At 36.1% G+C, this 288,358-nt stretch overlaps 1 protein-coding gene and 1 non-coding gene across 8 annotated transcripts; both read left to right on the top strand.

Annotated features, from left to right (window-relative positions):
• The first annotated feature begins 12,726 nt into the window (after positions 1–12,726).
• On the top strand, positions 12,727–12,799 carry TRNAR-ACG (transfer RNA arginine (anticodon ACG)). Its single transcript has one exon. It is a non-coding gene; the product is annotated as a tRNA-Arg (tRNA).
• A 37,073-nt stretch (positions 12,800–49,872) lies between these two features.
• LOC131076613 (3-phosphoinositide-dependent protein kinase 2) lies at positions 49,873–157,439 on the top strand. Of its 7 annotated transcripts, none has more exons than XM_058013885.2 (12): positions 49,873–50,531; positions 83,689–83,869; positions 84,147–84,199; positions 84,390–84,491; positions 84,583–84,688; positions 84,860–84,938; positions 85,047–85,212; positions 120,314–120,448; positions 120,618–120,778; positions 154,020–154,242; positions 154,359–154,460; positions 154,765–155,411. In XM_058013885.2, exons 1-11 carry the CDS (start codon positions 50,256–50,258, stop codon positions 154,440–154,442), a joined length of 1,566 nt encoding a protein of 521 aa, XP_057869868.2. In that variant the 5' UTR covers positions 49,873–50,255; the 3' UTR covers positions 154,443–154,460; positions 154,765–155,411. The 7 variants fall into 7 exon arrangements, with proteins under 7 accessions (XP_057869868.2, XP_057869867.2, XP_057869869.2 ...); XM_058013884.2 differs by having other exon boundaries at positions 154,359–154,456; XM_058013886.2 differs by lacking the exons at positions 154,020–154,242; positions 154,359–154,460; positions 154,765–155,411 and adding an exon at positions 157,141–157,439.
• The last annotated feature ends 130,919 nt before the right edge of the window (positions 157,440–288,358 follow it).

The following is a 288,358-nucleotide window of genomic DNA, read 5'->3' on the forward strand; positions in this document are numbered from 1 at the left end:
GAACTATTTTTATCACCCTCTTGAAGCCACTCAATCCGAGCCTTTTGTTTCCAATAAATTTATTTACATTATTCACAATCCTCTAGGGATTTTCAGGGCATTATCCTCTTCCTAGAGCAAGGCCTCATATAAGCCACCTTCCCTTATCTCCCTAGTTATGTTATCCAACTCATATTGTTGAGTAGCTTTGGCATGAAAGATATTTCCAAAGCATTTCTTATTCCATTACTTAAGCTGGTATTTAACAAACTGCAACAATTTGGCAAAGGTATACATAGCAGTGCCAAAATCTAGTCTCCCAATCTTCCCCCAATCCACTACATAATCCTGTAAATATGGATCTCGTAACCACATAAGGTGAAATTTGAAAGAAAGAGCTTGAGCCACCTGCGCTGACGAAACTATCAACTTAACAGGCCAATGGTCTGACCCACGCCAATCTAAAATCTTAGAGCTAGTAGACCACCCACCACCAACCCAAAAAAATGAAACTAAGAAGTAGTCAACTCTCTCAGCGATACAGTTCTCCCCTATCCTTCGGTTGTTCATAGTAAACCAACCATTAGTGGGATTGATGTTCACAAGGTTCAAACTTGAGATGTTGTCAAGAAATAGGAAAGCAGAAGGCTCCAATCTTACAATACCACCTCGTTTCTTAGCCAACTTAGTAATAGCATTGAAGTCCCCAACCATAATCTATGGACGATAAGGAACCTGGCTCCGGATAGAATTTATATGGGACCACAAAAGCTGCTTACCCAGAAAATTAGTAGGCTCATATATATTAGATAGGAGAATAAATTCTCCTATCACAAGGCATGCCACAATCACTGAAATAGAATACCGATGATGCAGGAGCATCCCTGGTTCTTGGCAATCTTACATCGACTGAAAACATTTTTTTTTTCAGTTTGTTCTTGTTTTGTAGTTTCGGCATTGATTTTTGTATTTTATTGCATTTTCTCACCAGATCTTGCAGAGCTATATTTTTTCTTATGGACATTATCATTTTCCTTCTCCCAAAAGCATGGGATGTTTGGATAATTTTTCGGCAAGTTATCGTTTCCAGATTCCAAGACAGTTTTCTGGCTTAGAACCCTATAACCATTTGGACCTATTCACTATTGTGAATCTTGTGGATCCTTTTTGTATCTTGTAGAGCTTTAGTTTGTTGATTCCAATGTTCCTTGGCATGTGGTTGACCTTCCCTCTGATCGCACTTCATTCTTTGGATTTTTTTGGAGAATTCTCTTTGGCGTAGATCGACCTGGTGATTTTTCATGTTTTTTCATGTTCATCATTGTTTGATTCTTCTTGGGTCGATTGAATTCCTGTAGACCATATAAATCAATGTAATTAAGCATAATAAATTATCAAAGAGAATATAGAAGATGTCTCTTAAAATTTAGAGGTCCGAAGTTGACCAATTCTATAATTGGGCATGTATGTAGTAGGCCAGTGAGTTGAATCTTGTAGTCCGGATGTTACCGGTTATCTGTAATAATTTTTCATGATCTAATTAATTTAGTTTTGCATTGCCTCCATCATCTTGTCTTTATTTCTTTGTATTTACTCTTGCTGCATGGTCTGGATAGATCTCATTGTCCCTCGTAATCGTGATTGCAACAAGTGGTATCAGAGCGATATTTCATTCCAGAGATTGTGTTGTCCTGAAGATCTTTTTGTGGGGTGGTGGATTGTGGATCCGACCCGCAGCTACAGAGGACTGGCGTGAAGATGGCATGAAGAGTAAATAGGAATGGTGGAGCGCGTGGGAATGCAGACCCTACTGTGATGGAAATGTTAAGAGGAATTGCAAATTGATAGTTTTGTTTGTGGTCTGGATTTATTCGTTCTTTGGATATGATATTGATTGCTTGGATTCATGATTATCTTAGTTTCATTCTCATTTTGCTAAGTTGAGAAGCACTCAAAATTGGAGATTGTGTAACGATATTTCTGTAGCATATGATTTTTTTTGTGATTGATATGTAATGTGTTGATCTGACTGATGAAGCATGTTGTGGTGTAATCCACTTCTCATTCCTTTCTACCACGGGAATGCTTAGTGTAGACCTATTTCAATTTATTTTTTCCATCTTGGAAGGTTATGTAGTCAGGAGGATAGTATAAGTAAAGTATGATTAACATAAATAATGAATGGGAAGATATGCGAGATGGAAAAGCTAAAACTGAGTGATGATTAATGTGACAACTTGTGCGAAGTTGTGTAGTGTGTTGGTGGGGTCTAGAAGCTGGTCTAGCATTGTTGTTTGTGAGAGTTGTATCTCAATGGTGGTTTTTCTTTTTTCTTTCTCTTTCGGCAGTGAGTCTTCCCGTAGTGAGCCACCTTTTTAAAAATCACCTTATCCAGTGTCACCCTAACAAGTTTAATATATTGAGAACTAACATTCTCTATGGTTTCTACCTTCTAGGGTTTTTTATGTCATATTTGGTGTTCATTGTGTATAATTTATTTTTGTATGTGTGTGCTTTCATGTTTATATCTGCTTATGGTAAATAGTTCATATGGTGGTTATTCCGGATCTATGAAAGAATTAAAAATACTAATTCACAATTGATTCACCCCCCTTTCAATTGTCTGGGCATTCAACAATTGGTATCAGAGTCTCAATTCTTTGGAAAAGAGCTTAACCGCTTGAGGTAAATTTAGTGGCACATAAACTAACTAGTCCTATCTTTGAGGGATCTGACTATGGCTTCTGGAAAGTGAAGACGAGAGGTTACCTAATCTCCTCGGGTTACAACACTTGGAAATCAGTAGAGACTAAGTATGTATTGTCAGCCAATGGTCTCAGTACTCCAGTTTATATTCAATCTTATGAAGAGAATGAAAAAGCAAGTATGCAATCTTTAGTGCTTTATCAAAAACTGAATTAACAAGGGTTATTTCATTAAATACTGCTTATGAAGTTTGGGAAAAGTTAAGGGAAATCCATGAAGGAAATTATAGAGTTAAATCATAAAAGAATTTGATAGCTAAGCGCATATATGAGAACTTGATAATGGAAGGAGGAGAGGATATAGAAAGTTATTTTTAGAGAGTTGATAGCACAGTAAATGAAATTAGAGAACTTGTTGGCACCTTAAATGATGAAGACATAATGGAGAGGATCTTGATGAATCTATCAGAAAGAGATACAGTGATAAGATATCTGCTATCAAAGGCATATATGATTCAAAGAAGTTCACTAGGGAACAACTATATGTCACTTTGACTGCTTTTGAGATCAGGAAGTTCGGAAAAGACAAAGCTAAATATGAGAGCCTTTAAAGATGCTACGGAAGATCCAAATGATGAAAGTTTAGATGAGGTGGAAAAAAATTTTGTGAGGAAGCTGAAGAAAGGCATTGACAAATATAAAGGTATGTTACCTCTTAAATATTTTAGATGCGGAAAGATTGGTCACATACCTACTAGATGTCTGGAAAAAGGAACAAGACACAAGTTTAGACAAGGTAAAAGAAAGTTTACTAAGAGAGCTTATTATGTTGGAATCCAAGAACACTAAGAGGGGGGGTGAATCAGTGTTCTACTGGTATGATTAATTTTAACCTTATTAAAACATGCATACACCAACCGGTATATCGGTACATAAAGAATTGAAAGAAGTAAAGAAACCAATAAGCCAATCACATAAATGAACACTATAACACATAGAATTATATGTGGAAAATCTCAAAGAGGAAAAACCACGGTGGGATTTGTGACACACAATATCAATTCACTGGCCATATGAAGAGATATTACAAAATATATGGGCCTACATTTGCAGGAAGGCTTACTACCTAGAGCACACTGCTCAATCACAAAAGGAGTCTCACTGACTACATATAAATCTAGACTTCAATCCGGAGAAACAAGTGAACGGCTAAGATAGAATCTTCTATGCTAGAATACAGTTCTGGTTAAGCTATGTTTGTTCCAGTCTAAAACCCTAAACCCTTCACCGGAATAACCCTTTACAAAAATACCTTCACATACATGGTCTCTCTGATATATTTTGCATCTCCTTCCTAATGCATATTCACATGATATCGCATTTTCATATCCATTACCATATCCACTCATATATCAAAATGATCTAATCCAACTGACCTATATACCCTATACAATTTATCATGCCTTATGTTGGCTTACAAATATATTTACAATATGAATATACATGTCAACTAGATAACATAAATACATGAATATCAAAAAAAATTGCCAATGTCGGATCCAAGAGATGTCAGTCTCCAATACCTAAACCATGTCGACCTACATTGTCGGTAACCTGAGAAATCCTTATGTCCTGCCAGTGATGGTAGAGTGTATGTTGTTACACAATTGACCCAAAATATGAAGTCGGGACAAGATACCATGTTTCCATCAATGAAAACATAGTGAAACCAACCAATTGAGTGTCAATTTCCAACAATCTCCCCCTTTGGCATTGATGGCAACACTCATCTGAAAAATGGTCATGGTTTCATCTGTCGGTTTCATCTTGCCTGCTCCCCTTGAGCTGAATATTCTTCAATACAAAATAATTCATACTCCATGTCTCCCCATAATGTATACAACTCTTTTCTTTTTCACATATATATCACTCCCCCTTTGACATCAATGCCATCAAAATTTCAAAAAGAATGCCAAAGATCCAGTACTGTGCAATGAGTATCCAAAAATATCTTAATGAAGCTTAACAAATTTGAAAATTTCTAGATATGCCTTCACTAATAGCTCAAGATAAGTATCCCAAACAATTTTGAAAGTTGAAAATAGATACAAGTCCATTTAATGTATGAGAAAATGATTATTTCTCACTTAACTTTGTCGGTGTGGGCTTTCCAACCATATCCATACACTCCTTATGTACACTGAGTGAATCCAACTAGGGGCTCACCAAACCTCTAAGACTCCTGGCTCTTCTTATGATTTTGGATTTTTGTTTCTTAAGAACATAAATTTAGGCCTCCAAAACCAAAATTTGACCATCAATGGATGTAGTCAATGAATTTAGTCTGTCAAAAGAATTAGCTATACCTACAATTTTCTCCTGAAATTCCTTAATCTTCTTATCCACATTAACTATAAGTACATCTATATTACAACATACCCTGTAAATATTTGTACATTGCTTTAAAGAACTATCTATTAGTTTCAACTTTTCATCAATCTTCTTTTTCTTTGACTCAATTACTTGTTCAAATGTAGCTCATTTAGCCCGTGTGAACCTCTCCAGTGCTTGTCGGTTTGAAATCTACTGCAAGGATTGAAAATCCTTTGAAATATGCTTTGTAATTGTCTTAAGCTTGACGGATGGACTCACTTGTTTGTCAATCTTGCACTCTGAGACTAGTCTATGTAAAATAGTGATAGACTAATCAATAATCCCTTTATCCTTAGATCCCTCCTTTATCAATTTCTATGTAGCCATCATCATGAGTTCAGTAGGACTCGTCTCGGTTATGTTTTTCTTTACAACCTACGAGGTGTCAATTGACAACAATGATGGACCTACTACCGGTTCCTTGTCGAATTCCCCTTTCTTCTCTTCTGATGATTTATCCTTTATAGTTTCCTCACTTGCACCAATGGCTTTGCCACTTGGTGCAGTCTCTATAACTACCAGCTCCTTTGTAGGAACTGTAACCTCATCCTGTACAGCTTTATCTGGAGGACTGTTATCCTCAACATCTGCAATAAAAGACACAAAATTTTGAGATTCAAATGTTGGCCTTGTGATATGGTAAAACACAACCTTGTTATTAGCTTGACCTCAAATGGTTATTTTGGAAAGGTGTTAGTTGCATATGTGTGACTTGCTTCTCCTCTACAAATCCTAGAAGAAGATTATCATGATCCATTTTATCAAATTATCAAGAGTCCCATTGTCAAGCACACTACAATATGCAAATCTCATTACAATGAAGCTATACTCAAGTATTGTTGATGTTTCTTATAAATTGTTATTATCATGTTATGTACTAACACTTGCAAGGCTTGAGGTCATTACCTTGTTTGGTATCCAAGAAAGGGATTCACATCTAAGGTAACTTTGTCAATTCAACATTTACGTTTTTTTTTTCTCCAATTCCTCTAAGAGAACACATCATCATCGTCATAATCATCATCATTGTTGTTGTTGTGGAGGTGGGAACACCAACTTGGGGTTTGACTAAAGAAAGTTACGCCTATACAACACAACCTTTTCCCCTATGTCATGTACAAGCCTAGATCTCGATGTTTTTTATTGTGATAGTGGTACAAATAGACAAAGTGGACTACAACATAGATTGTTGGACTTTGAATCATTAAAACCCAAGGATGCTAGAGACCGACACTTTTTTCCTACCACTTCTGCTTTAGATTTTAGTGGTAGGTGTCCAAACTTTTGTTGCTTCCATTCTCAGTCATGATTTTAGTTTGCAAAAGATTTGGACATTAGAAACCAACATTATTGTCCTGTCAGTTAGCTCCAGATTCCGACACCAAATTCCTCATTGTATCTCTTTCCTAGATGTAATACCCTAAAAATGGTCACCTAAACCATGGGCCCCTAATCTTGACAACATCACCAAGGTCCTAACCAAATGCAATTAAATCAACTTTGAGCACACAATTAATTAATTCTTCAATTATCAAATATCACCATGGTAAGTCAATTACTCAATATTAATTAAATATTTATTTAATTAATTGAATCATTCCAAGAATATCATTTAGATCAATTATTCTATTTAATTTATTAAATATCCTTGCATATTTAATTAATTAATAAATTTGTCATTTAATCATGCAAAAAAAAAGGAATTGATTTATTACAAAAGAGGAATTAATTATAAAGCAAGAGTTAAATTGAAAATAAAAGAATTTAATTGAGAGAGAAATCAAACTTGAGATATTATTTCTTTTTCTAAACTGAGAACTTGAAATCAGAAAAGCAAATTAAATGAATTTAATCATTCTCTAAAATTGGAACTCAAAGCTTTTCAAAAATAAGTTCAGTTGCATTGAAAAGACTCTTTTCTTGAATAAATCAAAGAATTATCTATTTTTATCACAAGTGCATGGAATTAATTAAATCTTATTTCTAATGCAACTTGAACTTCTTATAATTTGAATGCATTTCAATTAAACTATAATTGGAATCTATCTCAAGGTTAACTAAACATGATTTCTCAATTATTTTCAATTAATCCTAGATTGAGCTTTTTTATCATCTCTCTTGTAATTCTCTATAAATTCAGTCTTCAAACTCTCATTCAAAACACCCCAAAGATTTTTGAGAACATGCTTGGAGATTATTATTACGTTGATTTTGCTCTAGAGTCATTGAAGATATTGTGCTTTTTTAGATTATCTGCATCCATATTTAGTTTTATCCATTATTGCTTGAATTCGTTATTGCTTGAATTATTCACCCATCTTGCATCCATTTTAGCTTAATATCATGCTCATATAGATTAAATCCTTCGTCTTGGTGTAGTCTAGTCACTGGTATTGCTTATAAAAAATCTAAGAGCAATCTTATACTCCCTTCTTTTAGAAGGCAATTAGTTGTTTTGCTATGGTTTTATTATTCATGCTTATATCTGTCTAACCATACATGTAATGACTTAATTGAAGTGTTGTGTCTTGCAGATACAGATCCTTATTCCACTTTTCACACACACACCAGATCTATCTTCTATTTTTGTGTTTTTGGTATATATCATTTGTATAGTTCATTGCACAAATTCAATAATCCTTATCACATCCAATCAACTATCACGGAAAAATCTGCATTACATGTAGCCTATTATAGTTCAATTTTGTTAAATTATGTGTGTGTTGGACTTTCTTTGTCCAATCTAAGTATTCATTTTGTTTGATTTTTGTTGCTTAAAGCATTCACTTGGAACAAATTTATGCACATAGACCTATTCCTACATGATATCATACCATATTCGTCAAACCCATTCTCTTTGTGAGCTTCCCCTTGTTGGTGTTATGCTTTTCATGTATGTTGTGTGGAAGACACTTGATGATACATCTCACTTTATATCCATTGGAGTGTCAAAATCTAACATTCAATTGAAGCTTTCTAGAGTAAAACTAAGCCAACCATCATGTTCATAGCAGATCTAAAATGCACATTTGAAAGCCAATTTACTAAGTGTGTTCTTGTATCCAAAAGGTGAAAACCCTGTTGAAAACAATGATCAATTTGTCAACTTTCAAACAGTTACAATTGAGTTTTTTTGTTGAGGCACCCCTCCTTGAGATTGTATAACTCTTTCAGCATGTCTTCTTCAATCTGTTTTAATACATCCACATATTCTTATGCAAATAAACTTCTTAATAATAGACATATGTATATATTATATAAGTGCATATAATCTCATTCTTCTAAAAGATTTAATGTAATTCCTACAATACATCTAACAATTATTTCAATAATATATTACATCATATAACCTTAATATTGACATACATTTCAAACTTCAAACATAAATTATCAAATTTTAACATACCCAAAAAAGACCACCTCCTCATATAAAGTATAATCCATTCAAAAAGCCAACAACCCCCTTTTATATTTTTAGTGATGCACCATTCTTAGAAAGTGAGGAATCTAATCTATGCACATTGTCTTTTTATTAAATTTCCATAGAAAATCCAAGGGAAAGCTTTTTTATAATGTTTTTTTAATTGAACTATTAAAGTTTCCTTTTGTAGGCCTTTAAAGTGGGCCCCTCCTTTAAGAATCTTACCCGATGTGGTGTAAATGATGCCAAGGCATACTTCATGGTCATATGGGAATCCGGTTTTTTCCCGGTGTAGTATATTGTTAGCCCTTATTTTATTTTGTTTGCCCAAAATTTTATGGAGAAAAGAAGTTTATTCAAAATTTTATGTGTTGAAAAGGTTTTTCTTACCTTTAATGTGGTGTAGACTTTCACTTTGGTATATTTTTGTTTTTTAGGTTTGATGCTAATTTTCTCTAGAGTAATATGTATGTAGTTACTTCAAGATAATTGTATTTTCTTTTGTTCTTGGTGGAGAATTTGTGCTCTTGAAAGAGGTCACAAGTTCAAATCCCACAAGGGGTAAGGTATGTACGCCTTGTTTGTAGTGCAGTTAGGTACCTCCCACAAGAAGTATGAGGTAGTCCCATATTGCTCTAACCCATCTGTAGACCCATATACAAATTGCTGGCATCATGGACTATAAAAGATCCTTTCCTTTCCTTTCTTCTTTTTTTTTCAAAAAATTAGAATTATAAATTAGAGTGAAATTATAAATAAGTTTATAATCACATTCAAATATAAAATATTGTCTATCTCTTTATTATCGGTGATATAGAAATTATAATGATAATATTGTAATAAAATTGTCATAAATTTTCGAATTCTAGGGATTCTTACATTAAGTACTCTTAGGAGGTAATGCAAATTTTAGACGAACTCATTATAATCATACTTATCATAAAGTATCACATTCAATACTGAGGTGTTTTATTACTATTTGACCATTTTGATGATCTTCCTTTGTGGGTATAATATTAAGAAAACGTATTTTAGTGTACATTACTAAATGGTGATTAAAATAACACTCTTTTTTAAAATTTAATTGGATGGATCTAACTATGTCTCATCGTGACTACAATGGAGGCCTTTTCTTAAAAAGTGAGGTATTCTTCCTTATTTTTGGGGGCAATTTCCACAACTAATAAACTCTTAGTGCCTTCAATGACTTAATAATCATGACATAATTGTTGGTAATCTATGACTATCAAATTCCACAAGTTTTGAACATCATATTAAGGGTCCTAAGTGTCCTATTGCTTGGTGAATCATTTTGTAGTTCTTTGGTGACACTTTGCTTGATATTTTCCTAAATGTTACATATCTATTTGATGATTTTGGTGATGACTACACAATGCTAACACATGTTAATCCACCTTGTCTTGTTAATCCTTTGTTAGATACTTTGAGGGTGTCCCTTGATGACCTTTTTATTGTGATAGTCATTGCCCTTGTCATCTATTTCCATTAGCTCACTTTTAACTACTTATTCTTTGATGGTGAATCTCCACAACTCATTTTTAGGATCTCTTTGTTATCAACTTCAATGAACATTGAACCAATATTAGATCCCATTTAATTGTCTCCTCTATATCCTAATTTGGAGGTGGAAATTTTCAATACGCACCTATTTGCATATCTATTTATAAGAAAAGACATGCAATTTTGTAAGATTTTGTGCTAGTTAATTCATGACTTTTTGGTATAGTCATTCATCTTTTTAGTGAAGTAACAACACTTATTTCTAACATCATTTGGAGGATTTTCTTAGTCATATTCTTTCTCCATCTCTCCTTAAGGGAGCTTTATTTCTTTCTCTTTCTTTATTAGGAGCCCTTTATCCAAACTCTTTTTTTATAACCCTTATTGTAATAAAGGCCTTAGATGCATATGCTTTGTAATTCATCTCTTGAGTTGTTAAGAAAATCCAACATGCTTAGGAAATTGTAGTTAGCTTAAGTAGAATTAGTATAAATATGATGCATAAAATAATGTAAATGTATTGCAAATATCTTTCTATTGAACTTTTTCAAAGGAGGTTTCTCCCTCAAAGAGGCTTATGACATGCAATGCAATTATAATATCTTAATATAATACAATTACTTTATTTTGTTTTTTGCATGCATAATTACTTTGTATTATGTATTAGATTAATTAATTATAGGAAGAGAAATATCAATATTTTGGAGGGGATTCTATTATTGTACATGGTTAGTTGATCAACCCTTGTTATCAAGACTCATATTTGAGGATATGTCTCATTTATTTTTTATTTTATCTCCCTACGCTTAGGTAGGGTTTCAGAGTGTTAACATTACTCTAGGTGTTCATGTTATTTCACTAGGATAGCATTATTATCATTTATAATTATTTATATTCACTTTATTTTATTAAGTACACTTAGCTAGCTCGTGTCAATTAGTCATGTGTCCATATCATATGAACTTGATTAACACTTGGCTAATTTAGGTTTCTTTATCTCTCACCTATTATCAATGCTAGATCAACTTAGTTAATTTCTACCAACTATGTAATGATAAGGTTCACTTTTTCTCTATATAAGAAAGAAATCATTTATACTATGCAATTAATTAAGTTAATATCTAATATTACTTTGTTGATATTTTCCTACATTCTTATTTGCTTTTGTATAGGTTTGAGTGAAAGATTATGTTGATTCAAAAATTTCTAGGCCATTAAAATAATAACTTATTCCTAGTTGAGATTTTAGAATTGGACTTGGATGACAATTTGCTATAAAAATATGACATATGTTAATAGTGAGACAAGATTTCATAGAATGAAACAAAAGGGGATTTTTTTTTGATTCAATGGAAAGTAGAAGGCTTCTTGATTAGTTTCAACTTCCTTTGTGGATTAAGGGCATGCTCATTGTGGTAGATCAACTAATTGAAACTCTAGTGCGGATGTTGCAAATGTAATGGAGATTTTATGGACATATGTGGAGTAGATGTGAGTAAAGATTTAGGAGGGACAAGGTCTTCATGTGTTGTTAAGGAGAGGTTGTACCCTCTAATATTACTCATGACGGTTGGGACCATGACAATCGTAGCTTTTTGTTTGATTTCAACTAATCGGAGATGTAGTAGGTTCTTCAAAACAATGTTGAATTTCTATGTTTAATTTTGGTCACCTCATTTTGCCTCGTTAACTGGTAAACACTTTTTTATCCATCGTTTCATTTTTTCATGCAATGATGTGTAATTTTTATTTTAACATCGCAACTCTCAATATTGTATTTGTGTAGAGTGTGTGTAATAGGGATATTGTAGTTGAGGAGCCAAATAAAATTATAAAATGTACCTATCAAAAATCACATTGTAATTGTTTATGTTGTTGCATCTACACCATGTCTCTTTCAAATATTATGTAAAACCTAAAGAAGGTAGGGAACAAATGACACAATTACTTCACTCCTCTATTGTAATAAGTTTCCCTATATTAACCTTTGTTAGCTTCAAACCTAACTAAAACTGAAAGATCCTTTTAATGTTAAATACATAATGTTTATTGATTGTTAGCTAATAGTTCTACATTTCTAAATTATAGATTACCTTGCACATCCAACTATACTGATACCTCGTTCTTTTTTCCATATGAATTTCTTAGTTTTTCATTATTAATTTTACATGAGAAATAACATAAAATATTTTCTTCTAAATATAACTTAATAGTAATCTTTCAAATTGAATATAATTTAATGGTTGAATTTCAATGCTCTTTTTAATTATTATTTCATTAGATTTTAAAAACAGTATACTTTATTAAATATGTTAATAAATAGTATATTAAATAAATCAATTCTCAAATATAAATGTTAAATAACATTACAATTATATTGATATATTTCATTATTTATTATATTGAAAAACTTGCTCTCAGTTCATAGTTCGGTTATTATCATTTAAATGTTGTACTACTGAATAAATTAAATTATTTTCAAATTTATTATTAAATATATACATTAGAGATTTAAGTTAATTTAATTTCCCGTTGACAAATGGAAAAATGTCGCTTGAGAAAATATATTTTTAGAAGAAAGAAGACGGACGGACAAAGAAACATGTTTTTAAGGTAGAAACAAGAAATCAATTTACTATATTTTATTCCGCATTAGAAATCAAGTACGACTCTGTGGCCCAATGGATAAGGCGCTGGTCTACGAAACCAGAGATTCTGGGTTCGATCCCCAGGAGAGTCGTTTTTTAACATTATTTGGTTTTTGACAAAGTTGTTCCTGTCATGCTAATACGGCTGCTGTGCATTTCCTTACAAGAGAGAATTTTAAAACACGCTTGTGGCATTTTTATACTTGTTTAAAAGAGTGAAATTTTATATTATAGGGTGAGACTTAAAATCTGATGCTAAGTTTGTTTAAAAAAAAATTCTTTTAAGTACTCTCAAATATTTTTTTTATTGATGATCAAATTTTTACATTATTAATAGTAATTTTTGTGTTTGTTAAATAAATTTATTTAAGTTTTTATGATAAAAAAAGACAATTTATCGTTACATTTTTACATGATAGAAAATAATTAGGTATCAAAGGTTGATAGTCTCAAAGATATTGAAAACTAATTAAAGTTTAGTAAAATGTACAAAAGACTGATTTTGATTCTCCTTGCTGATGCACCATCTTATAGCTTCAATTTTAAAGGTATCTTGTTATGTTAGATTCATCCATTGTATAAAAATCAGCTAGATTTTATACTAATGGTTGATTACCTCAAAACAATTAGCAACTAACCAATATCTAGGAAAATGTATAAGAGGATGAACTTGATTCTCTAAATATTTAGAAATTTTGATGATATGTCATCTGCTAGTTTGAAATTTAAGGGATATTGTCATGTTAGAGACATTCATCATCCACTAATGAATTCATTGAAAAGAGGAAACAGTAAGTATACTTTTATCAAATTCAAATTAAAGTAATTCTTTTGTACAAATGTTTGGAGTTTGGTTGATGATAGAGTTTCAATCATAAAGAACCCACAATCTAATTTTTCTTGGGGGTGGTTGGCATTGACTCTGATCACCATGTAACTTTAATAAAATGATTTCCTTTCATCATGACTTAAGTAAATAAGTGTTAGAGACATTCATCATCCACTAAAGAATTAATTGAAGAGAGGAAATAGTAAGTATATTTTTATCAAATTCATATTAAAGTAATGCTTTTGTGCAAATGTCTGGAGTTTGGTTGATGATAGAGTTACAATCATAAAGAACCCATAGTCTAATTTTTGTTGGGGGTGGTTGGCATTGACTTCAATCACCATGTAACTTTAATAAAATGGTTTCCTTTCATTATGGCCTAAGGAAAGTAAATATAATTTTCCCCAAAAATATTGGCATTCCAATGATAAAATAGCACACACAAGATTCACAAGGTCGAGTGACATTAGAAAGCATAACCTAACTTCCAATGAATTAGATAAACATCATTTTTCTCTTTTAATTTTTTTTAAATCATATGTTTGTGATTAGGTTAGGCTAGAGAGTAAAGATTTTAAGCTCCATAGAGAGTCACATTCATTCTATGAAATCCATGACTAAGAGGATTTGATATATCGATATGCAAACATGAATCACAAAGTCATGCTTATAGATTTGCAAATATTTTGATGCATGTAATGCTTGATTGGCCCAATTGGCTCATAAATTTTATCATGTAGGACATTCTATTTGTAATTACCTAGACAAAACATCATAACAATACTTCAAATTAGAAAGTTTTCTTGTGCATGGAGCTCATTCATTGTGAATGTGGGCACTTCTATCTGCAATTCCACACACAACACATTGTTTATAAGTAGCTAAGGCTTTTTCTGATGTAATATTATATATAATTCTTATTTTGATGGAGATTTTGATTACTAATTATTTTAATAATCAAGTGATCAATATCACAATTATTTTCCACCACTAGCCATTTATTTAGTGATCCTTCATTTATGTATGTTGATAGTAATTAAAAGGTACTAGATCCTACAAAACATGTAAGTTCTTTTCATGTTACACATCAAACCAAGGAATTGTACCACAAAAGTGATGCTTCTATATTAGCAAATATTTTGGTGCATGTGTTACCTTATAGGCCAATTTAATTGCTTTAAAATATAGTTTCATCCTACTAATTCATAAATTGAATATCACAATTAAATTGACTAATCAGTCCCTCTAAACCATTTAATTTCGTAGATATTAAGAGTGGTGGATATTCATGAGTGATCTAGAATTGATCCTCTGTCAATGTTCATATTATTTGGCTATTTACCAATCTTCACTAGCTCTCTCAATTGGCAATATTAGAAATGATCCTCTTTAGTAACAACCTCAAACTATTTTTAGGACCCTTTTATCCCACTTACATTAATTATAAAAAAACTTCAAAACTATTCAATATAAATGTAGTGTTTATGCTATATGACTACTGAGTTGTCAATGTTGAATTTACAAACTTGTTGAGATGAATGTCCACGTTGCACACCTTAATCCTCCTATGAATTGATTTCCAAACCAATTTGCATTCCAAACTATATAGACAGTGAGTATATTAGTGCTAAGAGAAATAATTGTATAGGTGTGACATCTTAAATTCAAGTCCTATTTGGTCCATGGAAAATTCGATGTTTTCTTAAATCCAAATCCTCATTCAATCCTTAATTCATTAATGTGTTCATTAATAACATATTCATGAGCCAAAAAATCACATCTAGAAAGGTCTAGAACTTGTACATAAAGCTTGTGGAATGAAAATAACATCACTCCAAAATAAGACCCAAATTTCCTTGTAAGCTTATTTAATAAAAACACATATAACTAGAAGGATCCAAAAATAATAATTCAAAGCCTAATCAACCCCTAATGAAACATTTTATACAAAAATATCTAATTTCAAAAGTTCCACAAATTCTTTATAATAAACATAGCATCAAGTAAGAAAGGATCCAAAACTTCTATTTGGGGTCCAATTCAACCCAATCAATGCTTGTCTAAGAAGATATCTAATGAGTTACTTTATGTCGAGGTGCAAACCATCATCTACAATTTTTGTAAACTTTTACATAAAATTTATATTATGAAATTTTAATTTTAAGTTCTATTTGTAGATTTAAACATATTTATTAAATATAAGAATGTGTTTTAAATCACCTATTTTTTTCAATTATGAACTACTAGCATACTTATATTTTAAAAAAAACTATGTAAAATATGCCAATAGATATCAAATTTTAAAAATAAAATGAAAGCAATGACAATAACCTTTATCTAGTGTAGTCATCTGTTCTTTCATAGATAAGAACAATAGTGCCATTGTAGAGATATGCCTATCAACGTAATTATATTTTTAACTTAATAAAAGCTAATTAAGACTTGTTAATAAAAAATGTGTTTTAAAGTCTCAATGTTTTTGATATATTAAGCAACAAAACAAGGGTGCTCACCTTACACAAAGACAAGCCAAAAATGCCACTTATGGCTGGCCAGGAACAATCCTCTGTAAGCAAAGGTCAAAACAAACCACTTACATCACACTGGCAGAACAACTAGTAACCCACATCAAATGTGGCTAGAAAAATCACCCACAACTTGAGGAAGAATATGGGGAGAGGGGGAAGAACAATCTTTCCTCCTCAATGAACAACACTCAATACAATACTCTATCATTTAAAGTCTCAATATTATTTTCAGAAAACCTTACCGTTTACAATATTTGATTGGCAGTCAAGTTGTACATCATCCATTGTAGGTCATTCTGCAAGCTGGATGTTTGATGGACGACCTTCTTTTACCCGCCTGGGATTTTCATTGGAGATCTAAGGAACTATCAACTAATGATTTCATTTCAAGCTACTCCAACATGACTCTTCTTATAGGATCTAGTTATACCTTTTTAGATGTTGTTTCTTGTTCAATTGTAAAGCATGTGCTGGTTGATTATGTCTAAAAGTAAACACCCAACACATAATTTATGTGAAATTTTAAATGTTGAAAAAAACAATCTATCAATTGTTCAAGCTTTGCATGATATCAAATTTTCACAATTCATATTGTTGTTATCCTTTGGTTTTGAGTTTGATTGTGTTAAATCATCAACATTTCCGATCACATTCCATGATCCATCATCAGAAAAATAGAAAAGAAAAAGAAAAAAAATACTATTAAATAACGTGTCCAAAATCATTTCCTTTGATGCTGACTCTTATAGGAACCAGCAACAAATAACTTCATTGTGAGTTGCTCCAACATGACTCCTCTTATAAGATCTAGTCGCATCTTCTTGGAAGCTGTTTCTTGCTCAATTGTAAAGCATGTGGTTGATAAAGTAAACAATCTGCACATACATAATGTGAAAATTTTAAATGTTAGAAAAAAACAAGTTTATAATGATATCAAATTTTCATAATTTTTGTTTCTAAATTTGATTGCATTAAAGATTATTCATTAGAAAAGTTAAAAAATTAAAAAAACATTATTAGATAAGATATCTAAAATCAAAGGAGACTCTTTATCCTACTTAGCAATTTCAGCCCAAGATCCTCACGCCATCCTACTTACCTGTGGACATACTTGGCCTACACTTCACTTAACATTTCTATCTCATCTTTCTGCAAACAATCAATCTCTGCTCAATTCCTCTTTTGTACGCAATACCTGTCAGTCTTCAACTAATCCTTAGCCCATTCTTGTGTTAGCTCAAGCCACCAACATATTTTTGTTGGGAGGGTACGTATGACCAGTAAGACTTGAATAATCATGTGGTGGGGTAGCATAAATCCCTTCTTTAAGGTATCCATAGCTTTGAGTTTTCCAGCTTCTTTACCTTTTGCCAGCAAACTACTCACAGAGTGCTTTTGGCAGGTCAGAGAATTGAGGGCCATTCTTTCACCAATGAACATCGTTTCATAGACCTTTTCATTTTTTTTCAGCCTGGCATGATCATACAAGAGAATTTTATGTTTTCTTTTCATCTTGAAAATGTGATTTAACTATCTTTTACACATTGGAATGATTGTTTAAAGAGTTCTTTCCACATCAATATTTGTGAGAATACCTTTTGACACCTCCTTTAATAGCATTTGGAAAGCTTGGGAAAGGGTCTTTAAATTGTATAGGTGTCTGCGACACCACCCTTAGAACATGGTTTCAGATTTCCATTTGGTGGGACTGCCTTAATTTAAGTGAATAATCTGCCCCTTCATTATACAAATGGTTTAAAACACAAACTATTTGATAAGGGAATTTAAAACTTTTTGGATTATTGAAGAATTTGAGTTAGTTGTATGTTGAGTTTAAGTTAGTTTGATTTGATTATATTTTATCAAAAATATTTTTTTTTGTTCACCATCAAAATGTCTATTAGTTAGTCGTACAACTTACTTAAAGATTAAAAATGGATTAATGATAAAAGTTGATTTTTCATCCTACTAAATCAATTATATTTTTCTCCCTATCTTACAACTTGAAATCTATTATAAAGCACTAAGTGGAATTGTAGATACTCTAACTCTAAACGATCTAAACTAAGTATAAGTTTGCAGTTGTTTAAAGTTGATGCTCAATCACGAATCACTTCCTAGAAACTCTAACATTCTGGACTTCTTGCGAAAGAACAAATTCAATTTATCAGCATCAATCTTATCTTATATCTTGAAAAATTACTAGGAATACATGGAAAGTTATTTAGAATGATCTCCTTGTTTTTTCTCACATGTTTTCATAGAAAGTTATATTTCTTGGTCTTCACATTTTGAGCAATCTAGTTTCTAAATCAGTTAAACAATTGAATATTAATCATTTATGGAATTTAATATGTATTGTTGTTTGCGCTCAAAATTAATTTCCTTAAGGACTTGCCATGAAATAATTTTACTCTTAACATCCTTTTGTAGATGGTAATTTTTTCTCAAATTATGTAGGACTCATTGAGATGTGACAGGGAGCTCAAGAAACAAGTCAAGAACATATCTTAAATTGCTATGTTGATGCAAAATCAAGAGAATCTTATGAATAAGTTAAATATCATGAATGAATTGATGATAACCAACTTTCATCCATGGGACCAACACGTAAGGAATAAGGATAATTGAATTAGGGAAATTTCCAATACATCACAAACTACACAATCTCATGTAGGACGTGGCATTCAAGTTTGGTGTAAATTCTAGCACATTGATTATTGAGGAATAGTAGTTGTTTTTGTCTTTTTCCTTTGTATATTGTTAATCTTTGTATTGTTCTTTTGATGTGTAAGATACTATAATAAGTTGCTTTTAGCTTTAGTCATTAAAAAAATCTAGATCCATATAATGAACTAATCTAAATATATGCAAGATATTAATTTTTTAATATGGGTATTGTGTATAAGATTTGGTGTGAATCTAATTACATAAGCCTTATTTAAGTGAATGCTCTACCACTTGTATTATACAAAATATTTACACAATACAAACGATTTGACAAAAGGAACTTAAAGCTTTCTTGTTCAGTGTAGCATAAGTTCTTCCAATGGAAGAATTAGAGTTAGTTGCATGTTGGGTTTAATCATATATATCTTAAATTTGATTAAATTATCATCAAAATAACCTTCGTTTCACTTCTTTTCTTATCATTAGAATATCTATCACTTAGTCATATAGTTTCCTTACATATTAGAAAAGGCTCAAAGGTAATAAGTTGACATTTTTGCTTTGCTACACAACTATATTCTTCTCTCCATCTTGCAAATTGAAACCTATCTTAATACTAAATGGAATGGTAGATACTCTAACTCTAAATGGTCTAAACTAAGTGCAATTTTGAAGTTGTTTAAAGTTTGTAGGATTTTGCCAAGATCAAGGGCACAATGAAAAGCATAAAAGAGAGACAATAGAATGACAAGAACAAACTGTATTCTCATCAATATGCAAATGATCAACTGGATTAACCAATACAATGAATATAGGCCTGCTTATATAGGCAAGGCCATATGGATGTACGAGCACACAATTATGACATATGGTTCAATGAGAAACAAGGGTAGGTAAGAAATACTAGGGGTAGGTAGGAGAAATAATATAATATTCCACAAGAGGTGGATGACCCACCGAATGTGGAGTGTAACAACAAAATAAGACCACAAAAGGTGGAATTTCTCCTACAAGCTCTATCCCTATGTGCACACTTCCCTAAGTGTCTCAAATCCAAACTATGAAGAGATGCATTATCCTAAGTTAACTTAAGTAAAGTGTAATAATATCCAAAATGAATATTTATTTACACCAACACCCCCCCTTAAGTGCAACTTAGGGGAATGAAGACTTAAGTCAACAATGCAAGATGGGTCCTGGCTATTAGGTCATGATAGGTACCCATGTACAATATGCAAATGCAAGCAAAACCATGCAATGCAATCTCTCACAAATGGAGAAAGGAGAAAACCTAGTGAGAAAAAACTCCCCCCCAAAAGAGAGATGAAAGTACAAAAGACTCTCAAAGAAGAAGGACAAAACCTCAAAGAGGAAAAAGTCCCCCCATAAGAGAGGAAGGAGAAGTCAGCTGACCCCCCCTAATGACACATCCCGCACCCCCAAGAGAGCTCGCAACTGCTGGAACTTACTCTCGGTAAAAAGTTTGGTGAATATGTCAGCAACCTGCTCCGCTGTAGGACAATACTGCAAATCAATGACCTGCTCCTGAATGAGCTCTCGGATATAGTGCATATGAATCTCGATGTGTTTGGTCCACTGGTGCTGGAACGGGTTCTTTGAGATTGCAATAGCACTCTGACTGTCGTAATGTAGAATTGTCAGCCATGGAGTGGTGAATCCAAACTCTGTGAGAATCTGCTGGAGCCAAATGGTCTCAGTCGCTGCGTTAACAACGCCTTGATACTCAGTCTCAGTCGAAGAGAGAGCAATAGCATGTTGCTTCTTGCTCTACCAACAAATGGGGCCCGAACCAAGGTGAAAACTATAACCAGAAGTAGACTTACGATCATCAAGATCGCCAGCCCAATCGGAGTCTGTGTAACCAACCAAGCGAAGTCCTGTGCCTGCTGCATAGTGAATCCCATAGTGATGTGTACCCTAGATGTAATGAAGAATGCATTTGGCAGCTTTCCAATGAAGCTCATGTGGTGCCTGCATGAAGCGGGAAACCATGCCAACTGCAAATGAAATATCAGGGCGTGTATGGGTCAAGTAGATGAGACTACCCACAAGCTGACGATACAAAGTGGCATCAACAGGTGGAGAAGAACACTGAGCCTCAAGCTTGACTCCTGAAAGAAAGGGAGTCGGGGCAAGCTTACAATCAGCCATATGAAAGCGTGCAAGTAGATCAAGAGCATACTTGGGCTGCGATAGTGTAATCTCGGAAGGTGACTGTGAAATCTCTATCCCGAGAAAGTAGTGTGAAAGACCCAAGTCAGCCATAGCAAATCTGTCATGCAAAGCAGATTTGACCCTGCTAATGATGGATGAAGTACTCCCTGTAATGATCAAGTCATCAACATAGAGCACAAGTATCAAGTGAGAGTCATCCTGTCGCAAAATGTAGACATTTGGATCAGAATGACACCTGGTGAACCGTGCGGAGAGTAGAAAGGAATCCATCTTGGCATACCAAGTCCTGGGGGCCTGCTTAAGGCCATAGAGAGATTTCCTTAGTCTGCAAACCAAGGAAGTATCCTGAATGAAACCCTGTGGCTGCTCCATATAAATCTCCTCATCAAGATCACCATGAAGAAAAGCACTCTTCACATCCATCTGATGTACAGCCCAACCATGAGCTGCAAAAATAGCAAGTGTCAAACGAATGGAATTCATCCTGGCTACAGGTGCAAAGGTCTCAGTATAGTCAACACCTGCAACCTGAGAGAAACCTTTCGCAACAAGTCGAGCCTTATACTTATCCACACTACCATCCGCTGCAAACTTGGTCCGATAGATCCACTTACATCGAACCATCTTTCTCCCCTTAGGGAGATGGACTAAATCCCATGTGTTGTTCCTCATCAAGGAACTATACTCTTCCTCCATAGCTAGGTCCCACTCAGGAACCCCTGATGCTTCCCTAAATGTCTATGGATCGGAAGCGGTAGCAATGAATGCATGTGGTAGATCTTGATGCTGTGATCGAGTTCTCCGGGTATCTAAAGGATCCCCAACAAGAGAACCTGCAGACTCAAGTGTTTGTCGAGCCCAACGAGGTCTAGATGGAGGTGGAGAACGAGGCTCCTCAACTGCAAGTGGACCCGGCGGAGGTGTAACCCTACGAGTCGGAGTTGAGGGAGTCTCATCATCTGAATCACTAACATCACTATCCACAATGGAGGAAGGTGGAAGAGGTAGAGAGGCTAAGCTAGGAGATCTTTCCTCAAAGTGAACACTCCTCTCAACACCTCATGTGTCTCAGGATCCATCAATCTGTATGCCTTAACACCCTCAAGATATCCAACAAATATGCAAGGCCGACTCTGAGGTTCCAATGCCTTGCGTTTCTGTGGAGGTATGCGAGCCCATGCTAGACACCCAAAGACTCTGAAATGTCTCACAATCGGTTTCCTACTAGCCCAAGCTTCAAAAGGAGTAATACCTTGCAAAGCTTTGTGAGGAACCCGATTCTGGATGTGTGTGGCACAACTGATAGCCTCTGCCCAAAAAGCGGGATCAAGAGAACGTGCATGTATCATATAGCTAACCATTTCTTTAAGAGTTCTATTCTTGCGTTCTGCAACCCCGTTCTACTATGGAGTGTATGCGACAGAATCTTGAAGATCAATCCCCTCAAATGTACAAAAATCCTCAAGTCTTTTGTTCACATATTCCCTTCCATTATCTGTGCGAAGAATCTTGACCACTTTCCCTGATTGCTTCTCCACACGAGTCTTGAAGTCCTGAAATTTGTCAAATACTTCACTCTTATGAATGAGAAAGTAGACCCAAGTGACGTGGGAGTAGTCATCAATGAAGGTGAGGACATAGTGGGCCTTACTAAATGAAGGTGCTGGAAATGGACCTGCTACATCGCTGTGAACAAGTTGAAGAACTTCCAAAGCTCTCCAAGCTTTCCCCTTATCAAACTTCTCTTCGGGATGCTTTCCCATGGAACAACCTGAACATACACCCTCTGAAAAAATGATTCGAGGTAGACCTGTGACCATGTCTTTAGTGCTGAGCTGCTGAAGATAGCGGTAGTTGAGGTGACCAAACCGCTCATGCCATAGCTTACTTTCTGAATTTGAATGAGTAAGCAAGGCCCTAGAAGGTGAACTTGGCACAAAGTGGGAGAATGAATAAAGCCTTGAGTTGTCATTGACTTGTCCCACTGCTACCAAGGCATCATCATCAAGTTCCTTTACCACAACTAAATCTGGTGTAAACTCAACCTTTTTCCCATTTCCATAGTGAGTGATTTGGTAGATAGAGAGAAGGTTGGTAGACAAGTTAGGAACATAGAGAACATTCTCAAATGTTCCATCATCCATGTCAACTGAACCTTTCCCTTCAACCTCTACTTGAGTATCATCGACTTGCTTTGCGTGGCATCGATGCTCATCATGACCATACTTCTTGCAATATGCACAAGTTGGTTTATCCTTCTCAGGTGGTGTCCCCTTCTTGGAAGAGGATGAAAAATCGCCTTGTGATGGAGAGGATGATTGTCCTTTTTCCTGGTGTGGCTTAGACCTGGATTGCTTCTTCTTCTTGTTGGAATCTTTGCCTTGACTTCCTTGATTCCCTTGATTTGCCACCAAAGCCTTGGACTTTGAAGGCTTGAGAAGTCCCATGTTCAACAACTTAGATTGTTCCAATATCAACATTTCAGTGAAAGCATCAAATGAAGGCATAACATAGGAACTCCCCACTGTTAAACGATGAGTTTGGAAGCTAGACACAAATGCTGCATATTCTGGTGCAAGCTTGTCCAACAAGTTGAATATCAACTGAGCATCCTTTTTGTCAATTCCACAATCCTTAAGCTTTGCTCTTAGCTCATTTGCTTTGGTGACATAATCTTGGATTGTATCAAAACTCTTGGGATCCAAGTTGGTGAGCTCATTGTCAATCTTATAGCCTCTGATTTCATCAACTTGACCATACAATTTCTGAAACATATCTCAAGCCTCTTTGATTGTTGTACAGTTTTCAATATGAAAGATGAGGTCATCTGATACATACTTGCGCAAAGTTCCAAGAGCCATGCAATTCTTTGTGAGCCATTCTAATTGAGAATTAGGATCAGCCTTAGGATCAAGTGGTGTTGTTATTGTTCCATCTATGTAATGCATGAGACCCTTTTCCATTAATTTACTCCATACTTTAATTTTCCATGATGCATAATTATGTGGAGTTAAAGGTGGAAATTTATGAGGACTCATTGCAACAAAAATGAAAGAGCACAAAGAGAGGCACAGTCACACAAGACACCCCCCCCCAAATTCACTCAATCAAAGAACCCCCCCAAAAGTGATGATTTGGCACTTTATAATTAGTGTGTATACAATGGGCCACTTGCAAAAAATGGCAAAGTGGACTTCTGATTACAATTTTACAACTGCCTCAATAAGGCCAAAAGAGACTCAAACTAATAATGCAAGAGATCTAAACTAAGATCCAAGCACTTTACAAGTACCTAATAGGCCAAATAAGACCAATATCTGAAAGTACAATTTCCACTCAAAATCTCTGAAATCTGATCATAGATTATGAAAGTAGACAAAAAAATATGCACTTTCAAAAAAAACGGCACCTGAAAAGGAGGTCGTATGAGCTCAAACGAGGCCTTTGAAGTTGCAGAATTGAGGATTGGACAGGTACAACTGAGAGAATCCGAAAATTCTGAAAAACATGTGCACCAAAATCAGAAAATAACCACACCACTATGAAGATCACGAAATTTTAGCTCATTTCAAAAAAAATTGCACCAAAAAAGGAGCAAAAATGAGCAAGATATGGCCTTTCAAAGTTGGACTACAAAACTGAAAAGCTCAATGGAGAGGGGGTCAAAAAAATTCAAAAGTTTGTTGATGTGGTGCCGATGTCAGCAATTTACTAGCTTAAATTTGACGATCGTATGACCGTCGCAAAAACTTCACCTCCTTGCTGACTGGGCGTCTATACCGTACGAACTGCTGACTAGGCGCGGTGACTGGGCAGCTGACTGGGCGTACGGATTGCTGACGTGGTGCTGTGATAGGGCGTACGGTTGTTAACCGTAGGCCAGTGGCCGCCTGCCACGTGGCGGGCGCGGGTCCACCGGTTTAGAGGACCGTCGACGGGAGGGAAGTCTAGCAGGTCGTCGGAAGGTGTGGGCGGCGGCTGGCGGGGTCCCAGCGGCGCGGGTCCTGGCGGCACAGGAGCTCGGTGGCGCAGAGGCTGGGCGGCCCGGGAGGTACATGGCGATGGCAGCGGGGCGTGGTGGAGGCCGGGAGAACTGGGCGCCAGTGCCGGTGAGCGGGGTCCAAGGACAAGTACGGGCGGCGGCAGTAGGTACGCGGCTGCGGCGGCAGTGGAAGGTACACGGGGGCAGCGGTTGCAATCTGCAGTGCCTGCAACACGCAGGTATGGGGTGGGGGTCTGCAGACCCCCTAAAAAATAACAAAAATATATATATATATATATATATATATATATATATATTTTTTTTTTTCTTTGATCACCCTTTTTTTTTTTTTTTGAAAATAAAAAAATTCCGAAATCCGTACAATAATAGCCAAAATGGGGAAAAAAAAATTCTCACCAAATTAGGTCGACTTTATAGTCGAAATTCATGGAAACGGTCTCCCGGATTCAACGATGATGTCCAAATCGTTGTACGACGCCCCCAAAAAATGAAGGTCCCCAAATCCAAAAATTGAAGCCTCCAAAATGTCTCCAAAAAACTAATCAATGAAGCCCCAATAGCTCTGATACCATGTAGGATTTTGCCAAGATCAAGGGCACAATGAAAAGCATAAAAGAGAGACAATATAATGACAAGAACAAACTGTATTCTCATCAATATGCAAATGATCAACTGGATTAACCAATACAATGAATATAGGCCTGCTTATATAGGCAAGGCCATATGGATGTATGAGCACACAATTATGACATGTGGCTCAATGAGAAACAAGGGTAGGTAAGAAATACTAGGGGTAGGTAGGAGAAATAATATAATATTCCATAAGAGGTGGATGACCCACCGAATGTGGAGTGTAACAGCAAAATAAGACCACAAAAGGTGGAATTTCTCCTACAAGCTCTATCCCTATGTGCACACTTCCCTAAGTGTCTCAAATCCAAACTACGAAGAGATGCATTATCCTAAGTTAACTTAAGTAAAGTGTAATAATATCCAAAATGAATATTTATTTACACCAACAAAGTTGATACTCAATCATAAATTATTTCTTGAAAACTCAAACATCCTATACTTCTTGTGGGTTAACAAATTCAATTTATCACCATCAATCTTATCTTATGTCTCAAAAATCAGCTAGGAATACATGGAAAATTTTTCAAAATGATCTATTTGTTATTTTTGCTCATATGCTTTCATAAGAAGTTATCTTTCTTGGTCTATGCATTTTGAGCAATCCAATTTCTAAATCATTTAGACGATGAATTATTAACTTCACTTGCGAAATTTAATATGTATTATTATTTGCACTCATAGTTGATTTCCTCAAGGAGTTACCATTTACAAATTCACTATTGTCATCTTTCTATAAATGGTTTTTTCTTCTCAAATTATGTAGGATGAGCATTAAGATTGAACAAAGAACATAAGAAATGAGTCAAGAACATAGATGCTCAAATGGCCAAGTTGTGGCAAAATCAAGAGAATCTTTTGAAGAGGTTAAATATCATTAATGAATTAATAATTAAGAAAGAAGGAAGATTGAACCAAGAAAATTTCTAATACATCAATAAGATGCAAAATTCCATACATGGCATGACATTTTGGTGTAAATTCTAGCACATTGATTATTGAACCAAGAAAATTTCTAATACATCAATAAGATGCAAAATCCCATTCATGGCATGAATTTTTTTCTCTATAGTAGCCTCTCTTCTTTTTTCAACTCAAAAGTGTTTGGTCGTGGCCATAGTGAATATATTCTTACAAAATGTAACATATACATTTAGCCTAATATTGTCAAGAGACATATTTTGTATTCTTCATGCCATTGGGATAAACCAATTTTCCAACATATTAAGATGGGTGGGTGAATGCTAGGGAAGGCCCCATTTTGTTCCCACGTGCCGCAATCCATCTCAACTACATAGTTTTAATAAAATTTCTTAAGAGATCTAAGAGTAAAAAAATTCAAATATTTGGTAGAGAAGATATCAAACTTTGTGGGGACTATAAATGTTCTATCTAGACTTGCAATTGGATGTTGGGTCCCTCCACAATAACTTATCTAAAAAAAATTCAAGTCTAAATATTTGACCTTGTGAATAATATATGCAAAGTAATTGTAATTTACTTGAAATGAAATATATCCTTTTGAAATTGTTGTAAGATAGTTGTTTTAGAAACTAGCAGCCTAGGTAGGCTCATAGTGCACATATAGTGTTGACCCATTTCACGTTCACATACCTAGGTTAACAAGAACTAAATGTACCTTATGATCCATTAAAAATTTCTTAATATAGGATGGTTCATTCTTGAGTCATTGAAGCCTATTTAGTTAGCTTGAATTATCAAGTGGATATAAGGAACACTACAAGGGTGAGCCCCACGGGCCCTGTAGGAGGGGCTCAAGCCCTTGCACTTACCCATTAATTGATTTGTGGGGAAAAAATGGTTGACAAAGTCACCAAAATTTAAACCCAATAGCATGATTCGTTGCCACATACCAACAAGTATGTTGTTGATGTTGAGAGTTGGAGGATGAGGCATAGTGTAGCCCAAAGCCCAAACCTCGATGGTAAGGTCTAAGGTAGAAGTAAATAACTAAAAGTTAAAAATAACTTGGGATGAATGAAGCGAGCTCAAGGGGAAACCCTCAATATTTAACAAGCAACATAAAGGATGGGCTACAAAAATTTTAATGTCTTTCTCATGGCATGATAAGTTGTAGTGGCCTATTTTTGGCACGTTAGCTACATGAGCCTGTTTTTTACCATCAAAAGACACAAGAAGCCTCTTTTTGGTGTAATTTTTTAGTGACTCCCTTACAATACTGGATAAATTATGAGATAGGCCTCCCAACTACCAAATATTGGTTTAAGGTTGCCCTAATTCAAAATTTCAAGGTTTTTATGGGTTTTAGAGGAGAAATTGGTGTATATGTTGTTTTTATCGCACCAGACTCTTTTTCTATTGTATGGCCTTTCCCAGACACATTTTTGTTGGTTTCTTGAATGATTTTTTGATGATCATCTACTTTCCATTTATTCAACCTTGTCAAATATATTTTAGTGCTAATTCTTTGTTACATATGGGATTTTTTGTCTATAAACTTGCCAAGATTTGTAGATTAGTGACTAAGGGTTTATTTCTCTCTCTCTCTCTCTCTCTCTCTCTCTCTCTCTCTCTCTCTCTCTCTCTCTCTCTCTCTCTCTCTCTCTCTCTCTCTCTCTCTCTCTTTCTCTCTGGCTAATGAATGGAAGGTGGTTAAGCCTCAATATAAGGGGTTCTCAATTTTTTTGAAGCAAACCATTGTACTTTTACATTTATGTAGCTATAAACTAGCCCAGTGTCTTTGTATCAATAAGAAATTGTTGTTTCACCTCTTCTCCCTTCCTCTCTCCTACATGTTGTGTAATGTTTAATTACCTCTATGTTTGAATGTATTTTATTAGTTTATTTTTATGTATTGTGTGTTTTCTTGGTTCTCAAAACTAATTATAGATATATTTTCCCTCTTAGTGCACTATTAGACTTTTAACTTTTATGCATGCCCTTAGAAAGTGATATTAAAGAGAACTATGTGAATTTACAAGGCATTTTCTTGTTGATTCTTTGTGTGTTTTGGGAAAAAAGAAGCACTGCAATCTTGGTGTGCCACCTCTTTACATTTTTGTAATTTTCTCTACCCTTTTCTCTGGCAAGTTGTTAAAATAGGATTAGTTGTAGAAATGCTCAATGTTGGGTTCGACTCGAACATTGTACACTTTAATTTGGAGAGGGAACCATTCCTTAATATGGAGGCTTGACTTCATTCAACAAGGTCCCACACCTTGAAGCCATTCCCATGCAAGTGTGTAATTCAGATTAACGTTATTTTTTATATTTTGATTAAGCCATGCTTGTTGTTTTTCTCCTTAATCATGTCTACTATTGTCTTATAAGATTGTTTGACTTAGATTTTGCTAGTTTGTGCTTTCATCCACATTGCACCTTCTATATGATGCCCTGTGTATGTCTTGTCTTTCACATGTTATTATCTATAGTTCTTACTACATTCCTCATTTTGGAGTATCCTATCTATGATGTGTGTCTTCTTTTATGATGTTTACTTGGACTATTACACCTATAAACTACCATCATTACACATACATGTTGTTATCATATGTTATCATTCTTACATGTCACATCTTCCATGGTATTTACTTACACATTCACATCTTACTAAACATTTATCAATATTTATTTATTCATATTTAATACTTTAATTATTTTTTCTTAGTTTTTGAATTCAACCGTGTAGACTTTTGTTTGCATCAACATTTCATATCATACTCAATGATCCATCATCGAGATGATAGAGTTGTAGGATGAAAAATCTAGCAGCAATCCTAACAAACTTTGGAAATCTAATCTAAGTGTATTACTTCTTATTATGTATTCTTTTGTGATCACACTTTATTATCTTATTAACACTATTTGTAACATTATTAGATTATTATTCTTACATGATAATATATTTTTACATATTACTTGATCTTCTCTCAAACAAACAACCAATATATTTATTGAATTCAAGTATATGGCATTTGATCCTCCAAATTGTATTTTTCTCTTGTACATCTTTTTCTTTTAATAGATTTATGTATTTTTTAATTTAAAAAAAGTATATAACAGTTATCTTATAGACTAGCATTTCTTTATAACCCTATACTACTCTCGAATACATTCATATTTTTTCTTTTATTTATATAAATGAAATTTAAAAAAAAAAATCAATATATTAAAATGGCAATAATTATGGGATTGAAACTCATGTAAATTTGGTTTTTAGTTTAAAGTAATTATTACATAAAATTCAAAAAAGTTTTCTATTCGCTCTGTGGTCCATGTTCTAATTATTGAACAAAGATATAAAGAATCTCAAAGTTGATATTTTGTGATAAACTTGGTACAATATGAAAAGATGGAGATTGAACGTATGCGATCTGCGAATCTAGCATATTCAATCATTATAAAACATCTGCATAGATTACATTATAATACAATTGATTGCCTTGCACGTCTTCCAAATAAGATAGGCTTCAAAGTGTGCGAATCCTTGGTGGGCCCGGCTATGTCAGAACGCAGCTTTGGGTAATAGTTAAAAGGTAACCCTTTTTTCAGTGGTCAACATCAAATATGGGTTACTTTGAACTATGGTATGTATGCATGTTTACCATGTACATTGAATGACCACACCATGCTATATGATAAAAAATATATATGTTTTAAAATTGTGATTTTGGATAATTAGTTTTTGATTTGTTAGTCAATTTGAATGGTTTTGAATAGTTTATTAGGGATCAAGTATCATACATAAAGATATTCTTTCCATATTAAAAGAGATGAGGTCAGGATTGTGTTGTGGAATGGATACTCTTCAATGTTTATACAGTCAAAAGAAATCAATTATTCATGTACTTGTAATTTGATGAGGTTGGAGTTGTACCCTAAGCGATTTTGGTAGATACTCTTCAATCCTTGACACTAAGTCAAAAGAGATTGATTATTTATGCACCTATATACCAACAAGGATGAGGTCATGGTTATGTCCTAAACAATTTTGATGAAATAGTTACCTTCCAATCCTTAACACTAAAGCAAAAGAAATCAATTATTCTTACACATATTTCAAACTTCTAATACTAATAAATTGCTCAATGATTCAAAATATTTGTCCTCTAAAAAATATTGGCACTTTCTTTAGATGTATTAATGATGAAAGATTCATAAAATTTATTATTAATTAACATTAATTTAAAATTATTGCTTTTAGATGTTTATCTACGTAATAATTACAAAGATGACAGTTTCTATTATAATATCCACGACATTGATATTATATTTCTTTTATATATATTGTATGGTATTATAATTTTGGCCATTCATAAGTAAAATTCACAAATCTAGCATAAACACTTTCAAATACTTTGTTTAAAATGATAATGTATAATCATTTATTGGATAAAATAATGTCTATATTTGAAGGGGAAATATAATTATATGTAATTATATAGACATCATGAGACTAATTTTCTATGAGAAGTTAAAAGTTTATTTTAATCAATTGTGAATTATTTTAATCAAATCATCATAACATTTGTTAGAAGGCATCTAGCAAGATGAATAATATACATGAGAAGCTAGAAAAATTCTCTTCACAACTTGGAGCTTGCCAGCTAAAGAGAAATTTTTGTTGCAGTGCGAAGTTTATTTTTCAATTTAGTGAGGTACCAACTCCACAATGCTTTAAGGGAAAATGAGTAGATTAAAGTTCATATGTTTAAGAGCAAATCTTGAGGACAAAACAATGAACATGTAATAAGACAAAGGCTATGACTAAAGAAAAGATTAGTTGTAGCTGCAAGGTATAGTGATAAGGGAAACTTGAATGAAGAAAAAAAGAAACAAAACCCTCAGTCACTAGCCATGACAGTCATAGAAAGAAGCCTACAGTGAAGTCAAGAAATAAGTGGATGAAGATTTCAAGAGAAAAGCAATCAGTTTCAACTCAAATGAAGGAGGCACAATCAATTCCTCTTTTATTTTCTTTTTCCAGTTCTTTCTTTCTTTTAGCTTGTATTGTATCTCTTAAATCTCTTTCACGTCTTAAGGATAGATTGTAGCTCACATTTTTTGAGATTTGTAATAGCAAATAGCTCCTTTATTTCAATAAAATAGCAATTTGGACCTATTCTAATATATTATTTTGTGTGTTGTATATGTGGTTGATGTGATTTTTGTGAGTTATTAAGCAAACTCCTTCTTTCATGTCTCCTTTAAGCACCTTTAAATGGAATGCAATTGATGTATGTGGGTTGTAAATTGTGTTTATCCCTTGCAATAGTTTGAAGTTGTAAGAATATTCATTTCTTCTTCAACAAACCTGAAAAACTTAAACCTCCTTATAAATCGTTGATGTATGAAGATTGCTAACACTAAATTGTGTCTGTTATCACCTAGATTTCAACCCTGCTGAGTAAACTCAACAATCTAGTGATACATGGGAACACTCTCAGGTTGTGGGTAACTTGCAGTGAGAATGAACCTCCGAAAAAGGTCGGCTTCCTCTTGATACTTCACCTAAAAACTACTTAAAACTAATCTTTTGCAAAGAAAATGGTAAGGAGAACATGAAACTGAAAGCCTAAACCTAAGGTGATACACCAAACTGATAATCTGACATTTGGACAATTGAATAAAACATAGAATAACTAGTAACACAATGGTTTTCTTTCATAACTCAGTGATTCATAATCTTTGCATCAACAATTTATAAGAAGGCTAAATAATCACAATCCTAAGAGGAAAAAGACTCTTTCTCACAACTTAAGACTGATTTATAACTGACACAACTTATAACCTGCAAATATGTATGTATTCATGTATACAGCTACCAATATGAGATACAATTACAAGGACAAGAAACATCACATGAAATTGTATCAACACTAAGCATACAATAATGAGAAGGCATAAACTGCTTATTACTGGTAAAAGGTGTTACAATGTTGGATTAATCTCTAAAAATTAGTTACAAACTCTTCACTTCTACAAAAAGAACTTTGAAAATTACAAGTTGCAAGAAGAATGACTAGTAAGAACTAACTCCAATAATTAAAACTTGGAGATATCTCTGCTTTCCCAAAGCAGTTGTATGAAAATAGGACTCTACCTCCTTTGGTCGTGCATACTCAAAAAGCCTATTTTTTAGTTCCCTAAACAACTCTAAAAAGGCATGTACTTGAAAAAAAACTCAAACCTCATCATCCTTTATCATAAAGGCTCTTAAAAATGCATTAAACGGTCCCCAATTTGACTCAAACAAGGCATGTATTCCCTCCACATATTTGCCCACCTGTACAACCACCCTTATATACTTGACTCTCCTTCATAAATGTAGTAATATCTCTTGACTTATCAATAAGAAAATATTTGATAAAGTGATTTATTAATTACCACTTTAATAAATATTTATCTTATTTGATTTATACTTAAACCCATGTTATTATTTGCTCCATAAATAATATTACCACTTTATCAAATATTTATCTTATTTCATTTATACTTAAACCCATGTTATTATTTGCTTCATAAATAATACTTATTAAGTGGTTTATAATTCATCGCTTAATAAATATTAACTAAATGTAAAGGAGATGCAAAGTAAAAACGTATCTTGCACCCCAATGCGCATAGGGATATTAGTAGGGAAAGAGAAATGTTAAAAGAAAGGCAAAAAAATGCCTAATTTATTTCGACCATATTAGGGTAACCATGAATCCTAAATCATTCATTTCATCTTTTTGCATTCGATGCTTTCCCTTTGCTCTGTCACTACTCCTTGGTGTCGCCATACTTGTAAGTCTTGTAGGTTTTCTAAAAGAGGTAGAAGGCTATACTGAGGCCACCACTGGAAAAATCTGTACATTATTACTTGTTTCAATCTTGATGCAGCATTCTAAGGCCGTAAGGTAGGTCGTGACTTGAAACTCTTGAACTTTTTCCTGATGTTTCCATTTTTAGGAGCTTTACAAGCTCGATGGTAACTTCTTATTATCCTCTCTATCTGTATTGAAGGCGATGTGATAATGTAGGGGTTGAAACCACATATTTCTTTTCTCACTGAGCATACATTGTACAAGCCAAGGCTTGATCTAAGTTTCATTTTTGGCTACACTTTGCATTATTCCTTTTGTACATGGTGAATATCCCTTGTAACTGTTCATTGATACCATGTAACCTCTATCTCTCATTTGTTGTCATTGTCATGGATTGGTTCAATCAGACTATGTCCGATGCTGCCAAGACAGTCTAAACTTCATCTTCCAATACAAGCTCTGTATTTTCATAATGCACTGCAAACTCAATGAGTTTCGATTCCATCTCTGTTGTAGCACTATTCTTTGATATGAAAATAACTATCATTGTAACTTGCAAGATAAGATTATTATACCCTTATTTATTCATTTTGCATCTCATGAATGCTTTCAGAGATTGTTCAAACATAGCTCCTTGTAAAAGTTGCAACACCTATACTCTTCTTGTTATGGCCGTGTATTATGTTTTTTGCAACATATTTTCACCACTGTCATTTGAGCTTGAAAGTATTGTCCTTTGATTGTAGCAATTCCCTAGATACTACTGCTCTTTGATCCCTTTGACTGAGGGAAAACCCTATTTTGTCATTGTCATTTGAGAATCTGCTACTTGTCTTTCTTATGTCAGTGTGGTTCTATTGAGTAGCGATTTGTTATTTATATTAGTGAATTCATCAATTCACTGTTGTGAATAATGAACCCCTTCTTGATTGAATTACCATGAAACAAGAAATACCCTTGCCTCTATTAAACATTAGATTGCAACATGTTGGACTCAACCTTTGTGGGAGCCCATTTTACTCCACATGTTATGATATTTGATTTCAATATAAAATAATCCAACAATGAATATGATACCTGTACTTTCAGAATGAACAAAAATGTTAGATGAAACAACGAAGCTCAAATTCTAATGGATATTGATGATGATTTATTTGTTTTTCCTTGTTGGATGAGATGACTGCATGACTTATTTGATGTTTTATTAGGAGAATTGTACATTTACTAATGTTACATATGAAATGATTAGGTATCTTGAGCTCTAACACCACTTTCTCATCTCTTACAAACACCTTTGGAGAAGCAGAGCATAAGGAGCATGAAGACAAGCGGCAACTCAGCCTCAGGGATTTGTCATTCAAGCAATGACATATCCCTACTCCTTTTATATGCTTTATTCTGTAAATGTATAGTTTTCTTTTATAATGTATTAAATGAGTCACTCCCACGGCTTGTGTGGGACACTATACTTTTTGAATTCATGAATAAAGAAAGCAATTTTTATACATAGGTTGTGTACTCTTGTTTCTTGGAAGAACATTTGCATTGAATCTATTGCTTCAATTGATAGCATCTCTCACTTGTATGAACACTTAAGCATAATCAGATTTGTACTTTCAATTTTTTCAATGTAGATGTTGTTCTAGCTCTACCTGATTGAGTAGGAAGCGAAATTAGGTAACAATGTCTTTACTTCATGTTGAATCAAATTGTGAGGAGTAGCTAATGCAAGTCTTAGCTAGATTATGGTGCAATCACCTTCTATTAGCTATAGAATTTTATTTTTATTATTATTTATATCCCTTTTCCCTAGCAATCATTAGGATTAGGAGGTATTCATCAAGAAAACCAGCTCATTCTGGAGATTGATCTTCACAATAGTCAACCTAGAGGCCTGAAGATCATTCCATGTTGCACAGGATTATCGAGCTCTTGAGTTTGGCATAGGGTACAAATCCTTGTGACAACGGTCTTAACTTTGAACAAAAAATAGAACAATAAAGATTGAGGACCTCCATCACATTCTTAATTTACTCATCAATATTTTAAATTAAGACATTGCTGCCATCAAAAAAATGTCAGTTAATAATATCTGCATTATTAGGAATAGATGCACCCTTAACCAGGTTCATTTGGTTGTATTTTTCCAACAAATAACCCAAATCATCAATAGCAAGAACGTAGAGGAAAGGTGACAAAGGAAAACCTTGCCTAATAGATCTTTATAAAGAAAGTAGACCAGTCAAAGACTTTTTAATAAATAGTTGAGCATTAGCATCATTAAATACCATTTGAACAAGGTTTGCATATTTTAGACCAAAAAGCTAGCCATTGTAAAATCTTAAGGATAAAGCTCCAATGCATCCTATCATAGGATTTATCAAAGTCAACTTTTACAAGAAGAGCATTTTGTCCTAATTGTTGAGCTCATTTAAGTTTCCTAGGCCAACATAAGATTATCAAGAATAAACCTTCCACCAAGAAACCCTATTTATCAGGTTTTACTATTGTTTTCATCACATGTTTGATTCTTGTAGCTATTACTTTTGCAATGATTTTATAAGAATTATTAAGTAAAGTAATTGGATGCCATCTAGAAACATAATTTTCATTCTTTCCTTTCCGAAGGAGTTTTATTTTGCCTTTATTAATATTATGCCCTAATGAACCTTGCTCCAAAACTTCCAAATAAAGCAATTTTTTTTTTATTATGTTACCACATTGTGTGATAAAACTTAGCAGAGAGGCTATCAACCCTAGGGCTCTTATTATGAAGCATTGAAAAGACTTCTTATTCTAATCCTTCAATAGAAAGATCATGATCTAAGAATCAACTAAATTTAATGTCTGCCTTCTTGGGAATATGATCTTTAACAATATATTTTAGAACAACTTGTATGTCTTGCCAATGCGACTCTTCTTTAAAGAGATTCTGATAAAAAAATTGAAATAAATTTTGAATCTCTCTGATATTAGTATGAATGACCCCTGAGTCATCTAGAATTGCCCCAATAAACTCTTTTTTATGTTTGTAATTGAGAAAATTAAATAAGTGCTTAGAACCTTTGGTACCCTCCTTAACCCAATGAAGGTTGGCCCTTATTTTAGTAACTTTTCCCTTATGTATATCGTGTTTACAAAGTTGATATTCCAAAGAAATAATAGAAGATTATAGATTAGTGACACTAGGATTTGTATTCAACAACTTTTTGGTGTGTTCTAATTTTCCTTGAAGAGATTTTTCTTTGCCCTAAAATTGCTACTGCTAAACATAATAATGATCCAACCACTCTTTGCTTAATTACAAACTCATATTTATAATATATTTAACTCTAATAAACATCTAACCGAAAATAATAGGTATCGCATCATTCCTCCAAACCAAGAAGAGGATTATTCTTCCATGTGACAAAATAATAACTGGAAAATAGAATCCTATTACAATTGTTCATCTAATCGATTGGAAAAGTGTTTTGTTTGAACTCTCATATGAAAAAAACTATTTTTTGTTGTTGTGCACAAACATATGGTGATTCATATCAAATTTTAACTTAAATTGTAATAAATAGTGGAGATAATAATAAGTGCGTGTCCTTCTAATTCACCACATTTCACATTAGTCAACTTCTATCACAAACAACTCATTCATTTTCCTAATTTTTTTCAAAAATCCTTCTAGGTTTTGTTCCCCTCCTTTTTAGCTTTCCTGGTCATTTTAAAAATCAAAATTTGATTAAGAAATGAGGTAGATATCCATGTTTTAAATTAATATTGTGTTTTTACTATTTTCTCTTCATTTCAAAAAATGGTTGCATGCTAACAATTGTTGAATGTTTCTACTCCTTTTTAGCTAAATGAACGAATCAATCCTTCCACAAATAAAAATTCAATTCTTTCTCAAATACTTAACATTTAATTATCACCATTGATCATAATATATTACCATAATTTAGCATCAACTAACGAAACTTACAAATGTTTATCAATCATTATTTATCATAGACAATGCTTCATGGTAAAGAGGTAAATTTAGAAATGTATTAGAATGACATTATAAACATGGAGCAAAGTGTCAGAATCATGAAATAAATAGGACAATTAATAGGCTCATTACTCCACCCTTCTGAATTTCGATGGACATTGGTTATACATGAAGGTGAAGGCCACCATCATGAAATTGTGTGACTTTACCTTACCTTATCCTTCTTCAATATAGAAATATTTTTGTCTTTCCATCTTCTAAATAGCATCTTCTCTCTTTAAGTCATTTCTTGAAATTACACAACTAAAACTATTTAGAACACCTCCTATATAGTTATTCTTGTAGACACATAAAAATTTTCATTCATTTATCCTCATTTAATTTCAAATTTCTTTGAACATCGAGCGAATCCTTATTATTACACTATTATTTCTCCATAATTCATTATTCATAATTTCCATCTTTCATTATATTATTATTAATATCTCATCATTTATCTATTAAATTTATTAAATAAAGCATTATATCATATTGATTTATGCACCATCATGCATTCACCTTATATACATTTCTCTATTTATTTAATAAAACCCTTTAATATCCCCTCAAACCACTTACCATTTCCCATTTACCACTCATCTTCCCTACACCACTCATCTTGCATTATCCCATATTCATCCCACAACATGAACTCGCCTAGAGAAAATCTATTTAAACAAGGCCCCCTCTCTTATTTGGGTATCTCATCTTTATGCACTGAACTTATGTCAGTTTGCATTCTTCATCATCTTTGCATTTTGAGCACCCATCCACTATCTTGCATTTGGATTTTGTTGATCAATCTCACATCTTTAATTTTAAATCTTCATTCTTCACAGCTTCTTGCACTTAGTGTTGAAATCTAAGAGCACAAATCTTGAATGGCAAGATCTTGAAGATAGAAGTACAATGGGGTAGATTTTGTAGCATGCATGTGTGTTTTAATTTTAAATATTTGGTTTGCATGTATATGTGATTTATAGGCACTTCATTGTGGGATGTTCAAATGCTTTTGAATCTGAGATTCAGTAGCCTGTTTCCTCCATCTACAATTCCAATACTAGGAACAATGTTATTCAATGATGATTAATATTGTCTTTAACATTCTTTGTTATATTAGTTTACATCATTACAATACCTTCATAAACTATACTCTATTTTTACTGCTTGTGACTGTTTTATTCTTCACCTTTTTTGGCTTTTTATTGTCCATTTATTACACTACATCTTATTGACTATGATGGAAAGATCTCTACCTTTACATAAAAATTCAACAAGACTGTATGCATCTCTTTTGTTGTATATAGTCAAATTGCATAAATTTTCATCACTACCACTACTATGTTTCATATGGAATTGTGATTGTCACTATCTTCTTGTCAGTTTCCTTCCTCTCACTATTATACATTCTTTTCTTTGTGATCTCTTCATAAGACAATACTTTTTCATTGTTCCTTTAAGACTATAATAGTTTGAAGACCATTGTTGGTTGCAAACTCTTAAACATTTTATAATTTCAATTCCTACTCAGGCAATTATATGATTTTATTTATGATAATTCTAAGAATGCTACCCATTCTTCCAATATTGGTCTAAATTCTACTTCTACTAATTACTCTATTGATTTTTAAAAAATTCACCTTTCCTTTTCCTTTTTTGTAAAACAATCTTTTCTCGTTCAACCAAATGTAACTAGTAAGTATCCTGAAGTTGGAAGAGCAAAACAAGAGTTTAGTGGCTAGATTTTCTAAAGCTGAGAACAAGAGTTTAGTGGCTAGATTTTCTAAAGCTGAGATCAAAGCAACATTAATGCAAATGAACCCAGACAAGGCTCTAGGACTAGATGGGTTCCCAGCCTCCTTCTTCCAGAAATGCTGGCATTTCATAGGTGATGAGATGGCAGAGGCCTTGGAAGGGGTGAGAAACTTAGGAAGCATGCTTAAGGAAATCAACAATACTTTCTTAGCCCTTATACCCAAGAAAGACAAGGCATAAAGTTTTGATGATTTTAGGCCAATAGCACTATGTAATACTATTTATAAATTACTCACTTAAAGCATGGCAAATAGAATACAAAAGTTTCTCCCTTTCTTAATTAGTGAAGAACAAACGAACTTTGTCCCAGGGAGGTCTATATATGATGGGGTTATCATAGCCCAAGAAGCTATTCATTATATTCAGCAGAATGGGGATCCAAGCATGCTAATTAAGTTAGACATCAAAAAGGCCTATGATAAGGTAGAATGATGACACAATGTTGTATGGCCAAGGAGGAAGACAAGAAGCGCAAGCATTTGAAAATATACTTGACTCCTATACTAAGGCCTTTGGACAAGAAATTAGCTAGGAAAAATCATAAATCTTTTTCTTTAATATTGTTTTGAACATAAAAAATGTAATATGCAATATTTTGGACTTTAAAAAAGGCAAACTGCCATGCAAATACCTTGGGTTGCCCCTAGATAAAGGTTGTAGGGCCACAAAATTATGAGATCGGTTGGTGTCTCGAATAAAGAATAGAACAGAATCTTGGAAAGGTAGATTGCTCTCCTCTTCAGGAAGATCAACTATGTTAAAACCAATACTTTTTGCAATGCCAATCTATCAAGTGTCCTGCATAAATCTCCCTACGGCAAAGAAGGGAGAATTGAACAAACACATGAGAACCTTCTTCTGGCAAGGAACGAGAGGAAGAAAGAAAAACTCATTATTAGCATGGGACAAGGTATGTAGGCCCAAGGAGGAAGGGGGAATTGGAATTAAAAGTATTAAGGAACAAAGTAAGGATTTAGGTGCTAAACTAATATGGAGAATGTACAAAAACCCTCATTTAAAATGGGTCAAAATCTTAAGTCACAAATACCTGAATAACGATGATTCAAATAATATTTTTAGGTCTGCATCCCCTCCAAGGGGCTTCCATATATGGAACTTTATGTTAGAGTGCATAATCGCTATTATTGAAAAATTAACTTACAGAACCTTGGCAATGGAGAACATTCCCTGTTATGGTCAGACTCTTGGGGTGGTTATACAACTATAGAAAGACTTTCCAACTTTGAAAACTTTAAAACCCTCTTGGAAAATCGATGGGGCAAATATGTTAAGGATTACATTGAATTAGTGGATGGGGAAATTGCTAAAGGTTGGAGATAAAAATATTTGACTGACATTAACATCCTAGTCAAGGAGAAAGAGGAGCTCACTAGGATCCTTAGACATAGGAATATTACCTTCCACTCAGGTGTTGATAGATTGGTTTGGGATGGCTCGAAATCTGGAGACTACAACACTAAGGATGGATATAATTACCTTGTTAGTAGACAACTAAGACCCAAGACAAATATCTCACTGGAATTATGTTGGGATAAGAATTGTTCACCTAAGGTTGGCATGTTTTCATGGCTGGCTTTACAAAATAGGATCTTGACAGTTGATAGGCTCAGAAAAATGGGATATGAGGGACCAAGGAAATGTATTCTATGTGAAGAGGAAGTGGAGGATGTAGACCACATACTACTGACCTGTAAGTTCTCTAACCAATGTTGGATATGGTTATGCAACAAGTTGGGATGGAGCTAAGTTGCCCAAATCCATCTTGAGTATGTTCCAAGCTTGGCCTATTATAAAGAAAAGTTGCTTGTATGGTAGCCTATGGGTAGTAGCACCCTCTATTGTTATCTAGGAATTATGGAAGGAGCAAAATAGATGTGTATTCAAGGATAAGAAGATGGGATGGGAACAACTAACAAATAAAATTGAGGCCACCATCACTGAAATTGTGAACAACATGATTATGAATCAACAAAAAATGGTGGCCAAGATGACTTACTGGGATGAGAAGACGAGGGGCAAATGGACTGGGTTAAATATTCCTCCTTATGTAAGGCTTGGAGCTAAGGAAAATAAACGAAAAAGAGAAGAATGTGTATGGTAGCCTCCTAAGAGGGGATGGTTCAAGTTCAACTTCGATGGTGCATCACGTGGTAATCCAGGCTAAGCAAGCGTAGGATGTTGTCTTCATAATTCAAATGGGATAGAGGTGGCAAGGTATGCAAAACCAATTGGTATTGAGACTAATAACATGGGTGAGTTGATGGCCCTTGTGGAAGGGCTTTTGATGTGTAAAGATATGAGGGTGGAGAAACTGGCCATTGAAGGAGATTCTGCAATTGTGATCAATGCGTTAAGAAAAGGATCTATGCCAAACTGGAGGCTTAATGCAATACTCACAAGAGCTCTATACTTATCTCAATAATTCAAGAAGATAATATTCAACCACAAATATAGAGAGGACAACTCCTGAGAAGATGAACTAGCGAATAAGGGAGCAGATGAGAACACCATGATGTAATGAGGGAGCATGGTGAGAATCTCAAATCCTTGGCAAGATCAGGAAATGGTAGAACATGGCAGACACATAAAAACTAGATAATTGGTTGAGGTCTTGAGATAAATATAGATAACATTCGTACAGGGGTATAGGGGCTAGCCGCTTGTATCAACAAGGGAAGACACAAACACATACCTCCTTATAATACTAGCTATTCTAACTAATATTAGTAATTTAGTTGATCCTGGTAGGATTACAGGTTGGTTTTTATTGTCTAGCTTTGTTCTTATGGTGGGTGTATACACACACACACATGTGTGTGTATATGTAGTGGTATTTTTGTTGTTGTTGGTATTTTAGCTATATATATATATATCATGAGGAATCGCATCATCGACCACGTTATACCCCTCTTAAAATGTGAGCCGAGGAGTGTGAGGCAAGCTATCAAATTGGTGGCTATCTACTAATGATAGAGCCATTAAGAGTTGGTGTTTGCATGCGAAACGTTGCGGCTTTATCGATCCTAATTATTAATAATTGCGGAGAAGGAATTTTCTAGATCATTGAGTTTTAAAATTAAGGGTTGGAGCGGTATGAACAAAATATTATGAGGATATGGAGTCGAATTTGAGATTGATCTCGGCAAGTGACAATAGATTGATGTCTTTTAGGGGAGAGATTAAGGTTGAATGATGGGGAATCATCTTGCAAGATTTGGATGATTTATCTCGCAGAGTCGTTCAAGAAATTCTGGGGGATGAATGGTTGAATAATAAATTCGGGTATAGGGTTAACTGTGATATACCAACCACATTTACTGCTATTCTCCTCATAATTGGGGTGGGCAAAGGGGATGTAATTCAATCATGTAAGACCATCTTTAGAGAGGAATTTCTGGGAAATTTAGAGATAGTAGTTGGTAGTGTGGATGACAAATTGAGGATTCCTTTCCCAGAAGATTATGGTATTAATGTTGGCATAGGCGGGATTTAGATTGAGGGTAGGATCATTATCAAACGATCATTGCTATTCATAAGGGATAGAGAAGCCTTTAGCCAACGTCGAGAAAGCATCAAAAGGAATGTGGATTTCCTCTTTAAATGACTACATTTGAAGGAGGCACCCAATGGTAACTGGTGGGTTGAGTACTTAAAAATGGAAGGCTTCAAGGCCCTGAAGGACATGCTAGAAATTCCGATGGAAAGGATTCAAATCCTTCCATCGGTTATCCTCAAGGCTGCAAGAATTAAAAGAAAATTCAAGGATGAGGGCAGGGAACCTGGAAACACCCGGTCTCTGAGGGTAGGGTGTAATGCCCCACCAAGAAACCCTAAAGGAAACAACTACAAACACTCGAAAAGAGTGAAATATATATATATATATATATATATATATATATATATATATTTTAATAATAAAAACACACTAAAGAACAATATATACATTGCAATAGAAGCTGCACATGCGGAAGACTTAACACAACTCCTAAAGGGTTGCCCAACTTGAATTACTTAATTAAACTAATCTTTCCTTAAGGTCAATTAATCCAATTAAGATATACATTTAACCATTAATTACTTAATTATACAAATCAATGATTGTTTATACATTGCACGTGATAAAAATAACATTACTATGCTTCATTCATATTCACACATTCAATTTCATTACAACAATGATTTAATCAGAGATAGAGATCTTAACATCTAAGTCACATCATAATACATTTATTTACATTGCAAGGATACTTAGTATTACAATAGAGCTTCTACATCAAGTCACATATAAATTACATAATTATTACATCAAATTACAATTGCTAAAAAGGCATACAAATAACATATGATACAACCGACCACATAAGGGTCCAAGATATACAAATACGCTCTGAACTGGTACAATGGAATGAAATGAATCCAAGAGAAACATCTGGAGCACCTGCGAATCTATTCCATTGCAAGAAGGCACAAACAAAATACCCAATGGAAAGTGGCACTACCACCCGACCATGTGGCCCAAAAGGAACCACCCCTTCGTGCTAGGAGATAAAACTAAGGCCCTCAAGCAAGCCACCACAAGACATCACATGGTCTCACATATACATCAGGTACTCACACAAGACACCAGCACACAAGCATGACTCTCACAAGAGTGCTCCAAGTAAATCCAACACATGACTATACACTAGTGAACATAAGGGAAGAGTGTCATCGCATAGCTGGTATGGTTACCCTGACATGCCTCCATAGGTACCGACCCCCATCCACTGGGTTACCTTGGTAGCCTCTCCCGAACCTCTGGCCCCATCCAAGTCTCATGTGGACCCAACACATCCTTTTGTGAAGACAAGGTTGTTGGTTTGCCATTCCAGACCTTCTCACTGCATCTTGAGTCTGTACTAGCACTCAACCATGAGTGAGGCACAATTATCTTATTTAGTGTTTGAAATACCAAATCCCCCATTATATTATTAAGTTATCACTTATTTAGACAAACTTTTGATGGGTTACTCTGCTTACCACTTTGGGCACGACCCCCACTCGAAAGCCACTCTCCCATATGACACTTAACCACAAATCAGATGAACTCCCCAAAACCAAGGTATACACAAGAAATAGTATACGGAGTTCAAAGCAATAGAAAACCACTTGGCCAAACAAGCCCTTGCACACAGATAACCAACTGACAATTCTCTGACTAGAGACATGACCAGTTATGAATCAACCACATGGATTCAACCAATACTCATAACCAAGGACTTGCCATTTGAAAATAAATGCAAATACAGTAAATGAAAAACATGCATCTTCACTACTCTATAATGATGTTATTTTTCCATTTCGTTTAAAATACAATTTGGCCAAAGTTTTCCAATCCAACTAAATTTTCAAAATACAACATTTGAAAAATCACCATTACACATTAAATTACACACCAAAATCACATTTATATAATTTTACCTATTTTCCAATACATATAAAAAATAAAAATAAATATAAATTAATATATGCAATTATACATCTAAAATCTATATTTCACTCAAAATGAAAATATTATTAAATTTCCAACTATATCCATTTTTTTTCCCATTTTCAAAAATTCCCAAAATACATAACATTTAATCCACTAATTATATATATAAAAAATATTTATTAAATAATATTTATTAATTAATATTCACTAAATTAATTAATAATTAAAAATAAATAAATAAATAAATAAATAAATAAATATATATATACATATATACATATATATATATGTATACATATATGTATACATATGTATACATATATGTATACATATGTATACATATATGTATACATATGTATACATATATGTATACATGTATACAGATATGTATACATGTATACAGATGTATATCTATCTATATCTATATATATATATATATATATATATATACTTTATTCTAAAAATTTGTTTAAGCACCAAAAGGTGTTGTCACCCACATAGGGGATGTAGGGCCGTCTAGTTCCAAGCTACAAGATATGAACCGTGACTTCGTCGACTGCAGTCTCTTGGAGGAGTAAGCCAGTTTGTTTGCTTACTATATACATGCATTCTATATTAGTTCTAGTATAAAATGATATCTTAGTTTAGTTTCAAACATATATACATTCTCTCATATTACAGGCATATATTGTTCCTTAAAAATATTATAGGGTATTAAAGTAGATGACTATTTTGATCCGTTAAACAATATATAATTACTTTCTATCAGTCTTTTTGAAAATAGGGCTATAGACTAAGCTTTAAGAAAGTTTTATGAGCATTATTGGAATTATAATTTCGTAGATATGTTAATCTATCATTCTAGTATATATCATGTTATGTGTTTGTGCCCTTTAAACTCATATGTGTGTGTGTGTGTGTGTGTGTGTGTGTGTGTGTGTGTGTGTGTGTGTGTACACATTCAAATATAAATATTTTTAGATTGAATATTTCTGGTCACATAAATTCTTCGTCTGTTCTGATTTTATATGCAAAGGCATTTTTTCATGGAAAATTTGGTACTCACTGGCAATATGCTTTGTTTGCTTACTATGCTCATTGGAGTAGATTTTCCTTTTGTTCCGATAATTTTATTACAGGGATAGAGATTGATACTTTTATTCAGGAAGTTTTATAAACATTTCATTTATCAATATTCGTCTGCATTGTTTATGATGTACCAATGAGATGATTATTCTTGTTCTTGATTGATGTTGGTGGGGAATTTAAGTGCTGCTTAAATGATTAATCAGTGCCCTTATGAAATACAACCTCAGGATGAGGATACGAAGGTCTTTTAAATTTAGCTTCCCTCTTCTTTAAGCATTTTAATATTCAAGATATCAATCTATGATTGAGACATAATCTCTCACTATCAACATGATTAGGATCTTCCTTCCTTCAATCTTTTAAATGCACTAACAGGAGGCAGATGATCAATTCTTTTTGAAGTTGAACTTTTGCAGATAGGATTCTTCTGAATAATGAGTTTACTTGTTGATATAAGGTTTGAGGGAAGAAATTCCTTAAGGTATGTAGTAGAAAAGAGGGCACTAGTTATTATTTATTGCATTCTAATCTGTCGAACAAGTTCTAGAGCAGTGTACTGGTTTCAACACTTCAGGGCAACATTGTAGATTGGAGAATGAGTCGCATGGGTGCTAACTCGGGGATGAATGTGGGGACAAGGATAGGAGAAGGTGGATGAAAGGAAATTAGAGGCCAACAAAGAAGTAACTGCTTGTGTAGTAGGAGATGTATTTAAGGCATAATACAATGCAATAAATGTATTTCTCATGTTGTATTTGGGGAGATATTCCTTGGTAAAGCCATGTATTATCTGTCCTGGTGTTAGGCAATAATGCCTAAAGCAATTCATGTATTATCTGTAAATAGCTCTACTAGGAAGAAATTCCTTGGGCAAGACCGGGGGTTTTCTTTACCCGGTTCTTTCCTACCAGTGCCCATACTGAACCGGGTTGTAAAATATTTTTAAATTAATAAAATTATTCGGCTACAACCTATTACCTATCAAAAAAAAAATGTCATAGAAACCAATTCTCCCACAAATCTTAACACTACCTAGATAGTCAAATACATATGCATTTTTTGGTGTAGCTTGAATGAGTCTCATGCATCGCTTCAAAATATTTAGGAAGAGTGATTCCCTCAGTAGCAACCATTGTGTTGTTGATATTGATAACATCCTCTTTGTATTTGAGAATGGGGAAACTTAGAAAATTCTACAATGATATAATGCCATTGACTCCTTTTACTAAGTGGACATCACTATTTGAGGTGCTTTCATGAAAATGGATAAATTAAGAATTAGTAGTGTAAATTTTTATGAATTGTATAAACAAATTAGATCAAATGACATAGATCAACTTGCCTCCTTAGTTGAAAACTAATGCCAACGCTAAGAAAGAGGTTTTGGATTCAAATAATTATGATAGGGTATTTCTTTATAGTGTGGGGTTAAACTTCAAGCAAAACAACAACATTAAGAATAAGCCAACATGGATACCTTTGTTATTTTCTGAGTGTATGTGCAATTGTTGATCACCTTATCAATGTGGTAAGTATGCATTTATTTAAATTCTCTCATTTGCGCTAAAGTCTCCTATTAAGATTGTATTGCAATGACTATTATTATTAAATAAATAGATGGACATAATTGTGTGCATGACAATTCAAGCTAAAATAGTGCAAGTTCTATCACACAAGCATAAGTTGTCTAGTCATAAAAATGACCCACTTCAATGGGTATGTATCTTGCCTCATATCATATCATTACGCTCTTCATATGCACATTTATAGCTTTATACTATAATGGTAGATATACCTATTCTTTGATGTTATATCAATAACCACCTCACCTAGACAAAAATATTATTGTAATAGTTGGAGTAAGAATTGTGTAGAAGTAAAAAATAAATATTATATCATGAATTAAATAGTTCAATCGATCAATGGTTATGGAGAATAAAGTCAATGTAGAACATCATAATAATGCAAATTTTGTAGGTGAGAAAAACATAAAGTAATATTATTGATCTTTGAAAAAATGAATCAAATTAAATACAAAATAGCACACAGTAAAACTTTAAATTATCATTTTGTTAGATATATAAAAAATCACATAAATGTATAATATAATTTGAAACTAAATAAAACTTTAAATAATCATTTTGTTGGATATAAATCAATAAGAAATCACATTAATAAATAATATGATTTGAAATTCAATTATTTATTTGTATTGATTACTATTCATCCATGTGAACTAATAAAGATAAGTTTCTCACTTAAACCTTTCCAAAATATAAATCAATAAGAAATCACATCAATAAATGTTATGATTTGAAATCTAATTACTTATTTGTATTATTACTATGCATCTATTAAGGCTATCATTTAAATCTTTTCAAATTAATTTAATTTTAAAATATATATAAAAAGAAAAGAATGTTTTAATAAGTAAAAGTACTTTTAAAAATTTATGCATGCAATTTTTTACATTTTCACATACAATATTATTAATCACTAGGGGAAGAGCACGTCCAATTATGGTTCACTCCTTGCTCGCCCAACCTCCCAATTACAAACTTTAGAGATATCAAAAAAATGATAACTAAAAGCTCATTAATATATTTCACATGCGCCCGTTTTACCTTCTGAAGTTAGAATTTTTGGATTTTAATTGGAGGAGTTGTGCAACTTTATTGGTACGCATAACACACGACTACTAGGGCATTTGTGCATAAATATTGACAATTTTTGAGGTGGTTGTAGTGCATGGTTATTGACTCATTTTTAAGTAGATATCAGACAACACTTTGAAATGACCACTTTTTGACCCTTGTGCACATAATGAATCTCACAACATACATCATTAATACCCATAAACCAAAACAATAACTAATGAACAATTAAATTAAATTAAAGATAACCAAATAAAATGGTTGAAAATATACCGATGATCTATAAGTACACAAAATTAACTATAACTACTAATAAGCTTCCCAAAACATAATGAATCTCACAACGTACATCATTAATACCCATAAACCAAAACAATAACTAATGAACAATTAAATTACATTAAAGATAACCAAATAAAATGGTTGAAAATATACCGATGATCTATAGGTACACAAAATTAACTATAACTAAAAGCTCATTAATATATTTCACATGTGCCCGTTTTACCTTCTGAAGTTAGAATTTTTGGATTTTAATTGGAGGAGTTGTGCAACTTTATTGGTACGCATAACACACGACTACTAGGGCATTTGTGCATAAATATTGACAATTTTTGAGGTGGTTGTAGTGCATGGTTATTGATTCATTTTTAAGTAGATATCAGACAACACTTTGAAATGACCACTTTTTGACCCTTGTGCACATAATGAATCTCACAACGTACATCATTAATACCCATAAACCAAAACAATAACTAATGAACAATTAAATTACATTAAAGATAACCAAATAAAATGGTTGAAAATATACCGATGATCTAAAGTACACAAAATTAACTATAACTACTAATAAGCTTCCCCTAGTATGCACAATAAGCTTCCCGTAATATGCAACTCTAAAAATATCTCTCGGAGTAAGTTTTTATCCAATCTACATGTAGAGGAGATGATTCATGGTGTCTAGATCTCATCTTTATAGAGTCAGCTTTGTCGTGTGGCCCACCACATGATTCATGAATGTGTATATCTTCTGTTTGTTCTTTAAAAAAAAGCAGCCCTCTTACACTAACAAACAAGGCAGTTAATTATGTCTGTTCTTTTTCAGCTTTCTCGGAAATCTCGGCATCGTGTATGCTTTCCATCCACACAAAGTACTATAAAGTATTGCACATATACAATGTATATACTTCGCAATAGAGACAATGGACCGCCTAATAAAGATAATTTCTTGTACGCCGATGCCACACGATGTAATTATAAGAATAATAGAGGGTGCATATACAACGTGTATATTCGTCATTTGCAATGATAACCATAATAACATTTCGACAAAATTTTACACTTCCCATAAGCCATGCATCGTAGCAATGAATGGTATATATATTATGTGTATGCTTCCATTTATGAGGTGATATTAAATGTCTGATACATATGTAATGTGTATACCTCTCGTTTGGCCTAGTTTGTGAAATCGTACTTCCACCATACCTCTAATATGGGTATATGCCGTGCGATGTAATAATAATACAAGGTAGTGGTACATACAAATTCAATGTGTAATTTCATTATGCGTATGATACATAAACGATGTGTATACTTCATATTAACGCCTTATTCAATCAAATGCCCATTTTCTTACGAGTCAGGCCAGACCGGCAGGTGGAATCTATGATGAAGCAGTTCCCGAAGGGTTAAGTCAATTGGTTTAAAAAAATGCCTGCTTTCTTCCATCAAATTTAATAAAGTTGCCACCCAAAGAAGTATAAAAATGGCAGGCGATTAGGCAGAGGGGCAGATTTAACAGTCGTGAGTAAAGATTTTTGCCGTAAATGGGGGACTTACACGGTGATCCGGCGCTGGCCACCGAGTTAGAGGTGAAATTGTCGTTACAGGATTTGGATACTGCCCCTGCCACTCCTCCAAACAGAAATAGTACTACTACTAATAACAACAATGTTAATGGAGTTGAAACCAGTGGAAATGACAGCGGGAAGAGCAATGGCGTTCAACGCTCGCCGAGCTTTGCCTTCAGGGCTCCACAGGAAGCGTATCGCATGGATGATTTCGAAACTGATAGAGTGCTCGGGGTTGGCTCTTATTCAAGGGTATCTTCTTATTTTGATACTCAAAACCTAATTTTTTATTTCAATCTAATCTTCAATATTTCGCTGGTTACATAATGTCGACATCAATTACAATTGCACTGATTTTGGGATTATGATACAATACACAGACGTTTCTAGATCAAGAGTAACCAGACAAAGCTGGAGAAATGTTTTCTTAGATTAAACTCGCATAAAAGCACTCTTCTAAAAGAATTAAAGACATGTTAACGGTCATGAATGCCTTAGAAGTGATGCTCGTCAGAATTGAGCACCGTTTACACGAGATCTCCTGATCTTTTCTTCCGTATGTGTTCTTTTGCAACAATGATTTGCAAAATTGCACAGATATTCGGAGGCCTGAAAAATACATAAATCTTAAATCACGGTTCTGCAAATAGCATGTAGAGCACGTTGTACTAAAAAATGTTAAAATTCGTCATCATCATCATAATTGAGGTCTGTTTACAAGGTATCTCTCCGTCCTTGAACTTTAAGCAGTTTATTTTCTTTCCCTGCAGACACATATGCTCTCGAAACAAGGGTTTGCCAAACTACAGCAGTATATCTAGCTAGCACATAAGTCCTAAATCAAGAAAATATTAAAAACCTTGCAAATCAAGTTGGCCAAGAGGTTAAAAGTTATCATCTTTGTAATTTTTACGGTGAGATTTCTTGATCCTTCAACTCTGAACAGTTTCAATTCCTCGTTGATAATTATTTTTGCAAACAAATGTTTGCAAATCGACATGATATTTTCAGCCATAAGGTAGTAAATAATAAATAATATTGGTTGAAACAATGAAGAAAAGGTGTACAGATCAAGTTGTCCTAAAAGACGTTAAAGGTTATAAACTCCACAATTTGAGCAACGGCATATGAGATCTACTGATCTTTGAACTATAAAGTTGTAATTATAAACAGTATCTTTTCCTTATTGTTATATTAGGGTTTGCAAACTCACACAGGCATTTGTGATCATATACTAGTAGATAAATCTTAAATGAAGACATTACTAAAAGGCTTACAGATCATCTCGGCGTAAAGAATATCAGAATCCATCATTATCATAATTGAGCACTGTTCATATGAACTCTCCTGATCCTTGAACTAAAACATTTTTTATTCCTTATTGTTACATATCCTATATATATGGTTTGAAAGCTGACATAGACATTTGCAGCAGTGAGCTTCTACATAAATCTTAATTGAACCAATCAAACAAAGCACGCGGAAACTGGAGTGTATTTCAACACTATACACTCGTGGAAGAAATCTTTTATGCAGATAAACCTACTATGATAAGTCCTACTTTTACTTTATTTTTCTGGTATTTAGCAAGGCGAAGAGTTCAAATCTTAGGGGGTCAGTGGTTGAAGCAAATTTCTATTCTTTTTTTTGAAGAATGTGGTGAGAATTTGGATCAGAATGTAATCCTTTTTATTTATGCTTTACTAATCAATTCTTTGTATAAGAATGAGAGCTTCCATAAGCTGGAGATACATATTTAACTTTGAAACTTATTAAAATAAGGGTGGCATTAGACATATTGTTATAATATGAGATTTAGACATGTAATTTTTCAAGCTGCTTTCCTTTGAGTTTTGTTGAGTCATCTTGAATTAACTTTAGGTCAGTGCTCTTTTCAATGGATTTATATATCCTTTAAAATTACCTTAAAAGCTTCAAGAGCTTCCAAATCATAAATCAATCATTTATTAAATGTACTCCATTAAGTAGCCTCAGAAAAGATTGGAAATGACACAGATTACTATTACAATTTCACATTAGCTGATTTGATTACAAGGCAGATTAATTCTTGTCTTTCTTTTTTCTTTTTTAAGCTTTGGTAAACCCCTTTTTGAAAACTGGGGAGTGTACAATATATATAGTCCAAGGCATACAAATAATATTGTACACCTGGATTCCAAGGACAATACCTCATAATTATGGGAAGCCTATCAGTGGGTTTGAACTTGGGTTATTGAGGCAGTAAATGCACCAAGTCACTGCTAGGTCACAGCTCCACAGGTAACTTCTGGTGACTTACATTATCGTCGACTGGCCAATATCTGTTTTGAGAACTGTGATGTGGCCAAGCATTACAGCTTCTGTTGTTGTGGGCTACCCAGAGGCTTAAAATCCTTTTCTATTATTTATGTGGAAGAGGGTGAGAACTTGTCTTCACTATACCGAACCCAGAGCCTGCGCTAGAGGCTCTATTACTGGCTCCACAACTGCTCATTAAGAGTATCATTTGAAGTTTACTTTAGACTGGTAGAATAATATGGAACTATCATCAGAGACATCAAAGTATTCCCCATAGAATCTGACAAGGAAGCATTCCAAACATTTAAGTCTGTTATGAATGCATATTATTATTCCTTTTCTCTTTTTTCCTGTGAAATTTGAAGAGAAAATACCAACAAACCTGCATGCTAGAGGCAATGGTAACATAAACTTTAATGCAGTAGGAAGAAAATAACGGCACTCACAAAATGCAACAAGAAAATATATCTTGGTAAACCCTTTCGGGCAAAAACCCATCAAAATCAGCACTCACATAGTGTATTAACTCAACTGTTCACAATGCAATAAGATTTTTCACACTTGTTTAACCCTAATCAATGTGCGAGTTTTTATTAGAACAATATAAGAAACGGATAGTATTGCAATACAAGGGGTATGCAACATGGGTCAAAAATCCACCTGTAAGGGTCACACAAAATTTTCTTGGGAGAGGAAGCTTCCACTCCAAAACCTCTTCACTACTGGTTCCCTCTACTCTCCAGCTAGTTGTTGCTCCTAGCTGCACTGCTGCGGCAGGGTGCACAGTCTATAATGAAAGTAAAAAATGCAAAATATACTATATATATCCACACAAATTTGCTGGAACCTCAGATGAAACTTGTAAAACCTTGCTAATAAAATTTGTGACTGAACCACTTGGAGAAGCTTGATATAGCCTTTGCTTAACCTTTCTTTGTCTAGGGATTATGCCTCTTGCACAATGTGTACAGTTCAATAGCACCCAGTGAAGATAGTGATGTGATTTTGGTATGCGAAGACAGATAACAAATTTGCCTTTTGAATAAAGTTTGCAATTATCACGTGTGGTAGATGAAGTATAATTAGAAATTGTGGTGATGGCTAAAGCGCCTGATTGTGTACATAATGGCTATGGTGCCTCAGCTTTAGATTTGTGTGGTTGACATGCTCAAGGTGTGAATGTTGTAATGAAAGTGATATTATTCTGTGTGAAGTAGTAGAGATGCTGTTGTTTTAATTGTAGGGATTGTTGTGGAACTGTCATTATTTCATAAAATGGAGCAAAGGACAGCACTCGAGATAGGATGCTCCACATAACCTATGTTCTACAAAGTTTTGGAATGGAGGGAGAGGGCCTGATTGTGTACATAATGGCTATGATGCCTCAGCTTTAGATTTGTGTGGTTGACATGCTCAAGGTGTGAATGTTGTAATGAAAGTGATATTATTCTCTGTGAAGTAGTAGAGATGCTGTTGTTTTAATTGTAGGGATTGTTGTGGAACTGTCATTAATTCATAAAATGGAACAAAGGAGCACTTGAGATAGGATGCTCCACATAACCTATGTTCTACAAAGTTTTGGAATGGAGGGAGAGGGCCTGATTGTGTACATAATGGCTATGGTGCCTCAGCTTTAGATTTGTGTGGTTGACATGCTCAAGGTGTGAATGTTGTAATGAAAGTGATATTATTCTGTGTGAAGTAGTAGAGATGCTGTTGTTTTAATTGTAGGGATTGTTGTGGAACTGTCATTATTTCATAAAATGGAGCAAAGGACAGCACTTGAGATAGGATGCTCCACATAACCTATGTTCTACAAAGTTTTGGAATGGAGGGAGAGGGTGACAATGGATCAAAATTTGGGGACAGTGGTTAGCAGCACAAATATAATATATATAGTTATACACACACACACACACACTGTGTGTAATTCTTTACATGTTAGGCTTCTTGTGTGAGCTTTCAAGCTTCAGAATTCACTCCTGGAAAACTGTAGGACACCGTAAACGTGTAAAGTTGTCTAAAGTAACTGGATATATCATGGTAAAGTTTGTCATGGCATTTATTTTTTCCAATTGCTGTATTTTTCTTTGATTGCTGGTAAATGCTGCCTTTTTCCTTCACCAACAGCAGATAATCCACTCTTGATTTCATTTTATATTTAATATTATTTTTTCCTCTACATCGAAGAGGGTTCTTTCATTTGCATTCTGATATTTATTTTCTTTTATCTGCAACCAATGGTTTGCTTGATCAGTATTATGGGTTTGAATCCTCACAGCTTCCCAATCATCATTCTCTTACTCATAGTTTGCTTATTTCACGAACTTACTGTGAATACTCCATGGACAGAAATTAAGGCAGAGGAGAATAAAAGTTAGAAAGGTCTTGTAGGGTTCAAATGCTAGATCTCTGCTGTGGACGCTGGTTTAATTAGCTAATCTTGATTTGTTCTCTGTTTGGATCAGTAGATTGTGAAGAGATTGAGAGAATACTGGTTATCATGAGGTTTTTAGCCATGGATTTCTATGGTATTCCTGTCAGTGTGCTTTGCTAAGATGTTTTGGTGCATGGCTGGACTCTTCACCATGTCTCTAGCATGTTGGCTCCTCTGGTCCTTGTTTTGATTTTTCTGTTTCTCTTTGTTCAATTGTGAATGAGCATATTTTGTGTGGAATATGAAGCATTACATTTTTTTCAGAAATTGAGAAACTTGAGTTGTGGATTTAGTTTCTGTGGACTTAAATTTAGCTGTAGAATGTTTTACCCTGTTAATGGTCGTTTAGGGCACAATAAATGATGGAAATGACCTATCACAGTCATTAGCTGTTCTTGTCCTGCTTTTAAATTTGTTTGTTTTTGGCTTTTTGGAGTTTGATTGTGGATGTGTATTTTGTGTGGAATTTGAGGAATTCATACTTTGTGTGGAAATTGAGAATCCTAGGTTGTGGTTTACAATGCTGCAGAGTTAAATTTAGTTGTGGTAAAACAATTGCACTTTTGGAAGACATGCCCTAGAAGAGATCATTTTTCTGGAACAATTCGGATTTGATGGTCAATCATGGACTATTTTATGCTTAATAATGACTGCACTGCCACATGACAGTCAGTAGTTGTTCTTGTCATGTCATTACCTTTGTTTCTTTGTTTGGTCAGTGAGGTGTGTTTGTTGTGGAACTTGATGAAATGCATGTTTTCTATGGAAATTGAGAGCCCTTGATTGTGGACTCCAAAACAGTTAGGTTAAATTTAGCTGCAGAAACAATTTTCATTGTTAGCTACAGTTGAGGGACCATTATATGACAGAAGCTGCACATCGTGTCCCGTTATCTACTTCTTTTGAAGTTTTGTGGATTGATTTTACTTGGAAACACCAAATAGAACTGAAGAGTTATTAGAGAAGCAATTTCATGTCTTATACATGAGGGAAGTTTAATTCTGTAGAGTAAGTTTGCATTTTGTGTTACAAGTTGATAGATTAGGTTGCAGATTTGAATATTGTAAAGTGAAAATATAGTTATAGGAAAGAAATTACACTGCTAGGATCATTTTAAGGCTCAATTCATGAGATGACTGTTGCAGGTGACAGGATTTGGCTGTGCATTCTCATTTTGGTCTCATCTGCTTTCCCTGATTCTGGATCCAGTTGAGTGATTGCACTTGGAAATGTAAAGTAGGGCTCAAAGCAAACTTAGCAAAATAATTTCCAGTGTTATAAGCAATTTAGAGTGAAGCACACAAGGGGAATCACATGTAACAGGAAGTGGGCATGCATACTACTTCATCCACAAAGCAAAGAAAACCCTGATCTTACTTACAACTGTTGTTGACGCTTTTAACATTTTTAAGCCCTGAAACATTATATAGTCACAGACAAATGTGCATAGCCATGTATTTTAATTGTCTTCTAGCTCGCTCTAGTTTTGATTCTGGTAGATTGGTTATTCTTGGAAAAGCAAGGTAGGGCTTAAATATCGTTCTTGTTTAACTTTATATGCAGTTTCCGTAACCTATTTTGTTTTTGAACCACGACATACTGAAACATTTATTTTGTTAGAATTAGTTAATGCCTTACTATGTGACTGGAGTCGCATGCAAAGTGAATTGTCATGTCTCACTGTAGTGTTGTTTGCTTGCCTGAATTTAAATACTGGAATATGATTTTAATAAGAAATTAAAAGCATTAATTAAATATTACTTTTGTGTGTACTTAACAAGCAATTTATAATTTTAGAAGAAATCTATGCCCCAGAACATGACAACCGTCACACATGACGGCAAATAGTTGTTCCTTATCACTTTTTTGTTGTCTTCTGGTCACGACTTCAAGTGTTTATGTCTTAGGATTGGAAAATAATAAAGGGGATAAGTATTACTGATTGTGTACTCCTAACAAAATGTATACTCCCAACAAAAGTGGACCTTAACAAGAACTGTTATTTTGACTGCTAGGGGCAATTATGCCCCTACACATAATTATAGATTTGGCTTCTTGTTCCTGTCATTTACCTGCCTTTTATTTTGCTGCTTCATTACTGTGCAGTAATTTTCCTCCAGTATAAAAATGGTGTGGATGTAATTAAGGACCTGTTGTGTCGTTTTCACACATCGCCCCATTGCAAATGGGGACCCCCACTTTTTGCTTGGTAGCCTAGTTGTCTTAGCTTAGTCATCTTGCTTGGCAGTAGTTTTGGTGTCTTTAACCTTTTTCTTGTGAGGAAATGCAGTGCCTTGTTGCTAGGATGTGATCAAGTCAGCATTTCCATGTCTTGGACTAGGATGAACAAGCAACCTTCAGCTTCCTTGTGTCAAAGTGCTTGAGTATTGGATAGGAGTCAAGGTCTTCATTGAGTAAGGCTTTGCAATGCAACCTTCAGGCAATAAATGGCTAAGTCAAGGCATGAATTCCATGATGGATGCTTGGGGTGATTGAATAATCCTCAAGCAAATCTGTATCTCAATGGAGGAAGAAAAGACCAAGTCAACCCTACGAGCAAATCATTTTACACTTGGTGAAAGAGTTGAAGTGATCAACTTAGGCATGTAGTGAAGTGGTCAACTCAAGGTGGAAGTAAGGAATTCTTCCTTCACTCCCCTAAATCCACGACCTAGGCAGAGTTCTTCCTTCACTCCCCTAAATCCACGACCTAGGTGGAACCTTTCCTTGGCACCTCCAAATCCATGGCCTAGGTGGAGTTTTTCCTTGACATGCTGATATCCATGGCCTAGGATGCATTTCTCCTTGGATTGAGGAAATCCATGCCTTGAACATGAAGGGAGCAAGGTTGATTAGTGAGGAAAAGAAGAAACATTGAGCTCATTCACATTGTTAACTTTGAGAATGAAGATCATCAGATTTGCTCAAGCAAATGGCTAGGTTTAAGGAGGAATAAAGATCAACAACTTGGAAAAGTCATAAGCATCCTTCCCTCACTCCCTCGAATCCCCGACCATCCTCACATCCTTCCCCCACCCCTCCAAATCCACGGCCATCCTAGTATTATTCCTTCTCCCATCCAAATCCCCGGCCATTATAGAATTTTTTCTTTACCTCCTCAAAACCCTAGCCATGATAAAACTCTTCCCTGATTGCTCCAAATCCACAGCTAAGGAAGAAAACTTCCTTCCCTCCTCAAATCCATGGCCAAGGTGTACAGCAATTTGTCTTGGTGAAGGGCAGCAATTTGTCTCACTTGGTAGAAACCCCAATCAGACCTAAAATCAGTAAAATCAAACATGAGATCAGAACTGAGAACATCATTTCCCAAGTGAAAATCAGTCATTTCCAGATCTAAGTGAAGGTTTGAAGGTATGGTATAGGACAGTATGGAACACTTTATTTACATAGTTCTTGATTTATATTCAGGCTCTTTTCAGGTTGAAGCCAGAAGTAAAGCATATCAAAGGGAGCAAGTGAGGATGCTACAGCAATGAAGGGGGTCGAGGAGATTCAATCACATGGAGAGATCACACTTGCAACATCAAAGAAGACAACAATGCAATGAGAAGGAATTCAAGTATGACAAGAAGATCCAAAGAAGAAGGAATGATGGTAAATCAAATAAATAGAGCATCTCAACCTAGCAAGTGGAATACATCGACAACAAGTTTTGATGCAAGGACGGGGGACTTAGGGCATTACAACACAAGGATTGCAATCATCATGAGAGAGACTCCAATAATGCAAAGAGTTGCTTTACAATGAGGGATTCCACAAAGACATTAAGACATACAAAGACAAGCATGGATGAAGGACTCTATAGTGCAATGAAGAATAGTTCAACCACATAGAAGATCAAGTTACACAAAGCAGCAAAATCAAGAACTTAGACGTGAAAAGATGCTAAAGCAATCCTGAATTTCCTCCGGGAATCCAAGAATTGTTGGTAGTACAACAAAAGAGTAAACCAAGATGAAGGCTTCATGTGAAGGGATTCAGGATCAAGGATAGGTGAAAGTCATTAGGTTAGATAAAATGATGCAATTTGGGAATATCTCCCACCATCGTCTCATTCATCGCGTGCTTGAAAATGTTGAGTATCAAGAGATATTGCTCAAATCTCAAACTCCACTTTGTGATGAGTTAAATGAGTAAGCTGAGGTGGCGCTTAGTCATCACCTATATCCAATCGCATAATTCCAAGTCAAGGTGTTCACATTCAATGCACTTGACTCATCCAACAAGGATAACTATCACATATGGAGGCACAAAGTTCGATGTACCTAACCTCATTTATTGGTCAATATTCAAAGGACATGTCTCCTAAGAAAATGTAATTTTATCATTGATCAAGCATTAAATGTTATGTTATGGGTGTAACAAACCCTAATTAGGGTTTCTATCTTTCAATCTTGGCCATTGATTTGGATTTGGTCTAGGCCATTCAACTATATTGAGAGCACTATATAAGGCCCCACTCTCTCATTTGTAAAGGTTAATAGTTTAATTGAGTTTAGATAGCAAGCAGTTAGAACTTAGAAGTAGAGTAGAGTAGGAGAAGGCAAAAATTGTTGCCAAGCTTGTAAATAAACATCCTTTTCATTGAATTCATGGTGGATAGTGGTGTTTCTTCTACATATTGCATCGTTTCTTGTTGTATACTCATTTTAGATGAAGTTCATTGATTGTGATGGAGTAATGTGTGGATGTTGATAATTCGTTGGTTCATAGTATTTGTGGTTGGATGATTTTCAATTACAGTGCATAGTTAGTGTGAACATTAAAAATGTGCTAAGTTCAATTGTGGATATGTTTATTCAAGTTGCGCCTGTGTACTGGGTATTTGGATGAATGATATATGATATGCAAACCTTTCATTTCTTTTGGAAGATTGTATCAATTTTGCGTAGTTGTTGGCAACATGGTGAAGCAAAGCTCGGTTTAAAGGAATGTGTCCATCCAAGCCTGATCCAGTGCTATCATTGATCTTAGGAGTAGCATAGTCTTTCTAAACCCTTGTCCTTTTTATCTATTTTTTTTCAACTCGAGAATTCCACGTTCTAGCAGCATTCAAGAAAGAGTTCAAGTACAAACACAATTTCCCCTTGTGATTCCAACAATATCACATCAAACCATTGAGCTTATCCACACATCAAGACCTGACATTTGGAACCTTGGAGTCACTTCAAGTGATCACTTAGTTCAGCATTTGAGGAGATTTTGTTCAAGAGAGGATAAGATACTTTGGTATTTTGTTTTGTGTATGAAGTGCGTAAAAACACATCAATAGGACCCTTGTTTGTAGTAGTGGAATGTAATGTCCCCATTTTGTGAGCATCAGAGTTTGTAAGAATTAGCCTATCATTTGACCCTCGTAGGCTAATAATTATTGATAGAGGGCCTCGTGTGGCAGTTACTTGGTGATTAGAGACATTACTCTTCAGCTGGATTCAGGTTTTGGCCTTTGCACAGGTTTTTTGACTCAGATTGGCACACTTACTATTTATAGTAAGTTACTATTTTGGGAGAGTCAGGGTTCCTATTAATAGAAAGACACCTGAGCAGAGCTTATTGGCAGTGTCGACCTTGATTGGGCCTTTGCAGCTATTTCTAGACTCAGTTCCACATACTTACTATTTATAGTAAGTCACTATTCAGGGTTTCTATTTTTAGACAGGCATCCAATCACATGGAGAACAGGGAGAGTCGACTCCTGGCTCAGACGGCTTAGCAATCAAACAAGTACATCAAAAGATATTAAAGTTTAAGTGACTTAAGTGATTTATTTAATATTTTAATATTATTATAAAGTTCTAAAGTAACATTATAATAATAAAGTCACTTTAATATAATAAAGTGCGTTAAGTGAATAATTTAATGTGGAAATAAATCTTTTATCCCACATTGGCCAGGAAGGTGTTTGAGCTCTCTTAAGGAAAGATTAAAAGGAAAGGCAAGAGTTCATTCTCGGCATCTAGTTGATGAATAGTATTTTGATTGATTTTTATTGTGGAGCCTAGGGCTTTCGCAATTTTCTTCTTTGATCATAGGAAACGAAAACTTCCTATTGATAGCAATTTTGAAGGTGTGAAATAACACCTGAATTATTGTAGTTGTGGGAAAGAATACTTCAGTTCTTTCATTTGTGCAAATTGGTGAAGTTTTCTACAAGGGTTTGAAGTTTATTGTTGAAGAACATTTATAGTTGGTTGTGAATCATCCTTCTTTGGCACATGGAGTTATATCATTCTTGTTGGGAGAGATTATCAACAAATTATTCAAGGTTTTAAGAGCAGATTGCAAGTTTGTTCTTGCTGCTACAGTGCGCATGAACAGTGCGCGTGAACAGTGCCGTGAACAGTGCGCGTGAACAGTGCCGTGAACAGTGCTGTGAATAGTGCGCTACAGTGCCGTGAACAGTGCACATGAACAGTGCGCTACAGTAGTTGGAGTTCTATAGAAGGGGATTTAGAGAGGTTGAACAGCTATATATATGTGACAAGGGATTTGCATATGAGGAGAATCAAACCAATATATCAAGGCAGCCATTGAAATACCAGGTTTTCTATCTATGGTCATCGTATTAGAAAATCATTACTTCATTGCATCATTTTCTATTATGATTATATCATGAAATATTTGGAGGTTGCATATGTTTAATGGAGATATAATTTGCATATTCCACATTCAACATTGATCAGCCATTTAGCTTTCATCCCAATTGTTTGCTTAAATGCCTAATGGCTGTAGGTGTACTTTGGGATGCATGACAAGTGTTTGTCTTAATGTCAACTAGCTGTACTAGTTAATTTCAGTCGTTACATATGTGTGGAAAGGTCTAAAACAGCGAGTATATCATTTCTATAACAACTTTGCATTGTTAGAAGCTTTCCATAACTTCATTTGCAGCCTACAAACCTGTTGACGTGTATTTTGTACACAATCATACACAGAATAAAATACCAATAGGCATCTTATCCTCTCTTGAGAAAATAGTCTCTAACTGCTGAAGATTCGCGTAAAGGATCAGTTAGGTAGACTCCAAGGTTCTTTTAGTAGGGTCTCTACGTGTGGACAAGCTTCCAGCGGTATGATGTGATTTGCTGTTTCCTCCAAGGGGTCTTACGCATTCCGAAAGTTCAAGATTTGCTAAACTAAGGAAACTATTCAAAAAAAATAACAAAAGGGGTAGGGTTTGAAAGAGGTCTAATCTAGTCTAACCCTAAGAATGACTTCATGTAGACAAGACTTGGCAAGATTCAACCAACTTCAATTTTGCCATAAGATAACAACTCAATTGAAATTGATGCGATCTTCTAAGGTAACAAAATGATATTCAATGCATCAAAGATCAAAGACACTACCACGAAGGTACATATCCAAGATACAATAATGATTGAAGGTTAAGGGACTCAAAGTATTCTCCAGTCGACCACACAAGGCGTTCCTACAATCAGCAAGAAGCTAGTGGTTTGGATTACGAATCCTACCAAAGATCAAGTCTCACACTATGTCCTTCAAATTAACAAGCTACTTTGATTGAGCACAACTCAAGTAAATCGAACAACCATGAAGATAACTCAAGAAATTTGCAACAAAACACCATAACTTCAATATTTCATTGATTTCCAAGTCATCATATACAACAATTGCTTGAATTCCTCTCTTCAAAACTCAATCTTGCTACAAAATAAAATTGCTTCTAGCTCTAATCTCTCTTCTCTATTACATCAACTATTGACTATTACACTATTACCAGATGAAATGAAAAATGGGGGTATAAATAGCATCCCCAATTACAATGAAAGGTCCAGATTGAAAGTAGATCAATGGACAAGATCATGACACCTAAACCCTAATTAGGGTTTGTTACAAATGGCCTCCTTTTTACTGAACAATATTAAATACATAGCCAAATATTAAATTTGGCACAAAAACCTAGGAGACATAAACCAATGACAAATAAGATGCCATGTCATCTATAACAACCTTTCATCTAGAATCTTATTCCCTTTCCAATGTTCTTTTTTAGCATATGCAATGAATCTTGTCACGATTCCTTCGATTTCTGCAATTGGAATCTCGGGAAGATTCTTCATACTCTCTTCTAAGTGGATGACCTGATCGAATGCATCTAGAAGAGCTGCGTCCCAAGTAGATTCAAGTTCCTTTGTTCTTTCAATCAGGAGCATGGTGGCAAACATCTGATCATATTGCTCATCTGTAACATTTGCGTCCTTGCAAAAGATGATCTTGATTCTATCCTCTAGTTCCTGCATATCCACATCTGTCTCGACCTCGATCCTTTTGCCAAGAATGGTACGAAGTACCTCAAATACTCTGTCCTGGATCGGATTGATCACCTCCTCAACTTGGCCACATCTAGTACTGATGTCTTCGAAGAAAACACTCTTCATATGGAGTAAGGTTGACCAATGGAACAAACTGTGAGATTCTCCCTCCAAGATCTTCTCCTGCGCTAAAATCTTCCTTGATGTGTGTCTAATAACTTTCAAGACAGGAATGATAACATCCTTGGTATGGGCGAATGCAGCTACTGTTATCATCAAATTGTGGATCATCTCAAGAACCTGGATAGCTTGATGAATAATCTTCATCATCCTTGTTACAAACTCTATAGCCACTGTATGAGATCTATCCATCCAATTACTTGTACGTTGGACCATGTTCCTGAATCTCTCTGCCTCATTGATTGAATGAAGCGGCAATGCTTGTACTGGTGATCTAACTGGATCCTGACGTCCCAAAGGTTCATTGATGTGACTGAAATATGTCCTCCATGCACCGACCTCTCTCTCAAGCTTTCTGTTCTTCTCCATTTCTTCTCTAAGCTTGTCTTTCAATGCCTCAAATGAATCGGTAGCATCATCTAAAGTCTGCTCTGTTGTGGATGGTCCTAACTCAAAAGTCTGTATATCATATTCTTCGGCTAGGATCTCACCTTCATATTTGTCTGCTGCCGGTGTAGCTATCTGTAATTTCCTGGATCCAGTCTCATCTCGAATCATCTTGGACATCTTGGTAGCCTTTCTCTTCTCTGTTACTTCGTGTGAACGTCCAACAAGGCTCTCTAAATCAATTGCATTGTCCTCGTCCTGTACTACGATCACCTTGGTTAATCTTTCCTTCAACCAATCTGGGATAATCGATCTTGTTTCTTGAACTTGAATTTCCTTATGCACTATTTCTTCTTGTCTGGGAGGAGATGTTATTTCATTGTCTTCTTTGTCTTCATCTAACTCATAGTCTTGGAGAGATCCATCTGGTGACCCTTGCTGTGCCTGTCCTTCTTCCTGCCTATCGTTCTGTACCATAGACTCCATGGATTCTTCCACTTGAATTGTTCTATTCTCTGGTCTAGAAGAAGTACCGGATGATCGATCTCTGTTAGCCTCTTGTTTCTTCTTGGAAGATTCTCTCTTTCCAGGCCTCTCTATCCTCTTCGAACCTCTTGAATGGAGATTGCCCTCACTGGCACATCGAAGGTTACCTTCACCTAAATTTCTAGGATTAGGATTGCCTTCACTCACACTAGCTCCACCTTCGGCAGGTTTCTCTTCCAAAGTGAAAGTCATAGCTATGCCTTGCTCTCTCAATTTCTGATGTTGAATGTCAACCCATCTGCGAGTACAAGACAAAACTGGTGCCATCAAAGCATCTAAATCCACGACCTCGGGCTCATTCCAATCTAACCTTATTGATTTGCTTTCTCTATCATAGGAAGACTGGATATGTCTGCCACTGTCCTGAGCTTGGTCGGCCACTCTGTAAATCCTGCATTTCCTGATGAAATCCAAAGGCAATCTGGAATGCATTTTTCGTTTTACTTCAAGATCATCTAGGAGGTTCATCATAAAATCTTCAATCTGGTGCTCGTGTCTAAATCTTCTACCGACCGTCTCCTCTAAATGTCCATGTGGATCAAAGCTTTCTCTCAAAGCAAAAGATGAAAAAGAATACAAGGCTAACTCCCTCTCTTCGTCATCCATGGCTAAAGCATTAGGACATACCTCAACTGAATTACCCAAAATGATAGGTACTGGAACTCCATTCTGATGTCTGTGTCTGAATGCCTTCACATATGCTGCCAACTGTCTTGTTACTTCAAGTAACACAATTCTGTCTGTCGGATATCTCGGCAACATGTATGGTGGTAAAGGACATCCATGCACTCTAATATAAGTGAACTTGGGAAACTGAATGAACCAAGCACCGTACCTCTTTATGAATTCCTGGGCATCCTGAGATAACCTGTTGTGAATTCCACCTTGCAACGTCCTTGTGATGTTCATCGTGAAAGTATCATTAACTAACTTATAGTTACTCCCTGGCGGATGATGCAAGTAGGCATAGGAATCACAAGCTCTGACTTCGCCGGGTCCTCTTCCAATCACTCCTCTGTGAGGTAGTCCTGCGTATTCAACACTCCTGATCAAGGCATAGATGACATATGAACTCATGTGGAAGGACTTAGTAGCCTTGAGTCTCCTCAACTGTATGTCCAAGCAATGGCTAATCATCCTAGCCCAATGTATCGTACCTTTCCCTTGAACAATCACCTGGATGAAGTAAAACATCCACTTCTCAAAATAGAAGGCATGAGGGGCTCCTGTAACTCGGTTGAGCATGGTAATTAAATCTCTGTACTCCTCCTGGAAATCAATCCTGTGCGGTGTGTTTGGGACCTTGCTCAGACGGGGACGGCTTTTGAGTAGCCAGTTCTTGTTGATAATGCTTAAACAAGCATCTGGATCATCTTCGTACATTGATCTGGCTCCTTCTATGCTCTTGTATATCATGTCCCTGTGCTCTGGAAGATGGAAAGCTTCACTTATAGCTTCCTCTGAAAGGTACGCCAAAGTGTTTCCCTCATTGGACACGATCGTCCTGGACTGTGGATCATAGTGACGAGCACACTCGATCATCAACTCATGGCACTGAACAGCTGGAGGAAAGCCGGCCGCCTTAATGATGCCACTCTCGATTATTCTCCGGGCGACAGGTGATGGCTTGCCAATGTAAGGGACCTCTCGAAACTTCTTCGTGCTAAAGTTACCCAAGTTTGTATCTCCAATGTTGCTCCACTTTGACACGATCTTGGTCTCCACTTCTTCGGTCTTCTGATCTTCTTTCATGAGAGCTGAGCGACTGGTGGATGCTCCCGCCTTCGGGGTCGCCATACCTACACAACATTTCGTTATTAGTAATATGATTTAGCAATACATAACATAGATTAGAGAGATAAATTTTAGGAAACGTCATGATAAGTCTTTAGAGTTATCATTTCCTAAAAAAAAATAACGATTGAGCTAGGAATTCAAAATTCAAAAATCAAAATTTAAAATATGACGATGAAAAGATAAAACAATAAAATCAAATCGCCATACCTCAAGAGAGAGCTAACTCTAGAATGCAAAAAGGACAAAATTTGCCTAGGCAAAATTGAGGTATATATGGTCTTCAACGTGATCTCCTCAAGATAGTAATTTCGCCACCTTTTGTGTCCTTGACGTGATCTTCAAATTCCCCTTTAACATGATCTTCAAGCCTTGGCAAATTCGCTCAATATAGATTCGCACCACCTTGGAAGTTACTAGCGCCACCTTGGATTGATAGTTCGCACCACCTTTGATTAATAAACTCCAAATCGCACTTTCAAACACAATTTCGCACCTTCTTCCTCAAAATCGCATGTAAGATAGGTAAAATGATGATGTGAAAATGAAGATTTCACTCTCCCTTTATAGCGCTCACCTCTCCCTTCACCCCCAAGGCCGACTTGGTAAAAATAAGGCAATTTTAAACGATTTTTTAATAAAATAATAAGGCCGACCTTTAAAATACCAAGCGCTCCAATCGATTTTTTTATTAATTAATTAATTATTAAATGCCTTTTATTTTTAATTAATAAATTCGATTTTTTTTTTAAGGCAAAATAATTAATAAATGCCAAACGCAATATTTAAATGCTAATTAATTGAGTTTTTAACTTTATCGAACTTTAGCATTTAAAATGAATTCAAAGATGTTTATTTAGCGCCAAAATTTTGAAAATGGTAGATACGTACCTCATCGCCCTGGTCCCTTGGAGAGGGACAGGAGCGATCCACTCTTTTGGTTATGATTCTTGCAATTTTTACGTTCAACTTCTTCATTTCCACGTTCAAATCAACCATTTTCACTAGGTTCTTCAAACTAGATCGACTTGCTTGGGTAAACAAATACCTTTATATCCATTATCGCCCTGGTCCCTTGGAGAGGGACAGGAGCGATCTTCATGTTTTCACGTTGATCTTGCATCTTCGCACTCCAATTTTCATCATAAGGCGAATAATAACATCGTTTGTTCATTCCATGCTTGTCCCACTTGCTTTTACAAGGTATTTTTGATGTTTAGAGGATCATCGCCCTTGTCCCTTGGAGAAGGACAGGAGCGATCCATGTCTTCTAGCTTGAAACTCATCGTTTTTGATTCTAACTTCTCCTTTATTACATTTCAAAAGACGTTTCAAACCTTGTGCAACTTTACTTTGACGTGGTCTTCAAAGAATATCATGCGTTTTGGCAAACATCGCCCTGGTCCCTTGGAGAGGGACAGGAGCGATCCATGTGTCCTGGCTCAAACTGGTAAACATTTGATCTTCGTTCTTCGTTCATTGTCCTCCAAATAACGTCCTTTACCTCGTCTATCTTTGCCTTGCCTTGATTTTGAAGGAGCATGAGTGTTTTTGTAATAATCGCTTTGGTCCCTGTCCAAAGGACAGGAGTGATATAGACTCCTTAGCTTGATTGATAACATTTGGACGTTCCAAACTTTGATATATCACTTTCAAAAGACGCCTTGAACCTTGTATGACCTTGTGAAGCCTTGTCTTAACGTGATTTTTGCATGAATCGGTCAATACCTTCAACATCGCTCTGGTCCCTTCCTGAGGGACAGGAGCGAAGTTCAACATTTTGAGCTTATCTTTACCTTGTTCAACTTGCAAATGTCTTCATCGTGTAGAATGAAGCCTTTTCGATTCCCTTGGATACCTGGGATGTGATCAACTTTCAAATTTCATGTCCTTATACAAATTTCGCTTTGGTCCCTTCCTGAGGGACAGGAGCGAACTGGGGATTTGAGTGCAAATTCCTTCAATGTGACGACCTTTGTAACTTCGTGCTTGATTGAAATGCCTTGAAACGCCTTTGCCACCTTGTTCCTCGTCTTGGAATGTCTTGAACTTGAATAAGAAGCAATATAACCATCATATCGCCCTGGTCCCTTGGAGAGGGACAGAAGCGATTCTAGCTCTGTAGGCCTTATTTCACTTCGTCATCTTCAAAATTTATATTCAACGGATTCGTCATGTTCCATTCCATTCATCTATGCCTTGAGGCCGATTGCAATTTAGCAAGAAAATCATCTATAACAAAAATCGCTCTGGTCCCTTCCTGAGGGACAGGAGCGAACTAGGCATTTTGGGACCCTTGTTGACGTTTCAAAATCTTCAATTTGTATTCAATGAATTCATTTCACCGTCTTCCTTGCCTTCAAACATAAACTTGACTTGATCTTTGCCTGAATCTCGCCTTATGAAAAATATCGCTCTGGTCCCTGGGAGAGGGACGGGAGCTATAATGTATTTCGCCCTGGTCCCTGACTGGGGAACAGGAGCGATTTTGGCATTCTGGACCATTCTCCTTCGCGACGGCACTTCAAGTTATATTCATTTGATAAAACATCTTCCCTTGGACCTCTTCAAATTGTCAAGTCGTTGAAATCTTGCAAGGACAAAGCAAAATTTGATTTGTAGCTCCGGTCCTTCACTGAGGGACAGGAGCGATTTTGCTCCTACAGGCCAAAATAACATGATTTTATACATTTTATCACTTCACAAGGCGAAAACAAATCATTTTCAATACCCAGGATCAAAAATCAAAAAGGTCAAAATTTGGTCAAAATTGCTCAATTGGACAAAAATTCACATTTCATCATCAACACTTAGACAAATTTAAGCTCTGTACTCAAAATTCCAATTGAAAATAGACCAATTTGGCGAAAACATTGCATTCAAAATTTGCATCCTTCGAAAGGAAGCTCAAAAGCTCTCAAAACTGACCGGATTTTGGCCTGAAAAGACGGCAATTAAAACCCTAAGGGTTAACCCTAAATCCAGACAACTGACCGACTAACAAAATCCTAAAAGCGAAGCGAAAAGCGAGCGAAAAACGAGCAAAAAGAGGGGGTCCCCATTTGCATGGGGCGATGTGTGAAATGGTCACAACAAAACCCAAAGAAGACAAATAAAGAAATCACTACAGCGGCTTCAAACATTGTATGCCAAGTGTTTGACAATATTCCTTGGGGTTCAAATAAGCAAAACAGGGTCAGATTAGCCAAGGGATATTACATGGAATTTATCCTTGGACATGTGGTTAGAGCTGCAATACAAAATCGCTGCAAAGAGCATACAACTGAGACTAGACAGCTAAAGATAGAATGTCTCTATGAGTGTGAAGACTGGACACATGGCTAGAGCTTAATATAAAACTGCTTCTATGAGTTACTGATGAAAATCAAGATTTCAAAAGAAGATTAAACTACTAAACAGGTCCACATGAGAATAAGAAACCCATATAGCAAGGGACCATTGTGAGACAGGGACTCAAGGGGCCCATTGATTGACATCCTACCTGATTGGATACCCCCTCTTAAGCCCTTGTTGAGCCATATATATGAACAATACTACCACTTGCTATTCACCATCTCTAGTGCTTCATGAATTGCCTTGTGTCTACTGCCAATCAGTCACAACAACTTGATTCCATGCCAGCTGTCACCAATTTCTAAGACTACCTACCTTTGCCCAGACAATGCCCTTGGCTGCTATGCTTCTTGTGACCACCAACTTTGGAAATTGGTGTGTCCATTTGGATTGTGAGGAGTTTCTTTCCTTTTAGCATGATGACCAATGTTGGGACATTAATCCTCAATGCGACTGATAACTATGATTTCAAGAACCTTAAGACTATGCACTTGAAATACATAGAGTGTTTGTTGGGACGATTCAATTAGCAACTAGTATGAAAAAACATGAAATTATACACAATCCAGATGCATATGAGACACAAGTATTTATGTAAGAAACACTTATGGTAAAAACTCTCTAGCAAAGAGAGATAACAATTGTATTAATCTGGAAATAGACTCCAAACACAATTAGTTTTTTACATTTTCTTCAATCTGTAGACTACGGTGTACAACCTCAGAAAATATGCTTCACAACATCATCAAAGAACTTTGCATCAATCTATTCCATCTGCACCACAGACTAGATGACACAAAATAATATTTAAAAAGGATTATTAACAAATATATAATAGTAACATATTGTAAATCTAATGCATCTATTTGTGGAGTATAGTCTATGTATTTCAAAGTTATAAATAAAGTAATAGATTTCCATCTTTATTTGCGATCCTTTTGTATATAAAAAACCAATCAAACTTCAATTTTTTTTGCAAGCACAATCTTGTAATTCCAATGCACCTACTTTTAGATATTATTTTATGTAAACAAAATAATATATATCTTCTAGTCTATTTTCTCAATTTATACTCTCTAATGTATTACTTAACATGTAATTTGCTAGTGGTGCAACCACTGCAGCTCTTTAAGGTGCAAGTGCTAGTATTAACATTGAAACTAGTTTTTCCTATGATTCCTATTGTTTTTCTGACACCAAATTGTTATTATTTCTGACCAGATTTTCATTCTTAAGAGAACTAATGGTGAAGCTGGGGATTTTGACTGGTCTAAATGATGAGGGCTCTATAGTTGAAGACAAGAATGTCATCATATTCAAATCTTTTTATTTATTTTCTTCTCTGTTTTTAGGAACTCCTTACAGAAGCTTATGAAAACTTGATAACATCCACCACCACCTGACCCTCACCACTTCCTTGACTATCTATAGTCTGAGGTGTTCATGGCATATAAGAAATATTTGATGACAAACTTTCTAAATTTAAGATAAGAGAGTGTGCATCTGAGTAAACAAAAATAATACTAGCTGTTTTCATAGTCTATTTTACCTCCAATACCATGTAATATTCCTTCTTTCTTCCAGGAGAAATCATTTGAACATGTTACCATGATATCTGTTTGTTCAAAGCTTTGACACAAATCAAAACTATTATCTTGACATAGAGAAACTTTGGCTAGCATGGGAACTCCCTGGGATCATCGGATGGTTGAGGGATGCCCAGGTGCCCCTTAGCTGCCTCAGGGATGTAGGGGAGTCCCCCTAATGCCCCCTGCTTCTGCCCATTTTAGGGGGAGACAGGTCTTGTTTTTGAATAAAAGGGGTAAAAACTTTATTGAAACTCAAGAACCAGGATTACAAAGAGAGCCCGAGCCCCGGGCCCTAGGATAGAACCATCAAGCCAGCCCCACTACAAACAACAACCTAACCCTCCATATCCTTAGTAAAAATCTTCTGCAAATCCTGAGATTGATCCTCAGAAAGGTGCTCCCAACCTTCAACCTTCCAATCACTATCATGTTCCGAGGCCCACTTTGCCAAACAATCAGCTGCTCTATTCCATTCTCTAGGGATGTGGATAAAAGACACCTGCTCCATTAAAGAGCTAATATGGAGAATCTGCTGAACAATCCCTGCCAACTGCCACTGTATCCCATTAACCTTCTGCTCATTCAACAAATTAACAATAATTTGTGAGTCTGATTCACAAATCACATGCCTTTGACCCTACTCCCAAGCCCGTTCAAGGGCATAGAGAATTGCAAATCCCTCCATGAAATTATTAGAGTGCCTCCCTTTATGAACCGAAAAGAGGAAAACTACCTCCCCCCTACTATTCCTGCCAACAACCCCAACACCAGCTGGGCCTGGGTTACCCCTAGATGAGCCATCAGTATTAATCTTGATAATCCCATCCTGAGGGGGTAGCCACCTTCCCACCCTTTGAACCTTCTTCGTAGGCCTTCTACCTCTCCTGACACAAGCTGAGGCCAGAGTCAGCTCTTGTAGGCCAAACCTACTCACAATGTCTGCCTCATCTCTACTCAACGGAAAATTCACCTCACATTTGGCTTCCACTGTCTCCCGGATCATGGCAATAATCCTATTCCAAACTTGTTGAACAAACAATTTGACCTCACGAAAGATCCTTCTATTCCTCTCGAGCCAGATCTGCCACAGAATGAAGATGGGCCCAATATACCAGATAGTCTGGAGGAAGGATGACAAGATAGGAGGTCTGCCCAAACTGCTCCAGAACTCCACCAGAGAGTCCGCGTGGACACACGGATGCTTCCACACCCCCCACCAATAATGCCAAATAAGCTTCGAGAAGGGACATCTGAAGAACAGGTGTGAGGAATCTTCCTCTCCATTACCACACAAAACACAGATAGAAGGCCCCAAGAATCCCCGTTTGCGGATATTGTCCCAGGTTAGACATTTATTCAAAGCTAAGGTCTAGGCAAAGCAGTTACACTTCGGCCAAGAAACATTATTCCACACCTGTTTCCACCAGGTCACCTCCCCTTCCTCTAGTCCTCAGGTCAACAATTCTCGGTATCCACTAGCCACCGTAAAAACTCCATTAGGATTTGGAGACCAGGCAAGCCCATCCCTTCCCTTGAGGAAGCTACAGTGTCTACTCTTCAGAATGCCCTGCAACTTTGCACACTCTTCCTCCATCCCAGCAACCGACCACTCATTAGGAGCCTTCCACCGCTCCAAATCTAGCCTACCACACCTATAAGCAGCCTTAAAGTCACTCACCCTTGACCAATCCGCCTCTAAAAACCTTTGGCTCAGATTCCCAAGATGAGGAAACTGATCAAGGATGGGAGGATAACCATCCCAAGAATCGTTCTAAAAAAGGACCTCTTCCCCCCTTCTACAAATCCAAAAGAGCCCAGACTTAATGAGAGCAGCCCCCCTCTTGAGAGTGACCCAAATCGAAGAGCCCTTTCCCTCAAGCGGATACCTAGGGATTTCCTCCTTCGGGATCCTCGTCATATATTTGTTGGCCAAAATCCTAGCCCAGCCATGATCCTGTTCCACACACCACCTCCAATACAATTTAGCAGCCAGTGCTTCCCCAAAAAGAATAGATTGCCTCAAACCAAGACCCCCCGACTGCTTTGGGCTACACACTAAGTTCCAATTGATCAGACTCCATTTGGACGAGGAAAGAATTGCCTGCCTATAAGAATTGCCTAGCCAGAGAATCCAATCCCTTCAAGAACCACTTAGGAGCCACATGAAGCATACAACGATAGATTAGAAGAGCCTGAACCACCGACTGAATCAGTTGGACCCTCCCGGCAAAGGATAGCCATTTGTGAGTCCAGTGATAAACTTTTGAGCGAAACTTATCCAAAATGCCTTGCCAAGACTCCCTAGGAGGTTTGCCAGGAGAAATAGGAATACCCAAGTAGCTCAAGGGCAAGGAACCAACTTGGAATCTCAGTATAAGAGCAATCCTCCTTTGAATAGTTGCAGGAGTATTGAAGAAGATGATAGAAGATTTATCCTCATTGATTAACTGGCCCGAGGCCTCAAGATAAACATCCAAGGCCTTCCGCAGATTAGTAGCTTCTCTGACCCGAGCCAACCCCATAAGGGCCGTGTCATCCACAAACTACAAATGTGACTGCGGCTGGAGGTCATTACCCCATCTCCAACCCTGAATAGTACCCAGACCCACATTCTGCTTAATCAGCCTCCCCAAACCCTCAACCACAAGAATGAATAAATAAGCTGAGAGAGGGTCCCCCTGGCGAAGACCCCTGGAAGTACCAAATAGCTCAGTATGGTTTCCATTAATAAGCACTGAGAAAGAAGTAGTCGTAACACAACTCATAACCCACTGGACCCACTCGTCAACAAAACCAAAGGCCTTGAGGATCTTCTAAAGGAAGGACCACCGGACTCTATCATACGCCTTAGCCATATCCAGCTTGATAAACATAGCTTTTTCCCTGGATGAAGCCATAGAATGAATGGTCTCCGTAGCAATGACCACACCATCCATAATTTGGCGACCTTCCACAAACCACTTTGCTCCTCAGAGATGACCCTCCCCAAGCACTTCTTCAATCTATCTGCTATCAGCTTAGAGATGATCTTATAAACCACATTGTAGAGGGAGATAGGGCGGAACTGTCCTAACCGGTCGACCCCTTCACACTTAGGGATAAGAGCAATGAAAGTAGCATTCAACGCCCTAAGCATCTGCTTGTTCCTCTGGAACTCCTGGACAACATCCAATAAATCCAATTTGATAATATCCCAGAATTCTTGAAAGAATTCCACCGGGAACCCATCCGGGCCAGGAGCTTTTCCTTTCCTCATGTGAAAGACAATCCTTTCCAGCTCATCTAATGAAATAGGACACAAAAGCTGCTCATTCATCTCCCCCGTGACCATAGATGGAATGCAATCAAGAACCCGATTCTCCGCCACCGAATCCCCCGGGGGGTCCTTCCTGAATTGGGCCTAAAAGAATTGTAACGACTCCCTAGAGATCTCTTGCAAGGATAAACATTGCTCACCTCTATCGTTGACCAGAACAGAAATAGAGTTACCATGTCTTCTTGCTTTCACAGAGTTGAAGAAGAAAGTAGTGTTCTTGTCCCCCTCCTTCAGCCAATCAATACGAGCTCTCTGTTTCCAGTATATTTCTTCTCGAAGCTCCCATTCCTCAACCACTTTGACAGCCCTTTCCTCGTCCCTAAGCAGCTCTTCAGACAGACCTTGCTCTCTGATTTCGCTGGTGATCCCATTCAACACCAGTTGAGCAGCATTCTTCGCATGAAAAATATTCCCGAAGCCCTGGCGGTTCCACTGCTTAAGCTGATACTTAACATATTGTAGCTGCTTGGCAAAAGAGTACATGGCAGTGCCAAAGGGTGGCTTCCCCCTCCTCCACCATTCCGCAACAAGGACCTGAAGGGAAGGATCCCGAAGCCACATAAGTTGGAACTTGAAAGAGGGAGAGCAAGCAACCCGAGCCGAAGAAGAAACCAGCTTGATGGGTCAGTGATCTGACCCTCTCCAGTCAAGAATCTCGGAACTTGTGGACCACCCTCCCCCAATCCAGAAACTAGAGACCAGGAAACGGTCCAGCCTCTCTGCAATCCGATACTCTCCCATCCTCCTATTGTTGCAAGTGAACATACCATTGCTAGGCTTAATGTCAACAAGCTGCAACAAGGATATACTATCCTGGAACAAGACTGAAGAAGGTTCCAATCGCATGACACCCCCTTTCTTCTCACTCAACTTGAGGATAGCATTGAAGTCACCTGCCATAATCCAAGGATGAAAAGGGGCCAGCCTTCGCATACAAGAAATATGGGACCATAGGTTTTGCTTACCCAGAAAATCTGTAGGGGCATAGATGTTAGAAAACAGAATGGGTTCCCCAGTCTCAAGACTAGAGATAACCCCAAATAAAGAAGATCTGGATGCAGCCCACCAGACCGGACGAAATCTTGAAGGGTTCCAAAGACATGCCACCCCTCCAGAGGATCCAACAGCCCCAACACACTGACATTCGCCTCTCCCCCACAACTTTGGCACTAGACCCATCATACTCTCCGCTGAGAGTTTAGTTTCTTGCAAAAATAGGACATTTGGTGAATGATTCCTAATCAAATCCCGAACAGCTTTTTGTCTAGGGCCACTGTTCAAGCCCCTCACATTCCATGAAAGCACAATCATTTAGGGGGATTGGAAAAATGCGAATCCAAAGTCTTTACTGACCCTGACTCAACCAAGTTCTCCCCCATCAATTTGATCTTATCCAGGTCCTTCTTTCTGCCAGCCTTTGAGCTCTTCTCTGAAGCACTTTTCTTAATATCTTTTTGATATAGACCCAGCAGGGCGGAGGACTTATTACTTTTCACCCCAGTCGAGTCCAATTTCAAAGCTGTTGGAGAACCCTTCCCCTCAACCAAATGCTCCTCCAAGCCAGGAGTGGGTCCCAGATGGACCCCTACTGGCTGATCCATCTCCATTTGTTGGCTTCCAACCACTAGCAGGGCGTGGGTAGAGTCCTCAATTACACTTTCCGGTGCCCCCCCTGATGCACCTTGATCCAGAGGGATAGACCCCGGATTAACTTCCTGCTAGCTAAGATCATCCAGGACCTCGAATCCGTTGAAGTAATCCTCCCCCTGTCTCTCCTGAAAGGGCCTCTTTTGACCTCGGTTCTTGTTCTTTGTCTTAACTGCAACAAAACCATCGGTACCCTCAACCTCGACTGACATGGCAGCTTTCCCTTTCTCAGCCCTATCTGGGCTTGGGTCTGACTGCTGAGATTGGCGCATTGCCGGTTTATATCTAGGACATTTACGCTGTAAATGACCGTACTCATGACACAAACGACACCGAAATGGAAGAGTCTCATAATCTAACTGCTGAACCCAAGAATAAGAACCTGCACACATATCTATAGCATTTGGCAATGGTTTACTAAGATCAATTTCAACACAAATGCGCGCGAAGGTCATTACCTTTCTCCCTAGGGTTTGCGTTGAAGATCCCACTGGCCTCCCTAACAAAGCAACAAGCATCCGTAGCACGTCCTCTCGACAGCATTCCATAGGAAAACGTGGTAGCCGAACCCACACTGGAACCCTATTTGGAAGCTCCTTCGACGGATTAAACCTTGCATGCCAAGGTTTGATGAACATACCCACTTGGTTGTAAAAATACGGCCCGCCTTCAAATACCCTATGGCAATCCTCCATGCAGTTGAAAGTAACCATGAAATAGTTATTCGCCAATAGCATAATCTCCATTTCCCCTTCCGGTACCCAAGTCCTCTGCGCCCAGTTTTCCAAAAACTGCAAGGACACCCTCATTCCCAAAAACTTACAATAAAGGGAGTGTTTTGAAAAATAATCAATGTCTTCAGCTATCATCTTAGGAGGAATGACCAACTTCGGCCTCTCGCTGCGTCTCTCCAGACATCCATTAGTCTTCATAATCCGAGAACTCCCTGCATTCCCATTCCCAGAATCAGATGAAAAGAGATTATTGTTAAAAGTCTTCATACTCTGAAGTGGGGGTTTTGAGCCCACCGCAGCCCGGAAATTCATAGCTGCCGCAGCCAGCGAAGCCTCACCACCAAGTGTCGACATTAGAACAGCAAAAAAACAAAACGAGGGCCAAGCACCCCTACCCCAAAGGAGCCACACAAAGAGGCACGACACCCAAGGCACCCCCTCCCACACCACTGAAAGGAGGGCCTGCTGACTCCCCCAAACCCACGAGAAGAGAGCCGCAGCAACTCGGAACCCCACTCCCGCGCAGCCAAAACCCAGCCCCGCTCAGCCAAAGCCCCGCCCCCCAAAACCCCCGCAACACCCTCCTCACCCAGCACCACCCCTGTAGCCGCTGAGCTCCCCCAACCCCCAACAAAGCCCTTCCCCGCCGCTCCTGCAACTACCCCGCACACGAGCTAGGGCCACGAAACCCTAGCTCGGCCGCTCAGACGCCCCCGCACGCACGCCATCGATCCTCTCATTTTAATTCCTCAATTCTCACAAATTTTCGGGGAGACAGGTCTTGTTAAAAACTGTAAATAACCAAATTTTTTTTCTAAAATTTCTGTTGTCTTAGGTTCAAGAGTTTTACAGATGTAAAACAATGTAAACCAAAAGTTTATATAATAGCGAAAACTGTTTCAGTTGGTTAAAGGCTAGAGCGTTAGATCTCTGTAGCGCATGGACTTCATCATCCGAAAAGGCATTCTGGGTAGAGTCAAAGACATGTAGGATGTGGGTGTTCATACCATTGGCTTAGAAGCATCTTTGTTGTACATTATAGTTTTACAGTTTTATGTCATGCCCTGACGTGAATACTTAGACAAACCAACCATAGCAGTATTAATAATCTGAAACTGGGCAATGATTTGCATATATTAGGGCCGACCTAGGGAAGTAATGTAAGATAGATCACAGCTTAGGCAATAAATAGAGTAGGTCCAACTTGAACAAGGGCTACATATTTAGAGCTGACGCCCTTGTTATGTTTTCCCCTCTTAGGGAATGATGAATTAGAAATAAAATTAAATAAACCAAACTTGCCTTGGGCCGACCTCATAAAAATGAGTGCCCACCTTGGTGAAGGGAAATAAAATGATATCCTGGCCGACCCTGTATGAGGGGTTGCATCCCTTGGATTAAGGGGTGCATTTACATGTATATAAGAGGAATCATTTGGAGTTATTTCAGGAAGGAGATCATTGATTATTATTCCAATTCAGAACAGAATTAGAAGGAGCAGAACTCATTAAATACAGTCTGCACTCAATCCAATAAGCAGCGAACAATACAGAAATAAATACTTAAAACAGCATCGAAGAAGAGAAGATAAAAAGGCATTCGATCAAGGAATATACTTGCAGCCTACAATAAATCAAACTGGGCAGCAGACTTCCATATATATTTGGTCAAAAACTAGGGCATTTACAAAAAGGGACATTACAAGTGGTATCGAAGCATGATTCTGCCATCCTGAGGGATAAAAAGAAATTGATGCAACTTAGTCAAAGGGCTTTGAAAGCTCTAGAGAGGCAAAAGAAGAAAATTGCCAGAAGTAATAACCACAACCAAGACCACACGAGGAGTGAACAAATGGAACATGAATTTAGGATCTTCATGGAGCAAACAGCCCAAGCCCTACAAAATATAAATGCCACCATAAGTACTCTTAGATCCAACCCAGAAAAGGGGAAAGATGTCACCCCTAGCCAATCCGAAAGTGACAGTTAACTACACTAGGGTCAACACCAACTTGACCTCCCTTCTTAACTAGGGAAGGGCCGTCAAGGGAAGAGGAGATTAATACACTGAATCCCGATTTAAATGAACTTGCCCAAGTGTATGCAAGGCTTGATCGTGAAGTCAAGAGGAGCATTCCATTCACGGTGTATTGTGAGGCCGAGGCAAGAAGGAATCATAGAAAGGAGAGGATTCAAACCAAACAAGATTTACAACACAGAGTAGGAAAATTGACCATCCCAAACTTTGACAGGTTGGGAAAAATCACAATCCATGCATGGATCCAAAAACTAGAAACCCACTTAACCCTTAGCCCCATGTTTGAGGAAGATGCAATTACATTTGCCATATTGCATCTAGAAGGGGTCGCTCATGATTGGTGGCACCATGGCTTAATCACCCAAAACCATCGAAGAATAACAACGTATGATTCCTTCAAGGAAAAGCTCATCGAGAGGTTTGACCAAAAACATCCCCAAAGGTACTTCAAAGAGATAACCAAAATAAGGCAAGAAGGAACCCTTGGAGATTATGTGACAGAGTTCCAAAGACTAGTAATTATAGTTCCTGGAATATTCGAGGAAAGGCTCACATATCTATTTATAGAAGGGTTATCAAGTACAATCTGTGGCCTTGTAAGCGCCTTCGGCCCAACCACACTTCAAGAGGCAATCCTAATAGCCACATGGCTTGATGCTGCCCAAACAAGGGAAAAGTGATACTCTAAACACACAATATCAAAAGACAAAACCTTCTATGATAAGGAAGGGCATAAGAGAACCTTTATCTCTAGAGATAACTGTGATGACTAAAGAAGCAAGAACTTATGCTTCCAATGCAAAAGAAAATGGAGGCTTGGGAATATTTGTGAGCAAGACAAGGGTAGAGAAAAAAGGGTGTGCTACAAATGCAAAAATGAATGGAGATGTGGAGACATTTGTAATCTAAAAGATCTTAAAAAGAAAAACTTGTGTTTCAAATGTAAAGAAAAATGGGAACTAGGGCATATATGTGGGAAAAGAAGCGAAGCCCATAATATAGAAGCAATATCAAATAGAGAAAGAGGAAAAGAGGGAGAAGAAACACAAACAAGAAAATAAGGCACGATGAAGGAGATCTTAAAATCATCCAATTGAAGGAAGAAGGGACGATAAACAAATGGAGCTATGTGGAGGAACAAATCTAGTGGTTATGACACCCTTGCACTAGAAACAAATTATCCATTCAATCTCCACAATAAAAATTGTAACATGTCAAATTGAAACTTCTACCCCAAGGGATAGAACTGGTTGTAGTTGGACGTTCCTGCCGCTTGTGGGATAAGAAGCAAGTTAGATTACCCCAAGGGTTGGAACTGGTCATAGTTGGATGTTCTTGTCGCTTGTGGGATAGGAAGCAAGTTAGATTACCCAAAGGGATGGAACTGGTCATAGTTGGACGTTCCCGCTGCTTGTGGGATAAGAAGCAAGTTAGATTACCCCAAGGGATGGAATTGGTCATAGTTGGACGTTTCTGCAGCTTGTGGGATAAGTAGCAAGTTAGATTACCCCAAGGGATGGAACTGGTCATAGTTGGATGTTCCTGTAGCTTGTGGGATGTGAGGCAAATGGCGATGACTTGGATGTTGCGTGCTCTCAGGCTCAGTTGGGTTGGGCAGTTTACTAACACCCTTTTGAGTTTCCTACCGAACTAAGCCATGATTGGTTATAGGATAATTTGCTTGTCATAATGTTTATCATAATCTGCTTATTCACTTGATGCTCATTATTTCTTAAGCCATTAATGATAAATTGAGCGTGTTATTGTTGGAATTGTTGTTTCCTTGCATAAACAGGTTGATTCCAAATCCTAATCTATTGGAGTACTAGGGTAAATCTATGGATGCATTCTAGTCAATGAGAAGGGATCTAACAATATGTGCCCTTGCGTGTATGCCCCGTGTTTACATATATCCATGTGTATACTTCGTGTTTTTATGTGTATGCTCTGTGTTTGGCTCATACCTAATGTGTTTCTGGCATGTCTACTCCATGAATATCTATGATTATGATAAGCATATTCCTATCATCACGAGATTCCTATTTTTGAGAATAACAAAAGTGAACCAAAAGAGATCTGAATTTATTTAGGAAAGAACATCGCATTTAAGGTCATAGATGAGTGTCATACTTATAATCCTCATCTTAATATCATATTGTTGAGAATTATTGGGACATCCCACCTAGGACTAAAGACAAAACATATCTCAATTCAAAATTGCAAGTTGAGTTAATATCAGAATTGTGCAGCAGAAGCTAATCACATCCCATGAAGGATCTAGTGACGACAAATCTCCAAGAGCTAGGATTTGGATAAAGTTGACATTGCTTGAGGACAAACAATTTTGGGAAGGGCGGACTGTCATGCACCTGCTGTGGAGACTTAGACAAACCAACCATGCAGTATTGATAATCTAAAATTGGACAATGCTTTGCATATATTAGGGCCGACTTGAACAAGGGCTACATATTTAGGGCTAATCCCCTTGTTATGTACGCCCCTCTTAGGGAATGATGAAATAGAAATAAAATTAAATAAACTAAACTTGTCTTGGGCCGACCTCATAAAGATGAGCGCCCTTCTTGGTGAAGGGAAATAAAATAATATCCTGGCCGACCTGTATGAGGGGTTGCATCCCTTGGATTAAGGGGCACATTTACATGTATATAAGAGGGATCATTTGGAGTTATTTAAGGAAGGAGATCATTGAATATTATTCCAATTCAGAACAGAATTAGAAGGAGCAGAACTCATTAAATACAGTCTGCACTCAATCCAATAATCAGCGAACAATACAGAAATAAATACTTAAAACAGCATCGATGCAGAGAAGATAAAAAGGCATTCGAGCAAGGAATATACTTGCAGCCTACAATAAATTAAACTGGGCAGCAGACTTCCATATATATATTTGGCAAAAACTAGGGCAGTAACAAAAAGCGACCATACATTTTACTAGACTTTTTGCAAGTGGTCCAACATGTTTTTCCTTGAATTTATTCCCACCCTGTTCAAAGTAAAGTGACATAATACTTGTTTCGTTGGGATATAATGCATACTTTCTAGGCAAGGCATGCCATGCATAAATGTGTATATTTGGCGAACCTTTGAGAGTCTCTTTGATATGCTGAAACACACGAGAACAGATTTTTTCTCTCTTCTTAAGTTTTCTTGAACATCAAATCAAAGAACATTGCAATTATAAGCAACTGTTCTTTCTTTGTTATGATAATTGTGGACATTTTAGGAACATTGTCTGAAGTCACCAAAGATGATGTAGAGCTGAAGTGTATGATTTTGAAGTAGTTATCACCATCAATAGTCTTTGATTAGCAAAAGGCTTTTGTAAAAATATACTCTGCTATCTGATCATCACTAGAAGGCTATTCAATGACCGACAGCAGTTTCAACTTCTCATACAAATCCATTGAAGCCCCTCTAGTGAAGAAACAGGTATGAGATATTTTTTATGCTGACCTGCTAGAGCACCTTCCAATATGTATTATGTAGATCATATACAGTACTGAGATTGGCATCTTGGGTGGCATAATAGTATCCATGTGTTCAGGCATGCTCTTATGTTATGCTCATAGGATTCCTGCTTTTTTCTCTTATGCCTCTTAGCAGCAATTATATTTCTTAAAGATTTTCTCTCTCAATGTACCCATATTATCCTTTTCATTGGAATGTGCCTTTGAATGCTCTCTTTTAATTTCACCATATTAAACCTCACAAAAAGTCCAAGGAGATCACAGGCTAATGGCCTAGCTGTAGTATTCAGAACAATCTGCATAAAGCTCTGCATTTAATTGGGTTCTTCATAAGTTGTTTAGTTTTCTGATATAAGGTCATAGCAAGGTTTTTAATACTTTTTCTGGTTAATGTGTTGAAAGAGGTGGTAAAGTCTCTAGTTCATATTGTTGACTTCTGCAATTACATATAAGCCTTGTACATTTTTGCAGTGGTTAGTGACTCTGAGTTGATTGTATCTCTCATTTATAAGGATGGATTCTTTCACAAACATATTGTCTCTCTCAAATATTTTGGATCTAATTAAAGCATGTAGCGTCTAATTTGAGGAGAGGTTTTCTCTTGAATTAATCTGGTTATAGGACAGGTCTTCTCTTGAATCATTCTGGTTATTACCAATCATTAATAAGAATTTTCCTTGGCCAACCGTGTTGCGTATTTTAATAATTGGACTTTCTCTGGCCATCAAACTGATTGCTTGCTAGGGAATGGTTATCTGTTCTGTTTTGATGCATTTATTTTATTTTGTATATTTGCGTTAGCATTAGAATTCAACTTTGTAATTGTTTTGAGGGTGTTGCGTGCAATATTTTTGGTTCCAAGGAAGTGAATCATCCTAAGGGAGAAAAGTGGCATTTTGTGGATGTCCTATACAAAAAGTAAGAGGGCAGTCAAAAGGCTCAAATATTGGATGTTTTAGAGTTGAAGTGTTTAATTTTAAAAAAAGTTCATCATTTAACAACACAACTTATGGATATTATTTAACAAGAAAGCTGTCTTATTAGATGTTATGATTTGTGGAAGCTTGAAGTCGTTAAAGTTTATATTATTCTCACAATGGATGCAAGTAGATCTGGGCATATCATAGTTTTAGAGTAGATTGCCGGGGTTTGACTGACTGAAATAATTTTTTGTAGCTTACCTGTATGAATGTTGTTGAACATAGTGTATTTTGATTTTCATATAATTTAGTAGAGAATGTGCGCTATTCATCAAAAAATCGCTGTTGATACTTTCTTTTGGTTGTATGATGTATCTATTTTCAGGTTATTAGGGCAAGGAAGAAAGACACTGGGAGAATTTATGCTTTAAAGATTATGGACAAACGATTTATAGCAAAAGAAAAGAAAGTAGCATATGTAAAGCTGGAACGCATCGTGCTCGATCAGTTAGATCACCCAGGGATAATAAGGCTCTATTTTACCTTCCAGGATGCTTACCATATCTGTATCCTAGGTCTATTTTGCTTTTGCTTTGGTTGTATGATATATTTACAAAGAATTAGATTGTAAATCTTTGAAGATGATGGATGTAAAGTTAACCAAGTTTTTAGGTAAATGTTCATAACACCCTCCAACTTACAGGAAGGTTTTATCAGCATATTGTCTAAGATATCTTGAAAATGATGTCACCTGTTTCTCTCAGATGTTTGCCTGTAAGTCAGTTGTCTTTTACTAGTGTTGTGCTTAGCTCTACTGCAAATTCTTCTTGACTCACCACACAGACATGGGCCTTGAATCTTGTGATGGAGGAGAGCTTTTTGATCAGATAAGTAGGGTGAGTGTTTGTGTTTACAATATCTGTTATGTATTTGCTATCTGGTTAGTGTCTGTTATTTTCAATGTTCTTATATATGTTTTGAATTATTTTATATCATTCACTAAAAAGAAAGCTGATTTCCATGTCAAAAGAATTTTGATTTCTCTGACAAAACTAGAACCGTGGATGTTATAACTTATGTTTAAAGAAAGGGCACTTATCAGAGGATGAAGCTCGTTTCTATAGTGCAGAAATAGTGGATGCCCTGGAGTATCTTCACAAAGTAGGGCTGATTCATCGAGATGTCAAGGTGGATATTTCAGTTTAAGTTGAAACAACATATCATTTGGACAAGCATTTTATTTGCTCCTTTGGATACTAATTTGTGTTCTTGGTACCAGCCAGAAAATGTACTCCTTACTGCAGATGGGCACGTAAAACTAGCAGATTTTGGAAGTGTGAAGCCAATGGAAAACAGTTCAATTGAGCTAATTCAAACTACGTCAAGTAAGGCCTCAGGGAAGGTAGCTTTATTGAATATTTTTTTTCCTCATTGAGTGAAATAGTTGTTATTGTTGCACTTGTTCTTGCCACCTAATGTGGTGTATCTGCTTTTGCATATTAGGATTTGATTTCCTTAGAAAATTTCATTTAATCTTAACTATGAAAATTGTGCAGATGAGAAGGCCTGTACATTTGTTGGTACAGCTGCATATGTTCCACCAGAAGTTCTTAAGCAAGCGCCTCCAAGTATTGGGTACCTGGAAAGAATAGGCTGTATCTGTCATATAATATGTGGATTCAATTGCTTGTCAACATTGTGTTTGTGAGTATCTAAGATGTTCTAGATGTTCATTGGTAACAGAAACGATCTGTGGGCACTGGGTTGCACTTTGTATCAGATGCTATCTGGTATATCACCCTTTAAGGATGCTAGTGAGTGGCTCACATTCCAAAGGGTGATGGATAGGAAATTTGAATTTCCTGATTACTTTTCTTCTGAAGCAAGAGACCTTATTGATTGTCTATTGGTAAGTTAGCAGACATTAACATATAAATGTGATTTATGTTAGCGAGTTTTCCTATTTAGATTACATCATGTTTTTGCTCTTTATCTTAGGTTTTTCATTATTCAGTTTTATTCTCTTCAATGTTGTGCTATTGATGGCAGAGAACAGTTTCCTTATGCTCAATTGTCTATATTCCAACTTTTTAAATTTTTTTATTGAAACCGTGTGCTAGTTAGAATTGTATTGTTTGCAAGAATCATCTGCCTTGATTTTTGCAATCCTTTGCATTTATATAGGTCATTGCTATGCTATTGTTTGCATGCTTCATGTATGATCAACTTATTGATAAATATAACGAGAGACATTTAACTGTCTTTTATCCATGCAGATAATAAAAAGGATACCTGCTAAATAGCAGAATTCCAGATGTGGGCATGTATGCTAGTTTGTGGCTAGGATGAGCTTGTCACCGTGGAATGGTGCATAAATGTTTGTGCATGGAAGAGAGAAAAATAATTATAGTTTATACTGATGTTGTGCATGACCAAAGTTGGACAATTTGACCGAAAATAATAACTTTTTATGATAACATCAGTGAGGGGGTGTCAAGAGCTATGGAATAACAACAGAACATGATCTAAGCTTTAAAATTCCGAACAATACAAAGGAACCACTAGTAAATAATTTCTGTAGCAGCAATAGAGTCTTTAGCTCAACAACTATGTACTCCTCAATTCACTATATGATAATGTTATCAAAAGACAGACCTGGAACAGGAGAGTCTAAGAAAGATCTCCTTAGAGGTTTTAAGTTGCCCTTTCTTCTCCCGCCATTCATTGTCAGATCTCTTGGAAGAGATCATGAATAGTGAGAGGAACTGTATATTGAAATAGAATATATACATAGTGGTCTATATGAGCAATCTGCTTGATAAATGTAAAGTGAGAAAGGTGTAAAATCAAAAGATATGAAAGGGTTGTTTGATTGAGATGGGAAACTTTTCATGAAGCCTTTCTTTCTTCTCTTTTTGCATACCATCTAAATTTTTTTTCCGACTTCTTAAGTTTGTTAAGACTCTCTTCCTCTGCCTAACTTATTAAAATTGTCTATGGGCAGTCGTGAAAGGAAAACAAGATCAAGAAATGAAATAATTATCCAAGAAGTTTGTTGATTGAAGTAATGTTACCAAGATGAAGAACAACTTGAGTTGAGCAATCACCAAAATATGAGTGGAGGCACAAGCTTTTGAAAGGGGAAAAAGCAAAGAAAAAACCCCTTATGAATTATGAATGGAAGGCAAAAGCCTAAGAATACAAGAAAGAGAGAGAGCTTAAGCAAGAAGCTAATTACAATAACTTGTGAAGAATGAGAGGAGAAGCATCTCTTAAATAGAGATGAGGAGAGGAGTTACTTTGTATCTCGCAACTCTATGATTGCGACCATTCATAATATGTGTGCAATGTGTCAAGATCCTCTTAAGGAGGAGACAATTAATATTCCTTAATAAAGGAACTAAAAGAAAATGAGTCATCCACACACGTGTGAGATGACACAAAATGACAAAGGACATGTAGGGATTCCAAAGGAATCTCCTAACATAAAACAAATAATACAAATAAATAATTAACCTTTACCAAGTGAAGATTAGTATTCTAACAAGCTGCTTCTTGTAATATATTCTCCAGTATTCCTTTGTTGACCTTTGACTTCTTCCAACTTATAAATCCTAGGTCATGTATACGTTAGCTCCACTTCTCTCCTGAAACCATTGCATCTTACTTTCTAATTTACTCTAGCTGTATTGATGTTGTTCTAGAAGGTATTATTAGAATCTAGTTACATGCTTCTTATGTCCCATGGTTGTCATGAGAATCCTAACATTTTAATTTACTCTAGTTGTATTGATGTTGCTCTAGAAGGTATTATTAGAATCTAGTTACATGCTTCTTATGCCCCATGGTTGTCATGAGAAGCTTCTCAATGTTGCTGTAGAGTTTGACCCCATTCTAGTCATGAGCTAGTTTTGTTGGATTAGAAGCCTTAATTTTGCTCACTTCTAGCTAGGGAATGCTTTAAATTAATCATAAGCTCTGTATTCCAAGCACATTCCATTAGAGTTCACAACTTGTGTGAACATTTTTTCAACACTTGGTATAGCAATGAAGCAATGAAAACTCTTTGCATGGAGCTACTTGGAACCCTTTTGTGGTGTACTCTTCTAATGTCATTCTAAGATTAAGAAGTATCGGACTAATCATTCTATAGTCTTGCAATGCAAAAACTACCATACAATAGAAGAAATAAACAAATGAGTAAGTCCTATCTGCTAGATTGTTGTCTAGTGTTAAGGTTAGAGACTTATGATTATTTCATTGTTCTTCATGTACAACCTGATAGGTTTGCTCATATGTCATTGAAGGTTGCCTTTGTCATATGCTTTTTTCATTCTTGCTTGCCTTGATTGTGATGTTTTTCCCCTTTAGAAGTTCTAAGCCTCAAACAAAGATATCAAAAAGACAATTGGTGAGCACCTAAAGTAGTTGTGGATGGCATTCCTTTAGAGCTCATATTCCATGTCCCCATCTATCTCTTGATGAGAAATGGTAGTAGCTAAGGAAGCTACAAATCTGTATATTTTGTTGGGATTGATACTTCATGTCTTTAGACTCTAAAATAATAGCTTTATTAGGAGATGTGTATGCAAAGACTCTTTCCAAGTGTTAGATTTTGCGATAAGCGAGAACTTTGCCAGGATCTGATGTCGATCATAGATCACATGCAACTCCACTCGACAAATGATTGAAGATCAAAATAGAAAAATGAAGAAATTTGAAATGAGAGAAAAATAAAGACAAAGCAAGAGAAACTGCAAAATACTCTCAATACTCTCACCAAGCTATCATTGAACTAGCCGAACTAGTGACGATGAGACGAGAGTGCTGTATATATAGCAAAAATAGGGCATATACATCCCACGAAAGGTGGGAGGTTCTACCTACTTAGAAAATTCCATAACATGTGGCATAAACTTCTTAAATGAAGATAGAAAATCAGTTATTAAAGGTGGCACATAAAGCCAAAAGAGGGCGAGAAACCCAAATACCCCATAACCTACTCAAGTAAGAACAAAATAGTGGTAACGAGAGGTGGCACAACAAGCTAAAAGAGTGTGTGTAACGCGACTGCCCATGTGTGGGAGAGAGAGACACATGTAGCTGAAATATTTTGCCATGTGTCCTCATATTAACCACTCCTAATAAACCTAAGCAAACTTAAATAATATGTGTAGGAAAAAATGTACCCCTTAACATAAGGAAAATAAAAAACTTACACTAACTCCAAAAACCAATAATGTTTGAATACCACTTGCAAAGATACTCTTTGTTTCCTTATGGTTGTAGGAGTTGAATATTAGCTCAACACCCAAGACCACTTGCAAAAACACAAGAAACCTTCCACAAGAGAGTATAGAAGAAATGAGCTTTCTTGGTATTAAGATCTATGAGATACATACAAAGTGCACATGAGCCTTGTTTATATAGGCAGGGCGAGTGGTAGGATCAAACAAGATGTGTTGAAAGATACACTTCATTTCCTTATGGTTGTAGGATTTGAATATTTGTTCAACACACAAGATCACCCGCAAAACCACAAGAAACCTTCCACAAGAGAGAGTGCAAGAAATGAGCTTGCTTGATATTAAGATCTATGAGATATATACAAAGTGTACATGAACCTTGTTTATATAGGCAAGGTGAGTGGTAGGATTAAACAAGATGTGTTGACATGTTTCTTAATATTCCTATGCTATGAGACAACTGACGTAGAACAAATACTAAATGACGTAGGGTACAAGAAATAAATGAGATACATGATCCCGTTATAATTACATTCTAAAAATAACACCTTGGACTTAAGTTAACTTGTGAATAGGTCAACACTAAGGAATTAATTAGGACATGATCTTATTCGATTTTACACCCCCCCTTAAGTACAATTTAAGGAGGAACAAAACCTATGTAAATGATGCAAGGATGCAAGATACAAGATGGGTCCCGATTATGAGGCCATCTTATGTACCCATGTACAAAATATCTCTCACAAACGGAATAAAGGAGAAAAACCACTTGGAATAGAACTCCTCTAATGCAAAAAGAAATCATGTACAAGTGATGAAATGAATGATGTATAGAGCATAGCAGCAAAAATTGTTTGGGGAAAGAAATGGATTTATAAAAAAGCATTAAAAAATTTAGAAAGAGTCAAAAACTAGTTTTCTTTTTAAATTTAAGGGCATTTCAATAGCATTGAGATATTGAGAGCAAATAAAATAGAGAGTTCAACCCTTGAATTGTAGAAAATAATTTTTTGTTGTTTATATGAACATATCGTTGATTACATTGCACAAAAGATACCACAACAACATAAATAATAACTAGATGGTTGCCAAAATGTCAATTACAATATAGTTTGACTTTGTACAAAGTCAACCTATAAGCTGAGTACAAAATTCCAAAAAATCAAATGTAGCCAATGACATGCTAGAGGGTAGGAAGTCATGATGATGAAGCTCAGTTAAGTGTAAGGATTGTTCTATATATCAACTCGCATGCTTAGCTGTAATTTTACAGCAAAAAGAAAACACACAATTTTAATCATTTAGATTTTTAATTTGTAGTTTTTATCTTGAACTTATGAATAATTTTAATGCTTTGAGTTGATGATATGATATCAATATCATGTATTAGATTGATCATTGGATCAATGGAATCTCAATGTGTATTTGCCTCAGCATTTTGTATTTGACATTTTGATCATTAATCATATGACACAACGTGACAAATGACAATGTCATTTAATGTTTTATTTACTAAATAGATCAAGTTACCAGCATTACATAAATTAAATTTCAATTCAAGTTATTGGAAATCACTATAATTTTTGCTAGTTATGATTCAAATCCTAAGAGAAACCTGGGGAACAACACTCTGAATTGATAAGAATCTAAATGTGTTATATGCACAAATGCGAAATTGATAATTCAAAGATAAGCTTTAATCAAAGAAAGACGGAAAGGAGAGAGATTAAAACTGAAATCTAAAAGTGTATTAATTTGTACATTCTGTACATGGCATAATCTCATGGCAAATGGATGGTTGTCTACGCTACATCTAAGCTACAACTATGCTTATACTATTGCCTATCATGTGAAATCTGATGCTGTACGTATCTACATAATGTTACAAAGTATGAAAAGAACCTGTCTGAAAAATATCTTGTGTTTTTGCCTCCAGTTCATCATGCAGTGCCATGTATCCATCATTTTGCATTCATGGTTGATATGCTGCGACCAAGTTTGCAGGAAATTCATTATTATTTTGTGTCTTTTTTTCGTAGTTTCAAGGGTTGTTTTTGTATTTTATGTCAATTTAGGGTTTCCTATTTATTTTGCAACATTTGCAGATTAAGAGCGATTTAGTTGCGAGTAATCTGGGAATAACGTGTTGAAAATTATTGACTAAAAAAATCACGATTCCAAATTTTTTCGGGGAAAAGATCGGGGAGCTGGCCGATTGAATATTAATCACGATTAATCAGTTTTTTTTTCCAAATTTTTGCTTCTTTGGACTATGGAGGATTCATCAATACCCCCGAAGGACTACATCCATCATGATGATACAGTACAATAGTCTCTCTATAGGAGAGAAGATAGAGACTACATAGCCTACCCATAATTAAGTATCTCCAAAGCCATTGAAGAATGTTTGAAGACAAAAGAAAATCCAATGCGTACAAACAAGTCTCCCCTTGGGAAGAAAGAAATCTATCGGCGAATCTAAAAGAAGCTCCATCTCCATGAAGAAGCAAGAGGGAAGAAGCCTCCAAAAGTGTATCTTTGAAAATTGATCCAGTGCCTTCGAGTATGTCTCAACAAAATTAGGTGTGATCCAATCAAGGAAGAAGACAAAAGATGTGGAAACTCAAGAGAAATCTCCAAAGAAGTTGAGTCATCGAAGAGGAGAGAGTTCCCCACAAACATGTCCTCCAAATCTGCAGAAGAAGAATGACAAAACAAATCTGATATACCTGTCATGAAGCCACTCCTCAAAGACAAATTTGGAGAGCCAATAGTATCTTGCTCAATTGGAGCCCTATAAACCAAGTCAACACTATAGTCTGAAGAAGCAGGAGATATTGGAACCTCATTAAAGAACTGATGAACAGCAAGATTCACCAAACCAATATGACCTTATAAATTACTACCCACACTAGTTCTAGGAGAATCTCTCTTAGAACATTCACTATCAAAAACAAAATGGGAAAATGTGTAGATTTGAGCGTTATGACCAGCCTTACCCATTGCAACAAGTTGTTTGCTATGCGAAACATGAATGAAAACTGAATCTGGAGTAAACTCAATGGACTTAACACTCTGTGCTATTTGATAAATGGAAAGAGGATTGTTGCAAATAATAAGACTACAAAGAACATTATGAAAACTGCCATTAGGCACATCAACAACTCCTTCACAAAAAAACATCCAAGTAGACACCATTAGCCATCAAGATCTTCATTATAGAAGCATGCTTCAAGGACGAGAACCTATTTGGCGATCTTGCCATATCATATGAAGCTCCAGAGTCTAGAATCCATCTTGCAGACTCATCAACATGTCTCACAACAAGAGCGTGACATATTATTATCCCCATTAGCAAAACCTGCTAAACAAATGCGTGTGGAAGATGAAGGCTGTGAAGAAGAAGGTGAACTAGAAGAATGAGAAGGCCAATTAATGTTATATTCCTTAATAAGTTGCTTCATATCTTCTAATTGTTTCTTGTAGCAATTATGCTCACTATGCTTAGGTTTATTACAAGATCCACCCTTGGGTTTCTCCTTAGGTTTGTCCTCTTTGGAAGGTGGGAGTTTCAACATATTGTCTTAGGTTTGTTCTTCTTCTTTCCTATAACCTTAGATGATTGTGCAATTAATGTGTGATTCTTAGGAAGTGCGTCAAGTTGATTAAGCTTAGCTTGTTTTCTAGTCAATCAATCACAAATTGTCTCAAAGGAAGGTATAACAAATGAATCACCTAATCCATCCATTGTCGAATAAAAGGAAGTAGAGAAGTATGCAAATAGAAAAATCAGAAATATGCATTCCATATTTGTTTTATCTTTCCCACAACTAGCCAATTGAGATCTTAAAGATTTTAATTTTACCAAATATTCTTCAATGGTAGGAAAAGTGTCAATGGAAAGAGATGCCAATTCTGCTTTGAATTGCATAGCATGTTTCTCACTAACTGAACCAAATAAATCCTTATGCATTTCTCCTACTTGTTTGGGAGTAGTACACTCCTCAATGTGGAAGAACAAGTTATCAGAAACATACATAACAATTAAGCCCATAGCCTCATTGCATTTTGTTCTTGTGAGCAAATCTCTCATATTCTTTGGAAAAATCAGGTTCATGGTCACTCAAGGGAGATCAGAAACCCTTAGACCAAAGTAAATGTTGCACTCTAACCTTCTATGTGCGATAATTATGAGAAGTAAGAACCTCAAACCCTGGTTCAGCCATTTGGGCAACAAGCACCAAGAAGGCAAAATAGACAAATATCTTATAAAATCTGATTAGAAACCTCCCAAATTTGAATCAAGGTTGAAAATGAAGCTCCCCCCACAAAACAAAACTTTCTCTAAGAGACAGTTTGTCCAAGTAATTAGCGATCATGCCAAATTTGCAAAAACTGATTAAATTGTACCTGTGGTTGAATCTGGAAAAAGTGCATGGAGAAAATGATAGATTTATGAATACTTTCAAACACCACTAGAATCATGAAAACAGATAATTTGACAAAAAGTTATGAGCTTGGAGGTCCAAAAGGGGAAAAATTGTAGGAGTAGATAGGTGACTCCTCAACTTCCCCCAGAATCCCTGCAAGACCAAAATAGTGTCCACAAGAGTGAATGGCAAGATAACTTACATAATAAGAATGCATTGATTGAATATGGCTGAATATACAAGAGGTCTTGCTTATATAGGCAAAGGTGAGATGGGGTATGAACAACTACCCTTGACTACCCTTGATACAAACATTAAATGCATGATGCAAATATTAAATGCTTAGATAACTAAAAGTAAATGAGGTGAACATGGTCCCATAATAACTAACTTCTTGAAATGATACCTAGGACCTAAGTGAACTTAACATTTGAATAAATTTCTACTAATGACTAGTTAATGATTAGTTAGGGAATAACTTTATTCACATTAACACCTCCCCTTAAATACCACTTAGGGAGAAAAAATTATTATTTAAATGATGCAAGAATGCAATATGATGATGGGTCCCAACAAATAGGCCATGTTAGGTACCCATGTACAATGTAAATGCAAATGCAATCTCTCACGAATGGAGAAAAGGAGAAAACCCATTGGGACAAAACTCTTCTCCAAAAGAGAGAAAAGACACAATCAAGGATGGCATGGAGGACTCAATGATAGCCCCCAAGAACTACATCCGTCATGAAATTGATCCATCACAAATCCAATCAATCTCCCTCCATACAAAGGATAACAAAGAGAGATATACACCCCCCATAATGAGATAACCTGCTGCAAAGAAGCACTAGAAGCACTTTGTGGAGTTAACTTTGGAACCCTCAATCTAAGCAAACAAAGGACAAGATACATCTGTGCAGAAACATTGAAATTCTTGATTATGGAGTTTCATGAGAATCATAATAAGCAAATAGAATAAGTCTTGTTGTGAAGGATCAATTTGAAAACTCTCAAATTGGCACAACCATGGTTTCTAATGAAGCAATAGTTGATTGACAAATGATTTGGAACTGAAATCAAGTGCAAAGATCAAAATAACACCTTCTCAAGTAATAGTATGTCCAAGTAAGGCTTTAGGATACTGTTGTGACCATTTCACACATCGCCCCATCGCAAATGGGGACCCCCTCTTTTTGCTTTTTTTTTTCGCTCGTTTTCGCTTTCGTTTTTAGGGTTTTGTTAGTTAGTTGGTCGTCTGGATTTAGGGCCAAGCCTTAGGGTTTTAAATTCTGCCTTTTCAAGCCAAAATCCAGTCGTTTTTGAGAGCTTTTGAGCTTCCTTTTCTAGAATGCAAATTTTGAATGCAATGATTTCGCCAAAATGGTCTAATTTTCAATTGGAATGTTCATGCAGAGCTTAAATTTGTCTAAGTGTTGACCGTCAATGTGAATTTTTGTCCGATTGAATATTTTGACCAAATTTTGACTTTTTTGAATTTTGATCCTGGGCATTGGAATTGACTTGTTTTCGCCTCGTGAAGTGTTAAAATGTGAAAAATCTTGTTATTTTGGCCTGTAGGAGCAAACTCGCTCCTGTCCCTCAGTGAAGGACGGGAGCTCATTTTCAAATATCTCATCGTCCTTGCAGAGTCCAGACAAATTTCAAGTTGGAAGTGATGGAGAACGGCGAGATCTTTCCATTGAATATAAATTGAAGATTTTCATGAGCATAGAAATGCCTCCAGGAGGAAAAGCGCTCCTGTCCCTCAGTGAAGGACCGGAGCTACAATTCAAATTTCGCCTTGTCCTTGCAAGATTTTGAAAACTTAATAATTTAAAAGGGTCCGAAGGAAGATGCTTTGCCAAATGAATATAATTTGAGATGCAAAAACGAAGGATAATGACCTATATTGACTAAATCGCTCCTGTCCCTCTCCAAGGGACCAGGGCGAGGTACCTTGTAGCTCTCGTCCCTCTCCCAGGGACCAGAGCGATTTCCTTCATTATGCAAAATCCAGACAAGGGTCAAGGCAAGTTTACGTTCAAAAACAAGGGAAAACATGAGATGAACGCATTGAATATAAATTGAAGATTTTTGGGACGTCCATACCAGTGTTAAATGCCTAGTTCGCTCCTGTCCCTCAGGAAGGGACCAGAGCGATTTTTGATATAATTGCTTTTCTTGCAAGGTTACAGACAATGTCAAGGCATGAACGAATAGAGTGAAGAAGGACGAGTCCGTTGAATATAAACTTGGAACCTGGCAAAGTGAGATAGTGGCCACAAAGGGAGGATCGCTCCTGTCCCTCTCCAAGGGACCAGGGCGATACAATGGTGATGATACTTCCTACGCAAGTTCAAGGTCGTTCCTCCAAAGTTCAAGGTCGACACAAGTCAAGACAAGGTGGCGAGGGGCGTTTCAGGGCATTTTCAATCGAACGCAAGCATCAAGGTCGTCACGTTGGAAGGATTTGCACTTTAAGACCCAGGATCGCTCCTGTCCCTCAGGAAGGGACCAGAGCGATATTTCCATTAAGGCATCGATTTCAAAAGCCAAGCAAGTGTTAAGCTACCAAGAGGATCGAATGGACGTCATTACACGCATTGAAGATAATTGCAAGTTGATAAAAACAAGAACAAGCTCACAATGTTGAACTTCGCTCCTGTCCCTCAGTCAGGGACCAGAGCGATATTGAGTGTATTGATCAATTCATGCAAAATTACGTTGAGTCAAAGTTTTTTTCAAGGTCACACGAGGTTCAAGACATCTTTTTAAAGTGACATGCAAGAGTTTTGAACGTCCAAACATTATCAATCAAGCTAAGGAGTCCATATCGCTCCTGTCCTTTGGACAAGGACCAAAGCGATTTCATCAAAAACACTCATACTCCTTCAAAGTCAAGGTAAGGCGAGGATGGACGAGGTAAAGGACGTTATTTCGAAGGCAATAAACAATGAACCAAGGTTAAATGTTACCAACTTGAGCTCAAAACGGAGAAAAGACATGGATCGCTCCTGTCCCTCTCCAAGGGACAAGGGCGATGTTAGGCAAAACACATGATATTCTTTGAAAATCACGTTAAGACAAGGACGCACAAGGTTTTAAATGGCATTTGGAAGATGATACAAGGAAAGGATCGTATCAAAATGGAGAATTTCAAGCAAAAACCTTAGGATCGCTCCTGTCCCTCTCCAAGGGACAAGGGCGATGATCCTTATAGCATCAAAGGTACCTTGCAAAAGCAAGTGGGACGTGCGCGGAATGGACTAGCAATGATGTTATTCGCCTAGCAATGGAAGTTCGAAGATCAAAGATGCAAGATGAACGTGGAAACATGGAGATCGCTCCTGTCCCTCTCCAAGGGACAAGGGCGATGATACATCTAAAGACACTCATGCGCACATGCAAGGCAATCTAATTCGAAGAACCCAACCAAATGATCGATTTAGAACGTGGAAATGAAGGAGTTGAACGTTGAAAACGCAAGAATCATGACAAAAATGGTGAATCGCTCCTGTCCCTCTCCAAGGGACCAGGGCGATGAGGTACGTCCACTTCATTTTCAAAATTTTGGCGCCAAATAAACCTTTTAAATTCATTTTAATGCCAAAATTCGATAAGATTTAAAGGCCTATTTAATTGGCATTTAATATGGCGTTTTGCATTGATTAATTATTTTGCCTTGATTTAAAAAAAAAAAATCGAAATTTATTAATTAAAATAAAAGGCATTTAATTAATTAATGAATTAAATAATTAAAAGTCGAATAAGAACGCTCATGCATGTAAGTCGGCCTTGTTATTTTATTTAAAAATCGTTTGAAATTACTTTATTTTATCAAGTCGGCCTTGAGGGTGAAGTGTGATGTGAGCGCTATATAAAGGGGGGTAAAAACTATCATTTCTACATCATTATTTTACCTTTCTACATGCGAATTGAGGAAGACGAAGGGAAGTGCTGAGTGCGAATTGCGTTGAAGACCAAAGGTGGTGCGAGTTTCATTCATCCAAAGGTGGCGCTTAGTTATCAAAAGGTGGTGCGAATTTGAAGACCACACCAAAGGCGAACTTGGGGATCCATCTAAGACCACGTCGAAGGTGCGAAACTTGGAGATTTGTTTGTGCGAACTTGAAGATCCATTTGAGACCACGTCAAAGGCGATAATTGAAGATCACGTTCTCTCCAGGGGTGGCGAAGTCAATTTTGAGGAGATCATATTGAAGATTACTTTATACCTCAATTTTGCCTAGGCAAATTTTGTTTTTGCATTCTAGAGTTAGCTCTCTATCGAGGTATGGCGATTTAATTGTTATTGCTTTATTCATTCATCGTCATATTTCAAATTTTGAATTTTGAATTTTTTTTGAATCTCTTGGCTCAATCGTTGTTTTTTTTTTAGGAAATGATAACTCTAGAGACTTATCATGAGGTTTCCTAAAATTTTATCTCTCTTATTTACGTTATTTATTGCAAAATCTATTTCTTATAATGAAATGTTGTGTAGGTATGGCGACCCCAAAGGCGGGAGCATCCACCAGCCGCTCGGCTCTCATGAAAGAAGATCAGAAGACCGAAGAAGTGGAGACCAAGATCGTGTCTAAATGGAGCAACATTGGAGATACAAACTTGGGGAACTTTAGCACGAAGAAGTTCCGAGAGGTCCCTTACATTGGCAAGCCATCACCTGTCGCCCGGAGAATAATAGAGAGTGGCATCATTAAGGCGGCCGGTTTTCCTCCAGCTATTCAGTGCCACGAGTTGATGATCGAGTGTGCCCGTCATTACAATCCACAGTCCAGGACAATTGTGTCCAACGAAGGAAACACTTTGGCGTACCTTTCAGAGGAAGCCATAAGTGAAGCCTTCCATCTTCCAGAGCACAGGGACATGATATACAAGAGCATTGAAGGAGCTAGATCAGTGTACGATGATGATCCAGATGCTTGCCTAAGCATAATCAACAAGAACTGGCTACTCAAGAGTCGTCCCCGTCTGAGCAAAGTACCGAACACACCACACAGGATTGATTTCCAAGAGGAGTACAGAGATTTGATTACCATGCTCAACAGAATTACAGGAGCACCTCATGCCTTCTATTTTGAGAAATGGATGTTTTACTTCATCCAGGTGATTGTTCAAGGAAAGGGTACGATACATTGGGCTAGGATAATTAGCCATTGCTTAGACGTACAGTTGAGAAGACTCAGGGCTACTAAGTCCTTCCACATGAGTTCATACGTCATCTATGCCTTAATCAGGAGCGTTGAGTACGCAGGACTACCTCACAGAGGAGTGATTGGAAGAGGACCCGGCGAGGTCAGAGCTTGTGAATCCTATACCTACTTGCATCATCCACCAGGGAAGAACTACAAATTAGTCAATGATACTTTCACGATGAACATCACAAGGACGTTGCAAGGAGGGATTCACAATAGATTATCTCAGGATGCCCAGGAGTTCATCAAGAGGTATGGTGCTTGGTTCATTCAGTTTCCCAAGTTCACTTACATTAGAGTGCATGGATGTCCTTTACCTCCATACATGTTGCCGAGGTACCCGACAGACAGAATTGTGTTACTTGAAGTAACAAGGCAGTTGGCAGCATATATGAAGGCATTCAGACACAGACATCAGAATGGAGTTCAGGTACCTATTATTTTGGGTAATTCAGTTGAGGTATGTCCTAATGTCTTAGCCATGGAGGACGCAGAGAAGGAGTTAGCCTTGTATCCTTTTTCATCTTTGCTTGGAGGAATAGTTTTGATCCACATGGACATTTAGAGGAGACGGTCGGTAGAAGATTTAGACATGAGTACCAAATTGAAGATTTTATGATGAATCTCCTAGATGATCTCGAAGTGAAACGAAAGATACATTCTAGATTGCCTTTGGATTTCATCAGGAAATGTAAGATTTACAGAGTGGCCGACCAAGCTCAGGACAACGGTAGGCACATCCAATCTTCATATGATAGAGAAAGTAAAACAATTAGTTTGAATTGGAATGAGCCCGAGGCCGTGGATTTAGATGATTTGATGGCACCAGTCTTGTCTTGTACTCGCAGATGGGTAGACGTTCAGCATCAGAAGTTGAGAGAACAAGGCATAGCTATGTCTTTTACTTTGGAAGAAAAACCAGTCGAAGGTGGAGCCAGTGTTAGTGAAGGCAATCCTAATCCTAGGAATTCAGGTGAAGGTAACCTTCGATGTGCCAGTGAGGGCAATCTCCATTCGAGAGGTTCGAAGAGAAAGGAAAGATCAGAAAAGAAAGAGTCTTCCAAGAAAAAGCAAGGTGCCAACAAAGATCAAACACCAGGTACTTCTTCCAGACCAGAAGATAGAACAGTTCGAGTGGAAGAGTCCATGGAATCGATGGTACAGAATGACAGACAGGAGGAAGGACAGGCACAACATGTTTCATCCGATGGATCTCTCCAAGACTATGATTTAGAAGAGGATAACGAAGTAACATCTCCTCCCAGACAAGAAGAAATAGTACATAAAGAAATTCAAGTTCAAGAGACAAGATCGAATATCCCAGATTGGTTGAAGGAAAGATTAACCAAGGTGATCGTAATTGAGGACGAGGACAGTGCAATTGATTTAGAGAGCCTTGTGGGACGTTCACATATGACAACAGAGAAGAAGAAGGCTACAAAGATGTCCAAGATGATTCGAGATGAGTCTGGGTCTAGAAAACTGCAGATAGCTACACCAGCAGCAGACAAATATGAGGGTGAAATCCTAGCAGAAGACTATCATATACAGACTATTGAGTTAGGACCATCCACAGCAGAGCAGACTTTAGATGATGCCACCGACACATTTGAGGCATTGAAGGACAAGTTGAGAGAAGAAGTGGAAAAGAATAGAAAGCTTGAGAAAGAGGTCGGTGCATGGAGGACATATTTCAATCACATCAATGAACCTTTGGGACGTCAGGATCCAGTTAGATCACCAGTGCAGGCATTGCCCCTTCAATCGATCAATGAAGCAGAAAGATTCAGGAACCTGGTCCAGCGTACATGTAGTTGGATGGATAGATCTCATACAATGGCCATAGAGTTTGTTACAAGGATGTCGAAGATCACCCATCAGGCTATCCAAGTTCTTGAGATAATCCACAGATTGATGGCAACAGTAGCTGCGTTTGCCCATACCAAGGACGTTGTCATCCCTGTCTTGAAAGTTATAAGACACACATCCAGAAGAATTTTAGCACAAGAGAGGATCTTAGAAGGTGATTCTCACAGTTTGTTTCAGTGGTCAACCTTACTCCATATAAAGAGTGTTCTCTTCGAGGACATCAGTGTTAGATGTGGTCAAGTTGAGGAGGTGATCAATCCGATCCAGGACAGAGTATTTGAGGTACTTCGTACCATTCTTGGCAGAAGGATCGAGGTCGAGACAGATGTGGATTTACAAGAATTTGAGGATAGAATCAAGATCATCTTTCGCAAGGACGCAGATGTTACAGATGAGCAGTATGATCAGATGTATGCCACCATGCTCTTGATTGATAGAACAAAGGAACTTGAACCTACTTGGGACACGGCTCTTCTAGATGCATTTGATCAGGTTATCCACTTAGAAGAGAGTATCAAGAATCTTCCCGAGATTCCAAACACAGAAATCGAAGGAATCGTGACAAAATTCATTGCATATGCTAAGAAAGAGAATTGGAAAGGGAATAAGATTCTAGATGAAAGGTTGTTACAGATGACATGACATCTTATTTCTCATTGGTTGATACCTCCTAGATTTTTGTGCCAAATTTAATATTTGGCTATGTATTTAATGTTGTTCAGTAAAAAGGTCATTTGTAACAAACCCTAATTAGGGTTTAGGTGTCATGATCTTGTCCATTGATTTATTTTCAATCTGGACCTTTCATTGTAACTGGGGATGCTATTTATACCCCCATTTTTCATTTCATTTGGTAATAGTGAATAGTGTAAGAGATAATAGTTGATGTAATAGAGAGATTAGAATTAGAAGCAATTTTACTTTGTAGCAAGATTGAGTCTTGAAGAGAGAAATTCAAGCAATTGTTGTATATGATGACTTGGAAATCAATAAAATATTGAAGTTATGGTGTTTTGTTGCAAATTTCTTAAGTTATCTTCATGGTTGTTGGATGTACTTGAATCACGCTCAATCAAAGTAGTTTGTTAATTTGAAAGGCTAAGTGTGAGATTTGATATTTGGTGGGATTCGCAATCCAAACCACTAGCTTCTTGCTGATTGTAGGAACGTCTTGCGTGGTCGACTGGAAAACACTTTGCGTCCTTAACCTTCAAGCATTTTTGTATCTAGGATATGTACCTTCATAGTAGTGTCCTTGGTCTTTGATGCATTGAACACCATTATTACCTTAGAAGATCGCACTAATTTCAATTGAGTTGTTATCTTATGGCAAAATTGAAGTTGGTTGAGTCTTGCCAAATCTCATTCATGCTAAGTCGTTCATAGGGTTAGGCTAGATTAGACTTCCTTAAACCCTATCCTTTTGCTATTTTTGAAAGTTCCTTTTTAGTTTAGTAAAATCTTCGAGCCTTTGGAATCCGTAAGACGCCTTGGAGGAAACAGCAAATCACATCATACCACTAAAAAAGCTTGTCCACACGTGGAGACCCCACTAAAAGAACCTTGGAGTCCATCTAACTGATCCTTTTTGCAGATCTTCAGCAGTTAGAGACTATTTTCTCAAGAGAGGATAAGATACCTATTGGTATTTTATTCTGTGTATGATTGTGTATAAAATACACGTCAACAGATACCCATTGGGCAAAATCTGTAATGAAATGTACTTGGGGCTGAAAATGGAAAAAGTGCATGGATGGCTATGAAAACTTCCTCAATACCTATCCAATGCCGCAAAAATCAATGATTGTGGCAAAAAGTTATGAGCTCAAAGCCAAAAATGAAGATTTGAATTCAACAAAGAAAAAATGGCACAAAACAACAAAATCTGCAAAAATAACTTGCTCCATTGGAAAGTACAGTGAGCTAGCTTTCGAGTGTTATCTTGTTTTAAAAAATGAACTCCACATGTAAAAGATATTGCAATTTTCCCAATTAGGGAATTACTTAAAAAAAAAAAAAAAAAATTTTAGGAGCCAAGGGCTAGCCCCTAGTCACCCATATGACCACGCGCTTGGGTAGGGCAAAAAAGGGCTTGCCACTAGCGATCGGTGGTCGTTAGGTGGTAGGTTGGTGATGCTAAGGCAGAAAAAGAAGAGCGGAGGTGCTGAGTGGTAAGAGGGAGGTGGGCCCTTGAGTTTGGAAAAAAAAACTCAGGCAGCAGAAGTGGCAATGCCAAGGCGCTATGCATGAAGCTTGACCGTGAGCCCCCAATAAATGCCAAGCACTCGATGTAAAGCCTGACCAATATCTTGCTGACCATACACTTTAAAATGTGCCAAGCAATAAAGTGAATTCTATTGCAAGAAAAAAATGGAAGCCAACCAGTAATATGCCGACAAACAAGGAGCTAGTATTGCAAATAACGTGAACTTGTTGATCTTGTAAGAAAACAATGCACCTTGTAGTACAAGTAATTGACCCTTGTAGAAAATTAAGGTGCCTCAAATAGTTTAGATCGTCAGGTATAATAGCAGACTAGAGTACAAAGAGTGCCTACTTATTGTCATAGGCCGACAACAAATGATAAACCTTGTCAAAAATTTTAAACACCCACCAACAATGCAAAACGCTGACACAAGCTCAGGATGCCACAAGACTAACAAGATAGTTAGAGGATAGATCGGTTTGCATAATCAACACTTTTGCAAAGATTTTGATATACAAAGCATTTTTTTTTCAATTATACAAATATTGCTTGACAATAATAAAATGTGCATAAAATGAAATATTTATTTTAATGACTGTACCTTGTGCTTGGGGGGTCATACGGCTTGTTAGGTAATTTTTTTCCCCCAGAAATAAATTTTCAAAAAATAGACAAATTTACAGTCAAAATTCGTCCAAACGGCCTCCTTAACGTGATGGTGATGTTGATTTGGGCCCGAAGTGCCTAGAAAAATTAGTGACCCCCTAGATCAACAAGTCTTCACACTTCTTCAAACCCTCATATATTTGATAAAATATGTCAAAATTTGACGAAACAAAAGCCAATTATGACTTTCTTTGACGCCTTGGATTCAATTGTGAGGTCAATGAAACCTCAAAATGCACTTGGCAAAATCTTCAAGCCTTATGATAACTCTCAAATCCAGGAAGATGCCTACAACATTGGAGCTCTAATACCATGTAGGAGTAGATAGGTGATTCCTCAACCCCCTAGAATCCTAGCAAGACCAAAATTGTTCCATTAGAGAGAATGGCAAGATAACTTGCATAATAAGTATGCATTGATTGAATATAGTTGAGTATACAAGAGGCCCTGCTTGGATAAGCTAGGTGAGATGGGGTATGAACAACTACCCTTGATACAAACATCAAATGCATGATGCAAATTTTAAATTCCTAGATAACTAAAAGTAAATGAGGTAAACATGGCTCCATTATTACTAGAAATGACACCTAGGACCTAAGTAAACATTGAATAGGTTCCCACTAATTACTAGTTATGACATAACCTTATTCGTGCTAACAAAAATCACTTCGATCGACAACAAAAATTCACTTGCACCATTGTGAAGTACACAAAACCAACTTTTCGTCGATATCTCATTTGCGTAATTTTGATATCTTGGCATAAAGTTATGCTTCGTAGAAAAAACTGCCCTTCTAGAGCTTCAAAGGGTGAAATTTAGGCCCCTTGGCTATTGGGTCTTGGTTTGCCATGTGAAATCATTGGCCATTGAAGAAAAAAAGGGTGGTCCGTTGGTGGTTGAGTGGACATAGGGTTGGTGGCGATGGCTCTGGGCAGGTGGCAGATGTCAGATGTCCTCACCGCTCGTGAAAACTTAAACCCTCAGTCACAAATAAAACTGCATACTCAAACAAAAAGTGCTGTCCAAAAGTTAAACCATTGAATTAAAATTATAATAAAATATTAAAAAATGCCAAAAAAATTGTACCCTACTAACAATAGACGATGTAGACCTTTGCGCAAACTACCAAAAGTACACATATTACATAGGCATGATGTAGGGTTGGCACAACAAAAAGAATATGTCCTATAATTTTTTGAAAATTTTGCTGATCAGGTGTACTAATGTGGGGGTGATGTTAGCATTGTACGGACTATATGGACAATCATACGACCGTACAAATTTGGCAATAGGGGCAAAAAAGAACCTTCGTATGCTTGGGACAAAGGTCTCCTATTTTGGCGATTTGATAGTCAATTTTAGTGTTTTTGGGCCTTTCAAACGCAATGGTAGTGCTTCAAAAATTCAGCTACCTCCCGGATCTAACAACCTCCTCCCAACTTCAAACCCTTGTAGCTTAACAAACCCGATTTGGACAAAACAAAAGGCAAAACTGACTTTCTTTGACTTCCTGAACTCAATGGTGAGCTCAGATTTGCTGCAACATGCTCCAATATGGAGTTGCAATGAAAACCCACAAAAGAGGAAACCCCAAATCTGGTGTTTTTTAAAAAGTGTTTTTATTCTCTAGGTCACCATGTGATGCAAGATAAGAGTATATTCAACATTATGAAAAACAACCAAGATCTCTCAATTGGCAATACCATGTACGAGTGGAAGATTAGGTCAGCACCCAAGACCACTTGCAAAAACACAAAAAACCTTCCACAAGAGAGTATGCAAAAAATGATTTTGCTTGATATTAAGATCTATGAGATATATACAAAGTGTACATGTGCCTTGTTTATATAGGCAAGGTGAGTGATGTTGATGGTGTTCTTATGCACTATACAACACTGAATAAAATATTGAGTATTCTATCCTCTTGAACAAAGACTCCCCAAATGCTAAGCTGTGTGATCAAATGGGACGACTCCAAGGTTCTTGATTGTCAGGTCTTGACGTGCTCTTGGATAGACTCAGTTATTTAATGTGATATTGCTGGAATCACAAGGTGGACTTATGTTGAATGCTTGAATGCTTGAATGCTTTGAATGTCACTGGAATGTGGAATATCACCTGATTTGAAAAAAAGGAAAAAGGATGAGGGTTTAGGAAGGTTACTCTAATCCTAGGAATGCAAGAGCAATGGACAATCTTTGATGAAACTCAACTAAGCTTTGCTTTGACATGCGGCGAACATCTCCACAAGGCTAGTGCGATCTTCTAGGGATAGCTTGATGATTTTTAAATCACCACAACTAGCATAGACACCATCAAGTTGATGCATATCAATGAAGAAATGATAATTGAAGTTAAGCTTGGCTAAGATGGATCCAGTTGACTATGCAAGGCACTTTACCATCGGCAAGGTGTTAGTAGTATGGATGTATAAATTTCACCATTGAGCATACCCAAAGTCTTCCATATATCTAAACAACATGAAAATCAAATGAGAAGTGGAGACCATGCAAATTGTTAAATCAATATATCAATTTCACCATATCTTCAATGAAGTTTACATGCTTCTTACAACAATGTCTTTGCAACAATCTTTGCCTTCTCTTCCTACTTTATTCTAACTATTTGCTTGCTCTTCTTGAACTGCTGACTATTATCTATTCTCTATTATTAACCTTTACAAATAAAAGAGTAGAGCCTTATATAGTGCTCTCATTACAATTGTAAATGTATTGTAATTTCCAATTTAATGGACAAGTTATATGCAGGATGGTGTATTTTAAATTTGATATTATGCCTATGACACTAATATTGCTATCTTTCTTTTACTGCAGGTAAGGAGGATGAACATGTATCGATTTCAATGTCATCTCCTTTGATTGGAATGATGTATAAATAGTAGGGTGGCCACGATCAAGTGGCACCTTGATCGGACATGTCTTTTAGACATGTCCGACCAAGATGTCACTTGGTCGTGACCCCTACTAACAACAACCAATCCATAACTAATCGGTGCTTCAAACATACCCGATAATGAATCAGTATCCTTAATGATAACAACGCTTATAACATGCCTGATAATGAATCGGTATCATTGCTGATGATAATAGTGGTGAATCATATCCGATCATGAATCGGTGTCATTTGTTAATTGTTACAGATATAAAACATACCCGATTATGAATCGGTATCAAAGCATATGGATTAATATAACATAAACAATAACAATAGTTGTTAGCATTATATGCTATCGGGTTAATACCCTGATAGCATATTAATGCCAATATGAATCAACATTAATATGCTATCGGGTTAATAGCCCGATAGCATTTTAGATTGACGCTTAACATAGTTAAGCAGGTCGTCAATCTAATCCAATATCAATATCATAATTGTGACCAATGTTATAGTCTGATAAACATAAAGCATGAATGAGTAAATAGAATATAGGAGATTACTGAGTTAGGAGAGTCTTATCTTGTAGAGGCTACTAATGCATTAACACTCCCTCTTAGCTTTTGGAAGATAAGGTAACCTACATCACATTTCTTTTTCAAAATGTCAGTCTCCAAGAATATATATCATCTATACATATAATATGAAGTATCATCAGAACATAGGATACAAACACAAAACATCACTCTAAGTATGTGACATAGGGTACCACCCAACTATGTGATATAATAGATTCATCATTTTATTATGACAAGATATCACCTAAACACATGATATTAGTATTGCCTAAACACACAATACTGAGGATAAACATATGAGGATGGTTAAATTCTCATCTTATCCATGTTGTGATATGTGCACAAACATTTCATTCAAATGTTTTATCACAACAACATCATGGCACATCCATGATATACCAGAGATCCAACATGATAACTGGTTTGAGAATCATAAGATCGTCACCTTATGATGTCTGCATACAAGTGTTCATAATCTGAGAGATCATCACCTCTTAGATATGAACACAGGGGGTAAAACCCAGAATGTCTCAACATGACAGAAGAAGTTTACATTTTCAACATCTTATTTACAAAGCAGATTATCTTTCTGTCATACCTAAACCCTTTCTGAAGTGATCAACCTTCACTCTGGAAAGTGGTTTGGTCAGAATATCTACAGTCTGATCTCTAGTACTAACATATTCTAATTTGATCACATTTTTGTCTACCATGTCTCGTACATAATGGTATGGGATCTCAATATGTTTGGATCTATCATGGAACACTGCATTCATTGAAAGTTTTATGCAACTTTGATTGTCACAATGAATGATAGTAGGTTCCATCGGATTGCCAAACAATCCCACAAGCAACTTTCTAAGCCACACTGCTTCTCGGGCAGCCATGGAGGCTGCAATGTATTCGGCCTCGGTGGAACTTTGCACTTTAGAAGACTGCTTTCTGCTGATCCAGGATATCATGGTTGATCCCAAACTGAAGTAGCACCCAGAGGTGCTTTTCCGATCAGTCACACTTTCGGCCCAATTTGAATCTGAGAATCCGTGTAGATTAAGATCAATTTTCTTATACTTGAGACCAAGGTTTAAGGTGCCTTGTAAATATCTCATAATGTGTTTTACTGCTACCAGGTGTATCTCCTTTGGCTCACACATAAACTGACTCAAGGCAGTCATTGCATAGCAGATATTTGGTCCTGTATTTACCAGATACATAAGAAACCCAATCATTTGCCTGTATAGAGTGGGGTCAGTAGAAGGTGATTCTGCTGCTGCTTCTTTAAGTTTATGAAGATTGGTTTCCATTGGAGCGGTCATAGGTCTGCAGTTGAGCATTCCAAATCTCTTCAGGATGTCTAATGTATACTTGCCTTGGTTTAGAACAATGTTGTCAGGATTCTGCCATACTTCCAACCCTAGGAAATAATGTAGGAATCCCAAGTCCTTCGTATCAAATTCTTTGGATAGCTCTTTCTTGCATTGATCTATAAGGTGATCTTCTCCAGGCCTTGGGAACCTGTGAGCCCATATAGAGCTTTCTTGAGTTTGCACACATGAGATTCTGCATGATGGATCTCAAACCCTTTAGGTTGCTCTAGGTATACTTCTTCAGATATCTCTCCATTAAGAAAAGCTGTCTTTACATCCATTTGATGTACCTTCCATCCCTTTGCTGCTGCAATGGCTAGTACAACCCTTACTGAGGTATATCTGGCTATAGGAGCAAATGTTTCTTCATAGTCTATCCCTTCCTTTTGAGAAAAACCTCTGGCTACAAATCTTGCCTTATATTTTTCAATGCTGCCATTTGTTGCATGTTTGATCTTGAAGAGCCATTTAGAAGAAACAACAGACTTCTTAGTTGGCCTAGGAACAATTTCCCATACATCATTTTTCATTATGGATTGATACTCTTCAGACATAGCATCCTTCCATACTTGATGTTTAAGGGCATCTGTTACATTGTTAGGTTCGTTTTTAGATAGGTCATTCATAAGAACAACATAGCTAGTAAATTTATTAGGTCTTTTGCTTTCTCTGAAGGTTCTAGAAGGAGCAGCAAACCTCTGAGCTTCTTCTACTGTTTTGGTGGCCCATAGTGGTCTTTTCTTGAGATTTCTAGGTGTGTTTTCATTTTCATTTTTTAGTTTCATCTAGATTCTCCCTCTGAAACTCAGGGGTAGGATTTTCATCTAAGTTAGAGGTAGGTACATAGATTTCAGGTTCTATGAAGTTCTGAGCTCTTTTGAAAGCCAGGTCTTCTTCAAATATTACATCCCTACTTAGTTCAATATTTCTTTGACCAGGTACATAGATTCTGTACGCTTTGGAGATTTCAATATATCCTACAAGCAATCCTCTCTTTCTAGAAGGTTCTAGTTTTAGTCTCTTTTCTTTAGGTATATGGATATAGATAGGACATCCAAATATCCTAAGGTGGCTAATATCAGGCTTAATCTTAGTGAATACTTCCTCAGGAGTTTTGTCCTCAAGATGGGAGTGAGGGCACCTGTTCTGTATATATACAACAGTACTGGTAGCTTCAACCCAGAGATTAGTGTTAAGGTTTTGATCTAGGATCATGGCTTTGGCAGCTTCAACTATAGTCCTATTTTTCCTTTCCGCTACCCCATTTTGTTGGGGGTTATAAGGTATAGTAAGCTCCCTCTTAATCCCATTATCTCTACAAAATTCTTTAAATGAATCTGATGTGTATTCTCCCCCATTGTCGGTTCTTAGGGTTTTAACTTTGTTTCCTGAGTGGTTTTCAGTTAGTGATTTAAATTCTTTAAACCTAGAGAGGATCTCTTCTGATTCTTTACTTTTAAGAAAGTAGATCCAAGTCTTCCTAGAGTAGTCATCAACAAATATTACATAATACAAGAATCCCCCTAGAGAGGATACGGACATAGGTCCGCATACATCAAAATGAACTAATTCTAGAATTTTGCTAGTTTTCTTAGTACTATTTTGGAATGCACCTTTGGTATTCTTACCTAGGGCACATCCTTTGCATGCCCCTGAATGATCTTGCTTTAATTTGGGTAGACCTGTGACAAGGTTTCCCATTGAAGATAAAGCCCTAAAATTCAGATGGCCTAATCTTCTATGCCAAACTTCATTTGCATTAGTGGCTTCATGGATTAGGGCTAGATTGGTTTCCGTGCACAACTCATACAAATAGCCCTGTCTTTGTCCAATGGTCTTTGCCTTCTTGATGGAAGAGTTCCTTGGCCAGGCCAATACTTTGTTGTCCATGAATGTCACTCTGTATCCTTTATCTTCCAGTGCCGATATAGAAACTAGATTTCTTTTGATGCCGGGGACATATAGTACTCCTTCAAGCCGTAAGGTTATGCCTGTCTTCAATTTGATGGTGTAGGTTCCTACTCCTCTGACTGGATATGTGGAGTCATCCTCGATGGTTATGTCCTCATCACTCTCCTCTGTCATGGAATCAAGTACTTCTCTAAACCCAGTGATGTGTCTGGATGAACCACTGTCAATCACCCATGAGTTGATTTTGTTAGAAGCTTGACTTGTGAGTGCCGAGTAGAATACGTATTTCCCGGAGTCATCTTCCCCTTTAGTCTTCCCTGCTTTGACAAATGTAACATGTTTCTTGGGTCTTTCTGAGCATTTTGCAACGAAGTGTCCAAACTAATCACATCTGTAACATTGAATGTGAGATAAGTCCTCCTTTGAAGTGTTCTTGCCTTGACAACCTTTTCTCTTTCTAAACTGCCTTTTCTTGTTTTGCTTGGTGGAATTGGTGTTTAGAACTTGCAGGTCTTCATCTATATTCTTGTGTTTCATTCCCATTTTGTTCAATCTTGATTCCTCTTGGAGACAGTCATCCCTTAATCTTTCAAATTTGGGATATTTGGACCTTGCACTGATGCCTTGGACGAATGTGCTCCATCCACTAGGCAACCCATCTAAAGCAGTGAGTGTTAGCTCTTTGCTTTGGATCTCGTAGTCCGGAGTTGCAAGTTCATCTTTTAGAACTGATATCCGCATAAAGTAGGCGTTGATTGTCTCCCCTTTGTTCATGGTGATATGATTTATTTCTCGTTTTAATGCTAGAGTTCGACTTGCATTTGATATCTCAAATGTGCTTTCAAGAGCTTTGAACATTTTATAGGCTGTCTGATGTTTTCTTATGATGGGCATTATGTTGTTTCTCACCCCATCAACTATTATTTTTATTGCCTTTTCATTTCCCTCAATCCATGCTGTTTTGTCAGGTTCATTTTCGGGTTGATCATTTTTAGTTTGAGCAAACGAATCCACTTTGTTCTCCTTTAAGATCATTTGAATTCTGAATTTCTAGGCTGAAAAATCATTGCCACATCCGAGTCTGTCTTCGAATCTGATAGCGCTGGCCATTTGGAGAAATGTGATGTAGTATATAACCTTGTTCTTAAATTTGTTTCACGAAATTAAATAGCCTCAAGTTCGATCAACTTGGCTCTGATACCATGTAAATGTATTGTAATTTCCAATTTAATGGACAAGTTATATGCAGGATGGTGTATTTTAAATTTGATATTATGCCTATGACACTAATATTGCTATCTTTCTTTTACTACAGGTAAGGAGGATGAACATGTATCGATTTCAATGTCATCTCCTTTGATTGGAATGATGTATAAATAGTAGGGTGGCCACGATCAAGTGGCACCTTGATCGGACATGTCTTTTAGACATGTCCGACCAAGATGTCACTTGGTCGTGACCCCTACTAACAACCACCAATCCATAACTAATCGGTGCTTCAAACATACCCGATAATGAATCGGTATCCTTAATGATAACAACACTTATAACATGCCCGATAATGAATCGGTATCCTTAATGATAACAACGCTTGTAACATGCCCGATAATGAATCGGTATCATTGCTGATGATAATAGTGCTTAATCATATCCGATCATGAATTAGTGTCATTTGTTAATTGTTACAGATATAAAACATACCCGATTATGAATCGGTATCAAAGCATATGGATTAATATAACATAAACAATAACAATAGTTGTTAGCATTATATGCTATCGGGTTAATACCCTGATAGCATATTAATGCCGATATGAATCGACATTAATATGCTATCGGGTTAATAGTCCGATAGCATTTTAGATTGACGCTTAACATAGTTAAGCAGGTCGTCAATCTAATCCAATATCAATATCATAATTGTGACCAATGTTATAGTCTGATAAACATAAAGCATGAATGAGTAAACAGAATATAGGAGATTATTGAGTTAGGAGAGTCTTATCTTGCAGAGGCTACTAATGCATTAACAACAATTGAGTGGCTCAGATTGATTCACGATCAATGGCCAAGATTGAAAGATAGAAATGCTAATTATGGTTTGTTGAACCCATTACAAAGCATTTAATGCTTGATCAATGATGAAATTATGTTCGATGGGACATGTCCTTTGAAAATTCAACCAATAGATGGTGGGGGTAGGTGCATCAAACTCTGTGCCCACATGTGGTAATTATCTCTTTGATGGATGTGTCAAGTAAATTGAATTTGGACACCTTATCTTAGAATGATATGATTGAATAAGCGATGACTGGATGCAACCTCAGTTAGCTTGATCTTTGTAACTTGTCACAAGTTGTAGTTGTAAATGAATGAGGCATATCTCTTGATACTCAACATTTCTCAGCACCTGAAATGATGATGACTTTGCTCAAATTGATCTTCTAACTTTGATTAATTCTTCTGAAATTGTCTCTTATCTTGATCACTTACATTCTCCTTGTCTTGTGTGGAAACTCCTTCGCCTTAGATATGTTTCACTTTCCATCCTTGGAATGCTTCATCTTGATTGTCTTGTCTTCTCTTGATGTTGATGATCTTTTCCCCTTAGATTACTCCTTCGCCTTAGATATGTTTCACTTTCCATCCTTGGAATGCTTCGTCCTGATTGTCTTGATCTTCTCTTGATATTGATGATCTTTTCCCTTTAGATTACTCCTTCGTCTTAGATATGTTTCACTTTCCATCCTTGGAATGCTTCGTCCTGATTGTCTTGATCTTCTCTTGATGTTGATGATCTTTTCCCCTTCTCCCATCAGCTGCCTTGTATGAGCTTGAAACTTTACGTGATAAATCTTGATGTCGTATGTGAGCTGATGTTCTTTCCACGCCTTGAAGTCTTGACCACGTTCACCTTCCTTTGCATGTGCATCCCCCTTTGCATCAAACCTGGAAACAAACATAATTAGAATCAAGATATTGTAAAAAGTACTTAATCAAGCTTCCTTTAAATCTAGAAATGAATTTTCTGATCATGGAAACATCTGATTTTAAGTCAGATTGTGTCTCAGGCCTAATTTATGCCTGATTTCTCACTTTTATGTGCCTGATTTGATAAGTTTCATGTCTGAGACAGGTCCGATCTGCATTGGTAATTGTGACAATATCTGATCAAGATCAGAATCACTGGCCTTAAAGATGAATTCACTTGTGAGGAGGCTGAATTTTCTGTTGATAGTGATCAATCTTGGGAACTCCAATAGTCGCTTTTGCCTTAAAGCTTGAAATGGTTGATGGAAGGAATGCCCTCTTGTCTTGAATCTGATCTGATTTGAACTGCTAAAGGCTGATGAATGTGATCTCAATTTTGTGTTTGATCAAATGAAATGATCAAACACAATATATAGATGCTTGAGGAATAATTGCATCTCTTCATATTGGCCAACCTTATCACCATCTTTAAATGTTTTGCAATTGGTTTCACAAAGCCAACTTGAATTCTAATTCAAATTTTAAACAATTGTTTTGGTTGTTAAATGTGATGGGGCCTTTGGAAATCGCTGTGATTCAAATCGCAGCTCTTGATACCTAAAACGTTGTCTTTTCATTTGCTAAGGAGAATTGAATCCTTATGTTGCACATGTTCCTTATCCAAGGATGGGGCTATCTTCTTAAGTTGCTCTTTTCAATGTCCAAGGGACGGGTACTATCTTCTTAAGTCACTGATTTGATTGAGGCAGGGATGGACTGATTAATCTAACATTGCATCTTTCCTGACCAAGAACATCTTGAAACCTGAAGTCACACATTTGGCAAGAGTAGGGACGAGCTGAATTCCTTCATTTGCTGATCTGTCTTAGGTAGGGACGAATCAAAAACCTTAAGTAGCTGATTTAACCAAGGCAGTGACATCTTAAAATGCTTAAGTAGCTGATGTTGGTGATCTGGCCTCTATGGTGGCATTGTAAATGCCTTAAAAACATTTTTTCTATTCATTGTTTAATTGGTGGGGCCCAAGCATGCTACGGTAGTGGAAGGAGCAAAGGTACACGAGTGGAGGGATGCCGTGGTAAGAAAGGATGAGGGGATGTGGTAAAAAGATGCCACAGAGGTAAGGTAGGTGGTAGAGGGTAGGGATGTGCGGTAGGAGAAGTGACGCAGTGGGGTCCTAAGGGTTCAGGAAAGGGAAGTTCTAAGGGAAGGTGATAAGGGAGGTGTTAGGAGATGGGGAGTTATAAGGAATAAGGATGCCGTGGCGAGGAGGGGTGTAGGTTAGGATAAGATCGGGTTATGAGGGGATAGCAAGGGGTTGATGGTGGGTTAGGATAGGATAGGGGTAGGAGGTAGGGTGGCAAAGGAGTGTGGGTAGTGGATGGGTAGGCTAAGGGGAGTGAGGGGGTACAGGGTGTGAGATGTAGGTTAGAGGATGTAGAAAATGGAAGGTTTGAGAGGTAGGAAGTGGGGGTGATGGAAGGAAGGAAGGTGAATGGAATAGTTAAGAGGTGATAAAGGAAGATGAAGGATGATGGAGGGATAAGGGATGGAAGATAGAGGTTGGAGGAAGAAGAATAGGTGGAAGGTAAGGGATATGGGGTGAAATGGAAGGAAGTGAAGGGGAAGTAGAAATGTAGGATGGATGGAGAATGGGAGAAGGTAGAGTGAGAAGATAGAAAGGTGAAAGGAAAGAAGGGATAGAAGATGTAGGTGAGGTGGTAATGAAGGTGAAGGTGGAGAAGGGTAGTGTTGTGCTTCGTACACCCCATCCTCGTCTTTGTGATAGGAACCCCCCATTTGACCTGCAGCGAGAGAGAGAAAGATAGGGAGGTTTTGTGTCAAGACCATTCATATCTTTGTCTTGTTGAGCCCGATGAGAGCCCCGAAATCGCATCCAAGTCATGCGCACTCATGTACCAATAAAATACTGAAGTGTGGTATCGACATACTTCATAAAATCCAAATGCAAAATGAGGTTCAATCCATTCGCAAGCTAGGTCACTCATCTCTTTTTGCCTTTCGTCTTGCTATCGGGCCTTCAAAAGCCTATAAAATACCGAAAGACAGAGTGCTAAAACACAAAGAGGGAAAGTTCGTTTTTTTTGTTTGCTCTATAAATGCTAAAGAATACCTCGCAAAATCAAAGTGAAAGCAATAAAGTTCGGGTATTTCTTTTGAACCTCTTCTATCGAGCTTTTCGCTAAACCCTTGCAAATGTCGATAAAATCCCGTTGGGTTCAAACTGTAAAGGCCCAGTTTGAGCAAACAAAGGTAAGCCTTGGGATTTAAAATGAAAGCAAAGTAGGTTCGACCTTTGTTTAAGGATTGAACGTTTAAGAGCCTTGATATCGCCGAAAAAAGGCCTGAGGAAAGCCTCGACTTTTGCTTCGAATTAGAAGTAAAGCCACCCCCCACAATCACCAAAAATGATGTTGGTAAGATAAAAACGAAAAATTTCAGCTTCAAGGGGAAACATAAGATGCTTTGAATATGAAAACAACTCGTAGAAATCTCGAGAATAGTCCCGAAAAGGCATGGGAAGAGCAAATCAAAATGAATGGAGTTGATTTTGCCATTCCTTTCATGTGCTCGATAAACTACCGAATGAAGTGTTTCGGCATTTGATGGATCAAAATAAGAAAGTTTGGCATTTTTTTTATTATTTAGGGTTATGTGTTTTGTTGAAGTTGATGCAGGCCCGATTCAAAAAACCAAGATCATTCCAACACTTGAAAACGCTTCAAGCTCATGCGTATAAAGGTTAGTCGAACTCTATTTTGCTGGTAAAAATACTGAAAAGAGCCCAACACTTGAAATGTAAACATACCATTAAAGAGTTCGAACTTTTGGGGTGTAAAAAAAAGGGGTGAAATACGTTTCTCACGACTTTGTAAAGGCGGACGAAGAGGTTGAACTTAGTCTTGATCAAAGTTCAACATAGCCTTTTTATAGGTTTCAATATGTTGCTATAGAGCGATCATTTTCGTATGTCTTCCAACCACCGAACTTTATTCCGATAGGGATATAGAGGCTTCAATATAGTAAGGTGAGTGTGGCCTCACAAACCGGGTTTATACAAATGAAAATGATATTAGGCTTGGAATTTTTAAAACAGAGTGCCTTGACCCCAAACCGATGAGGGGGTGTGAAGTTTCAAATGACAAAAGAGAAAAGGAGAGAGTTCGGTGTTTTTGTTCAATTCCTTCATAGAACAAATGAAATGTGAGGTGATGATTAAACCTTGACTTGTTCGTTTACGCAAGGTGAGCGACATTACATGGAAACCAGGTTGCGTTGAGAGTTGACAGCGTGGCGTTGGATTCAAGGAGGAGTTCAGTACGACAAGTTGTAAGCCAAGGCTAAAGATGAAAGTTACAACCACCAGGCAGTGCGGAAGGCCAATATGATGCTGTTTCAAGTCTCAATGCTACCCAAGAACATGCAGAATCAGAAGTGCTCATTAGGAGATTCTAGAAAAGCAGTTTGATTGTAAAAAATAGAATTGCCTTATTGTAAAATGACTACCTGTGGGCCCCATTAATGCAATTTAAAGCAAAGGGGACATAGGTTAGTTACTTCTTAGCTACTTGATCTGCAACATTGATTGAGAACAATTGTTGGTTGCTAAGAAGTGGTTGGAAAAGACAGTTGGGAAGTTACTAGGTATGGGCTAAAGCTGTCAGAGCTTCTAGAAGGCAGGCCGATCTCAACCATTGGATGGATTAAATCCTGGCCGCTAATTCATAATGTAAAAATCTTTAAAAGGTCAGTGCCTTTCTCTTTGTAAAGGGTTAGATAGTTAGAAATTTTAGGCAATTTGCAGATTAGGAGAAGTAGAGTAGGACTACTGAGTAGAAATTGTTGTAATGGCAGTTGGAACAAATAAATGGAACATTGAAGCTTGGTGTTTTGTTGTTTGTCCTAATTTGTTTGCATGGTTTCTTTTCATTTAGCTAGTTAAAGTTAGAGTTCAGTGATTTTAATGGTGAAATGTGAGGGTATTTGATGTGATTTCAGGTTCATACCATTGAGGGCTTGCTGATTGTAGGTCTTCGTGTATGGTTAGTCTGAACCCAAAACTGTGCTTAGTTCAACTGTGGGTGTTTGTCTTAGGCTGTGCCAAAATTGGGTGCCTGAATGGATATCTATAGTTTGAAAATCCTTTTATCCTTTGGAGCTTGCATTATCCATGTGGAGTTGTGAGTATATCTCTAGCTAAGCAGGGATTAGTTTGTTGGAAATTTGTCTACCCGCAACGTCAATCATTAAAATCATTGACTTTAGGATTCCTAAACCCTGTCTCTTTTGTTATTGATTTTCCTAGCTTGAGATTCAAAGCATCAACAGATGGAGACCAACTTGCCACATTCGTAAGTCCCGCCGTGTTTACTAGCAAAACACATTACTGTTGAGTTATCCTAAGTAGTCAAGATTTCACAGTTGGAACCTTGAGGTTGTTCCCTTTGATCATCTAGAACAACATTAGGGATTCCCTTATTCAAGAGAGGATAGGATGCTTAGCATTCTATTCTGTGTTGACAAAGGATTAGCGTGTACTTTTCTCGCATCAACAGGTAGGAAGTGGAAGGATGGAAAGAAAGAAGGTGAAGGAGAATGGAAGTAGAAATGGAAGGGGTGAAATGAGGTGAGATGGAAGCATGGGTGAAGATGAAATGGAAGGGATGAATGTCAAAGGAAAAAGGATGAGAGGAAAGAAGGTGAAGAGAAGATGGAAGGAGGTGAGGGAAATGGAAGGTGGTGAAGGGGAAGAAGAGATGGAAGGGCTGTGGGATGAAGAGGGAGTGAGATGGAAAGAATGGAAGAGTGAAAGGGTGATGGCAATGGGAGTGATCGGGCTTGGGAACCCACTGGCAATGCTAGGAGAGGCAGGTTGGAGGCTTAGGAGGGCAAAGGAAGTGCTGTACCTCACTTCATCCTAAAGAGAGAGCCTTGACTTAATTACTTCCTGTTCAACTACACCTCTTACGAATGAAAGGCTAATAATAGCTAAACACTCTACAACTATCCTAGAAAACGAAAAAAAAGTGGGGGTCCCCATTTGCAATGGGGCGATGTGTGAAAACGTCACAACAAGTGGTAGGATTAAACAAGGTGTTGACATGTGTCTTAATCCTATCTTATGAGACAACTAACTTAGAACAAATATTAAATGACCTAGGACACAAGAAGTAAATGAGATATATGACCCATTATAACTAACTTCTAGAAATAACACCTAGGAACTAAGTTAACTTGTGAATAGGTCCACACTAAGGAATTAATTAGGACATGACCTTATTCACTCTAACAATGCTTTCTCATACAAAGTACACTGATTCTACATGTGAGGGGATCAAATCCATCACTGATTATATTGAGTATGAATTCTATGAATATCATTCATCAGAAAGCATGATACATAAGAGATGGGATAATCTTAATAACCTGCTTCATTCAACTTCTTATGACATTGTTCTGCAGCAAATCTTGGTACAGATTGACCTTCATTGTTACTATATGGAACAATTTGTCCTGTTTATTCATAGGATAGGCATAAACATTGGATAGGCAAACTTAAGACGATGCAGGCCTTATTCGATTGGACTGGGAACACAAATCCCACCCAAGTTCCAGAGATTGATCACATAATTGTTTTCATTGGTTACTGGTTCTTCCTTTTGTGAAAGGATTATCTCATCTGTTCTCTGAAGATATGTTAGTTGAGTGCAAAGAAAAACAAAGTGCTTGGTGTGTGTCCACTACAAACCTTGTTTTTAGTCTTGTATAGAGTACCATCAAAGAAACTGGACCAAAATGTTGATGATACAAACATGAGAGTGATGAACTATTAGAGTTGCTTCCCCTTAGGAACCCCTAAGACCAATCGAGACAATGGGTGATCACAATTTTAAGTGTATTATGTGTGAAGTTCATGATGGTGATGATACATTGATAAGATTTGTAAGCATGGGTGGAACTGAACAGAGTGGTCTTGCAAATGTATATCCAATTTCATGGCTTATGCAAAATGAACTAGATTATATATGCATTTTATTTCATTCAAATCCAATTTCAATGATGAATATAGCACTACAATAACATTTTGATAATTCGCTATAATTTTTTAATGGTGAAGCCTTATAATCTTGATGATCGATTGATTTTTAAACTTAATTGTAGAGTTTTTTTTTTGTTATAAAAATATTTAATTTAGGATCCTTGTGTTTTGAAATTCGATTCCCCATGCAACTAAAATGTTAATTTTTGTGGATTTGATCCATGTGTATTTAAATTGATATTAACTACAAGAAACATACTGAAATTAAAACAAATCTTCAAAAAGTGCGAAAACTCTAATAAACTGTTTTTGCAAACAAAAATCTGATTGATTAGTGAACTTTTCATTTTAAAAATAATATACTTTTTTTCTCACACCAACAATATACGTGACAATCAAAGCTCAGATAAGGTTTTGCTTTCACAGAACAAAAGTTGTTGCTTCCTTAAAGTAGAGATGTAGTGTTAATATTTTTTGTGGTCCAGGTGCACGAGCAATCTATTTTGAAGTCTGCACCTCTAAATACATGCGATGCAATATAATAGCTTGTTATGACAATTGCTATTGAAGTAATTGAGATAATGAAACCATAGTTACAAGGAGACATCAGAGAAAGGAAGGAGCATGGCATTTTCAAACAGAGTATGGGGTTATAGTATATAAATAGTTTATAGGGGTATAGCATATGAACATGGGTAGAGTCATGTGCAACACTCACCCACATGCTCTCTCTCTCTCTCTCACACACACACACACACACACACACACACACACATTCTCATGCTTAGAGTTGTGGATAACCATCAGGGCCTTGGCAGATGTTTCTTTGCTAGATGTTGCGAGGACTTATCCTATATAATTAGGATGATTGTATGTTTAATTTATTAAACATATTATTATATAATATTATTTGGCTGTTGGGTGGTTTTAACTACAACACTCAACATAGAGTAGGAATAGTTGGAGGGATAATAGGGATATGATTAGGATTGGAACCTATGAAATTGGATCATATATATATATTGCAAGTTTAATATGCTGACCAAATTATCACATATTTTAATGCACATAGAATTCATTCGCTTGCTGAAAACTGCAATTCTGTCCCATATGTGTTGTATTTTTAATTTTGCATTGACAAATGCAACTTCAGCCCATTCTGCTTGGGACAAATTGACTAAGATATTCCAAATTGCATACACACAATAATCCGAAATCACTCATGAGGAAGTAAGATATCAACTACCATAGGCCTGCATATTGGTTCTTGATATATCTAGCACTTTACTATCAAACAAATGATGAACTAGAACCTATGCAAGGGCCTCAAATGTGAGATTATAGATCTCTGTCAAAGACGACTTAACAAATAAGATATAGCATATGGTACCAATGAAATGGTATCATAGGATCCTGTTTCAAAGTCTTAGTTCATGTGCTTTACAGTTAACACAACAATTTTGTTATGGTGTAGAGATGTATCCACAATTTTCAGTAATTTATTCGTCGATTCTGAACCTTATGATTTGGATTGTCTTAATTGGTTCTTATTTTCTCAATTGTTTGTTTATAGGATATGGACCCTTGCAAGAGGCTTGGTACTGGCCCTAATGGATATGCTTCTCTCAAGAGCCATCCTTTTTTCAAGGGGATTGATTGGGATAATGTGAGGGGCATGACGGCTCCAATAATAGCACCTCCATCAACAGTATTGGACTTTATCTCAAACAATGCACTTAATAACTTCTTAGTCTTGCAAGATTCGCATCTAAATTGCACTGATACTCTCTTTAATCTATGTTAAATGGTGTCCACCTTCTATTGTGATGCCACTTCTATTAAAAAGGAAGGCATTTTATACTTATTTGTCTGTGCAGGATAATAAGGAAGAAAATGCTGAAGATGATGACTGGTTGATTGGCGGAGTTGGTTTTACCAATGATGAAACACTTCCCAAAGACAAAGACACCACTTCATCATCATCAGCAGAAGTGAATAAGGCAAAATTTACCACTCTCGATGCTTTTGATTCTAAATGGTATGTTTATGCTACTAGGAGAATAATGACACATAGTACAATTGAAAAATAAATGTCTTTTTAATAAAAATAATTAACATAGAATTTGTGCTCATTCATTAAATTTCAGGACACTTTCATTGACATTTTATCTTAACACATGCTCACTGAATGTCATTATACTGTACATTCATTCATTTAGCATTCCATCTATATGTGCACACATTGTTAGGTTGTAATGAATTCAACTATTCATGTAATTAGTGACTTTGAACAAATAAGTATCAGAAAATTGATTGGGCAGTTTAATTGATTCAAAAGATTGCTTCTGGAATTAACTGTGTGTGGTTATTAATTGATAGTTTAAATCACATCCAGTGATCCATCATCAGGAAGAGGATAGTGAGGAGTAGGATTGCAGACTTAGTCTTAAAAGTTGCAGGGGGGAGGGGCCAGATGATCAAAGAACGAGAAAGAGCAGATTAGGGATAAAGAATTAAAAAACAAGAATAATAGAAAGTGATAATAAACATGATAAGAAATGACAATTACATATGTATAATTGTGAATACATAATCATAAACTTATTTACATATATGTATTCTATTGTGATCGTATGAATACATATGTATTCATCTATATGTCAAGATATAGATGAATAAAAATGCATTTATATGATTTCAATATCATATGAATATGTTTATAAAAATATATATTAAATTCATATATCAAATTTATATTTGAATTCATGTACACACACACATATTCTACTGTAATACAATTATATTCTATTGCAAATGTATAAACATATTCGAGAAACCTATATCATATCATCTTACAATTTATAAATATATTCAAATATACATAGATAGACACACATAACAATATAAATATGTTATTCAAAGGATATATGCAATAGCATATGAGAGTTACAGCATATATATAATATACCAACAGCATAATATTCATATATATGCACATGAACATATAATATATATTATGGCAAGTTTAATTCAATAGAAAAAATATATATATGAATTCATATATACACATATTCTACTGTAATACAATTATATTCTATTGCAAATGTATAAACATATTCTAGAAACCTATATCATATCATCTTACAATTTATAAACATATTCAAATATGCATAGATAGACATACATAACAATATAAATATGTAATTCAAAGGATAATATGTAATAGTATATGGAGTTACAGCATACATATAATATACAAACAACATGATATTCATATATATGTACATGAACGTATAATATATATTATGGCAAGTTTAGTTCATGCTTTTTGGATATAATTGTAAAATATAATCATTAATGATCTGAGTAATTTGATTAATTTACGATTTGTCCTTAAAAATTTAGGTCCCATTTGCTAATTAAACATTTGATTTATATATCCATGAATTACTGACTTGTTTAACATGTAATTGTCTAGTTTAAAGAGCAGATTGAATATTTAAATAACACCAAACAGCAAAATGAAAACAGAGACAGTCAGAACATAGACACAACACAATGAATTGCATGGTTCACCTTTAAAGGCTACATCCATGGGAAAGCAGGGCAATATCTTTTGTTCATTGTTACAGCAGAATACAAAGTGTATACTCATCATTTATACAAATGTTTTTTAACTTTCCAAATATGAAGAGAACCAGAAAATGAAGAGGCAGGGAGAAGAGGAATGGTTACCTCCCACTTGAAGTCCATCCCATACAGCCATAAACAGTGATGGTTCCTTTTTTTCCAGGCTTGATGTCACATTTTAATGACGTCAGGAGACATATTGCAAAACTTCAGCTTCTCCAAATTTTGTTAGAGGACACTTTGGATGAGTCTTCTCCAAGCCCTGTTGAAGTCAATAAAACCTAGCAGCTGAGCATCTTTTGCTTTAATCCTCAAAACAATTTCAGAAAGAATTTGATGAGCCTCAAATATAGCTTCAACAGATTCTCCATGAAATAATAAAACACCAATCTAGAGGGCATGGAGAACACCAGCTACCCACACTCCCACCTTTTTTGAATATATCCCTGCCCAAACTTCAAGAACAACATATGCAGGGCTGCTTACCACACCTGATAGATGTTGACCATTTGCAACATGCATAGACAAACCAAAATCAGCTAGTTTTTAGCATCCATCAGTAGTTATAAGAATATTCTCTGTTTTAATTTCTTGATGAATAACACCCATCTCATGGCAATTTCCGCAACCAATTGTTTGATTAATTCCCATGCTACTTCTCTCATCATAATCATAGATAAGAAAATCCTCTTCCACACCTGGGAAAAGACATTTCTTTTGGAGTCTTGGCCTCATATAGACATGATTCCTCTACAAGAAAAAATGCGGGATGCTTTCGTTTGATTCAACTAAGATGCCACTTGGATCTGCCATAATTATCATTCCTCTAACCTTAGTACTGATGTCGTGATTAATGTCCAGTCCATCAATAAAAGCGGAAATCTCTCCAAGAGTGAATTCTACACCTTCCATTTGGATTTTCCTCTATTAATGATCATTTAGTAGGCCATACCACACCTATGGGAGAACTCTGTTGTGCTGAAACCAAGACATTTAGAAGTATGAGCAGATGCAGTTGGCATGGAAATGGAACCATTGGATGAGTTTGTAGATGCACAAAGTGGATCTGGCATAAGAATTGAATCTTCCTGTGTCCCCTAGAAGAGAAGTCCCAAGTTGAGCAGTTTAGCTCATTCATAAGTATGGGCTTTGATTAATGCAAATATAAGCTTGTGATCGCCTCTAAAGTATTATAGGCACGAAGAATTTTAAAAAATTATGTTTTTCCCCGAATATAATAAAACACAACATGCCCACTATTAGTCTCAGCATTTAATTTAGGCCTAGGCTATATTTGGACGAGCAATGACCGTCCCACATACATAGTGTTAGCACCTTCAGACACCACTATAGGAGTAGGGGATCCCTAGGGGTACCTTTGATGATCCTTATGGAAATCTGAAAATTGAAGAGCACCAAATCCTTTGCTAAGACAACACTCATTTTCTTCACATTCTCAGTAGCTTTGTGAGTGATCCTCTCAACTCGCCATCTTTAAGTCTCTACAATTTGCACATTGTTTGGTTAATTTTTGCCATTGAGTTCTCTCATTTTTCCTTCACGGTTTTCTATGCTAGGAGAATTATCCACAAGTTGCAAGTGATTGAACTCCTTTGAATTTTTTGCTCCCAGTAGGACCTTTGCCCTACTCCACTAGTTTTTTTTAAGGTGTATTTGTGATTACAATGAAGTGAGAGCCTTGGTGCTGAACTAGGAATCCCTTGCATCTACATAGAAAGAGGAGTCTATTGATGTGTTTTTTATGACCTCATGCAACATAGAATAAAAATACCAAGGTATCTTATCCTCTCTTGAACAAAATCTCCTTAAATGCTAAACTAAGTGATCACTTGAGGTGACTCCAAGGTTCCAAATGTCAGGTCTTGATGTGTGGATAAGCTCAATGGTTTGATGTGATATTGCTGGAATCACAAGGAGGACTTACGTTGATACTTGAGCTCTTGCTTGAATGCAGATGGAACATGGAAATTACTTGATTTGAAAAAGAAAAAAGAGATTAAGGGGTTTAGAGAAATCTAATCTACTTCTATAGTCAATGATAGCATTGGATCATGCTTGGCGAGCTTTTCTTCATAGTGTTGCCAACAACTTCACAAAACGATGCAATCTTCCAAGGTAAATGAAAGGTTTTCATATCATGAGTGTTCATCCAAATACTTAATGCACTGGCACAACTTGAATAAACATATCCACAATTGAACTTAGCACATCTTGATGTTTAGGCTAACTATGCACTATAATTGAAAATCATCCAACTCCAAATAGTATGAACCAAGGAATTATCAACATCCATACTGTGAGATTTTGCCAAGATCAAGAGCTCAATGAAATGTACAAAATAGAGACATAATATGGGACAAGATTAAACTGTATTCTCATCAATAGAAAATGATCAATAATCAATTCAATAGTTACATACAATGTAGATGAGCTTGCTTATATAGGCAAGGCTAGGGATATGTGAGCACACAAGCATGACATGTGGCTCAATAAGAAACAAGGGTAGGTAGGAAATAGGTGTGGGTAGGTAGGAGAAATAATATAATAGTCCACATGAGGTGGCTCACCCACTGAATGTGGAGTGTAACAACAAGAGTGGAGTGTAACAACAAGATCAACACCATAAAAGGTGGAATTTCTCCTACACACACTATCCCAATGTGGCACAAACACCCAAGTGTCTCATACCCAAACTACTATGAAATGCATTATCCTAAGTAAACTTAAGTAAGGTGTAATAATATCCATGATGAATAATTATTTACACCAACACATACATTACTCCATCACAATCAATGAACTTCATCTAACATGAGGATCCAACAAGAAACCATACAATATGCAAAAGAAACACCACCATTCACCATAAATTCAATGAAGAGTATGTTTATTTACATGCTTGGTAACAATTTCTGCCTTCTCCTCCTACTCTACTTCTAACTGCTTTTGCTATTCACTATTAACCTTTACAAAATGAGAGAGTGAAGCCTTATATAGTACTCTCAATACAATTGAATGGCCAAGATCAAATCCACATCAATGGCCAAGATTGAAAGATAGAAACCCTAATTAGGGTTTGTTACACCCATCACATAACATATAATGCTCGACCAATGATAAAATTACATTATAGGACACATGTCTATCATTGTATTCCGACCAATGAATGATGAGGTTAGGTAAATCGAACTTTGTACCTCCGCATGTGGTAGTTATCCTCCTCGTTGGATGAGTCAAGTGCATTGAATTTGGATGCTTTGACTTGGAATGTTGTGATTGGGTTGAAGATGACTAAGTGCCACCTTAGCTACACCTTGTAGATCATTGCAAAGAAGAGTTTGTAATTCGAGCAATATCTCTTGATACTCAACATTTCCAAGCGTTGTGGGAGATATTTCCAAATTGCATCATCTTATTTAATTTGATCACCTTCGCCTGCCCTTCATCATGATGCATCTTACCTTTCAACGTTGGAATCCTTCATCCTGACTGCTCTTGACCTTGAGCCTTATATTGATGTAGGGATATCTCCATGGTGAACTAGCCTTGAATCTTGGATTTCTCGAGGAAATTCAAGATAATTGCAAAATTTCCTCTTCTTCATGCTCTTTCTGGATATAGTGAGTCTTCCATTGCATCATTGTGAAGTTCTCTCCTTGTTCACTGTGAAGATAGATGATATTTTATCTTGTACATCTCATCGTTCGTGCTTATGTATCTCGACCCCTTACATCTTATTTCACTTGTCTTTAACTTGAACTCCTCCGTTTTGCTCGTAGAGCTATCCCCATATAGTGGTTGAATCTTTAAGTGCTGCCTTGGTGTAAATAAATGCTGCTTCAAGCCTCCCAAGCCTTGGCTTGTAAACTTTGCTTCTGCTATTGATAAGTTCACCTCCCCGCACCATGCATCCAGTTGCTGGCTCTTGACCTGGAAAACAAAGGAATTCTTGAATCAAATACATAAGATATATCTTGATTTCAAAAAATGTCATCTAATATAGACTCTAGATGTTTTGATTTCTGATTTTCAGGTGTGAATCATGTCTGTTACCTATTTTATAGGTCTAAGTCTAATTTCACTCTGATCTGCTCTTGGTTGTGGATTTTTCAAGTCATGGATGATCTCACCTACGCCGGGGATTTGAGCTAGTGAAGGAAAAATGTCACCTAGGCCAGGGATTTGAGCTAGTGAAGGAAAAATGTTGATGACTACCATGGATTTGAGGCAATGAAGGAATATTGTTGATGACTACGGTAGATTTGAGGCAGTGAAGGAATAATGTTGATAACTGCCGTGGATTTGAGCCAGTGAGGGAAAAACGTTGATCATTATTCAATTTTGCCTACTTCAACACTTAGCCTATCCATTCGCTTTCAATGAGTACATTGTTTCTTCTTTTCTTCATTGACCAGCCTTGCTATCTTCATGCTTGAGGTGTGCTTTTAGCAAGTCAAGGATAACTTCAAGTCATGAATCCATCATTGTTGTTTACTTTGAACATCAAGATCTCCATATTCAATTCATCAAGGCACTGGGCTAGCATCGTTCACTCATTATTGCTTTCAAAACTCTTTAAGCATTTGACCTCCACAAGGCATGGATTTTAGCAAGTCAAGGATAATTGCATCCTAGGCTGGGGATTTGAAAAAGTGAAGGAAAAATCTCATCCAGGCCAGGGATTTGAGCAAGTCAAGGAAATATCACCTCATTGCTAGGGATTTGTGCAAGTGAAGGAAAAATGACCTCAATGTCGGGGATTTGGGCAACTCAAGGAAGGAATCACTTACTTCTGGGGATTTGAGCAACTCAAGGAAGAAATCACTTCACTGTTAGGGATTTTGGTAGGTGAAGGAAAATTGTGATCAAGATCGTGGATTTGAACAAGTCAAGGAAAAACTCTTCCTTGGTCAGGGATTTGTGCAACCCAAGGAAAAATTGTTAATGTAATAGCTACGGTCGGATCCTTCAAGCCGACGTAGCACATGAAAATGTGTGAATGGCCTATCGGCCTTACACATTTTATATGGTCAATATAATAACCATCAAGCGGTTAATTAGGATGTGCAATATAATGATTGTTATGAACCAAACCGATTAGTGTCTTACCCGTCACCCTTGAAGAAAGACATCGGTTGATGTAGAACCGACTCTTGACAAGGAGACATGCTGTTTGGAGTGGACGTGCTGTTTGAAGACATCCACGCATGGGTATATATGGATCGGTTATCCCTCTCCTCCATGCATCGATTAATATACAGCAGATCGTGCTCTCCCCATAAAGATCAGACATTGTTATCATATGCAGATCAGACTATCAGCAGATAGGATTATCATCTAACCAGTTCATGAACAATTTTGTGCAAAGAAATTGATCTCATCTTCAGGCACACATTCTCATTCTGTGATCGGTATCTTCAGTCAGGCACATACAGATAGAAGATTGACCTTCATATATATTGCAGATCGAATTCAATCATCTTCAGCAAAATCATTCCTTTGGAGAGCGAATACACTACTTGGCTGATCAAACATATTCTTCATAGGTTTGGAGACATTAATGCAGTACGGACTGCATATACAGCTGTACATTGTAAATTGATCTGAGCATATAACTTCAAGGAGTGAAGCGATTCACTTTGGCCTTTTTACTTGATCATTGTAAAACCATCTTCCTGTTCGTATTTGAAATATATATATTGGAGACATAATTTCGTGTTCGGGGGAGACGATAGCAGTATATTGTCTATGGTAGGGAGGGCAACAATGATCTGAATCATTGCCCGTGGTTAAACGAGCACACCCTATGATTACTGTGCATGGTCATCTTCTTGTGATCCTAGTATTGTAAGAAAATCAACAAAAATATCACTACCTCATCACTCACTGATTTCACCAAGTGTAAAGTGACTTCTTCATAAGGTTGACATGGTGTTTTGTTTCCTTTTATCATCACGTAGTCAAACATTTCACCTTAGTTGATTGATCATCACTTCTTGATCGTTCCTTGCCTCTATGCTCCAACCTAAGGATGCCTACTTGCTTGCTTGACTGCTCATCACACTTAAGAGTCATCTCTCACCTGACCTCAAGGTTGCATTGTGAAGCATCACCCAATGACTACCTTAACTCTCACCTATCACTTGAGCACTTAGAGCTGAGAAGACTCCAAACTAGTCTAGAGGGGGACCTAACTGCTGCTAGACCGCCCAATTTGATCACATCCTGATGACAAATGCATTGCATCCCCTCACAAGAAAGAGGTTAAAGACTTGAACTATCGCCAAGCAAAAAGTGGGGGTCCTCGTATGCAATGGGGCGATGTGTGAAAATGTCACAATAGAATCCTTTGTAATTGTGATTTAAATCCATCACTTCCAGAGATGATGCCTTCTAAAGGGACACATTCTTTTGTTGACTTTCTTTGATTTGATAAACTTGGCATTTCCTTTTCATTGAAAACAACATCTTTGCTGCGAGTTACTTGTTTCAAAACAGGATCCCACAACCTGTAGCCACAAGTCTCATTTTTGTATCTGATGAAAATACATTGTTTGGACTTCACTTCTAGCTTTGTTCTTTGTCCTGTGGAATGTGAATGAAAGCATCACACCCAAACACTTGCAAATGACTCTACGAAATCCTCTTTCCCAGCCACTTCTCTTCAGGAATTTCTAAATTCAATCGAGAGGATGTACCTCAGTTGATTAAATACACCATTGTATTTACTGCCTTTGCCCAAAGTTCTTTTTCCAAACTTGCATTTGAGAGCATGCTACAAGCTCTCTCCAAAATTGTCCTATTCAAACTCTCCACTGCATTGTTTTCTTGTGATGAAAACGGAACAATTTTAATATCATTCTCTGCTCAAAATTGATCAAATTCTATGGAACAAAATTCACCGCCATTATCCATTTTCAGACACTTAATTTTATTTCTGGTTTGGTTTTCAATAAGTGCTTTGAAATTCTTAAATTTTCCAAATGCTTCAATCTTCGTATTTAACATATAAACCCAAACCTTCCTAGTGCAATCATCTAGAAAAATAACAAAATAATTAAACCGACAAATTGAAGTTACCTCCGTGTGACCAAAGACAACTGAATGCACTAGCTCCAATGATCGCGTCTTCTTGTCATGTTGGCAGAGAATTGGGTCGTCTTTCATTTGTCATATATATAGTGCTCACACATCTCCAAATCTATTGATTTCAGCCACGAAAGTTGATCCTTTTTGTGCAAAATCTGATGGCTTTTCTTGCTCATGTGTCTAAGGCTCTTGTGCCAAAGCTTCATGCCGCTATCCGCAACTGCTATTGCAGTTCCCACTTAGTGTGACTCTCTAGCACATACAAAGTGCTTGATTCACAACTCCAAGCAATTACCAAGGCTTTTTGTCACTTTCCATGTACTTTGTTCAAAACTGACTCTACATCCTTGAGAATCCAATTGGCCAGCTGAAATCAATTTTCCTTTGAGTTTAGGGACATATCTAACATCTTGTAGCAGTTAACTATTTCCATTTTTTCAGTTTCAACAAAATATCCCCGTCGCCAACAATATCACAAGATTCATATCACCAAAATAAACCTTACCAAAACCATCACTTTGATAGTTTTTGAAATACTCCTTGCATGAAGTGGCGTGAAACGATGCTCCCAAATCAAGCACCCAAAAATTATTTGCAGATTCTCCTATAGTTAGAATAAGAGCACCTACATCTTCATATGCTGCATTTGCTTCATTTTCTTTTGGCTGATTTGTATCCTTCTTGAATGACTAGCAATTTTTTTTGATGTGGCCTTGCTTGCCACAATACTACCAACCTCTATCTCTGCCTCGTGACCTTAATCTATTGCTAGATTTTGATCTTCCTCTATGGTTATGCTTTCCACTTTCTTGTGAACTCCCCCTATTGCCGGCTATCAAAGTGTCTCCCGATGAAGTTCCTTGATTCTTCCTGCTCGTATCTTCATTGAGAAGAGTCCTAACAATATCATCGAATACTGATACACTTCCCTTCTTGCCCGGTACTGAGTTGCTGATAGCCATAACAGCGTTTTAAATTGGCTGATCAATGTGTCAAATTCATTTAAATGGGTTGACACAATTCCACCTTCCTTGATCTTCAAATTGTATAACTTCTTCATTAGAAGAACTTTGTTTGATGTGGAAGCCATGTTATACATATCGGATAAATGATCTTAAAGACCTTTTGCTGTCTTCTCCATTGTAACATTAAACAGCACATTGTGGGAGAGGGAAAGAATTATGGTCTTCACTGCCTTCTTGTCCAATTTTTCCCACTCATCAGACATCATAGTTGGCATCTTTGCTTTTCCTTCCAACGTTATTGCAAGGTCATTTTGAACCAGCAAAGCTTCTAGCTGTAGCTTCCACATTCTGAAGTTTTTCCCTGAGAATTTTTCAATTCTCCATTTATTTACTTCTTCTATTTTTCCTCAGTTTCTCCACAATTTTCCCCACAGCTTCTCCTTGGCTTGATACCAATTGTTGAGTTCAAAGAGTAGATTGAATATTTTAAAAACACCAAACAGAAAAATAAATACAGAGACAATCAGAAGATAGACACAACACAGGGAACTGCATGGTTCACCATTTAAGGCTACATTCATGGGAAAGCAGGGCAATATCTTCTATTCATTGTTACAACAGAATACAGAGTCTATGCTCATCATTTATAATTTTTTTTTAAACCTCCAAATATGAATTGACAGCGAAAAAACGAAGAGAAGGGGAGAAGAGGAATTATTAGATAACCATTAAACTTAACATATTCAACAGTAATGCTTAACATTTGACATAAAACTCAACAAATTAATTGGAGAGTTAGTGTTGAGCATTTGCAGTAAAGCATATTACAAAAAACTCATTTCTTCCTTTGGATTGCAGTTCATTTTAACTTATTCTTTCTTGGATGATGGATGAGTACATTTTACCCAGCATATCAACAACATGAACACACTTTTGAATTGAAGCCAATAGTTTTGAGGATTGCCAAGCAGCAATCAGATTTGTCGAGATCAATGGATCATACCACATTTTCAATAACATAACAGATATCCAAACGAGTATTGGTCCTTGGTTGAAATATGTATTTGTAATTACCTACTAGGCACAAAAGCAGTATTTTTCTATTTTTGGTAATTCGTTTACTTCTTGAAAACTTCTTGTTATTCTTCAACTGCAAGATGTGTGCATAATCTATAAAAGATTCAAATAATCTAACCTAAATTCTCAAAAATTTCTTGTATTTTCTTATTGAGTGGCATGACAATACAATAATTAGTTGTGTTTAATTAAATAGATTAAATATATCAGGGGTCTATAATGTAAGTCTTTGACAAAAGTTTTCTTTGTTTGTTCCTTTATCTTTGTATTGATTCAATTATTGTCGGACAGCAAATCTGTGTTAAGATAAAGCTCATGTGTTGCAACTTGACCTAAAATGTTAGGCATGAACAAGATAGCCAAGCGTTTCTCTCCATTGAACTATAGCATTTGAAATTTAATTAGAGTACTTCATTATTCATTGGGTTTCCAGAATTGGTATATAATTACTAGTTGAAATAATCTGTAAATAGACAAGAATTTTCATTCTCTAGTCAATTTGTGTTCTCTAATGACAGATAAGACTTATTCGAGGCGATTTTATCTTTATAACAACTTGCTCATTGTTCAGATTTAATGTTTACCCTCATTGGTACCCAAGTTGTGTAAATTATAGAATATTGTTGCGATTGCCATAGTATTTTCTTGTATGGTACTTGTAAAGTTATGTTTACCTTAATTAGATCCGAACTGTAAAATATAGAATGTTTTTGGGATGTCCTATGGCAATGCCCCTTATGATTTCCTGTAATTGTAAATTTCTTCAATGTTGAGGCTTGAGTTCAAGTCAAAATATAATATATTGAAACTTATAATGGATAAAAATGAAATGGAGCAAAAAAAAGTAGTGTGAATGTAATGTCCCCACTTTAGCAGTTGACCAAGTGTGTGTGCGTTAGCCTTGTTATACATGGTCCCGAGGGTTAACGAAGGGTTTAAGGGGATCCTGGAGTGTTTTGGCCTAGTCATTTACAGTTTGGGCCAAAACGAAGTTGATTTACTCAGTTTCAGGCATACTTACTATTTTTAGTAAGTCAGCAGGACATAGTGGAGGCCAGTTTTGGTGTTTGGATTTGATACTCCTCGGTGAGAGCTTACCGACGAGCTATCACTCCCATTATTCGGAGTCCGATTGCTAATACATTTTAATGCCTGAAGTTTTATTAAAGTAACATTTAATTTAATTGAAAAATATTAAAGTGTTACTCTAATATTTATTTTATGGGGATTTGTACCCAAGGGAGACATAAGTGAATATTTTAATATATGTTTTATATTGCTCATCTTTTATCCCACATTGCCCATGAGAGTTGAGTCGACCCTTGGAAAAAGAATAAAAGAAAGCGTTTGTGGCTTCATTAGATATGTCGAATATGAGAAGAAATTGATGCATGAGTTGCAGATCCATTCTTGGCATCAAAGGACGTCTATCTTCTCTTGTGACATTCTAGATGTCATTCCCCTGGGGTTTGGCCTTTGGAATCCATTGCTACCAGCTTCATTATCAGGCAGTTTGGGCGCGTTTCTAGCTACAGGCAGATTGGATGTCTTGCTCATAACTTCTTCACCATTTGTCCGATGCTTATGCCACTTTGAGGGGATGATATGTGAAGACATTGGACTGACTGAAGATAAAATATTACTGTAGCAGCAGTGAATTGTAGCAACCGCGTACTGTAGCAGCCGTGTCACTATAGCAACCGCATACTGTAGCATCGTCACTGTAGCAGCTGCGTACTGTAGCATCTTGTTAGCAGCAGTCTAATGCTATGGCCCAGGCCATCACTCTTTGAAGTAAACAATATTCATGCCATTCTATTGCTGGAGTATTTAGTGAGTTGTTTCATTGCCAATATTGCACTTAATCTGAAAATCATTATAAAGACAGTGTGCTGGTTATTTCAGTTGTGTGTTTATGCTTTCATTTTCATATTCATGTTACATGCATAGATCCTTGTTAAAAGAGCACAAAAAACAATACAACAAACCAATCCGGAGTCATAAGGGTTGTAACACAAAAACAGAGAAATTAGGGATTGCAAGCAAAGTGTTTGACGGAATTACTTTATAGCTGTGATTTCATTTAGAAGTGGATTTTGGGGTAACCATTACAGTGGTATCAGAGCTATAAGTCCTGCCATCCTGTGGAGGTCTTACAGAGACTTTGGAACAGCCGGATAGAGGGAAAAGTGTTTGACAAAATATCAAAACACTAAAATCAGAAATTAATGAATTAAAAAACATGCTAAGCATGTATGTTTAAGCATGCAACAGGGGCCTTATAACTTCCGCCATACCAAAGCAAGACAAAACAAAAATTTGAACTCACAGAGCGAGCAGTCTAGTTCATCCGTGCAGGTGGACATAGAATCCAGTCATACAGACATAGAGGAGATATTCTTTGATCAGGACAGCAGTATGGGTGACTGGGATGATAGGAATACCAGTCCAGATCAGGGGGAGGTAATGTTTAGACAGTTACTGGATACGTTAGAGCAAGGGCAGCGTATGCAACAGGAGCAAAATAGGCGAATGGACATGATATTGCAGCTTATGGCTAGACAGATGGGCGTCAATATTAATCCAGGTGATGCCAACAATGGAAACAATAACAATGGGGGAAACGATAACAATAGGGGCAATGATAATAATGGAGGCCGAGGCAACAACAATGGCCCTGAGAATAACATTAATGGTAATAATGGACATGGCAACAATGGGAATGAGGCAGATAACTTTAGACACGTTGCACGCCAAGCTCGAACAGCGAGCTCGAGACCTCTTCTACCCACCTTCCCACCTAGGGATCCGGTTCAACCAGTGAACGAACCGCAAATTATTGAGTTACAGGGTCAGTTCAGGAGGGACTGGGAGGCTAGTGGACCCGAGTTTCAGGCAGATATTTCCCTCAGAGATTATATGGACTTGAGGATGAGACATATGCCTAGAGCAGGAGGGAGGAATCAGAATTTTGAGCTGAGAAAGAAAGTTGGAAAACTTTCCTTGCCTTATTATGATGCTTCAAGGAAGATGACCACACGAGCTTGGGTGCAGAAGGTAGATACATACTTGCAGCTAAATCGTATGCCTGAGGAGGAGGCTATCAAGTATGCGGCTATGCATTTGGACGACATTGCGCATGAATGGTGGCATCATGGCATGGAGACTCTGGGGCATAATCAGATTACATCCTATGAGGAATTCACAGAAAGATTGATTGAGAGATTTGACACTAGGGATCCCGAGTTACATTTCAAGGAGCTAGCACAGTTAAAACAGTCAGGTTCTGTGGATGCTTACATCGCCGAGTTTCAGCGTTTGTCTGTACTTGTTACTGATATCTCTCCTAGGAGATTGGTGGTGTTATTTTGTGATGGGCTTGCTGATCCATTATGTGGTTGGGTGAAGGGACATGATCCACTCACCTTAGCAGAAGCAACTAAAAAGGCACGAGATTTAGCCCCTTCGGTATACAAAGGAAAATACCATTCAACAGATTCCTCCTACCGCAAGGACAAAGACAAAAAACCATTTCAGAAAGAGTATAACAAACCCAAAGAAGGATCCAAAGGACTAGACAGTGAAACCTTGAATGAACTTCGAAAGAAGAAACTGTGCTTCTAGTGTAGAGAGCCTTGGGACTTATCTCATAAATGCCCTCTCAAGGCTAAGGCAAATCAAATGGAGTATTTTTCAGCAGAGGAGTCAGAGTCAGAGGGGGAGGATCAACACTCCGATTCAGATGAGGGTAACACGATAGAGGAGAGCAGCATTCCTAAGGATGATAGATCATTGGCACGCTTGACAGGGGCCCAAAAGGCAATCACATTTAAGGTCAGGGGTACTATCCAGGGGCAGAAAGTGATATCTCTCATTGACACTGGGGCTACACATAACTTTATAGATACACAGTTGGTAGCCAGGAGAGGCTTACAGACAGAGGAGCATGATGGTTTTAGAGTCATGGTGGCTAATGGCCAAAAGCTATTATGTACTCAGAAGGTTTCAAATCTTCACATTAGATTTGGAGATGGCTATGAGTTGGAGGATGATTTCTATGTTGTGGACATGGGAGATTACGACGTCATCCTCGGTATGACATGGATGGCATCGCTGGTTGAGTTCACTTTCAACCTAGCGAAGTTGGAAATGAGGTTTCAGCATGAGGGTAGGACTGTTGTTCTCAGGGGACTTTCAGATGGGAGTTGCAGGGTAGTCTCTTTGAGGAGAATGGAGAGACTTTTTCGGCATAATGACATAGAGTGGGCAACAGAGTGCTTAGTTATGCCATCTTCATCGGAGCCTCGGGTGAAGAGTCATCCACCAGATATACAGGAGATTCTTGACAGACATGCCAAGGTATTCAGCGATATTCCTCACGGGATTCCTCCTGACAGGGGTGCAGAGCATGTTATTGAGCTCGAGGAGGGAGCCAAACTAGTGATGATCACTCCCTATCGTCATCCTAAGAAACATAAAGATGAGATAGAGAAGGCAATTAAGGAGTTGTTGGAAATGGGGCACATCAGGCTAGCAAAAACCCCTTTGCTTCAGCTGTAGTTCTGGTAAAGAAGAAGGATGGGACAATGCGCATGTGCATCGATTATAGGGCATTGAATAAGAAAACAATAAAAAACAGATATCCCATTCCTCGGATTGATGAATTGCATGGAGTATGCTTTTTCACCAAAATAGACTTACGGTCTGGATACCATCAGATCAGGATGAGGGCAGAGGACATTGAGAAAACTGCCTTTCGATGTCACTATGGCCACTTTGAGTTTATGGTTATGCCATTTGGACTAACCAATGCACCCACTACATTTCAGAGTTGTATGAACCAGGTATTCAGGGAGCAGTTGAGGAGATTTGTCTTGATCTTCTTTGATGACATCTTGGTCTTCAGTAAGACCTGGGAGGAACATTCACAGCATTTGGAGGAGGTATTATCTATCCTAGAGAGAGAGTCTTTGTATGCCAAGGAGTTTAAGTGTGAGTTTGGTATGACAAAATTACTATACCTTGGGCATATTATTAGTGCAGATGGAGTTCGAGTAGACCCTGAAAAGATTAGAGCTATAGTTGATTGGCCTACTCCTACGAACCTCACGCAGCTTAAGGGATTCTTTGGTCTTTGCAGATTTTACAGAAGGTTTGTTAAGGGTTTTTCACAGACGGCAGCGCCTTTGACAGATCTCACCAAGAAGGGGGCCTTCGTGTGGACAGGGGCAGCATAGAGGTGTTTTGAGCATTTCAAGTAGGTACTGTTTTCATGTCCAGTTCTAGCTCTACCAGATTTCATGAAGCCTTTTGAGCTTCATTGTGATGCATCGGGTGATGGGATTGGAGCAGTATTGATGCAGGAGAAGCATCCCATTGCATTTGAGAGTAGGAAGCTCCGGGGAGTTGAGAGGAGTTATTCTGTCTATGACCGGGAGATGTTGGCCATAATGCATGCATTGGCCAAATTCCGGTCATATTTGGTAGGTGGGCGTTTTGTGATCAAAACTGATCACAACAGTATTAAATACTTCATGAACCAGTGTGATCTTAATGACCGGCAACAGAAATGGGTTACTAAATTGCAGGCTTATGACTTTGACATAGAGTTTGTCAAAGGTAAGAAAAACGTGGTGGTTGATGCCTTATCTCGGAGACCTCACCTATGTGCTCTGGCAAAGATTTCAGGAGATTGGAGAGATCGGATTATAGCAGAGTATGTCGGAGATGCTTGGGCTTCTGGATTGATTTCAGGTACTATACAGGATGATCGCTATGAGGTGATAGATGGATTGATCAGAGTTCAGGACAGGGTTTATTTGATTCCGTCATCACATTTGAGAGAGGTGATACTGAAGGCATTTCATGATGCACCCACAGCTGGGCATCCGGGGATCTTCAAGACCTATAGGCAGATCCGAGAGCGGTTCTCATGGAGAGGGCTTAAGGATGATGTTCAGAGGTATGTCAGGGAGTGTGCGGTTTGTCAACAAAATAAGGGAGAGCACACATTTCCTGCAGGTTTATTACAGCCCTTGCCCATTCTTGATAGGAAATGGGAAAGTATTTCGATAGACTTCATCACTGGTTTACCACGAGTGCAGGGAAGGGATTGCATCTATGTGGTGGTGGACCGCTTGACGAAGTTCGCTCACTTCTTTGCTATTCTGTCCATTTACACAGCAGCACAGGTGGCAGATCTTTTCTTTAGAGAGATATTCAGGTTACATGGGTTGCCCAGATTCATTGTCAGTGATCAGGATAGTAAGTTTATGAGTGTTTTTTGGCAGGTGTTGTTTAGGTTGTGTGGTACAGATCTTACACCTAGCACTAGTTATCATCCACAGACAGATGGGCAAACAGAGATTGTGAATAAATGGGTGGAGGGATATTTGAGGAACTATGTAACTGCACAACAAAAGGCTTGGGTTAGATGGTTGCATATGGGAGAGTATTGTTATAACACCACTTATCACATGTCCATCAGGATGACTCCTTTCATGGCACTCTATGGTTATGACACACCTAGCTTCATGGATTTAGTTTTGGGGGACAGCAGAGTGCCCAAAGCCAAAAACTTATTGCAGGATAGTGAGGACATCCTGAAAGTACTCAAGGAGAATATACAGTAGGCCCAGAATCAACAGAAATTGTACGCTGATCAGCACCGAATAGAGCGCAGTTTCGAGGTAGGGGATATGGTTTACTTGAGGCTACAACCATATAGATAGTCATCGCTCAAGAAGAGCGGAGCTGAAAAGTTGAAGCCTAGATTTTATGGTCCCTACAGGGTGATTCGTAGAGTGGGCGAAGTCGCCTATGAGCTTGAGCTTCCAGAGGGCAGTTGGGTGCACAATGTGTTTCATGTGTCTAGGCTTAAGAAAGCCATTGGTCAGAGTGTAGTGCCTTCTGCAGATTTAGCCCCTTTGGATGAGGAGGGGAAGCTTGTGTTAGTACCCGAGGCTATTCTGGACACCAGAGAGAGGAAGCTTAGAAACAGGATAGTGAAGGAGTATTTGGTCAGATGGAGAGACCTGCCGGAGGAGGATTCTACATGGGAGAGTGAGCAGGTTATTCAGCAGGCTGGACTGAGATTGCTTGAGGATAAGCAATTTCAAGGGGGGCGGACTGTAATGTCCCCACTTTAGCAGTTGACCAAGTGTGTGTGCGTTAGCCTTGTTCTACATGGTCCTGAGGGCTAACGAAGGGTTTAAGGGGATCCTGAAGTGTTTTGGCCTAGTCATTTCCAGTTTGGGCCAAAACGAAGTTGATTTACTCAGTTTCAGGCATACTTACTATTTTTAGTAAGTCAACAGGACATAGTGGAGGCCAGTTTTGGTGTTTGGATTTGATACTTCTCGGTGAGAGCTTTCCGACGAGCTATCACTCGCATTATTCGGAGTCCGATTGCTAATACATTTTAATGCTTGAAGTTTTATTAAAGTAACATTTAATTTAATTGTAAAATATTAAAGTGTTACTCTAATATTTATTTTATGGGGATCTGTACCCAAGGGAGACATAAGTGAATATTTTAATATATGTTTTATATTGCTCATCTTTTATCCCACATTGCCCATGAGAGTTGAGTCGACCCTTGGAAAAAGAATAAAAGAAAGCGTTTGTGGCTTCATTAGATATGTCGAATATGAGAAGAAATTGATGCATGAGTTGCAGATGCGTTCTTGGCATCAGAGGATGTCTATCCTCTCTTGTGACATTCTAGACGTCATTCCCCTGGGGTTTGGCCTTTGGAATCCATTGCTACCAGCTTCATTATCAGGCAGTTTGGGCACGTTTCTAGCTACAGGCAGATTGGATGTCTTGCTCATAACTTCTTCACCATTTGTCCGATGCTTATGCCACTTTGAGGGGATGATATGTGAAGAAATTGGACTGACTGAAGATAAAATATTACTGTAGCAGCAGTGAATTGTAGCAACCACGTACTGTAGCAGCCGCGTCACTATAGCAACCGCGTACTGTAGCAGCGTCACTGTAGCAGCTGCGTACTGTAGCATCTTGTTAGCAGCAGTCTAATGCTATGGCCCAGGCCATCACTCTTTGAAGTAAACAATATTCATGCCATTCTATTGCTGGAGTATTTAGTGAGTTGTTTCATTGCCAATATTGCACTTAATCTGAAAATCATTATAAATACAGTGTGCTGGTTATTTCAGTTGTGTGTTTATGCTTTCATTTTCATATTCATGTTACATGCATAGATCCTTGTTAAAAGAGCACAAAAAACAATACAACAAACCAATCCGGAGTCGTAAGGGTTGTAACACAAAAACAGAGAAATTAGGGACTGCAAGCAAAGTGTTTGACGGAATTACTTTATAGCTGTGATTTCATTTAGAAGTGGATTTTGGGGTAACCATTACAGTGAAATATCCGAAGTAGAAACTGTGAAACTATCCACCATGGCAGAAAAATCTTTCGTTTAGAGAATTTAAACATGGAAAAAATCAACCACAGATGAATAATTGTTTTTATGGCACCACCTCTGCATTTAGAAATCTAGTCTTCTCTCATGACAGCAAATAACTCAATAAAACCGAATTCTATTCTAAGTGGAAGGAAGGAAGTTTCACACACCCCAATTGAAATTGATGTATAATTGGTGGTTATTAAAGATGTGGAAATTTTATTACGAATGGCAATACAGGTGATTATTATTGGACAAAAAGCATCATGCACTCAAATTAGGGCAGGGCTCCACAAAATTTGGAGTGAAGTTATTGAAATCAGCTTTCTACAGAAAAATTTCTTCATGGTGGAATTCAAATCCGAAGCAGAGTGAGATAAAATAATCCAAACTTCTCCTTGGTGTTATAATGGCCATATAATATACATCCAAAAATGGGAGGATAATTTGAAGAACAAAAGCCCTGGAAATAAAGCTATATGGATTTGATTAAATAATCTCCCCTTGGAATACAGTTTGAATCAATGCCTTAAATTGATTGGTTCAAATTTTGGAATGGTCTTAGGCTTGGGCGGAGGAAGGGATTATTGTACGATCTTCGCCAGAATAAAGCTCATATCTATCAATCCGATCCCCCCCTCGATGATACTCTGTTACGGGGGACATAAGTGGACCCTGGAAATTGAATGCAAGGAAATTAATTTGGCAATGGAAACTTTACCTGGACAAATCGACGCAAAGGCTTTACCAGCATTGTGGAGCGATTTGATTGGTTTCTCATGATAGAGGCATGGTTAAGATGGTACACCTTGCCAAATTGCTAGGTATGCCCCATTCCCATATCAAATCATTTTCCGGTCGAATTGGATATTGTAGAAATCAACAACGGTCTAAAATCACAATTCAGATTTGAAAAAGATGTGGTATAGACATCCTGAACTACCATCAACACTTTAAACTTGGTGGGAGGAACTCTTTGGAGAGAAAGGATCAAGAATGTTCATCTTTCACAGAAAATTGAAAAAATTAGAAGAGAATTTGAAGATATAGAACGAAGAAACTTTTGGTAACATTTTTAACGATAAGCTCCAAATGATGATGAATTCGAAGCGAAAGATTATTGATGACAGATTTGACAACCCTTAGTGATTATGCGATACAGAATGGAATGACTCAACATGAATTCGAAGCGAAACATTATTGATGACAGATACAAAGAGCTCCTTGCAAGGGAGGAATGTTATTGGCGGACAAAATCTCATGAAGTTTGGCGAGAGGAAGGAGATCTTAATACTAAATTCTTCTACAATACCTCCAAAGTCAAAAGGAGTCAGAACAAAATTTCTCAAATCAAGCAAGAGGATAATTTAGTGACAAATGATCTATCAGAAATTCATCAGATGGGAGTCAGATTTTTTATGCAACTGTTAGGCAGTGATGGGGAGGCAGATGCCATCAATTATCCTATACTGGAGCATATACCCCATCTAATCACAGATGAAGATAATGAACTCTTGACAAAACTAACTACGCTGGAAGAAGTCAGATGGGTTGTTTTCAATGGCAACAAATCATGTTTATATTTTTTTAACAACCCCTGCTCATTTCAGAAAAGAATTGTAGACATAGTAGATTTCAAAGTAGAACCTCTACCATCAACATTTTTGGGCATCCCATTATTCATTGGTGTTACCAAAGGGGAACACTAGAAGCAAACAATTGAGAAAAGTTCAAGGAAGAAAGATTTATGGATTGGACGTTAGTTATCTTTAGTAGGAAGGATCACAATGGTAAAATCCGTTCTTTCCGATATCCCAGTATTTGCATTATCATGTTTAGAGTGGACAAACAAGGCTACTTTGCTCCTCACCTCTCATTGCCAAAAATTATTATGGGAGGGAACAAATGACAAAAAATGGATCCCTTCGGTGATTGGGATACATAGCAGCCAAAGAAGATTAGGAGAAAGGTAATTGGCCAGTGGATGTATGTTTGGGTAAATTTGTCCTCCCGAAAGTGGGGGCCTTTCTATGGACAACCCGTCATCAAAAAATTTTGATGGGTGAAAGGTTAAAGAAGATAAACAAGAGGGCCCATCTAGATGCCCATTGTGCAAAGACATTGAAGAAACAACAAATCACTTATTAGTTCACTAGAGATGTGCGAAGGAGGTTTGGAATTACTTTTGTGCCAAGTTGAGTTGGAATGGTCCACTTCCAAATGACGTCACTAATTTAATCAGTAGATGGCCCTGACTCGGTAAGAATTCTCTATGGTCGGGATTATGGACAAAGACCCCAAACAGATCACGTTATGGAAGGAAAGAAATGTTAGAATCTTCAAGGAAAAGGAAAATCCAGTACAGACAATAATAAACAAGGTGGAAATCGGTATATGTGAACATTTGGATGTCAAAATGACCAATAACAAATTTTTTTCACCAAATGGGATAGAGGTATGTCCAAAATATGGCCACATTTGATCATGCCAAAAGGAGAAATCATTAAACCTTCTACAAAAAAGGATAAAGTACAATGGTCACTTCCCCCGTCAGGCAGACTAAATCTAAATTTCGACAGTGCCTCGAAAGGCAACCCAGGTATGTTAGTCATTGGTTTTATCATTCAAAATTACAAAGGCAGTATGGTTTGTGTAGGGGCTATTAAGTTACCTATAGGAACAAATAACGAAGCGAAATTTGCTGGCCAATATGAAGGAATTAATCTCTGCAAAGAACAAAACATCAACAGTATACTAATCGAAGGAGACTTTTAGATTGTGATAAATGCAATGATCAAACGCTTTGCTCCAAATTGGAAACTGAACATGTGGGTGGAAAGAATCTTTCAAATTGTAGACCAAATGGAGAATGTTACATTCTCACATGTTTATCGGGATGCAAATATGGTGGCAGACCTCCTTTCCAACTGTGCCATATCACAATCGAACAGTAAATCTATTTTAGATTTTCCATCTAAATGACCAATTTTGCAAGACATTATTAGAAAAGACATTTCGGGAAAAAACGATGATATTAATCACTCCTGCTGAAGACTAGTAGGATATTTTAGTACCGGCAAATCCCTGGCTCTGCAGATTCGTAGCCTCTTTGAAGTTTTGCACGACAGATGAGACACTTTGATGATGAGATGGCAGCAATACAAGTTCCTCTCTTTCTATAAAGACATCCCCCACAGGCAGATTCCGAGTTCATTATCATTTTGGAATGTAGATGTAGCTGCAAACAAAAGAATGTTGCTGAACAGTTGAAGGAGATTTTTGTGTTTGAAAGCGATGTGGAGGACATAATTAAAAAGATCCTTGGAAATCAGTTGCTGAGTGGCAACCACATCCACAATGTGGTACTATTAGAAAGATTTGTTTACAATATTCCACGAACAACCGCCAACTATGAGGCCATTGAGAAAACCATCAAGAGAGTGTTTACACTTTCCTTGCAAGAACTAACCATCAAAGCTCTGGGAAAACTGAAGATAAACTCCTTCAAAGTTTTGGTGGCTGATGCCTTTAGCATTGAAGCTGTGATTCAAAATGATGACATGATTGATGTCATTGCTTTCATGAGAAATTGTCTGATTAGGAACAACATGGAGACTTAATGTATTTATGATCAGTGCTTTTGAAAATCTGTTCTCCCTTAAACAGATTGAGAAAGCCTTGGAGGTCATTGAGGCCATTAGAATCCTGGTTTTTACTCATTTAATACCTATTTAATCTTTTTTATGTTTTAATGAAAGGGAGCTGCCCCCTTGGCAGCAATTTGCTTAAAAAAAAATACTTCAGTTCAAGTTGTGAATGATGTTAGGAAAGGTTTCTCAACCTTGCTCCTAATGTTAGGAATATAAGAAACATAGTTTTTGAACTATGAAGGAAAAAAACTCAAATTTTAGGCTATAGAGTTTGTTTTTGGTTAAACTGATTTTTTTTTTGGGTTGTTTAGCATCCATTCCAGCAATGTATGGTGCATAGATCTCTTCAAGCTTTACAATTTAAAGAAAGGTTCCCAACGGTGTCTTGGATCAAAAGTTATAGTTCTTGAGTCTTGACGTTAGGCTTCTCATTGGAAATATAATATATATGTGACAGATAAAGGAACTATTAGAGAGAGTTACACTTGTTGATCGACTTATGACATGTGTTACTATTGTCATAAGACATCTTTGAATGGAGATAATGGAGCCAAATGGAACACCCAAGTTGGTGAGTGGATTATGATGAGTTTATGGTAGGTTGAAAGAATATGCTACTTTTAGTCTATGGACTCATCTTGGGATTTGCGTGTTGTATTTCTAACTAGGGATTTGGGTGCTGCATTCTACGTGGTTTTAGCTCATGGTTTTGTAATTACCATTTGATGGTTTTGTGTATTGTTTCTCCTATTTATTGGGTGCCGGAGATGGACATATTTTTTGATGAGATTGCGGAGATGCAACAACGCCTTGCAGCAGTCATGGCATAGTTGAAGCCGAAGGAGAACGATGCTATGGAGGCGGTTTGTATGGTGAAAACAGCTAAGGAACGCCAGTTGGTGGCCAAGCGAGATCTACAACTCTATACAAAGCAAGTCCAGTGCCTATGGCAATAGCTTCCGGCATGCTCAACTACTCCTGGGACATCCTCTCACCCTCCCAATGCTTAGTAGTTGTATAGCCCCATTTTGTTCTGTCGTCTGGAAGACGACTTCTTTTTTGGGGGGGGGGGCTGATATAGACGGCAATTATGTTATAGTGAGCTGAATAATACTTATTATGCTTTGATTAATAAATGACAATGTAATGGGTTTTAGTTCTTGTAGGGGTAGTTGGTAGTTGCCGGTGGTTGGCCCACTTAACCAACCACTGAATGGTATATATGTCTGGCATTGTATCGGTAACGTGGGTGTTACTGTTGTACTCATTACATGTTGCAATAAAGGATCTATCCTTCTGCCAATTCTATATGTGTATTGTTCATGTTCTGTTATAGTTCCTCTTTATTTTCAGTAATAAAACACATACCCCATAGGGAGTAAACAGTGATCATGGGGATTGTGCCCTTTATATTTATAAGGTTGAATAGAATTACGTAGTTCTTCCTTATAATTGGTGTGGGCAGATTTGAAGGTTGGAGGTTCTATTTTGTACAGAAGATGAGATTAGAAAATTCCCTTGTTAACCTGTACAGTATATTGACTACTACAATGATATTGGCAAAAAGGAGCTAAATTATGCATTATGACACCAAAAGTTAGAGTGTTATGCTCCCACCTCATTATCATAGCTGTCTAAGATTAGCATGCTGAGCCAAGCAATGCCTTAGGTGACCATGAGCCCCATTGCTTGCTTTAGAAGTTTTAATCCTTGTGATGCTTTTTGCCTTTTGCACGCTTCATTTTGAGGAAAGTTAGTAGAGATGAATAGCTTCCATTGCCCACTCACCACGCCATTGCTGATAACTATTCTTTGTTGAGAGGATTTAGTTTTGAACCAAATGCAACTACTAGAATTATGTCATCTAGACCCTTGAGAAACTAGCTTTTAACTAGAGTATTTGCCATCTTTTTGACCATTTCTTTTGATTCCCCTAGGTTGAGGAAGACAACTACAATCATTGATGAGATATCAGAATTCACACAATATTAGTGGTTTGAGATCATCAACTCCTCTCTTGAAATCCATTGTATTGCATATAGTAGCAATCTACTCCTAGTTTTAAAGACCATTTTCAAATGTTTCTTAATGATGCCGTCAAGGAATGCCATTAGTCATTGACTATGGATCAATATTATATGTGTGTCCATGGTAGTGATTAGGGTCAAAATGAGGGTTTGAGCCCCATTTATTAGAGTTGCTTCTAACATTTTTGAGAGATCCGTCGTAATTGCAAATGATTTCACTTGTCCTATGGCTTTGGCCTCAATCTTGTTATGTAGATTTTGCCTAACTTAGCATGGGATTTGGGTAACTCATGTCATGTGATAATAAAGCTGATGCCACTTGCATTTTTGAAGCACTCCCCTTAATTATTGTCTGTCATAAGGTGATGGTTGATCAATTGGCCATAGCCTTATCTGGTCGATCCATTTTTTTTTGGAATTCCAGCCATGTGCTCACCCTACTATTGTTTAAACAATCACGATCCATATCTTTTACATGATTTACCAAAATGTCAGCATCTCCATTTATTTCTATATAGATATGTTGAATAGTAAAACTTTTAAATGAGTCTAAGAGGGGCCACACACATTGGAGAATATGATTGATTTTCCAATCTACTAAATTTCTATTTTTGATAGCATTAATTATTGCCATTAAGTATCCCTTGATGTCTACTTTGTGGATGCCATATGAATTTCGAATTTGTGATCCAAGGAAAAGGGCCGGGCTTCAACCTCATTTGTTCCCTCAAGCGTTTTGGATGCAACCCAGTAAGCCTTTCCTCATCATCTTTTATTAGACAACCGACTCTTGAAATACCAATGTTCCCTTTTGAAGCTCCATCAAAACTCAGATTTGACCAGCCTTGAGGTGGAGATATCCATTTTCATTCTTGTCTCTAGTAAGTCTTTGTGTTATGATATTGCTTGTGTTTATTTCCTTGTAATTGTGTGATTAGTTTAATTTTTGCATTTATCTCCTCCTCTAGATTAGTGTAGGAAGTGTATTTCACACCTCTACTTTCTTTCATTTGGTATCAGAGTCTGATCACCTTGGGTTCTAGCCTTTAGGGACAAAGTTTTTTTCTCATCTTGGATTGAGTAGGAATTTTACATAGAAAAAGATCTTGTTGTAGGGAGAATGACAAACACATCAAGGGTAGAGATGGTAAAATTCTCAGGCACAAACTTTGAGCTTAGGAAGTTCAAGATGGAGTAATACTTGTAGATAGAGGTTTATGGGTTATAGTATCTAGATCCAAACCTATTACAATGAAATAAGAAGATTGAGACGTTTTGGATTGAAAAGAGAAGATCTCATCAGAGTCTATATTGTTGAATGTGCGTGAAGAGTGGCACAAGAAACCTTTGAATGAAGGTGGTTGAAATTTATGAGGCTAAATCCTTGGTAAAGATGGAGGATTGGTGTATGACTTGGCTATGTTCTTTGCCAAATGCATGGGACCACCTTGCTATGACTACTGGGAGCATTACAACCAAGTTGAAAATGGATGAAGTGGTGCTATCATTACTTTTAGAGCGAAGAAATAATTATGGATTTGCTAAGGAGTTGTCCTATCTATTCATGGAAGATAGAAAGAGAAAGGCAAGAAAAAGAACAAGAAGTGAGACAAGTCTAGATTCAAATCTTGTGGGAGATCCAAATCTCTTGGTAATACCAAGGAAAATTGTTGGAATTGCAGAAAACCTTGCCATTTTAGAAGATATTTTAAGGAGAAAAAGAAGAAAAATGATTTTGATGATGAGTCCAAATAGTCCTCTCAGGATGATGGTGATGTCTTTGTTGTAAACTTGGCTACAAATGCATTGGGTTCTTTGCGGTTGATAGACTTTAGTGTCTCTTTCCACATGACCTTACATTGAGGTTGGTTCTAGAAATATGAAAAATATGACACTGGAAAGGTGTACCTTGGAGAGTCCCATTTGAAGATTGTTGGCCATGAAATGGTCTTGATTCAATATTTTGATGGATGAATGAATGGGATAAATGGTGTATTGCATATCCCTGGTTTGCTACATAAGCTACTTTTTTAAGGTAAATTTATTGATTTGGGATTGTAGGTTTTCTTGAATGGAGGGTGCAAGTGTTGGAAAATAAATTTTTGACATGCCCCTTATTCCTGCCCAAGATCTCTTGGTTCTAAACATTCCATCTTGCAACTCCCACCAAACTATATTTATTTTTGGAAGCTATGTTTTTGATCCCTAGATTTGGGTAAAATGGCAGAAAACAGAAAGAAAGAATAGAGAAGTAATTTTTGAAGAGGAGAATAGAAGAGAGTTGAAGAGTACTGGTAGTAGCTATAAAAAGGAACACAACAGCTTCAAAAATCATACGTAGAGCAACAACAACTTCAAAAAGGTGAATACACCCAACAGCTCCAAAGAGAGCATACACAATGAAATCTCCAAAGCAAGCATAAACAACTATAGAGACATGTATAACATGAAACATAATTGTTTTGTTGATATTTTATAAATTGTTTGTAAACCTTTTTTATGGGCTATTTTCGATATAAATAGATAATATATTCATTGAGTTTAATATAGTTGTCTCTTTCAATAGCCTCCATAGTCTTGTTTAGTTTTATTGTTTTCCAATAGATTGGTGTTAGAGAAGTCATCCCTATAGTTATTTTTTTGAACAACGAAAATGGTGAGAGGGGCTATCGTGTTTGCTAAGGTTGTTTGTTTAGGCACTTTATTTCAGCTAGATGCATGCATGGTTAATTGCAATAGATCTTTTGTTCTTGTAGTGAAATTTTTTATAGAGTCTACACCTTTTCCATTGGGATTAGTAGCAAAGAGGAGTGTTACATTCACTTCCAACAGTTGTGCTTTTTGTGTATCTAAGGGTGCACAAGCTTTGGAGACTAAGCTACCAATTTAGAAGACAATGTTATGTCACTAGAAGATGGGCCACATAGGTGAGAAGGGTCTAAAACCCTTGAAAAATAAAAACAATGTTGAGGGGTTAAATGGTTGTAATCTTGAATTTGATTTATGTGAGAATTGTGTTTATGGAAAAAGAAGTCGTTTTCAACTTTACTCTAGTTGCATAAGTATTCTAGGTTGTTGACCAAGTATCCATTATGATGTATTTGGTTTTGTTAATGTTCTTTGAATTTCTAAATCCATATATTATGTATCTTTTGTTGTTGACTACAGTAGGACATAGCTATACATTCGATGAAGTGAATATGAAGGTTTTTATTTGTTTTAAAGAGTTGGTTCTTGTAGAGAATTAGATTAGTAGGAAGATTAAGATTTTGAAGATAGATAATAGTGGTAAGTTTTGTTTAGTAGATTTCAATAGATTTCGTAAGGTTCATGGCGTAGAGAGACATAAGACAACTTTGGACACTCCTAACATAATGGAGTTGAAAGAAGAATGAATAGGATGTTGATGGAGAGGGCTAGGAGTATGACTAGGGCATTCAGTTTGGAACAAAAAGTTTTGAGTAGAAGAGGTTGCTATAGCTTGTTACCTAGCTAACAAGTCTCATACATTAGCTCTTGTTGAGAAAACACCTATGGAGGTGTGGTCTGACAAAAATATTTCATTGGGACATTTTCTAGTCTTTGGTTGCGAGACATATGCACATGCACCTAGGCAGAAGTGGTCTAAGTTAGAGAACAAGCTTGTAAAATGTATCTTCATTGGTTATGGTATTAGTATTATCTTTACAGAAGTTAAACTTTTTTCCATAGTATTACAGCTAGAGAGGGATGCAAAGGAAGATGTGGTTCAATATCCCTGAAGGTCAAAAAGGTTGAACCGAGAGCCCACAAAGGATAGCTTAGACAATTCAGATAGTTTTGAAGAGGAGGTAAAAATTCCACCTCAACTCTTGAGGAGGTCCACTTGGCATAGACAGCAACAAGACATGTATAATCCTCCTGATTGGAGGTGTATTTTTGCTTTGATTACTAACAAAGGGAACCTAGAACCCATGAAAGATGCATTAAGTATAGAAAATTTGAAGTTATAGAGAGTAGCTATGGAAGAAGAGATGGTTACATTGAACAAAATTGACACATGGGACTTAGCACCTTTGTTTGATGGACGAAAACTTGCTGGATACAAATGGGTGTTAGAAAAAGACTAGTTCTAAATGAAATGTTGATAAGACTAGACTTGTTGTGAATGAATGTTTCTAGGTGTAAGGAAGTGATTATGTTGAGATTTTCTTTGCAGTTGCTATTCATCCATTCAATTCTTATTTTTATTGTAGTAGCTTTTGATCTTGAGGTTGAGCAAAATGTATGTGAAGGCTACTTTTCCTTAATTGTGATTAGGAGGTAGTCATTTATATGACACAACTAGAGCACTACATTGAAAAAGGTAAAGAAAATGTCGTTTTAATGTTGAAATCTTTGTATGGTCTTAAGTAATCACGTAGGATTTGGTACCAAAATTTTGATTACTTTGTGTTGGGACAGGGATTTTTGAGATCCAAGTCAGATCATTACATCTATTATAAGATCGATAACGATCATTTTCTTGTAATTGCATTATATGTTGCTTTTTTAGTAATAGTAAGGATATGTTTTGTGAATAGAAGTAAAAAATTTCGCACAATTTGAGATGAAAGACTTAGGGTTTGCTAGGTTTATTGTGGGTATGAAGATTAGAAGATATAGGGCAAACAAAAAACTTTGGTTGGGAGAGAGCAAGTATGTGAACTTGTTGTTGGAGAGATTTGGCATGACAACTTGCAGATCATTGTGTTGCTATTTTAATGGGGACCAAGTCATTAGTAGACCGGTGCTTGACATCTCTTAGTCAGATGGAGGATATGACTAGACCAAGCATTGCTGAAGTAGCAGGAGTCATCCTTTTCATGGCTAAACCTAGAGGAGTATATTAGGATATTGTGAAGAGGTTCTTTAGATATTTGTGGAGTACCTTTGAGTACTCCATTTGTTATCATGGTAATTCTATAGGGGAGCAATATTCAATCACTATTTGTGGATTCAGATTAGCTTAGGGATGTTGATAGTTGGAGATCCACTAGAGGATGCTATAACCATTTGGCGGTGTTATCCATTAGATGAGTAAGCAATAAGTTGTGATCATTTTGTCCACTATTGAAGCAAAGTACATGACAACTATCAATGCTTGCAAGGAAGCCATTTGCCATAAATGCTTGTGTTTAGATGTGGGGTTGATTCTAGAAGCTGTTACAATTCTACGTGACAGTAAAAGTTCCATATGTTTGACAAAAAACTTGACCTTTCATGTGAGGATATAACATATTGATGTTGAGTACCATTTTGTTTGTGATAGTGGAGGATGAGAGGGTGATGCTAGAGAATGTTGACACTTCGCAGAATGTTGTAGAGGCATTGACGAAGTGAGTGAACAGAAAAAGGTTTAGGTGGTGTTCAGTCCGTGGGCCTCATAACTCCTTGCAATTAGTGGATAGTGTTGGTAGTGTACTACCTTTGCTCTTGCGAGGTGTTTGACAATTGGGAGAATGTTATGAAAGGTGTATCATTTTTTCTTCTAATGTTAAGAATATAAAAAACTATGGAACAATTAAAATACAATTTTTTGGCTACAACATTTTCTTTGCCAAAATAAATATTTTGGATTGTTCAATATTGCTTTGAGGGATGCCCAATGCATAGATCTCTTCAAGCTCTACTATTTAAAAAGGGCGGTCCCAACAACCTCTTGGATCAAAAGTTATAACCTTTGGAAGTTAGGCCTCTCACATTGGAAATAGAAAAATATGACGAGCTTATGATACATGTTACAATGAATCATAAGGCATCTTTGAATGAAGATGATAGAGCCAAGATATAACACCTAAGTTGGTGACTTATAACAAGCATATGGCAAGTGGTAGAAATATGCTATTTATAGCTTGTGGATTCACCTTGGGATTTGGGCGTTGGATTCTACTTGGGCACCACATTTTAGGTGGTTTTATAATTACCATTTGATGGTTTTGTGTATTGTTTCTCCTATTTTTTGGTTTTTTGAGATGGGGGTCTTGATAGCATGTTTGTGTACGTATTGTTAAATTCCCAAAATTACTCCATATCTTTGGTTGGGCATACCCCTGTAAAGGCTTTAGACATTGTAAGTTTATTGTAACCTTTGAATATTGAATAATACATTGATTTTCTTTGAAGTGGGGGTTTTTCTTCCAAAAGGGTTTTTGCCATTTAAGCCAGTGTGTTATGATATCTTATTTTTGTCTTTATTTCCGTGTAATTGTGTGGTTAGTTTAATTTTTGTAATATATCTTCTCTTATAGATTAGTGTAGGAAGCATATTCCACAACTTTGCTTCGTTTCAAATGATATTTTACAACATCAGAATATTTAAGTAGCAAGATTTGATTGTCATTTAGTGTATTACATTCTATGGGGTGTTGTGGGTTTTTATCCTCTATGCCAAGCATGCTCTATTTCAAGTTTGTGACTATTTCATATTCACCATATTCTAAATAAATAAATTCTCCTTTCTTTGGTTTGATTATGTTAGGAAACTTATTCAATTCTTTCATGTTTTTGGTTCCATTTGCAACACCAGTGGGCCTTGTGGTAAGTTCATCAAAGCTGATGTAAATGCAAAGCATTTATTCTCAAATGGATGATAGATTTCTGTATAATGGAAGGAAATTTCATCACCTTCATCAACAAAATATCCCCCTCTTTATCTTAGATAAACAGTCAAACTTCCCATCTTCACTTTTGAAGGCATTCAGCTCTAGTGGAAGGGTGATATTTTATTAGTGCAGCTACATACCCAAAGATTACTTTATTCTCTGGCTGCCAATCATCTCCTAGTCTGCTTGATACCATCTAATTTTACGCTACATGCTACCATATGTCATTTGGGCAACACGTAAAAATTCTTGCAACCAAGTGCATTTCTGCCTTTAAACCTTTGCGTCATCTCCATTATATTTTTCCTTCTGCAACTTGTCTTGTTGAATCACTTTATTTCTTCATCTACAGAGTTTAAACAATTATCAAGTATATTGAAATTTCTGCTTGACATTTTTGTGAAAGTCCAATTGGAAAGGCTAATATGGCATCAGATGGAGAAGAAGCTCGTGGAAACAAAATAACAAGACAAGAAGCTGATAGAAAAAATTGAAATGTTTTAGAGATGTTCAAGGAAAAACATTCATTTCTCTGCAGTGTTAAATGAAGCATCCTATGTGTTTTGTGCATTTTACTCTTCTTGACCTGAAACACAGTCTGTAGCATGCTGTTGAATATTTTTGCACCCCTGCTGATAGAAAGCGATGTTACTGGGTTTGCCTCTTTCTGGGGATGTACCTATGTTGAATTAGACTGGAATGGTTCCCATTTCTGATGCCTCCTTGGAATGCCTAGGATTCATACCTGGGAGTCTGGGACTGTGTTTGAGTACATCTAAGATGTGCCCAGAATAAATTCTTGGTGAACCCAGGGAAAATCCAGGCAAATCCTGGAGAAAAGTCCCTTTAAAAAAAAAAGAAAAACAGATTTCATGAATGTCCATGATTGGGTTTTGTGTAAGTTTGAACTTGCTTTGAACATATGAATTCTGAGCATTATCTATGACACATTTTTCCACCCCATACTTTGAATTTGTATTCTATACATGCTATTGAGTTGATCTTTCAGAGTTTGCACGTTAGGATCCAGATTCTACTATTCATTCAGTGATGATGCCACTTGATTCACAGGATCAGGGAACAAAATATTTGACAATATACTCAGATGGTAGCTATACTCAGACCTCTATGCAGGAAATACAGCAGAAGACAGAACAGATTTCTTCCATATATGGTTCTTTAGCTCTTCTTTGATACCATCTACTTGGGTGGACCACATATCAATCTGTAGTTTTTGAATCCTTCATAATCTCTGTATACATAGCAGTCTTTGTTCAATATATGTATGTATGTCTATGTACGTATGTACGTACACACACACACATTCAACTCAACTATACTGAGCCTGGGAAAAATGGTTGAACTTTCAAACCCAAATCCAATTGGCGATATAGATAGAAACCATAATTATGATGTCAACAATACAGAAGGTGATATCAACATTCTAGGAGGTATATTTGTAACATTGCTTACATCATCATTAGTTATCCCTCATCAAGATATAAGGTAAGAATTACATTAATGTTGAACACTACATTTTTTTATCATTTTCTGATTTTGCTGCTTCAGATAATCTTCTATATATATACATCTTGTATTAAATTAGAAACTAAGGAGATGTCCTTATTATTTATACACTCCCCATGGTTCAAGGGCTCCTTTATTGAATATCTAGAGCCTTATGTGGCCTAGGTCTACTATTTGCTAGAATATTTCTTAGAATTAGACCAATTGTCTGAAAAGATAAACGTTTCATTTTTTTGTAGGGAGAAGTTTCTGGATCCAGGCGAGTCCATTGTGATGACTTCCTTGGTTAAGAAAGTACGGAAACTTTATAACAAAAAAATGCAGCTGATTCTTACAGACAAGCCTAAGTTGATATATGTAGATCCAGTCAAGATGGTAGAAAAGGGAGAGATAGTCTGGTCTAACAATCCCAAGGATCTTAATGTCCAAGTGATAGATTCTTCTTCTTTCAAGATTTGTACTGTAAGTATTGCAGTTTGAATTTTCACTTAGTTATTCAGAACCTGTTCTTTCGTGCATTATAAACTGGAAATATCTGGGAAGGTTTCTGAGACTGATTTGCTGTGAACACAATGCAGCCAAAAAAGATAACCTCGTTTGAAGATTTAAAACAGCAGGGATGGCAGTGGAAAGATGCTATCGGAACTCTACAAAATCGATAACATAATCATTGCTGGCAAGTAATTTGTTTGAGCCATCTTTTGCTGGCATGGGGTTACATATTCCTCTACTCTGTGCTAGGCACATCACAATGAAATGAAATTGCTTCTTGGGTCTAGAATTCAATTTTTGAATCTCAAAGATTGCTAGGGGAATGCACAATATTAAGTAATACAACATTAGATGCCAGTATTTAACACCTAGGAACAGATCCTAAAGATTATTCTAGAGATTGAGAATATGTTATCTTGATGATTTGATTTCAATATTGGTTGATGTTTGTTCCATTACTAACAGCATTTGATATTGCAATGTGTTCATCAGTCCATAGAAGGATGACATATGCAATTATCTCCAACCAATTGGTTCTTATATGCGATACAACAACAAATTGAATCAATATATCAAAGCAGATCTGAGGGGTCCATCGGGAAGTGCTGCTTCTGAACCAGAAGTTCAACTGGAGTGCATATCTTACTTTCCATATGATCTGGTAAAGCAGAGGTTCAAGAGGATCTCTATGGAGTAACACAATCTTGTTTTGAAGCAGAAACCAATTCTTAGTTCTAGCACTGTCTTGTCTTGGATAACAAGAAGTGCTTCTTCAAATTTGGGCACACAAATAAAAGAGAGCTCCAGGAATCTGCTTGATTTTACTTCAGACTTTAAAATGCCTAATTTTTATTGGCTATCTCTGAGATTCCTCCAGAGTTATTGTCTTAGTGAGCGTTGACATATTCAGTCTTTAAAAACACTGAATCGTGCTTTAATGAAACACAATTACTCTACCTGAATAGAGCTATGGCAAAGCTTGATTGATGTCAGATTGGCAATAGGATTTTGCATTGTTGAATGTGTACTTCTGGTCATATGGTAGATTGAGAATTTGTCTTCTACATGTGAGTTTCTCAATCACTTTGAAATTTGCTTATTGCTATGTATTGTAGATATTTTATTTCTTGTGTGGCTCATCAAGGTTTTGAATTATTCTTTTCATGCGGTTTTATCTGTTCATTCCTTTGAACCTATTTCCTTTTTAGGGTGTCAATGGAAATATTTTAGCATGTCTATTAATAATTATATCTGATTCGTTCAAGGTAATTAGTAGAAACAACAATATATTGTTCTTAACATGTTCGTTTAGGGTGTTTTCTTTGAAAATCTAAGTATGGTAGTATTAGTTAAAGGCTATTGGTATATAGAACAATATACAGTTATAATATATTGTTATTTTTTGATTGTGAGGGTTCTATTGACCATCATGAAACCAGATACACTTCCGACAAGAGTGGTCAATTACAAGCTATAATTGAAAAACCCTTACATCCATTAGTTCAAGCTATTGGTAAGGAGAACATTATTTTCTGGTAAATAAGTGAGGCTTATATTGGGAACCTCATGAAACCAAAGAAGGTACATTTCCTATCAAGAGTGGTCAATTACAATCCATAAAAAAATGCATTACATCCAAGAGGCCAGAGAGAAATTGGGTTAGGTGTGTATAACTGAGGAAAACAAATTATAAACATTGGACTATTTGTCACGCAGAAAGCAAAAACTGAAAACTGCAAAAATGGGGGCCTAGCCAACCTTGTTAGAACACTTGTCATTGATGTCAGAATTATACAAACATTATCAAACGGATTTATTCTGAATGGCATGACAAACACTTACAGGGATAGGTTGAGTTGATGATGAAATTGCAGACATTAACAGCAAATGCTCATATCTTCCTAACAGCAAAGCAATAACAAGGAATCTGATTTGCAGACATAAAAGTTCTTCTTAATGATCATTGATTTATCTTTACTTCTTTTGTGCATTAGTTCGATCAAAGACAGGATGATCAGATTATTTTTTCAAACTTACAGTGATTGGGTGTGTGGTGATTCATCTTGCTCATAAAATAAGTGGTATGCAGGAGATGCAACGTTTTGATATTGGAATAATAATATTAAACAAGAGTTTTAACATTTGCTGCAAAACCCTTGATCAGAACTTGTTGCCTACGTATTTATGGTCAAGTAGCATGTTTAAAACATCAATCTGTTGTTTGATATGGTTAAAACGGTTGCCAACCACATTCAGTTATGACCTGTGAACTTTTTTTCCTTATTCTTCTTCAGCAATACGAAGGTATTACTAATCAGTGGTTGAGGATATCGGTTGTAACTGCTTGGGTTTGTATAGTTCAATGTGTTTTGAATGTTGATGTGAATATTTTCTGCTATGGTAAAGTAATAAAGACTTATTATGTATAGTCTATTGAAAAGATTGTCAAGGAGTGTGAGAATGGAGTTGAATTAAACATCAAACAGAAGAGCCATTCTGAAGTATGGAACAACAGAGACATGTTGAAGCATTGAACAACAAAGACATTCTGAAGCATATCAAAGAACAGGAGACATGTCAGTTTTGAAGGTTTCTTATGTAATGATTGCAGCACTACATCTCTGCAAATAAGAACATTCAGAATGTGGATGACATCAACAGTACGAGTTTGATAAATGACTTTTCAGCAGTTTATTACTGAATGATTTGGTGATACTATTTTTGAACAGATTATTTGAAGTTGGCAACTTTTATTTTGAAAACATTTGCTTGCAGATTTAAGGTGTTGTGAAGTGTGAATTAAGTCAGTTATGACAAAGATATATTGAGATCTTTTTGATGAGTTTTGTTCTGAGTTTGTGTGATCAGGATTGTTGAAGGTTGCAGGCAGTTTTCAGATATAACACTTTGTTTGCAGATTACTAAATTTGTCAAGTCTCAGTTCAGAAATATCTGAAGATAATAATGTTCAGATTGTAATAATTTGTTTATATTCATGCTGTAAAGTGTAATAATTCAAATCTGAAAACAGTGTCAAGTTATTTTGGTTTATGACATCCTTATGGTTGATGCCCCAAGGATGCTGAGTTGGTGCTCAGTTTGTTAATTTGAGTTTTTGTAGGAGTTCAGACAAGGAATTTGGTGATTTGTTAGGGTTGGTGCCCTAATACTTTGTATGCATTACAGATTTGTGAGGTTGGATTAGGACAGTAGATCCTAATAGCATTTTTCACCATGATTTTCTTCATTCTAAGTTTTCCATGTATTTTGTATGTGTTGGATCCTATGCATGTTTGCATTCTTTTCAATTCTGATTTTAAGTTTTTTTTTTATCAACAATATGTAACTTTTGAAGAAACTAAATGTTTAAACGTTGTGTTCTTTAAAAGGCTGATTCATTCCCCTCGCTCAGTAGTAGCATTGTGTTTTACAATTGGTAGCAGAGCATGGTACTTGCAGAGACTTAATTAGCATAAGTAGATCTTGGTTAAATAACACGTGGCTTGTTTAGAAGGATCCTCCTCAAATAAAGCACTCTTATTTGATGGTACTAATCATGCTTTCTAGAGTATTAGAATGGAAAATTATTTGTCTTCTTTGGGGTTTGATGTATGGATATATGTTGTTAATGGTTATACAATGCCTATGATTTTTTTAATTGATTTTGTTGATAAAAGAGAGTAGGGAAATAATGTTAAGGCCAATAATGCAAATATTTGTGGTTTGTCTAACACTGAGTTTGTTAAAGTGATGCATTGTCAAACAACAAAAGCTATTTGGGATAAATTGAAGAGTATCTATGAAGGTGATGATAAAGTGAAACAAACAAAGTTACAAACATACAAAACAAAAATTGAAGGGTTAAAAATGAAAGAAGAGTAGATTGCCAATTATCTCCTTAGAGTTGATGAGATATTGAATGCAATTAAAAACCTTGGAGAAGGCTTGAAGGATTTTGTGATGATAGAAGAGGCCACAGACCTTAGTAAAATTGCAGTTGATGATCTAGATGACATTCTCACAGCGAATGAAATGAGAATGATTGGTGAAGGTACTTCTAAAAGAGAAGCTACATTTAAAGCAACAAAGAAAGCAAAGAAAGTTAATTCCGAGTCAGACTATGATATTGATGAACATACAAATCTTGTTAGAAAATTTAGAAAGGGTTTTGGCAAGTACAAAAGGAAGCTACCTTTTAAATGCTTCAACTATGGGGAGATTGGGCATTTTGTTGATAAGTGTTCTTGTGGCAAAAAGGATAAGGATGAAGAAGATAGTTTCAAGAAGGAAAACAAAAGTCAGTTTTGCTACAAACAAAGAAATTCTTTAAAGAAGTGGGAAGGCTTGTACATCAAAGAAGAAAACAACACAAATTCGGAAGACAACAATGAGTTGAGTTTGATGTTGAAAAATGCGAGACACTATTCATGGCAGTTGGATCACTCAATGTAAATCAGAGTGATGAATTTTTGCATGATGTTGAAGGAGAGATAGATCTTGAAGGTGAATTATTATGTGCCTAAAAGGAAATCAGAAGATTGGACAAGGAGAGCAACATGCAAAAATTTTCTGCATTGAAGGACAATGAAATGCTACATCAAAAACTTGAAGAAGGAAATCAAATGATCATCAATATGAAATTTGAAATTGAAGAGGGCAAGATATGAGAAGAGGTAATTAATTTTGAACTTTTGTTAAAATTTGAACATTGTTTGAAGTTAGAAAATGTAGTAGCTTTGAAAAATGAACTTGAACAATTAAGAGTGTATTTGTAAAAGAGAAAAATTTGAGAAGAGTTCTAATATGTTGGATGAAATGTTAGCCAGTCAGAGATTAGACAAAAAACAAATTTGGTTTGGGTTTTGATAAAGGCCAAAGTTCTAATGCAAATAACTCTTTCAATAGAGGGAATAATAATGATGGCTTTGTTGAAGTCCAAAAGCAAACAAGGTATCCTCAATGACACTCTCCTACAAGACAAGTGGTAATGAACATGTTTTATCCTTATTTCTATGGTTATCAAACTTCTTTGATTATTTTGGTCATCGAGCAATTGATTGTAGAGTTATGTCAAGAAGGATAACTAACTTTGTTAGTAGGAACTCTTTTGATTCTTTGAAAGATTTTAGTGTGATCTGTTATAAATGTCAAAATATTAGTCACATTGCAAGGTGGTGTAACATGAGTTTTGCAGAACAGAGAAGGAATAGGAGCATTTCTTGAATTATTCTAAGAGTTCAAAAAAGAAACACAAAAAGTGTGGCAGAAGGAAGGAAAGTCCATAAGTCTTCAGACTTCTTTACATGCAAAAAGGAAATTTTTATGGATAATAGATAGTGGTTGCTCTAATCACATGATTGGTGATAAGGGTAAATTTGTTGGGTTTACTAATTGGAATAGTGTTGTAGTAAAATTTGGAGACAGGTCATCAGTAAAGATTCGTGGTAAAGGTTCTTTGACCATTAATAGTATTTTAGAAACAAATAATGTTTGGTGTGTTGAAGGACTAAAATATATTTTGTTAAGTGTTTTTGATTAAGTAAAAACAAGTTACAAGACAGGTTTTGTTAAAATATATTTTGTTAAGTGTTAGTCAAATGTGTGACAATGGATATTATGCAACCTTTAACGCTCAAGGATGTGAAATAAGGAAAAATCAATCAAAAAAATTAATTGTTGAAGGGTTAATAACTGAAAGTAATGTTTATGATTTCAGGGAGGTAAAAGGTAAAAATGTTTGTTGGGGCAAGTTGATGAAAGCTGGCTTTGGCATAGATGATTAGGACAAACTATTTTTGATAACCTTGTCAAGATTAGTTATATGAATAGAGTAAGACATATGCGTAAAATCACAAAGTCTAAAACTATCATTTGTAAAGAATGTCAACAAGGAAAACAAGCAAGAGTAAGTTTCAAATCTATAAAATATTCAAGTTCACAACCTTTAGAATTAGTTCATACTTGATCTTTGTGGTCCTGCTAGTACTATAGGTTTCAAAAATGAATGGTATTTTATGTTATTTGTGGATGAATTTTCTATAATGGCTTGGTTAACTTTTTTAAAGGAAAAGTCTTAGGCATTTGGATGTTAAAATTATTTAGAGCCATGGTTGAAAAAGAATGTGGTTTACAACTTAAATGTCTTAGATCAGATAGAGGTGGTGAGTTTATCTCTAATGAATTTGATGAATATTGTGAAAAGCATGGTATCACAAAGCATTATTCTACAACAAGAATACATCAACAAAATGGTGTTCTCAAAAGAAGAAGTCAGTTTGTCAAAGAAATGGCAATAACCCTACTGAATGAAGCCAATATATCTAACAGGTTGTGGGTGGAAGTAGTTCATAAAACAATTTATACTCTAAATAGAGTACAATTGAGGCTAAACAGTAAGAAAGCTTCCTATGAATAATGGTATGGTAGACTTGCTTTTGTTAAATACTTTAGGGTTTTTTGTAGTAGATGTTTTATTAAAAAGGATGAAGATGGTTTGGGTAGTTTTGATTATAGGGGTGATGATGGTATATTTCTTGGATATTCCATTCATAGCAAGGCTTATAAATTCTATAACAATAGATTGAAAAAGGTTGTTGAAAGTATTAATGTAAAGATTGATGAAACTGTGCAAGAAGATATCAGAGAAGGACCTGAATCAGAACCTATTGATACAAAATAATTTGAAAATTTTGTTGAAAAAGATTTTGAAAATGATATTGAACAAACTCCCGAACTTGTTCTTGAAATAGGTACTAAAAATGGTGATGAGAAGACTTCTAAAAAGATTGTTGACAAGAATCCCTTCAAAATTTGTGAAAAGGAATCATCTTGAGCAACAGATTATAGAACACAAAGATGGAGTTCAAACTAGAAGATGAGTTGCATTATCAAACGATGAAGAAGTTCATCTTTCTTTACTGTTTGAAATGGAACCTAAGACATACAATGAAGCCAACAAAGATGAAAGTTGGATCAAGGCGATGGAAGAGGTGAGCCAAATTGAGAAAAATAAAACATGGAAGTTAGTTCCTAAGCCTACCAATAAGAATGTAATTGGTGCCAAATAGGTGTTTAGGAACAAACTTAGCGAGGATGGCAAAATTGTTAGGAATAAGGCAAAACTTGTTTGCAAAAGGTATGCACAAGTTGAGGGCATTGATTTCGAAGAGATATTCACCCCTATAGCTCGGTTCGAAGCCATTCGAATGTTCTTAGCATTTTCGGTTTACAAGAATTTCAAACTTGGTAGATGGATGTAAAATCAACATTTTTGAATGAGAATTTGGAAGAGGTAGTGTATAGAACAATCAGAAGGATTTCAGTCTCTAGGTAAAACAAACTATGTTTGCAAGTTGAAGAAAGCTTTAATGGTCTAAAATAAGCACCTAGGGCTTGGTATTCCAAAGTAGATCAATATCTTTTGAAGCATGAGTTCTATAGAGGTAATACAAGTAGCAATTTATATTTCAAAACAATAGATGAGCATGTGTTTGTAGTTGTTATTTATGTTGATGATGTTGTTTTTGGTGGAAATATTGACAACATATGCAAAGATTTTGCTACTCAAATGCAAACAGAGTTTGAAATGTGTATGCTTGAAGAACTTTCTTTCTTTCTTGGTTTTCAAATTTCTCAATTAGATTGATGCAGAGGTAGGGTTATACTAAGTTCCCAAAGCTCTTATTTGGGGCAACTAAACACACATTGTGACAAGGTACCTATATCAAAGATCCTTCTCAACACCACAAGTAGACTTTGCATGATTCCATTTGACACCAACTCAATAACTCTATACTCTTCCTGACTTAGGGAACCTTGACAATGGGAACCACTGATATACACCTTGACAAAAAAAATTCCAACCTTGAACAACATATGCTTTAAGTGAACAAAATATGACATTGACTGCCGTAATCGGTTGTCCTCATTTGCTTCATTTGAGACTCACAAACATGACCTACTAGGCTTGAGGTATACACTAATGTGTAAGGTTTGAGAGACTTCTGACCAACCTAAAAATACCTTTACACCAACCACCCAACATTCCGAGAGGTTGATAATTTCTTCTGTGAATAATACATATCATTGGTTGCCACCATTTCTAGAGAGGACAACCAATTCCTGTAAATGTATGATTGACATAAATTGCTCGATACCTATTGGTACTGATTTATGGGACCCCTACACAAGGTTGTCAATTAGTTTGCAAACTTACAACAATGTGTGACTTCTACCATACCCCTCTTTGCAACATATACATGACGGGTAAAAAGGACTGTGACAGTCACCACACTTAGGACAGTCATGAACAAGTCACTTTTCCTTCACTCCAAGGCCTTCTCACGTGATTCCTTTGGTTTTTGGAGTCCCCCCAAATATTCCCCAAACACTCAAGTATAAGACAAATCAAACCCTTGCCTTCATCAATGCAAATTCTTCAACAATATCACACCTCTCTGTCTGATACATAGGGATATGAGACATACAATTTTGCCACACGTTTGAAATCCTTCAACTCATCATAGGCAGTACTAGAATGTTTTGTAGATGTGAACAATTCTGAAATTGCAGAAAATGAAATGTTTTTATTATTTCCACTTCACCGTACAACTTTTCAACTCTTGGGCCATACAAGGGAGGGGTATTTATGCTTCCACTAGTAGTTGGAACCATCCAACGATCTAAACTACCCTCCAACAACTTTTGTTTTGAAAAGTTGTCAACAAAATAGAAAAGTTGTCAATGACAACATTTACAATGTAGAACAATTTTTTTTTTCAACTTTGAACATTGAGACCCCAAATGAATATCAAACATAAAAATTGGTCCCATAAGGTCCCAAATGGCCTCCAAGGACCTTATTACATCACATATGGTCTTTCAAGACCTTATTTACAACTTTCACTCTTCAAAACACAAATGATGCATAACTTGCCTCATAGAGGCTTGATGAGAACTTAGGTGCTCCTGCACCATACAACCCCCCTAGAAGAGAACTCATGTCCCATGAGTGAGGATTGATATCCACTCCATTATGCCCTCCAAGTGCATGATCATCTGTAGGTCTGCTCCATGGGTTCAAGCATTGACACTATGGATGCCATCTTGGAGTCATGACCTTGTTGGGATGTAAATGGGACTGCACTTTTGTGATCAAATTTGAATGTGGTTTGTCCACTATCCTTGGAATGAGACATGGCATTGGGGTTTTCCTCCTACATTCAAACAAAATCTTACCTTGATAAACCCATTCATTTGCCTTCCTCTCCACTGCAACTTCATGTGCATGGTGTTCTTCATCTCCTTGTCCAAACCGTCCTTGTACACCTGAGATCAAATTCACTGTCTTAACAACATCTTGTACCTCTGTACCTGCACTTTCACATTGTTCAATGACCTTATCTTTCACCAAGGGGCATTCTACCATTCCAATCAAAACATTAGTTTGCCAATCAACCACCCACTCATCCTTTACACTTGATTTTGTTTTTAGTTTGTTTGTTATAGCACTCTAGTCCTTTTTGTCAACTGGTATAAGTTCCTTCTTCCCACACATGATCACTTTAGTCTTTGTACCTGCACCCTCATCTCCCTCTAGAATTGGAAACAATGTATATGTCCGTCCTTCCTTATATATGGTATATGTATTTTCTTTCCCATCATACAATGTACACCTATCATACTGCCAAGGTCTTCCAAGAAGTAAATGACAACAGTCCATGGGTACAATATCACAAAGCATCTTATCCTTATAATCACCAATATAAAACTCAACAAGCGCTTGTTCATTAAACAAAAGAGATTTCTTATCACTCAACCATGACACCCTATATGACAACTCATGATGAATCCTTTGTAAATTCAACTTACTAACCATTTCACTTGAGACCATATTTTCAGTGGAACCTGAATCAACTACAACCTTGCGTACCTTATTCTTGCACTTACATGTGGTTTTGAAGAGAGATTTCCTATACAATGGTTCTTTCTCCTTGGATGTCTGCAATAGTATTCTTCTTAGCATCAATTTTCTCTCCAACTTCTGGTTCACATCCTCTTGGAGAATTAACACTTCCTTCACCCTCTTCTTGCACAAGCTGAACCATCTTCTCACCTCTTCTTTCACTTCCTGATGATGAACCTTGTCTTTCTAGACACTTGAATGCTGGGTGACCAACGTCATTGCAATTGTAGCACCTTCCTGTGAATATGTTAGAACTTCTACCTTCGAATTTGCCTCTTGTACCTCCTTTGAAATCAATAACTTGCTCTTTACCTTTGCTTGTGTCTCCTTGGTCTTCTTGAGTCTGTCTTGTTTCTCTTCCTCTGTTGGTGTTTCCTCTACCTCTTCCTTGTCTCTCTTGCCTTCTTTGTAACTTCTCCTCAACCTTCATAGGCAACTTCTTGGTGTTGTGAGAGTAAGTTCATCTTGAATATTGTACCTCAACCCATTGAGATACCTTGCCACCTTCTCTTCACCATGTTCCTCATTTGTTGCTCTTATATCCAGCTTATGAAATTCCTCAGTGTATGCTTGCACATCCATATCTTTTTGTTTCAACTTTTGTACAACTAGACATTGTAGTCATTAGGTAAGAACTTCCCTTTCATCTTCTCCACCATCTTGTTCCATGAAGTTATCTTTGGTTTGTCCTTCTTCCACCTATCGGCTTGCACACAATCCCACCAAAGTAGAGCATGTCCTTTCAATCTTGACTTAGCCACCTTCACCTTTTGATTCTCTTCCACTTCTTCACATTCAAAATAGTTTTCCAATGCTCCAATCCAACCAATGAGTTCTTCTCCATCTAATTTTCCTCCATACATGGGTAAATCTTCTTTGGCTTTGTGATCACTTGTCTTAACTTCTTTCAGGAGCCTAACTGTCCTTGCTTCCTCTGGATCCAAGTCTATCTCTTGAGGGACTTCATTCTCACCCTCTTCTTCTTGATCACTCTCACCTTCATTGGTTCTTCTTCTCCTATCTCTGGCTTCCAATGTTGCATACTTCTCTTTCAGGGCTTTCAATTCCCTAGCAACTGCTAATCCACCTTTTGGAGGCATCTTGCCTTCAACTACTCAAAATTTTCACCTTCAAGGACCTACTTCCTTGCTTTGATACCAATTTGATGCAGAGGCGGGGTTAGACTAAGTTCCCAAAGCTCTTATTTGGGGCAACTACACACACATTGTGACAAGGTGCCTATCTCATAGATATTTCTCAATACGACAAGTAGACTGCATCATTCCATTTGACCTTGACAATGGGAATCACTGATATACACCTTGACAAAGCATTTTCCAACCTTGAACAACATATTATTTAAGGGAACAAAATATGACATTGATTGTCCTAACTGATTGTCCTCATTTGCTTCATTTGAGACTCACAAACATGACCTACAAGGCTTGAGGTATACACTCTAACGTGTAAGGTTTGAGAGACTTCTAACCAACCTAAAAATAGATTTACACCAACCACCCAACATTCCAAGAGGCCTTTGAAAATTTCTATCTATCATTAATAGATATCATTGGCTGCCACCATTCCTAAAGAGGACAGTCAATTCTTGTAAATGTATGATTGACATAAATTGCTCAATACCTATTGGTACTGATTTATGGGACCCCTACACAAGGTTGTCAATTAGTTTGCAGACTTACAACAATGTGGGACTTCTACCATACCCCTCTTTGCAACATATACATGACTTGTAAAAAGGATTGTGATAGTCACCACACCTAGGACAGTCATGAACAAGTCACTTTTCCTTCACTCCAAGGCCTTCTCATGTGGTTCCTTGGGTTTTTGGAGTGCCTCCAAATATTCCCCAAACACTCAAGTATAAGACAAATCAAACCCTTACCTTCATCAATGCAAATTCTTCAACAATATCACACCTCTCTGTCTAATACATAGGGATATTAGACATACAATTTTTCCATACGTGTGAAATCCTTCAACTCATCATAGGCAGTAGGAGAATGTTCTGTAGACGTGAACAGTTTTGAAAATGCAGAAAATGAAATGTTTTTATTATTTCCACTTCACCATACAACTTTTCAACCCTTGGGCCATACAAGGGAGGGGTATTTATGTTTCCACTAATAGTTGGAACCATCCAACTGATCTAAACTACCCTCCAACAACTTTTGTTTTGAAAAGTTGTCAACAAAATAGAAAAGTTGTCAATGACAACATTTACAATGTAGAGCAATCTTTTTTTCAACTTTGAACATTGAGACCCCAAATGAATATCAAACATAAAAATTGATCCCATAAGGTCCCAAATGGCCTCCAAGGACCTTATTACATCACATATGGTCTTTCAAGACCTTATTTACAACTTTCACTCTTGAAAACATAAATGATGCATAAATTGGCTCATAGAGGCTTGATGACAACTTAGGTGCTCCTGCACTATAGATACATGTATATTTTTGTCTTAGACAAAGTATGCAAAATAAATACTTAAAAAGTCTCAAATAGAGGAGTGTAAGTCCGTGAGTACACCAATGATAACTAGTTACAAATTGAGTAAGAATGATGAGTCACTTGATACAAATCAGATTGAGTATAGGTCCATGATAGTAGGAAGTTTGTTGTATATTATGCATTTAGACCAGATATTATGCAATCAATTTGTATGCTTGCCAGATTCCAATCTACTCCTAAGGTTTCTCATGTTAATGTTATAGAAAGGATCTTTAGATATTTGTAAGGCACTATGAATTATGGTTTATGGTATCCAAGGACTAATGATATTAATTTGATATTAATGGTATCCAAGGACTAAGGATCTTTAGATATTTGTAAGGATGTATAGATGATATATGTAATGCTAGTGGTATAAATTGGTTTCTTGGTTGAGCAAGAAAAATGAGTTTGTATCTTTATCCGTTGTTGATATTGAATATGCTATTTCTATTTCGTGATGTACGTAGGTTTTGAAGATGAAATAAACCCTTAAGGATATGAAGGTAACTTATGATAAGCATGTTTCAATTCTTTGTGACAATACTAGTGCCACTAATACCTCTAAAAATCCCGTTCTTCATTCTCGCACTAAACATATCTCTATAAGATATCATTTTTTGAGAGAAAAAGTTACTGATCATGAAGTCAAACTTGAGTATGTTGCCAATAAGGATTAGTTGGCAGATATATTTACCAAATCTCTTCCTAAGGAGACTTTTGAGACTCTTCGTTAGATGATTGAGGTTGTGGCTTCTCCTACCTAGTTTTGTCTATGTGCAAGCATTTGCTCAAGGGGAGTATTTCCTTGTTTGATTTAATGCCCCTAGCACTTTGTCATTAATGTCTAAGGTGGAGAAATTGGTGCAAATTTGTTGCAGATGTTTTGTTGTTGAATTTGGTACTATTTTAGATTTCAAATTATTTTTCTCAAAGGTTTTGATTGTTGCTCATAGTGTTGATTCAGATTATGACTTGTTGTGGATTCAGTTTTTCTTGTATTGGGTTCAAAATCACAATTTGTTTTTAGATTGGTTTTGTTTTTCGATTGATTTAGTTTGCACAACTTTGATTTTTGTAGCTTAGTGTTTTTGCTATCAATGACAAAGAGGGATATTGTTAGAACACTTGTAATTGATGTCAAAATTATACAAACATTATCAAGCAAATTTATTATGAATAAAAAGACAAATACTTATAGGGATAGGTTGGATTGACGATGAAATTGCAAACATTATGCGAAATCATGTTTGAATGCTCATATCTTCCTAACAACAAAACAATAACAAGGAATCCAATATGTAGACATAAATTTTCTTCTTAATGATCATTATTTTATCTTGTTATATGTATTAGTTCGATCAAAGATAGAATGATTAGATTATTTTTTCAAACTTACAGTGATTGGGTATATGGTGATTGATCTTGCTCATAAAATAAGTGGTACGCAAAGGATAAAACATTTTGACATTGGAATAATAAAATTAAACAAGAGTTTTAACATTCGTTGTAAAAGCCTTGATCAAAACTTTTTGCTTATGTATTTATGGTCAAGTAGAATATTTAAAACATCAATCTATTGGTTGATATGGTTAAAATGATTGCTAACCATATTTAGCTATGACCTATGAAGCTCTTTTTGTTATTCTTGTTCAACAATACAAAGGTATAAATAATTGTTGGTTAGGATATCGATTGTAATTGCTTGGGCAATTGAAACTAACAAGATTCTCTATTTAAAGTATGTAAAGGTTTGATGTGTTTTGAATGTTGATGTGAATGTTTTCTACTATGGTAAAATAATAAAGACTTATGATGCATAGTCTATTGAAAAGATTGTCAAGGATTGTGAGAATGGAGTTGAATCAAACATCAAACAACAGAGAAATTTGAATTTTCAAACAACAGAGACATGTTAAAGCATTGAACAAAAAAGACATTCTGAAGCACATCAAACAACAAAGACATCAATTTTGGAGGTTTCTTATGTAATGATTGCAACAGTACATCTTTGCAAATAACATTTAGAATGTGGATGACATCAATTAGTATGGGTTTGACAGATAACTTTGTAGAAATTTATTATTGAACGGTTTGGTGAGACTATTTTTGAATAGAGTATTTGAAATTGAGAAGTTTTATTTTGAAAACATTTGCTTGTAGATTTAAGGTGTTGTGAAGGGCAAATTTAGTTAGTTATGGTAGAGACATATTGAGATATTTTTGATGATTTTTGTTCGGAGTTTGTGTGATCAGGATTGTTGAAGGTTGCTAGAAATTTTTTGATTATCACTTTGTTTGCAGATTACTAAATTTTTCAAGTGTTTAGTTGTTTAAAAATATCCGAAGATAATAATGTTTAGATTGTAATCATTTGTTTATACTCATGCTATAAAGTGTAATAATTCAGATCTAAAAACAATGTCAAGTTATTTTGGTTTATGGCATCCTTATGGTTGGTGCCCTAGGGATGTTGTGTTGGTGCTTAGTCCATTAAGTTGAATTTTTGTAGGAGTTGGTGCTCTCAGACAAGGAATTTGACAATAATTTAGGGTTGGTGCCCTAATACTTGGTATACATTATAGATCTGTGAGGTTGGATTAGGATAGTAGATCCTAGCAACATTTCTCACCATGGTTTTTCCCATTCAGGGTTAACCATGCATTTTGTATGTGCTGGGTCCTATGTCTGATTGTATTCTTTTGTTTTTTTGTTTTTGTTTTTTTCAAGAATATGTAATTGTTAAAGGAACTAAAGGTTTAATCTATTACTGATTCACCCAACCCCCCCGCCCCTTTCCCCCCACCTCTTAGTAGGAGCATTATGTTCTACAAGCTTGACCTAGGTCACACCACCTAATGCACTGTTGACACCAATGCTACACACAACCACTAATTCTCTCTTCTACAATATTTGTTCCACTTCTTTGCCTTGGTAGAGATCTATGATTACAATCATCCAACCTAAGTCTTCTTTACTATAGGACACAACATTTTGTTGGCATGAATAAGCAAGGAGAAAAAACAATGATTTTGATCGATCTTTCCCTATTGTTGTGTAACAATTTGGTTCTACTTCCCTTGCTAGGTTTATACATAAGTAAAAAATTCTCGTGTTTATTAATAATTTCTAACAACTACTAGCTGAAGGCACCGAGATCACTTGCAACTAAAAGGATAGAGAATTTAGTCCTACATACCATAGACTTTGCATGACCCCACTAATTTTTTCCATGTCCATTTTTTATAAAGTCAAATGACATAAAGAAAGGACTAGTCTATACCATAGACCTTGCACAAAATTTGGAGTTTGTAGCATCCAAGTTTTTGGAAGATTTGTTAGCAGTACTAGTAGATACCTCAGACCTTGTAGGAAACCTATTGACATTGTCATTCATGTGCATTACCTTTCACTTCCATTGTGTACATATTTTCTGATGCTCTGCAAAAAGGATTAGAAAATCTGTTTGATGGCAACACACATAAGAGCACAAGAAACAAACGTTAGTGTTAGCAACAAAAGATTATCCTAAATAGGCATATCAAGAGAGATATTAAGCATGAAATATAAAGCATACAAATATAGACTAGATAAACTATACTCTTCCAAATGCTAATCAAGATGCTCATAGTTGCTCCTCCCTGTTCCTTTCCTCTCCAAGCTCCACATGAGTGTAGTTCTCAGCTTTTAGCACTAGCCATGGATGCCATATGGAGATTCAAGATGGTTGAATATGATAAACAAATGCTATGCAAGTGTAGATAGTGATGCTATAAAAAAAGCTCTATGCTAATACCAGTATAACAACAATACTCTAATGCTTCCTCCTTTGCTTGAGGAGAACGGTTCTATTTATAGAAGAAATGGGGAAATGAATGGTTAAGATTGAGCAATATTAACAAGGGTTAGGATTGAAAGATATTCAATCCATGTGAGACTTTCAACCCAATCCCATGTTGACAAGTGTCACCATGAGGAGGCTTGAGAGGAGAGATAAGGAGCATTAAATTCTTGAGGGGACATGATGGTTACCCTAGGGGGTTGGGTTAGGGTTAGGTTAATGGATATTCATTTAATCCAAGGGATAAATGAATGTGCAAGGGTTAAATGGTTACCTTAGTCAAAGAAATAAATGATTTGAAGAGACCCATGAGTCAAAGGATGGTTAAGTTAGAGGAAAGTCTCTAACCAAAGGTAAAAGGTGAGTTAACCATAAATGGTTATGTAAGAGCCTTTAATGGTTTGGAAGACTTTAGAGGTTAACCATTTGAAGACTTAAAGCCTTAAATGCCTTTCAAAGACTTTGAGGGCTTTGAGAAGTGACTTTCTTTTATTTAGGAATGTGGCAATGATTAGGATAGGATTAGGCTAATTAGAAGGAGTTAGAAGAATCTAGAAGGGATTTAGGCATGCAAGTGGATTTTGTAGGAGAATGCAAGTGGGAGGAATTTTGAGATTTTCAATTGAAATAAAATCATTTATTTCAATTAAATGGTGTAATTTGTATTTGGATAGATATTTAAATAAATATTAATTTATTTAAATGTGAATGTGAATTTTGGATTTAAATAAATCTTAATTTATTTACATGAGAAAAGGAAGATAAAACATTAAATGCTTGAAGACTTTAAGGGAAACCATTAAAGGCTTGAGAAGACTCTAGAAGGAAGCCATTAAGTATGAAGACTTTTAAGGGAAACCATTAAATGTTTCAAGTGGGTGAGGATAAATAGGATTTTAAATAAATAATTTATTTAAAATAGTTGTGCAACTTGCATTTGTAAGAAAATACAAGTGGGTGGAGGATAAAGGTGATTTAAATAAATGTTAATTTATTTAAATGTGAGAGATGAGATCTTGGGGGATTTAAATAAATATTAATTTATTTAAATGTGAGAAAAGATTTAATTAAACAAATATAATTTATTTAATTAATGGTCTGAATTTGGTTAAGTGAATTAAATCAAATAAATTGAATAATTTATTTAATTAATAGGAGAAGAGGGTTAAGATGAATCAATTAAATATTAATTTAATTAATTATTGATTGATGGTTAAATAATCAAATAAATACTAAATATTCATTTAATTAAGTGGATAGATTTATGTGACTACATTTTCCATAGTATTTTTTTTTTAAAGTTCATTGCGTTCAATTTAAAAAATTAGAAAAATAAAAAATTCTAGAGATTTTTAGTTGTTGTCCAATAAAAACTCTTGTTGGAATTGACAAGAAGTTTGACTGAGATTCTTGAGGATTGAATGCTATGCTATGTAAAAGTTGATTCATAGTCTTAAAGAACTCTTGATTGAGAAATTCAAGAATGTGGAGGATAAATGTATTATTGATTTGATGGTGAAAATGTTGAAGCAAATTGCATCATGTTAAGAGATTGGGTAGGTAATCCATTATTATGAGTTATTTTTAACTAGAAAAAGAACAAACATGGACTAGTTTCCACACTACCAATGATTAATACCATGGTTGGAAACCCCTTTGAGTACTCACAGGTCAAATCAGTAGGTGATTCACTCGCCAATAGGCTTGTGGTTCAGTTTAGCAATGGTGTGTGTCAATTTTTTCATGAAAAACTTCCAAAATTATGTGAGTTAAGCTTAGAAACTCATTGACTAAATTTATAAAAAGAAAATCGATTTTTTGTTCTAGTGTTTGTCTTATTTATTTTACTCGATGCAACATAATGAGACTAGGGATGAAGAAATGATGCACAAGAGAAGGGCACACCTAAGAACAAAAGAAGGGCATGGTTGCACGACTAAGAACCAACAGATTTGTCTGGCAAGGATTTCCATTTTGAATTGTGTGATAGGATTCAAGCTTGGTTTTAGGTTTTTTTTTTTTTTTTTTTTGGTAAATTTGTTTTCAAGATTGGGGTTGTTTACAAATATATGTTAGAAATGTTGGATGTTGCTAAGAGTTTTCTAGAATGATGTATTTGTTAGCATATGCGCACTCCAATGAGACATTGTATGTGATTGAAGGTTTTGTCATTGATGGCAACCTTGCAATCTTATGGCACCGACAAAGACATTATACCGGCATCAGCAGATCACACTCTACACCAGCACTTAGGACACCGGCACCGACACAGAAGAAAGGAAGTATACCGACACAGAGGCCGACATGATTTTTGTTATACAATATTTTCTTTATTATTGTAAGCCAACTTGGCAAATTATAAAATGACTCTTATATATAAAGGAGACCATTGTAGACATTTTGTAAAGTAAGGAGAAAGTGATGTAGAAGGATAAAAGAAAATATTAGGCAGACTTAATGTGCGAAATATAGGTCAAGGGGTATATGTAAAGAATAGAGCAGGAACCGGTACTGAATCTAGCATTGAAGATGCTATTGTAAAGCAGTACAAGTTATTGGATTTGTATAATCCTTATTGTAAGTCAGTGTGACTTCCCATTGAGCAGTGAGCTCTAGGCAGTTGGCCTTCCTACATGTGCAGGCCCCTATTGTAAGTAATATTCTCTTATTGGCTAGTGAGTGAATATTGTGGGTCACAAATCCCACCGAGGTTTTTCCCACACTGGGTTTCCTCGTTAAAATCTTGTGTTATGGTGTGCTTTTCATGTGGATGTTCTTGATTCTGTTTATTGCATTATTTCTTGTATATCGGTACACTGTTATATTATGTGCTGCATGTTTTAAGTTAAGAAATTCTGAATACCAGTTAGATATTGATTCACCCCCCCCTCTCAGTATCTGTGGGACCCCTAACAATTGGTATCAGAGCCTGGTCCTCTATTTTTAGAAGCCTAACAACTTGAGGAAGATCTTGACGCCGGTAAAAATGGAAAATCTGATGAAGCAACTTGAAGGAGCTCTTACAGACTATGATGCAGAGAAATTGAAAAATATCAAACTAGAAGATGATTTAAGGGCAGCTCAGGATATCATTCAGGCACTTCAAGAAAATTTTACTGTTGCAAGAAATAAGAGAAGAGAACTTTGTGAAAAATTACAAAATGAGAATGATGAAAAGGAATCACTTAATGATATAATAAGCAAGTTGAAACAAGAGATCATGACAACAAAAAATGAAATGCAAGATATGACTATGAGATTTTGCAAAGAGATTGAGGATAGGAAGAAGAATGAAGAAGAATTGACCAGAAGACTAAGTGATGCAACAAATGAGAATACAAGACTTAGCTATGAAAATGACATGTTGAAGACAAATTTGATGCATACTCAGAATGACTCAAATGAACTGACGAGACAAAAAGAAATCTTGGAAAGAGAACTGGAAACTGCAAATCAACACAAAGAAAAATTCAAGAAAAGCTCAGAGGAACTTGGTACCTTGCTGAAGAATCAAAAACCTAAAGGTGACACTTCTGGAATTGGCTTTGAAGTTGGTGAAAGCTCCGGTACTACAAATACTCAGGATCACAGCAAACCAGTAAGACAACCTGATGCTTATAAATTCAATGGTAAATGCTTTAACTGTAATAAGTATGGTCATAGAGCAAAGGAATGTAGATCTAGAAATTATCAGAATATCAACACACCCACCGGTCAATGTTCTAAATGCAACAAAGTTGGTCACAACTCTGAAAACTGCAGAATGAATGTGAGATGTTATGTTTGTGGAAGATTTGGACATTTATCTAATCAATGTAGGACACAAACTAACATAGGTTATGGGAAAGCTATTCAGAAGAATAATGTAACTTGTTATGCATGTAACAAGATTGGGCATATTGCTAAATTTTGTAGAAGTAAAGGAACACCGGTAGACAACAAAAGTTCTAGCTTGAAAGGTAAAGAAAAAGTTGAAGAGGTTAAGCAAGAATTCTCAAAACAATGGATTAGAAAAGCCGATCTAAATATTGGGAATACTGCTCCATCGATAGAACAAACCAATGCTTCACCTGCAGGATAGAGTGATGCTTCACCGGAAAGACAGAGTAGTACTCCACCGACAGGAAGTTCTTCATTCAATTGAAGAAAATTTCCTTGAGGGTTTGGCAATCTATTGATACATGTGCTATTATTCCCTCGATTAGAGACAAGAAGTTGAAAAATTACTTATTACCGACAAACAATGTTAAGTGAATACTTAACCGACATGCAATTAATGTGGTAGATGGCGAAGAGACATTATAAAGTTAAGGTTTTGGCTCCATTTCATTTCACCGAGATTTCAAATTTTCAGAGAGCGCGAAGACTCCGAGCTAAGGCATTTCGAGCAAGAAGCAAACACACTCCAAGCAATCATCCATCCAAGGCAGTAAAAGGTATTTAATCATGGCATCCACCTCTGCAATTGAATACATAGCAAACCCTACTGTTGTTGAAGTGATAAAAAGACCTAGGCCCGTATTTCAGTTAGTTCCTGAGATAGCAAAGAAGGATGATACCTTAGGTGCTTTTTCTCAAATTCCTAAGGGAGTTGTTTATGTTGAAGACCCCCGAATGTACATCCACTGTAACATTGAAGAGTTAGGAGATGAGGAAATCAAAACCATGAATAAAACCGTGATATGTGATAATACCAGCAATGTAAAGGATGAACACAAAATCATTGAGACCCTAGGATTTACAGAAATCCTTAGCATTCCTGAATTTCCAAAGGATGTTATTAGGATAGTTTTAAGCAGGGTACATGGAGAATTTTTCTGGTTAGATGCAATCCATAAGATCACCAAGGAAGCTGTGAAAGCTATCATAGGGTTACCGACCACCGGTAAGAGACCAGATATAACCAAGAAGGTTTCCAATGACCTAGTTATAAACCTAACTGGTGCAACATTTGACAAGAGGTCTCTAAGGGTTAATGATGTAAAAGATATCAATGTGAGATTCATCAGCATGATATTAGGGTATAAAGCAACTCATGCTAATAGACTAAATTTAGTTTCAAGTTTATGCATTAAGAGTGCTTATGACATGGTCACAGACAATGCAAAAATTGACATATGTGAATGGCTAAAGGACAAATTAATTGACAATCTTGGAAAGATCAAGAAGGACAAGAAAGGAACTTTCAGATTTGGAAATTTGTTGGTATGCCTAATGCTACACATAACAAAATAGGTTCCCGGTATAGGTTACAAAGAACTTGGATATGACATACTGGTAGGCAAACAATTGACTGAACTATTCAATAACATGGGCGAGAACAAGGAAAACAATATTAATGACTTTTTCCAAGCATTAAAGACCAAAATGAAGAAAAGAGTAAGGTTATCATAGAAGATTGTAGACAAATACAAAGATGATATATGCTTTGTCATCAAGAAAGATGAAATCTGGATGGAAGCAGTCATCCCAAGGATAGTTTGGGTAACCGAGATGGGATATGAAATAGATGATCACATAGTTGAAACATATGCCAAAGCACTTCTGGAAGGCCCCAGAGAACCAAAAGAAGAAATATTTGGTAGTGCTGAAACCATAGAAAGCCAAATTCAATCAAAAAAAAGAGTGAGAAAGGTTGAGGCAGTTGTGAGGAAAGGATCCAGACAAGAAAAAGCCATTAAGGAAGATGTATTGAAGAAAACTGGCATAATAGAGGATGAGTTAGCAGCTCCACAGCCTGAAACTCACCTATCACCGGTAGGTACTTCTTCAGGAAGTGACATGCTTATAACTTTTAAAAGAGTTGTAAGGAAAAGAGATCCTTCACCAACAACCACACCTTCACCTAGGAGGACAAGACAAAAGCAACAAGCAGTGAGATCTCTTGTTAGAAAGGCCACACCAAAGAAGAAACTAACACCTAAGAAGAAGAAAAGGACAAACAAAGACTTGGCCCCTCTTGATATACTGTTAAATGAAATCACAGAGGAAGGTAAACTGAAGAATATAGAGAAAATATATGACACTCTAACAGCTGATGAAAAAGAGCAAGTTGAGAACAGTGTTATATTACATATGGATATGTACAAGAAATTTTTGATGGAAGTAGTCAATGAAATTCCTGATGAATTATTCAAAAGACTAGAGGCAAGAAGACGGGTAGTGATAGAATTGGATAAGAAAATAAAAATTGAGAAGTTACTTGCTGTATATCTGGTAAACTCTCTACAAGAAATTGATGATCTGATTGCAAAGGCAAACCAGTCAGTATTCTCTACTGCACATCGACATATTTCACTAATGGCAGGAAGAGTTAATGAAGTGACAGAGGAAACAGAAGATGGATGGGATATATTCCTAGTTGAGAAAGAAAAACAAGAAGAGTACAGGAACCCTAAACCTATAAAGGTATATCAGAAAGACAGAGACAAGGGGAAAGGTAAAGTTGGTGGACCACCAAGCATAAAAGTTAAAGACAACTTACCCCCACCTTCTTTAAATACTCCACCAGTGAAAACAACAACTACTGAAGATCAACCGACAACTGAAAGTATGGATGTAGAGGATAATAATCCTAAGTCTGAAGTCCTATATACTGTGGATGTTGATACTCAGAAGATCAACATAGTAGTAGACAAAGATACAACTGAAAAGTCAGATATGGTTAGTGAGCCTCCGGTAGCAAGGGAAATTGATAAACTGACAGATGATAAAGAGAAAAAGGTAGAGACCGAGTCACAGACTGAGGCAATTCAACATACTAAGAAACAAACAGAGCTAAAGGCTCTGGAACAACAACCACCGGAATAGGTACATAAGGAAACAGTGCCACCGACAACCAATGAAGTAGGAAAACCAGTGCTTAAAGAAATGCAGACACAAACTGACCTAGCAGAGGTCAATACAAGCTTGGTAACTTCCATTGGTACTTAGATTGTTGGATCATCATTAGCATACAAATCAACAAATGTGACTGAGGTATTACTTGATTCTATCAAGAAAATAACCGACTGCAACTCACAGGCTTACAAAGCAATTGATGATACCATACACCTAACTGTAATATAGATAACAAAGATTCTTTAGGATAATTGGACACACTGTGTAAATATATCTCAGAGAACATTGAGAAAATAAAGGAAGATTCAGTAAAGGATAAAGTAGAAGTTGAAAAACAAAAATTCTTTGATGAACAAATAAAGAAGTGTAATAGAGATTTTGACACACTTCTACCGGAATTATGTAGTTTGTTGAAAGAATACAAAAATTTGTACAAAGATACCTGTAAAACAAACTTTTTGACTATAGATATTGAGAAGAAAATGAGCAAGGTACAGGATGAGATCAATAAACTTGCAGATAGCTTTGTCAACTCACCTGATACACTATCAATATTTGAAGAGAAGATATCAAATTTTGAGGAAGAACTACTCAAATTGGAAAGGGAGAAAGAAAGAATAATAAATAAGGCAAAACATTTGAGATCTAAACTAAGTCCAAGATTGGACTATCTAGCATCTCTGTGGAAGGAAATTTCTGAGGCATTAATACAGGGAAGCAAAACATCGGCAGAGCATTTGCAACATCTCACCAGTATAGTGAAGAGAACTAAGACAACAATAAAGGATAGTAAGAAGTTTATGGAAAGTATAAACTTGATTTTGGGAGATCTTTTTCAGATTATAACTACCCAGCTACAAGGTTGAGTTTATGGATAGTTGAAACTACAAACTCTACTAACATCTTGACAACCTTTGTCATTGATGCCAAAGGGGGAGTAGTGGGATGAGAAAGTTCAAAACACAGGAATCATATGCTCAGGGGGAACTCTCACATTTTTGGTAACATTTTTTGGACTGCACACTTTTGAACACTTTTTTTGAAATTTCTCATGAGTGTTGCCATCAATGCCAAAGGGGGAGATTGTTGGCATATGCACACTCCAATGAGACATTGTATGTGATTGAAGGTTTTGTCATTGATGGCAACCTTGCAATCTTATGGCACCGGCAAAGACATTATACCGGCATCAGCAGATCACACTCTACACCGGCACTCAGGACACCAGCACCGACACAGAAGAAAGGAAGTATACCGGCACAGAGGCTGACATGATTTTTGTTATACAATATTTTGTTTATTATTGTAAGCCGACTTGGCAAATTGTAAAATGACTCTTATATATAAAGGAGATCATTGTAGACATTTTGTAAAGTAAGGAGAAAGTGATGTAGAAGGATAAAAGAAAATATTAGGCAGACCTAATGTGCAAAATATAGGTCAAGGTGTATATGTAAAGAACAGAGCAGGAACCGGTACTGAATCTGGCATTGAAGATGCTATTGTAAAGCAATACAAGTTATTGGATCTGTATAATCCTTATTGTAAGTCAGTGTGACTTCCCATTGAGTAGTGAGCTCTAGGCAGTTGGCCTTCCTGCATGTGCAGGCCCTTATTGTAAGTAATATTCTCTTATTGGCCAGTGAGTGAATATTTTGGGTCACAAATCCCACTGAGGTTTTTCCCACACTAGGTTTCCTCGTTAAAATCTTGTGTTATAGTGTGCTTTTCATGTGGATGTTCTTGATTCTGTTTATTGCATTATTTCTTGCATATCAGTACACTGTTATATTATGTGCTGCATGTTTTAAGTTAAGAAATTCTGAATACCGGTCAGATACTGATTAACCCCGCCCCCCCCCCCCCCCCCTCTCAGTATCTGTGGGACCCCTAACAGTGTTGTCATTGATGTCAACATATTCTTCTGTGTGTTCCAGTGTTGCAGTTTGATTGAATAAGTTGGTTTAGCCTGTGTTTTGCAAATGAGCTGATGCAGATTAAAGGGTTTCTGGTATTTTGTCTGTAGATGGTTCATTCCCATTTGCAGAGGTCTGCATGGTGTTTTGATCGAGTTATGAGATCCAGTATTGAGGTTGATATTCACTTGTTCATGCAATTCTGTATTCTGGTTTGTGCTCCAAATTGCTCCAGAATTGCTATATCTTTAGTTAGAGATGTATGGGATGTGTTCTAGATGTTGATGTGTGTCCTTATTTTTATTGGTTCATGATTTGGATATCCACAAGCGAATATTTCATGTTGACAATCAGTTATGATGGTGTTCTCGAGCTCCGATTGTGATATGATGATTTTGGTAATTCGAGTTATTGTTGTTGTTGTGGTGCAATTCACATTGCTTTCAAATATCTCTAGATTGTTTTCTATGCGTATTTGTGGTCCGTATTGATTATTGTGTGTGTTATTAAAGAGTTTATTTGTCTGGTGATGTTCTTTGTGTTATGCGACATTCTTGGTTGTTGTAGCATGTTGCAGATGATCGAGGCGTAATTGTTGGAGGTGTTGCGTGTTTGTGGTGTTGATTTGGGTCCAGAATAGTCTTAGTAGACATTGTTTTGGTTTTCAAATGTAGTTCTAGTGTGTGAGGTTATTATTTTGTAATTTGTATTGAGGGTTTAGTCAACCTTGAAATATAGGTTGATGTATTGTATAAATAAATGTAATAATTATGTAAGATGTAAGTTTGAGATCCTTGAGTGTGTGTATGATTGAGTTGTATGTGCAAACAAATGATTTGATCTTTTTGAAGTGTGAAGGAGAAAAGAGAAGTGTTACAAAGTAGACTATGTGATTAACCAAAACTGTACTCAGGCATATGGAGATGCTATTTTCACAGTTCATGTAATCTAGATTATTGTCCGAATGCTTTTTTAATTCAGTGAGACTTCCTATAAGGCAGTGATCCTTTCCTAATGGTTGTAGCATTTCTACGTTTCTTATTTGAGTAGTGAGATCTAGGCAGTGTGTCTGAATGCATGTGCATTCCCCATTGTAATATTTCATTTACTCCTAGCAGGGTATTATCTCATTGTGGGTAGGTTCCCACCGTGGTTTTTCCCTTAATCAGGTTTTCCACGTCAAAAATCTTGGTGTTATGTGTGATATTGATGTGGTGTTGTTTCGTGCTTTAATTGTTAATTATTAGATCTGATTTGTTGTTTAAGTTGCATAAAGTTTTTGTGCAAACTGATTCACCCCCTCCCTCTTAGTTTGCTGCATTGTTTCCAACAAAAAAAATATATAATTATTTCCTAGTTACTTCAATCTAAACATATTAAACATAAATGCTATTCTAAGTGCTAACGAGTAACATAATAAACATTTTTTATATTAATAAAAAAATATAATTTGTAAAATGGCTAGCAAATATATTTATAAATGTTAACATTATAACTATATTTATCAACCAATATAAATTACAACTAATAAATTAAAATATCTTAAATAATCAACCATATTATCAAAATACATGAAAATCAAGGAAAATAGACGAACAAGAATGCATAGGTAAGAGAATTGAAAGCTTTACACGTCATCTAGTTCTAGAGGTGGGATAAAAAATATGATAGCAACGACTTAGAGGAAAAATTTAGTAATGTCATTGCCATAGGCTAATATACAATAATATGAGGCTGAAAAATCAATAATTACATGCTACTACACATATTGTTGATCTTTAAACTTAACAAGAAAATTAACCTTAACAAAGAGAGTAGAGGAAGCTTAAACTTAACAAGAAATTTGTGTGTTAGTTTAAACTTAAAAGCATTAAAAGAATGCATCTGACACATCTAGACTCTCACAATTTAGAGTTGAAGTCAAAATACTTAAAAATAAAAATCAGAAAATTAGAAACCATTATCATTCAATAATCATGCAATTATTCACCTACCCTACTTTTGCAAAGCACTTTAGAAGTATAAAATCTTGTTGAATTTATTTCAAAAATAATTTATAAACCCAAAAAGGAGTTCTAATTTTTTTTGTTGTCCCAATTTTGCTAGGTTTCCTTTTTATTTTTTAAAAAGAAAATGGCTTCTGGAAGTAGAGCTAGTGGCAAAAAGAAGGACCCTTACTGAAAGCATGAGACAATGATGCAGTAGAGGGTTTCACAATATAAAAACACTCACACAACACCACTTACTCAATAACCAAAACACCCCAAGGTGGTTTTCTCTCACAATCCTTCTTTTCTTCTAGTAGCTCTCCAAAATGGTTTTTTGGAACATAACTTTCTGTACAGACAACTTCAGATAGAGATAAAGACATTTTTGAGTACCCATGTGGCCATATCTTAACATGTAGGATTTGTGGCTAGGGTTAATTTGGAACACAAGGCTCAAATATTGACTGCTAATTCTACTACAACACCTAATTAGGGCAACAAACCATGTATTTTGACCATAAATTTTGATGCAAAATCGACCTAGAGGATCCAAGATCATTTTTGGATACCCATTTGGGCTTTATGCAACATATATCAAAATCAGGGTCGTTTGGTTTGTAACACAAAGGCCTAAAATTGACTGCTAATCTACATTAGGCTCATTCACCAAGGGTTTTTTAGACACTGTCTTAGTAAAACGCCTCTAGAATACTAAAAAATAAATGAAAATGGATGAGACTGGTCACAATGGAAAGTTTATTCAATACTCTATCCAACCATACCACTTTCAGATCATAGAACATTCACACAAATTCATACTATCCACTGCAACATGACTGTTACACGAAAATCTAGAAGTTGCATTCATTAAAATAATCATAACTTTCTTAGTACTTAATGAAAAACTACCAAACCAATTACATTTGGAAGTTTATTCATTATTCTATCATATCCAGTCAATTTTAGATCATTAAATGCAAGATAAAGTCCATACAAAACCCAAAAACTATCAGATTATCTTGAGAAACATTGTTTGGGCATGCAAACTTTGTATTTTCTTCATTCCATTCCTTCCCAAAACCTTCCCAGCTTGGGATCCGTGTTTACAAGGAATTATATACATTGTCTAACAGATGTAGAAGCATCCCTAGTTCTTGGCAATCTTGCATAAACCAAAAACATTTCTTTTTCAGTTTGTTTTTTGTTTTGCAATTTCAACATCTCTATGCATTTTCTTGCATTTGCTCACCGAATCTTGCAGAGCTAGATTCTGATCAATGAAATAATCATCTACCTTATTTGCATTTTCTCACCGGATCTTGCGGAGCTAGATTCTGATCAATGAATTAATCATCTACCTTATTCCTAATCCACAAAATGTTTGGATCTTTTTTCCAGCAAGTTATCAATTTCGGATTCCGAGAGAGTTTTCTGGCTTAGAACTCCTGAACCGCCTGGACCTATCCTACTATTGGTAAACCTTGCAGATCCTTTTCATTGTTTTTGGAGCTTCAATGCATTGTTCTAACATTACTTGGTGTGTGGTCGACCTTCTTTTTGGTCCACACTTCATCCTATAGATTTTCTGGAGGATTCTCATTGGCGGAGGCTGACTTGGTCATTTTACACATTTCATCATGTTCATCATTGTTTGATCCTTCTTGGGCCGACGTGGATCCATTTAGGCCATATAAATCAACATAATTTAGTTTCTAGTAACCAGTTTTTAGAATGAGCAAGATCTATCTTGAGGTTAAGTGGTCCAATGTTAACTGAGACTGCAAGAGAGCATGTTTGTATTAGACCATTGAGCCAAATCTTGTAGCCTGCATGTTGCTAATAGATTGTAAATAGTTTTTATGATGTTATTAATCAGTTCTGCATTGCCTCCATCTTCTTCTTTTGCTTTCTTTGTGTTTTACTCTTGTTGCATGGTATGGATAGATCTCATTGAGGTCCCTCCTAACCATGATTGCACCAAGTGGTATCAGAGCGAGATTTCATTTTGGAGATTGCATTTTCTTGAAGATTTTGTTGGGTGGCAAATTGTGGATCCAACCTACAACTGTAGAGGATTGGCGTGAAGATGACGCGAAGAGGATATAGGAATGGTGGAGCGCATGGGAATGCAGACCCTGATGTGATGGAAATGTTGAGAGGAATTGCAGCCCAGTTGGAAGCTGTTGAAACAACCCAGAGAAGAGGTTGACATATTGAAGATGTGAGTGAAGATGAAGAAGAAGAAGCACCAACAGAACAAGTAGCAAATCCACTAGCGATTGATCCGAATGAAGAAATATTCTTGAGGGTTTTGAGTAGGGCGAACACCAAACCACATTTTACCCCACCAAAGTATGATGACAAGTTGGATTCAAATGAATTAATGGATAGGATCTCGGAGATGGAGATGTATTTTGATTTTGAGAACACCGCAGAAGAAAGAAAGGTGGAATATGCCTATACTAGGTTGAAAGGTCATGCGTCTCTTTAGTGGGAAAATTTACAGGTTGATAGACAAAAAAGAGGTAAAGACAAGATCAAATTAATATGGGAGTGGGTGGTTGCCAAGTTGAAATCGAAGTTTATGCCAGCTGATTACTAAGTAAATCTGTTCTGGAAGTTATAGAACTTGAAGCAGAAAGAATCAAGTGTGAAGGAGTATACCGAAGCATTCTACAAGTTGAATATCAGATAGACGAACATGTCGATGATGAGGTTGAATAGGTTGTGAGATGTTTGAATGGATTACAAATGTCAATACAAGATGAACTCAGTTTGATTAAGTTGCAGAATGTAGAGGAAGCTTACCAATGTGGCTTAAAAGCATAAGAGAAGTTAAACAAAAGGCATGAGCAGAGACAAAGAGGTAGAGGTGGAAGGTTTTTCGGAGGAAGATTTCAAGGAGGAAGAGGATATTCTGGAGGAAGAGGAACCTATACAGATTAGGACAAGGACAAGGAAGTAAGCAAGGATGGTAGTTCACACCGGAAGGATGACAAAAATTTCTACCAAAGAAGAGAACCTGATGGTTACCGGAATGAGGGTTTTGGAAAAGATGATAGAAGACAGGAACATATAGTATTTAAAGTAACTTTCTGTAACTGTGGAGGAGAAGGACATCATGCATTTGAATGTCAGAAGGAAGAGAACACTAGGAGAACGACATTGGTAGAAGAAGACCCTACCAGATCAGCTAACAAACCAGAAGATGGAGAATTGTTGGTAATGAGGAGAGCTCTGTGTCATACCAGAGAGTATGAGGAGTCGTTGCAAAAGAGAAATTTGTTCAGGACCAGATGTAAAGTATCCAGTAAGTGTGTAAAGTCATTATTGATAGTGGTACTTCAGATAATCTTGTTTTTGAGGAGATGGTGAATAAGTTGAAGTTGGAAAGATTGAAACATCCTAAGCCTTACCAGATAGCATGGATTCAGAATGATCATAAGTTGTTAGTTAGTGAACAATGTTTGGTGAAATTGAAAATTGGGAATTATCACGATGAAGTTTTGTGTGATATTATGCGTATGGATATTTGTCACATTTTGCTGGGAAGACCTTGGCAGTTTGATAGACAAGCAATACATGATGGGAGGAAGAACATATACACTATTGTTGTGAATGGGATGAAGCAAACCTTGTTGACCTTGGAGGAACCCCTGAAGAGTAAAGTCTGTACGAATGTTAGAATCTATTTGGTGGATGGAAGAAAATTCTTGGATAGAATGAGACATGAGAATGTGTGTTTTTCCTTAGTTCCTAAGAAGACTGAGAACCTAGAGTATGAAGAACAACCAAAAGAGATAAGGGAGTTGCTAATACAATATGAGGACATCATTTCAGATAATGTGCCAGATGGATTACCATGTGTGAGGAGTATCAGTCATTGCATGGACTTGATTCTCGGAGCTAGTCTACCTAACAAAGCAACACACCGGATGACACCGATAGAGAATGAAGAGTTGAATAGGCAAGTGCAGGAGTTATTGAGGAAGGGTTTGATCCGAGAGAGTTCGAGTCCTTGTGCAGTTCCAATAGTTTTAGCACCGAAAAAGAATGGAGAATGGAGGATGTGTACTGATTCCAGAGCAATAAAAAGATCACAGTGAAGTACCAATTTCCTTTGCCTAGGATGGATGACATAATGGATTGTCTAAGTGGAGCCAAATACTACACAAAGATAGACTTGAAGAGTGGATATCATCGGATCAGAATTAGGGAAGGTGATGAGTGGAAGACAACATTAAAGACAAATGAAGGATTGCATGAATGGTTGGTGATGCCTTTTGGGTTGAATAATGCACCAAGTACTTTCATGAGATTGATAAATGAGGTATTGAAGAACTTCTTGGTTAAGTTTATTATTGTGTATATGGATGACATTCTAATTTTCAATAAGACAAAGGAGGAACATATGTTGCATTTGAGACAATTTTTACAGAGATTGAGAGAAGAAAAGTTATTGATAAACATTCAAAAGTGCAGTTTCATGAAGGAAGAATTAGTCTATTTTGGATTTGTGATATTTGCGGATGGACCCTGAGAAGGTTAGAGAAATTGTTGAGTGACATACACCAAAAAGAATTGGAGAGGTAAGATAATTTCATGGCTTGGCTAGTTTCTACCAGAAGTTTATCAGAAATTTCAGTTTAGTTTGTAGCCCTATGAATGAGACAATGAGAGGAGATAGGAAATAATTCAATTGGACAATTGGAGCAAATAAGAGTTTTGAATTGTTAAAGAAAAAGGTGACTAAGTAGCCTATGTTAGCTTTATCAGATTTCAAAAAAGTATTTCAAGTGGATTGTGATGCAAGTGGAAATGCAATTGGAGTAGTGTTGAGTCAGGAAGGAAGAGCAGTAGCTTATTTCAGTAAAAAGTTGAATGATGCCAAAAGGAGATATTCAGTGTATGATCAAGAATTTTATGCTATAGTTCAAGCCTTGAATAAGTGGAGATATTACCTGTTGCCTAAGGAGTTTGTGTTGTATACCGATCATCAAGCTTTGCAGTATTTGAACAGTCAAAATAAGTTGAATTAGAGACACATGAGGGGTAGAATTCTTGCAGAGTTACACCTTTGTGTTGAAGCATAGAAGTGGGAAGACAAACAAAGTTGTTGATACATTGAGTAGAAGGAGGAATTTGCTGACAAAGATGAGAGTGACAACGTTAGGATTTGAGGAGTTGAAGACCTTATATGATGATGACCCGAATTTTATAGAACCTTGGAAATCCTGTAGAGAACCGGTTATGGTGGATAGAAGTAAGTGGTTGGATTATTTCATTCAGGATGAGATGTTATTTAGAGGAGTTCAGTTGTGTATACCTAAGAGTTCCATGAGGGATAATTTGATAAAGGAAAAACATAGTGGAGGATTAGCCGAACACTTTGGTGTTGACAAAACACCGGCATTGATGAGTGAACATTACTTTTGGCCTTAGATTCATAAGGATGTCAGGAAATTTGTACAGAGCTATAGAGTTTATTAGGTTGCAAAAGGTAGTAGTCAGAATGTGGGATTGTATAAGCCTTTGAAAATACTAGAGAGACCTTAGGAGGACATAAGAATGGATTTCATAATTGGATTACCTAAGAAACAAAGAGGGAATGATTCTATATTTGTGGTGGTGGATATATTTTTGAAGATGGCTCATTTCATACCTTGTAAGAAAACATTAGATGCAGTGCATGTAGCTGACTTATTTTTCAAGGAGGTAGTGAGATTGCATGGATTACCTAAGAGCATAGTTTCAGAAAGAGACACTAAGTTTGTTGGCTATTTTTGGAGGACACTTTAGAAGAAGATGAAGACATATTTGAAATCCAATTCTACTTTTCATTCTCAAACTGATGGATAGATAGAAGTAGTAAACCAGAGCTTGGGAAATTTGTTGAGATGCTTAATTGGAGAGAAGAGCGGAAGTTGGGATTTGATTCTTGCACAAGCCGATTTTGCCTACAATAATTTAGTGAACGGGAGTACTAGAAGGAAACCTTTTGAGATTGTTACCAGAGTACACCCTAGAGGTATATCAAAATTGAGGGATATCAGTAATGAAGACAAGAGGAGTGCAGAAGCAGAAGAATTTACAAATCATATGAATGCCTTACATGTTCATGTTAACCAACAATTGGAGGATATGAACAACAAGTATAAGGAGAAAAAATATGAGAAGAGAAGGCATAAATAATTTGAAGTTGGAGATGAGGTGATGGTGTACCTAAGAAAAGAAAGATTTCCAGTTGGAACCTACAACAAGTTGCAGATGAGAAAGTTTGGACCTTGTGATATTTTGAGGAAATTCACTTCCGAAAATGCATATGAAGTGGAGTTACCAAATAGTTTGGGTATTTCACCTATATTCAACATTGCAGATCTACATTGGTATCATGAATAAGAATTCAGTAAAGATAGTGATGTAAAATTGGAGAAGCAGATGCCCGAAAAGGAGCTAGATCAAATTGAAGACATTTTGGACAATAGGATTGGGCACAACACCTAGAGAAACCAGTATAAAGAGTATCTTATGAACTGGAAAAATAAACTAGTGGAAGATTCATCTTGGATTCCCCAGGCAGAGGTAGACCACCTTGGTTTTTCTCTAACCCCAACAAAGTGAGGGACTCACTTTTTCATCAACCTCGGATGTTTGATGCATGAGCATCCCTGGTTCTTGGCAATCTTGCTTCAACCAAAAACATTTATTTTTCAGTTTGTTTTCTATTTTGCATTTTCAACATTTGTCTCTGCACTTTATTGCATTTTCTCATCGAGTCTTGCAGAGCTGGATTCAGATCAATGACATAATCATCTACCTTATTCCCGATCCATGAAATATTTGGGTATTTTTTTGGCAAGTTATCGATTCCAGATTCTGAGACAATTTTTTGGCTTAGAACTCTGGAACCGCCTAGACCTATCCTACTATTGGTGAACCTTGTGGATCCTTTCTATTATTTGGGGAGCCTCAACATATTGTTCCTACGTTCCTTGGCATGTGGTTGACCTTCCTTTTGGTTTGCACTTCATCCTATGGATTTTCTGGAGGGTTCTCATCTGCGGAGGTCGACTTGGTGGTTTTGCATCTTTCATCATGTTCATCGTTGTTTGATTCTTCTTGGGCCACCATGGATCTCTCTAGGCCATATAAATTAATGTAATTTAGCTCCTAGTAACCAGTTTTTAGAACCAGAAAGATCTATCTTTAGGTTAAGTGGTCTGGTGCCAACCGAGACTGCAAGAGAGCATGTCTGTATTAGGCCAGTGAGCCGAATCTTGTAGCTTGCAGATTGTAAACAGTTTTCATGATGAAATCAATCAGTTTTGCATTGCCTCCATCATTTTGTTTTGTTTTTGTTGTGTTTTACTCTTGTTGCACAACTTAGATAGATCTCATTAAGGTCCCTCCTAACCATGACTGCACCAATAACCTCCCAAAATGAACTGACTTTTAAACTTCCCCAAACAAAAATGACCTTTCAATTTCCCATCTTGCAACTTTTGGATTCTTTTTACATTGACAACATTTAAAAGATTTTGCAATTTTGGAAGTATTGACCCAAATGAATTTAAATCCTGCTTATTGCATCAAAATGGTCTCAATGGATCTTATTAAACTCAAAAGAACTCAAAACACCTACAAACCTACTACTTGACCCCTAATGTATGAGATGGCCTTGGTGCCCTTGCACCATACACCCGACCAAAAAATAAACTCATGTCCCATGAGGATTGTACGGCCTTGAATCTTGCTCCTTCACAACATCTCCTTGACCTTCAAATGCTCCATTGTCTGGTTGTCCTTTCCATTTGGTATAGTATTGAAAAATTGCATCATCCTTGATACCTTTGAACTTTCCTTCTCCTTGCCATTGTCTCATGCTTGCAAACTGACTTGTTAGCTATCTTCTACTCTTTGCCTCTTCAAAATTTGATGTTTCTCTTATCTTCATACTTGCAAACAAGTCCTTACCAGCTATCTCATGAATGTCTTTCTTTCTTACCTTCACTGCATACACAAATCCATTTGGTTTTTCCAAACAACCTTGTTCACTTCACTACTTGTCTTCACATCTATTCTCAAGTTCCCTGTCCTTAGGATCCCTGCAAAATCAGGTCCACAAACCTTTGTCATGGTAGAATATGACTTCCCTCCACCTTCACTTTCCATTAAAGGACAAAGCATTGTCTGAACCACAATATCTTCTGTCTTCTCCAACCCATTTGGAGTCTTCATCAACAACTCACCTTTGGCCTTCTCTTGGTCTGTCTTTACCATCACCACATCATTGCTTCTCTCAAATACTGAAACACTCTTCAAAATTATGGTCTTATCAAGTTTATAATCCATTATATTGGTAGATTGGAACTGCCCACAAACTTCTTTTGCAATCAAAGGACAAAAAATTGTTCCTACCATAATCTCATCACACTTTTCCAATCTAACTTGGGTCTCCTCAAGGAATTCATCCTTGACCTTCACTTTCTTAGATTCTATCACCAACTCATCACCTTTTCCTTCTTGATTTGCTGTCTTGACATATTTTGCCTTTGTAGTGGTTGCACATTCTTCATTTTTGTCTTCCTCAAACTTCATATAATCCTTCTTATCAAACATGATTACTATTGCTTCTTTGGTCTGATCCTTAACATTCTCCTGCAATGGTGTTAGTGTAAAAGTGGTACCATCCTTTTCTATGGTGTAAGTATTATACCTCCCATCATATATGGCATGTCTATCATACTTCCATGGTCTTCCGAATAACAAATGATAACAACTCATAGGTACCACATCACAAAGAAATTTATCCCTATAGAAACCAATATTAAATTCAACAAAAGCTTGTTTACTTACCAAAATTGACTGATTATTATTCAACCAAGATGCTTTATACGGTGCTTCATGAGGAATTCTTTCTGAATTCAGTTTATCCAGCATTTCTATGGAAACCATGTTGTCAATTAAACCAGAATCTATCACAAATTTACATACCTTTTCTTTTCATTTGCAAGTTGTTCTGAATAGTGATCTCCTTTGAGTCATCTCCTTCAACTCAGCATATCTCTTTTTCAATTATCTGATTTCTTTTGCCATCTTGTCCCTTCAACTTCCACAACTCAAACCACAACTTTTCACCTTCAAATAGTCTACTTCCTAATATCTGATACCAATTGATGTATTATAGGGGTTAGAAATATCCAAACACTCACACAACACCAATTCCTCAATACCCAAAACACCCCAAGGTGGTTTTCTCTCACAATCCTTTTTTTCTTCTAGTAGCCCTCGAAAATGGGTTTTTGGAACAAGAATTTCTATACGGAAAAATTCAGATAGAGATAAAGACATTTTTGAGTAACCATTTGGTCATATCTTAACATATCAGATTTGTGGCTAGGGTTACTTTGGAACACAAGGCTCGAATATTGACTGCTAATTTTGCTACAAGCCCTAATTAGGGCAACAAACCATGCATTTTTACCATAACTTTTGATGAAAACTCTACCAAGAGGATCCAAGACCATTTTTGGATACACATTTGGGGTTTATACAACATATATCATATTCAGGGTAGGTTGGTTTGTAACACAAAGGCCTAAAATTGATTGGTAATTTGTAATAGGTTCATTCAACAAGGGTTTTTCAAACCCCGTCTCAGTAAAAAGCCTCTAAAATACTCAAAACTCAATAAAAATGGATGAGACCAATCACAATGGAAATTTTATTGAATCCTCCATCCACCTACACCACTTTTAGATCATATAACATTCATAAAAATTCATAATATTCACTACAACATGATTGTTACCTGAAAATATGGAAGTTGCATTCATTAAAACAATCATAACTTTCTTAATACTTAATGAAAAATTACCAAACCGATTGCATCTAAAATTTGATTCATTACTATATCATATCCAAACAATTTTGGATCAATAAATGAAAGGTAAATTCCATACAAAACCAAATAACAATTAGATTATCTAGAGAAACATTGTTTGGGCATGCAAACTTTGTATTTTCTTCATTTTATTCCTTCTCAAAACCTTCCCAACTTGGGATCCATGTTTACAAGGAATTATATACATTTTCTAACCTCCCAAACTAAATTGACTTTTAAACTTCCCCAAACAAAAATGACCTTTCAACTTCTCATCTTGCAACTTTTGCAATTTTTTTTTACATTGACAAATTTACAAGATTTTGCAATTTTGGAATTATTGACCCAAATGACTCCAAATCCTTCTTATTACATCAAAATGGTCTCAATGGGCCTTATTAAACTCAAAACAACTCAAAAAACCTACAAACCCACTACTTGACCCCTAATGTATGAGATGGCCTTGGTGCCCCTGCACCAGACACCAGATGCAAAGAGAGGAGAGGTTATTTGTAACCATTGCATTAGGACTATGATTGGTTGCATAAATAGGCTTGAATATCACCTTGCATATATCACTTTCTGACACATTACACCATGTGAAAAATTCCTTGAAGAGGCTATGATCAACATTGTAGCAATGCTTGTAGTATATGACCAAAAGAAGGCATTAAAAAAGAGAATAGTAAAGGAAATAGAAAATCGAATGTCAAATTTGAGCTCTATAGGGTCACGTGTAGATATGGAGGCCTCTTATTTTATTGGGAAATAGATATGAGGATTAGAAAGTGTGGACATCCACATGGCTAACTTTTTTGTTCCATATAATACTCCAAGTGTGCAACTTAGATTGCAAGGCATTGCATGTAAAAATGAATTACAACATGAGGAAAAGTTGGTATGTGCTATATTTTAGAACTACAATAATATTCCATTCAATGTTTCTTCTAGTCCATATTGGGAGCAATTGGTCACTGCATTGTGTTAGAAGTACGGTGCTGTTGCACCAAAATATCGACCTATCAATATCCAATACAACTGCGAGACTTAATGAGTCCATGGAAGGAAGTTAAGCCATGTCACAAACCCAAGTGTTGCACTACACATCACAAGGAGACCAAGGGCACACACCTTGCAACAATCCCCCCCCCCCCAATGCAAGTGAGGGGTTTGAGCTCGTGACCTAGGCTCTGATACCACTTGTTGATCCAAAGGTAGGATTGAGAGGGGGCGTGAATCAATTCTAATTAAAATTAATATAGCACATAATAAATTAAACAACACTACCCAATCAACACATCAGCACCAAGATTTATATGTGGAAAATCCAAACAGGGAAGAACTATGGTGAGCACTTGCCCACAAAGTATATGCACTATGTATATCAGATTACAATGAAAAGAGCTCACTGCTCCAAACTTGTAAACCAAGGCTAATTGCTCTTAGGGAAAGATACAAAAATGACTTGAAAACCTGATGCTAACTACAATAGGGCAAGATACAAAAATGATTTGAAAAGAAGGATCTCCTAATCATGAAGCTATCCTTGAACTCTGCATCAAGCGACCGACAACTCAGACCTCGTCAGTCAACACTCTGTCTCATACTTCTGCCATAGTCTCAAATAACTTGCATATCATTCAAACACAACTCTTCTTCTCCACTCTTCACTGAATTTTGTTGACTATCTTCACATCACACACTTCCTCTTGTTGTCCACATATCCACAACCATCTCTTATATTCTTTATATACAAGATAAATCATCAAAGCTTGAACCAAGTTGGCCTAAAAAAATATACACCTTCCAGACCAAAAACTCACATGTTTATCCACTTTGGGAGAAAGAAGGGACCAAAACACATCTTCTCAAGCTCAATCCATCGATCTGCAATCACCAGAACATAATAGACAACATACCAACACGTAATGTGTCCATAGAAGCAATTAATGGCTAAAACATACTCTCCAATACAAATTACTCTTATCCAGATCTCCACAAGCTACAATGAGACCCATAACACATCAAATTTCCTCCCACAAATTATATCCAGACCAAAAGGTAGGATTAACATAGAATATCACAACCGGCAATGAAGCATATCATAATATCCGAAGAACACAATGATATTTCTGGACCACCAAACTAACATATCCATAATGCCAAAAACATGACTAAAGAGGATAACAATACTAAGCAACATCAACAACACTTCCCAGACCTGAACGCTTCTGCAATGATCAATAGAATAATTGCAACATCAATACAACAAGATATCTCTGCACCACAAACTTTCTACACCAACAAATTTGAATCAACAAGTTTGACATCAATGACAACCACAACAACACATAATTATGGCATTCTCCCCCTTTGTCATTGATGACAACACTTGACCAATCTGAACACTCAACCAACACTCCAAAGCAATATTGATTTATCAGAAATAAGAATACTACATTGTCTTTCACTCTGAAGTAAATTTCTCTCTTCTCTCAATTCTTCTTTCTCTACCAAACTTCTCTTTCTCTCCCCCTTTTCCATAAAAGAAAAAGGATACAACACCAATACACACTCCATTATTCCCTCTAATTGTAGCCACCACATCAATCTAGGAAAAGAAATAGGCAGGTAAGCTCCCCTTGGAAAGATGCACCTCCATAATGCACCTAGTCAAAAGGAGGGGCAATAACCCCAAGCTTCTCCTGAAGAAATTCAAATGTATCATTTTCCAATGCCTTAGTGAAAATATTTGCAACTTTTTCTTTTGTAGAAATATATTCCAATTGAACTTCCTTCTCAACAACCTTCTCCCTTAAGTAGTGATATCTGATATAAATGTATTTTTTTCTTGAATGCATAACTAGATTTTTTGAAATGTTTATTGCACTTGTATTGTCACACATAATAGGAATTTTTTTTCATCATATGTTACTTTGATATCCTTAAGAGTCTATCTCATCCACATTACCTAAGTACAACAAGATGTTGCTACAATATACTCTACTTAAACAGTAAATAAGAAAACTGAATCCTATTTCTTATTCAACCAGGAGACCAATTTGTCTCCTAAAAAGAAAGCACCACCACTAGTACTCTTCCGGTCATCAACACTTCTAGTCCAATCTACATTAGTGTAAGATTTCAACATAAAATCTCCACCTCTTTTGTACTAGAGTCCAAAATCAACAATACCTTTCAAATATCTGAAAATTCTTATCACAACTTGCTCATGTGTCCACTTCAAATTTCTTGAAACCTAGCCACCAAACACACAACCTGCATGATATCTGGTCTAGACCTAGTCAAATACAACAATCCACCAATCATTGATTTGTACTTCTTTTGATCAACCTCTAGAGACTCATAATCTTTGCTTAGCTTGCATCCAACAATCAAAGGCATTGTAATAGGTTTATAGCTATAAAACCAAACTTCTTCAACATCTCTTTTACACATTTATTTTTTGAGATAAAAATTCCATCTTTAGATTGAATAACTTGTAACCCAAGAAAGGAAGATAACTCACCAATCATTGACATTTCAAACACTTTCTGCATCTCTTTAGCAAGCTTTTTACATAAATCATCATTTCCTCCTAATATAATGTCATCAATATAAACTATAACAATCAATACTTATCTCCATCAATCTTGAAATAAATATTACTATCTGTTGTACCTTTCTTGAAATTCTATTGTAGAAAATGTCTGTCCAATCTTGCATACCAATCCCTAAATGCCTGTTTGAGCTCATACAATACTTTCTTCAGTCTACACACACCATATCCAATGTTTTGTCGGTTTCAACCCATCCGGTTTCTCAATGTACACTTCTTCTATATCTCCATTAAAAAATATTGACTTGACATCCATTTAATAAACTCTAAAGTTCTTGTAAGCAGAAAATTCAAGAAACATATGTATAGCTTCCATCCTTTCTACTGGAGCAAAATTTTCCCTTAGAATATTATTTACATACTAGTATTACTTTATTCCTTGTGACTTGTCCTTGCTCATTTAGTTTGTTCTTGGAAACCCATTTAGTTCCTATCACATTTTTTTCCGCTGGTCTAGGTACCATCTCCCAAGCCTTGTTCTTCAAAATCTGATTAAGTTCTTCTTCCATTTATTTTACCCAAATTTCATATTTACTGGCTTCCTCATAAGTCTTTGGCTCATTCATCGATAGAAAATAGTAGTTCCAACTTGTTCTTGAGCTTTTGCAATTTTCCTTCTTGTTTGAACACCTTTTGTCTTGTCTCCAATTATCAATTTTTTTTAATGATGCTTCTGGACATATTTAGTAGGAACTTTTGTTGTGTCTTCCTCTTCTTCTTTTTCATTTGTTTTCTTCTCCTTGTTTTCATTTGGATCACTTGTCTTCACTAGAATTGTTGGAACAATCTCAACCTTTTGTGTTAGAAAACATCCGCTTTCTCTCTTATCCTTGATGTAGTATACATTTCCACCCGTTCTAACCCCTTCTTCAACCATTTTACCAGTCTTTTCTTTTCTGGTTATACATTTGGTACTACTAAAAAAAACTTCATATCCTTTTCTACACATCTAACTAACACTTAACAAACTATGTATTAATCCTTCAACATAATAAACATAATTAGTTTTATGCTTACCATCAATAGAAACACTTCCAATACCTTGAATAGTTGCACCATCTTCTCCGACAAATTTCATTGATCCACCATCATATCTCTTGAGATTAATAAATCTATCTTTGTCACCGACCATATGATTTGAACATTTGGAGTCAATAATCCAAGTATTTGGTTCTATCTTTGCATGCAATGCAGTCTTGACTAATTTCTCGTCTTCCAGTTTCTCAAATGCATTTTTCTTTTCTTCAATTGCTAAAAACAAGGATTCTTCATTTGACTCACTATCAAGTTTATCTTTAGATGCATGTTCCTCTATAGAACATAAGCCTTTTTTCTCATTTATATTAAAGTTGTGTCTTCTAGTTTTATTTTTCTTCTCATTATCATTTGGTTTCTTATAGTCTTCCTTGTAAGTGCAGTGAGATTCATAATGTCCAATTCTATCACAAGAAAAAAAATTAGAGGTAACTTACCTTTGTATCTTCCAGTACCTCATTGTAGTCTCTTGACAAAGTTTGCTTCATATTCATCCATATCTCCACTGCATTCTAGATCCTCGTGTCTAGAAACATTAAATGTTGTTTCTCTCTTTTCTCTTTTCTCTTTTATCTACCTCCATTTTTGAAATTTCAAAGGTTGCTAAGGTATCAGTAAGTTGATCAAGGGTATACTTGCTTAAATAATTGCTTTCCTGTATGTCACACCTCATTGATTTTTAGGATTTCGGTAGGGTCAGCAAGATCTTTTGAACATCATCACCTTCATCCAAATTTCCTCTGGAAACTTTAATACCATCAAAAAGTTCATTCACTCTATGTATATAGTTCTCAACACCTTCATCTTCAAGCATTCTCTGATATTCATACTTTTGTTTTAGATTAATTAGCTAGCCTATTGTATCTTCAGATCTCCTTCAAATGCCTAACACAATTTGTTCCAAACAACTTTAGCTTTTTTCAATTCTCTTACTCTTCCAAACACTGAATCACTTATACAACTGAAAATTATAGCTCTATCTTTTGCATTAGTCTCTTGTAACTCTTTCTCATCCGGAGTCTGAGGACCACCTTGCGGGGGTGTATATCTGGTTTGGATGATCTCCCATATTCCATTCTGCAATGTCTCCAAATGCACTTCCATTCGATCCTTCTATTACAGAAAGTTTGTAGGATGAGGTCTAAAACACTCATCAACTAGTGGAAGAACAAAGGAGAATTTGGGAAAAGAATGGTTGCACCATTTTATCCTATGGGTGGATAGATAATAGGAATAAGACACTCATCAATTTTATATTTGCTTCAAGGGGACAATTAGTATTTTTAAAATCATTTGATGCCTCCAATGAAGTGAAAAATACAGAGACCATGTGCAATATGTTGGATGAGGTGATGATGGAAGTGGGAGTGCAAGATGCCATTCAGATTGTGACTGATAATGTAGCTGCATATGTGACAATCAACAAACTTCTACAAGCTAAGCATCCAACATTATTTTAGAACCCTTGTACTCCCCACTGCCTTGACTTGCTCCTTGAGGACAAAGGGAAACTAAGGTAGGTGAAGAATGTGGTTTAAGATGGAAGAAATATTACAAAGTACATCTAAAACCACACATGGATCCTGAATCTTATGAGAGAGCACACTAATGGTAAGGATCTCATTTGATTAGGGGCCACACACTTTTCTACTAATTTCCTCACCTTGCAAAGAATATTAGCTACATTTCCCAACTTGAAGTAGATGTTTGTGTGTGAACTATGGTTGAAGAGTCCTTATTATAGGAAGCTTGAAACATAGTAGGTTGTGTGGACCATTTTTTATGATAGATTTTATAAGATCATGGAGGAGATCATCAATGCAACTTTTCAAACTTCAATTGATGATTTATTTTTTAATTTTTTAATATTACAAGTTATTCATTTTGTTAATTTTTCTATATCTGGGTTTTAGAACCATTGGTGAGGGTTCTACGAATGGTGGATGGAGATTAAAACACCATGGGGTATCTATATGAGGCTATGGATAATGCCAAAGAGGTGATTCAATATTTGTATGGGTCAAACAAGACCAAATGTGAACCCATATGGGATAATTGATTAGGGGTAGAATTGACAAATCCACTAACATATTCATGTTGTTGCCTGCTTCTTGAACCCAAAGTTTTATTTTTCCCTTACTTTCAAAGTATATTCAAAGGCTCTTGTTATCCTTGACACATGTATTCTAAGATTAGTTGATTATTATAACCTTCGAGACCTCATACTTGATGAGTTACAAAATTATAAGAAGGTCGAAGGGCCATTATTTTCTTCACCTGATTGCACTTGTATGAAAGCCACCCTATAGCTAGGTAAAAAAACATGTAATTTTATTTTACCATTTTTTCATTGTTTAAGTTTATTAAAATATTTGCCAAGTTTTTAAGGCAATTTTTAATCCTTGCAAATTTGTTATGAGGAAGATTATGGTGCCACAATGCCTAATCTTTAAAAGGTTGCCATCCACATATTATCTCAACCTTGTAGTTATTTGGTTGTGAGCACAATTGGAATTTTTTTGAGGCCATTGACATAAAAAATCACAATAGGTTGACTCAAAAACACTTGATTGACCTTATCTATGTGTGGTAAAACCTTCGATTGCATGAAAAGGTACAAGGACATGGTTCACATGAAGCACTTGACTTGGATGACATTGATCCATATTCAACAGATTAGATAGATGCACATGATTATGTTGATGTTAATGTGGATCCATTATTTACTAGTGAACACTTAGCTGAGTTGGAGAGGGATGAAGTTGAATCAGAGGCAGAAGTGACATCAAGTGAGGAGGAGAAAGGTGAGGTTGGTCATCCAATAGAGGCACTTATTGAGGTGCCTATCACTATGGATGAGGCACCTATTGAGGATGTTGCATCTACTTTTGATATGCATTTTTAAAGAATATTTTAGAAAATTATATATTTTCAAATGTTCCATAAATTTGTCAAGTTATTGCTGATTTTTTCTCGAGTTTTTCAACAAGTCCCAAGTTTGTAAAAAATTTGGGCTAGTTGAGTCATTGTCGAGTCCAATTTTTTCAACTATGATTAATACTTTAAAAGGTTGTTCTATTTGTGTCTATGGTGGCTCTTGTTATGGAGGCGGCATCTCAGATGATGGTGAATTAGTTGGGAAGCTTCAATGGGATGTGGCATAGTGTTCTAAGCCTCTTGCATAGTCTATCTTTGTGTGGTTTAAACAAAATAACTTCTCTTATCTCTATCTTGTCTCAAGTGTAGGAGCCAATATTTGGAAGGTTTTCCCCCAAATCCTCGCACAATACCAACTTCTCTTTGAAAATTTATAACATAATATCAAATTGCCTTTTAGTGAATATAAGAGGGAAAAAAGTGAAGTTCATGGCTAAAGAACTTTGTCAGATTATGGACCTAAATCATAATACATGAAATATGTTTGGTTCAAGCTTAGGACAATGGATATGTAGAACGATCATGTTAGCATCGATTCAAAACCCTTTTACAAGGCATAGCAAGATATGGTCAAGCATCCTCATGATCTATTTGTGATCTTTTGGGATCCCTTAGAGCATAGAATGATGCATTGCATAAGATAGTCACAATGGTAGTTTGAATGTAGCAATAAGGAAGAAACTAGTTAGGAAAAAATACTGGGGCTTCTTGGTAATTGAATGTATTATCAATGGAAATTGACATCCAATAAATATTTTCATTTAAGGTGGGGTAAACAATTTTTTTTTCTATGTTAGTACTAAAAGGAGTGTTGGGAAATAGTGCATAACATAAATGTATAATTATTAGATAATAAATAATAAACTAACATAATGTTGTTAACATATCAATAGATGTTAGTTGTTGGGTAATTAGAAGTTAGAAGGCTTTATAAATACATTCCATTGTAATCTTGTAGTGTTGTTGTAGATGAATGATTGACTTTGTGTTTATTACAATAAAGTGATTTCCTCTATGTTGGAGCAACTTGAAATGTTGTGATGAGAATAATTAATTATCGTGTCCTTGTAGTAAGGGTCCCAAACCTTGGTCGAGACCTTTTACAACACGATCTTGTAAAATAAATTAAGCAAAAAAAGGAGAGTAGATGAACACCACACTGCACAAGAGAAACTTTGCAACAAAGAAATGAGCAATATCGAGAGAGATACTAGAAAAATTGAAACCCTTATAAGGCCTTAAAAATTGATTTGCCATATCTTTAGCACGCATAGAGGGATATAAAATCCTTTGAATCCTACTTGTTAGGTGGAATGGAAAATTCTCCTGCAATCATTACCAATGATAATTACATATTTTATTAAGCGCAATTTACATTATGGTTCAAGTGCCATTGTTAAGAAGTATCGCCTACCCTTTGTTGAAACCGTTTTACATTTTGAGTTACTCACTAATGGTTCATTGTTCACCACTAGTTCACTGGTCACTATTAGGTCACCACTTGTTATTGGCCATTGCTTAATGTTGGTTCATTGTTCCTTACTAGTTTGTTTATTGCTACTACAACATTTCTCACTGATTGTCCCCATATGTGGCAAATGGTGGTCCCTCCCTTGCTGATGTGGTGGCTTTAACTGAGCTCTCTTCTATGTGTGGGAAGGCTTACTCATTGCCATACTGATATTCTCCTTTGGTTATAGTTTGTGATAAGGAGGTGGTTGAAAATGAAAATTTCTTTTTTCCCCATAATCTTATTTGAAAGTTCAATAGGTTTTGGCCTTCAATCTTGGATTTGCATCAGTGGGTTTCAAATTCTTGGAGGCCTCTCACGAAGAAGCTTATTGATCTTTACCCCTATGCTAAGGGGTACTTTATTGTTCATTTCATCTTTATTGATGAATTGGAGGTTATGTTGGAGGGTTAGCTATGGTTTTAGGGAGATAACTCCCTCTCTTTCAAATCATAGTTTCCCTCTTTCGAGCCAAAAACTAAAGCCCTCAAGGTTATGTCTACTTCGATTTAATTCCCTTACTTCCCTCTCAAATTTTGAGAGAGTTCTTACTTTGAAGATAATAATAATGTTGTTGGGCATTGTTTGAAGGTGGATTCTACCTCACTAAAAATTGATCACTCAACCTATACTTGTATATTAGTGGAATTAGACATCTCCAAACCTCTTCATTGAGAGAAGGTTCAACCACTACACTATAATAACCTTCCTTTTTTGTGTCAATAGTTGTTGGCTATTGATCGCTTGGCCTCTGATTGTCTTTATTTTTGTTGTAGAAGTGTGATGTCTTGTACTTGGTGGCGTGAAGCCCTTCCTTTAACCATCCACCCTATTGAAACACCAAAATTGGGGGTTGAAGATTCTCTCTCTTGTCAAATGTTGTTGTTGATTCTATGGTGTCTTCCCCTTGGGTTGATAAAACTTTTGTTCGATCTTCTATTATTGTTGTGACCTTGCTGAGGGACTTCAAGAGACTTTGTGATGATACCAAGATGATTATTCCCGTGACCTTGTCAAGTGACTTCAAGAGGTCTTGTGATGTTTTTTAAGTTGATGAAGCTTTCTTCTCCATTGGATTTTCCTTTGTTCACTACACATGCTTCCTTGGAGGTGATGGTGGGGGAGGATAACATCCCTTCTCCCTAATCTGTTGATGTAGATGAAGATGTCTCTTGGACAATCATCCAAAGAAGGAATAGAGGTCTTCCAAAATTGGTTTCAAACTCCTATCCTAGGGTTAAGTGTAAGGAAGTTAAGTAGCGGAAACAACTTCCTACACTAACCTTGAGAGGAGGGTAATGCAAAACTTTTTCAGATCATTACAACAGTTACAAAAAATAGAAATAGATATAATAGCAATCATACCACAACACAATGATTTACGTGGGGAAAACCCTTTCGGGAGGAAAACCCCACCCTCCAAAAGCAGCTCAATATTTTATTCAGCAATCAAAAACAGATTACAAAATACTTGCAGAGCAAGCTCTTCGCAGGAGTACCACTAATCAGAGATTCAGAGGCAACTCAATAGCCATAAGACTCTTACACACAACCTCTATCTCACACACCTCATAAATAGGAGATACAATACAAGAAACCGTCAAACGGTATTACAAAACCATGGGCTAAAACCACCCAATAAGGTGTAGCCGACCTTATCTCCCTTCTAGATGCCCTATGACATGTTAAAGCACACATCAACACGTGTCGCTCCCTTTTACAGCTCATTTATGTATTCGATACAAATTATTTTTCCTATTTCAGGAGTACAAACTTCCGGAGGCCATAACTTGAGAACCGGGTGTCCGATTGACGAACCGTTTGAAGCGCCGGAAAGCTCGCGAAGTGCTCTATCACCTCGTAACATTCGCCGGTTACGGAAATTTTTCAGGGCATTCGGAGCCTCTAATGTCCCCAAAATTAAGTTTAAACATTTTATTGCACCCCTCCAAGACGAAAACTTTAATATCTTCAAAACTAGCTGTGACCTTGCGACGCAACTTTACCGGAATGCTTATCTAGCCAGAAGCTTCAGGGAGAGTTTCGCACCATTTCGTGCTCAAATAAAAACTTACTATAAATAGTAACCTCGCATAAATGCAAGGTTGAGACACCATTTTTCCCAACAAATCTCCCACTTGTCGAACACCTTGCATGAGCGGAAGGGAATGTCAACACAATGAATCAATTGCTAGGGGCCATAAGGCCCATAGAATCTGAACACCATCTGAACTTCTCTGTGCTCACAGCCTTAGTTAAAGCATCTGCAACATTCATCAAAGTGTCCACCTTAACCAGCTTCACCCTACCATCTTCGACCATATCTCTAACAAAATGATACTGAACATCAATATGTTTGGTCCGGGCATGAAATGTCGGGTTCTTAGCTAGGCTAATTGCACTCTGACTGTCACAGTAAACTGTCACTGTACCTTGTTTTATTCCAATATCCGAACACAGTCTCTTAATCCAAATGGCCTCTTTACAAGCATGAGTAGCTGCCATATACTCTGCTTCAGTAGTGGATAAAGCAACCACAGCCTGTCGCTTACTCATCCAACTAATTGCACCACCAAACAAAGTAAACACATAAGCACTGGTGGATCTTCTGCTATCAATATCACCTGCCCAATCTGAATCTACATAACCATGGATATCAAGGGAAGTCATGTCTCCAACTGAATTACCATGATAACACAAAGAATACTCTGAAGTACCCTTCAAATATCTGAAGACTCTTTTGACTGCATCCCAATGAACTCTACCAGGATTAGACATATATCTAGAAAGTACTCCCACTGCTTGGGCAATATCTGGTCTAGTACAGACCATAGCATACATCAAACTTCCAACTGCACTCTGGTAAGGCACTCTGCTCATGTCTTCCATCTCCAATGGGGATGTAGGACAATTTGAAACAGATAGTTTCGTTCCAACTGTAAAAGGAACACTCAATGGTCTACAATTCTGCATGTTGAACCTCTGTAACACTGAATTCACATACTTACTCTGGCCTAGCCATAGCTTTCTGTTCACCCTATCTCTTCTAATTTCCATCCCAAGAATGTGCTTTGCTGCACCAAGATCTTTCATTTCAAATTTAGCAGCGAGCTGAGACTTCAGTTCTGAAATCATACCTTTCCCTTTACCAATGAATAACATATCATCAACATACAATGCAATGAATAAGAAATGATCACCATAAGATTTATAATAAACACAGTGATCTGATTTAGAACGTTCAAATCCCAAACTCAACACATATGTATCAAATTTCTGGTACCACATCCTAGGACTTTGTTTGAGGCCATACAAAGATTTCTTCAATTTACAGACCAAATTACTTTTGCCTTTCACCACATAGTGCTCCGGCTATGTCATATAAATATCTTCCTCCAAATCACCATGAAGGAAAGCAGTTTTCACATCCATTTGCTCAACCTCTAAATCATAAGCAGTAGCAATAGAAAGCAAAAATCTAATGGATGTCATTTTTGCAACAGGAGAAAATATCTCACCGTAATCAACACCCTCAACCTGAGAGTAGCCTTTTGCAACCAACCTTGCTTTATACTTCTCAATGCTTCCATCTGAACCAATCTTTTTCTTGAACACCCATTTACAACCAACAGGTTTTCGTCCTTCAGGCAATGGTACAAGATCCCATGTATCATTCTTTTTCAAAGCTGCCATTTCTTCCTCCATAGCAATCTTCCAGGATTCTGCATCATTCATACCTAATGCCTCTTCTACAGATTTCGGTTCATCCACACTAGTATTCAGAGCAAAAATACATCTCCAATCATCAGGTGAATACCTTTCAGGTGGTTGTCTATGTCTTGTAGACCTTCGAACAAGCTGAGTTGGAGGTTCTTCCTCCTCTTCTGAAGATTCAGAGCTAGACGAGCTCTCCTCAAATTCTTGCCTATCTAGGGGTCTTGATTCAACTCTTTCAGGTGTAGAAGGAAGTTGAATCACATCTTCTTTTTTAGTCTGTTCTGGCTGCAATGTAACAGAAGGAGACTTAATTTCTCTAAAAATAACACTTCTACTGTGAATTACCTTTTGTGCAACAGGGTCCCAAAGCTTGTATCCTTTCACACCATAACTATACCCGATGAAGATACATTTCACAGCCTTGTTCTCCAACTTTGTTCGCTTCTCCTTTGGCACATGTGCATATGCCTCGCAACCAAAAACTCTAAGATGTCTCAATGAAGGCTTGTGACCTGACCATGCTTCCATAGGCGTTTTATCAACAAGAGCTGATGTAGGAGACCTGTTAATCAGGTAGCAAGCAGTGGCAACAGCTTCAGCCCAAAACTTTTGTTCAAGACCAGCACCACTCAACATACTCCTAGCCTTTTCCATCAGTGTCCTGTTCATTCTTTCTGCAACTCCATTCTGCTGTGGAGAATACGGAGTTGTCTTCTGCCTGTTAATTCCACAGTCTTTACAGAATCTATCAAAATCATTAGAGCAAAACTCACCGCCATTATCAGTTCTCAAACATTTTATTTTCTTTTCAGTCTGCAACTCAACCATTGCTTTAAATTCTTTAAAACGACTAAAAACTTCAGATTTACTCTTTAGAAAATAAACCCATGTCCTTCTACTAAAATCATCAATAAATGAAACATAATATGTGGATTTTCCAATCGAAGAGACATCTACTGGACCAAACACATCAGAATGGATAAGATCCAAAACACCACAAGTTTTATGAGAACTCGAGTAAAACTGAACGCAGTTTTGTTTTCCATAAATGCAATGCTCACAGAAATCAAAGTCAAGGTTACAGTCATTCAAACCTTCAACAAGGTTTTTATTTTTCAAGGTCCTTAGACCCTTTTCTCCAATGTGGCCAAGTCTTTGGTGCCATAACATAGTCTTCTCTGCAGGTAACTTTGCTTCAGACAAAAGAGCACCCTTAGGTACCCAAAAACCATTTCCATCTGCTGAAGGTGAAACCTTCAAATCTTCCAGTGAAGTATCCGCAGATTTGCTTTTTACAGAAGTGCTATTACACTCAATAGTGTATGCTTCAAGCTTATACAAAGTGCCAAACCTGACACCTCTAGCAACTACCATAGCACCCTTAATCTTCTCACATCCTGTTTCAGAAAAGACTACCTGCACACCCGCATCTATCAGTTTGCTCACAATAACAGGTTTCGTTTTAATCCAGGGATATGCAGCACACCATTAATCCCTTTTATTCTACCATCAGAAAACCTGATTCTAACCTTACCTCGACCAACAATGTCTAGAGGTGAATCGTCACCCAAGTACACCTTACCTCCATTAAATCCTTCATATTCAGAAAACCAATCTCTATTGGAAGTCATATGAAAAGATGCACCTGAGTCAATTAGCCAGGCATCATTACCTGCATGAGTCACCAAAGCCACAATAAATGCATCGCCATCTTCCTTGTCGGACTCAGAATCAGAATCGAACTTTTTCTTTTTCTTCTTCTTTTCTTCTTTGCAGTCCTTACGGATGTGACCTGGTTTACCGCAATTCCAGCAAATGACTTTGGACTTTCCAGGAGATTTTGATCTCCCTTTGGATTTGGACTTGCCGCGCTTCTCATTCTTCTTGCCTTTCTCCTTAGGTCTTCCACGAACGGTTAGGGCTTCCTTTGAACTGATGGATACCTTCCTTCGCATCTCTTCACCGAGTAGGGCACCCACCACATCTTCAGATTTCAAAACAACAGAAGTACTACCGATAGCCATAACAAGAGAATCCCACGAATCAGGCAAAGAACAAAGCAAGATCTGACATTTTTCCTCCTCGTCCATCTTAACACCGACGGATACTAATTGAGCCACAATCATATTGAATGCTTCTAGGTGGTCTACAATTCGTCCACCCTCTTCCATCTTCAAGGAATACAATTTCTTTCTTAAGAAAATTTGATTTAATAAAGATTTCACTTGATACATCTCACCAAGCTTAGTCCATAGCTTCTTTGCAGAGTTCTCTTCATGGACATTGATTAGAACAGAGTCTGCCAGGCACAGTCTGATTAGACCCTTGGCTTTTCGGTCCATAACATCATACTGAGCTGCCGCAGTAGGATCTGAGGGCCTTTGGACATTCGCATCAACAGCATCCCAAAGATCTCGATCTATTAGCAGATCTTCCATCTTCAGCTTCCACATCTCAAAATTACTTCCATTAAATTTCTCCACCTCTATTCTCCCTGACGAACTCGCCATCTGAATATTCCTGCAATAGGATCAAAAAGTGTCTTCTGCACAAGCTCCCACTCAAATCTGGATTAGTTCAAAAAACCCAACTGCCCACAATTGAAACCAAAGGTGATCAGGCTCTGATACCACTTGTAAGGAAGTTAAGTAGCGGAAACAACTTCCTACACTAACCTTGAGAGGAGGGTAATGCAAAACTTTTTCAGATCATTACAACAGTTACAGAAAATAGAAATAGATATAATAGCAATCATACCACAACACAATGATTTACGTGGGGAAAACCCTTTCGGGAGAAAAACCCCACCCTCCAAAAGCAGCTCAATATTTTATTCAGCAATCAAAAACAGATTACAAAATACTTGCAGAGCAAGCTCTTCGCAGGAGTACCACTAATCAGAGATTCAGAGGCAACTCAATAGCCATAAGACTCTTACACACAACCTCTATCTCACACACCTCATAAATAGGAGATACAATACAAGAAACCGTCAAACGGTATTACAAAACCATGGGCTAAAACCACCCAATAAGGTGTAGCCGACCTTATCTCCCTTCTAGATGCCCTATGACATGTTAAAGCACACATCAACACGTGTCGCTCCCTTTTACAGCTCATTTATGTATTCGATACAAATTATTTTTCCTATTTCAGGAGTACAAACTTCCGGAGGCCATAACTTGAGAACCGGGTGTCCGATTGACGAACCGTTTGAAGCGTCAGAAAGCTCGCGAAGTGCTCTATCACCTCGTAACCCGCTTCGCCAGTTACGGCAATTTTTCAGGGCATTCGGAGCCTCTAAAGTCCCCAAAATTAAGTTTAAACATTTTATTGCACCCCTCCAAGACGAAAACTTTAATATCTTCAAAACTAGCTGTGACCTTGCGACGCAACTTTACTGGAATGCTTATCTAGCCAACCAGAAGCTTCAGGGAGAGTTTTGCACCATTTCGTGCTCAAATAAAAACTTACTATAAATAGTAACCTCGCATAAATGCAAGGTTGAGACACCATTTTTCCCAACATTAAGGGGGTGAGAATTAATAGGAATATATTTGGCATTGGTTAGCTTCCTATTGTAGTTTTTGTGGTTTATGGACTCTAGGTCAATTAGATTCATTTTATTGTAGTTTGACTATTGTATCACTATGTATGAGGTGTCATGACCCCTTATTATCATGCAATTGTTGGTTCATTGCAAACATATGGTTTGTTGTTGGCCATTTTGTTAATGGTTTTGGGTCCCTTGTAAACATATTTTACCTTTAATAAAAAGCTTACATTTTGATTCTATTTATTTATTATATCAGAAATAATAATATATCCTTTGATAAAGAAACCTACACAAAAAAAGGTAGTGTAGTGTCGTAAATTATAACCCTTTACAATTTTACACTTCTTTTCGGGCCCTTGCTTGAGTGTGCCTCCTTTTGTGTCATTTTAAACATATTTTGGCGTTATCTCATCCAAACTATCATTATATGCTCATTAGGTTATCTTATCCTATGATCGAAGTTTGTGCACTCTACAAACACCCTTAGTTTGCCTTTTTTTGGGTGGACTATGGTGCCTATTGCTATAGTCCCTCCAAAAAGGTCCCAAATTTGAACGTGTTGGAGTCTCTGTTCCTACCATTTTTTATGCAATCACGATATTTTGATATGTCAAAAGTCAGCTTAAATGTGAAATACCTTGAGAACCCTATATAAAGACATCATCTATAATTCATTTGATCATGTTTTCATAATCTAGCAATCTCATTAATAAGCATTATCTAATATCTTCAAGAGTAGTTTTGAGTATGTAAGGATCATCATACTACAAGTTATCTTCATGTATGTTTTTTATGATTAATGATGTTATTACATCAACACTTGGAGGACTTATCCAAAAAGAATTGCATCACATTCATTATCAATCCTAAGATATAATCTTGTTAATTTAACATTTGATTTCAGATTTAGCCTCTACCCTACAAGGGATAAGCTTTATTTTCTAATCAATTTCATAGTTGTAGTGGAGCTTAATATCTACCTAGGGTTTGACTTAGAAAATCCCTATACAACACAACCATTATCCCCTCTTCTCTATGTGTAGGTTACAAATCTGACAATATAAAATTATAGATTTGTAGAGAGCAGACTGGGACATATAGTTCCGGATTTTGAACAAGTAAAATACCTTGGATTATGTCGATTTGCATGTGTTTGACACTTTGGCCAAATTTCTAGGAGTGCACTCTACAAATCACCCCGATCCAGAATCCAAAACTTTAGTTGACAAAAGCACCATCACGACTCGGGCACCTTGCACACTTGTTTGACATTTTCAACTCCATATTTCAATGATAGGTTCCTTTCTGCCTCCTATTTCCAAATTTGTCCTTCTATGTTAACTTTTTGATTTTTGTATCCATCTATTTATGCTAAATCTTACAATTTCCTATCATTTTACCTAGTCATTGAATCTTCACATCAAATCATATCAAACCAAAAATAAGAAATAATCATACATAACATCCAACTATCCTTTGGGATAGAAGGTGGATCTTGGTGGCTATTTTCTTCAATAAAATGATATCAATTTGGATCGTAGTTTACATCTCTAGGCTAGGATCCCTTTTTACATCATTTCATTTTGGTGAATCTGATGCATCTTACATTTAACAAAATTGATTTTCATTTTTAGAATTGATTTATATGCACTTAATTAATTCATATTCATATTCATTTTTGAATTCTATCATTTGTGCAGTTACATTTCATACATATAGACATCTAGTTCATCTTCATTTCATTTGGTGAACCCAACATGTCTTACACTTGTGTAACTTCTAATTTTCAATTTTAAAATTTAATTTTTTGCATGCAATTTTCAAATTTAGATGTATCATTTCTTATTACTTGCATTGCTTAGTTAATCACATCATTGCTTCATTAATTGCATATGTTAGAAAGCAAGTTTGTTTCATTGCATTAGACATAATAGACAAAAAAAGGACATTTTAAAATATTTTCATGTTGCAAAAAAATTTGGGGTGTCATCCCGAACCCCTAACATGTCATTAATTTTGAGATTAAATGTCATTATTCAATTGATTTTTCCTTGCATTATGTTTTTCCTAGTAGTTCTACAATGAAATAAATTGATGTATGTAATGTTTCCTTAGCCTCTCTTATGTCACTTTCCACCTCTCCCAAAGTTTCTCTCACCCATGAGGATATTTTGGTGCAAGAAGATATTTTTAACACTTCCCTCAATAATCTCTCTTTGGGATGAAGCATTGAGAAATGATGTTTATTCTTCTCCTAAAATATACCTCCCTCATGATAATACCTTTGTGCAAGAGGATGGTATTGTGACACAAGAGGTTGATATGGTTTGTTCAATCCTGATAATGACACTTTCATTTCCATTGACTCCAATGATCTCTCTTCTAGAGATGAAGCAATGATGAACCATGATATTGTAGTAAAAGAGGATGATGCCATTAAGACTTCCTTTGGGGACACTTTACCTAATGGTGAAGTATTTATGAATCATGCATATTCCTCTCCCAAAATTGGTCCCACATACAAGGATATTGTGGTGCAAGAGGAGGATATTACTAGAAATGATCCCAATGCTCTCTCTTTTAAAGATTAGGCCTTAGTAAGGAGCCCAATCAATATCAAGTCAATGTTATTCATGTTTATAGTCATGTGAAGCCTGAAATTGTTGTTCATATTTATTAAGATACCCCTAAACCTCAAAACAAACTAATGATTATTGTTAAAGGTGTTAATAATCCAATTGTACCTCCTAATTACATCTTGAACTATGCAAAACAACTCAAAACAACTCACTCGAAGAAATGGGTTGAGGAAAAAAAATTTACAACAACTTGATTATCACGTATTGCCAACACATATAACATTTGTAGCAACGCACAAGATTCAAATGTTTTTCCTACTTCTCAACCATTTCTTTCTCCACCCCCTCATATTTCACAACATGTTGGTAAGGAGTATGATCTTGTTGAGCAACTTTGTGCTATTCTTGCTAAGATATCTCTTAGTGATTTGATTCAAACTTTACCTACATACCATGTGATGCTCCAAGAAACCTTACAAAAGATAGTTGTTTCACCTTCTATCAGACTAAATGATGTAGTAGTCTTTCTTGATCATATGCATGAAACAAAGATACATATTATGTTCTCACAACATGAGTTACCTTTTTTGGAAGTTCAAAATTAGTATGATATCTTCATGATTATTGTGCTGATCAATGGTAATGCAATAAGATGTACCCTAGTTGAATATGGTTAGGAATTAATGTTTGTAGCGTAAACTTGTTGCATTAAATTAAAGTGGATACCTCTCTCCTTCAACCCGATTCTATCTTTATTCATGGATTTGATAATGTTAGTAGACAGTCATTAAGTACAATTATATTTCCTATTAAATTAGGTAATGTGATTTTACCCATTCCTATCCATGTCGTGCTTGATACTCCCAATTATAATATTTTTCTATGTAGATCGTGGCTCCATGCTATGCAAGGAGTCTTGTATAATCTTCATAGCTAACTCAAATTTGTTCAAAATAACAAGATGGATAGACTAGAAGCTGATAAAAAAATACATGCTAATGTTAAAAAATGAGTAGGATGCATATCTTCTTGTAATACTATGGTTCCTTCTACAACACTGTCTCCTATCGATGATGATATCCTAGAGAAAAATTGGGGTTTGTTAGACTTTACACCCTCCTTTTGTGGAGAATATAAAGCTCCTGTATATACAACTAAAGCATCGAAGGAGCCTCGTATTCAATTTATTAAATCTTCTTCTAAGTCCATTCCAACCTCTTATTCTTCCAACACATGTCTTGATGATGATTGGGGCTGTTTAGGATTTCTACCCAATTGAAACTAAGAGTGAACCCTCTCCTCCTAACATTTCAACACACACTAAAGATCTTATATTTGATTTGGAAAAATAATATAGAGTTGACTATAAAATTATTTTTAAACATGGATACAATAGGCATGGTTTAGGATGTGTGGAACAAAGTATTGCGGGTCATGAGAAATCTACATCACACTTTTCTAAAGAGGGTTTAGGTTTCCAACCTTCTCCTCCATCAACATCCCCTCCCCCATTGTCTAATACATCTATGTCTTCTTCTTCTACCTTTTCATCTAAACAAGAGAGTATTTTTGTGACATCTTGATTTTTGTTTGCATCATTTAACATTAATAATAAATAGAAAATTGGATGAGACCATTGGACATGTTGTTTAATGCATTGATGGATGTGTCTGCATTAATGGTAATGATATATGACCATTAAGAATGCATGAATCTAGATTATATGGTGATGAATTATATATTTCAAATGTTTTGATTATTATTATGGTTTATGGACTAACCTATTGACAAGAAACTGAGTGCAAATAAGTGCAGGGTGTAGGTTTGAAGACAAGAACATGGTTGAGGTAGAGACAACCTAGCTACTCAACAATAGTTGACATGATGAAAATTCTATACACATTCACGTAGTTGAATTCAGACTACATTTAGAATGGTTTCATTATACATTTGTGTTATCATAGATACGTAGGTTAAATTGTGTGTTAAATGATTTAAATCATGATTATGGTTGTGATTGTTTAAATGATTAGTATATGGATATGCAATATTGCTTACTATATTCTCATTTTAAAAAAATAGACTTAACAAAAATGTTAATTGAAAAGAGAAATAATTATATCTTGAAATGATGGAAATCCTTCACACACTCATGTAGTTGGATTCATACTACATTTAGAATTGTTTCGTTATGCATTTGTATTATCATGGATACATAGGTTAAAATGTGTGTTATGATTTAAATGATGATTATGGTTGTGATTGTTTAAATGATTAGCATATGGATATAAAATTTTGTTTACGATAATGCTCTTTTTAAAAAAAAAGACTTAACTAGCAAAAAAGAAATCATCCCTTTTATATTAGCATTATTGTCTTTACATGTTACGTGTCTAATTTAAATTAGAAATATTAAATGACTATATTTCATTTCAAAATGTACACACACACACACAAACGCACACACACATATACATATACATATACATATACATATACATATGTATGTATATCTATATGTATATGTATGCATGTATGTGTGTGTGTGTATATATGTATATCTATATGTATATGTATGTATGTATGTGTGTGTGTGTGTGTGTGTATGTATATGCATATGTATGTATGTATGTATGTATGTATGTATGTGTGTGTGTGTGTATGTATGTATACACATACATACATACATACATACATACATACATACATATATATATGTATGTATGTATGTATGTATGTATGTATGTATGTATGTATGTATACACACACACACACACACACATATATATATACATATGTATACATATGTATATATACATGTATATATGTATGTATATATACATATTGTTGGTTAACAGATTTGCAATTTCTTTGATTTTTATATGTTATTAAAAATAATGACTCATGCATAACCTTCATGAATAAGTAAATGTACCAACAGTTGGGTGAACCAAGTTTTGGTTTTTCCTCTGCATAAGAGTGCATCTCCTCATAAGATGTTTAATAAATTTTTATGCAGATTACTCAAGAAACAAACACACTTTTTACCAGAAAGTGAGAAAGGCTTTCACATTCATTTGTCAACACAAAAGAATACTGCAAAATATTTATTAATAAGTGTAAAGCTCATAGACTTTACCTCTGTATGTATTCATTCAACATAAAATTTATTTCACCCATAATACTCCAAGTAATAAAAATGTTGATCGATTCTCGGTCATGCCTCACAGGACAAGGGGGATCAGAATCATTTAAACAATAATGAAGTACTATTTAAAAAAAGAGAATCAATGAATCCACATACTAAGAAAGAGATGGTAATGCATAAAGCATATTCAGTGCATAAGCATATATCCCAACAGAGATTGCTAATCTTTCAAACACATAGATTTGAAGATCAAATCAAAATATTATTTCATTCAAATACCAGAATCGTCTATCCTGAAAATCCAAAGAAAACTAAGTTTGTTCCTTTCAATCAAAATTTTTCGGACCCTTAAAAAGACTTTTCGAACCATATAAATAACCCCCAAGCTATGATAGTTTGTTACAAATAAAACCAGAATTAAATCATTAACTCTATCCCAAAGTTAAAGAAGTTTAGTTTCTTGAAACTGAAAAAACAATAACTAAACTAGAAACACGACATGAGCTGCTAGCAACGAAGGCACGATCAGGCTCCAGCAGATGGTGTGGCTTCAACTTGTCTGTCTTGTGATGCAAGAGTACTTTGAATGTTCCACCATTCTAGGTGAGTTGTTGAGATGTTTAAAATGATCTGGCAATGTGGGAGGCCTATATGTAAGATACGTTGCTTCCATGCTTCTTTCTTTTTGCCTATTTGTAGGACTTTACCCTTATGCATCTCCAAATGATCAAAGTAGACAACCAACATAGATTCGATTCTTGCAACCCTTGACAAGTCCTCAATTGTCAAGGACTTTGCTTCCTGAATCTGTTGTATTCAATCTTTGAAAGCTTGGATCATCTGTGATGAATCCTCAAGCGTTTTCTTATCCTCTCTTAGAAGTTGAAGGTTTATGCATTTCATGTCTTTTTGCATAGTGTCAGATAATTCCTTCAATTCTTTTAAAAGCTTGAGGAATTCCTCATGTCCTTGTTGAATGATTGAGTTCCTCCACTAAATGTCTTCTTTGCAGACGAAGAGTATGTTGTCATCAAGGCCATGCACCGTCTTCGCAAAAAGGAAATTCATTACCCCATATCTCTGTGTATCTCTCATCTGCCTTAACACAACTAGCCATTTACTTTTCTCTTTCTCCCGGGCAACTATCTCTGTTTCTAACTCTTTCGTAACAGATTCCACATTCTCGAACACTTTGACCAAATCAAAAATATAACTTGTTCGCTCTTGTGCCATTGATTCGAGCCATTCGCTAAAGACATCTGTAATCATTAGGCTCATTTGAACCTGATCAAGTAACTTCTGATTCAAAGATGATTTTGGATCGAATGATAAAGAAACTTGGGAAAGAGGCTAGGGATTTGGATTCTGGATAACATTGATATATTGAGCCATCTGTATTATAATATGCTTCATCTCATTTTTTATCTTTCTCATCCTTCCAAGTCCTCATGAGAATCCTTTTACTTGAATATTCTAAGTGTTTAACATCGGCCGCCTGAGAAGTTGCCCCTAGATCGATCGTTTCAATGATAAAGTCTTTCTCAGTAATATTCTCGACCTCTTTATCTGATGGGGTTCTAGCTACCTCTGCAAACCAGTGTCCCATTTGCTCATCCACATTGATCATGGTTTTTGTTTTGACTCTTTTGGACTTTGAAGTCCTTCCCAAACATTTTCTAACAATATCCTCCATTGGGATTGAAATAGGAATTGCATTCCTCTTTTTAGTGAGTGGGGCACTCAACCACTTAAGAGCGGTGGATGTTTCCTTTGGTAATAGTGATTGTTGATTAATAGCGACAACAACCATGGTATTATCAGAATCTTCAGGTTGTATGATTTTTTTTCCTCTATCTGTAGCATCTATGATGGGTTGATCTTGCATTTGGGTGTCCATTGCTTCTTGAGTTTCCTCCTTAGAATCTAAGTCCATTACCAGTGAACTTGCTAGGGTTTTCTAGTTACTTTTCCTAATATGTGATCTGGTAACACGGGCGGAAGCTGAACCCACAAAAGACTCTCCTAGACTTGTATTTTTATCCTTCTCCATCCTCTGTTTCCTTTCACCTGCAATATCAACAACAATATTAGAAGAAGGAAGAGATGTTTGGGAAGTCGCACGAGTTCGACCAACTTTCTTATCCTTAGGTGCGGGAGTAGGCTTTTGTTTGAAACAACGATCCTTCAACCATTTCTCTGTTCTTCTGATTACATTAAAGGTTCTGGACTAAATGCTATCGTCCCCTTTCCTAATCCAATCAATTTTGGGGATAGGATGTCCCTATATCTTCTCATCAAACTCGGGGTCAACTACTTCTTCATCTCTATCTTCTTGTACCCCAGAAACATTCATGGATAAGCCCATTGTGACAATTTGCTGAATCGTGAACCTTGACCACAACCTTCTTCAAACTTCGAACTCATCAACACAGTTCTCCCAATAATCCTCCAATTGAGGTTCATGCCCGAAGTCACTATCAACTTCTAAATTCTCTCTAGCAAATGCACAACTATCAAATTTGTATCTGGAAACATACAATTGCTACTTGAACCTTTTGAATTCATGTTCAAGGTTCAATGCGTCTAAAATAGATGCACATCTATAGTGACCAAGTTCTACAGGAAATAGAACCCCAGACTTCCCTTCACTCTTTTTGTCAATGTATGCTAGTTGATGATAGACTTCAATTAAAACATAACTATCTAACACAAACTGGGGTAACCTGAAAGGTTCACCTTGGAATCCGCCAACTCGAATATAAGTGAATTGAGGGAATTGGATAAAATAACTACCATAAATGCCGATGAATTCCATGGCCTCTGTTGTCAACCTCTTATTTGTGTTTCCCTACAACTCTTAAACCAATCTCCCTACAAAAATGTCATTCCACCTCTTAAAATTCTCTGCATATCTTTGTTCCTACAGGTGAGGATAATATTCATACACCTTTATTCCATCAATCTAGGGTTCATGATGCAGTCCATTCCAATCCCGGATACATGCAAGCATATAAAACAAATATGATGACATAAAGAAACCACTCATTCCAGCAAACCTATTCAGACTCTCGTAGAATCTTTTTGCAATCATCTGCCCCCAATCCAAGTAGGCGCTCCCATTCAACATGACTTGGATATAGAAGTACATCCAGTCTTCCTAGTAGAAGACATGGGCATTCCCTTTTAACCTATTCAATAGAATGACAATGTCCCACACCTTTGCTATGAAGTGTTCTCTAGTAAGCGGCCTTGGGAACCTGGACCTCCCTTCTTGAATCTTCAGTAACTAATTCCTAGAAATCACACTTTTATAAGTGCTCTTCTTCTCAGAGAAGAATGAATATGATGTGCCAATAGTCCAGTCCTCATATGGCTCTTTATGAGGTATACCCATGGCTGCCATTACGGTCTCTCTGTCAATTTTTAATAGCACTTCGCCATTGAGATTCCTGATACCTCTGTGCTTTGCATCATACCTATTCATACATTCTAGTAATAACTCCAAGCATGGTGCAATAATGGGAAATGTGGCGGTCTCAATCAAACCACTCTTCACTATTCTTTCCATCATTGAATTTTGAACTGGGTTTTTGGCTCTCTCTCAAAAATCAGAGAGATCTGCTAGAGCTAATGAAGTATCTCCCATCTTTGGGAGTGAACTAACCAAACAAGAAGTGCGGCCTAGTTTTGGTAGAGTAGGCCTCATTATGGCCCCTCTCATTTTAAACAAACAATTACAAAGATGCAATAAATTTTATACACAGCAAAGGAGAATAAATGACAACTAGTTTCTAGAATAAGAAAATACAACAGAAGAGAGAATGGCTGAAATTAACCTGGTCTCAATAGAAAATTCTTGGAAAGCTTTTGTGTGCAGACACAATACCTTCAATTTTTCCCACTTGAGTTACTACTGAGGAAAATTCTAGAAACAATTGCTAGTTCCGCAACAAAGATAGACAAAATGACACTCAAGACTTAGTTGGTTGTACTAATTAAGTAAGTTCGTGTGAGCTATCACCTGATTTGATGTATAGCTGACATGCATTTAATTTCAGATCACTTTATCACACAACTCATGAATTATCATTATTACTTGTCATAATTTTAAAAACTAACATTTTGAATTCCTCGAAATATTCTCTTTTCCCGCTGCCACATTTACTTGATGTTGCATGTATCAATTCTGCATAGAACTTTTCAGTCTTTAAGAATTCAGACTTTGAACCTTGAACCAAGAACCAAGAGATTGAAAGGTTCAAGTTCAAAAATGAGAAATAACATAGAACAACACAAAACACCAACTACGCGACAAGACAAATAACAATTAATGAGCAAAGATAAAACCAATGCATGACTAACTTTGAACCTTGAACCAAAAAGGGTTCAACTGTTCAAGTTCAACACAAATTGCAACAAAGTGCTTGCCTTATCATAAAACAAAATCGCGAAGAAAATTCTTTAAAGCGCATTTTGAACTTTGAACCTTGAACTTTTAAAAGGTTCAATGACTCGGGTTCAAAGAAAGAAAATATATGACCGAAAGGAAAAAGAAAGACCAAAAGGTGACCTTCGTGTTTGAAATTTTAATGAAAATTGGGGGGAACTAACATTGGCTTTGACTGGGGACTGCGACAGTGAGGGACCAAGACATGAACCTCAAGATCTCTGGTTTCGACAATAAGCCTTATATCAAGAGGACCAAAACAGACACAAAAACGAAACCGAAACAATAAACCAAAGAACTTATGTACAAGACCCTTGGGGGACTCCCACTTACAATTGATATAACTTTAGATCCTACCCATTATAGGCCAGGGGAAGAGCAGTACCATCCTGATATGCTAAATTGAAAGAGTTAGGGCCTTTTACCTCCAGAATTGCAAACGGTCCTTTCCATAATGATTCAAACTTTGCATGTGCACTTTTTGGTTCTCTTCTTATGTCCCAAAGCAAAACCTGGTCACCCAACATGAATCTCTATGACTTGGCTTTCCTGTCAAATATTTTCTTAACCCTCATTTGATGTTCTGTAATCCGATCAACCAATTTATCCCTTTCTTCATCAATTCTCATCAAATGCATAATCCTCTTCTCCAAAGAATCTTTAAAATATACATCTTCAATAACAGTCTGTAACTTTGAAGCTACAAGTTCCAAGAGAAGTGACACTTGACCCCATGCCATACACCAATTCAAAGGGTAACATCCCTATAGCTCTTTTGGAGATGTACGATCTTCCCAAAGAGCTTCATACAATTGTTTGTGCCAGTTTTTGAAATTTTCGCTCACCAAATTCTTCATAATTTTTATCAAAATTCTATTACTTGACCCCGCTTGACCATTACCCTGAGGATAATAATCTGATGAATGAGTGAGAGATATCCCATGATCATAACAAAACAATGAAATCTTAGCAGAAGAGAAGTTGGCTGCATTATCAGCTACAATTTTATGAGGAACTCCAAATCGAACCAGAATATTTTCTTTGAGGAAATTACAGACAACTTCAGAAGTGGTCTTCCGTACTAGGATAGCTTCAACCCATTTGGTGAAATAATCTGTAGCTGTCAGTATGTGTGTATGCCCAACACTTGAGGTAGGTGACAAGGGACATATAAAATCTAAACCCCACTATTTAAATGGTTCCTCAATAACAACCGCTCTAAGAGGTAACGCTGCAAGTTGTGGCTTCCCCGTGAACAACTTACATTTTTCACACTTAGCTACCCAGGCATATGCATCTTTAAAAATACTTGACCAATAATACCAATTTCTCAAAATCTTGCAGGTAGTCACAGTTGATGAAAAATGACCCCCACAGGCTTCATCATGAAAGGTTTTCAACAATGACTCTTGAAGTGACTTGTCCACACAGTGCAAGAAAGTTCCATCCAACCCCTTTTTGTACAATACATCATTAAAAATAATATACTTGGCAACCTTTAATCACATATTTTATTTTTCTCTTGGAGAGAGATGCTCTGGACAGTCTCCATAAGTTAAGTAATATGCAACATCTGCAAACTAGGAATCTTGAAGGCCAACAAAAGAGACTAAGGGCAACTCCTCAGTCATTTAATTCTTACATTTTGCAATTAATCTACACAAACCTTGTCCCCTCACTAATTTTGTTGGTTTAATGTCCAGATTAAACTCCTGTATCTTAGACACCCATGAGGCTCTGCTGTTGATTCCAATATCCTGTTGCGTTAAAATGCTCTTAACAACAGAATGTAGCACATAGAGTACTTCATGTGAATGGAGAATATAATACCTAAATTTTTTTACAACTTTCACAACTGCATACGCTTGCTTTTCCACCAGGGAATATTTCAATTCATGCTTTTTAAGGGGAACACTCATGAAATATATTGGAACTTCTTCATTTTCTTCATTCTTTGTAACAAAATCCTTGACATGGTATGTTTCGAGGCATAACAATAGATGATAAAATCTTTCCTGAAATCTAGATTGACAAGAATAGGTGCTTGAGATTTAGCTTCCTTTACTGATTTGAATGCCTTCTTTCCCTCTTCATTTCATTTAAATATTTTCATTTTAGTCATCAAATTTACAATGTACCTAGTGATTTGTGCAAAATCTAGAACAAATCTCCTCAAGAAATTTACCTGCCCAAAGAAAGACCTGATTGCATTTCTATTCGATGGTAAACTTAACTGCTGAATCACCTTTAGTCTCTCAGGATCCACTCTAACTCCTTCTTTAGAAATGATGTGGCAAAGTAATTTACCTTTTGTAACCCCAAACACCGACTTCTTTGGATTCAAGGACACTCCATGTTCTTGACATCTTTGCAATACCTGCCTCAAGTCTCTTAAGTGATGCTTTCTCCTCTTCAAGAAGACAGTTAAATCATCAAGATATACAATAATTATTTTATTTTTCAGATGACCAAAAGATAGGTCCATAGCCCTTTGGAAGGTGGCTCCTGCATTTATCAGACCAAATAGCATCCTATTATAGGCGAAAGTACCCCAAGGAGTGATGAAAGCAGTTTTATGTTGGTCACTTTCTAAAATAGTAATATGATTATAACCAAAAAAGCCATCAAGCCATCAAGCATAGACATCATTTCAGAACCTAAGACTGTTTGCAAAATATGATCCATAGCAAGTAATGGGTAATTATCTTTGAGACTGGCCTAATTCAGATTCCTAAAGTCCACACAAATTCTTATTTCTCCATTTTTCTTATGGATAGGGACAATGTTGGCTATCCAAGTAGAATGGTGAATAGGGTATATAATCCTGGCTTTCAACATTTTGTCTACCTCCTAAAATGTTTCTTCAACTACTTTGGGGTTAAAATTGCTAAGCTTTTGCTGGAAAAGGCTCACTTCGAGCTTCAGAGGGATGTGGTGTTGAAATTTCCCTTCCCTGAAGTTCTTCAGGTCATCATAACACTAGGCAAAAACGTCTTTGTATTCCAACAGGAGAGTGATGAACCTCTCTTTCTCTGAAGTTGTGCAACATTTTTCTAGATTAATATACTTGGGATCTTTCTCAGTTCTAGTGTTAACTCTTTCATAACCACCAACATCTTGGACTACAGGAATCTGTTCCTCTTTCCTTTTCTTATATGCATCATGATGATCAAAGAGACATTCTAAAGAGACCAATCCTTTAGTAATTTTATTCCCTTTTAATTGTATTACCCCATCATTCATTTCTCGAGCCCACTCTGGTGAAAACTCTTTACATTCAGCATCTGATCCTTCAAAGAATGTAGTAGCGAATGTTTCTACACATTGCAAGAAGTTGTTAATTTGTTTGTCATTTTTGAAGACCTGTCAAAACTCAGAATTATCAGGTACACTATAATTATATATCAACTCCACTTGATAAGTATCATTTGTAAACTCAGGATGAGGGATCCATAAAGAAGCCGATACTGCTAAAGAATTACCTTTGGAGCATTGTTCCTTGGGAATGGCTTCAATAGAAATTGCATCAAAATCTTTGATTTCATCCCAGACTCTATTCTGATAATGTTTCAAACTCTCATTATTCACATTGAACAATCCTCTGACCTGTTTCATGATCAACTTTGCATCTCCCTTAACTTGCAGAAGCTTTACTCCCATTTTTTTCAGCCATAGATATTCCTTGCATCAAATTCCATCAGCCATAGATTTTCCTCTACCTCTAGTTGTGACAAATTTTCTGCAACTTCATTATTAGATGAAATCATGTAATTTCCAAATTTACATTCATGATACAAAATTTGAGCCTTTGGATCGTCAGAGGGAAAAATGGTGAACTTAGATTTAGGTTCAGGCTGCAAAATGACTTGTTGTTTTTCTATGGGAATAGTGGCTTGAGACCAATCCATATTTATCTCACCCCCTAAGTCTCTATATAATGTACGACTTAGTAACATGCCATAGCTTGCAGGGATATCAACTATTAAAATAGTTAGCTTGATTCTTTTATTCGGATGAGAAGCAAGGAGTACTTGAGCATCTTTGATCTATCCTAATAGGGGTATTTTCTTGGAGTCCATTGAATAACATCTGCCAAAGATTTTTTTAAAGGATAATCCCAACGCCTTAGCTACTGTAGATGGCATAATATTATTTGACACACCTGAGTCTATAATACAGTTGTTTAATTTATGACCATTTATAAACAATGATTTATAAAAAGGCTCAGGTTTTGACTCAAGGATAAATAACGTATCATCAGTTTGAAAGGCTATTATTTTAGGGATAGCTTCATGAGTAACAGGATGGGTTGACACATCATCTTGGGAAGACAATGCAACATTATCTGACTGTTGTACCCCGTTAGCTTGTAATACATTATTTCCTTTTACAAACTTAACTAGCCTATCCAGTTCTTTAGGATTTAATTTAAGGTACTCAGCTGGTGTAATTTGAATCTGGTAGGATTTATAAAACTCTACAATATCAAATGAACCTTCTATCTCTACAGATTTTATCAATTGAGGTTCTTGAGGCTTGTGATCATTATTATTAAACCTAGAAACAATGTCCTTACCTTTAGAATTCATAGTAGAGGATGAAGAAGCACCCTGAGGTTTTACATTCTGTTGATTCCTTGTCAGCACAACACATGAAGGATCCTCCAAGGTAACCAAAATATCACCTCCTCTTTCTAAATTTGACTCATACTCCAGGAAGTGGATTTCAAAGTCGCCAGGTTGCCTAAAATATTCTTCTTCACTTAATTAATTTAAAATCTCTTTAGAACTAATCAGCTACGCATAGCGCACCATTTCAAGACAAGAATTACCATCATGATCATCTGTAAGATGAAAACCACACATTCCCCTTTGGTGGTGGAGCTTCAATTTCTAATCTTTGTTGGGTTGGGGGTAATTGCAAAGCTTTATTTCCAATTCCCATAGACTGATTTGTATTCCTCCTTGGTATGTCTTGGTAAGGTGATGAATAAGATGTACTAGCTTTGGGTAACTCTCTTTTGAGTGTTATTAAATCATTCATCAATCTCTGAATTACGGGGTCTGAAGAAGTAGAGGGTTGCACATTGGGCACTTGTACTTCTCTTTTCCATTTTCTTGCAGTGATCAAGTCATCTTTCAATTCAATGACACGTGTTTGTAACATCACTCAGAGTTGCAACTCTTTGTCTGTGAATCAAGAAACCTATCTCTAAGGGCATAGAATTTATAAAAAAACATTTCAAATTATAATCTGAGGGTTTCTAATTTGCGGGAATTTTATGAACAATTTTATCAAATTTAGCCACGAAATCTCTCATAGATTCCGGAATTTCTTTTTTTAACTGGGCTAATTGAGCCAAACGAGAGTGGTCATCCTCTGCTACCTTGAACCTTGCTTCAAACCTATTTTTCAAATCTTGCCAATTTGTTATTACACTATTTGGAAAGTGATAAAACCAATCTGCAACCATTCTAGTTAATGTTTGTACAAACAACCTTACTGCAACATCTTCATGCTGAAAAACTATTATATCACAAGCAACATTAAATGCATTCAAGTGTTTATCAACTGTGATCTTCCCATCACCACTAAATTTTGGCAAGTGATCTCTTGCTCCTTTGGGTAAAGCATTCAGATTTAAGCCCAGATTCAACGGACCTACTGCACCCCCCCAAGGATTATTTACTGCCATTGGAATAATAATATTGAGAGGCGCTGGATTGATTAAACTGGGTAAGGAAACACCATGCAAGGTTAGGGCTTGACAAACTGAGGATACACAGAGTGTAGGGGATGGAGAAGGAGGTTTATTTCTTGCTTGTCTCTTAGGTGAAAAGGACAACTAAAAATTTAAGTTTTACAATTCTTAAAAACAGAGTCAACTATTCCTTCACGCCTTTGAGACCTAGTATATCTTCTTGGCTCCACCCTGTCTATAATGCAAAATTTTAATGACACCAAAAAGATTCTTAAAGATTGACAATCCAATTCTTTGTATCCTGTAACCAGGAAGGCAATCTTATTATTCGACTCCCCAGTAGAGTCGCCAAAAATTTGTTGGTTAACAGATTTGCCTTTTCTTTGATTTTTAATATGTTTTTAAAATAATAACTCATGCATACCCTTCATGAAAAATTAAATGTACCAAAAATTGGGTGAACCAAGTTTTGGTTTACCCTCTGCATAAGAGTGCAGCTCCTCGTAAGATGTTCAATAAATTTTTATGCAGATTACTCAAGAAACAAACACACTTTTTACTAGAAAGAGAGAAAGGATTTCACATTCATTTGTCAACACAAAAGAACAATGCAAAATATTTATTAATAAGTGTAAAGCTCACAGACTTTACCTTTGTACATATTCATTCAACACAAAATTTATTTCACCCATAATACTCAAAGTAATGAAAATACTGATCAATTCTCGGTCATGCCTCATAGGACAAGGGGGATCAGAGTCATTTAAACAACAATTAAGTACTATTTAAAGAAAGAGAATCAATGAATCCATAGACTAAGAAAGAGTTGGTAATGAAGAAAGCATATTCAACCCATAAGCATATATCCCAACAGAGATTGCTAATCTTTCAAACACATAGATTTGAAGATCGAATCAAAATATTATTTCATTCAAATACCAGAATCGTCTATCCTGAAAAATCCAAAGAAAACTAAGTTTGTTCCTTTCAATCAAAATTTTTCGGACCCTTAAAAATACTTTTCGAACCATATAAATAGCCCCCAGGCTATGATAGTTTGTTACAAATAAAACCAAAGTTAAATGTTTAACTCTATCCCAAAGTTAAAGAAGTTTAGTTTCTTAAAACTGAAAAAGCAATAACTAAACTAGAAACACGACATGAGCTGCGAGCAATGAAAGCACGATAAGGCTCTAGCAGATGATGTGGCTTCAACTTGTCTGTATTATGATGCAGGAGTACTTCGAATTCTCCGCCATTCCAGGTGAGTTGTTGAGAAGTTTAAAATGAGTTGGTAATGTGGCAGGCCTCTATGTAAGATCCGTTGCTTCCATACTTCTTTCTTTTTTCCAACCTATAGGACTTTACCCTTATTCATCTCCAAATGATCAAAGCAGAAAACCAACATAGATTCGATTCTTGCGACCTTTGAGAAGTCCTCAATTGTCAAGGACTTTGCTTCTTGAATCTATTGTATTCAATCTTTGAAAGCTTAGATCATCTATGATGAATCCTCAAGCGTTTTATTATCCTCTCTTAGAAGTTGAAGGTTTATGCATTTCATGTCTTTTTGCATAGTGTCTGTTGATTCCTTCAATTCTTTTGTAAAGCTTGGGGAATTCCTCATGTCCTTGTTGAATGATTGAGTTCCTCCGCTCAATGTTTTCTTTACAAATGAAGAGTATGTTGTTATCAAGGCCATGCACCATCTTCTTGGTGAGGAAGTTCATTACCCCATATCTCTGTGTATCTCTCATCTGCCTTAACACAGCCAGCCTTTTACTTTTCTCTTTCTCCCAGGCAACTATCTTTGTTTCTAACTCTTTCCCAATAGATTCCGCATTCTCGAACACTTTGACCAAATCATAAATATAACTTGTTCTCTTCTATGCAATTGATTCGAGCCATTCACTAAAGACATATGTAATCATTCGGCTCTTTTGAACCTGATCAAGTAACTTCTAATTCAAAGGTGATTTTGGATCGAATGATAAAGAAACTTGGGAAAGAGGTTGGGGATTTGGATTCTGGATAGCATTGATATATTGAGCCATCTGTATTATAATCTACTTCATCTCATGTTTATCTTTCTCATCCTTCCAAGTCCTCATGAGAATCTTTTTAGTTGAAGATTCCAAGTGTTTAACATCAACCACTCGAGAAGTTGTCCCTAGATCGATCTTTTCAATGATAAGGTCTTTTTTAGTAACATTCTCGACCTCTTTATCCATTGGGGGTCTAGCTACCTCTACAACCTAGTGTCTCATTTTCTCATCCACATCGATCATGGTTTCTTTTTTGAGTCTTTTGGACTTTAAAGTCCTTCCCAGGCATTTACTAACCACATCCTCCATTGGGATTGAAATAGGAATTACATTCCTCTTTTTAGTAAGTGAGGCACTCTGCCACTTAGGAGCGGTGAATGTTTCCTTTGGTAATGGTGATTGTTGATTAATGGCGACGAAAACCATTGTATTCTCAAAATCTTTAAGCTATATGATTTCTTTTCCTCTATCTGCAACATCTGTGAGGGGTTGATCTTGAATCAGGGTATCCATTTCTTCTTGAGTTTCCTCCTCAGAATCTAAGTCCACTACCAGTGAACTTGCCAGGGTTTTCTGGTTACTTTTCCTACTATGTGATCTAGTAACACAGGCGGAAGTTGAACCCACAGAAGACTCTCCTAGACTTGCATTTTTAGCCTTCTCTGTCCTCTGTTTCCTTTCACCTGCAATATCAACAACAACATTATAAAAAGGAAGAGATGTTTGGGAAGCCATACGAGTTCGACCAACTTTGTTATCCTTAGGTGCAGGAATAGGCTTTTGTTTGAAACAATGATCCTTCAACCATTTCTCTGTTCTTTTGATTACATTAAAGGTTCTGGACTGAACGTTATCATCCACTTTCCTACTTCAATCAATTTCTGGTATAGGATGTCCCTGTATCTTCTCATCAAACTCGGGGTCAACTACTTCTTCATCTCCATCTTCTTGTTGTTAGGCCCAATATGGAAAGCTAATGTACTGAGAGGGGAGGGGTGAATCAGTACTCCAAAACTTTTATTTAATAATAACCTTACTGTTATGCATACATAGAATAGTGCAGTAACATAAAATAAAATAGATTTATACTTGTTTCGGGTGTCGGTGAGTGCGACTGAGAGTGCATCCTTTACACTTTCCATTAAAGAATTTTGTGCTTGAATATCAGCCAATAGTGATATTAAGCCATCAAGAGTGCTTCCCTCTTGTGTAGTTGATAGGCGTGTAGCTCGGTTAATCTGCTCTTGAACTAATGAGAGATGAGGAAGGAATAATGTCTGGAGGGTCATTATATCCATCCTGATCTTATGCTCTTCATTTCTGAGTTCTAACTGTTGAGCCATGAGCTGTTGAAGCTTGGTATAAAAATTCTAAACTGAATTAGGCTCGGTGGTCAACTTAGTTGAGAGATCGGTGATCTCTTTCTCAATTGCATCAGTTTTATTCTTGATATCTTTAATGAATAAGGAAAATGTACAAAGTTTCTGAAATAAATAAAGAATATGCTTGAGTTGAGGGGACAACTCAACAATGAATTTGATAAGCTTTACTTTTCCTATAGAGAGAGCTTTTTGTACCTCTTCTCTCATCTTTGCAGTAAGCTCTTTATCTTTTAGCTTGCTCAAGTACTCAGATGCATCAACTCCAGATGTTTCTATTTGAGTAAGGAGTTCATCCAGTTGAATGTGGATGGCTGCATCGGTTGACATTGTTGCTAAAGGTAGCATATCTGTTAGTAGTGTCTTCACCTTCTGTAGTACTTTATTCTTCTTTTGAGTGACCAATTGTTTTTCTTGTTCGGCCTTGGCTTTGCATAGTTCACCGAAATCAATAAGTGCTTGCCCTTTTAATTTTGAGATATCCACATTGGGCAACACTATTGGTTTAGTTAAATCAACTTTGAAACTATGCTTTCTCACCTTCTTCTCTTTACCTTTGGTCAGTTGTACTAAGACAAGTGCTTGTGAGGCTTGTTGACCCTTGGTAGGTTGCTCGATAGATGCAACACTTTGATTGGTTCCTGTAGCCGTTGTGGTGTCCTTGGGTGTCTCGGTACTAGGGGTCTCAACTGTAACATTTTCAGTGCTTGACGGTGCTTGAGACTTCTGATCTTTAGTTTTTGCTACTTTAGACTTGTGACCTTCGGTGCCTTGTTCTATATCCTTAGGAGCTTCGGTAGAGATAGGTGGCTTGATCGACGGAGAAGGCTAAACTTGTTCTAAGACAGATTCACTAGATACAAGTTTTGCATAGGTAGTACCTTCTATCATTTCCTGCTCCGGTGCTCCTGCATCCATGACATCTTCATCAATTTGAATAGTGTCAGCCAGGTCTTGCTTGGTAGCATCAGGACCTTGCTCAGTGACATCAGGATCATGCTCAGTGACATCAACAATTTCAATTTGAGATTGTTCACCGACATCCTTTCATTTGAAGATATCCTACCATTTGGCTTTTGTCTCATTTTCTACATCAATGTATAGCCTGGCATTCATTAATTTTAAGGCTCTCTATTTGACAAGAAATTTAGAATTGTATGTTGTCAAATGCTCCTTTATTTCTGCTACAGACATATCAGGAAATAGATGGACTAGACTTCTTTCTCTTATTTGTTTCTCTGAGTCCATTGCATATTTCCATCTGTTATCAATATGTAAGTATAATTCACTCAGAAGTGACTTTACTAGTTCTAATGGAGCTAGCCGAAACTTTAGAAGTGTGCAGATGACAACTTCTTCAATTTGTCACTTCTCATCATTATTCCTAGTCTCATACTTGACATATCTAAATCCTGCAAATCCACCATATTCTTTAAGATTGGCACAAAAGTTTTCAGCACTATGAATATTTACCTTCTTGCTTTTTACAATTTGAAATTTGTTTGCATCATCGGATTCTGTATCACTAGACTCTTTTGCCAAAATGAGTCTCCAAGTAGATTTCTTGTAGGTTTTGGTTACCTTGGGAACAATAACACTCTTTTGTTTCTTACTCAGTGATGCAGCTGATGCTCTAGTGTTAGGTCTCTTTGTTGGTGGAGTCGGTAGGGCCTTTGAAATGTCATGTTTCTTTCTTTTCAAAACTTTACCCTTAGGCAACTCGGTACTTAATGTTATTGCTGCCGCTTGAGCTTCTGATTCCTCTTCGGTAATGGCAAGAGTGCCTTTGACAGGTGTAGAGGAGGATTCTTCTCCGAATTTCTTAGATAAAACCTCTATCATCTTTGTAGCCTTTCTTGTAGCTTTAGGTACTACAATGCTCATTTTTATTTTTTCTTTCACCTCTTCATAAGTTCCATATCTTAGATCGGTAGCATGCCTTGGCAATGAAAGATAGGCATCAATTTGCTGTTGTGTAATATCATAGTCAATCTCATAACCCATTGGTGGCAAAGATTGAGTCCTAGGTTCTACAACATTCACATAGCAGTGATCGGTGTCTACCTCAAAACATATATCATCCTTATATTTCTCTACCAGCTGTGGTGGGATCCTATACCTATTGTGCATCTTCTCTTGAAATTTGCTAAAATAGTCATCCATGATATCATTAAAATTATCTCCCAATTTCTTGATAAAGTCATTGATTTGATGGGTGATAGGTTGGTGTAGCTCCCAAACTACTTTACCGACTGAGGGAAAGAACTTCTCAAAGTAGAAAAACATGCATACAAGAAGTGAACCAAACTTCAGTGTGTTTGCTGAGTTGTTCTTCTTCGGCTTCCTTATTGTGTTCAGGTTCTCAAACAAGTTCTTCAGCAACACTTCACATAAATCTACTTTGATTCCCTTTTTCACTATTTTGTAGGCTAAGTCAACTACTGCACATGGTACACTGTTTTCCCTTGTTGATTGGAAGAAACAGTAACCAATTACTCTAGTTGCAAACTTAAGTTCTGCATCAGTGACATTGTTCAATTTTAGTCCTCGGTAATCAAATTCTTCTCTAGTTAGATTGATTAAATCCTTTCGTGATATCATTTTCTGTGCTCGTGCATGATCATAGATAGGATACCCGGTGATCACATGAATGATTTCCTTGGTGATTTTGAATGGTTGCTCCTCTAGCCACATAAAATCATCATGAACTCTGCTTAAAATAAACTTAACCCACTGGGGTTTGAACACACAGGGATAGTTTAGTGCTTCAGTTAATCCCTTGATTTTGATATGCTCGTACTTGCTATCCATTTTTCCATCAGTACAAAGTTCATCATATGTGTCACTAATCTCAACATGACTGAGTTCTTCAACATGACATTTGGTGAAGAATCTAACATCTTCGACTGAAAAGACTCGATCAGGGATGAGTGAAAATGCAGTTTTGTCATCCGGTTCAGAGGCGACTTTAGGAGTCAAAGAGTACTTTAGCGAGGGCTTCTCCACATTCTTGACAACTACGAGATCTTGGATCTTGGGCGCCATTGTAGATTTTAGGTAAAAACTTAGCAAACCATCCTTAGGGTTTGACGGTTTACAAACGACTGATGCTTCACACTCGGTAGATAATAGCAATTTGACAAGATCAGAAACCAGCTTAACATTGTGATGATATTTGATGTAAATACCTTGAAATTCACTCTGAATGAAGTTTGATCGCCTTGATTCATTCTTCTCTGCTCTCTTGAAAACTTTGGTGAATGAAAATGATCGTGAAAATACCTTTAAGTACACAAAATACCTTATCGGGCTCCGTGTGGGTTAGGTCAAAACATTAAATGCACTCGGTTTACCTTTAACTGATTTACTCCTTTTTTTTTCATTTTAACCGAGTAACCAAATTTCCTTCATTTACTGACTTGACAGGCTTCCTGTATAGACCAACTTGACAGGTTTCCTGTAAAGTACTTTTGATAGATTTTCAAACTTACTAATGCATCTTAACTATGTAGATTTTGAATTTTGTACATAATAGAATGGGAACTGTTATGATTTAACCTTTAGAGAATGCAGTCCCTTCTTACCTTTGCTGATTAATTTGGAATAGGTGCACCTAACTCGGTAGGTAAGGTGCTTTCTTCATCTGACATGATTTCCTTCTTTTTCCAAATCATCTTAAATTTTTTTTTTATCTCTTCAGTGTCTCTTCTAGGTTGACCTCTGCAATCTCTAGCTAAATGTCCAGCTTTGTGACAATGAAAACATGCCATACCAGGATTTCTCCATGATCTTCGGTTGTTCATTCCAAACCTTATAAAATAGTTGGTACTAATATGTCCATATCTTCCACAACATTCGCATGATCCAGCTCTTCTTGCAGATACACAATCCTCTGAGATTGTTTATAGCCTCCCATTGATAAGATCTTTCTCTTTAGGTAGTTAAACCCTTTTCCAAGATTCAAGCTTTGATACCAATTGTTAGGCCCAATATGGAAAGCTAATGTACTGAGGGGGGAGGGGTGAATCAGTACTCCAAAACTTTTCTTTAATAATAACCTTACTGTTATGCATAAATAGAATAGTGTAGTAACATAAAATAAAGTTAAAACAAATAGATAACAATCATACATGATTCACTCCATAACACATATATTTTGGTTACACAGAAACTCTTGGTTAGAGAGAAAAACTACGGTGGGGATGGCACCCACAACTTCACTACTGCAATAATAAAGATGCTCGGTTAGAGCTACATGTTTAGCTATTTCTGATAGCTTACTCTGTTATGAGTAACAAGATCTATTAGATCTACCTTGCTAAAGGATTTCACAACATTTATCTGAATGCTGCACCTAGTTAGAGGCTTTACAATTTATAGACTTGGTTAGAGTCTTTTACCCTGTTAAAGGTTTCTCTTTCAACTTCACAATATTACAATGAAATCATTACAAAAATCTGCAACTTTACATCTGAAATGTTATAGCAGATTCTATGTGCTTAGAATAAGATTACCTTGCTTATAGCATACCTCGGTAACCCATATAGTAACTCGGTAAACCCTTCTGTTTACTCTGTTCTTTGACTGTTCTCTGAAAACCTTCTCGGTGACCTCTGTGTCTCTGTAACAGTCTTCCTTCATACATATATGCACACACCTTACTCTTAATCCATGCTGTATAAATAGATCTCTTAAAATGATGATCTAATTCATTGCTTTGATCTTACAAACAAGATTCCTCGAATGAATAACTAAACAAAATATTTCATTGGTTGGATTGTCCTTGCAATCATACACAATCTTCTGGTGCAATTTCCAATGTAATAACAGTTAGATGTGCCTCAATCTTGTAACACGTTTTCATATGCATGTCCAGGTTCAATGTAACTAGTAACATGTTTCACTCGGTGAATAACAACTCGGTGTGTTAACTTCACTGCTCGGTAGCCATATAAAGATACTCGGTAGACAGCTTCGGTGTATACTGTGTTCTGTGACTGCTTTTTTCTATAACCGACTAGATTGTGCATACCGACTTCTCTGTTTATACCGACTACATGATTCGATAGTGCTAACCGACTAGAATATATAGTATGCCTTTGAATATAAAAACTAATGGCAACTTGATAAGTAGTAACACTTGTACCCCAGAAAAATTCATGGATAAGTCCATTGTGACAGTCTTCTGAATTGTGAACCTTAACCACAACGTTCTTCAAACTTTGAACCCATCAGCACGGTTTGTCCAATAATCCTCCAATTGAGGTTCATGCCGGAAATCACTATCAACTTCTAAATTCTCTCTAGGAAATGCCCGACTATCAAATTTGTATCTGGCAACATACAATTGCAACTTGAACCTTTTGAATTCAAGTTCAAGGTTCAATGCATCTGAAATAGATGCACAACTATATTGACCAAGTTCTACAGGAAATACCACCCCGGACTTTCCTCCACTCTTTTTGTCAATGTATGCTAGTTAACGACAAACTTCAATTAAAACATAACTATCTAACACAAACTGGGGTAACCTGAAAGTTTCACCCATAAATCTGCAAACTCAAATATAAGTGAATTGAGGGAATTGGATAAAATAACTACCATAAATGCTGATGAATTCCATGGCCTCTGTTGTCAACCTCTTATTTGTGTTTCCCTGCAACTTGTAAACCAATCTCCTTGAAAAAATGTCATTCCACCTCATAAAATTTTCTGCATATCTCTATTCCTGCAGGTGATGATAATATTCATACACCTTTATTCCTTCAATCCAGGGTTCATGATGTAGTCCATTCCAATCCCGGGTACATGCAAGCATATAAAACAAATATAATGGCATAAGGAAACCACTCATTCTAACAAACTTGTTCAGACTCTCGTGCAATCTTTTTGGAATCACCTGCCCCCAATCCAGGTAGGCGCTCTGATTTAGCATGACTTGGATATAGAAGTACATCCAGTCTTTCCAGTAAAAGGCATGGGCATTCCCTTTTAACCTATTCAATAGAATGACAATGTCTGCACCTCTGCTATGAAGTTTTCTCTGGCAAGTGGCCTTGGCAACCTAGACCCCCCTTTTTGAATCTTCGGTAACGAATTCCTAGAAATCACACTTTTATAAGTGCTCTTATTCTTAGAGAAGAATGAATATGATGTGCCAATAGTCCAGTCCTCATATGGCTCTTTATGAGGTATACCCATGGCTACCATAATGGTCTCTCTGTCAATTTTTAACAACACTTTGCTATTGACATTCCTGATACATTTGTGCTCTGCATCATATACCTATTCATACAGTCCAGTACTAACTCTGGGCATGGTGCAGCAATGGGAAATGCAATGGCCTCAATCAAACCACTCTTCACGATTCTCTCCATCATTGAATTTTGAGCTGGGTTTTTGGCTCTCTCTCAAAAATTAGAGAGATCCGCTAGAGCTAATGAAGTATCTCCCATCTCTGGGAGTGAACTAACCAGGCAAGAAGTGTGGCCTAGTTTTGGCAGAGTAGGCCTCATTATGGCCCCTCTCATTTTAAACAAACAATTATAGGGATGCAATGAATTTTATACACAGCAAAGAAGAACGAACGACAGCTAGTTTCTAGAATAAGAAAATACAGCAGAAGAGAGAATGACTAAAACTAACCTGGTCTCAACAGAAAATTCTTGGAAAGCTTCTGTGTGTAGATACAATGCCTTCATTTTTTCCCTCTTGTTTTACTACTGAGGAAAATTGTAGAAACAATTGGTATTTTCCACAACAAAGATACACAAAATTACACTCAAGACTTAGCCAGTTGTACTAATTAAGTAAGTTCATGTGAGCTATAGCCTGATTTGACATATAGCCGACAAGCATTTAATTTTGGATCACTTCATCACATGACTCATGAATTATCATGATTGCTTGTCATAATTTTAAAAACTAACATTTTGAATTGCTTGGAATATTCTCTTTTCCCACCCCCACATTTATTTTATGATGCATGTATCAATTCTGCATAGAACTTTTCAGTCTTTAAGAATTCAGACTTTGAACCTTGAACCAAGAACCAAGAGATTCAAAGGTTCAAGTTCAAAAATGAGAAATAACACAGAACAACACAAAACACCAACTATGCGACAAGAGAAATTAGAATTAATGAGCAAAGATGAAATCGACGCATGACTAACTTTGAACCTTGAACCTTGAACCAAAAAAGGTTCAAGTTCAACACAAATTGCAACAATGCACTTGCCTTATCATAAAACAAAGCCGTGAAGAAAAAATCTTTAAAGCGTGTTTTGAACTTTGAACCTTGAACTTTTAAAAGGTTCAATGACTCGGGTTCAAAGAAAGAAAATGTATGTCTGAAAGGGAAAAGAAAGACCAAAAGGCGATATATACATACATATATACATACATAATATGTATATATTGTTGGAATCCAAGAACACTGAGAGGGGGGGTGAATCAGTGTTCTACCAAAATGATCAATTTTAACCTTATTAAAACATGCATTCACCAACCGGTAAACCGATACATATAAGAATGAAAGAAGTAAAACAATCAATAAGCCAATCACATAAATGAATACCATAACAAAAAGAATTATACATGGAAAACCTCAGAGGAAAAACCACGGAGGGGTTTGTGACCCACAATATCAATCCACTGGTCATATGAAAAGATATTACAAAATATAGGGGCCTGCACTTGCAGGAAGACTTATAGCCTAGAGCACACTGCTCATCACAAAAGAGTCTCACTGACTACATAAAAATCTAGACTACAATCTAGAAGAATGAGTGAGCTGCAATGATAGCATCTACTATGCTTGAATACAGTTCCGGTTAAAGCTCTACGTGTTCTGGTTCTGCAACCTTAAACCCTTACCGGAATACCCTCTTACATAATCAATATTTATCACATTATAATTTCAATCATATCTCTCTCTCTTGTACATATTACATCCCATTCTATTTCACAAAATGAACTAATCAACTGACCTATATACCCTTACAATCCTTCATGCCTTAAGTCGGCTTACAAAGATAATTACAAAATGAATATACATGTCGACTCAATTACATATATACATGAATATCAAAATCAATAGCTGATTGTCAGATCTACCAAAATGATGTCGACCTCCAATACTTGTAGCCTGATGAAGTCATGTCGGCTGCAATGTTGGTACCCAAAGAATTTCTCCTATCGGTGAAGATCCTTCTGGTGTCGGTGCCGGTGAAGTGTCTACCGGTAAACAACCAAACCAGTGAAGATACCTTTTGGTGTCGGTGCCGATGAAGTGTATGCCGGTAAACAACCAAACCAAAATATGAAAGCCGGAACATGTTGCCATCAATGACAACATATTGAAACCAATCAAATGAGTGTCAATTGTTAACAATCTCCCCCTTTGGCATTGATGACAACACTCATGTAAAAAATGATAATGATTTCCATATGTCGGTTTCATCTTGAGACCGCTTTCCTTGAGTTGAATATCCATGTGTGATCATGATTAGAACAAAATACTCCATACCTCCATATCTCCTGATGTCAAGAATATATTTTTCACCTATACCTCTCCCTTTGACATCAAAGCCAAAAAAAAACCAAGACGAAGAATGAAAGACTATACAAAGAATCTCCCAAAATACCTTACCAAAGGTGAATATATTTGAGAATTTTTGGATAGGCTTTCTCCAAAAGCTCTAGATAGGTATCACAACCTGATTTGAGTGTGCCAGAAATAGATACAATTCTATTAAGCATATGGGCATATGACTCTTTGTCCTTAAGTTCTGTCAGTGTGGTCTTACCAACCATATCAATATACTCCTTATGTACACTTAATGAGTCCAACCGGGGACTCACCAATCTTCTAAGCCCTTGATCTCTCCTTATAATTTTATCTTTATCCCTTTCAAGAGATGAAACTTGAGCTTCCAAAACCAAAATCTGACCATCAATAGATGTAGTCAAAGAATTTGAACCATCAAAAGAATTGACTATACCTACAATCTTCTCCTGAGTATCCTTAATCCTTTTATCTAAATCAACTGTAAGTAAACCTGTATTACAACATACTTTATAAATATTAGTACATTGCCTCAAAGCATTATCAATCAACTTCAGCTTATCATTAATCTCCTTCTTCTCCAACTCAATCATCTGATCAAATGTTGCTCTCTTAGCCTGTGTAAATCTCTCCAGTGCCTGTCGGTTTGATATCTGCTATAAAGATTGAAAGTCCTTAAAAATGTGCTTTGTGATTATTTTAAGCTTGCTGGATGGGCTTGCTCCTTTGTCAAATTTGCACTCTGGGACAAGTCTATGCAAAATAGGGATAGATTGATCAATAACTCCTTTGTCCATAGATCCTTCCTTCATCATCTTTTGTGCAACCATCATCATGAGCTCAGTAGAACTCATCTCAGTTAATATTTTATGATCTACCTGTGAGGTGTCAATTGACAATAATGATGCGCTCACTACCGGTTCCCTGCCCAATTCCACTTTCATCTCCTCTGATGGTTTATTAACTTTTATAACATCCACTCTTGCATTGGTGGCTTTTCCACTTGGTGCAGTGTCAGTTACTGACAGTTCCTCCTTATGAATTGTGACCTAAACCTGTACATTCTGATTTGGAGAACTATTGTCCTCAACATTAGTAACATGTACATTTGCAACCTTTACACTCTTTGAATATGCCAGTATCTCAACATTTGCCGGTATCACCTCTGTGTCCTGTACATTAGATTCTACCAGGGGTTCTATATCTAATATCTTAATATTTTTCAAAATTGAGGGTGAAGTACTCACAATACCTTTACCTTTGCCTTCAACTGGGATGTTTATAGTATCTATCTTAGCTTCTGGTGAAGTATAAAAACCAGGGTTTGTAGCCAAGAATTGAACCCATGCCTTGTGTGCCTTGGTGACTATCTCATTAACCCTACCTAACATAAGACTAACTATCCTATGCTTGTTGTGAAATATTTTCTTGTCTGCAACCTCAAGTGTCTTGTCCAACTCCTCTAGAGTAATGGATGCACAAGTAGCCAATAGCTCTTGAATCTTTATATGCTTGTCCTCCATGGCTGATAATCTTCTAGCATCTAAATTGTCATATAATTGTGTCGGTATTTGATTTTCAATTTCCAACAAAACTTTCTTGGACTCCAACAAAGCTTTCTTATATATATCCAAATACTATAAAATTGCTTCCTCAACTTCTCTGTGTTCATCATTATCTAAATGCTCATAAAAAAATTGTACATTTTTCAACATACCATACTTAGTGATTTCATCAACCAATTCTGCACAAGTCTTGGGTGGAATAATAGTTACATTACCGGTGACAAGTGCCAGATCAATGTCATCCATCTTCTTTCTTCTTCCAGTACCGGATGTTGTAGAAGGTGTTTCCTTTGGAGCTCTCTTCTGTGCCAATACCTTGATTGTAACCTTCCAAACTGATTTCTTCCTAGCTTCCTCCTTAGATTCTTCTCCTTTCTTCCTCAATACCCTCTTGAATGCTAAGGGTGTGTTATCCTCTGATCCAAAGTCTAATGCAATAGGCTCAATAAAAACTTCAGGATCTTTCCTCTTCCTTCCTTTTTTTGAAACAACGTCCATTAATGCCTTGATATCCTAAGATACTTGTTCCACAAATTTGCTTGCCTTGCCCTGTTGTTTCTCCCTCCTCTTCTGGTTCAACTCAGTTTCACCTCATGCTTTTTCTATTTTATAATACCAAAATATTTCTCAGCTTCATCAATAGGTGCATCAATTAACATCTTTGCATAAGCATCTAGAATTTATGCATCAACTTCATAGCCCATCTCTTCAATCCATATCTTCTAGGGCTTGATAACTTCCATCAAGGTTTCATCCTTTTTAACCATGAAGAATATCTCGGTTGAGTATTTCTTAACAATTTTCTTTGGAACCCTCTCTCTAGATTTCATAGCCTTTTGGAATGCCTTGAAGTAACCCCATACCTTATCATCTCACTGACTACCCAATGTAGCAATAGATTGTTTCAGTTGTCTTCCTACCGGGATATCAAATGCCCATCGTCTCTTCCCAAAACCAGGAGTTTCATTAATGAAAAATAGCATCAAACACAGAATAAGATTTCCATATTGAAATGTTCCCTTCTTCTCTCCTTTGATCTTCCCTAGGTTAATTAATAATTCATCTAACATCCATCTATAGAGATCTAACTTCTCATTTTCCCTCATCATCTGATGTGTTGCATAAATGCAGGAGCTAGAAATAGAGTTCAAATAGTTTGATTGAGTTACCTTGAATCGAATAATCATGCTTCTAAATCTGATGTCTTTGTATGTGATGGTGCTAACCCTTATCGATTGTCGGTCTGATGTTGCATCGATGATCTTGTTAACCTGATCATTAGAAATCTTCTTCTCCAGAGGCTGACCAATCTGCGGCAAACTAGTGATGGCCCTAATTGCTTCCTTTGAAATATTATAAGGTCTATCCAACCAGATGAATTCCCCATGCACTCTACTCAAAACATATCTGACAGTCTCATACTCAAATTCAGGAATATCCAGTATGTTGGTAAACCCTAGATCCTCAGGCTTGATCTTTCTAGAATCTCCCATCAACTCACTCATATACATGCTCTTAATATCATTGGTTCCTAAATCCTCAATTTGGTAGTGAATGTAAGCTCTGACATCTTCAACATATATAACTCCTTCCGGGATACGGGAAAAAGCGCCAACTGAATCATCCGAGGTGGCAATATGTGGGCATCGTTTGAAAATAGGCCTAGGATGATCCTTTACCTCAAAAATAGTAGGATTTGCAATAAAAGTAGGCACAGAGGATGATCTCACTTCCATGATGAAATAATTTCGATAATTACCTGATAAATAGCTACTGGTGAAACCCTAAAGACCTCTTCTGATCGCTGGTGAAATCACTCAAGAAGATATCGATCGCACTGAATTTCCTTAGACTCACTTTGAATTGCTTTGAATGCAAATTGATCACAAATGAAGTGAATTCAACCTTTTATCCTCCAAGAAACCCTAATTCATCATTGGAATGAATGACTTCTGGTCAAAGATACCGGATCTTGATCGAACATCTCCATCTCGGATAAGCATTTCCAATATTTGGAACATCTTCCAGAGCCTCTTCTCAGGGCTTAAGTAGTATTCTCATGAATTTTGCCTACCCCTAAGGCATCTGCCTTAGTTACCAGATGAGCTTCCTGCCGGTGCAGGAGCAACCTCCTCTGTCGATTGAGTAACCAGAGCATTTCCATCTGCTGATTGTTCATCTGACTTCTTGACCCTTCTCTTGGTATGATCTTGTCGGATTTCATTGACCTTCTCTTTCCCTTTATCATTTGATCCATCATTGTTAGTCGGTGGATTTATGCTTCTACAGAACTTAGCTATGTGTCCAACCTTGTTGCATGCATAGCATGTAACAAGGTTTTTTGGAATTGCTTTGCTAAAACCAGTATAATTGTTTGACCTGCACTAATTAGTCATATGTCCAAATTTTCCACATGCATAACATTTAACATTCATTCTGCAATATTCTGTCTTATGACCATACTTATTGCATACACCTAAAAATGGTCTGAAGATAATTAATTGAATAAGCAATTATTTAATTAATCTCCCTCTCCAATTCAATTGAATTCGTCAACAATTTGATTAAATCCTCCATTTTCATCCACTTATTAATAAATCTAAGGATTTATTTAATAGGTTCATGTCAATAATTCCCTTTAATTAATTAATTCCCCCCATCAAATTCATTTCTTCTAAATCCTTTAATTAATTAAAACAAATCAAATTCATGAGTTGTTGAGATTAATTAGCCTTTTCCCATTATTTGAATTTTTAAATTCAAATTCTCCTAACTTCTACCACTCCTAAACCTAACCCATTCTACCTACCCACATGTTCCCTTTCATCCAACCTCTTCTAGAAGCTTTGTGACACTTGTCACTAAGTGTTCCCTTTCATCCAAACCCTTCTAAGAGCCTCTTGACACTTGTCACCATAGAGATGACAATTGTTCCCTTTCATCCAACCTCTTCTCAACCCACCTCCAATTTAACCATTGATATCTTCAAATCAATCTTGATCGATGATTCCTGCCACCTCACCCTTAACCTTGGGAAATCCTATAAATAGACCCCATTTTGGAGCACAAAGGGTCCCAATTTCATATCATTTTTGCATATAGCTCATAGCTTATCATTTTAGCATTGTTATCATTTTCAATTGTAGCTTAATTGCATCTTCATTCTAGCTTATTTTCTAGAATAATCATGAAATCATGTTGCTTAATCATGCTATTCTTGCTAGATCATGCATCTTCATCATTCAAATCCTCCATCTAAGTGTAGTCAAGTCGTTAGAGTTTGCATACCAAGATCTGAGAGTAAAATTCATACTCGCATTTACTAGGAGGCAATAGATCGCTTAGCTATGGTTTTGTCTTTCTTTGATTTAATTCACTAACCATTGCTTGTAATGATTTATTGAGTGCATTGTGTTTGCAGGTACAGGTACACTTCACAGGCACGATATTTTGGCGCCCACTGTGGAGCCAAAATCATCATTTTTGGCCTCTCAAGCTTCAACAAACATCCATCTCTGCCGGGATAGAATCAGAATGTCGTACGAGTTGATTTTCCAACTCGTACGAACTACCTTTTAGTCTGGTATGAAACTTCATCCTAACTCGTATGAGCTCCTTTTCCTTCTCGTACTAGAGCTAAATGGATGTCATACGAATTTCTATGTTGCAAATTCTTTATTCGTACTAGCATAATCCTGTGTCGTACGAACTGGTTTTGGCTTGTGTCAGAGATCTAAATATTTGTCATTTTATCTAATAAATCATGTCATACGAGTCTCTGTCTCTGTGATTTTTAACAGACTGCATGTTAGGGTTTTCTGATTCTAATCTGAAATTTTCTAATACTAACCCTGACTGGTTTGTGAGATTTTTGGCAGCCTAACTCTTTCCTGCAAGATGATTGATGAAGATACGCTTGTCACAGACATAATTCAAAAACCAATCAATGACTACTAATGAATCTATTTTGTAGGTTGCCTATGAATCCGACTAAACTTTGTGTATTCATTAAAGTTTTTTTTTAGGCACACTTCAATTTTGCTAAAAGAAATGAACTATCATGTATTTCGTGTCTTTGATGATAGGCGAGTATGCTCTCACCTTTCTTAGGTGATCAGAAAGCTAGACTCATCTTTTGCTTTCATTAGTGCATTTCTTTAGCAGGCCTACCCTCCTGAGGAGTAATAACTCTTCGCCATTAAGGCCGATGAGAGGGGAATGACCTAAGTGGGAATGGCTAACGCCAAGTAATCCAACCCACTATAAAATAAATGTGTTTTTGATTAAAATCAAAGCAACGACAGTGCTTGGGAATAGCTCTCCTCCGTACCTTCGGGTATATCAAACCTTGGTTTTCAAGGTTGGAAGACCTCTTAATTGAGTTTATACCCCGACGCACCGAACAGATCCCTTACTAGTTCCATTTAAAATAGAAGCTACTCGATTCACCTCCGAAAGGGTGATAATCTTTGTGCAAGAGAGATAGTAACTCTCCCAAGACACTTGCCATATTGTGCCCCCATTAGCATTTGGAGTCGGATAATACGACGTTGAGAATCCATTGTGTGAGACTCAGTGGCCGTATTCTGATTAGCTATTGGGTGTGTACCTAAGTCAGCAAGCAAAGGTTTTCATTCTTAGCCAACTTCCTTAGGGTTTAGCATGCTTGGAGTCACTTATCATATCATGTGTTTGTTGTGTATTCATCTCTAAATCGACAAATCAGACATCCAAAAACTGGAAGACATAAGCAAAACATTAAACTTTAGTTATAAAAAATTCAACCAAACAAACATTTTTTTATCTCTATTTGGTTATTTGTCGTACGAGTTAGGTTCTCTGTCAAACAAACATATTTACATAAAATATTTTGTCACATTACATAGCATCTTGTGTCATACTACACATAATCTTTTATCGTACGACACATAATCTTTTGTTGTACTACACATAATCTTTTGTAGTACTACACAAAATCTGTTGTAGTATTACACAAAATATTTTGTCGTACTACACAACATCTTGTGTAGTACTACACAAAATCTTTTGTTATACTACACAACATATTGTGTAGTACTACACAAAATCTTTTGTCGTACTACATAACATCTTGTGTAGTACTACACAGAATCTTTTGTAGTACTACACAGAATTTCATGTCATACTACACAACATCTTGTGTAGTACTACATAGAATCTTTTGTAGTACTACACAAAATTTCATGTCATACTACACAACATCTTGTTTAGTACTACACAGAATTCAATATCTTCCTACACAACATTCTGTGTCGTACGAAATACTGCTTTTTACATGAAATCTCTGATTGGTCGTATGGTCTTGTAAGTTTGGTCATTCTAAGCTACATATCCTGTCATACGAAACCCTGCATTTGTCAATCCAGAGTTGTGTCTTGCATGCCTGTTTCAGATTTGTCATTTCCGCCTGATCAATTTGCAGTAAACATAAACACATGTAACCTGTCAGTTTGTTCTTAGATTGTCTCCTTGGTTTGCTTGGTCAAGTTATAATCCGTCAAAATCAGACTTTAGAAAATATAAACCTCAATATTTTCAAGTGCTTACCCTGAAGAAGTTTAAAATCTCAACATCTCAAAGTGCATTATCACCCTCTTTGGTAAACTGATCACTCAAACATAGTTTCCCATCAGGATCAATCATCCTTTATCACGAAACTGAAATGTTTGGTTAGGATAATCTTGTCCCACATCGTAGGATATATCATTCCTACTGGACTTGGTTCTTATCAAATCATCATCATTGCACTCATAAACCAAAGATCAAAAAAATTGCAAACTTTTAAACACTTGAATTATCTTTGCATGGCCTATCATTCTAGCGTATCTACCTTGACTGTTGATCACTTATCAAAACAACTTTTAGATAATCAAACCCCTGAAATGGAAAAATAAACATTTGAAATAGCTGAAAACCATATCAACATGACATAACAAAGCAAAATACAAGTAACAAGTCAACCTATCAGAGAAATAAAACAAGTTCAAAATCAAAATCCAACTATGTTAAAACCTCACAAGGATTTAAATACATCTCAAAAGAAAGGTGGATCTTTTATGCACCTCTTAAAGAGATCCCTAAAGGATTTGGCTAAAGAAGATCAAAATCATACACCTATGTCTAGCAATGGTTCATCCCCCCATAAGCATATTGATGCTCCAAAGGCATGTATTCTTACACCTCCTGAAAGCTTGCAAGAATCTTCCATAACATCATCACCAAAGAATATATCCAAAGATGAAGTTCCCCAAGGGATATCCATAATTACCATCAAACCTATTTCAGAGGATCCTATTCAAAGCTCATCTCCTTCATATCCAAGCATTAATTCATTGCAGCATCCCCATAACACTTTCTTGCAAATTGAAGTCTTCATTCATAGAACGCTTGTTAAACGTGTCCTAATAGATGGGGGAGCTGGCTTGAACATTTTATCTATGAATCTTGTCTGTGCTCTAGGCTATTCAGAAGATGCAGTTGATCCTTGGTAAAAAAGATAAAAGTCAAAGCACATAATGAAGAAGAACATTACTATAAAGGAATTGTGGTATTACCCCTCACAGTGGGACCTTTGCAAAAGGACATAGCATGCCAAGTTCTAGACGTGGACCTACCATACAATATACTCTTGGGGAGACCATGGATTAAGGACATACAAGCTATTACATCAACATGTCATCAGTGCTTAAAATTTCCATATAATGGGCAGGAAATCACGATATCAACAGACTCAAATCTAGTGCAGTGTGGTAATAATCTGAAATCAGCTCAAGAGGTCATTGTTTCACATAGCAGAGAGGCAACATCTTCAAGCACACAATCCAAGGAACAATCATTTGCATCAATTTTGTCAAACATGGAAAAACAAATACAGCTAAGAGATCAAGGGACCGAAGAATATTTTCTATCATGGAAAAACAAGCTAGAGCAACTTGAAATTGAAAGGGAAGAAGAAGATGTAGAAGTCGAGGTAGTTCACACATATGCAAAACAAACGTTAGGATCTAGCCTACTTGAATCAGAATCACATTCGACTGACATGGACTTAACCGAGGATGATCAGGATTTTCTTATACGAGGTCATTCTAATGAGTGTATCGTTCTAGACATGAAAATACATACTGAAAGCTCTGACATCTTTATCATGACCCCTAATATCTTTGAAACTATTCAACCTGAAGATCCTTTATCCTTAAGCTATCCTTAACCTATGGACTGGGAAAATGAAGAACATACTGACATTGATACCTTACCTAATGACCATGCCATATCCTTATATCTTGATGAAATCAAACCCACAACAACTTTCACCAGGGATTCCGCTAACATATCTTTGAGTCAAGTGGGTGCCAAATCTCCTAGTCGCAAAATTGAAAATAAAGAAAACAATATCAGGTCTAATGTTGAAAACCATTTATTGGCAACATTAGATCAGAAAAAAGTAAAAACGAAGGATACATCTAACGGTGAAAACCTCCTCAAGGCGCCGGAAGATGGGAGATTTGACACTTGAATTTTATCAAGAAAAGTCATCTATCCTAATAGAACCAACAGAGGAAGTTATCATTGGCACAATTGATCTACATCCAACAATCTCTTTATCAGAACTAGCAAGGCAAAAATACTTGGAACCCTTCAAAAGTAGGCAAATCAATTTTACCTGGTCATATACAAACATTCCAGGGTTCGATCCATATCTTACAATACATCACCCAAATATCACTCTGAGAGAAAGCATCAATAATAGAACACAACATGGATCAAGAGCAGGAATTCTACTCATCACACCACAAGGTCATACAATCCTGAAAGAATACAAATTAAGCTTTCCATGCACCAATAACACAACAGAGTATGAAGCTTTGGTTACAGGTATCAAAATGGCTATAGAATGAAATATAACACAACTTCAGGTCTTTGGAGACTCTCAGCTCATCATCAATCAAATCAATGATGACTATCAAACAAAGGACGAAAAGCTAATGCCTTATAAAAAGATAGTGGATTATTTCAAGAAGTACTTTGTAGAAATAACTTTTGAACAGATTCCAAGAAATGATAATAAAGTAGCAGACACCATGGCTACACTTGCTTCTCTATTGTAGACACAGGAAAATCAATAGCATTATGAATTCCTGGTTGAAGAGTTGTTTTATCCTGCTCATAATTGTCCTGATTCCCGAACCATCTGTCAACTTATTGGACATGATTCATCCTGTTATGGTCAAACTTACACATACCTAAATAATAACATCTTACCTCCCAACTTATCAAAGAACCAAAAGAGAAACTTTATTCACCAATCCTCCCATTTTACTCTCATCGTAGTTACCTAGTTTAAACGAAGTCTAGACATACTCTCTTGAGATGTCTTGAACAAGAAGAATATGAGAAGGCCTTACATGAAGTCCATAATGACATTTGTGGCACTCATTCAAGTGGTCTTACCCTTTCAAAAAAACTCATACGCTTGGGCTATTATTGGCCGACTATGGAACGAGATTCTTTTCAGATAGCTCAACATGCAAACAATGTTAGATCCATGGGAACTTGATTCTTGCACCAACACAAGAACTTCATGCTTTAGTAACATCTTAGCCTTTTTGCCAATGGGGTCTAGATCTAGTAGGAAAGATAAATCCTTCTTCATCTAATGGACACAAATTCATCCTAGTAGCTACTGAATATTTCACAAAATGGATTGAGGCTATACCCCTCATAAATATCACAGGAAAATAAATTGCTGCATTTATCTTGAACTATATCATCTGTCCCTATGGAATACCAATGACCATTATCACTGATAATGGGCGACCATTCAAGAATCAAGACGTACAAGAGCTATGTGAGAAGTTCAAAATCTAGCACAAATTCTCCACACCATATTATCCATAGGGAAATGGGCAGGCAGAAGCATCTAACAAAACTATTTTGAAAATCCTCAAAAAGACAGTGAACGATGCTGGAAGAGATTGGCATATTCAACTGAACCCTACTCTATGGGCCTATTGTACCAGTATCTGCACACCAACAGGTACCACACCTTTCTCTCTTGTATATGGATTAGAAGCCATATTGCCAATCGAAGTAGAGATACCCTCTCTACGTGTATCACTAAAAGGACTTATCCAAAATGAAGAACAACGAGTATCTAGACTGCAACAGTTAGAACTAATCCATGAACGAAGATAAAATGCCTTTGATCATCTAAAGGTATATCAACAAAGAATGTGCAGGAGCTACAATCATAGGGTTAAACCATGAATCTTTCAAGTTGGAGAACTGGTGCTAAAAGAAAATCCACGCAACCAGGCAGATCGAGAAAAGAAAGGAAAATTTGAACCAAACTGGTTAGGTCTATTTGTGGTCACAATAGTATTTGGATCAGGAGCATATCAGCTATCAACACAGGACGAAGATTAACTTGAAGAACCCATCAATAGCATGCACCTGAAGAAATTCTATGTCTGAAAAATCAGAAAAATAAAAAAATAGTGAAAAATCAGAAAAATAAAAAAACAGTGAAAAATCAACAACAAAAAAAAAGTGAAAAAAGCAGAAAAAAAAAAATCAAATATGAGAAAAGTTGCATTAAAAACAGATGGTGAAAACCTAGCAAACAGGCGCTATCTGTTAGCTAGCTCTTCCATCTATTAGTTCATGCATTTTTTTTCCGCTTGCATCCATTCATTTTTCCATCAACGCTGATCATCATAAAGCCTTTGTACATGCACAAGCATCCCAGGTGGCTTCATGCCATTGTTTGGATCATTGGATATATCATAACGACTTTGTTTCTAGGCCTGGGGTAAAATCCTACACTTAGCTGAGTGCAAACTATTGATCATTCTAAGCTAAATCAAATAGTAGAACAAATAGTTAGACAACTATTATCAAGCGAAAACTGAGACACATCCAACATTGAACACGGGATCAAACTATCAACTATCAAGCTATCACAAAATCAATCTAAGCACATCACACACTTTTCGGTGGATGATATCTTTTTGGATAATGATTATAACATGATTGTTCAACTTTTCTATATTGATTTTCGCTATCATGATTTCTAAGTGACTCCAGGATGTCTTTGACTAGAGGAACAAGGAAGGAACATGATATTTTCTTGTCTATTGTCTGAAAATTAATCATTAATATGTGCAAATTTGTCTCGTGACATGATCATCAGAATATCATTGAAGATATTTCCGATTTGCTTATTGAAATGATTAATACTGCTTGTTTTATGCAAGCAACACTCAGGTCATCTCAGTTCAATTATACCTCGATGCTTGTGCTAACTTGCTATATCAAATCTAGGAAAGAAGTGCTTAGGTCATCATGGTTTAATTATACCATCGATGTTTGCACTCACTTCCCACATTTTAAAAAGCTCAATGATGACAAAAACGCAATAATCCAGTGACTGATCCAGTCATAATTTGCATCTCATTGCATTTTTTATTTGCATTTTAGCTTGCATTTCATTATTGAATGGGATCCCACATGCTCCTTTTATCCAAGGTTAAATCTATCACAGGAATGATCAAAGCATCATCACAAGTGTGTACACAATCAGAATGATGAACTCATCTTTCTCATGATATTATCGACCTAGCCCAAATCTTATGCTTTCTTTGTCAACACAATCAACATAAGCATATCCAAATATTTTTGCAACTTAATATCAAGAAACTGTCAGTTCTTTATCTAATCAACCTTATCAAATCAAATCAATCAATCAAACCTAATTGATTCGGATCATGTCTTATACAGGATGAATCCTTCTTGAAACTAGATGATCTTATTCTGATTCATGTCTTATACAAGATGTATCCTTCCTGAAACCAGATGTTCTGATCATGTCTTATACAGTATGAATCCTTCCTGAAACTACACGATCTGATTTTGATTCATGTCTTATATAGGATGTATCCTTCTTGAAACCAGATGTTCTGATCATGTCTTATACAGGATGAATCCTTCCTGAAACTAGACGCTTTGATCATTGTTGTCTTATAGAGGATGAATCCTTCCTGAAACCAAACTGAATTTTGATCTTATCAATCTAATCAATCAAGATTTATCAATCTTACCAATCTAAGCAATCAAGTTAATCAAAGAACTCGTATTTTCATCAAAACACAGTTGCAGAGATCAAATCAAATCTATCGGGATATCAATTTTGCAAAAACTCCAAAGATCAATTATCTCAATTGATCTCCTGAGGGGGCATCATCGTACCAGAATTTAGCAATCAAGAGCTGGGGCATCCTATCAAACCAATATCAGCATCAAAATGAGATTATTCTTTGAATCAACGCATCATCACACCTCACTTCAAAGAGGGGCAAAATGTATACACCTAAAAATGGTCTGAAGATAATTAATTGAATAAGCAATTATTTAATTAATCTCCCTCCCCAATTTAATTGAATTCATCAACAATTTGATTAAATCCTCCATTTTCATCCACTTATTAATAAATCTAAGGATTTATTTAATAGGTTCATGTCAATAATCCCCTTTAATTAATTAATTCAAATTAATCAATTCCCCCCATCAAATTCATTTCTTTTAAATCCTTTAACTAATCAAAACAAATCAAATTCATGAGTTGTTGAGATTAATTAGCCTTTTCCCATTATTTGAATTTTTAAATTCAAATTCCCCTAACTTCTACCACTCCTAAACCTAACCCATTCTACCTACCCACATGTTCCCTTTCATCCAACCTCTTCTAGAAGCTTTGTGACACTTGTCACTAAGTGTTCCCTTTCATCCAAACCCTTCTAAGAGCCTCTTGACACTTGTCACCATAGAGATGACAATTGTCCCCTTTCATCCAACCTCTTCTCAACCCACCTCCAATTTAACCATTGATATCTTCAAATCAATCTTGACCGTTGATTCCTGCCACCTCACCCTTAGCCTTGGAAAATCCTATAAATAAACCCCATTTTGGAGCACAAAGGGTCCCAATTTCATATCATTTTTGCATATAGCTCACAACTTATCATTTTAGCATTGTTATCATGTTCAATTGTAGCTTAATTGCATCTTCATTCTAGCTTATTTTCTAGAATAATCATGAAATCATGTCGCTTAATCATGCTATTCTTGTTAGATCATGCATCTTCATCATTCAAATCCTCCATCTAAGTGTAGTCAAGTCGCTGGAGTTTGCATACCAAGATTTGAGAGCAAAATTCATACTCGCATTTACTAGGAGGCAATAGATCACTTAGCTATGGTTTTGTCTTTCTTTGATTTAATTCAATAACTATTGCTTGTAATGATTTATTGAGTGCATTGTGTTTGCAGGTACAAGTACACTTTACAGACACAACACTTATTGCATTTAGAACATTGACCGGGAGCAAAATTATAGTTCTGATTTACTCTATTTCTACATTGCCTAGCCATGTGACCAAATTTATTACAAATAAAGCATCTACCATTAAATTTCTAAGAATTAAGTTGTCTTATCGGTGCAATCTAGTTTTGATCTTCATTTGTAGTACCGGAGCACTGATCTTGTTCAAATCCAAGTCCACTGGAATCTCCATTCTATCTTTGTCTTTTCAATAATTCATCAACCTGTGCTGAACTAATCTTGAATTTTTCTTTATACTTACTTGCAATAGTCAGATCATCTCTCAAAATTATCATTTGTCTCTCAAGTTCTTTTTCATTACTATGGGATTGCACTAAATCAGTTCTCAACATATCATTTTCATGAACCAATCAGGTGCATTCTTCAAATTTGTCTTTTAGAGATATAGCAAGATTTTCTTCCTTCTTCTTCCGACCCTCAATCTCCTTTGACATCCTCAAAGTTAGAGTTTGCATTTCATTCCTCATGAACATTTTCTCCTGACTCAGCTTCTAACATCTCTCATTAAGGGCATCTTTCTTTTCATTATCCTAATTTTGCAGTAGTTCCTTCCTCCTAGATTGAAAAAAATGACATCCTCTCCTGTAGGATAAGAATGAATTCTTGAGCATAATTCAATTCATCTTGTAACTTCAATTTCTTCATCCTTTCAGCATCATAATCTTTAAGTGCTACATCAAGTTGCTTCTCCAAACTCATATCCATGGATTTTGGATTCAGGATCTCCCTCAAGTTGTTAAACTTCTTCCGAGGCACAAAGCTCTGATACCAATTGTTGGAATCCAAGAGAACTGAAAGGGGGGGGAGAATCAGTGTTCTAACAAAATGATCAATTTAAACCTTATTAAAACATGCATTCACCAACTGATAAACTAGTACATATAAGAATGAAAGAAGTAAAGCAATCAATAAGCCAATCACATAAATGAATACCATAATACAAAGAATTATACGTGGAAAACCTCAAAGAGGAAAAACCATGGTGGGATTTATGACCCATAATATCAATCCACTGGACATATGAAAAGATATTACAAAATATAGGGGCTTGCACTTGTAGGAAGGCTTACAACCTAGAGCACAATGCTCATCACAAAAGAGCCTCACTAACTATATAAAAATCCAGACTACAACCCGGAAGAATGAGTGAATTGCAATGTTAGAATCTCCTATGCTCAAATACAGTTCCGATTAAAGCTCTGTGTGTTCTGGTTCTGCAACCTTAAACCCTTACTGGAATACCCTCTTACATAATCAACATTTCTCGCATTATAATTTCAATCATATCTCTCTCTCTCTCATACATATTACATCCCATTCCATTTCACAAAATGATCTAATCAACTGACCTATATATCCTTACAATCCTCCATGCCTTAAGTCAGCTTACAAATATAACTACAAATTGAATACACATGTCGGCTCAATTACATATATAAACAAATATCAAAATCAATAGCTGATTGCCGGATCTCCGAAAATGATGTCAGCCTCCAATACTTGTAACCTAATGAAGTCATGTCGGCCTGCAATGTCGGTACCCAAAGAATTTATCCTACCAGTGAAGATACCTATCAGTGTCGGTGCTGGTGAAGTGTCTACCAGTAAACAACCAAACCAAAATATGAAAGCCAGAACATGTTGCCATCAATGACAACACATTGAAACCAATCAAATGTGTGTCAATTGCCAACATATAGACATACATATTCATATGTATACATACATACATACATACATACATACATAAAACATCATATGCCAAGATAAAAGGAAAGAATCAATAACATGAGAGTCTAATAAAGTTTTTGGAAATAAGGACTTTATCGGCAAGTTGTGGCATTTTCATAAATCACCAATGAAGTGAAGATGCACTTTGGTTCATTATCCATTCAAATTTTGGCAACTTGTGGCACTTTCAAAAGTTGTCGATGAGATAAAGATTAGATTGAGAAGCCCAATCACTCCATCATCCACAATTATTGCACGATTCAGCTCGTTCTTTCTCATCGGCGAGTTGTGGCATTTGGCCAAGTCACCAAAAGAGTTTGAAAGATTCCTTTCGGCAACTTAGTTTCCAAAGAAGTCGATGAAGTAGTTAGTTATTATAACTACCTTTTGATAACTAGCAATCAACTCGATATGCATGCATAATGATTTGGTTGATGGCATGCCTCTGTATGATATGAAAAGAATTAATTTAGTGAATGGGTTAAGAAACTCAAAGTCAAATGCAATTGGAATTCAAAAAGCCGATTGAGCCATTATTTGTCATCTTCCCTACCCATCTCAAAGTGGGAGATGTATGCAACTAAAATTGATTTATTGACCATCTCAAAGAATTTGTCATCTCAAGGGATGAAATGCAGTGATTACAAAAGAATGCATTTGTTGAAAAGGCCATGGAAACATTCTAATAAACACAATTTGCAAGAGTAAAGCCACATTCTCCAATCATTTCCTTGTGTTCTTCACGTCTTCAAAACAACGTAGGGTCACGTGCAAAACATCTTCGTAGGAATTTTTTTGTAAGATATTAAATTTGGAAATTATCTGTGAAGACATTCATACAAAATGTGAAAGCAAGTCAAGGAGGCCAAATTGGTTATCCAAATTGCTAAATAGACATCATCCCATCCAAAGGAGATAATTGTATGTGCCTTAGCTGATATACATGCTGAATTTGGAATCATAGACCGAAAGCTTGAATTGTTCAACATATTGCCTCAAAACAATGTCATCCCATTGAATGTTATGATTGCAGATCAAGCACAAAATGGAGATGTTGAAAAATCCTTCGAAACTTTCAAAAAAATGCAATTCATAGTTGTAGGTTCGTGTAGACATGCATGCAAAATGTGGAGTCATGGACATCGCAACCAAATTGCTCAACATAAGAAATAAAAAAGATGTATCTCTTGGAATGCAATGCTCACAACAAAGCACAAATAATTTGTTGCAAAGGCAAAAGAAACTTTGGAGCAAATGTCTTTGCAGGTGTAAAGACAAATTTCTCAACTTTTGCTAGCTTCCTCCCTACTCGTGGTAAAACAAGGACTTCAAAACAAGAATGATTTCTGGATTGTACATAATGGACTTGTCGAGGAATGCTTTCACCAACAGAAACATAACGACTAATATTGATACATTCATGGGAATTGAGAAAAGTTGAAAGTGCTAATGAACGATATTCAAATAAAAGGCCTTATGAGACCTTGCGTTTTAGTGAATGATTCAGTATAACAACAATCACTCTGTGACAAGATCAAAGTATCCAATCTTATGGGTCAAAGAAAGAAAATGATGTCTAACTGATGCAGTCAAAATTTGTGTGTTTGAAGGAACATTGTTGGTGAATGATCACTCTACGTCAATGTTCAAGTTGGTGGTATAGTTACAGGTGGAAATTAAGAAAACAAAGACAAACAATGCTCAGTGTCAAGAAGCTCTTCAAAAAGTATCAAAGACAAAACAAGTGAATATTCCAAACTACATCAACGAGATCAATAATTCTATCTTTCTTCAAGGCCACAAGTTTCAAATTCTCACTTGTAAAAGTGACTTAAGTCACTTGTTGTAACTAAAGTTAGCATTTCAATTTGATTTTTGAAAAAAATAGGTAAATCCTAACTTGTTCCTAAAAGGTAGTTACTAGAAGTAGTCAGTTAGGTAGTTATTTTAAGTGGGTAACTAGGGTATTTATCCTAAGTAGTTACCTAAGGTGGTTATTCAAAGTGGTTATGAGTTGGTTATCAAGGTAGTTTTTCTCTCAAGTGCCTATAAATACAAGGCTATTTCATTCATAAAGGGGGAGTGACTTGATAGAGGGGAAACTCTGCAGAAATTGTTAGAGAATCTTGTAATTAATTTTGATTTTACACTATGTATAAAGAGGTTTAGGAGATTGTATAATCTCACAAAGACAATAAATAATGCTTTCAAGTTTATATGTTCTTGATGCTCTTCTAAGTTGTCATTGCTGATTTTTTCGTATGTTAAATTAGTAATTCCTTTTTGTGCTCACGCGAATTATCAACAATATATGCAATTGATGTAGTGAAACACAATTACTTCCTAGTGTCTTGAGTTAGATGTGTCAAGATAACTTATCTTTCTGTATGTCAAGATTTGTTATCTTTATTTTTTCACCATTGCGTATAAACACTTATTGTGTGCTCAAACCCCCTTTGTAATCAATATCGGTTGTGAAATCTCAATTGTGTATTCGTATGTTGCCATTGGGGTTTCTGTTATCTACTTTCTTTAGTTTTGTGTTTTCCTTCCTTTTTGTACTTTCAGGTTAAAAGTACACAAAAATACAAATACCCCAATCATACGAGGGAGATGTCCCTCTTAAACACAGAGGAAGATTGCAGTTTTATTGCAATCTCTCCAACTGTTGGAACGATTGTCATTGCACTTTGGGAAAACATGGTCAATTTCAAGTAAACAATCACAGTGATAAATCTGTTTACCAACACACACACACACACACACACACACACACACACACACATCTGTGTGTGTGTGTGCATTTACTACATGTATGTATATATATACATGTATATACATACATATATATATATATATATATATGTATGTATATATGTACACACACACACACATATACATAGATGGTATATATATAATATGTGTATATACATACATGTATGTATATATACATACATGTATATAGATGTATACATGTATATATATACACATACATACATACATACATGTATATGTATGTATATATACATGTATATACATACATATACATGTATGTATGTATGTATGTATGTATATGTATATATGTATATATATGTATATGTATATATATGTATATATATGTATATGTATTTATATATATGTATATATTTATATGTATATATATATATATATGTATATATGTGTATATGTATATATGTGTATATGTATATGTGTATATATATATGTATATATATGTATGCATGTATGTATGTATACATACATACATACATATATATGTCTCTCTCTCTATACACATAGACATACACATACACATACACATACACATACACATACACATACACATACACATGTACATGCATATACATGCATACATACATACATACATATACATATGTGTGTGTGTATGTATATATGTATATATATATATACACACATATGTGTGTATGTATATATACATACATACATGTGTATGTGTATGTGTATGTATATGTGTATGTGTATGTGTATGTGTATGTGTATGTGTATGTGTATGTGTGTGTGCATATATGTATGTATGTATGTATGTATGTATATGTATATGTATATATGTAGACACACAGACATATATGCATGTACACACACACATATACATATGTACATACATACATACATGTGTGTGTGTGTGTGTGTGTGTGTGTGTGTGTGTGTGTGTGTGTGTGTGTGTGTGTGAATAGAAAACAAAAGATAAAGTGAAGTTTCAAATTAACAATATTGTTAAATATTTTGGGGAAAACTTATCACATGTTTGGATGGGCCAATTTGCATGAGGAAGTAAAAGTTTATGCATGAAAATGTGTTATTTTCACAAACTTAAGTGAGGTTAAATTTGTTGATGTATTGGTTGTGTCGACTCATCTCATACACCAAAAATAGGACAGGAAATATGTATAAAATAAGAGCAAAAATCCCATCTTCTACACAACGATAGCATTGTGCTAAAGACAAAGTTTTTGGAAGGTTTTCATGTTATTTTTTGAGAGATTTAATTGTTGTCTTTTGTAGAGCACAATTCTACTACTAAGAGGGGGGTGAATCATAGTAGATAAAAACTTTAATTCTTAATTAGTTTGAAATTTTAATAGAACTTGCCAAATCTTAATTTGAAAATGAAAGGAATTGAAATTGAAATTAGAAAGAGATGCGACCAGATGAAGAGACAATGCATAAGATTTATGTGTAAAATTGGGATGGAAAAAACCACAGTGATAAACATTGCTAGGATCTACTATCCTAATCTAGCCTCAAAGAGTTTACAATATTTTAGGACACCAAGCCCAAGGAATCACCAAATCCCTTATTGAAGAGCCAACTTCTTAAAGTACAATTCAATAACCGGAGCACCAAATCATCATTCCTAAAACACCAACTCAAGACTCTTAGAGTACCAACTCCAAGTACAATATATTTACAACATATTGTTCAATCACTGCTTCAAAGATCAAATACAATATCGAATTATTAAAAGATCTTTGAGTAGAAAGATGTACTAACAACAAGGAGACCTATATGAATACCTTGATGTGTCTCTATATATTTTGAATGCAACACAAAATGAATAGACAAATCTTAAAGTAGTTTCTACCACACAAAATGAATAGGCAATTATGAATGTAGTTTCTATATATTTGAATGTCCTAAAGAACGATGCACTTTCAATCAGAGAAATCTCCAAACAAAATTTTCCACAATGCTATCAAATGTTACAAGATATACTTTGAAGATTGAAACTACAATATTGTCTTTGTCTTTTTCTTTTTTTTTTTGAAATAAAAGGGGTAAAACTTTATTGAAACTCAAGAACTAGAATTACAAAGAGAGCACAAGCCTCGGGCCCTAGGATAGAACCATCAAGCCAGCCCCACTACAAACAACAACCTAACCCTCCATATCCTCAGTAAAAATCTTCTGCAAATCTTGAGATTGATCCTCAAAAAGGTGCTCCCAGCCTTCAACCTTCCAATCACTATCATGTTCCGAGGCCCACTTTGCCAAACAATCAGCTGCTCTATTCCATTCTCTAGGGATGTGGATAAAAGACACCTGCTCCATTAAAGAGCTAATATGGAGAATCTACTGAACAATCCCTGCCAACTGCCACTGTATCCCATTAACCTTTTGCTCATTCAACAAATTAACAATAATTTGTGAGTTTGATTCACAAACCACATGCCTTTGACCCTGCTCCCAAGTCCGTTCAAGGGCATAGAGAATTGCAAATCCCTCCATGAAATTATTAGAGTGCCTCCCTTTATGAACTGAAAAGAGGAAAACTACCTCCCCCCTACTATTCCTGCCAACACCCCCAACACCAGCTGGGACTGGGTTACCCCTAGATGAGCCATCAGTATTAATCTTGATAATCCCATCCTGAGGGGGTATCCACCTTCCCACCCTTTGAACCTTCTTCATAGCCCTTCTAGCTCTCCTGACACAAGCTGAGGCTAGAGTCAGCTCTTGTAGGCCAAACCTACTCACAATGTCTGCCTCATCTCTACTCAATGGAAAATTCACCTCACATTTGGCTTCCACTGTCTCCCGAATCATGGCAATAATCCTATTCCAAACTTGTTGAACAAACAATCTGACCTCACAAAAGATCCTTTTGTTCCTCTCAAGCTAGATCTACCATAGAATGAAGATGGGCCCAATATAGTAGACAATCTGGAGGAAGGATGACAAGATAGGAGGTCTGCCCAAACTACTCCAAAACTCCGCCAGAGAGTCCGTGTGGACACACGGATGCTTCCACACCCCCCACTAATAATGCCAAATAAGTTTTGAGAAGGGACATCTGAAGAACAGGTGTGAGGAATCTTCCTCTCCATTACCACACAAAACACAGATAGAAGGCCCCAAGAATCCCTGTTTATGGATATTGTCCCAAGTTAGACATTTATTCAAAGCCAAGGTCCAGGCAAAGCAGTTACACTTCGGCGAAGAAACATTATTCCACACCTGTTTCCACCAAGTCACCTCCCCTTCCTCCAGTCCTTGGTTCAACAATTCTTGGTATCCACTAACCACCGTAAAAACTCCCTTAGGATTTGGAGACCAGGCAAGCCCATCCCTTCCCTTGAGGAAGCTACAGTGTCTACTCTTCAGAATGCCCTGCAACTCTGCACACTCATCCTCCATCCCAGCAACTGGCCACTCATTAGGAGCCTTCCACCACTCCAAATCCAGCCTACCACACCTATAAGCAGCCTTAAAGTCACTCACCCTTGACCAACCTACCTCCAAAAACCTTTGGCTCAGATTCCCAAGATGAGGAAATTGATCAAGGATGGGAGGATAACCAGCCCAAGAATCGTTCCAGAAAAGGACCTCTTCCCCCTTTCTACAAATCCAAAAGAGCCCAGACTTAATGAGAGCAACCCTCCTCTTGCGAGTGACCAAAATCAAAGAGCCCTTTCCCTCAAGCGGATACCTAGGGATTTCCTCCTTTAGGATCCTCGTCATATATTTGTCGGCCAAAATCCTAGCCCAACCACGATCCTATTCCACACACCACCTCCAATACAATTTAGCAGCCAATGTTTCCCCAAAAAGAATAAATTGCCTCAAACCAAGAGCCCCTGACTTCTTCATTCTACACACTAAGTTCCAATTGACCAGACTCCATTTGGACGAGGAAAGATTCCCTGCCCATAAGAATTGCCTAGCCAGAGAGTCCAATACCTTCAAGAACCACTCAGGAGCCACATGAAGGATACATTGATAGATTGGAAGAGCCTGAACCATCAACTGAATCAGTTGGACCCTCTCGGCAAAGGATAGCCATCTGTGAGTCCAGTGATCAACTTTTGAGCGAAACTTATCCAAAATGCCTTGCCAAGACTCCCTAGGAGGTTTGCCAAGAGAAATAGGAATACCCAAGTAGCTCAAGGGCAAGAAACCAACTTGGAATCTTAGTATAAGAGCAATCCTCCTTTGAATAGTTGCAGGAGTATTGAAGAAGATGATAGAAGATTTATCCTCATTGATTAACTGGCCTGAGGCCTCAAGATAAACATCCAAGGCCTTCCGTGGATTAGTTACAATATTGTCTTTGTCACAGCCCCACAAGTGTGCAATTCTTTTAACAAAAAGAATTATGAAATACAAAATGAATATATTCAATAATTATACCTGAAAATAAACTCAATCAACAACACCTCACCTACGCAACATTTTCTTCCTCACGTGTTCCTTTTAACAATTTTTCTTTATTTGTTGTATTACAATCATCTACACATGTCTAGAATAAATCCATGATATTTCTAGAACTCTAAGTCTCACAAAATCATATTTAACATTCATGATCCCCGAGTCTCTATGTATTTCCAGAACTCTAAGTCATACTCCCATTGTAACTCACTCCACACAACCATCGACTACTTTATATAGTGCTTCCATCGATTAACAATTTAGTTTGAGGTAGTTATTAATTACTAAGATTACAAGTTTTAATAAGAAAAATTAGTTATCACTTTTTAACCAAAATGTAAACTCCAAAATAGAAATACATCCTTAAAAAAAAGGTTTGATAAATAACACTTTCGATCAACACATTTTTAGAACAATACTAAAGTATTTTTGATAATCTTGTCACCACTAATTTTGTTCCTGTGATTGTCAAGCCGAACACTTATGAACTTATCAAATCGATCAATGAATGGCAATTGTCATCTTTCAATTCATGTGTATGTATTATTTGTTCTTTCTATTATGCTGATCGAAATTATAGCATAGTTCGAAGAAATGAAAGTATAAATATTCGTCAAGGCATACAATTGTGAAACCATTTATTACTTTAACTAAAATGAGACATAACATTTGTTGGCATTTCAATAGAAGGAGATTGTTGATATTCATTAAGGATATTGAGAAGGTTGTTGAAGATTATTTGATATAACTGAAAAAGGATGATAACTATCTTTATAACATTATTTTGTCATTGATGTCAAGAAATTGATTTTCTGATTCAGTGTGATGTTGCGATATCTTAAGAAGTATGTTTTGATGAGTATTAAGTGGTTGGTAAGTGACACAGAAAGAATGTGATAAGAAAGGGGAGAAATAAATTATTCAATGGGCAACTATCACCGAGTTAGACAATGATGAGATCATGATGTTTAGATTGTTTTGATATCCTACAAATGTTGTTGATTGTAAGGTTAATACTATATTATGTCATCGAGCAAAGAACCTAGTCGGTAAACCCTAAGGTTATCGATATCGGTTAATGAAGGCGGAATGTCTACTGAGTAAAGTTTAGTATTTACTGAGTTGCAACCAAGTTATGATAGATCACATTGGATGGATAAAAGCATTATTTAATGAAGGACAATGATAAGATGGAGTTGATTAAATGATTGGTATGTCATGCATGAAGTTTGTTAAGGATCTATGGCAATGGGAGATCGGCAGGAAGATCTACAACGCAGATTGAACCGCAATAACCTTGTGCAAGTTCCAAGAAAGGAATGGAAGTCCCAAGGTGAGGTAAAACATTTTCAGATCGAAAGATGCATTGAACCTAGTCAAGATTGAAGATCTGATGGCTAGGATTGATCATGGGAAATGCGATCAAGGAGATTCAGCAATTAGCAAATTATTTATAAATAAGAAATTGTTGATGAACAATGTATGCAGGAAAGTGTAAGCACAGGGATGCTACATAGTGATTATCGAGCACAGAAGCTTGAAGATCTATTTGAATAACAGAGTAGGGAGCCCAACAGAGGGACAAGATAAGTCCTATGACAAGATTGTTTTGAGCAAATAAGAATCCGCTTTAGCATTTCAAATGTGAAGTTGTAGATATATTTTATTACTGTTGTTTATTTTGTAAGTGACAGAAAATCTCTTAACCGAGTGGACTTAACAATCTTATTTGTAAACCCTCTAGCAAGGTAACATTCTAAATGAGTGTTTGAAATCCTTTGACAAGGTCACTTCTAACAAAGTGAAGATCCTAACAGATATGAGGGAAATCCCTTAATCGGGTCACATCTAGCAATGTGTTTGTAATCTTTAATAGGATTTTCTTTTAACCGAGCATACTCTAGAAGAGTATATTTCTTAGTGGGTCCGAAATCCCACAGTGGTTTTTCCCTATTTGGGTTTCCATGTTAAATCTGGTGTTATATGTGTTATCATGATTATGTGTTTATGATTTTGCATGTTTAGCAATTTTTGATTATATTGCTGAAGTATAAGTTACCGAGGTTGAATCTGTTGATTTTATGGAAGATTAAGTTTGTATGATTCAACCCCCCCCACTCTCATCTTGTAAGCTATTAGCATCAGAACTTTAGAATTGGTATTAGAGCTTTGGACTCTGGAAGAAAAGTTTAAAGGCACTTGAGGCAAAGATTCAAAGATGTATAAAAGGGATGCACCAAAGCTGAACAAGTCAAGTTTCTCCACATGGCAGAAAAGGATGAAGCTGCATTTATCAGGAATTGGAGAATATGCAAGATATTATTTGGAGAATGATTACATACCACCAAGCACCAACCCGATGACCTTGGAAGAGATAAAGGCAAAACAAGAACATATTCAAGCTATGATTGAAATAACATTAGCATTGACCGACTCAGAGTTTAATGATCTAGAAGGCTGCAATGATGCAAAAGCAATGTGGACCAAGCTCATATCTGTGTATGGTGGTGATGAACATGTCCAACGAGAAAAAGTAGATAGTCTAAGAGGACAACTGGAATCCATGAGAATGAATGAAGGTGAGAACATAACCCAATACACTACAAAGTTAAAGGAGACTGTCAATCAAATTAAAGGAGCAGGAGGAACTATTGAAGAAAAGGATGTAACAAGTAAGTTGTTGAGAACCCTTCTACTTGCTTATGACATTCGAGTCTCTGCAATCAATGAACTAAGGTCTATACCTAACATGCTAGTTTCTTTGGATGCTAATATTGGTAAGCTACATGCATTTGAGTTAAGTAATTTTGATAACAGTGGGTCTTCGGTAAATAAAGTAGAATCTGCATTCAGTTCTTTTCATATTGGTGAATCTGATGATTACAATGATAGAATGAGTAAGTACTCTAAAGGGAATCATAGTGGAGCAAGTGAAAGATTTCGCAAGAATATGGAAGAAGTGTACAAACTATATGAGGAAATTAAGAAGCAAGAAGAGTTTGAAGCATTATTAGCCAGAAGGTTACCGAGAGGAAAAGGTAAGTATAAAGGAAAGCTACCTTTAAAATGTTTCAATTGTGATAAAATAGGACATATGGATTCTAACTGCCTTGACAAAGAATCTAGTGAAAAGAGAGTATATCGAGATAACAGGCAGATAGACAACCAATATAGAGGACACCAAGACTTCAGAAGGAGAGACAAAAAGACATGCCTAGTAGCTGATGAGGAATCCAATGATGACAAATCTGATGAAACGGATACAAAGGAAGTTGTTTATGTGGCTATTAAAGATGGATCAGATGAAGAAAGGTATGAAGAAAAAGCCCTAGTATCTCACATAAATAATAATGATTCTTGGATCATAGACAGTGGATGCTCACATCACATGATAGGTGATAAACACAAGTTTGTTAAATTAGAAGACTATGATGGAGGCTATGTAAGATTTGGTAATAATGCACCATGTCCTGTGAAAGGTAAAGGATCTATAACACTTCTTGACAATGCAAAATTTGATGATGTATACTAGGTTGAAGGTTTGAAATACAATTTGTTGACTGTAGCACAACTAAACAATATAGGATACCGAATGGAATTTTAGAAAGGAATTGTCAAAGTTCATGACAAGCATGGAAAGTTAGCTGCTACCGGGACACAAACAAAAGGTAATACATTTCATCTTGATTCAACTTGGAACAAGTGTCTTTATGCAAAGATAGATGATACCTGGTTATGGCATAAAAGGTTTTGTCATGTAAATTTTGATAATCTGATCAAAATAAGTAAGAAGCACCAAGTAAGAGGTCTACCGAGTCTAGAAAAACCTGAGAATGCTATATGCCGAGGATGCCAGATGGGTAAGATGACAAGATCAAGCTTTACAAGTAAGTCCTACACTTCTAAAGGAATTTTAGATCTAGTACACATTGATCTTTGTGGTCCCATGAAAGTTCAAAGTTATTATGGTGATAAGTATTTCATATTATTTGTGGATGATTACTCAAGGATGATGTCAGTTATGTTTTTAAAACAAAAATTAGAAGCTTTTCAAATGTTTAAATGGTACAAGGCAAGAGTTGAAAATGAAATAGGAAGACAACTAAAATGTCTTAGATCTGATAGAGGAGGAGAGTTCACTTCTAATGAATTTAACTTATTCTGCAATGATCATGGTATAAAAAGGCAAGTATCTGCACCGAGAACACCTCAGCAAAATGGGATAGCCGAGAGAAGAAACAGATTGATTGTAGATTGTGCTAGAACCCTGATGATAGAAAAAAGGGTACCTCACACATTTTGGAGAGAAGCAATCAGCACTGCAGTTTACACCCTGAACCAAGTTCAACTAAAGAAAGGAACTATGAAGACACCATATGAGATCTGGTATGATAAGAAACCTAATGTAAGTTATTTTAAAAACTTTGGAAGTAGATGCTATGTTCACAAAGATGACAGAAATGGAAAGTTTGATCAGAAAAGTGAAGAAGGAACATTTCTTGGTTACTCTTCTAGAAGTCAAGCATTTAAATGTCTGATCAAATCATCTAACAAAATAGTACAAAGTGCAAATGTGAAAATTGATGAATTTGCAAAAATAAATGATGAAGGAAATTCCAAAGAACCAGAAGATTATGAAGAATTTGTTTATGTTCAACCGAGAAGTCCTACCAAGAAAGCTACTGAAGAAAATGAAGATAATGTCCAGTTACCGAGTGATGAAGAAGATCATACAGAACCTACCAAGCCTATATTAGCCAAATATGTCAGAAGACATCATGCATCGAGTTAGATTATAGGAGATAAGGATGATCCAGTAATGACAAGGAACAAACTGAGATAGAACACATGTCTGATATCTGAATTTGAACCGAGAATAGTAAAAGAGGCATTTAATAGTGAAGATTGGGTAAATGCTATGACAGAAGAGATTGATCAAATCAAGAAGAATGACACATGGACACTGATCCCAGGACGGAAGGACAAAAATGTAATTGGTACAAAGTGGATTTTCAGAAACAAGCTAAATGAAAAAGGTGAGGTCATTCGGAACAAAGCAAGACTAGTTTGCAAAGGTTATGCTCAAGAAGAAGGAATAGATTATGGTGAGACTTTTGCACCTGTGGCTAGACTTGAGGGAGTAAGAACATTGTTGGCATATGCTGCTTTCAAAAATTTCAAGGTATATCAAATGGATGTTAAATTTGCATTTTTGAATGGTATACTAGAAGAAGAAGTTTATATTGAACAACCTAAAGGATTTGTTGAAGACAAGAGTAAAGATTAGGTATGTAATTAAACAAAGCTTTATATGGTCTGAAACAAGCACCTAGAGCATGGTATGAAAGACTACACTCTTACTTAATCAAGAATGGTTTTGTAAGGACAAGTGAAAACAACAATATGTACATGAAGAATGATGAGAACAATGGTATATTGATCTCAGGCATATTTGTTGATGATATTATATTTTGTGGTAATCACTCCTTATGCAAGAACTTTGGAAATGAAATGTGCAAAGAATTTGAGATGTCATTAATCGGTGAGATAAAGTATTTTATAGGTTTACAGATACTGCAAATGAAAGATGAGATTTTCATTACTCAATCCAAGTACATAAAGGAAATCTTGAAGAAATTTGGAATGGAGGGTTCTAAACCAGTAAGTACTCATATGACTACTAACTGTAAACTATCAAAGAATGATGAATCTACATTTGTTGATGAGACACTTTACCGATCTATGATTGGGAAGTTGCAATATGTTGTGCATAGTAGACCGGATATAGCACATGCAATAGGTATTGTTGCAAGATTTTCTGCAGATCCCAAGGAAACCCATATGACAACAATCAAGAGAATTTTCAGATACCTGAGAGGCACTGAAGATTATGGCTTAGTATATGAAAAGAGAAATGATTTTGATTTAAAAGTTTATACTAATGTTGATTGGGCAGGCAACATAGATGACAGGAAAAGCACAAGTGGTGGAGCTTTCTTTTTGGGAGAAAGACTAGTAAGTTGGCTTAGTAAGAAACAAGGATGTATTTCACAGTCAACAACAGAAGCTGAATATGTTGCTGCAACATTGAATTGTACCAATATAGCATGGATCAAACAACTGTTGCAAGGTATAAATGAGAAAGTTACCAAGCCAGTAACTATATTCTGTGATAATATGAGTGCCATTAGCATTTCAAAAAATCCGGTGATGCACTCTAAGACAAAACATATCTCTATAAAGTATCATTATCTCAGAGAAGAAGTTCAAGAGAAGAAAGTTGTGCTAGAATATATTAGTTCAAAGGAGCAATTAGCAGACATCTTCACAAAGCCACTGCCAAGGGACACTTTTGAGTATCTCAGAAGCAAGTTAGGGGTCCTACCCCTATCTTCTACTCATTGACAGAGTTCGGTGAAAGCATAAATTCGATGAATCTACAGAATATTATGTGTGGATTGATGCTGATTTACGCACTTCAGAAGGTTTTCTAAAGGTATGCAGGAAATAGTGAATAGAGACAAGTTGCTCTGACTGAGACTGAGATGATACATAGTAAGGCAAATCACTTCACAGAGGAAGAAATCATGATTTAGTTCTTTTACTTTTTGGCATTGTTGTCAAAGGGGGAGAAGACTAAATGGTAAAATCCTAAATGAAGAATATAACAGAAGACTAATGACAGGGGGGGAAGATTACAAAAGGGAGCAGACTAAATGCAAGACAACAACTCAGAAGCCTAATGAAAAAAGGAGAAGACTTCAGGAGACTTTAACAACTCAAGGATAACACCAAAAGTCTAACAACAATCTGAATCCGAATCAATTTGAATATCTTGTTGGTATTACCATTTAAAAGTTGGTTTTGCCATCAATGCCAAAGGGGGAGATTGTTGGCATTTCAATAGAAGGAGATTGTTGATATTCATTAAGGATATTGAGAAGGTTGTTGAAGATTATTTGATATAACTGAAAAAGGATGATAACTATCTTTATAACATTATTTTGTCATTGATGTCAAGAAATTGATTTCTGATTCAGTATGATGTTGCCATATCTTAAGAAGTATGTTTTGATGAGTATTAAGTGGTCGGTAAGTGACACAGAAAGAATGTGATAAGAAAGGGGAGAAATAAGTTATTCAATGGGCAACTATTACCGAGTTAGACAATGATGAGATCATGATGTTTAGATTATTTTGATATCCTACAAATGTTGTTGATTGTAAGGTTAATACTATACTATATCACCGAGCAAAGAACCTAGTCGGTAAACCCTAAAGAACCTAGTCGGTAAACCCTAAGGTTATCGATATCGATTAATGAAGGCGGAATGTCTACCGAGTAAAGTTTAGTATTTACCAAGTTGCAACCGAGTTATGATAGATCGCATTGGATGAATAAAAGCATTATTTAATGAAGGACAATGATGAGCTGGAGTTGATTAAATGATTGGTATGTTGTGCATGAAGTTTGTTAAGGATCTATGGCAATGGGAGATCGACAGGAAGATCTATAGCGCAGATTGAACTGCAATAACCTTGTGCAAGTTGCAAGAAAGGAATGCAAGTCCCAAGGCGCGGTAAAACATTTTCAGATCGAAAGATGCATTGAACCTAGTCAAGATTGAAGATTTGATGGCTAAGATTGATCATGGGAAATGTGATCAAGGAGATTCAGCGATTAGCAAATTATTTATAAATAAGAAATTGTTGATGAACAATGTATGTGGGCAAGTGTAAGCATAGGGATGCTACATAGTGATTACCGAGCACAGAAGCTTGAAGACCTATTTGAATAACAGAGTAGGGAGCCTAGCAGAGGGACAAGATAAGTCCTATGACAAGATTGTTTTGAGCAAATAAGAATCTGCTTTAGCATTTCAGATTTGAAGTTGTAGATATATTTTATTAGTATTGTTTATTTTGTAAGTGACAGAAAATCTCTTAACCAAGTGGACTTAACAGTCTTATTTGTAAACCCTCTAGCAAGGTAACATTCTAAATGAGTGTTTGAAATCCTTTGACAAGGTCACTTCTAACAAAGTGAAGATCCTAACAGATCTGAGGGAAATCCCTTAACTAGGTCACATCTAGCAATGTGTTTGTAAGCTTTAACAGGATTTGCTTTTAACCGAGCATACTCTAGAAGAGTATATTTCTTAGTGGGTTCGAAATCCCACAGTGGTTTTTCCCTATTTGGGTTTCCATGTTAAATCTAGTGTTATATGTGTTATGATGATTATGTGTTTATGAGTTTGTATGTTTAGCAGTTTTTGATTATATTGCTGAAGTATAAGTTACCGAGGTTGAATCTGTTGATTTCATGGAAGATTAAGTTTGTGCTAACTCTCAAGAACACCCATCAACAACACTCATCAACAACAATTCAGACTAGAAAGATAACTTGAGGAGCACCAAATCATGAGCCATCCAAAATTATACATGAACATCCAAAAAATTCTCCCAAGTTCGCAACCAAATATATGATCATACCAGAGCACAACAGATCCAATACCAAACTCTACCAACCACTGAACACAGAAGAACAATCTTCATACCAAAATCCACAACTCAACCAAATCACCACATAGCATCATGGAATCAATAAAGAATGAGGTATCTCTAGTTGATTCAACATCCCAATCAAATAAACTAACCAGATCAACTCAATGCAAACACTAGAACACTAAACGACTCTTTGCAACACCAGAATACAAGAATATGTTGATATCAATGACAACAACAAATCCTAGTAGCAACAATATCCAACAATCTCCCCCTTTGGCATTGATGGAAACTTATGAATTTGAAAAACAATCAATGCAAAGGATTGAATCAACATTTGCAATCTCCAACAAAATCCCCCTAAGACCATGCACATAAAGCTCCAAAGATAAGGTAGTTTTTCACAAGCTTCTCTCCCCTTTGATAGCAATGCCAAAGACATAATAAAAATTATGCTTCTCTCCCCCTTTATAAGATAATCTCTCCCCAAAAATCATCCTCTAAGAAGTACAACCACTCCCCCTTTGGATAAACTGATCATCTGAATCAAACACTGACTACTCTCGCTGAGTAGTAGCACCAACTCATCAACCTGGATAAGAAGATAAGACTTTAAAGTCCACCAGATTGATGCAACTCCATGCATCTAGTTCTCATCAAGAGGGGCAAAGACCCCTAACTTGTCTCTCAAATAGACAAATGTATCTATAGGAAAAGGGTTATTGAAGATATCTGCAATCTAATCCTTTGTAGATTCATATTCCAAACTGACTTCTTCATCACTGACCTTCTCCCTCGAGAAATGATTCTTAATTGATACATGCTTTGTTTTAGAATGGAATACCGAATTATTTGAAATATTAATAGCACTTGAATTGTCATAATATATAACAGTAGGCTTATCACACACAACTCTAATATCTTTCAACATCTGCTTCATCCAAACTATCTGTGTACAGTTACTAGCAACAACAATATATTTAGCTTCAACAGTAGATAGAGATACAACATCTTTCTTCTTACTGGACCATGAAATCAAGTTCTTACCCAAAAAGAAATCTCCACCAGTAGTGCTCTTCTGGTCATCAACATCACATGCCCAATCAACATCCATATAGGCACATAGCAGAAAATCATCATTCTTCAAATACCATAAGTTGTAGTCAAAAGTCCCCTTCAAATATCTGAAAATCCTGTTCACAACAGTAACATGAGTCTCTTTAGGATTAAATTTAAATCTAGCACAAAGACAAACAACATGCATAATATCTAGTCTAGTCTGAGTTAAGTACAACAATCCACCAACCATAGATCTATATAAAGTCTAATTAACTTTCTAAGATTCATCATTCTTAGACAACTTGCATCCAGTTACCATAGGAGTTCCAACAGGTTTAGAATCATCTAGCCCAAACTTTTTCAACAATTCCCTCATATACTTAGATTGAGAAATAAAAATACCTTTACCAGTCTGAGTAATCTGCAATCCTAAGAAGAATTTCATCTCACCTATCATAGACATCTCAAATTCCTTTTACATATCATCAACAAACTTCATACTCAAATCATCATCTCCTCCAAAAATAATATCATCAACAAAGACTTCAACAATCAAAATGTTATCATTCTCAACCTTAAAGTATAAATTACTATCAATAGTACCTTTATAGAATCCCAACTTCAACAAGTACTTATCCAATCTAGCATATCAGGCTCTAGGGGCTTGCTTAATTCCATACATAGCTTTCTTCAATTTGCATACCATATCTCCTTCATTTGATAATGAAAATCCATCTGGTTTCTCAATGTAGGATTCTTCCTCAAGATCACAATCCAAAAAGGCCAACTTGACATCCATCTGATACACCTTGAAATTCTTGTAAGCAACATATGTAAGCAACAATCTAACAACTTCAATTCTAGCTACCAGAGAAAAAGTCTCCTCATATTCAATTCCTTCCATCTGAGAACATCCTTTACATACCAGTCCTGCTTTGTTTCTAACAACTTCATCGGTTTCATCAGTTTATTTTGGAACACCCATTTAGTACCTATCACATTCTTTTCTTTAGGTCTCATAAAAAGCTCCTAAGTGTTATTCTTCTCAATCGGATTCAACTCCTCTTCCATTGCTTTTATCCAATTTTCATCTTTACATGCTTTTGTAACATCTTTAGGCTCAATATTTGAAATCAAACATATCTCTTGAGCAATAATTCTTCTCCTAGTCATCACACCTTTATTCTTATCACCAATAATATAATTTTTTGAATGATTCAATCTTACATACCTCAGATTCTTCTGATTGTTTTGATTGTCAGGCTGTTGCACTTCTTCACTGGCAACAACAATTCTCGGATTACCTGTCTCCACTAGATCATTCTACTTTAAGATCTTAGTCTGCACAGGCTTTGAAATAACATCAAAATCATCAAAATCATATCCACATGCTCTGATCTAGTTTCTAAAACATTCATCAACTTTCACATTTGCACTTTCCACTATCTTCTTCAACCTCTTATTGTAACACTAGTAGGCCTTTCTCTTAGTAGAATATCCCAAGAAGATTCCTTCATCACATCTTGCATCAAACTTTCCTATATCCTCATCTCTCTTTATATAACATTTGCTTCCATAAATTATGAAATATCTTGTAGGAACATGGCCAAACCATAACTCATAAGGAGTCTTGGTGGAATCACCTTTAATATGCACCTGGTTGAATGTGTAAACAACAATACTACCAACTTCTCTCCAAAAGGTCTATGCAACATTTCCTTTAATTAGCATAGTCCTAGTAGCATCCAATATAGTTTTGTTTTTCCTTTCAACAACACCATTTTGTTGAGAGGTTCTAGGAGAAGATAACTGTCTTCTAATTCCATTTCTCTCACAAAATGTATCAAACTCTCCAGATGTAAATTCTCGTCCTTTGTCGGATCTCAGGCACTTCAGCTTCAACCCTGTCTCAGTCTCCACTCTAGCTTTGAATATCTTGAATTTCTCCAGCCCTTCTGATTTTTCTCTTAGAAAGGTAACCCACATCAATTATCACCCTGCATGCTTCTCACTCTAGTAGGACCACATAAGTCAGTATGTACTAGATCTAATATTCCATTAGATGAATACAACTTACTTTTGAATGTAGTTCTTGTTTACTTTCCCATCTAACATTCTTTTCATACCGGATTAGCAGGTTTCACAATCTTAGGAAAATCTTGAACAACTTGAGTAGAACTTATCCTTATTATACGGTCAAAATTAACATGACACATCCTTTTATGCCACAACCAACTTTCATCAATCTGAGCAATTAAACATATTTTCTCACCAGCATTCAAGTGAAAGATATTACCTTTAGTCTTAGTTCCTAATGCAATCTGTATACCAGAGGCATTTAGGATCTTGCATTTACCATTCTTGAATTGTAAATCATACCCCTTGTCAACCATCTATCCAACACTCAAAAGATTGTGCTTCAAACCTTCAACATACAAGACATCATTAGTATTATGCTTACCATTAAAAGATATAGAACCTCTATTTATCATCTCCGAATCTCAATATGTCATCATCATACCTTTCCATACACAAATTTACTTTTATCACCTATCATATGATGTGAACAATCGATGTCAATCACCTATTCATCTTTCTCTTCAATCTTAGTAGCCGAAGATTTCTCCCCAACAATGCAACTTGTAGAATTCACTGGTACCGGATCATCTTCCTTGATATCAATAAATACAAATTCATCTTTTGAATTCCCATTTTCTGATTCTTCATCTATCACACCTTCATCAACAACATAATAACATCTCTTCAGATTTATGTACTTCTAGTAGGGCTTATAGGGATTATCATACTTATCATGCTTCTCATATCTATCATTCTTATAAGAGCTATCATGCCTTTCATGATTATCATATCTAGACATTCTTTTAGGGCACCTAGAAGCAAAATTTCCTATCTTATTACAAGAGAAACATTTCAAAGATAACTTTCCATGATACTTACTGGCTCCATTAGGCAATATCCAAGTAATAAGGGCTTCAAGCTCATCCAATTCTCTTTCTTTCTCTTCTATCTCTCTCTTTTCTCTTTCATATCTGGATACCCAACATGAACTTTCTCCTGGATCATACTTTTCCTTCTCAGATACAGAGGCTCTAAATGCAGTCTCATATTTTCCATGTGATTCTCCAAATTTGCTCAACTCAAATGTAGCAAGCTTTCCAACCAACATCTCTATTCAGAGTAGTCACACTCTGAATTTCATCAATAGAAGATACTTTATGTTTATAAGCGAGAGGCAATGATCTCAGCTCCTTAGCAACAATCTCATTTTCTTTAAGAGTTCCACCGACACACCTAATATTCATGAGAAGCTCATTCACCTTAGGCATAAAGGATGTTATGTTTTCATCTTCTCCCATATTCAATTCTTCATACTTCCCTTTCAAACTCTTTAACTTTTGCTTCTCCTTCATATAAGGTTTCTAACTTCTTCCAAATCTCATGTGCAGTGTACAAACCCATCACATTAGTCATCTCTAAATTGGTCAAGGCACTCAACACTGCTTCCTTAGCTCTTATGTTATGTTCAACATCCTTGATCTCAACAACAGTAACTAGTCCATTCTGAGGAACATTGTAGACATTCTTTGCAATCTTCCAATACTCATCTCCAAAACACTTAAGGTGAACTTCCATTCGATCCTTCCAAATAGTATAATTGCTTCCATCAAATATAAGACCCTCCTTCTTGAATACATAGGTTGTCATCCCAGATCTCCTCAAGTGGTCAAGCTTCTCCTAGAGGATCTAGCTCTGATACCAATTGTTGGCAACAACAATTAAGGAAAACATAGAGGTGGGGGGGGGGGGGGGGGTTTGAATCAATTTTCACTAGATTAAACAAATTAAACACAATCTCAGATTTGATCAACTACAGAAACAAGAAAGATAAAGATAAAGACAATAACAACAACACACATAACACCGGGATTTTTGACGTGGAAAACCCGATTAAGGGAAAAACCACAGTGGGAACCTACCCACAATAAGATGATACTTTGCAGTAGTATGTGTTAATATTACAATGGGGAATGCACATGCATTTAGGCACACTGCCTAGAGCTCAGTGCTCAAAATAAGATGACCCAGAAGGCTCCAACCCTCAGGGAAGGTTCACTACCTTAAAATAATATTCGGACTACAATCTAGATTACATGAACTGAAAAGATAACATCTGCTAATGGTTGATAACAATTCCGGTTAAGCTCATTTGTTTGCCCTTCAACAATCTCTACTCAATACACCACACCGAAGGATAGACTCACTTATGCACACATGCATCACTATGTGATAATATAGAAACAACCTCTACACCCAAACTACATGAATCTGACACCTATTTATACAATTCATCAACCTTGACTACAAGGTCAGCCAAACCCTCAATCCTCAATTACAAAATTACATCACATGATACATAAATCAACCACTAGACCATTATAATGACATAGATGACATATCATGGACCTAAATCAAATTTCCAAACACGCATCACCACCAAAAATCTTGCCAAGATCAACAGAAACACGTTACACCATAGAGAATACTGCATAAGATGAAGAATATCACCAGACTGAAAATATATTTAATAACTCACACAAGGATCAATGTGGACCATCAAAATAAATAGGACATGATCAGGAAACACCAACAAGCATGTTAGAATCATCTGCAATAGCAGCACCAACACCACTTATTCAAATCTTCATCGATCAACATGCTAACTCTCAAGAACACTCATCAACAACAATTCAGACTAGAAAGATAACTTGCAGAGCACCAGATCATGAACCATCTGAAATTAAGATACACATGAACATCCAAAAAATTCTCCCAAGTCCGCAACCAAATATATGATCATACCGGAGCACAATGGATCAAATACCAAACTCTTCCAACCACTGAACAAAGAAGAACAGTCTTCATACCGAAATCCACAACTTGACCAAATCACCACAAAGCATCATGGAATCTGAAGAATTTGGGAAAGTACAACTTCTGAGATCCCAAGAGCATCTACAAGAAAAATACATGTCACAAGAGAAGATTGGAGACAGAACACGAAAAAGACTTTGAAGAAAAAAGATTATTAGTCAGAGAGGGAATGAAAAAGAAAATTACAATACAATCCTTATGACAAGAGAATATGAAACCCTAAATATGTGCAACCCTAAAGAAACCCTAAAGGGATAAAGAGTATTTAATAATTAGAATAATTATTAAATACCTACAATATTATTAAATGCCTAAGTTTAGCTTAAGCTTAGAGTATAATAGACTAATAATTAAATAAATAATTATTAGCTAATACAAGATAACTCTAACAACCCCCCCTTAAGATGAACTTAGGGAGTAGCTAAAAAACTAAATGCAGGAAAGCAAAAAGTAACTACAGGAAGAAGGCAAATTTGGGTCCCGACAACAAGGCCTTATGAGGTACCCAATCACAACCAAATCTCTATGAAATAGAGAAATAGAGAAAACCACATGGAAAAAAACTCTACTCCAAAAAGAGATGGGAAAAGCATGCAAAAAAAACATGAAGGAAGGAAGGACTCAATTAGACCCCCCAAGGACAACATCCTTTACCCCAAGCATAGAGCGCAACTAAAGGTAGCACAGAGATTCAAAAGGTTTAGTGAAGATGTCAGCAACCTGCTCCTCTGTAGGAATGTACTCCAAGATAAGAAAGCCATCCTGAATCAACTATCTGATGAAGTGCATGTGAAGCTCAATGCGTTTAGACTTTTGGTGCTCCACTGGGTTGTGGGAAAGGTGAATGGCACTTTGATTGTCACACCAAAGAATAGTGGGACTATCAGGAGGGAACCCAAACTCAATCATCAACTGTCAAAGCCATAAAACCTCCTAACTAGCTAACACAGTTGCTCGGTACTCAACCTCTATAGATGATAATGCAATAGCAGACTGATTCTTGCAAGACCATGTGATAGGACCAGAACCAAGGCAAAAGACAAAGCCAGAAGTAGACTTCTGATCTTGAGCATCACTAGCCCAATCTAAGTCAATGAAGCCAACAATGTGAGGAGATATTGAAGTATAGTGAATGCCAAACTATGTAGTGCCCTGATTGTACCTCAAAATACAGTTGGCTACTTTCCAATGGCTCTCATAAGGATCATGGGAGAACCGAGAGACAAGACCAACCACAAAAGAGAGATCTAGGCGCGTATGTGTCAGGTACAACAAACTGCCAACCAACTATCGATATAAGGTAGAATCCACAGAAGGTGTAGAACAAGTGGGAGACAAAACAACACCTGATTGAAAATGGTGTGGGTGCAGGTTTGTAAGTAAGCATGTCAAATCTGTGAATCATATCAAGAGCATACTTCTACTAAAATATGGAAATCCCATCGGTAGACTGAATAACCTGTAGGCCTAAAAAAATAATGCAGAAGGCCAAGATCTGTCATCTCAAACTGCTCCATCAAGGCTCGTTGAATATCCTGAATCAAGGAGGACGAGCAACCGGTAATGATAAGATCATCAACATAGAGCACAAGAATAACTATATCATCCCCCTGACGCTGAATGTATATTGTAGGATCAAAATGACAACACGTATTAAAGAGTGTGAAGAGCAAGAAGGAGTCCATCTTCTCATACTAGGCTCGAGGAGCTTGTTTGAGATCATATAATAAACATCGAAGTCTGCAAACCAAAGAGGAATCTTGCACAAATCCCCAAGGTTGCTCCATATAGATCTCCTCACGAAGGTCTCCATGCAAGAAAGCACTCTTCACATCCATTTGAAAAATCGTCCATCCTCGTGAAGCTACCAGAGAAAGTACAAAGCGAGTAGAATTCATCTTGGCGATAGGAGCAAAGGTCTCTGAGTAATCAATAACCTCCACCTGAGAAAACCCCTTTGCAACAAGACGGGCCTTATACTTATTAATAGAACCATCTGCAACATACTTGGTTCAACATCCCAATTAGATAAACCAACCAGATCAACTCATTGCAAACACCAGAACACCAAACAACTCTCTGCAACACCAGAACATAAGAATATGTTGACATCATTGACAACAACATATCCTAGCAGCAATGATATCCATAGAAAAAAATTCACCACCTTTGTTAGATCTAAGACACTTAATTTGAAAACCACTTTCTTTTTCAACCATTGCTCTAAAGATTTTAAACCTTTCAAATACCTCTGATTTTTCTTTTAGAAAAGTCACCCATGTCACTCTGGAAAAGTCATCCACAAATAGCATAAAGAATCTTTCATTTTTTAACCCTCTAGTTCTAGTTGGTCCACAAAGATCATTATGGATTAACTCTAGAGGTTGAAAACTCGAATATTCTTTTGTCTTAAAACTTACTCTAGTTTGCTTTCCCTGTTGGCATTCCTTACAAACAATGTTTTTAGGCTTTACAATTTTAGGGATGCGTCTAACTGAATAGAAAGAACTAATTCTAATAATATTATCAAAATTCAAATCATCTAATATTCTATGTCATAGTCAACTTTCATCATATTGACTCAATGAACATTTTTGCCTCTAACATCTCTTAGATCATACACATTACTTTCACCCACTAATTTTATCGAATTAATTTTTCTAACTTCACAACCTTGAGCAATGAAAATCACAAAATACCCATTATCATACATTTGGCTAACACTTAATAAATTATACTTTAATCTCTCTACATACCAAACATTATGAAGCTTTAGAACTTACCATTAATTCTTAGAGAACCTTTCCCTCGAATTTGCATTGATGATCTATCAACAAACTTTACTGCACCACCATTCCAATCAATAAAGTTAGTAAACTTACTCTTATTGCCTATCATGTGATTTGAGCAACCACTATCTTTTATCCAAAATTTTTGTGTCTTTGCATGCAATACAATCAGAACAATCATGGATTTCTTCTCTTTCCTTTTCCACACTTTTTTTGCCTCATTCTTCATGACCCTGTTCTCTGTTCTATTCTTTTGTGCAAAATTGAAATGACAATTCCTTGCAATATGACCAACATTCTAACAATTAAAACAAATCATATTGAAGTCTTTCAAGGAATCAAAAGAGTTTGGACTAACTAAATTGATTTTCCTTCTTGGTACAACCCTACAATTTGTTGCTTTATGACCAAAATAATTACAAATATTATAATAACCATAGAAATAATAAATTCTATTTGTTTCCCTTCTACTTATCGGTAGATGCCATTGTGGATACCCTTTATGTCTTTGATCCTCAACAGGCCCATCATTAATTTTCTTCATAGGGGCTTCACTTAGTGAACCTAGGTTATAGCACGTGCGTTCATGGCATACTAAAGAATCCCCCTATTTTCAAAAAATATTTCCCTAAACTCCTTTTTTGTCACTCCCTCCCAATACACAACCCAAATTAAAAGCTCCCCTATTTTCACCAGATATTGTATTTTTTCATAGTGGAAATCCGATAGGCAATATATTGCACCCTTATTTTTTGGATATTAAACCCCCCAATATGAATGCACATGATATAATATTGCCTAGCCAGTGAAGCTCCCATGGTTTCCTTTTTTACTAAAAGGGAACTTATTAGAACTACGACCTTTACGAAGACCCAATCCAAATTTGTTTTTATCAAACCTCTAATTAGCTAACATTTCATCCAACATATTAGCACTTTTAAATTTTTTTGCTTTTCTATCTAACTCACTTTATATTGTTCAATTTCATGTTGTAAAGCCACTAATTTATCTTCTAAAGCCATACATTCTTCAGATTTAGATAGAAATTTTGATTGTATTACCTCTTCCCTTTTCTTACCTTCTTCAATTTAAACTTCTAGCTTGGTGATCATCTTGTTTTCTTTCTTCAAGTTCCTTCCTTAGGTCTTTGCTTTCCTTTAATGTTGAAGCTTTTTGTTGTGTGTTATATTTCTTCAACCTCTTTATTTCTTCTAACGCACACTATGTAGGGGAAAAAGTGACACTAATCAAACATGCCCTAATCTCACTTTCAATCACACACTTGTGGAATACGAAAGAGCCTAGAGGTATCACACAATTGGCTACTTCTTTTTGTGGAAGAGAGAGCCACGGGCTACCTATTAGGATTTCTATTCCTTTGTTGCAAATGATAGATAGAATGATGCAAGTTCAACTATTAACCCTAAAGTGTAAGTATGAACTAGTAACTTCGAGCACAAGATTGTAGAATTGAGATTTAATGATGAACAATTGTAAGGATAAGAGGAGAAATGTAAATGTGTACCTTGAATGGATTTGATTCTGCAAGATCTGCCGCTGAAGCTGGAAGCCTGAAATACTGAAGCTGCTACCTCTGAAACTGCTAAAATTCACTAAAATGGACAGGGACCAGGGCGCCCCATGCCCCTGTCCTAGCTTTCTGGGCTGGAATTTGGTGTGAAGTTCTGTCTCGGTCCGCTTCCATCGGATCTGCAACTTGCGGCGTCTTTCGAATTCAGAAATCTACACTTATATCTGAAAAGGGTTGTAGGTGGCTATATAGGGTTTTGCCTTAGTCAAACCCTCACTTTGGTGATTTCCACCTCCACGAATAGCCAAGTTGTATAGTAAAAGTTGTGTGTGCAGACCTTGTGTGTGTGCAAGATCCTAAAATGAAAGTAAGCAAACTAGAGCAATCTACAAAGTAAACCCTAATTGCTTGTAATTGACAAAGTAAAATTCTCTAAATCAAGATGCAAAGTGATCTAAAGCATGAGTGCAAAGGATGTAATGAAGCTTGTGCAAAGATATGAAAACAACATGAAACCATACCCAACCCCAAGGGAGGGGTACAAGCCAATCTTCAGTCGGTGATCTCTTATTGTTCTTCTGTGTCTTCAAAGCCCTAAGTTGATGAATGAAATTGAATGCTTGATTAATGGATGTTGAGTGTTGTTGAAGATCCCACAAGACTTTCTCTTTTGCTACAATGCCTTCCTTCTTGTTGCTTGTTGTTGTTGTCTCCATTCATGATTCTTCCTTATATGTCTCTTATGCTTTCAATTGAGAAAAGAGAGTCTTTATATAGGAAACCCTAGGTCTTAATTTCACTTTAGGCCGACTTAGAGATTTAATCTCCCGCCAATTTCTTGGGGTTAAGCTTTATTTTATGATTGGATCGCGCTCCTAAAATTTCGGGAAGAATGTCTGGGACCGTGTGCACTCTAGGCGCCATGGTCCTCTTCGGGCGCCATGGTCCTAACAACTTTTCACCGAATTTTCAGGGCCATCGGATATGATGATTTTAGAGAGAATCCCGAAGTTACAGCTGATTTCAAGATGTTTTGACCCCTGAAATCAAGCCTTAAAGTTCAAAATAGGACCTAATTAGGGTTTTAGATTAAATGATGTATTGGAAGAATAAAATGAAAGGGGCACACTTTAATGAAAAGGGCCCAACTTTATGATATGGGAGATGATAAAATAGAACCTTAGACCTAATTAATTTAATTAATTAAGTGCTAAAGGGGTAATGCAATGCAAAATGCAAAATGCACCAAGGTGGGTGCTAAACTAGGTGTGAAATTGTACCACCCTAGCAAGTGCGTACAATTTACGACGCTACACACACATTAGCTATCCTTCAAGACTTATTTCAACCTCTTCATCACTTTTATCTTCATTATGAGGTCCAATTGCCATAAACAAGGTTTCAACATATGATTCCTTGCTATCCTTTATGTTTGAACTTTCTTCTTTGAGAAATTTTGTTGTTTGTAGGAATATTTGCCCTTATTCTTCTTGTTGAAGCTTTCCTCATTGTCTTGATCATCCTTGGCATAACGACACTTAGCAACAAAGTGCCTAATCACAATTGAAGCACTTGAAGGGTAGCTTCCCTTTATGCTTACCAAAACCTCTTTTTAGTTTCTTTACCAGGTTTGCAAGCTCTTTATCCATGCCACTATCTGACTCTAAACTCTCTTCTTTTGCCTTTTTAGTTTCTTTAAAAGCAACTTCTTGCTTCACATCTTGTCCACTAATTATCCTCATTTTATAAGTAGTTAGAATACCATGCAAAAGATCAATTGTAATCTTACTAAGATCTCTTGCTTCTTCAATGTCAATTTTTTTTGCATTATACCTAAAAGGTAGAGATCGTATAACTTTCTCAATAACCATAAAATCTTTCAATTCTTCTCCAATACCCTTGATCTCATTTACTATCTCATCAAATCTAAGGAGATAGTTTGCAATTCATTCTTCTTCCTTCATCTTCAATTATTCAAACTTAGCTTTGTAAGTTTGTAAATTTGCTTGCTTCACTTTATTGTCTCCTTCATAAATGCTCTTTAACTTATCCCATAAAGCCTTGGTTGTCTAACAATGCATCACCTTAACAAACTTAGTATTAGACAAACCACAAAGAATTACATTTTTAGCCTTAGCATTATTTTCACAATCTCTCTCTTCAACAAGATCAGTTAAGGAATATGATGGCATTATATAACCATTAACAACTAACATCCAAATATCAAACCCTAAAGAAGATATATAACTTTCCATCCTTATACTCCAAAAAACATAGTTGGTACCATCAAATAAAGGTGCCTTATTAGATGAAGCTCCTTCCAAACTAGCAATGCATTCTATAGCCAAGATCTACTTAGACTGATAAGGTATTTCTTAAGAATTAGCTCTAATACCAAATCTAGAACACAATTATACTACTTAGAGGGTAGGGGATGAATCAATAGTAGTTAAAAAAAATTAATTCTTAATAAACTTAAACTTTTAACATAAATTGTCAATTCTAAATTTGAAAAATGAAAGGAATTGAAACTAAAACCAGAAAGAGATGTGACCACATGAAGAGACAATGCACAAGATTTATATGCAAACCCTGAATAGGAAAAACCATGGTAAGAAATGCTACTAGGATCTACTGTCCTAATTCAACCTCACACTTAAAGAGTTTACAATATTTTCGAGCACCAACCCCAAGGAATCACCAAATCCCTTATCGAAGCACTAATTTTTCAAAGTACAGTTCAAAAACCTGAGCACCAACTCATCATTCCTAAAGCACCAACTCAAGACTCTTAGAGTACCAACTCCAAGTACAACATATTTACAAGATATTATTGAATCACTGCTTCAAAGATCAAATACACAACTAAATTGTCAAAAGATCTTTGAGTAGAAAGATGTACTAACAACAAAGAGACCTATATGAATAAAAAATTGTCTCTATATATTTTGAATGCAACACAAAATGAATAGAAAAATCTTAAAGCAGTTTTTGCCACACAAAATAAATAGGCAATTTTGAAAGCAATTTTTGTGTATTTGAATGTCCTGAGGAATGTTGCACTAACGGTCAGAGAAATCTACAAATAAAACCTTCCACAATACTGTCAAATGTTACAGGATATAATCTAAAGATTGAAACTGCAATATTGTCTTTGTCAAAGCCCCATGAGTGTGCAATTATTTTAACAAAAAGAATTATCAAACACAAAATGAATATATACAAGACTTATACTTGAAAAGAAACTCAATCAACAACACCTCATTTACACAACACTTTCTTCCTCACATGTTCCTTTTAACAATTCTTCATTTGTTGTATTACAATCTTTTGCACATGTCTAGAATAAATACATGATATTTCAAGAACTCTAAGTTTCACTCAATTATCTTTAACATTCACGATCCCCGAGTCTTTGTTTATTTCTATAACTCTAAGTCATAGTCCCATTGTAGCTCACTCCACACAACCATCGACTACTTTATATAATGCTTCCATCGTTTAAGGATTCAGTTTGAGGTAGTTATTAGTACTTGTCATTAGGCTAGTACTATTGCAATCCGTTGCACCTTATTTTCATTAACTCGTGATTATTCAATTACTTTTCTACCAATCATATTTATGAATTTTTTCATTCGATTCTTTTTTAAAAATTTTAAATAGTTAAGATGCAAGATTTTTTAGTTTTCAAATTACAGAAATTATTTTTCTTGAATCTAATTGGCTCAAATGAATTGCATCTTATTACCAAATTTCCCGGATCCACATTCTACATGATTTTTTTAAGGCAAATTTTTATGTCATTAAAATAATGTTTAGTATGTTTTAATTTTTTCTTCAAATTATTTAAATGTTTTATCTAAATCTTCTAATCTTTTAAAGATTTAGTTATCCTCATAAAATTTGATAATATAAATATATATTTTCTATGTAGTATATAATTAAATTAAATATTAGTTAAAAGATGAATAAATAGTTTTAATGTTATAAATATTATTAATATATTTAATTCTATATATATAATAATATAATTAAAATTATTATATTAGGATTAAATACATTTTTGATAATAAAAGAAAATCAAAATTAATCATGTTAATTATATATAATCAATGAATAGTAAAATTATATATAATAATATATTAGTAAGGTTAAATATATAAATTATTAGAATATAAGAAAGTTTGTGATTAAGGTTTCATATTAAGGAGTGAATAAATAATTTAATATTGTGCATATTATTGACCAATATTATTAGCATATTTAATTATAATCTAATTTTTTTTATAACATAGATGAAATATAATATTATATATCCTTATCATATAATATTAAATCTATATAATGTAATAATATAGTCTAAAATAGTATATAAAGATTAATATATTAATTATGAATAATTTATTTATAATAAAATTACCCAAAATATAATAATAATAAATCTATTATTAATAATTACATTAAATTTTTTATTAAATAATTATTAATTGAAATTAAGATTATTATTATCAATTTTATAATTATAATTTAAATAAATGATTATAACTTAATTTATAATTCTTAATTATATTATAACTTTAATCTTAATTCTTATTTATTATTATAATTATAAAATAATTATAAAAATGATTAGGATTAAAATTAGGTTTATAATAAAAGTTGATGTTAGAATAAGGGTTAAAATTAAGTTCAATTTATTTCTAACTTAAGATTAAATTTAGGCTTAGAGTTAGATCCGGAACTAGGGTTAAAATTAAAAAAATAGGATTAGGGTTGTATTTAATGTTAGATTTAGAGTTAGAATTAGGTTAAAAATTTGGGCTAGGGTACAAATTATGTTAAGGTTAGAATTAAGGTTTGAATTAGTTATAGATATTATTGTAATGTTATAACTATGTTATAATTATGTGAACTCTCTATTATACTATTGCAAGAATATATTATCTCAAATTATTATCTAACCTACCTCTCAACAAATTTTTTATTATTATAAAACTAAAAAGACAAGTATGACCACTATGTGGCACTTTTTAATTACTGTCGATGAGATTACAAGTTTTAATAAGGAAAATTGGTAACCTCCAAAAACATAAATAAATCCTTAAAACAAAAGGTTCGATAAATAACTCTTTTGATCAATGCATTTTTAGAACAGTACCGAAGTATTTTCGTTAATCTTATCAAAATTAATTTTCTTTATTCCAACGGCTATCTTAGATAGAAACTCATATTCAAGAAGATGAGATCAAATAGAGACGCATTATTTCTCTCTGTTTTTTCTAGTATGTGTATTATTCTCAATAAATTCTTGTAATAATAGCATGTAATAGTAGGGCCAAATGTTTTGCATTACCTCATCTTCTTGCTTCATCTAGAAGCTTCCTTCTTTGTTGTATATCTCTATATAAGGTAGCCTTGGAGAGTATTAGTTTTATAATTTTTTATAGGTGAAGTGTTATGCTGCCAAAATTAGTTCAGTATTGTTAGACTGATTATTGAAGAATAATATTAAATAAGCAATGTGTTGCTATTGTATTGTAACTGTTGTTTTAGTAATACAAAGTATTGTGCTTTTGTGGTGTGGGGGTTTTCTCTCAAAAGGATTTTCTCCTCATATATCTTTTATTATTTGGTATAATCTTTAAGCATGTTCATTATCTCATTGTGATTGTGTTTCTATTTCTACAACAATAAGATTTGTAAAGAAAATTTGCACTATCTCCCCCATTAGATCAACGTTGGGAAGCATTTTTTGCACCTAGCTTTCTTTAAGTTGGTATTAGAGCTTGGCTAGTTTTGGTTCCATTGTTGGGTAGCTAGTTTTTTGTATTGATCTCAGTTTGAGTGGGAGATTTTATAGAATATTTTCAAAATCTTGTTGTGAGAAGAAAATGGCAAGCATATTTGTAAAAGTTGATATGGAGAAATTTAATGGCAACAACTTGAAACTTTGGAAGTTGAAAATGGAGGATATGCTCATGGATATAGATCTATAGGTTGCAATATCTGGAACAAAACCTTAAACTATGAGTCAAGATTCTTGGGATATAATGGATCAAAAAGCTAACAATCTCATAAGGCTATATTTAGCAGACTCTATTATGTTGAATGCCAATGAACAAAAGGTTGTGAAAGATCTTTGGAAGAAGCCTGTAGATGTTTATCAAGCTAAATCCCTAGTAAACAAGATTTTATTGAGAAAGAAGATGTATTCCTTGAACATGGAAGATGAAGGATCTATTGTTGATCATCTCGATGCATTCAACATGATTGTTGCTTAGTTGGGTTTTGTTGGTGACAAAATTGAGGAGGAGGATCATTGCATGCTTCTATTATGTTCTTTGCCTAACTCATGGGACCGTCTTGTTATGTCTATTGGGAATACAACCACCAAGTTCAAGATGAATGAACACAAATGAAGATTTTGAGTCTAAGGGGGCTCTTGTAGTTCTTGGTAGATTGAAAGAGAAAGGAAAGAAGAAGGATAAGAAAGATGAAAGAGGAAGATCCAAATCCCATGGGAGATCTAAGTCTCCTAGAAATTCCAAGGAAAAATATTGGAAATGCAAAAAATGATCAGTTTTGAAAAGAATGTAAGGAGGATAAAAGGAAGAAGAAGAGACCCTCATAATCAAATTCAAATAAATCATCTCCAGATGATTGAGAAGAATTTGTCATAGTCTTGGCAATACATGAATCAAAAGATGTGTGGTTGATATATTTGGGTGCATATTTTCACATGCCTCACATCGAGGTTGGTTTTCAAAGTATGAAGAATATGATGGTGGGAATGTGTATCTTGGTGATGACTCACATCTGAAGGTTATTGGTCGTGGAAGATTCAAGATTAGATTCTTTGATGGTAGAGTGAAGGGGATAAATGGTGTTATGCACATCTCAGGTTTGGCATATAATCTACTCTTTGTAAGTAAGTTAAGTGATGTGGGCGTGTAGGTTTTTTTCACGCAAGGTAGATGCAAGATGACTAGAGGACCTATGGTTCTTGCTAAGGGTTTTTAGAAGGAACCTTATATAAGTTGGATGCATGCACTATACAATGTAATAGTGCTTATGTGAAGTTAAAGAAGAGGGCTCTAAACTCTTCATCCTCACTATCAAATTGAGTTGTGAAGAGGACTATTGGTTCATCTAATGGCCATGTTTTCTAGGTACCTAAGGGTGCCAATGCTTTGGACATGAAACTCTCAACAGAGAATAAAATATTATGGTATCAAAGACTTGGTCACATTTGGTGAGAAGGGTCTCAAAACCCTGAAAAATAAATGCCTTGTTAAGGGGCTTGATGATTGTAATCTTGAGTTTGATTTCTGTGAACATTGCATTTATGGTAAACAAAACTTAATGTTCAGTTTTACTCTAGTTCTCACATATTCTCGGTTGTTGGACTTGATACATTCTGATGTTTTTGGTTCTATTAATATTCCTTCGATTTTAAAATTTGTGTATTTCATAAAATTTATTGATGAATATAGTAGAAGGACATTTTTTTATTTTCACAGAATAAAATGTGAAGTCTTTAGTTGGTTTAAGGAGTTTAAGGCTCTTGTTGAGAATTAGACTTATAGAAAGACTAATAAGTTGAGGACTAACAATGCTGGTGAGTTTTTCTTAGTAGATTTTGACAGGTTTATAAGGACCATGGGATTGAGAGGCATAAGAAAAATCCATACACCCCTCAACAAAATGGAATTGCAGATAGGATGAATAGGATATTGATGGAGAGGGCTAGGAGTATATGGTGCTAACCTTGAACAAAATTTTTGGGTTGAAACTATAGCAAATGCTTGTTATCTAGTAAATAGATCTCCTATATCTACACTTGTTGATAAGACATCTATGAAGGTGTGGTTAGGAAGGAAGCCTTTGATGAGACATCTCATAGTATTTGGTTGTGAAGCTTATGCTCATGTTCCAAGTGAAAAAAGTTTTAATTTGGAGAGCAAGGCAATGAAGTGTTTATTTATTGGCTATGGTGTTGGTGTAAAAGGGTACAAGCTTTGGGATCCAGTAACAGAGAAGGTTCTCTACAACAAAAGTGTTATTTTTAGAGAGATGAAACCTTCCAAGTTATTGAGCTATAGGTAGAGAAAAATGATAAATAGAATAAGGAGGTAGTTCAGATTCTTTCTACCCTTGAGAAAGAAGAACTATGAGCCCGGTGGACCTAATGATGAGGAGAGATCTAGAAGCTCTAAAAGTTCAAAAGATGAAGAACCTCAACCTTAGCCTTTGAGGGGGTCTACTCATGATAGGCAACAACCTAAAAGATATGGTTATTCACCAAAAAGTTTTGGTTATTTACCAAAAAGTTTTGGTTATTTGTTGTTAGATTCCAGTTGTATTTTTGCTTTGATTTCTAACATTGATGAGCCTAGGATTTTTAGAGAGACTATGGGTGTGAGTGATGCAGATTCCTAGATGGAAGCCATGAATGATGAGATGGAATCTTTGAAGAAGAACAATACTTGGATCTGGTACATTTTCTTGAAGGATGTAAGCCAATGGGATGCAAATGGGTATTCAAGAAGAAGTTGGGTCCTATTGGTAGTATGGAGAAGAATACTACACAGTTGCTCACGAAGTGGTATTTTGAGGTTGCGAGAATAGATTATGATGATATTTTCTCTCTTATTGCAAAGTTGACATCTATTCGGTTCTTGTTATCACTTGTTACAATTCATGAGTGGGAAATCAAGCAAATGGTTGTGAAGGCATCATTCCTTCATGGTAATTTAGAGAAAGGATTTAAATGTCATGACCGAAGGATTTCATGATGGAAGGTAAATAAAATTTGGTTTGCAAGTTGAAAAAGTCATTGTATGGTTTTAAATAATATCCTAGGATGTGGTACCAAAAATATGATACCTATCTGTTGAGTTTGAGATTTTAGACGTCTAAATCTGATCGTTGTGTTTATTTTAAAACTGATAATGATTGCATTCTTATTATTGAATTATACGTGGATGTTATGTTACTACTTGGGAATGGACATTTGATTTTTAACTTGAAGTCTTAGTTGTCAGCATAGTTTGAAATTAAAGATTTAAGTGTAGCTAGGTACATTTTGGGAATAAAGATCATAAGAGACAAATCTAACCAAAATATTTGGATGAGCTAGAGTAAGTATGTGAATTCAGTGTTGGAGAGATTCAACATGACAACTTGTGGATCTATGATACTTCCTATTGCATTGGGAACAAAGTTATCTATGGAGGATTTTCCAAAATATCCTACTGAGGTGGAGGACATGGGTAGTGTACCATATGTGAGTGTTGTTGGTAGTATTATGTATGTTGTGGTCTATACTAGACCAAATATTTCCCAAGCACTCAGAGTCCTAAGTCAATATATGGCTAATCCTGGATGGGTCCATTGGGATGTAGTTAAGAGAGTATTCAAATATTTGAGGGGTACTTGTGAGTATTCCTTGCTTTATCATGATTATCCTATTGGACCTTGACATTCTGTGAGTATTTGTGGATATGTGGATTCAGATTGGGCAGATGACATTAACGACATAAGATCCAGTAGTGGTTATGTCTTAACTATATATGGCTTTGCTATTAGTTGGATGAGTAAGCGACAAACTGTAGTTTGTTTGTCCATGACAAAAGAAGAGTATATGACAACTACTCATACTTACAAGGAAGCCATTTGTCTTAGATGGTTGTGTTTAGACATTGGGTTTGATGCATGATTGATTACTACCTGTTATGATAGTTAGACTTTGTATGCCAGAAAAAAAAAACATTCATGTTTAGTTTCATTTTGTTTGAGATATGGTAGAGGATGGGAAGGTAAAGTTGGAGAAAGTTGACACTTTGACAAATGTTATAGATGCATTGACAAAACTGGTGAGCATAGAGAAGTTCAGATGGTGTTCTAATTCTATGGGCCTCACAACCTCCTGCATTTGATGTATGGGCTATTTGAAAGGTCCTCAACAAATGGGATAATGTTGGGATTAAGGTGTCTCAACCTTTGCAAGTCCTAACATTGATTCTTACATTTATTTTTCATATTTATTTATTAGTTTAATTAATTATTTTCCTACAAATGTCTAGTCATCTAGTGAGACCCAAAATCTTGGTGGCATCCTACTTGGTGATGACTGTAGGACACATATGTTGCACATTTGGAGGTAGGTGTTCCACTTTCAGGATCTTGACAAGTGTGATGTTATGATAATTTTATGACAAGATTCTACGACACACTTACATATGACAACATATGACAGATTCTATGAGAAAATGGACAAGTGGTGAGAGATACCTTTGCATGGAGAAGGTGGGTCCTGAAGTTGGGTTATGACATGTTGTAAGAGAATCAGCTAATAAAAGTCAGTTATGACAGATTCTCTTATAGTTGTAAGTGTTGTAAGTTATGACATATTCTTATGATAACTATAAGATGCTTAAGAGCATCCATCATACCTCAAAATAGTAAATTTTGGGTGCCTAACTTAGGAGGTTTAAATGGGATCAGTTTTTTGGAGACGTGCATGTGTCATTTGCATGCTTTTTGATGGTTGAAAAATAGGGCCAAACATTTTGCATGACCCCATCTTCTTGCTTCATCTAGAAGCTTCCTTCTTTGTTGTATTTATCTATATACGATAGCCTTGGAGAGTATTAATCATGTAATGTTTTGTATGTGAAGTGTTATGTTGTTGAAATCGATTCGAAGTGTTGTTGGATTGATTGTTGAAGACTCTTATCGAAGAAGTAGTGTGCTGCTATTGTATTGTAACTATTGTTTTAGTAATACAAAGTATTTCTCTTTAGGAGTGTGGGGTTTTTCTCCCAAAAGAGTTTTCCCCATGATGTATCTTGTGTTATTTGGTATTTAATCGTTATGCATGCTCATTATTTCCTCACGAATTTGTTTCTATTTTTGTAATAGTAAGATTTGTAAAGAAAATTTGCACTATCTCCCCCACTAGATTAGTATTAGGAAGCATTTTCTGCACCTAAGCTTCCTTTCAATGTTCTTGTCTCATGGATTTGCAGATAACTGTGAGGTTAGTGGATGCCAAAGACTTCAATGATTATATTCTTATTGTATTGTGATCTTTATGGGAACGATGGCCTAAATCTTCTCCATTTATACATTGTGTTGTTATACTCTAT

This window comes from Cryptomeria japonica, chromosome 5 (assembly GCF_030272615.1).
Source record: "Cryptomeria japonica chromosome 5, Sugi_1.0, whole genome shotgun sequence".
NCBI lineage: Eukaryota > Viridiplantae > Streptophyta > Pinopsida > Cupressales > Cupressaceae > Cryptomeria > Cryptomeria japonica.

Excerpts from the sequence above, each read along its gene's own strand:
- LOC131076613 (XM_058013885.2), top strand. The coding sequence starts at position 50,256 with ATGGGGGACTTACACGGTGATCCGGCGCTGGCCACCGAGTTAGAGGTG. Across the intron at positions 84,200-84,389 it reads TTTTTGATCAGATAAGTAGG|AAAGGGCACTTATCAGAGGA; the intron begins GTGAGTGTTTGT and ends TTATGTTTAAAG. Across the intron at positions 84,492-84,582 it reads TGATTCATCGAGATGTCAAG|CCAGAAAATGTACTCCTTAC; the intron begins GTGGATATTTCA and ends TCTTGGTACCAG.